The 288,358-nt window shown below is 37.5% G+C and overlaps 2 protein-coding genes across 3 annotated transcripts; both read left to right on the forward strand.

Moving 5' to 3' along the window:
* The first annotated feature begins 25,781 nt into the window (after window positions 1-25,781).
* On the forward strand, window positions 25,782-228,059 carry Sema3a (semaphorin 3A). 2 transcript variants are annotated; one of them, XM_075955979.1, is made up of 18 exons: window positions 25,782-25,882; window positions 26,566-26,759; window positions 79,599-79,756; window positions 84,653-84,715; window positions 99,248-99,367; window positions 142,311-142,404; window positions 151,420-151,539; window positions 184,614-184,756; window positions 187,087-187,201; window positions 187,477-187,546; window positions 190,935-191,079; window positions 193,050-193,269; window positions 196,250-196,341; window positions 203,096-203,137; window positions 206,160-206,317; window positions 210,934-211,001; window positions 223,507-223,649; window positions 225,481-228,059. In XM_075955979.1, exons 2-18 carry the CDS (start codon window positions 26,648-26,650, stop codon window positions 225,934-225,936), a joined length of 2,319 nt encoding a protein of 772 aa, XP_075812094.1. In that variant the 5' UTR covers window positions 25,782-25,882; window positions 26,566-26,647; the 3' UTR covers window positions 225,937-228,059. The 2 variants fall into 2 exon arrangements, with proteins under 2 accessions (XP_075812094.1, XP_075812093.1); XM_075955978.1 differs by lacking the exon at window positions 25,782-25,882 and having other exon boundaries at window positions 26,035-26,759.
* Window positions 228,060-237,262: 9,203 nt separating this feature from the next.
* LOC142839840 (small ribosomal subunit protein eS28-like) lies at window positions 237,263-246,509 on the forward strand. Its single transcript, XM_075956212.1, has 2 exons — window positions 237,263-237,474; window positions 246,353-246,509. The coding sequence occupies exons 1-2, from the start codon at window positions 237,275-237,277 to the stop codon at window positions 246,507-246,509; spliced, it is 357 nt and encodes a 118-aa protein (XP_075812327.1). The 5' UTR covers window positions 237,263-237,274.
* Window positions 246,510-288,358: the final 41,849 nt, after the last annotated feature.

Here is a 288,358-nt window from a genome sequence, read left to right on the forward strand (position 1 = left end):
AATAAGATCATGTCTCTATGTCTATTACTACCATGATGTGAGATGTAAATCTTTGCCAAATTACTGCAGATTTTTGTTTGAAAAATCACATTTATCTTACCCAACAATATTAAAAAATACTTTGTTGCTCTAGTGGGCAATAAGACACATTGAAAACATAGTTATAGGCATAATTTTTATTACACGAACATTCTTTACAACTTCATTATTATAACTTATTGCAACCTATTCTTACAATTTTACTATATAAAATTTTTGAGTGTTTCAAAATATCTATGGTAGTTTTGGAAGTGTGGGTTCCCCATGCCTCTGTGTTTTTCCAAACGTTATGGGCACTGATGACACATTTAAAGCCATTTTCTTCAGAGACCTTCTCATAAGGGAGTCTATAGAAAATGTGTGATTTTTGACACCTTTGCTTTTCCTAACAGCAACATTCTGAATTTATGTTACCTTCTCTCAATCTCGCTCTCTAGGGACAATGACAACAGAATTTCTCATTTCAGGTTTATTTCTGATTCTTTCCTGCTTGAATACTGAGGAAGCTCTAGTGTTTAAGCACAAATGGTTTTTCCTTTGGTCTCATTTGAAGATGATTTAACACAATTCTAAATGCCCCCCCTCCCCAGTTAGAATCTACCTTATATGCAATATGCATATTGGAATTGAATAAGATACATTTCTACATGGCTTCCCATGGTGCTCTCAGGAAACTCTCCACATAGCCAACTAATAAATAAGAATGTTTAAACTTGGCATCCGTGACTGTTTAAGTGCTTCTCAGAAACGAGCCTATTAATCCTGGTGCAACTGCTCGTAAAGCAGACAGCATATCATCTTGTCTCTGCCACTTTCTTCTATCTATTATTCCACTCCGTAAGCATAGGATGCTCCTACCCTGGTATGTCCACGTCCTTCTGGAACCTTCTGCAACTGGCCATGCTAAAGGGAGAGCTTGCCTCCCCTGTGAGAGTCTGTTTTGCACCCCATGTTATATTATGCAGCATACAAAATTTTGCTGGGTTTGCTGAGACAGTGACACACATGGTTGGGAACATTGTATGGGTTCTGAGCTGGTAAAATCGTCCCTCTATTTGATAAACAGAACTTCCTTACTTGTTAAGGGAATTCTCTTCCCACTTCTACACTAACCATCTCTCTATGATCTGAAAGAAATAGCCCATTAATACTAATTATAAGACAAATAAACAAACTTTAGGGAACTCTTTCATACTCTCTAATGGGTCATTCATAGGAACAACCTTGTTATCCCAAAAAAAGATAACCATTGTTTAGAAACATTCAAATTCTTTTCAGAACCCTGGGAATATTCTCTGTTCCAGAAGAAAAACCCGTAATGTAGCATGAGTGTGAGGTGATCAAATTCTCAAGGACCAAATGACATATGGTGTGGCTTATTCTGGGATAGGGTCACCACTTACCTCATCATAACCCATCTCTTTTCAGAGTATATACAGATCTTTATATAATTGCATTAATTCAGTAAATAAAACATTAGAAGTTACTGATTATAAACCAATGAAAATCAGAAAAAAATTAATTCAAACTTGTCTATGAAGAAATATATATATGTGTGTGTGTGTGTATATGTGTGTGTGTTGTAAAATATCTTCCATAAGTCTACCAGAAACTTGGTCTCATTCTGTATTTCATGATTTATTTCTTCCACAACTTATTCCTTTTAGAGATTTACAGTTCAATTACATTTACTTGATCAGAATATAAAGCAGGCTCAACTTGTGTTCATAATAGGGTTGGACAGCCGCCTTATTACATGCGGTGTTGATGGTTCAAATCCCAAACATTAGTAGGTTCACGGGGAAATGAATGACTCAATTAACTTCTTTGTGGGTAGCTGCCAGCTGTGGGGAAATGATGTGTGTCCTAAAGGAGACATTGTTCAACTTGAGAGTGACAGATGAGTAAGCATGAGGGTGCACCCACCTCCCAGTGCCTGATGTGACAACAGATATTATTTATTTCATTAGTGGTACTTGAAAATATGCTCAAGGTGTCCTCCATATACCTAATACTCATGCTGAGTGAGAGGGGCCTCGCATGGGTGGGTTTTGCTTTGCTTAATGGATTGTATATAGTTCATAATATATATTTCCATGGGAATGTTTTAGCTCTATGTCAATGGCCATTCATCATGAAGTTGTTTGTTTTTGTAAAACCTAAATAAAGCAAAAGATTATGAGATCTTGTGCCCTTTGGTATATTTAGCAGACAATTTCTTATAAATAACTACATCTAGAGAATTTGAATGGCTGTGAAAAAAATCACCTAAAATTCCTTTCTATTAAATCATAAGATTAACAGAAACTTGATTCAGGGAACCTAATCCATAGATCATTTTTTATGGTCCCCTTTATTCTTTGTTAGTCACATTTAAATAAATGTTAATAGACCATGAAAATTAAAAGTAAATGTTAAAATGAGTGATCATGTTAAAGATGGAGAAATTACGAGAGAAAATATTTATCTGTATTTTTAATATGTGAACAATGTTATCTTTGGTAAAATATTATTTCATTTTATTTACATATTCCTACAGAAAATTTCAAAATATTTTAGTCATGTACTCTTTGTTTTACATGTATTAGTCTTGACTTTTGGTAAGATTTCATTCTTTATATTATTTTTGTGTATATTTGAGTATTCATTTGAATAGTTGTGTGTAATACACGTCACACTGTTTTTTACTGGTGAGCACTACAGCTGGGTTCAGTTAAGATAAGATTTCTGTTTTATTTTGTGATACCATCTTATTCTCCCTAAAGTTCACAATACCTGGAATTTTATAGCTATCACGTTAATTTTATCATATTTTTCTATATTGGGTTCACATGTTGAAGATTGATTTTTTTAAAAAGTATTGTTTTGCAAAGTCTATGTTGTATGGTATAAAAACCCCTTGTAGCTGGCTCCCTTACACATAGAAACATACTATACCTTTTGAAATATTTATGTATATAAACAGGAAATTTATTATTTTGTACTGATCCCATTAAATGAGCCTATTATATTCTGAAATGTTAGAGTTGTCATAGCAGAAGCAAATTTTAGTAAAATTTGAGTTCAACGAATGAATAAAACTATTTCATCAAAAAAGCAAATTTAAGCCAATGAACATATTTGTATATACAGGTATGCACACAACTTGTTGGCATGTATTTATCCATTCTACACACAGTCATAATTACCCAACTTTCATTGTTACTTGTTTTATCCCTAGAATATTGTTATGACAAATATACATGAAGCTAAATACTTAACACAGAAAAAAAAGTTTGTTTAGTTCACCATTCTGGAGGTCTAAGAGTATTGCATTGACAATTGTTTGATCTCTTCTTGCTACATCACTACATGGCATAGGATATCTTGGAGACAGTTTGTGTGACAGTATAGGCAAATGGGAAAGAGGTCATCAGGGGTGATGCCTGCATCTCTTATAACAACCCATTCGCAAAGGTACCAATCCACTCTGAAGAAAAGAATGCTAATATCTCCCATAGGAGGTTAACCTAATCTCTTGTGCTCTATGTGCCATCGCTCAGGGTGCCCACATCGCTCATGCTGGCACACTGAGGATCAAGCTTTGAACCTATGAGCATTTTTAGAAACAAACCCCAACCAGATCCAAACCAGAGCCCTGTTCTGATCGTGATCCTTCCCACTTCGTTTTTTCTTTTGCAAACATGAGCTATGAAATGAGTAAGTTAGCATATTTTCTAAAATTAGCATTCACTGTTTCGCTGCATGCCTGTCAGTACTCTTCCACCTTTCAATGAAGATGCAACCTACACCTGCTTCCTAGGTTGCCATGATGATAGAGTCGGCTATATATTTGTCTTATAACGAGTCAAGAAATAATTCCGTAATGATAAGCCTACTTTCAGATGCATTTTAACTCAATGAGAAGATATGTAATTATGCCCATACCCTTGCAGCCTGAGAAAGATGGCATTAATTTTCGTTTATTTTTATTTTGAACAAGATTAGTCACACCAACACAGGCATTTTGAGACACACTGGCACATCCCAGGTGTTATACATTGCAGGAGTTCATGTAATAGTCAAATTAATAAGGCTGGATATCTTCCTTAATGACAAAGGGCCATTCTATCTCTATTGGAACAAAATGTAACATAAGTCAAAGTAACTATTGCTTGTGTGTGTGGAATTCAAAATGTAACATACGTAGTGTAATTATTGTTTGTGTGTGTTTGGAATTAATCCACCGCATGCTTGCTCTTATGATTGTTTTAGAACAAAGTTGAATTTCCTATAGATTCCTTTGTAATCACACTTATCATTATGTCAAATTCCTAAAATAATGTAAGACTGATAAAGTTATTTATTTGTTTTGAATGTATTTGTCTTCCATCTCATCTGCTCATCATTTTATAACTGGTGTGTTAGCTTTCTGTCCTCCATGTCTTATTTTGGTGTGTACAATAAAAGTCTGGATAGCCTGGAATCATGTTTGGTGTAAAAGTTGGGGAGCATACCATTTTACCCTCCCCATAATAAAAAGGAGATATGGAAGGAAGATGTGCTATTTATAGCATAGACATGACAGGGCTGCAGGCATAAATTCTGAAAATATATCTCAGTGTAATTATTGCTTGATTACATCACTGAGTAAGACGGGATGGGACATAAGATCAAAATCTGTGATAACCTAAAGCTCTTTGTCTCTTGACATAAATCTTGCTATTTTAAGAAGTTTCGCAGAGGTAAAAAAGTGAATTTTGACAGAATGACGAGGTTGTGTTAGTAATACAGCAGGAAATCATGTCATCTTGGAAGAGCCTGATGGTCCTATGAGGTACCCGGTGGCTCTACTCCTCAGCCAGTCCCACGTGGACCCACAGGTACTTTTGTAGGTACCACGGCTACACCTAGAGCTTTAGCAGATATTTAAATCTCCCAGGCACTGAAATCCATTTTTCAGCCCTGCAATATGCAGTGAAATTTAACACTTTTAAAAATAAATAGTATCCCTATTATACCACTTGTATCGATTGAGTCCATTTCCTGATGGCACCATACGCACACAGTCTGAGCTAAATGTGATCAAAGTTAGGTGAATAAAAGGATTATATGATAGGGGAATAAATATAAGATATAATATGTATTCACTACTGAAATAGAATTGGTTCCACTAAATCACGAAAAATTAGAAGACCAAACCCCAGCAAGGTAAACTCAGTCTAAATGTCCCATTTATATTTCTATGGATTGCTGAAATCATCATACATATCAATAATGCATTTGTTTTCTTGAAGAAAAAATTCTATACAGTTTTCTTAATCATTGAAGTCCAACTGAACACACTTAATCCAAAATTAATATCACTCTAGAGGTACAACATAATTGCTAACGTTACAGTTTTCAATATTTTTTGATGTTTTTAAAGTCTTTATTATACAAATACATTTCAGGTGAAATTATTTTGAGTATCTTTAATATTAAGCTACATACATAGTCTTTGTGGAGCAAAAATAGTTTGAAGTTTTTCTATTAAAAAAAACAGTGACTACTTATTAGGAGTTCTGTGAATAAGAAGTCTTTATATTGTGTTGTAAGACAGAGTTTATTTTACTCATAACTTCATTGTTAATGAAGAAGGTTGAGGAGTAGGTGTTACCTACCAAGGGAAAATATTTTATACTCGACCTTCGCAAACAATGCCAAAAATACATAAGAGGATAGTTTAAAAAAATTACTAACGCTTGTGTTTTTTTCTTTACTCCCTCCTTTCCTTTTCTGTGAGTCACTCTGTTTGTCTGAATCCTTCCCTGCTTCAGCTTTTAATGTTTAGCCTATTTATGCACGTGGTATATTTAGCAAGTCATATTATAACATAATATTTAGAATGGTAAGTAGAATTTAAACCAGGAGCCAAATGTCCTCATTATCACAAAATAAAACCTGCAATCTAAGAATAGCAACATTGTTCATTTTTAATCATAGAAGAGCAGAATCTCTCAGTGTCACATCAATGTACATTCAAGGGCTTGGTTTTTATTGCTCATTTCCCTTAATCTGGAAATATTTTGATATTTTTACTTCATTGGAAATGAAGAAAATCATGCTATAAATTGAATTAATTAGTTTTCTCTCAAAATATTTGTGAATGAGTTCTGAATTCCCATCTGAGTCTATCAAAGAGAAGATTTTCTTTCTGTATTGAACACTGGTTCAGAAGGACTTGAAACACAGACTGCATATACATTATAGCTGTGGCAATCTTTCTGCAATTATTTTGAATAGCTGGCTATTTGCCCTATCTGACAGTTTGTGAACATGATGAATAATTTAGTATCCATGCCACTGCTATTTTGACCCAATTAGCATGAAGTGTATATCCACTGTTATCTCTACTGATTGCAGTGTGGGGACTTTGATGCCTCTGAGTTTCTTCTTCGTACTATGTGTGTGTGTGTGTATAGATAGATGATATAGATATAGATATAGATGTAGGTATAGATGTAGATATAGATGTAGATGTAGATATATATATATATATTCTACAATGGCTTGCATATCAAAGCTAAACAAAAAACGATGAATACCATTTTATGTAGTGACCTTAGACCTCTGAGAACTCACATTTTCAATTAAACTCCTGACATTAGTTTAGACCTGGTGTCTAATTTTAGAATTTTCTTGGAGTGTTTGTCCACTGGACATTCATCTCTTTCAACCATGTACGAGATATTCATGGGAAACTCTGAGCTTCCAGAGCCTCCTGTGTCATTACGTACATCAGCGTGCATTTGTCAGCCTGCCTAAGATAACTCAGAAGTGTGACTGCTGCTCAATGTCCTTCTTTTATTCTCACTGGCACACCGTTTTGTTAGCTTTCTGTTGTTCTGTTTTAATCTAAACCCAGGATTGTCAGTATAACTCCGAGCTGAGAAAAGGCTGGGCTTTGAAAAGTACTTTAAAAATAGACTTCTTTCAGACTTCAGTACAATGTGTAGAGCTACTGTTCTCAAAAGCCTGGGATAAAACCGGACTCTCTGAACATAGCGGACAATGAGGACTACTGACAACTCAAGAACAATGGCAATGGGTTTCTGATCCTACTGCACGCACTGGCTTTGTGGGAGCCTAGGCAGTTTGGATGCTCAACTTACTAGACCTGGATGGAGGTGGGGGTTCCTTGGACTTCCCACAGGCCAGGGAACCCTGATTGCTTTTCGGGCTGGGGGGAGACTTAATTGGGGGAGGGGGAGGGAAATGGGAGGCGGTGGCGGGGAAGAGACAGAAATCTTTAATAAATAAATAAATAAATAAATTAAAAAAAATAAAAAAAAAATAAATAAAATCCACAGGCAAACGTTAAAAAAAAAAAAAAAAAAAAATACTGAAGGGTGGATTGATTTCCTACCATCAGTTGAGTTACATTAATATCTGATGCTTACTTGGGGATGTGTGTATGTATACACACATATTATATGTATATGCATATATATATATATATATCTACATATAACCCTATAGTCATATATGTGTGTGCATAACACATGGAATATATATATATATACAGACATGTATATGTATACACACATGCATACACATATATATATATGACCCTATAGTATTCTCTCAGCCATTAGTTTTCCATTTACACATCTGGATATACTGCAAATTCATTCATTCAATAAATATGCCCTAAACCTCTTATGCAGCAGGTCTAATCCTATCTACTGGGGATGATGGATATAAAAAACATGATACAGAGGACATTTGTTAGATGTTGGAAAACGGTTTCCGTATAATAATGTCCGGTGACACTGAAGCAGTTTTTAAATGGTTGGATAATGAAAATGAATCTTCACCCGCACTGTGACCTTTGAGTAGAGACGTGGAAATGTCAAGGCAATATACTCTGTAGTTCTCTGGTGAACAGATATGGTAAAGTAGGGGGACAGCAACTATCCCCCTTTTATTATTAATGCCTGAAAATGCATCTTAGAGTTTCATAATCTAGGACCTCCTCTAAGGTAAGAAGTGAGAATTATGAGCATAATTCAGTGTGCCAAAAGTTAGTGTCTTGCTATTCCAATTTTCCAAGCATAGGAAAAGTATAATTTTAATAACTGCATTTGAAAGTACAGTACTGGCAGGCTCTTAGTCCCAGTTTCATTATATAATTAAATTATTACTAATAAAAATTCTAGATCTTTATAATATTGGCATCATGTCTTACTGTACAGACCAATATAAAGTCAGTTGAGCTGTGATAATATAGTAAGCATATTTAAAAGTGTAATATAAGATTCATTGTAGGATATAAAACTATTTTAATTGTCCATGTCTCAATTTTACTATGGTAAAAGTGAGGATGTAGGACTCTTGCATTATTGAGTACTGTGTTGGAAACCTTAAATTTTCTATAGGAAAGGGAGCCAAGTCCATCACTTGATTTATCATGGGTTTAGACTGTTTCCTGTAAACTATAGTGTAAAATTCAAAACCACAGAACCCATATGTCTTTATGTTAATCATTCTATCTCCTTATAGAGATGACTTAAAAAATAAAAGCAAAAAAGTTATTGGCATGCTTGAGTAGAAAGGGCATCATGCTGATAGACTAGAACAATGACCCTTTTCAGTACTGGAAGTTTAAAGTTGAGTTGCTAATACACCCTCCAGAACAGATTCCTTGGTCTCTCTCTGGGTGAACTATGTGTTTATGTTTTGTATATGTGAATGTATATGCTAAAAATTTAGGAAGTCTTTTTCTTCTGAAATATATTCAATATTTTAGAGGCGATTGACCCAACACTCCAGGGAAAGCTGATGATTTAACTTTGAGTTCGTGAGAGTAACTTTTATTTACCAACTTTTTATATTCTTGCTGTTGCTCTTTTTCTCATCATATCATGTTAAGAGTAAAATGTCATTACCACTTCGTAATTATATTAATAACATAGAATTTATAATACCTGAAATTGATAGTGAAACTCTATTATCTCTCTTGTTTTCAACTTATACGCAAGTAATCTCAATTCTTGCTCCCATCAATTCATACAGTTTAGATTTCATGAACAGTGATGCGTATGTCTTATGTTCAAAATGCAAAAGAAGAAACTTCACTTTGAGATTCAGTATAGTCCTTAAGGGAAAAGGTATCCATAGGAATAAACATTTCTTTCTGCACCAGTCTGAGGCATCCATGAGGAAAGAGACAACTTCAACAGGAATGAGGAAAAAAGTGACGTCACACTCTGGTCAAATGTTTCTTTGCTCCCATTTATTATTACTATTACTTTCACTTCCTATTTGTAATAGAACTGCTGACTTCTCAGTAAACACATGAGTATTCGGACACACAGCCTAGAAAATTATCATAAAATGAGAAAACCCACCAAAGAAAGGATAACAGAATGTCCAGATGCCAGCTAGAAAGTAGAGGGAGTTTCCACACACAAGCGTTAGATTTCATTTTAAATTTCCCCACTGCCAAGGTTAAAAAGGAAATCCGTTTCCATTAACTGATAAAGTGGAGTATATCAGCTCTTCATTAGAGAAAATCTTTCCTGGCACTAAATTCTGAAAGAGGATTTATCGTGTGTACCATTATTTGAGATGCTGACTCCCATAATGAATAGTGCCTTTGCTGGCAGTGTAAGACTATTCCTCGCCAGATCATTTGTTACATCAACCTGCGAGAAAAGCTAGGGGCGTAATATTACATTGTGATCAGAGAATCAATTTGGGTTTGGAGCCTTGGAGACACTTGGGGAGGATGGAATGGAGAAACAAATTCAATCATGTGGAAACAGAAAAAAATTAATTGGTTCAATGCTGTCACAATAGATGCAAACTCTTGTGTGTTGTGAGTAGTATCATTAAGGGCACATGTTTCAGATTTCATCATGAAATTTCGATGATGAAAAATAATTTTTAAGTCCCCCCTGCCTTTTCCACTTGAGAAAAGAGAAAGCTGAGTAGCCAAAATCAGCTAATGGCCAAGTAATTGCTTGCCCTGTGCTGCGAACCTCCGACCAGTCCCTTTGGAGCCTGTTGCCAACCCGGAGTTCCTTCTTCAAACATGAGCGCTGTTCCTCCTCCTGCTTCAAACCCACGTGGACTGTCAGTGTTAGAATCTCCTCCCTGTTTGACTGCCCTCAAATGATTCTCCCTGGATGGGTCTGCCATTCTCTCCTCCACTTCTTACCTGCTTAATTTCATTTTCCTGTTTGGTCTTTCCTCCTCTGCTGTGTTTTCCAGTCTTCCAGAGTTCTGTTCTTAGCCTACTTTCTCTCTCTATCTCAGCCTTAACTCCCACATATATTCCTATTTTTTGCCTCTGGCATTTGAGCTTTAAACTAATTTGCTCGACTGCCTATGTGTACCGAAAATATTCCCTGGCGTTCTATCCTAAACAAACAAGTTCGGAATTGCACTTTTTCCTGTCCCAAGCATATCTGCTCGTGTCCTGGTATTTACAGCTAATGACTCTGCCCGTCTTGCCATACCATGGGTAAAAATGGTAGGAAAAAAAACTCACTTTTCCGTATATCCATCCTTCTTCTTTATCCCCATCTCCCCAAGACCACTAAGTTTTGGTTCCTTATGTTTCTCTGATTTGTCTCGTCTCTTTTCTTAGAATGCCACTGCAATAATTTGGGGCCCTGGTTTTCTCTTGGTATATATCAATAAAATAAGCCTCCTTAACCTGGCTCGCTTCACAGTTGCTCCCAGTGAGTACAGCCTCCTCTGAAATAGGACGCGCTCTTCCACCGGGCATCTCTTTGATGATGGTCCCTCCTTTCCGTCCTCTGGCATTTCATCACCACATCAGGATTACGAGCGTGACTGCAAAGATGCCTTTTCGTTTGGACCCTGCTGATTTTTCCTTTCTCTCTTTGCAATTTACATCCCTTTACTGACGAAATTGCTCCCATTTCCTGCACTCACACATACTCTCTTATTTTGTGGCTTTGTGCATTGGCTGAAGTCCTGGTGTGACCTCCTCATCTTTCTTCACCTATTCTTACTCATCATTTAAGAACAACTCAAGCAACAGTTCCGTCTCCCACAGGAAGCCCCTTGTAAAAGCCGCTCGAGTTAAACGGCTGTTGTCTGTGATAACTGAACAAGGGATGCCGACCTTCTATTTGTAGTTTTTAAGGCACTCCTTGTTTGATTAACTTATTCTCTCCTAAAGAGCAGGAGTATCTTATCATCAAATTATTTCCCACATATCAACAAGTTCAGTGTGTAGAATAGATCTCCAATTTGAATGCAGTAAGCATTTCCTGAAGTAAGTTACTTTCCCCAATGTTATCCTTTATTAATGTATATCTTAATAAAAGCAAATGAGAATAATGCAGACTGAATGTGTTTAAAATCTATTAGCTGTTACAGAAGAAATATTTCACATGTCTTCCCAAAATGTGAATAGTAAATCTTCTCCCAATTACCTCTGATCATTTTGTACCATACTAGCTAAGGTTCGCATCTGAATAATATGATTGATGTTTATCCTAAGTTATTATATCAGATTCTAGTTTGGAAGACATATTATAAATGTTTTTGTTTAATAAGTTTATATTTTGACATCAAAGATAACAAACATTCTTGAGTATTTTGAATGGCAGTATCTTATAAAATAGCCTATATATCGTATTCCCAAACTCAAATTATAACTATATGGAGTTTGATTCATTAGATTTTAACAAAAATAGGTCTAACAAAAATAATTTAATATTTCTTTAAAAAAGGTAAAACTTCATACTATGGACAGTAAGTCTATGCTAGAATATAGTACTATTGATATTAGAACAAAATAAGGTTGGGTTTATTTGCTGTGTAGAATATTGAGACCATGATAAATTCAATGTGCAACCCTATAACTGATTAATGCCAAAGCTGGAAGGAAGATTGGGCTTCTCCCAACACACTGTCCTGTATTTAATGTATGCTCAATAATGCATGCTGTCATTTCTGTTAAACATGAGCCTGGACTAACCCAAGTGCATACCAAGAGACACATTCCAAAAATGGAATACTTAAGTAAGTTCTGCTGCTATTCCTACTGGACAATAGGGAGAGTAGACGGCCCAATTTCCAAACGAGTAAAATCACTAAGAAGATGTTCTTTCCTGTTTTCCTAATTTAATTCAAATGCCATCAAGGAGATTGCACTAAAATAAAAATGAGAGAAACAATTATATCTTTAGTATGAAATTAAATAACTATGAGCAAGACAATATTATCGTTATAGGCATTCATGATTAAGTTATCAGAGATCTACCTGCTGTTTACTATCTCCCCAGAACTCTATTTCTGAAAATAGTCATTGTCACCTCTTTTCTAAGTCTTAAATCAGAATAATTCTTCAAATAAGGAGCTGGGGCCAGCCTCGGTGCTCCACTGGTACTTCAGGTGCCAAAAATCACACAGGAATTTGGATCATTTTAGACAGGAGAGAGATATTTTATGACACACAACTAAAAAAATGCCTTGGCTTAACTAAACACTTAAAAGACAGAAGAAAATATGTTTTAAAGTTTCTGCTGCAATGGAATTGAGACAAAGTTTCTGCAAGTTTCTAACCAACTAGGCTATCCTGCCTCTCCCTTGAAATGAAATCCTTAATTCTGGGTAGAATGGTTACTTATCACAAAATTCCTACAATTTTAGTGCCCCACCTGCTACAAAAGCTAAACAATTGCTTTTAAATTACATGTAATATACACATACGTATTCACATAATGTTTGCATGAATCATTCTGAAAGTATATACATACACGTGAAGATTATGGAGGTTTGAGTGACAAACATCCCCCAAAGGCTCAGACATTGAAGATTTGGTTCCCAGTTGGTGTCTCTTAGGAGATATTGAGGAGGACCATGCTTGCTGAAGGAAAGAGGAGCATCCTTGATGGAAGAAGGATGAGCATCCTTGCTGGAATAAGAAGTGCCACTTTCTGTTTGCTCTCTCTTTCTCAGATTTGAGTTTGAATATGTGATCTCTCAGCTTCCTGCTCTAGCTGGCATGTCTGTTCAGTGTCATGACTGCCTAGCATGACAGACTTCTAGCCTTCAGTAACCATAATCCCAAATGAACTCTCCTATCACCTACCTTGGTGATTATATCTTAACCCAAAAACAGAGAAGCTAACAAACACAGACATATATGCCTGTGTAAATACCCATTCATTTATGCAGGTGTATATTTATGTGTGTGTGTGTGTGTGTGTGTGCTTGCTTAAATATACATGCATCCATATATAATATATACTACTACACTTGAGAAGAGAAACACTGGCATAACTTCATTCTCTTCACTGTGTTATCATTTTAAAGTTTTTATCTTGTATAGATGCTCAATCTTTCCTAGCAATAGTCTTTTATTACAAAGTAGTTGTGAAGAAATCTATCTCTTGTATGAACATCTCCACTCTTAGGAAAAGGGAGACACATTTTTTTCCATACCTACTTAAACAGAAAGAGGACTTACATAAATGAAACTCATTTATATCAGACCTACACCCAATTAAATACTATTATTTAAGGACATTTCATCACCTAGCACAGTTTTCTGTGTTTCCTAAAATAAAACAGTGGAACTCCTTTAGTTGAGCCATTTTCATAGATACATTCCTTAAAAGTAACCAATGGCCAGTTTCCTGGATTCTATACTTTGTATTCCAGATCAACCTTAATAAATTGTGGAGGTTATTAAATACTTTGAGCAAAGTTTTGACAGAAAAGATAAAAATCTGTTGAAAACACTCTAATTCTTGTAAGTCCTCTTTTGGCTGTTCATCTGAATATAAGCAAATTTGACAGTCAGCTTTGTGTCCTGCGGCCAGGGCTACATCACTCAGGACCAAGAGCTAGAAAGTCATTCCCTTAAGTTTCTTGAGGTCCATTGTGTGAAAGGCCTTGTACAAGGGACTCATGGGAAGCAGTTCATATGAACCTCACCACTGAAGATCTGTAATTATATCTGTGACGCTAGACAAAACAACACCTGAAATCAGACTTACTGGCACAGGCAGTACCTCCACGCATGCCCCAGACAAAATGTCTTTGTACAGGGGTTTAGCTTCCAGTGTAGAATCAGGGCTGAGCACCTACAGTCAAGGCACATAGTTCTGTGAGTATCAAAAAAATGCATAAAATGTGAGGGAGAGCTGAACTGCTGCAAGATAACGGGGAGGTTCAGCATACTTGCTATGTTTTACGTTGGCAAATATATCTTCTGACTTCATTTGATTGTACCCAGTCCCACATTTTTTACATGCGAACAAGAAAGATCTGTAGAATGTATTTCAAACTCATTTAATGAAAACAGAAAATAAAGACTCAACAGCAATCAGAGAAAAGCCGTTAGTGTAAATAAAAGGCCATCTTAGTTTCTCCAGTGTAAACCAAGCTTTTTAAGAGTCACCAAAGTGAAAGGTTGGCTTATTTTACTTTCTTTTCTAATACTTTGACGGTATACATGTATCATGGCAATATTAACATTCAAATAAATCAGGATGGGAAGAGTGCCACAGTGTCAATCATACAATTTTCGTGAAAGCTTTCAGAAATTGCATGGGGCAGAGGAAACATGATCTTGCTTCTGGGGTGGCAAACAGCCCACCACCAATTAGATAGCTCGAACGCCATGTCCTGCATCCTGTTAAATGTAACTCAATCAGCTCTGCTTGAGCGCAGGGTTTTTATTTTCATCCTGGCATACTCCAGTCCTAAAATATTCTAAAGCTTTTGCTTGTTTAAAGCTTCAGCGTGATTATCCTTATAAAATAATTAGTGACATTTGAGCTTCTTTCTGATAGACTCAATTCAGAGGGAGGTGAAGCAGCTTTTCATGTTCACCGAATTCACATTCAAAACACTGTGTTTTTAAAGCCGCATAATGGGGTGAATTTAAAGGCTTCATGGTTTTTAAACTATATTTGATCCTGCTACTAACCGCCAGCAATTTTAGAAAGGCTTTTTATGGGTTGTTCTTAGGCATAAAAACTTGTAATTTTATTCAGTAGGCAACAAATAGGTGTCCATATTTTGTTCTGTTTTTAGGAATTATGATAATTATTAAGAAAAACTCTAAGATCAGCATGAGTGAATATTTAAGTCCGGAGATCTGTACCACTCATCCTGTGTTGTCAAGTGATACTTTGTGGCAAACTGATACACAGTGTTAAGCACTGTCTTGTATTCTGCCCTGCCTTTAAAGCAGATGCCGGATGGAAGGTGGAAGGACTCCTTTTGGAGCTATCACAGCAGAAATTCCACAGGATGGAAAACTAACTTATTCACCAGCCAATCAGGGTTCCCCAAAGTTCAGAAAACAGCATGAAACAAAACATTCTGAACAGCTAAAACACCAAAGAGAGCTATTGACCTACATGATGTAATGGCATAAAATATAAATAGTAGCAGGAGATAGCCCCTTAATAATTGTACAGGTGTTTCGCCCATTGACCCTAACTTCTCTGCTTCTTAAAGTTAAGTGTGTCACTTATCTAGGGAAATAATTTCCCCTGAAACATAAATAAGACTAGCTCATATGGCCTGTAACTTAGGTTATTAACAGCCACTCCCACACTGATGATGTAGCCAGTAGTAGTAATGGGTCTTGGAGCAGCTCGTGGCTAAACTTAGCAAAAGGAATCCCCTTCTCTCCAACTGTACAAGCTGCGAAAAGTGGCAGATCACACGTCCACATCTGGCCAAGGGAGTCACCGGCAATTTGTTAAGTGGTGAAATGGCACTTTCCTACAAACTGCAGCTGCCTGCAGTTGCAAGGCTAGCTAGCAACGCCAACCTCCTGCTTGCTTGTCTGGGTATGAGATCTGTGCTCACCTCGTTACTTGTTTAATTTACATCATCTTAACCTCATCATCATCAAGTAAATCGTACAGGATATGCAAATTCTTTTTGTGGTATTATTATCATAACGAATTCTTTTTTGTTGTGTTTTTTTACACGTTCATTTATTTATTTATTTAAGATCTCTGCCTCCTCCCCGCCACCGCCTCCCATTTCTCTCCCCCTCCCCCAATGAAGTCCCCCTCCCTTGTCAGCCCAAAGAGCAATCAGGGTTCCCTGCCCTGTGGGAAGTCCAAGGACCACCCACCTCCATCTTTTGCATTTAAAAATGAAACAAGTGAAGGACATATTTTCAGAAATAAAGCTGATAGCAGCCAAGATTTTTCCTTATTTCAATGGACTCTGTGGTTTCTACTGCAATAATTCTCAAGAACTGTTCTGCAAAAGGTCATATCAGAACCATACTTTTTCTTCCCAATCTCCATATGGTACCCTACCCCATGTTCACAGGCTATGAGAGCAACCACACTGCACCTTGTCAGCAAGAGGAAATGAGGTAGGGATGCTAGTGTCATGGCTGTCCTTATATTTGAGATGACAAGCATCTGATTTGACATCATAATGGAAGAAGGAGATTAGTACATTTCTAAGAAAATTTAAATTTATATTATGTCATTAGAAATGTGAGTTTCAATGTGTGTGTGTATGTTTTCATAATTTCAGCATTCTGAAATCTGCTAGTCTGTTTGAGAAAAGATCTCATGTATCCCTTCCAGGACAGTCTGGTACTTTCCATATAGCCACAGATGACCTTGTACTTCTGCATCCTCTTCCTAAGTTCTGGGATAATAGGCACATATAATAGGCTACCATACCCATACCACCTGCCTTATGTGGCACTGGAGACTGACCTCCAGACTTCATGCATGGTAGACGGACAGTTTATTGACTCAGCTAAATCTTTAGGCACATTATTAGTTTAAAACAATAAGAATAACAAACTAAAAAGCTCCATCCCCACCCTGCTTTTACACTCTTTCCATCTCCTCTTCCGTGGGATTCCCTGGGATCTGAGGGGAAGGATTTGATGGAGACATATCATTTAGAGCTATATGTTCCAAGTCTCTCTGTATAATGTCTGGATCTGTTCCCATTTGCTGCAGGAGGAAGCTTCTCTGATGATTACCGAATAAGGCCCTGATCTTTGAGTATAACAGAATTGCATTAGGAGTTATTTCTATTCTTCCCTTCTCCCTTCCTTCTTTTCTTTCTTCTTTCCTTCCTTCCTACCTTCCTTCTTTTCTTTCTTTCTTTCTTTCTTTCTTTTTATTTATTTCTTTCTTTTTTTCTTTCTTTTTGATCAATAGTATTTGATTTACTCCAGATCTCTGGGCTATCTAGTCTCTGGTTCTTGGTCATGCAAGCAGTGTTAGGTGTGGGATCTATCTCATGAAGTGGACCTTAAGTATGCCAGAAGAACGTGACCCTCTAAATCAATTGAGTAAGGATCATATGAGCTCACAGAGTTTGCAGCAGCACAGAGCATACTTGGATCTACACCAGGTCCTCTGCATATATATTATAGCCTTCAGTTTTAGTAGTTCTATGGGCCTCCAGATTGTGTGAATAAGTGGGTCTCTCATTACTGGGCTTTCTCTTGGGCCTCTTTTCTTTCAGTTGGTTTACCTTGTCCAACTTTGATGTAATTGTTTTCTTTTATCTTACCATATTTTTATTTTGATTAAAAAAAACTGAAGAGCTGATTCGTACATGGAACAACTGTATATTAAAATTTATAAACCACTCATTTTAGTAACATCTCTATTAACAATATATTGTGATATATTACAAGGTACAGTCCGTGTAAAGAGGGGTCTTTCACTTAAAAGATATATAGTTGTAGGAAAGTAATAATAGTAATGACACAGTGAAGTTTTCTATGATTAAAAGAAGATACCAACCATATCTGAATGGACTATGAAACAATTAGTTTATTAGCACTAAACATAATGGTTTTCAACCTATCTCTCATGACCCCTCAAACAACCTTTTGTATCTAGAAGTATTTACATTATGATCCATGACAGTACCAAAAATATGGTAGGGAAGTAGCAACGAGAATAATTTCATGATCGGAGGTCAGCACAACGTGAGGAACTACATTAAACGGCTGCAGTGTTAGGAAGGTTGGGAACCATTGATTTACAAGAATGGGGCAACCCCAGCTAAAACTCTAAACAATCGTGGAGAAGGTGCCTGAACTAACCTTCCCTTGTAATCCGATTGAGGACTACCTTAATTGTCATCATAGAACCTTCATCCAGCAACTGATGGAAGCCCATCAAGGATCCACAGCCAAGCATTGAGCCAAGACTTTGGAGACCAGTTGAGAAAAGTGAGGAGCAATAATATGAACAAAGGGGTCAAGACCATGATGGGGATACCACACAGCTGATCTGAGCTAGTAGGAACTTGCTGACTCCATACTGATAGCAGGAGAATCTATATAGAGCCAAACTAGGCCCTCTGATTGTGGGTGACAGTTATGAGGTTTGGGCAGCCTCTGGGGTCACTGGCAGAAGTATCAGGATTCATCTCTGAGTGCATGAACTGACTTTGTGGAGCCAATTTTTTTTTTTCAGGGATAACTTGCTCATCCTAAATATAGGGCAGAGGGCTTTGGTTCTGCCTCAAAGTGATGTGTCAGACTTGTTGACTCCACACGGGAAGCCTTGCCCTCTCTGAAGAGTGGATAGGGTAGAATGGGGGAGAAGGTGGGGTGGAAGGAGCAGAAGGAGTAGGAACTGATATAGGTATGTAAAATGAGAAAAAAATGTTTTAAAAAATAAATTAATTTTTTAAAAAAAGGAATGGATTAGAACAGCAGCAAATGTTATAGTCTACATTCCATGCATGAGACCATAAAAGCTAATATAAATAAACTTACAAAAGTACAATATTTACAAATGATTTATTAAAGTTGTTAAATGTATAGGATATAATATTTTCAGTGTCTAACATATATGCCCTGATTTTATTAGTTAGTTAACTAATAAATTCATTAATTGAATGCTAGATACTATTTATCCAGTGTCAAATATTCTGTTGAAAATGTAAGAGAAGCTACATGTTCTTGAAATCACAGATGACTAAGAGAACTTATGATATAAATTAATATGGATAATAATAACCTATGCACTCAGCATCATAAAAGCCTGGGACAAAAGAGCTCCCAAAATACTTGAAATGCCTTGGTGAAAATTATACAAAATTTTATCTTTGAGTGTAGAAGATCTTCTATCCCAAGTCCACAGTGCAAGTTTAGACATAGGAATATTCACTTAAGGTGACACACTGGCTAGGAATCAGGAGTAGTTTATTAAAACATATGAAAGCTCTCTCTCTACTGAGCGTCTTCTACTATCATAGGGAAAGTATGTCCCAAGGTAATGAGAACAGATACAGGAAAAGATGAATAATATAGCATAGGAAATTATTAAAAATGAAACGTGGTTAAAAAGCATGTTTCTAGGTGATCTGTGTGACTTGCTACATTATTACTAGGGTACACGTCATTATCCTCAAGAACCTAGTAATTGGTTCTAGCCATCATTATTGGCACTTCTTAATGAAAGAATGGAAAATCACTACAGAAACCGTGGGAGAAGTGAGGCAAATGAATTGTTTTTCTCTGTTATTGGGTTGAGGATGAAAAAGTGTGCACAGAATTGTGTCAAGTTCGTTCTGCGGAAGAACTTACAAACTCACACCATAAGATCAAGGAACAGGCTGCCAAGTTTAGCTTGATTAATTCAGTTTTGCAAGCATTCCTCTATATTTTTTTTTTTTGCATTTGGGATTGAATTTGGTATCATGGGATCGTGGAACTTACAGTGGTTAATGTAAAAGTCAATGTGACATTATAAAAATAACAGATTCTTCTGTCTCACTTTCATTATCAACACAGTTGACTGTCTTCAGCATGTACCTTGTAATGTTCCAAAGCATAAATACACTATGGAATGACGAAAATGTAGCTAATTACTATGCACTTCACTCCAGAGTTATTATTTTTGTGGTGAGAACAATTTATGGCCATTATCTAAACAGCGTTCGAAGTGTGACATGTTATTAACTGTAGTCACTGTGTTGAACAAGTCTACCAAAAATGTCTTCTGTCTCATCTATGGAAGTTAAACAATTAGAATTATGCCTCTCATTTCAAAGTGCTTCGAGTGAGAAACTTTGGAACATTAAGTCCTAAACAAGATGTCTTCCTCAGACCTCTCCCCTCAGGACTTGGCAAGCTGTGCAGAGGGAGGAAGTGGTGGGAATCTTGTAGGAGCCACAAAGAACGGTGTCACCAAGGAAACGAGGATTGACTCACATGTGAGCTCACGCTGTGGCAGCACTCACAGGGCCTGCACAGGTTCGCATCAGATGGATTCCCAGTGCAGACAGGGGGAAGTGGACATAGGCCCCATCACTAACCCAGAAACAATCTCCAATGACAACTTCTTGTGAAGACAAAATCAGTTTTCTCGCATCGCAGAGAGTTTCTTCCACTGGGTGCATAAACCACACTTCCGAGTAGGCCCCATGTCCAGCAAATAGATGGTCAACACAAAGTGAATTTAATGGGGTTGTGTAGAATTTTGTTTCTTTCTCTTATTGCTTTGTTTGGACATGTTTTTCTTACTATGCCTTTGCTTGTATATTATCATTTTAAATTGTTTGTTTGTGTGTGTTTCTTTTGCTTTTACTTTGTTAATTTTTTTCCTGTTTTGTTTGTTTTTGAAGTCATAGAGAGAGAAAGGAGGCCAGGAGTTGGGGAGGTGGGCAGGTGGGGAGCATCTAAGAGGAACTGGGGAAGGCTAAACTTGATCAGAATATAACAAAATATTTCTATAAAAGAAAAAAAAGCACATTATTTACCATCGTAAGTACGTAAATAAACTAGTGCTGTCCTATGCCAATTGCCGTGATAAGTAAGTCCACTAGCAAAGCTTCAGTTGAGATAATACAATTAAAACTATGTTAGGAAACAATTCGGCATTGCAGGCATCATTTTTGTTACAAAGAAGAATTATAAAATTCAGTTAGAAATTATTGTTTTTTTTTCTCTCCCCAAGTCTCCTAAGCCACCTGTAAATCTGAAGAGAAACAATCCAGAGACTAGTCAGGGTTTCACCTGAGTCCCCAGCTCAATCCTTGCAGAGATATAAAGCTAGAGACGGGATTAAGTTTCTTCCCCTGAGTCAGCTGGGGAAAGAGAATGAAGCCATGTCAATTGACATTCTTTTCAGGGCTTAATTTTATGGATACCCACTAAAGAAAAAGGGGAAATTGAATTTTCTTCACAAATCCTTGTGAATAACAAAAACACTGCTAACTAATAAGCAAGGTCTTTTTTAATCTCTCCGGTAAGCTGGCAGCTGCCCTGATTGGTGAGGCAGTGACAGAGCCCTGGGTTATAACTTGGCCCATTCGTCAAAAGAAAGTAAACAAAAACAACACCCAACCCGTGGCAAGGCCTGGGACAGGTCAGATGGTGTTTTTTTGTTGGCGACGTTATGCAATAGGAAAGGACAGGCATACATAACCTTATCCTTTCTACCTGTTACAGTTTGGGGGATTCTGTGGCTCTGGAAAGACAACTGCACGGCCATTTTGCAACCACTCCCGGGAAATATTACTACATTATAACAAACTCTCCCTGTTGCAAAGGCTTGGATCTGTTTAGGAGTTTCTGTTCCCTGTCCTTATCAATCTCAAACTAGTGAAAAGCGTTTCAATTCACCCCCTCCTCCCAAACAAAGATTGAAGCAGGCTCGCATCTGAGGTGAATCTTTTTGCTCAGAGCCTAGCAGAGAAATTCTCTGCATCTCCTTTGCCTGGGTCAGGGTTGCCAGCGTCTACACTTTGAATGTTTAAGGAGATTCAGTGCCTCTACTGGAAGCAAATAGCTCATAACTTCATATCCTGAAACTCTCAAGAGCAAGCCTGCCCTTGTCATTTGAGTTCTGCAGATGGCACCCGTTTTTCAGCTCACTGGGGAGCCTCTGCTAATCACTGGTAACAATGGGACTTCTGTCTCACTGGAAAGCTTTCTTGTCCCCTTTCAGTTGAGGTGGAGACAGTCACTAAAACCACCGGTGGCAGGTATTTGTCCTGCCTGCTTGCTTTTAATATGCTCGTATTAGGAAACACTTCATTCATGGAGCGGATGGTCTAGCAAGGAGGCAAGAGGGATGGCAAACAAAACGGTTAAAAGAAATGCCATTTTTAAATATTTTGAAAAGCTAATATATGATGGGCTAAGATAATAAAGAGACTGTGGCAATGAAAACATCCTAAAATAATTTTGAAAACAGAACAAGCAAGCAAACATTGCTCTCTAAGACTAGGTTTAGACACTTCGGGCAATTTCGACACAAACCCAAACTTCAGCTTATTTTTCTAGCCAACTCTTCCTTCCCTCCTCACGCATAATAACTAAACTAACAAAACCCACCTGTTAGTCCCACTAAACAACCTCTCAAGGAGTGAGATGGTCACCCAGTACACATTTTCCCCATGACTTTTGACCGCTCTAATTATCTGTGTTTTCTGACAATCTCAAATCACAGTTAATCTAGTCCTCGGTCAGTGTCTCATCTCCTTCTGCATTTGATCTAATATTTATTACTTCAGCCCGTTTGCAAAATGAGTGCTTTTTCAAACGGTCACAAATTAAACCCAGAGTGAAGAGAAGTTGCTTTTCCTGCATCTGTATTCCCAGGGCATTATTGGCAGGAAGGGAGGAGTTAATGTCTCTGTAGAGCTGAATTCTCTTTGCCTTTACCAATTCCTTCTTTCTGCTCATGCTCCCGCATGGTGCTCATGCTAAAAGCACTCATAAGGGCCAGATTATGCAAAGTGTAACTTAATTTCTGAGGCATTGCTTTTAACCCACCACTCTGGGTTCCCATCCATGACTGGTAATTCTTAAGTAATGGGCAGTTTTGAACAGAACTTATAAGACACCAAATATTTAGTTTGGAAAACATTCCAATTAATAGGTGATTCTAATCTTCTGAAGCATTCTTTTTCACAAACACAATTTTCTCTGAAAAAAAGGAAGTACAAATTCCCAGTTCTAGAAAAAAATATTCTTTAACAATGAATTTCAACACGGGAACAAGGAGGGCAGTGTTTAGCTATGGCATTTCCTTCAGCTTCAATGATCAGGAGATTCTCAGTGAGTAATGAAGCAGTCTCTTAAAGAAGAGAAAAACAGAAAAGAGATGCTAGCTAATTATTTTTAAAAAATAGAACTCAATCAAAAACACCTTGGGAAGAATAGTAAAATTTGTGTGTTTGGATGTTTTTATTTAGTCCCTAGTTAAGTAATTTCCCCTAAAGAAGTACCTAATACCTGGTCATGAGTCCATTTTGAGGGGGAAGTGATCACAGCGAAGTGAGACTCACCATTCCCTTGTTCCATCAAATCTGTCCTAACTTCAAGTCTATTTTACCCATTCTGAATGGCCCCTTCAAAACAGACACATTGGTTTGACCTAAGAAAAACATCTCTCCACAAAAGATATTTTAACAAGGACCCTCTGTAGCTGCCTCTGGAGTCTTTCAAGAAAAGATAAGAGTTACCTAACTTCTTGTTAAGTTGAAAGTACGGTTTTTCTGGAAAATCAAGTACAACACCCAGAAAAGCTTCATTCCTCCTCCTCTTTCTCAATCTGCAATGGGGTGAGGCGAAAAGCCTTTGTTTGGTGAAATAAGCGCAGGACGGTCATCATAGGAAGCCTGCTAGCAAAGGAACAGGTGGCAGCCCTTGCAGTTGAGAGCTGAAAGTGTGAGAAGTTTCTGGAAATCAGTTGCAAACAGAATTCATTGTAGCCCAAGATGTAGGGCTGGATGGCTGAGTGGAGTGGAAATAGGGCACTGGGTGGGAAATACAGAATATTTCACCATACTTTAAAAATCAGCATTGAAAGATCAATACAGTACTCCTGACTTTTAGCTGCAGGAATGAATGAATGCGGAAAAAGCAGGGTTTTGTTGGTGCATGCGGCAGGTTCGGTCAAGCCATGCCTTAGGCCACAAGTTCTGTTGTAATGACTCAGAATCCGCATTGTCACACCTGCAGCTGCGTCCTTACGGCTCTGACAAACTCCTAGGTAGGTGCACTCCAGTCTTGCTTCTACTTTAGCTAAGAAGAGGGCTTAAAGGTAATTATCTCTCAGGAGGAGGGAAGTATATAAAAACAAATGAAGACAACAACCGTAGTCAATCTTGCCAAAGTCTGCTGAGATCACAGCAGAAATCTAAGACCCGAAGGTTTTGATGTTTTCCAAAGTTAATTGCATCAACGTTTTGAGACTAGGGCTGTTGTAGAATGAACTTCTTTGTGTATCAAATTTCAGACATCAACTTTGGTATAAATTATTTCTTCTGTACAATTCTGCAATGCTTCCCCATTGTGTTCAAGTTCTAGAGAACTGTTTTTTTCTTTAGAATCAATATGAGTTCTTTTTCACTCAATCTTACTTGCTATTCTTTTATTTTTCGTGGAACACACAAGCATTTTCAAGATTAGACTTTTAAGAGGCAAAATGGATACACTTTAATTCATCCTTTTCTACACTGACAAAGACAAACTTACCTTCCTGCTCTGCAGGAGAAACATGTTAGAAATATATTAATGCCTTGAAAAACACATTAAGTAGAAAGGTGAAATGCTTAAAAGTGCTAACGGTGGTGTTTGGCTGGGGCAATTCGCTATTGGAACCCTCTAGATAATCCCAAAGTGGCCTGAATTCCTTTGCAGGATGAGTGTCTATAGAGGCAGACAGAAAGCCTCTTGTCATTTGTAACCTTAATCCCCTGCCAAAGCATGAAAAGTGCTCGGGATAACAAGGATGGGATCACTAAAATCAACATGATTTTGGAGTTTATATTCTTAACAATGCTAACTGATCAATAGGCTTTCAGGAACTGACAAATACAATAAGATCCGTATGACAAATCAATCTAGTGCAGTGTAGACCCCTTTCACCTCCCCCAACTCCCCCCCCCCCTTAAATCCTCCTGAGTCTACATTCACGGGGTCAGGGGAGAATGTTGTCTATAGACAGTATGAGAGCTATCACAGTGATGCTTAGATAACTTTTATGAGCACTTTCAACAGTCTGTGTTTTTGATTGGGAGACTGGCCCTCCCTTTTCGGCTGAGGAACATCCATATCATCGAATAGGAATTCTCTTCTGGGCTTCAAGTCTTTAGATGCAGGGGTGGAAAAGGGAGAGCAAAGAAGGCTACGGGAAATGTTGAGGATGTTCTCTTCTAACTTTTATACAAGTCTTACCCAAATCCTATCATACCATTGGACTTCAGGACTCTTGAAAGAAAAGTAAAAGAAAATTTAGACGCCAGAGAGAGCACGCCTTTCTGTCAGAGAATTAATGAGGTTCAACAGGACTCTGAATACGTACTTGTGTCCCACAGACAACAGAGTTACCCCTCACCAGCTCATGGAGACACAGGAACACGCTTCTCTTTTCATTTTGGTCCTTGACACTCAGCAGGGACTTTTGTGAACTTTGTCATCTTCCTCTGCCCTTGAAGCCAGCACTGGGGAAGTGGATCTAATTAATGCGAGGCGGGGCAGTGGAAGAGTCAGCCCGGCCACTGCCTTCCAGGAGCCTCAAAACCACCGCCACTTTTAGATTTGGAGTATCCTTTCGCGAATCCCCTGTTGTAATTTATAATTCTCAGTGGACCTATATTTGTCTTGAACTGATCGTTTATATAGGCTTTCCAAGGAATTTCTTCACTACACTTGTAGAGCAGGGGAAGGAGGTGGCTGAACCCAAGGGGGGCTGTGTGGAGGCGGGAATAATCTCTAAGGAGGCTTTAAAACCTTCCCTGGTTAAAGTTACTCTGATGAGAGGGACACACACACACACACACACAAACACACACACACACACACACAGCGCAAGTTCAGCCGAGACTGTAATAATGAGCATGGATTGTAAATTCTGTAGGTAGCCAAATTCGATTTTTTCTTTTAAATCACAATTGCTCCCCAAAATGGCTATAAAACAACGCTAGCCTCAGGAGGTAAATTTATAGCCCCATGCCTCTCCCAGGCACGCCGGAGGGTTCTGCTCCCGGCTCTAATCTCTGCGAGATGTTTTTTGCATGTGTTGTGTGACAAGAGGGAAGGGGAGTGGGTTGAGCTCGCTCTTCTCCCATTGTCAGCGCGTCTAGTGAGTGTTGGGAAAACCTGTCCGCGGGATCCTGTGTCATCTTTCCCTGCCTGTGCACAGGAAAAGTCCGCGCTGCTCAAGCCTGCTCGCTCCCCCTCTGCTCTCTCTCTCTCTCTCTCTTTCTCTGTTTCCCTTTCATTCTGCTTCCTCGGAGCCGAATGAAGCAGAGAGAGGGAGCAGGATTAGAGTCTGCCACCGGCTATCAGCGGAGCTGAGATAAAAGGAACGGCTTCTTAAGCGCCACTGCCGCAGCCCTTGTTAATTTTTTTTTCTTCTTTCCACACAACAGTTGTGCCTCATTATCCGGAGCCTGGCTCGATTTTTTTTTTTTTTGAGGGTTTGAAGTTTCTGTGATTCCGTGACTGTTACAGAAGAAGAGACGTTAGTGTTGCCATGAGGTCTTGATTGTCTGCATTTATGAATGAAACTGACCTAAATCACCTGTTACCTCCAGTTTCCAGATTGTTTGAACTTCTCTGGCCGCACAATACAGGAAGGAAGACTGCAGCAGCCCAGGGACCTCCAGCGTCTGCAGCATGGGCTGGTTCGCTGGGATTGCCTGTCTTTTCTGGGGTGTATTACTTACAGCAAGAGCAAACTATGCAAACGGGAAGAACAATGTGCCAAGACTGAAATTATCGTACAAAGGTAAAGCTTTCTTTTTCTTTTATTTGACTAGATTTATAGTGCCCCCTCCTTTCTTTGCTTGAACTCCCAACACTAAACATCAAACCTTTAGGTTAACCTGGGAAACCTGTGTCATTCGGTCAAAATTTTCTGTGAAAATTTAAACACTTTCTCTTAAACAACAAAAAAGCATGCCTTCTGTTTGATGTGTGACAACTTAAAAGCAAACAAAGAACATTTAATCACGGTGAGCTGTGTGCCTGCTCCATGCATGCTGATTTGAGTACCTTCTGATCATGCTATGTGCCCTTCATTCTTCTCACTTTATTTCCATTTAAAATATTTTTAAAGAACCGTTAATGCAAAAAAAATGCTTTTTTTATAGCTAGTCATGCCTCACCTATAATAACCATTACAGTGAACAGTATCTTCGTAGTTGCGGGCACTAAATGGTTAATCGCCATCATGAATATTCAGTTTGTTCAAATCTGACACTCAGATGCTCACCATAAGCAGTAGATCATGGTTTGCCAAGAGAATATAAACTGGAGGGAACAGGCTAGTTTTTCCACACTGTGTTATGATGGTGAAAAGATTGTATTTCCCTAATTGGTGTAAAACTAGCCTTTGAAATATAATGATATTTAATTCCATATGTAGTTAAGTGGGAATTATAGAGATGTAATTCTCTAGTGACACCGTTAGTTATTTGAACTTCTTTTTTAAGAAGTATAAATTCATAAACGAAAACCCTGCTAGGTCACATGATTTCTTTTCTGTTACAGATTCGTGTGTGTGTGTTTGTTTTCAGATGGCAATTTTAAAGAAAATATTTGCTCTGAATTTGTTTGGAGAGATTTCAAAGACTGTTGTGTAGAGTAGTGGTAAAGCAATTCCTAAAGTGTGTGAGTGTGTGTGTGTGTGTGTGTGTATACAAAACTTTTAGTGGCAGGGAGTATTTCTCGGGTGTTAATAAATGGAGTTTAAGATTAAACCGTTTTAACTCGTATAGTTTAACTCCCCAAGGTGCTGATTTCCTATGATTCTCGGATTTCTTGGGTTGGGGGTGGGGCTCTGAGTAGCTTCTACCTCTGCTATGTACTTAGCTTATAAGGTACATGAGTATTGGGCTGTTTCTAGAGACATTTCCTTTTTGTGCACGACTGACTGATATAGAGAAAAATGTATTTCTAATTTTCACATGATAGGGGACAACTTTTCTGAGTGCTTTATCGTGAATTGAGAGACCAATTAGGAGAGACGCATAATTTTCACACTATGCATGAGAAAATTAAACACCTATTAATGTGTGTATTTGAATTCAACTTAAGATAAAATACTTTGACTTAGAAAATTATTTTTAGTATAGTATTTCATTAAGCACCTAATTACATACATATAGGTTCAATGCAAGATAAACAGTTGCATTGGTACATCAGTATTGAAAAATCATATAACATCCACTAAATATTTCACCAAGTCTTTACTTTGTTTCTGTATAATAAAAATAGTGAAATTGCTTACATAGTATGTTAAATAATCTATGATTTTATTGTTCTTTGATCTGTATTATTGAAAAGACACCATCAAGTTATCTTTAGATTGATAGCTTATTTTATTCAAGTTTATATTCCTCGTAAGTTTTCTATTCAACTTTAGTTTGAAAAGATGTAATTCTCAGGTTTGCATTTCTAAGATGCCAAATGGTTGCATACTATAATTTGATATTAGCAAATTTGAAATAATGAAGTGTATTTTAAGAATCTAATAGTCTTAAAAACAATTGTCTAGTTGCCAAATAGCTATTAAATAAAAACAAAATGTATTCTATTTCCTTACTTAGTGAGAATTTTATTTCTTTACCATTAATTACTCTCAATCAGAGAAGAGGCACCTGTCATGTCTATGCATTCAAATCATGTAGATAGTGGAACTAAACCTGTTCTTTGTTATATACATATGTTTAAACTTGTCTGATGAGGGCTGTATACATTAACAAGATATTGTTATATATATATGGTGCTGTCTCTACAAGTCGTAGAGATGTTAGCTATGGTATCCATCATAATGTTTGTGTTTTCCTTAAATCTAAAACTCCTCTACACCTCTCTAACCATTCTATTCATAGACCAAGAGCTTGGCAGTTTGCTTTACTAAACTGTGAAGTGGACAACCGCAAGGAAGAGGAGGCAGGGTTCCAGCACCTTTTCTTCTGTCGTTTTACTGGTGTCTCCTCACAGGCTTGTTTTGCCAAAGCACATGCCTGATAATCAATTGTCAAGACCTTGCCTCTAACTGTAAGAGAGATCTTATTTAAATCTGCTTCTTCTTCCCGACTTAATTAGATGTCAAACACAGTTAAAATATCTGCTGCCTTGCTCTTAAAAATATTGCAGCATGACCCATGAAGAGTTAAATCCCTGCCAAGCTTAATTTCCCATGGTCACTTGTCTTCAAAGATCCACCATTAACTCTCTCTTTGCTCAGGTTGCCAAGATGAATTTTCAGGCAATCAGTGAGCTTGCTTTCTCCTTGTCATCCTGGTAGGAGATGAAAGAGATTTGATATGTTAAAGCGAAGGGAGCACCAAGGCTGCTTCCGGGATGGATGTGCTTACATAGCTAATAAGGCACCTCTACTTTCTAGGAAAAGGAACTGAATAGATGTTTTCAGAACCATCTGGAGAAGTGATAATATTAGAAAAATGGGGTATGCTGGCTTCTCCTCTGAACCAGCCTGATTTAGAATCCTTGTGGGGGAAGAAAATGTGAGAAGGCTGTAAATCTCAACGTCACATAGAAATTATCCTCAAGAAGCATCCACATGAGAGATGCTTTTGCCTTCCTTGAGTACGCCAACAGTAACTGACTAAATGTTCCACCCCTCCCCCCATTTTTAATTCCGTACATAATTGTCTACTTCCTCTGCAAAATTAGTCACATTTTACTCCTCTTATGAAATGCTAAGAAACCATACGATCTTTCATTTGGGATGTGTGGTCCAGTGGAATCTTCAGAAAAAACTGGGTGAATCCCAAGAAGTGTGGAGGGGGGATTGGAAGTTTTAAACAAGTAACAAATGTTCCATCCCTCGACGTAAGTTTTTTTTTTCCAGTATGCAATGTGCCTGAGATTCAGAAGAAATCAAAGACACATGCAAGTATCAGTATGATAGTGTCCGGTGAATCCAAAGGTTAAATCAATGATTTTAACCTTCTCTTCAGAGGGAGGGCTGAGTAAGCAGCACCTAAGTACAAGGCTGGGAATTGCAAAGACCTTTTCCTTATCTGCTCACATTTTTCTCTTCTCAGAATCAAGGTGGTTAGTTATTGGGAAAGTGAGATTATTCGTTAAATCAAAATTTGTATATAACTTTATGATATTACAAGTCAATTTTCACTAATTAAAATTTTAAACAAAATTTTCCAAAGTTTTGCTATATGTTATGATTAAATTAAAATAAATTAATATGATTGCTGGCTTATCCAACCTTACTTTTTTCTGTGATGCAGTTGGAAGGACATTTACCGGAGAAATAGTAATATATGACCTAGTTGTGTGGCTACTTCCATAAATAAGCCATTATTAGATATAAGCCTTCATATATGGTATTGACACTTACTGTTGAATAAAGAATCAAAAGTGTGAAAAGTTTAAATTTTAATGATAAAATTATTTTAAATGACATATTGCAAAATACATATCTAATATATAAATATTAGAGCAGTAATTCTCAACCTAGGGGTTTGACTGCTTTGAGCATCACACACCAGAATCCTGCAGATCAGATGATCAAATGACTCTCAACAGCAGCAAAATTACAGATATGAAATAGCAGCAATAATTGTATGATTGGGGTTCACCCTTACATGAGGAATTGTATTAAAGGGTCACAACATTAGAAAGGCAGAGAGCCACTGTACTGGAGTATTTTATATATGTATTTGTATATATTAGAGTAAGATCTGACCTTGTAAATCCTATTAAAACATTTCAAGTAGCTCTTAAGTATGTAGTAGCATGGTGTGAGATTTAGCTTACACTAATAACCCCCTTACAGATAAAATGCATATAGAACTGTTCATATACAATACACAGAGGCACACACCAATGTACAGGAACACAGGGACAAAATCTTTTTACAGTTTTCTCAAATAGTCACCTCATGTTACTGGGTTTTTGGCTTGATTAGTCTTACTTAAAATAATCTTTTCTCACCAAATATTATTTCCTTCCAAATCATATTTTGATTGTGATGTTTTGAATTTAAGGTGATGAAAACTAGATTTTTGACAAATCAATTCAAGAGGTATGTCCTGAAAACATCATGAATGGTGAAATCCTGTAAGACACAAACATATCTTGTCATTCAACTCTGGTGACATCAAAGGAAAGTTCCTGAAACACTCCAACTTGTGGCCTTTCTGTTAAAGTTGCCAAGCAGGTTGACCTTTGAAGTGAGAGAATATGCAATCCAGACGATAGGAAATAGGAAACCACTAGGCTGTGAAATCATTTCATAGACACCTATAACCTAACAACTTGTAATAGTTACGCCTGAAGTCTGAATGGCTTGGAACTGTGATTTCTGACTCTGTCATCTTGGGTGTAAACAACAGGAATATTCTAGTAATTTAATGAACTCAATAGACATAGGTCTGTGGTGTCAAGTATTCTTTGTTTTCTGATATTTGTCACAATATAATTGACAGACGGTACAATTTAGGATCATTTGTACCTAAAACATAAACTTATACTTTACAAGTATGAACCATTCAGGGATAAATTTGAGCTGAATTAAATGAAATGATTACCTACATCCCTATTTGACAAAAACAAAGTTGAAACAGTTGCTGTAGACATTATTAGTATGAATATATGACTGTCTTATAGGGCAAATTTTGTATCATATTTCGAGATATACACTTAAAAATCCTATAATTTAAAAATTCCATCAACTTTAAAGGTGAGAAGATTTGTGGTTTAATTTCTTACTCAGATTTTCTCATTTAAACATGCATGTATAGCAGTTCCAGAGATCTTTTAAGTCAAAATTCAAGACTTCCTTAAAATTTTACCTTGAATTTAAGTCTTCTAAAGCTACCACTTTTAAAACAAATTTGTCGTTGATCATTACCTAGCAATTTTAATTTACTGAGTTCTCATACTATATCGTGACAAGTTACACTTACCAAACTTCATGAAAGAAGTCTAGAGTCATGTGATCCATACCCAGCAAGTCATATGTGAGCCTCCACAGTTACATCAGCGCTGGGCTGAGTTTAACACTTGGGTCAAAGCAGATTTGGAAAAGATCACCTAGTAGTTGTAAACAAAAGTTAGAACAAGTGAAACTCTAAATGGCCTTTACCCCTTTCTGACTTCTAAGGTGCTACTTACAGGGATTGCCAGGATTTGCAGTTCTAGGCTTCCACTAATAGGTGGCAGTAGCAATTTGTAACAGCTCTTTCCTTAGTCCAGAACAGGCAGGCTGCTAGGATAAATACACACAGAGTAACGGTGTATAAAAGCCAAGCCAGGAAAAACCAACACAGAGTCATGACATGGGACATGCACTAAACAGGAGCCTCGGTGGTGGTAGAATTTACTAAGGCTTTGACGTGTTCTTCAGGGTGAACTTAGTAGCACCTTTCCCCACTAAGAAGTGAGTGGCTGTAAGTAAGAAAGAAATGAGTACATTTTAATTTAAGTGATAATTATACAAAAATGTATCCATAAAATGTGAAATTAGCCAGAGGTAAAAAACCTGAAAAGTGAAATAGTGATAACAGGCAAAAAGATTAGTGTGGGGCAGTTGTATATGTGTGAGTATGTTTTATGTGTGTGTATATGTGTGTTTAAAATTTACAAATGTAAATTTGTATGATTTGAATCATAAAATGTGCTTATAGGGAAGAATAAGTCTGCCTGTGGCACATTATGGCCTATTATTTATAATTAGGAAATAACTAGCTGAGACTATAAAGTAATGTTTAGAAAACTACATTTTAGTTTTAACGTAATGACTTCTCTACATTTTATTGTGTTTTCATCTATTTTACAATCAAGCATATGGAAGAGCTGGTAATTCTATCTAAAACAAATAAGTCTGAATGTCTCCAGCTACTATCTCTTTCTGTTGCCAAGACATAAACATCTGTATAAATAGGGAATTCACACACCATTCCCAAACAGTAAAAAAGCTGGACTCTGTCAAACCCAGGATAAGAAAATACACAATTTATACTGAACTAGAGAAGGGAGATAAGCAAAAATAAAATTCTGTTGATAAATAGAGAGAATGATTAGCTCTAGTTTCTACAATCTTAGTGGAAAGCAGAGGAGGATCACTAACTCGGTGAGGCTTGCGGTGAGCCTGAATGAGTCGTTAAGCCCGTGTCGTTAGGTGTCCTTTGCTTAAGTGTGGCGTGGGGAACAGTGTAGAGCAAACTTTGGGGTGACAATGCATAGCTGCAATCTCAAATTAGTCTATAGATAAATTACATCATGACCCACTTGAGGGATCATAAGCGAACTAAAGAAATGCTGTTGAATATGTCAAATGAGTACTTACTTCTGCCAAAGTGCTTGCATGAATCATCTTGGTTTTGCCAACACTGTACAGTTTGCAGGCTAGATGATATCAGTTGGCGTTTTTAATCTCTTCTGTGTTAGAATGGAGTCACTCACTGTGGATTGATTTTGGACATTAGCTGCTACCCTTTGTGGTCTACTCTGAAGTATGACTTTGCTAGATATAAAGAATGTGAATTGGTAGACAATTGGACAGTGGATTGAACAGTATGGTTGTGCTGGATACTTTTAATTGTTGAATAGACCCAACCTGAGGAGAGTCTCTTTGAGGCAGGATTTCTCTGTGTAGCCCTGAGTTGTCTGAAACAACTTCTGTAGACAAGACTTGTCTCAGACTCAGAGACCCATCTGCCTCTGCCTCCCCAGTGCTGGGATTAAAAACAATTGCCTGCACTGAACTGGCCTATGGCATGTCTACAGAGGATTCTCTTAATGAAGTTTCTGGATGTGGGATGACCCAGCTCACTGTGGGTAGCACCAATCTGTAGGCAAGGGATCCTGGACTACATAAGATGGATGAAATTGAATTGAGCAGAAACTAGCAAGAAAGCAAGTGAGCATGTCTGCATTATTTTCTTCCGACTCTTTTTTTTAAATTTATTTATTTATTAAAGATTTCTGTCTCTTCCCCGCCACCGCCTCCCATTTCCCTCCCCCTCCCCCAATTAAGTCCCCCCCATGCCTAAAAGCAATCAGGGTTTCCTGTCCTGTGGGAAGTCCAAGGAACCCCCACCTCCATCCAGGTCTAGTAAGTTGAGCATCCAAACTGCCTAGGCCCCCACAAAGCCAGTGCATGCAGTAGGATCAGAAACCCATTGCCATTGTTCTTGAGTTCTCAGTAGTCCTCATTGTCCGCTATGTTCAGAGAGTCCGGTTTTATCCCAGGCTTTTCCGGACCCAGGCCAGCTGGCCTTGGTGAGTTCCCGATAGAACATCCCCATTGTCTCAGTGTGTGGGTGCACCCCTTGCGGTCCTGAGTTCCTTGCTCATGCTCTCTCTCCTTCTGCTCCTGATTTGGACCTTGAGATTTCAGTCCGGTGCTCCAATGTGGGTGTCTGTCTCTGTCTCCTTTCATCACCTGCTGAAGGTTAATATTCAGGAGGATGCCTATATGTTTTTCTTTGGGTTCTCCTTATTTAGCTTCTCTAGGATCACTAATTATGAATGTTATATGGCCATTTGAATTACCTGACTTGTTTCCCCCCAAATAATGGACTTTAACATGAAACTGTAAGGTGAAATAAATCCCTTCCTTCCCAAAGTTGCTTTGTTTTCTTCCGCAGCGTATTTTATAGAAGAAGTAAGGGTTGAGCTAGCTTCTAGGGTAGAGTGGCGCTTTATCCAGATCAATGGCTCCTCATCACCTATGCTGGGCATCTCCAGTCATCCTTCTTCTTCCCTTGTCTTCATGTCCAACCACAGAGGACCAGCCCTTGCTCCAGCGGTCAGCTCTTGCTCCTGAGCACCTGCATTTTCAGGAGAGTGACTCTGGTGGGAAGGAATGACAAGAAGACAAGAATCTACAAAATGCATCTTCACTTCTTAGTTTACCTCTTGGGTCTCAAGTAATTGAAAAGACAGCAATTCCTTATGCTGCCTAAGATTTCTTCAAACTGATATTTTACTCTAATTAAATTTATAAACTATTGTGAAAGATTCTCAAAAACTGACAACAGAGTAGAAATACCAGGTAAGGACAGTTGCACAGCTAACCTTTATATACAAGGTGTAGCTACTAAACCTTAAGAACTCAGGTAAAGCTAAAATAAATTTGTTCACACTTGAGGTTTAACCCAAGTGTAAGACTGGTTTTGGCTAGACGCAATGCATATCATGAATTTCCAAGTTTTAATCTTCAAACCTGAAGACTTGAGCAAATAAACTTGCTGTGTTTTTGTCATCATCGTGTATGAATTTGTTTAAAGGAAACACATTTTCCTCAGCTCTGGAAACTTCGTGTTCACAAAGATCAGTGGCTGAGATTTCTTACACTCTATTTGGCAGATGCACATACAGGGTCACAGGCTAGCTGATACTTCTGTAGGAGTGAACTGATTTGGGGAAATAAAATGACTTAGAATGGCTTCTAAAGTAGATGGTATGACTGACATTTCTATGGATATATCTATGGTGATTCTGAAACATAGTATGAGGAAATCAGTCTTGAATGACCAGAAAGACATGAGAAGGCAGAAATAAGGTATGGAGTCATTACCACCATTCCAGAATTCTTTAACTCTATGTGTTTTTCTTTTCTCTTTAAGTGGCGTGTTCTATGTGACTTTTAACATATATTTTATACAGTGGATAACTGTAAGCTGAAGCATAGTAGGGTAGGAACTCTATGGATTTATTATGTGGATGTCTAGGCTGACTTGAAAATGAGATCAAGATGGCCAAGTGACATATATTATAAGGGCTTTCCACAGTGGCCAGAGTCACTTGGGTTTGTCTATGTTTTCTTTGGCTATATTCCAGATGCAGAAGTGAGGCTTCTTTCTAACCAAAGTCTTGGGAACTTGAGCTTAGGTATCCATTGTATGGACTTTCACAGCTATAGTTCCTTGAGAGTACCTACTACACTGATCTCAAAAGCAGGTTTCCTCTCTCCCTACAGTGCTTCTCAACCTGTGAGTCACAACCTCCACATGGGTCCCTTACCAAATATCCTGGGCATCAGATAATGACGCCGCAACATTCGTGACAGTAGCATAATTGTTGTTACGAAGTAGCAATGAAATAACTTTATGGTTGGGGGTTAGCACTACACAAGGACCTGTATTGAAGGGTTAAAAATTAGGATAGTTTAGAACAGCTGCCGAGGTGACCCCACTATCCTGCTTTACTTTCTTATTTTGTCAGCAGGTTGTGAAGAACTTTTTTATTTGTTTTTAAAAAGTCACTTATGATATAATCCGATGCATGTCACTTCAATTGTGTGTCCCCATGTTACAGGATACCTATGCTAAAATGTGAAATCCTTCATTGTGTATAGGGTAGCCCACAGAGTACTTGGCTACCATCCATGATGTTCCTCTAACTCATCTCCCAACATAAACTAAGAATTTCAGAACAAACATGTAAAATTATAAAACATTCCATATTTTAAATGCTCAGGCTTTTGATTCAGGTTTTTTTTGCAATACAATCAAAAATTATGTATAGGAAAATAACTTCACTTTGATGGATTTTTATTTGCACACACACATGCACATACATATACACACACATACACACACATTCTGTCTAGTATTCAAAAGGGAAAAAAAAGTCACAAAATGCTGCTTTCTGCCTCATACTACAGTTAATTCAGTTAATATGGAAAGTTAATCATTTGAATGCCGGAGGAGGCAATGCTTTTGGGGCATTGTGTGTATTGCTTTATCTCAGCCCCTCACAGTTAAGGATGGGCTGTCATCTTTTGTTTTTTTCTGCGTTTTATAGACCACTTTTTGTTTGTTGATACTATTCTCAAGCTTCCTCTGCTCTTCCGTCTTAGACATGAGACTCCAGGAAGTTGCCTTTTGTGCATTTCCAGGCCTTTGCATGGAGTCTCCCCGTTATCTTTGCTCCAGAACACAGTCCTTATAGTCTAGGCTCTGTAGTTTTGCATAAAACGTTTCTATTCTCAAGACCTTCAACTCTAATGTGCAAAACTCAGTTTCCCTCCTTACAATAAATTTCTATTTTTCCACGTCTGAATTATAGATCCCAATGCACAAAAACAAGATGATCCAGTGTCCCCTATGAGACACAAATCTACAAGCTGTGTCTTTCTGGACTATGCAAATAAATCTCATTCACTGAAGGGTATCTTTTGCAAAACAAAATTCTGTTAATTCTGCCTGAGGTGAATAAGAAAATTTTTCAGAGCAAGGAAATTAAATAATAATAGTAATGACTATTTTATGTCCTTCTTGGAAATAAACTGGAACTTGTCACTTTTGACAACTAATCTTCAGAGGAACATAATTAAAAGACAATAGAGGTGAGTGCTCTTAATTCAGTAACCTGCATGCTAATTTTTACTACCTTATCTTCTTATCCCTCCTGTAATTTCTACTTCACCCCTCAAAAATGACATTTCCAGTCTTCCTACCTAAGACAAGACCCCGCTCCATTTACCCAGTTAGAGCAATGGGTATTTTTTTTTTTTTTTTTGGTTTTTCGAGACAGGCTTTCTTTGTGGCTTTGGAGCCTGTACTGGAACTAGCTCTGTAGACCAGTCTGGTCTCGAACTCACAGAGATCCGCCTGCCTCTGCCTCCCGAAGAGCAATGGGTATCTTAATGACAGTCCTTCTTTCTGTCATCCTGGATACAACTGTTTCTGATATTCAGTGTCCGGTCATACCTTCATTCTATTGAAATCCCCAGTTGTTAAAAAGCCAAACACACTCCTCTGTTACTGAGACTAACCTAGTAATACAGAGACAGAGGGCACTGTAGGAGGGCCCACAGCTTTACAGGGCTGATTACGGAGATGATGAGAAAAGGAGTCTGAAGATCTTTAAAGTACATAGAAACCTGTTTCAGTGAGTTCTTGATTATAAAAAGTTGGGGACACAGAGGATTACCAGAATATTAAGACTTTAAAATTCTGCAACTTGGGGCGGAAGAGATGGTTTGGTGTTTAAGCCAAGATACCCTCTCTCTGTCTTTCAACCTCCTCATTCATACTTAGGCAGAATTTTCATATAACAACAGTGTGTAGCCAAATTATTTAAGAATCATTTCTTTTGACCCTATGAATCCTGTAGTCATTCAGAGCCAGCGTCTGTCTGGTGCATTATTATTTAACAATAACTTTATTAATACTTACCTTCTTGTCTCTGCTGTTTTTCTGCCATTTTGGAGAAAAATGTTCACCACATTTTGGTTTCTCTTCTCACAACCATATAAATATCAGAACAGTAATTTTGCTACAGTCTCTTTAGTAATTTTAGACCATTCCAAAATGGAAGTGAACTTACTAATGTTAGAGTAATCTATTTCCTTAGACCAGGACTAAGTATACAACTTTTTTGACCCTGACATTAGATTTTCTCAAACACAGTGTGCCTGCGATTGTTATCATGCCCTTGCTATTCTGACTGTTACTATACATTATTCAGTTCCACAGGTATACAAATGGATTTGATCACAGTTACCTGTATCAAAACTGTATCAATTCTATTGCACTTTGTATTGTAAGCAGTTGAGTTTTCTTCATGGATGGTGACAATAGATACATTTTTAATATAGCAAATTTTATCATAATTTCGTATTTCTAAAATGAATTTTTTGTTCATGAATAAATCTGTATATAGTATAGTAGTCTCCCATGTGACTTTTTCAAGCATTCATGGTGTTAGCTAGCTTCCTCCCTTCTACCTGGTCCTCCCATCCTTCTTGCCACTTAATTTTCCATTTCCATTCTTTTGCTCTTCCTCTTCTTGGCAACTTTGTTCTACTAACCTTTCCCCTTTAAGATCTTTCTTCCCTCTCTCTACCAATGACCATACGTGTTCAAAGCTGCTCTGTTTTCAATAGCTATGACAATGAAATAGGCTTGATGTCCATAATGATGAAAATGTAATAACTGTATACAAGGAAGTTTTATTTAGCTGTAAAGAAAAATAAAAAAAGACCTAAATGGGTGGAGCTGGAAATATTATACTGAGTAAGGTAGCCTAGACCCAAGGAGGTGAACATTTCATGTGTTTAGTCATATGTGGATTAGTGTTGAAGCTTTAGATTCATGTGTTTAATTTGAAGTATGTAGAATCCTACAAATAAAAAAAAAGATAGCACTTGAAGTAAACAATAAAAACCCAGCTAAGTCTAACATTAAACTCTCAGTCCTCCCTCTCCCTTTGATATCTTCCCTATTGGGCATCATCCAACCACAGAAGGGAAGCGTAGATGCTCTCCGGTTGTGTAGAGCTAATGACGGGGGGGGGGGGTGTGAAAGCTCTCCTTGTAGCTGAGGGTAGTTACTGCCAGGTGAGCAAGGAAGCACCCGCCTTTTAAGGAAACAGTTGCTTACAACTGTTGGCGACAGAGCGCATGTTCCAGTTCGCATTTTCAACATGAAATAGTCAGCCATTCAATATTAAGTAAACGTCACCAGGAAATGACTAGTTTTATTTGCATAGCCTCTCAAATGGCACCATGACGGCTTTCCATATTATTTGGAATGACTTGTTCCATGAAGACCCAAGCTCGGGACAGCCCAAGGAACACTGAACACTCTAGGAATAAACAGATATTTTTTTTAAGCATTTCTCTGAGTCTGAATGAAGCATTGTAGACCCACCTGTGGCTGCAAATAACCCATTTGCAGGAAAGAGGATATGCAGTCACTCAGGAAAATAAACGTGCATGTCTGAGGCTGGTAAATAGAATGAAGGGCATGTGGAGAGGAACTTAAAGGGGTTTTTGTCTCGCAGAAGACACTGGGAGAGCAGACTGGAAAACCTAGACATCCTTAGCAAAGGAGGTGACACTAACCACCATTGGCTTTTAAAGGATTTTTCAGAAGGACAGACCTTCTTTTGAAAACCCTTTATCCAGCAGCATGCATACATTTCTGAGGTCCTCTAGACAAAGATGAATTTTATTTCATTGCGGCTTTAGCTGTATTACAATGCTCATAAACTATTTTACTTTACGCCAGACATGTGGAAGCAATCAGGGTGTGTAACCGATATGCGAAGGTGAGGTCTAGCGCCAGAGGAAGAGGTTGGACTGTCTCTGGCTATGAATTTTAACCACATCACAAAGAACAACTTGCCTTTTAACAGTAACTTAGATGTAAAAATAATCTGCGATAAATTCGTAAAACTAGCATTGTTTTCTTAGTAAAGTCCTATAAATGTAACATATAATGCTAGTTTGTGCTGCTATAATATTTTTAAAACATACTTTTCAGGAACTATTTTGTCTTTAAATAACTGTTAATGGTAGGTAGTTGAAGTTAGGCATAATTATACCATTCTATATCTGAAAAGCTATGTCCACTAAAGATTATGCTTCATACTGACAACAGGCATGTTTTATTAAAATAAGCAAGCATCTCCTTTCTTCCTTTAACGTGACACAAATAGTTTTCTGGGCATAATGCACTCTTGATTTAATTGTATCTATCTAAATATATTTAACATTTTTAAGACGAAACAAATCTTGAAGAGGAAATAGACACAATAAAAGGATAAATGTTTCCTTTTCATGGATCATAACCAAGCAACCTTTAGTCTCAGTATGATGGTGTTGTGCCTCTTCTAAAATACTTTTTATCTGGTGCTGTAAAGAAGGCAGGATATTACAATGACACAATTATAAAACAATTTTACACACACAGAGAGACACACACATACAGAGAAGTCCTCATGCACACACAAGAAGTCCTAGGGCACACACATGCGCACAGACACACACGCACACACACACACACACACACACACACACACAGAAGTCCTCATGCACACACACATGGACACACACAGAAATTCTCATGCACACACACACACATGCACACACACAGAGAAGTCCTCATGCACACACATACACACACGCACACACACACACACAGACACATAAGGAAATGTTATAGAAGGGAGAAAAAATAGTAAAACAAAGTTGTGGCAGAAATTTAAGACCATCTTATCATCTTTGTTTTTTTTGGGTCTTCAACGAAAACCCAACGGTTTTTGGTTCTTTAGGTTTTTTTTGTTGTTTCATTTTTGTTTATTTCCAATTCTGTACATTTTGCCTGCTAGATAAGTACTTTGCCCACTAAGCTACGTCCCTAGATTTCTTGCCATATTTTATATAAAGACAGGCTATAGAGTCAGTCTCTGTAATTGCGAATTCATGTCCATTTTGTTCCAGGTTTGCTGACTAGAAAAGAATGATTGCATTCATCTTACCAAAGGGAATCAAAAAAGTGACATACTATTTGCAAGAACAAGAAGTATCACTGTCTATATATGATCTGTCTGTGCATTTTTATGTATAATTTTTAAAATTAGAATTAACTTCAGAGTCTCCTAGACAAAACACAGTTGAGATTTGGAGCTAATTTCCTACACTGAGAGGAAAAAAAGTGAGGTGAGAAAGTGATCAGAAAAACTGTCAAAGGGAAGAATAATAGCTGAACGCGTTGCATGTAAGGTGTGGCAGAAGAAACAATAACATTCAGCCGGTGAGCATGTGTGCAGGCGTGCGTATGTGCATCCGGTTGTTGTTGATGTTTTAGTGGGCATTCTGATTTACCTAGTATTCTCTTTGTAAGTTTTTTGTACCCTTGCTTTGTATTAATCTTATTTGGATCCAGGAAGTTTTCTTTTAAAAGATTTAAATCTATTTCAAAGGGTTGAATATTTGCTATACATTACTCATGGCAATGATGACTGGGCCAAGAAAAACACATGGAATTAATGTCTGATCTCCAGACCTTTGCAGCATGGTGCTGAAGAAAACATACCACACTATAATGAAGCAAATTGGCCTGCCACTCAGATACAAAGAACATGATTAAGTTCAGAGGTGACAATAAGTTCTTAATTATGCTATGGTGTGCAATTGAGCATAAGGAAAACAGGTTTTACAGGGAGTGAAAATTAACATGAGTGCAAGGCTATCCATTTTGCAAGGTTGAATGAAGGGCTTTCTAATAGCAACATACTGTGTACAGTCATGAGGCAATTGATATTTACAGAGTCCCTGACAGGCAGAAATGAATTGTTTCACCTTACCTAGGAGACCACAAGGCAATGGGGTCAATTCAGGAAATCTGCTTGTGGATCCTTACAATCGTTGGTCATTTCTCTAAATAGCACCAGGATTATGTGCAGTGCTGTGCAGTGGTGAGCTTGCACATGGATGGATGTAAGCCATCTCTTCTACATAGCTCATTTTCCAAGAGAAAGATGGGCCAGTGTGTTGGGAGCATCTGGAGAGATATGTGTCTCAATCAGGTACTGTGAGGATTCAGAATTTTTAGATATCACAGATGCAAGGAAGATCAAGAGTGTCTTTATGTAGGAAAGGTATTTATAAAGGACAGTATAGAACCTTTGAAAGCTGTGAAGGGGGAAGACAGAATTGAAGGCCTTTTCAGGTGATGAAAGGAGCATAAGTTAGAAGGAAAGAAAGTGACAAGGACATCCCATGACACATTTAGCATTGTCCTTTATTTAGACACATTGGGCCAGATTGGCCAGATATTGACTGGATAAACCACCTATGGGCATGGATGCTTTCTTCTCTGAGCCTGTATACATGCCACAAAAGAAATATCTACTTTTCTCTATTTTTACATTTTGTTTCCACTGAAAATAACTAAATATGCCATAAAAGTTGTTATAACAATATTTTTAACCATAATATTTTAGTTGCAAAAGTGAAGTCCAGAAGCACCAATTCATTAATGTCAGTAGAGCACTGTAGTTGGTTAGGAGGGTGATGTTACTAGCTACAAAGAGCTAGACTCAGACCTAAACATTATTTGCAAGATGCATATAAAAATACACGATTGGTTGCTCAGTTAAATGCTGAACATACACAGAAAAATATAAGGATACTTTAAAGCAATCAGGCCAAGTGATCAAAGTGCAGATTACCCAGGCCTGATTCCCTCCTGCTGAATTAAGAGCTGAGGATGGAATAAAAGCATATAGGTCAAGCATTCAGAGTGGCGTGAAGCTGTATTTAGATGTGAAAAAAAACAAGCACCTCACAGCCATGCCTAACATAGTATAATTCACTACATTTTTAGAAAGGGTATTTGATGGTTAGGTAATAACAAATGAATGGTATGCATTCTGTGAAAGAGGAACATGATAGATAGTTCTTAGAATAAGGTATATAGTATCCAATTTTTAATTTTCAATACAATAGGTTCTAGCATATCTCATAATTACAATAAATTTGATTTATAAATTAAGACCTTGTGCAAGAATTTGTAGTTTCTTTTAGTCCAGAGAAGGAGAGGACTTTATGTTATGCAATATAATATGAAGATGGTTAAACTAAGAGACTAAGAAAAATCACTTCATAAAAATTTACTTTAAAAAAGTGTATGGCCAGTTGAGTAACTCCAAGCCCAATGATTCTCAGTCAGCATTGATTTTTTTTATACTGTCTTCTGATATATGCTTAACCAAGATAACCATGAATGTGACTGGTGGATTCCTGTTCACTCTGTCCTGATACCACAATTCTAAATGGTACCTGGACACCTGTGAAATCCTTCAGTGACTTGCTCTCAATGACTCACACCCAAGTATGAGCTGTATTAGAATGTACTTTCTTGAATCACATCCTTTTAATATTTGAGTAAACCTTTTATTTGGGTGCTCCTAAAAAATAGAAGAAAATTCTAAAGGCATTTCTAAGAAATTTGACAGCCCCACTGAAATTGCCACATCTTAAGGCCCAAGACTGGAAATTATTATGAAACAATGAGAAAAAGGTTAGATTGGCAACATTTTTCAAATTTCTGCTCTATTTCCTTCACAACTAAGACTGGATGTTGCACACACAAAACTTTGCACATGCTACCCGCATAACTGATTCCACACAGGATTCTGGAAATGACTTACCAGAATCGCTGCTTCTAGTTCACAAGCTAACACACATGGTGGAAAAGTGAGTCCATGAGGAATTGCTTGCTGGACAGAAACTTCTGCAGAGTATGTGTAGAAATACTTTAACTTGCACATAACTCTTAAATTTTGAAGTTTCTGCTCTTCATTGACCCATTAAATAGTCAGCATTTTGACTATCATGTCTGGGACTTTTGAAGCCATTTTTAAACCAACATTCTAGACTCTAATAGACTATTTGGTAACCAGTGGTTTCCATGTCATCTTTCACTAATAAACATGCTTATGTATCTTAGATAATAATACATGACTTTTTCTTTTTGATAGGTATACATCAAACTCATGGCATGTTTCCCATTAAATGCAGGAAGAGAGAACCATCATGGGAGACATGCCAATGGAAAACATATTTATGCCCCTCTGATCTTTACTCCAGTATGGATAATCATTTTTTGACGTGGCTGTTCATTTTATTTAAATTTCTTGCTATTCACACTAATTGGGCCTTTATTTAAATTGCATCAGTAATTTACCATATACCACAGGATAACTTCTTAATGTGCATTTTGTACCAAGATTTGTATCAACTGAAATAGAAGAACTGTGCCCTAAATCATTTATAAAATCCAGGAAACAAGATACTCATTGTACTTTGTAAAAGGGAAGACCAGAAGAAAGAATGCTTTTAGAGAACAGCACTGGCATCACCTGGTCCAGCTTTTGCGTGCTTCCTGCTTCCTATGTTAAATAGTGGGGGAGACTGACAAGGGGGCTGGGAAAGGGGATGCTTGCTGGTGCTGATGAATCTCTGTGACCATAAATAAAAACTGCCGTAAAACTTCAGAGCGTTCTTCACTGCCTAAGCAAGTTCACACAGAGTTTGTTTCCCATGCCTGATTTCAGATATTTAGGGGCGGCCTCCAGGCTTTTAATAGGACATGTCCATCTGATCTGGTGTTTATCAGGTTTTGTTTTTAAAATTAGTAGGTTTAGCAATTTAGAATCAAGGGACAATTGCTTATAAACTTCCAAATGAACTGTCAGCTCTTATTGAGATAAACCAAATCATCCATCTATTCGACTCATCACAACCTTTAAGACACTCATACATATAGGCCTGAAATGGAATTAGACCTGTTGAAAAGGAAATGTCAGCTTGAATCCTCATATCAGAGTTCCAAGTTCCAAAGACTGCTGATTACTAACCTTGCCTGTGCATGCCCTGTGAATGGGTATTCCCCGAACACAAAAGCAAGCTGACTCAGGCTGTTCATTCAATAGGGTAGTTTAGTTTGGTATTAGCCCGACGTTTGTCCTGTGCCTCTTTTAGTGGTACAGTTGACATTCCCTATTGCTTATGCAGGCTGTGGTTTGAAGTAATGCCCTAAAACAATTTGTGTCCTTCAGCTTGGCAGCCAAAAACATACCCCCTGTGTTTCCACTTCCACAAACAATAGTGATAGATATGAAAAATATCAACAGTTACCACTTTGGGGTCACTTTTCCAGTCAGAAACACTGCTTAGACTTTCCTGTGGACTAATCTGATGGCCAAAGCCCATCCGTGTAGTAACAACTGTTTTCATGCTGTTACAGGGGCAGGAATAAGGGTCTACATTGGGAAGGGGAGAGAGAAGAAAGCTAGAACGTCCCTGTCTATTGGATTCCACAGTCCGAACTTTAAACCACTGCTCTGTTCAAAAATGATTCCAGACAATCAAACAATTGTTCAAAACTTGCAACTCTGTGGTTAGGCATAGTCACTAGAGCAAAAAAAAAAGATTGACCTTTAAAAAGGAGCAGAGCATAGTCTTGAGGTCTTAAAAATGAAGTTGGAGATGCTACAGGGAATATTTCCTTTCAAATCAGTTATCTAAAGATTGCTTTACTTCCCCATGATTAAATTTTACAGTGCTAACTAAATATGATCAAAATGAAAGCTTCTGTAGAATACAGAATGCGGAATGCAAGAGATGGCTTATTGGTTAGGAGCACTGACTACTCTTCCAGAGGATACCAGTTTGATTCTGAGACACCACAAAGCTGCTAACAATTGTCTGTAACTCCAGTCCCACGGGATATGTCTCCTTCTTCAGTGTCCATGGGCATTACATGCATGTGGTGCACAGACATACATGCAGACGAAACACACATATGCAAAAAAATAAAATGACAAAAAGAATATGAACTACATTCAAATATATCTAAATGATTATATAAGTAGACCAATTCTATTCTAGAAATTTTTTATTATTTCTATTTAAAAATTTATATAGATTATTTTTTATTGATTTTTTTATTGAGATCTACAGTTTTCTCTGCTCCCCTCCCTGCCTCTCCTCTCTCCTTCAACCCTCTCTCATGGTCCCCATGCTCCCAATATACTCAGGAGATCTTGTCTTTTTCTACTTCCCATGTAGATTAGATCCACATCTATCTCTCTTAGTGTCCTCATTGTTGTCTAGGTTCTCAGGGATTATGATTTGTGTACTGGTTTTCTTTCCTTTATGTCTAAAAACCACTTATGATATGTGATAATTGTCTTTCTGTGTCAAAATGATGTTTTCTAGCTCTATTCATTTGCCTGCAAAATTCAAGATGTCGTTATTTTTTTTTCTGCTGTGGAGTACTCCATTGTATAAATGTACCATATTTTCCTTCTCCTTTCTTTGGTCGAAGGGCATTTAGGTTATTTCCTGGCTATGACAAACAATGCTGCTGTGAACACAGTTGAGCACATGTCCTTGTGGGACGATTGAGCATCCTTTGGATATATACCCAAAAGTGGTATTGCTGGTTCTTGAGGAAGGTTCTTTCCTGATTTTCTGAGAAATCACCATACTGACATCCCAAGGTGCGATACCAGCTTGCATTCCCACCAGAAATGCAGGAGTGTTCCCTTTACCCCACAACTTCTCCAGCATAAGTTGTCATCAGTGTTTTTGATCTTGTCCATTCTTATAGGTATAAGATGGAATCTCAGAGTGGTTTTTGATTTGCATTTATCTGATGACTAAAGATGTTGAGCATTTCCTTAAGTGTCTTTCAGCCATTTTAGATCCCTGTATTGAGAGTTCTCTGTGTGGGTCTGTACTCCATTTTTTTATTGGATTATTTGCTCTTTTGATGATCAATTTCTTGAGTTCTTTGTATATTTTAGAGATTAGACCTCTGTCTAATGTGGGGTTAGTGAAGATCTTTTTCCATTCTGTAGGCTGTTGTTTTCTCTTATTGATCATGGTCTTTGCTTTACAGAAGCTTTTCAGTTGCAGGAGGTCCCATTTATTCATTGTTTCCCTCAGTGTCTGTGCTACTTGGGTTATGCTTAGGAGTGGTCTCCTATGCCAAGGTGTTCAAGTGTACTTCCCATTTTCTCTTCCATAAGGTTCAGTGTGGTTGGCTTTATGTTGAGGTCTTTGATCCATCTGGACTTGAGTTTTGTGCATGGTGATAGATATGGGTCTATTTTCATTCTTCTACATGTTGATATTCAGTTATGCCAGCATCATTTGTTATTAAAAACTCAGGAGCCCTCCTGTACACAGATGATAAAATGGCTGAGAAAGAAATCAGAGACACATCACCATCACAATAGCAACAAATAGCATAAAAGATCTCAGAGTAACTCTAGCCAAACAAGTGGAAGACTAGTATGACAAGAACTTTAAATCTTTGAAGAAAGTAATTGAAGAAGACGTCAGAATGTGAAAAGATCTCCCATGCTCTTGGGTAGGTAGAATTAACATAGTAAAAATGGCAGTGTTACCAGATTCAAAGCAATACAACTTCAGATGGAAAAGCAGGAAAAAAAAAGGATAGCCAAAACAATCCTGTACAATAAAAGAACTTCTAGAGGCATCACAATTTCTGACTTCAAACTCTACTACAGAGCTAAAGTACAGAAAATAGCCTGGTATTGGCATAAAAACAGACAGGAGGCGAGAAAATGCACAGTAGACTTAGTTTTGATCAGTTGATACCTATTATGAATTTCTTAGTATTTTCCTAGATTAAGAACTGTATGGTAGCTTGAAAAGTAAGATGTTTACCTAGTAGTTTTGTTTACTTAAAGATCAAACTTTTTTTGTCAGCAATAATTTGCATATTTTCAGGACGTGTGTGCGTATGTGTGTATGTGTGTATGTGTGTGTCTATGTGTGTCTGTGTGTATGTATGTATGTGTGTATATGTGTGTGCATGTGTGTGTGTACCTGTGTGTGTTTAACTCTACCTATATCTAAGCAATTTAAAGCCCCAGCTGCTGGATATCAGAGCATCTAGGTGTTCTAGCAGCACTTGGGATGTGGAAGCAGTCTGATCCTTTTCTACACAGTAAATTGGAAGCCAGCTGGGGCTATAAGAGCTCATATGTCAATCAGTCAATAAGTGAAAACAATAAACAAATCCAGTGGAGTAGTGAAATTGTGAATGGGAACGCATGAAGCCCTCTCCATCCCCAACCCAAACAAACCCTCCCATGTGTGAGTTGCTGGAAGGGACTGCAGGCTCCAAACACCTGGGCCCACATGACATCACATTGAACACTGCTTCGTCATCGCTGCAGATCCAATCCCACATTCACTGTTGCTGAAAACATTCTGGTGCCTCCGAAGCAAGCAGCGCGTGGGTTTTCTACTCTAAATCAAATAGCTATTCAGGCACTTGGGGCTCCGCTCTTTAGAATTCAGTGTGATAGTGTATCCCTTCGCCAGCAGCTCAGTTTCTTTCTTTCACCATCTGTTCTTTCTCTCTTTTCTCCCTGCCAAAAATCGATAGAACTCAATGAGCAAAACTGAGCCGCTCCATAACCCAGCCATATTGAGAAGATTATGTTCACAATACATTGACCTAGTTCTCACCCTGGTCCAGTTTAATTAGGTAAGCTCTCTGTTTTATAAAGATGCACATTTACCAAACTGTAAACATTAAAAGAGTGTCATAAAAGAAGCCAAAATGTTATTGTTCCAACAGTCAGGATTTTAAGATGGCAACACTTGGCAGACGTAAAACCACACACTGTCCGCTTCCAGCTTGGAAATCGCTGTATGTGGCAATAGCTTTTCATGGAGATCAGTACACATTTGAGAAGATGCAGTAAGGAAAGATGAAAAAGCATCAAAACTCTGAAAGCGGCCTCAGATATTTTAATATATAGATAAGTAGTTATATGAAAACAAGCTAAGAGAATTATGGAAAACACTGTAGAACATTCCATTTGAGACCACACTGTGATATTTATACTTATATCAAAAGTATCTTGTGTGGTCGTTACCAGCACCAATTCAGAAAATAGCAGGAAAAAATGTACCACGGTCTCTTCTAAATGATCCCAAAGGTCACAGTCTTTCCATATGCAGCCTTATCACCAAAAGGAAAAGCCACTGTGAGCACAGAGTTTCTGCTCAGAAAGCTCTGGCATGGCACGTAGAATTAGAACCTTGAGAAACTTTCGAGCGGCATTGCGAGAAAATCTCATCCCGTACCTCCAGGTCTTACAAAAATCCCTTTGTTTTTTAAGAGAAATGTTGAGGGCTCTGTAAGGAGATAGGTAAAGAGCAGAGCGATTCATGAGTAAAAATGTCTGGTCATTACAAAAGAATGAATTAGTCATATCGAGGCTGTGCCAACGGGGCTATTTTCTTCTGATATCTCACTCCTCTCTGCAGCCTGGACTGGAATCGCATTGTGCGTTCTGACACTTACATTTGTCATTTTCTGCCTTTCTGTGTTCATGTCAAAATATCACTTCTTTAGTGCTCTTCAGTACAGAAGTAGATGCAAAGGCAGCTGTGGATCTTCCCTAAGTACTAACCTAGGTATCGAGATGATCAATCTGTGCTGAAAGGAAGTCTTGCCAGATGTTGTCATGTGCAACAAAGAGCGGCATATTTTTAAGTTGACCTCAACTTCATGGAAGTCAGGAATAAATTTAAAGCTATCACACTTCCTAATTGCATGGTTCAAACTTACTTCCAAACTCTCTGTTTTCTGATTAATAGCGTGTAGCCTACTTAGGAAGTTACCAACAGAGATCTCTGCCTCTCTGCCTCTTATACGTGTGTGCGTACACACACACACACACACACACACAAGTTTTGTTTTACTCTGTTTTTGTGCTTTGGGCTGAGTATGCTGTTTTAAATAAGAATAATCCCCAATGGCTCATGTTGCATACTTGGCCCCAGTTGGTAGAACTGACAGGGACAGTTTAGGAAGTGAGTCTTCTTAGAGGTGTGTCAATGGGCTTCAAACGTCCCCACCATTTCCAGTTAGCCCCCTGTGACCCCTAGTTTTGGATCAACATACATACTCTCAGCTGCTGTTCCAATGTCATGCTGGCCTGGGCTTCCAAGATCTGAGCCCTGATAGTCATGGACACTGAAACTAAGTTCCAAATTCAGTGTTTTCTTTTTGAAAGGGGTTTTGGTAATGGTGCTGTATTTAGCAATAGACACACTAGTAACCAAGACAGAGAGTTTTGCTTCGTATCCACAACTAGAATGGTGGTAGACGTAATGCCAGCTGTCCTTGAATTTATGATAATCTTTCCTGCTTTAACACCCCAGTGCTGGAATTGTGGATGTTAATGCCTAGACCTGGTTGGTATTGCTACTGGGAAATCAGAATTTGATGTTCGCTCTTAGCATCGTTGTCTTACTAGTAAAACACTTTTAAGGTGGGTTCAAAATTAACCCAAGAAACTAAAGAATTCAACTGCAAAGAATTTGAGAAGAAAATCAACAGGGTGATCAAGCTGTCCCAGGGGAGGAGGTGGAGGTCTAAGAGGAAGAGATAAGCCTTGTCCCTGGAGTTAGGTAAAGTGGCTGCAGGCACTGGAAAAAAAAAGGCAGTGGTGCCTACAGGGCAGTCAGGGATAGGGGTAGAAGGTTTCAAAGAATGAGGAGAATGAGAGCCAAAGTTTTAGGAAAATCATCCTTGAGCATTTACACTGAAATCCTAAAAAGTATATAAAAATATATATACTTTTAGAGTTAGAACTCACAGAAATAAACAACTTCCATGGGCTGGTGGAAACTGCACACAACTGTACTGGGGAAGCATGAGCACATTACGTCATTGGGGTAATTATTCTTCCCAACGACTTTGGGTGTCTACACCTGAATCAGTTTTCCCGCAAGGTGTTCTCCGGTCCACATGATTGGAGGATTTTACTGGATTAACTTTAAGGGGGAAAAGAATAGTATGTAATTGTCTAATTCTGGGAGCAGATCGAAATGTCAGGTCTCTTCCCAGGGCTAGAAGTAGAACTCAGTCCTCACCCTTTTGACCAGAAAGAAGTAGCTTTACCTTCATGTGCCTCAGCAGGGCTCCGAAAGATCCACCTCTGTTTCCAGTATTTTAAATACGAAGGAAGAGAAGTCATAACTCTTCCCTTTCTGTTTTATCAGTGTGCTCCAGGTATGTGAGTATGGGTGTGTGGGTGTGGGGAGCAGGCACAGATTAGAACTGTCCCCTCTCAGTGTCTTACTGTAAAGCCGGCTGAGATTTCCATATCCTCTTCCCATCCCTTTCTTCCTTTGAGAAGGTGGACACAGCTGGCGTTACGAAATTGGAGGGATGGTTCATCTTTCTGTTTACTGCCAGGTGGAACCATCAGGTATGAAAGTTGGAGTATCCCAACTGATCATTAAGGACCATCAAAAATGTATTGGTATTTTTGCTTTTATAATATCTAGATTAGAGTGAAATTAGACCCTTTTGGACAGAACAAGTGATCCCCTTTGCTGTTAACAGGTTTTCTGACTGGATTTGAAGTATCACTCAAAAGAACAAACAAACAAAGAACAACAACAACAAAATACCCCAAAACAAAAAACAAAAGATATTCACAGACTTGGAAGAATTAATATTATGAAAATAGCCATTTTACCAAAAAACAATCTATAAATTTATTGTAATTCCAATCAAAACCTCTATGCAATTCTTTATTTTTTTTAAAAAAAGTGTCTTACAATTCCTATAGAAGCCAAAAAAGATTCACAAAACCACATTGAGCTTAAGAAATGCTGAGGATGATCGTAAGAAAGCTCAAGTTATACTTAGAGCCATAGGAATAAAGATAGCACAGTACTGAATTTTTCAATGAGTATTTTTGACGATTTCATACTTGTATTTAGTGTTCTTCAGCCATTTTATTCCCTGTTACACAATTCCTCTACCCTGACATTTCCACACTGACCCTCTTCTAAACTTCCCAATCTTACTGCCCTGTCATTTGTTTTTTCTTTCTTTTATCTTCTGAGTTTTGTTAGGGTTCTTCGTGTGAGCTTGGCTGAGAGGCAGGTTACGCTCAAGCATGGGAAAACCCGCTGCTTCCGCAACTGCCAAGAGCTATTCCAAGAGGCTGCGGGACTTCGTGAGTTCCGCAGCCGGGATGACTGCTGATGAAGGCAGTCCGATGCAGGAAACTGCAGCTGCCGTGACGTCAGGACCACAGTGTCTAGGACACAGCTGTCCCTATCAATCCCTTCTGTCTTCTGTCTCACTATGAGCCAGCATTTTACAGCCTTCTCCCTGTCTTTTGGTTCCGCCATTCTTTCTTCTTCCTATTCCGCAGTGTTCCCTGAACCTTAAGTCAGATGACGCAGATGACTCCTTTAGGTCGGAGCATGCAGCAATCACTTATTCTAAGCAGTTTGACCAGTTATGAATCGATGCAGTCGCTTCTGCTCACTATAAAATGAGGCATTGCCGACGAAGGCTGAGCGCAGCAACACTCATCTATGGACATTATATGTATATAAAGAAAGGAAACAGTTTGTTGGGCAAAACATACCCATCCAGTGAAACAGCAAAATCTGGTTCTCCACCTAGGGCCTATGACTACCCAATCAAAGCCGTCGAGCAGATTCATAGTACCTGGAGAGAATCTCCTCTGTGCAGTAGGCATTACATCCTATCAGAAAACTGGTGGACTCTTGTTCAGTCATGGCATTATTATAGGAGAGCACTGACCTTGCCTCCTAGCTCAACATTATTGCTTGAAAGGTCCATACCCAACCAACCAGCAGAATACACAGCAGCCTCGGTACTAAAAAAGGGAGCTAGGAGGGAGGAGGCTTCCATTCTAGGTCCAATTTTCTTTCTCCATGCCCAAAAACCAAAGTGTGGTGTATCGTCAATATCTTATGTCTGAAAATAGGTTATATTGTTTGGTGGTTTTAGAGGCCTCTCTGACTAACAGCTCATCTGCGGGATCTCACTTTTGGAGCTGGGATTCTCATTTAATAATGTATAACTTCTGGCATATGGATGATCCACTTATTCAGTGTTCCTCTAGCTCACACATTTTTCTTTTAGTTACATGTTTTAAATTAGCTTACAAAATAGTAGGTTTGCATATGGCTTTTTCGTACATCCTTTATTTAGTTTAACCCTCCCCTGACCACCTCCTCCCTCCATCAACCTATCCCCATCCTCACAATCTCCTCTAATATGTCCCTCCTCTATGTTCACATAGCATGAATCCTACTGTGTTTCTCTTCCTTATCTTGATTCCCTACTTCCATGGCTTCTATAAACACTCACTCCTAATTAAACACATTAGGTAGATAAAAAAAATATCTAAAAATTCGGAGATAGTATACCTAGATGAGAGGACATTGTTCTTTTGTCTTTTTTCAGCTTTAGTTGTCTCACTAATATAATATTTTCCTGTTCGATGAGTTTTCTAGAAATTTCTCCGTTTCCCCTTTCTTTACTCCTGAATGAAATTCTGTTATGTAGATATACTGCCTTTTCAGTATCTATGAAATGATAGACATCAAGGCTTACCCAATTTCCTAACTAGTGTGAATACAATAGAAATAAACATGGATGTGCAAGTGTCTTTATAAGACAGAGAGTAGTTTAGGTATAAATTCTGGAGTGCTGTACCTGGTTGATACGGTAAATCTATTTGTACTTTTTGTTTGTTTGCTTTTGAGAATCCCCCTTTTCCGTGGCACCTGCCACAAGCTGATATTCTCAGCTCCTATTGGACTGAAGTCTTATTAGACTTCCTCTTTCCCCAAAGCCTCACCACTGTTAACTGACAGTTGTTTTCTTGACAACAGCCAATATTGTTTAATTAAATAGTCTGTGCTTAAACAGTTTGCAGTTTTCTTTTCTTCGTGGATAAGATTGTTGAACACTTTTTTTAATGGTGTTTTCTCTTTTTTTTAAAAATTTATTTATTTATTAAGGATTTCTGCCTCCTCCCCGCCACCGCCTCCCATTTCCCTCCCCCTCCCCCAATCAAGTCACCCTCCCTCATCTGCTCGAAGAGCAGTCAGGGTTCCCTGACCTGTGGGAAGCCCAAGGACCGCCCACCTCTATCCAGGTCTCATAAGGTGAGCATCCAAACTGCCTAGGCTCCCCCAAAGCCAGTACGTGCAGTAGGATCAAAAACCTACTGCGATTGTTCTTGAGTTCCCATTCTTCCTCATTGTCCGCTATGTTCAGCTAGTCCAAATTTATCCCATGCTTTTTCAGACCCAGGCCAGCTGGCCTTGGTGAGTTCCTGATAGAACATCCCCATTGTCTCAGTGTGTGGGTGCACTCCTCGCGGTCCTGAGTTCCTTGCTCGTGCTTCGTCTCCTTCTGCTCCTGATTTGGAGCTTGTTGAACACTTTTAAAACTATGTATGTGCTATTTTTTTTCTATTGAGAATGCCCCTTCTATTGCTAAGCCTGTTTAATTTTTGTATCTATTTTTTGAGTTTGTAAATTCTAGACATTACTCATTTTCAGATATGTAGTTAGCAAGGAATATCCTACTATTAAATCTATTTCATATGTGATGCCATTTAATCTAAATATTTTCTACTTTTGTTGGAATGACTTATCAAATGGGGAGAGTGAGTTCCTGCAATTTCCGTCTGTTTTTGTGCTAGGGTTAACCTATGTCTTTCTGTCTAGTTGTGTGTATCTTATGAAACAGTACTCCTGTGTTTCCTATCTATATAGTCAGAATGCTAATGGCTTCTTTGAATTGATCCATTAATCAGAACCATGTGACACTCTGTACCTCCTTGGTTTGAAGGCTGTTAGGTGGCTGGCTGTCTCTGACCTCATGAAGGAGCCACATAGGCAGGCTAGTTGAGCAGGGTCAGTTTCCAGATCCAGTATGCAGTCTCTGACTCATAGATCATTAAAAAGTACAAAAATAATATAAAACATTCACAAAGAATAAATTATATTATCCTGAAAAACTTTCATGATTGTCCAGAGACACTATCATACAGTCAAAGTTTAAGGAAACATAATTGAAAAAAGTTACAAACAAGACATAAGTAGGAAATAAACATGAGTTTATAACAAAGATCTTAATAATTCAAATTAAAATAGTAACCCAAATGAAAGATGTGTATATATAAACATATATGTATATATACACATCTCCTTGGCTTGAAGATATTAATACTATGTCCCCTAAATCGTTCATCAAATACTGAAATAAAATGCCTTTATATTAATCACCTAATATTTTTATGAAGGGGTCTAAATAAATTAAAATTAAGTTAATAATGTCCATAATATTATATTACGTTTTTGGTCAAGAACAATGCAGTTTTCTTTTACGAAGTATCTATTATTTCTTGTAGTTAAGTTTACAGAAATAAACTTAAACTTAAAAAATAAACTTTGATTCTGTAGGACTTCTGTTAGATTTAAAATAATATTGTTTGTATTTATGTATTAAAATGAATTATAGAAATTCAGCTGTTTAATATAAAAAACTTTCTATACCTATGCTTGTCTTTTGACATAATAGAAATCTATTTGACATAATACAAATGTATTAGAGGCTCAAATCGTAGGATAGGGCTTTCTAGTCCGTATTTGGCAGAAAACAGAAAAAAAGTCAATAACTACATCAAAAACTTAGTAGAAAGATACAGATTGTTCCCACCAGCTTAATTTGATTCATGTAAGGAACCTTATAAATGAAGGTTACATAAACCCAGGTAAATTGTCATTGTGTATTGATATCTCTTTATTTTTCATTGTACTGTTATGGAAGAGGATTTTCTAATCAAGTAAACACTTCAACGTGAATTATCTCCACATTAAGCTGATGGCACTTTTCCATATTGTAGGCAATGTCTACCATATTGCAGTATAATTTATGGGATTAGAAGAGACCAAAGCAAACAGTTAAGTCACGGTACTGATTCCGTGTATTACCAACATGGCCAGTCATTGTTGGTTGTCATAAGACGCATATCTACATGTATTCATTATCAGAATTAAGACATTTAAGTAACCACTAAATGAATTTCAAAACCAAACTATTTAAATGAAGCCTCAATATTATGATCTTTATTTACTTTTTCATTTACATTTGAATATGGAAAATTGAGTAACTTTCATTGTATCCTTTTTGAATGCCATTAGGTTTGATTTAGAAAATAAGGGTGTGAAGAATTTTCTGTTTATCTACATGCTCCAGAAAAATCCACATTATATAATTATCTGTCTGTTTTATTAACACCAGATATAAATTATTCAGGTCTTAATTCCACCTTTTACTTTCTGTTTGCCACAACTTTTACCCTCATGAGCCATTCTTTCAACTATATTTCTAAATGTCTGCTCATTTTGCAGTCTCAACTCTGTGTTAAAGTCAATTTACTCTTTAGAGTTTGGATTCGGTATAAAGTGTTGCTATAGAATAGTATTCATGTTCCCGCCACATCAAAGGCAAGCAGAATAGAGACCTGGCTCAGCCACTGATCTCATTTATTATATTTTCTCTGGTGACATGAAGTGTGACAGTGAACTACCACTCTTACTGTTCGGAGGAAAGCTGTGGGTGTCCCTCTCACACAAAATATTAACGACTCAGTCGATTAGTGACTACATGAACACATCAATCACAAGTCTCCTAGGCAGCTCAGGAGCCATATGTGGATCTTTGAGAGCTCACTTGAGATAGAGGTATTCCTCTCTCTTATTCCATATCAATGCCCTTTCTTCACTTTTTGGATAAATATATACTGCATATTATAAAAGGCACTACATTTTTTCCTATCTACATGCTTATTATTAATGACTCAGTCTATCACAGATAGCTGTGACAATGAAATTCAGTGAGTCAGAATTTTTTTGCAGATATATTTGCTCAATAGTTACCATGCAACAAGCAACGCCCCGGGCACTGAGAATACAGTGCTGAAAAGGATGACCTCTCTTATTCTTCCATTTTACCCTTCACGATCCATAGCATCATTTATCTTCATGCCTACTATAATTACAGGCTCAACCAAAAGTCTGCAGGGTCTTACCGAAAGGTGTCCTAAGATAGCCTCCAATGACAAGGGTAACCTCAAGTAATCGTTTCCCACACTAGAGCAGCAAAATTCCGGTCCATTGTAAATACTGTAAACCTATGCTCTTGTTATTTTTTTCTCACTTACTCATATCAGGACCCATACTGACATGGTTTCATATCTACATCATCTAATTGGTTGATTTAACTATTTCTATATCGCACATTGCTATTTTGGTTTCTCTCTGAACATAGTGTATCATAGCATCTTTTGAAAGGAAAGAAGAAAGGTACTTAGAGATGCGATGCTGTGTGCTTTCACTAGCATAATATAAAAGGGAAGCACTAGCCCACATTACACATTAATATATTTCTTGGTGATCTATGTATAGGAGCATGTGTTGGAAATATAGTAAAAGGAAGAATCTGGAATACCTGGAACTATACAATGAGGACTGTACTAAGAATTAAGAGCCAAATATATGACACTCCCACATCAATGCCAAAAGTTGAATCCAGCAGCTTTTGACGATTTTGAGAGCTATCTCAATCACCAGTATCCTTTAAGTTTTAGCAATCCTTATCTTGCTAACAGTCCACAACTGAGATTCTAACAAGCTCATCAACAATTGCATTAATCACCTGCATTTCCTTGACTGTGATTTACGACCCCAATATTGGTGCAGCAGCTCTTTTTCTTTGTTCTAGTTCTACTGGTACAGGACACAGCATGAGTAGTCTTATAAATGTTCGATCACAAATTTAACCCAGAAACGTGAACTACCTGCCACGTGTTGTGCCGTTCGGCTGTTTATTCTCACATCCTCTGTGTGTAAGGACTGTGAATGGACAGAGACATGCATGAAATCATCAAATATTGATGCCTTTCCCAACACTTACAAAGGAGCCCTCTAAATTTTGAGATGCTCCAGCTCTGTGGCTATTGGCTGCAATTCAAAAGAGTTTCCCTTCCAGTCTGTCTCGTGCACCATAGAGTTGTTAAGCCTAACGTTTAAGTTTTGGAATGTGTTTTAAGCAAAGCACATCTCCCAGTTCTTCCTTGTCTGTTTTTTGCTTTCCTAAAAACACACACTGAAAGCAAGGTCAGAACAAAGGGGTCTGGACCAGAATTATGCACAGATGTTAATCCATCCAGTTGTTCTATGTGGCACTACTTTTATTGAGGAAAGAGTGGAGGTTAAAACGGAACTGGGCTTGATGGTCTTAACACTGTCTTTCTTCTGAGGCTTAGCAAGACTCTCTTTCTTCTGAGACTTTAAAGCATGTACAGGGTCCCAGCTCTAAATCTTAAAATTCAGCCCTGCCTGAATTCCAGGCTTGGTTCCAGCTGGCCTGCTTCTTCCCCTTCCCCCACGCCCTCCTCATATGCACAGTTCAATCATCTCTCTGTACTGTGCATATGGAAACAACGTTGCTAGCCAAACACAGGTAGCAGACACGTCTGATTGTTTCTAGAGGGGCTCTTTTCCTGTAGTGAAAAACAGAAACCGTCAGATTGCTTTCGGAACAAATTCTGATTATTCAAGAACTGCTAAATGCTGTTCTAAAAACAATTTATTAAAACATATATGAGGGCATTAAAGAATTAGTACAGAAAGATGTGCATTCTCACTCCATACTTTCCATGCAGATTGTAAACATTTGGTTTTCAGTAAATCCAATAAGATTCTATTCTGAGGACTGAGTATTAAGCGGGCTAAACTCACGAGTGGGTAGTAAAGTCAGGATTAAATTTGGCAGTAGACCAAATTCCTTTCTGGTATATTGTTGCTTTTTTTTTTAAATGATGAGTTTATATCATGGTGGTAGAAAATGAGACATTAATAAATTAAATGATTTCAAATTTTACTTCTATGATATTTCAATAAAGAATGCACACACATTTCTTTCTGAAGAGTTGGCTTGTCAATATTTTAGATATCTTTTTGTTTTGACCTTTAGCAAAATCTATGTGGAATGAATTTCATGTGTGACTGAGCACTTCCGTCCTGTGTCATTTCCATGATGGGATCTAGCATTTCTAATAATTTCCAAAGCCCAGGAAGGTAGCACACTTCCTAAAGATGTCATTTTGTAAGAACTTCCAACCACAGGTCTTACTGGCCTGCAGGCTGCCTTGCTGTTTTAGAAAAAAGGAAACGTAACTTTGGTTTCCACACGCATGGAGTCAGGAACTGTGGTCTTCCATGGTGCTTGTATGATTTTGTATTTATGTAAGCCATGTTCTTGGTTTTAAGATTGTTTTTGCATTTTAATTACTACAATGAATTTTAGAATGCTTCAGTTACTTCACCAACTTTGTCCTCACTTTTATGATGAATTTTGTTAGAACAATTAGGAAGAAAAGAGGCAAGAGGGGAAGTTGCAGGGACTTTATGCTCAGAGAGCCTTGACACTGGGTATCCGAAGTCTCGGTCACATTCTTCATATCTCTGAAAATCATCTTGTGTTCAGCAAAATTGAAGTAATGCCGTCTTCTCCGTTAAATTATTATAAGGAAATGTAAGAAAAGGGAATGAAAGAACACACGAAATAATATAGAACTAAAGGAAAGCTGCTACTTACGAAGTGGTATAGGTCATCACTTAAGTTCAGTTGATTAAGTTCAATCGTGTAAGTTCAATTGATAAAATTTGACAGCAATAACAAAGGAAGAATCCCTGAAGTCATTAAAGATATATGTTCGGTCATAGTTTATGCTACCGCAGGATCAACTTGTGATAATGGTGACATGCTATTTCGTTCATTGTGAAAAATCACAGTTTTCTGTTGTGGAGGTCATCCATTCTGGTTTTAAGTCATTTTCCCCACCTCTCTGACTTTCTACAGCAAAACAACCAAATTATGAAACTCCCTGTATTAAGCCATTAAGACACAACTGTTCTCACCCAATTACCATGTGCACCATTATCGAGAGTTAATGGCAAAATTGGGTCTTTCTAGTCTTGAAATTATCAGAACATTACTGCTTAGACTACATCAGAGCTCGAAGAGTAGAGCATCTTTTGACAGTTTCTTTCAGGACTGAATTATAGTATCATTAAGTAACGCACTCCCCACTGCAAAGTGCCCTAATGCTGGGATGCTTCTCTCTGACTGGTGTGGAGAGGGGTGTCTTAATTTTGTTTCCCCACAATTACAATGTCACTTCCCATGGAAATAAGTCTAAGTCAAGCGGTGACTGATGGCGCTGGTGTACCAGTTCTGTGTCTAAAGTGTTTGTTACTGTCTAATAAGACTCGTGCAAAATATCTTGGAAACAAATACATTTGTAAATATTAATGATTCAGCTGTGTTGCCTGTTCCTTTTAAATTAGCCTAAAATAAAAATGACACTGAAAAAGACATTTTTAAAAGAATATACTCTTTATGAAAAAATGTAACTTACTACATGTGCAGGCAAAAAAAATTCTTCAATACCACACTAACTATAATTAGCACTACATTAGAAATTAGAAATTTATTAAATTGTTCAATTTAACACATTAGGAGACAATTTGAGGTGTTCATTATTAAGTATGGTGGCAGATTTTTCTAATGATTTTTATTAGAAATGATTAGGTATTAAAAATTATTCTCCTTTGAATAAAAGTGGAAAAATCTCAGCTAATAATCTTCAAGTCGTCATCATGCCTAACCAGTGGAGACACGCAAAAATTTTACATTTTAAAAATGTACCTTTTGTAAATGATAATTTTAAGACTTTGTCAGTAAGCCTAATTTAGTATGACTTAGAGCTGTCATAAAAACTTGGAGATCTTGTCCCTGATAAAACACAAGATATGTAATTTTTGTTTGTTCTCATCTTGTTAAATTATTTACATTCTATAGAAAACATTATCTTAATCTCCTGAAAAATAAAATCCAGGGGACCAAATAGGGCTTGCTAAAAAAATAATTAATAAAGGCTTTATTAAAAAACCCTCATAATTTATTTAGTCAGTTTCTTCAGCATCATCAGTGTTCTGGGCACTGCACTACTAGGTCCAATAGTAACAAGAAGATCCAATCATATGGCTTTACTGAAATGAAGCTCATGCTCTAGCTGGGAATATGGACAGTGAAGAAAGTTAAAGCAAAAAGAAATGCATCCAATTCGAGCCTAGAATATGTGATTTAAAGCAAATTAACTCAATAAGAAAAAATCTAAGACTTTCTTCTGTTTTCCACTATAACTTTAGGGAAGACATTGCTAATGGAGCCCCCTATGACTGAAAGCACTGAGGTAGTGAATAACTGGATCCAAGTGTTACATGAGAGAGAAGTCAGTAGGATGCTGGATGCTCTGTAGTGATAGAAATGTTAATTGCAACTTTAATACAAAACATTTATGAACTAAGTAAAGGAGTTGCCCATTATGGTCCACCTTATAAGAGAATCTTCCTAATTTTTTCTAATGGAATATGTCAAGTATTAAAGTAAAGATAAGAGCCCTATTTGGACTTCTGTTACATTAGTCTAGGTAAGAGAAAAGTGTGTCTTGAACTATAATGCTAGTGTTGGAAATTGAAAGACAACTATATCGCTTTTAATGTAAATGTAAAAATAACTTTGATTTCCATATTTAGATAATTACAAGAACAATGTACTTTTACCAACCATGTTGAAAGTTAACTTCTCAAAGAATTGCTTTCAGAATATTAACATAGTTTGAATTTGTTATATGCCTTAGATCTTCAGCAGAAGTCTAGCTATATTTTCATACTTGTGCAAAATCCAGTTAATGCAGTTAAAAGTAGAGCACCTCTTTGAAATCTTTTCTCTAGCAGATCAATCTGACAGTGTCCCTTTAAGGTCTTAATAGTGTGTGGCCATGGACAATATCAACAAATTGCACGAGTTATCAAATTAGTATTCCACTGGGCTTTCACTCCAGGTTATTGAACTCTCCACAGATGTTATTCATTGTTCCACAACGAAGTACAGTATTTCAAATGATGTGGTCATTTTATAACATGGAAAACCATTCAGAGCTAGCTGGTAGCTTCACATGTGTTTTTTGCATGCAAAGATATATATGCTAAAGTAGTATAACATTTTATAGATGATCTCAGGTGAAGGGAACTTCAGCAAATTTCCATATTCAGCTGAGCTTTAATGATCAGCATTGCTTCTACTGTCACAGAGAAGAATATATTTTTGCTGATGTGTATGTTCGTTCTCTTGGTAAAGTTGAAACTGCATAGAGCATGCAGCCATTCGATCAAAATGCACACACAACACTTCAGACCTCTGATGATGTTTGCTCATGTTTCGGGAATCCAAAGAAAAAAATAATGCACCTCATGCATGCATCTTAAATTAAAGCCAACATGAATAATACTCATTTCAAATATGGCTGTAATACTGTAGAGGAAAAAGTAGTTCTAAGTAAGAATTTATAATTAAGTGCTGTTAGGCCAGTCTATGATAATGTTACACAGATATTGTTTAACAGTGAAATGACATATTTTGAAAGGATTATCGTTATAGATCAGAATGGAGGGCTATGCCTTCTATTAAAATAAATATATATAGAAAAAGCCCGCCTCTTAGAAACACAGCTGTTGGGAAAAAAATACCCGTAATCTTCCGACATGCATTTTGTGTCTTCTTGACATGTGTATCTTAAATGTATACAGGCTTTATACATACACATTTTCCCACTGAAGCCAGCCACCCACACACACAGAATAAGGTTACGCATTTTACAAGTAATTCCTTTCCAACAATTTAGTCAATATAAACTATGTGATAATACTATTTGCAATGGCTCATTCAATTATGCAACAGTAACCTAAATTAATTTTTACTGATGAAATTTTTAAAGGTATTTTCAACTCCAGAATACAGTGGGTCCAAGATACCATCATGGCTTGAATTTTAACATTTTCTTAAGTGTCATACTTTCAGAGATTCATGATTGCCTGTCAGGCAAATGTTGAAAAGCTTGCTGGGACATATAGCTTACTAGATGAGCCTTCAATCATGAATGATTGATTCAGTGACCAAGTAGTTTTCCTAAGTGCTACAGAGGCAGCAGAAAAGAGAAACCTCATCTTGTCTTTTCCCTTTGCTTTTTATCAGACACATGAGCTGAACATCAGTAGTCTTTGACTGGAAGAAGACAGCAAACAATCGAACGGAGACTTACAAAGTTAACACTTCCAACTTAAAGGAATTGTTTAAATATTTTTAAAGAACTGAAATCTTTAGGGAGAAAGGGAGCCTAAAGTGTTCAGACATTACATCATCCTTTCTTTTCTAAAGCTTGCCTGAGAAATATTTAGGGGCAGGTATTTTACATGGGGTCTGACAGGCAGAGAGAGATGAGGATTCTTGCCAGTAGCAGCACCATAAATCAAGTATAGAGTTAAATATAGTGCCTGGGCATAAACAGAGCATTGGGATCTTTCCTATCCTTCCCATCAGGTTGGTTAGATTGGAAAGTAAAAACCATATTGTGCTGATTTAAACATAAGAAAAAGAGAGCATTAACAGGAGAACAAAATCAAATGCAATCTCATTGGCAAATAGAGTACATACACTTTTCTTAGAAGATTAGATTAGTAATACATTTACAGCATTAAATTTTTGACCTTTCTCACCTCCTCTATCACATTAAAAGAAACTAATGAGTGGAAAGGGGAAACAAGTAACGCAGCCACAAAGAATGCATTTGATAACCCCTAACCTGTGATTGCCTGCACAATTAGGAATCTATCCCAGCAGACATTCACACAGTAGAAAGATGACCTATTTGTGATCACATTGATTTTGTTAAGGAGTTTGGGAAGACTGAAGAACCTTGTTCAGCCTTCTAAAATGTTAGGAGTTGGGGACTCAAGGTATAGAATTCGATGAAAGCTAAAATACATTCCCCTTCTCGTAGAAACTGTGTGGCAAATAAAAGGCAAATCCTCGTGGGAGGGGAACACATTTGAATCTAATTAAAACAGACACGATTTTATGTGGTCCTGGATGTGCTGGTTCAACCACTTGAAGAATGCGGCATAGTGGAACTCTTGCGTGGAGAAAAGTGTTGATAGATAGGTCTTGTGTTGGAAGTATGAGGTCACTGGTTTACATCCTGAGGAGAAACCTGGACTTACTCCATGAAAAACAGCTGCGTTTGTGAAATGTCTAGCACACAATGGAATTAGAGGTGCTTCGGTTAGTTTAGGGTTTTCACAGCCCTCAGGGAGAGGTGGACATGTAGACTTCTACACTGGAGGCATGTGGCTTCAGCAGGAAAATAGAATGCCCTGTAATAAATCAATCATAGGAAGGCTTGACTAAAAACTATTGATTTTGATATTCCTTTCAAATTAGTGTCTCTGAAAGCTGGCAGCAAACATCTCGTGGCTTCTGTTTTGCTGCTTAGTTCTAGCCATATGAATGAAATTCTAGGAAGCCGTCCAAAATTTAAATTCAGACAGTATGAATTAACCAATTTCAGCTGAATTAGAGATTAAATATTTATTACACTCATTTCATCACCTCCCTCAATGTTCTATTTATAATTTTTTTCTTCCAGTTAAAAATTGGTACCTTAAAACAGTAAGTCAACTTATACAAAGGATCTACTAAAAATACCAACATTGTCATTAAAATACCAATATCTACCAAAACCATAGACATGGTAGACCATATTAAAGAATAAAGAAAATTGTTTTTATTTGTTTTTGAAATACTTAGCCTAGGCGCTATTCATTAACTTAAAGTGACATTTCTTAAAATATTTAACAGCATAATAGTAACTCATAAATAACACTATTTTTAATATTCAAGATTAGCATTAATATGTAGCTGATGTATAAACTTCACTAAAATGTTTCTCTTATAAAAGGAGCTCTAATCATAAATGACTAGAAAACTATATTTAATGAAATTTTATCTTTCCAGCTTGATCCCAAATGTCTACACTATGTTTATAAATTCAGAATATTCTACTTACCTATTTTAACTTGATGAATCTTTAAATTTATGGAACATTAAAGAAAGCTAATTTTTTGAAGCACACAAGCAAACATTATTTACCATTTAGCATATACATTAGCTTTCATCAGGTCAAGTAATAGGACCACAGTTCTTACCTACAAGTAACATGGGAAATACCTTCTTACTTTGAGACATTTAAGGGTTTTTCTGGATCCTATTTTTCCTGTCCATTTTTTTGAACAATTATAGATAAGGTGGGGAAGAGGGAAGGGTTGGATAATTAAAATTCACCAAGTTTTTAAAACTCAAATTTTACATGTATATGAAAGAAAATATTTGCGTAGGATTATTTAAGAAACAACAAAAATTATACAAATATACTTAGAAGACAATGGACAAAAAGTAGTTTAAGAGCAAATACAAGAATTTACGCATGCACTAAAATACATTACAGAAACATTATATGGGTCTTGCTTTGGAAAGAAAGCAATCTTTTTAAGAATTATTTCATTGTCATGGCATAATTATAGGAGAAGAATTCTAGGGTCAGCGATAAGCCTGTTGCAGGGTGTGTGACAGAATGTACTCCATTGTCCCAGATGCTGAATCAGCTGCTCCTGGAGGTAAAGCCCACCCCCGCACCCCCGCACCCCCCCCCCCTTTGGTGTCCCAGGATTGAAGGAGGCGGGTCTGCTCTCTATCTGTTCCTTTCATTGGTTAATTAATAAAGAAAACTGCTTGGCCTGATAGGGCAGAATTTAGATAGGCAGAGTGGACCGAACAGAATGCTGGGAGAAAGAAGGCAGTGAAACAGTCTCCATAGCTCTCCTCTCCAAGATGGATGCGGGTTAAGAATATTCCCGATGAGAAACCACCATGGTGGACCTGCAGATGACATGTCTGTCCTCACACACTGTTTGACTTCAGAGTCCCTTCTTTTATCACAAGACGATTTTAAACTCCATGAATCAGGGCTTCCACAGCAACATTGCTTACTGTTCCTTGACAGCCAATGAAGAACTCCAGAGCTTGAGGAAGGACTTGGCTAAACCTTTTTTCCTTTTCTTTTCTGTTTTTTTTGTTTTGTTTTGTTTTTAGTGTTGCTTTAGTAAATGATGCAAAAGTTATTCAGCTCATCAAAATGAATCTTTAAGCTAGTTCCTTGAGGACTTTAAGGAGGAAAAATGACTCTATCTTAAATACTTGGACATGAAAAATGCTTCTAATTGGGAAAGGTTAATCATTTGCTTGTTTTTGTGCCTTTGTTCATTTTCGCTTTTTTCCAGTCTTCTACTTTTCCCAGTTTTTCCAACTCTTTTACTTTTACCAGTCAGGGCATTAAACTCTAATAAGAAACAAATGTTTTTTTTTAAATACTTTCTTACAGAAAAACAGTAAAAAAAATGTTTCTAATCTTAGATCTCTTATCAAAATGTATTGCCTGTTAGGGATACAGCAAAACACACCCTCAGAGCCTTGGAACAGAAAGTACTTTATTTTGATTATTATTTTTAAAGCCCTTTGATAATTTGAAGAGAGACGTATAAATAAAAGTAACAGGGCTCCCCTGAAAAACATGTTCTTGTCTTACTTATCTAAACTTTTTTCAATAATTTAATCTAAAATTTATTGATGACTATAGCAAAATAAAGAAATGAATGACAGAGACTCTCTTGCCTGTTTACAAGCAAAATTAATATGCACATGAATGGAAAGAATTAGTCTTAATATTATATATTTGCTGTCTTAGTGTTGCATATTATCTTAGTAGTACATATTAGCTGGCTCATAGTGGATGTCTCTGGGGTTCGTTAGAACTTCACAGAACTTCACCATTCACTGAGCCCTCGACAGCAGGGAGCATTTCCCTCATTATTCCCCACCTTCAGAGTAATGGGAGGGCCTCCCTCTCCATAGGAGCCATGGTCTGCAGGGACCAAAAGATCATATTTCACTCTAAACAATGTTTACCATCTTTACTTCTGACATTGTCCTTAGTGTTTTGTTTTTGTGAAAGGACACAATCATATTTTTATGAAGTGGAGAAGGGAGTTCAATGAAAAGTCATCTAATGTTACTTTTTTCCTCAAATCTTGAGAAAAAGGTAACTTGGGTTCTGAGTTAGACCTTTGTCCTCGTGGAAACAAATGTCTGTATGTCCTTTACTGGTCTGTAGAATCTTCACTGAGTACTGTCCTGTCTAGCCCAGAGGTGTGCTTGATTTAATGGGTCCTAGGAGAGCTGGGTTTTTTTGCAAACTAGCTGGAATTTTAGCTTTATTCTGGGGATGTATGAGATGTCCTTAGAGATCTTAAAGCAAGCCTGGTTCATATATTTTTCAATCCAGGATAGCTTAAAGTATCATCAGGTTTTATAATATATTCATATCAGTATTTGTTTTAAAAACAAAATAGTACAATTTAAACATGCATTATTTTCTACATGAGATAAAATATTTTTATGTTGTTGTCCTGAAATCTACACTTGACCTTGCTAAGGAATTTTTGCCTAACATTCATATAAAAAGAGCTAGACAAAGGCTCGTTAAAACCTTCTAAAATTGTCAATGATTCCATCACTTCCCCCGCCTCCCCCCAGTTTTACTTTTACATATTGAAAGTTTTTCTCCAAGCCAGATGACCTGAGTTTGATCCCCTCTCCTCCAGTAGATGGAAAGAACGTGCTACCACGAATTATCCTCTGACCTACATATGGATATTGAACACACATGTTCCTACACGAATGCATGTGCACGCATGCGCACGAGCACACACACACACATTCCACAAACACACATACAGAGAGAGAGAGAGAGACAGAGAGAGAGAGAGAGAGAGAGAGAGAGAGAGAGAGAGAGAGAGATACATAAAGAAAGTAAAATGTAATTTTAAAAATTCAATATATCCATTCCCTGGTTTTATTATGACATTTGACTGACTTCAATTGCTCAACAAATTGTGGCATTTGTCCTTTCAAAAACTAAAGGACACTGTTATAGAAAAATGTGTAATAGGAAAATCCAACTATAACACTGTGTTTAAAGTATCCCGCAGTGCACAAGTTTCTTTAGAGATTTTTTTTTTTTTTGCATTTATTCTCACTGATTTCCCACATACTCCTCTCCCATCTACTTCCCATCCTGCTGCAGAGAACTCTGTTTCTGGGTAAACCAGCACTCTTCATAATCAGAGGATTTGCCCTAATTACAGGGATGGGCTGCACTGGGAACTCCGTCTGAGCGTTCTCAGCAGTGCCATCCCAGACAAGGGGATCAAGCAAACAACACTGATTTTGTGACTTGGTTACTTCATTACTTGATTTTTCTTCTCCCTTTTTTCTTTCTTCATTTTTTCCCCAGTACTAACTTCTGAACATTGTGCATTCTAGGCAAATATTCTACCACTGAGATATATTCCCAACCCTTTGTTGATCTTTGAAATACATATCACTGTTATTTCCCGAGTTTTTGATTTGTCTCAAATTAAAAAAAAACATAGATCAATATGCTGTAAAATGATTGTTCCTTTATAGGAATTTATTTGAATTATATGGTGTTTGGTTGTTTCTTTGGTGTATGTGTGTGGTGTGTGTGTTTGTGTGTGTGTGCAAGTGCATATAAGTGTGATGCTCGCATGGCCAGTGCCAACAGATCCCTTCTTGAGTGATGTAACAGATGACTGTGAGTTGTCCAACACGGGTGCTGGGAACTGAACTCAAGTCATTTAGAAGAGCGCTGCAAACTCTCAAGTAATTTTGACAATCAATAAAATGGCTTATCTTATAGCAAAAAAATGTGTTAGAAGAAAAACAATGAAATATTCTAGATAAAACACTTGATTTCTTTCTTCAACCAAAGCTCAGTATTAGAACAATGTAAATAAATTAGTTTTTTTAAGAGTGCTATTATGTGGGCATATGCAACAGACAAAGCATGAATGAATGATTTAGCATTGAATTTTCCATATGTGAATTATTTTCAGCAGTTTTAATACCCTAAAATATGAGATGCAATTTGTAAATGTCAAAAAGCACATGTTCTGATAGTCACGGAAAAAAAAATCTAGTCATTTGAAGACACACTGAACCAGATGCTGTGTTGCGTGTCAATTCTTGGTCAGGAGCATCTGAAAACTTAGATTTTCTGCTTCCTGAGCAGGCACCCCTTCTCTTTGCTGCTAGTGACAAACAGTCCCTGTGCACTGGAGCCCAGCACAGTAACTGCCGTACAGTAACTGAGAGTAGGCACCTGACTGAAGGGTCATGAAAAACGAGAAGAGAGACTTAAGAATCCAAAGCAAGGTTTTTATCTCTTTCACTAAATTCTCACAACACAAATTGTGCTCATTTGCACACACAAGCGTGCATACAGGAGCACACATATAAATATAGAAATGTGAACTTTCACTATAGACTCTCACCTTAATTCTCAAAAACGACCAATCATCTCCCCCAGAAAATAAAGCAACTATTAGCAAGCATTAACCAGATTTTTCAACATACAAATATTTAGTTAGCTTATATAAGATTCCATCTAAAATGTTTCATTCTTAAATCATAAATGAAAATTAATGGTATATTATTTGTTTTCAGATGTATTTAGTGCTCAATTTTTGTCAGTATCCATGTGTCAAAAAACTCAGTAGCAGAGATCATATAGCAAAAAATAAATTCTTTTCTAAAATAGTCTTCCAAATTTATTCACAAGATCATGAGTCAGGGAATACATGTTTAAGCTTGACTTCTGAAGCCTTAGGAGCAGAGACACTTCTGCTCTTTCTAAATAGTCAGACTTCACTCAGTTAAAGACCCAGATCTCAGATTCCATGATTGTCTAGTCAGCTACTTCCTGTACACGTGGTTCGACTCCGTGCCGCTGGAATAACTTTTCTTTCGATGCCTGCACATTACCGTTCAGGCAGCATCCTGATTATACAAAGTTCCTTCCTAGGCTGCACTTTAGTAAGTATGATTGGACATCAGAGAAAGAGTAATAAACACATGCCAACTCACAAGCCCTTCCCAGGAGCGAGTGGTGACTTCCGGTTTATCCCTGAATCACAAAAATAGGAAAATAAGCTTGAAGGAGGTGGGCGGAGGGAGCAACCAAGGGATGCAGAAGAGTTAAATGGCCACCGGAATGGTGAGAAAACTTGAGAACAGTCATAAAACATGGTAGCTAGGCAAAATTAGATACTATCATTTCTGTCAGCACTGAGGCAAAGGAGCTGGGTGTCAGTGCTGTGATTTGTTTTGTTTTAATAAAAACGATTACTTTTTAATATTAAGCTCGGGTTAATTTATACACTGGTGACTTGAAGTGTGTTTTGAAGGGGTGAGAAACAAGAGAGCTGGTCAGGTTTACATCGATGTACATACAGTCCCACCGGCAAAAGAGGATTCTCCAAAACTTTGGTATTTCCAAATGATCCAATCATTCCACAAAATGATTTCACAATCCTTACGTGAAAAATAGCCACAGTTTGTAAATAAGTAAGGCTATAAAAATTATGATTATGACTCTGGACGTGAGCATCTAACTAATGAGGAAACCTAGTCTGTAGTGTGACACAAATGTATTCTTATCTCCTGTGTTCCAGGTATTAATATTACATTTATTTATCTTATCTCTTGTCACATTTCAAAAATAAAAATACACTCTACCATACACTTCTGTTGTGGGATAGTTCTATGTCAGGGGGAGACCAACAAAAATAATAAAACCCTGTAGGGAAAACTGTCAGCGACTAGTATGGTTTCTGTGTGCTTAGGTTTGTGTTTATGTGAAAAAAAGTTGATTGTTAAAAGTTGCTGTTTACTTGCCAAATGTGGTGGTGCATGCCTTTAATCCCAGTGCTTGGGAGGCAGAGGCAGTCAGATCTCTGAGTTCAAAGCCAGCCTAGTCTGCAGAGTAAGTTCCAGGACAGCCAAAGATACCCCGAGAAACCCTGTCTCGAAAAACAAGCAAACAAAAACAAAACAACACAAAAGCCAACAAACAAACAGAAATGAGGCCAAGGGTGCTATCAATGTGATGCCGAGAAGCAGGGCTTATTTCTGACTCTCAAGCGTCTGGAAATATCTGATGATGTCTCTCTTTAGACAATCAACGGTGTACTGAGTAATTGTGTAAGTGCTTGAATCTGTGTGTTCGCACAAGTTGCTTCTCTCTGTTCAGGAAACTGGCCTTACTCTAAGTGAATCTGAGCTCCACTGTTCCCTTCCCTTCCATGTAGGACTTGCTTTTTCTGTGTGGTCTCAGGTGTCTTCTGCTTTTATGTAGCTCCACATTTGGTTATTCCTTCTGTGGGGTGAGCTCTGGCTGGAAGACAGGATCCTCCAAGTCCCCGTACTCAACCCTAATTGTATATTTTATAGGCATGTCTCCTTTCCCTCCTGTGATCAGACTGAGGGAAGAGTGATAACGCCTGGTAATTGTCATTACAAGCTCAGGAATGTAAGCAAAATTTGGTTGCATGATACCTTGGTTTGGGAATTTGGCAAGCAGAGCTAATTCTTTTTTTTTTTTTTTTTGCCCCCTCTTCTTTCCTGTGTTGTTGGTCAAATTTGAAGGAGCACTTTCCCCCATTGGACAGTGTCAGCAAAGCTGGTGAGGAGGCCTTCCATCCTGTTATTTTGACTTGGATACATACCTTCAAAGCTTTACTGCTTTAAGAAAAAAAAAAACTTTTTCCTGGAAAGGCCCGGTTCCCTCATCCTTTGCCAATTGGTATGTTTTTCACAAAGCACATTACATGTACTGTGAAATAGTCTGGACTTCACTGTTTTGCAGCCCTCTCTTGTGGAGGCTTCTAAATCACTCAGATGCTTAATTTATTAATTACAGAATGTTTGGCCCGGAATTCAGCAAACTATTACATTCATATTAACCCATTTCTATTAATTTATACATCACCACCTAGCCTGTGTCTTACTGGTTCTCTGACATCTTGTCTTTGGGCAGCTGGGTCAGGTCTCTTTCGATCCCACCCTTCTTTCTCCATGTATTCAGTTTGACTTTCCTGCCTAGCTATATTCTACTTTCCTACAGGCCAAAGCGGCTTTTATTATCAACCAATGAGAGCAAAATGTCTTCACAGTGTAGAGAGGGATGATCCCACAGCAAAATAACTGTACTGTGTATGCATGTGTGCATGTGTGTGCGCGCCTGTTTGTGGTGATGTGTATATAACTAGCAAGACTTCTGACCTACATGGATTAATCATAGGTCCATGTCTGCCTCTGTAGCCTTAACTCAGCATACTTCATCTACGGGTGGTTCACCAGTAATATTATAGCCACAGAGATTTTGTGAGATCACTTCTAAAGTAAAAGCATTTGTGGATGAAACATCTATGATTTGCTAACCTTTTATTCACCAGTTCTATGCTATCTGGAATATGTAGAGATATGTATTATTATTTCAAGGTCTTTAGGCTGAATCTTTCAAGTTTTCTTATATTTAATGTTATCTCTTAATAATCTGCTGTTCTGTTGCAGCTTCATCTTCTCTATATATTTTGCTTTCTTGTTGTGTTCTTGTCTCTCTGTGCATCCCATCCCCTTCCCATGAGATGCAAGGAAGAAGGCAAATTAAACAGGCTGTTATCTTAGTCACCTTCCACCAGCATAAACTGTATGTGCTCTGTAGAAAGAGCACTCCGGGGTCAGTGCATTTGTTGTGTAAACCTAGAGAGGAAGTTCGGTTACCAGAAAGCTACAATTATTCAAGGAAAATGTTATGGGGAGTTCCACAATGACACTAGCAATGTGTATGTAAGCAAGAGCAAACATAGGACAGATTACTGGGCGGCGTAAAACTACAGTGATAGATTGCATCTGTGGATGATGAAGGGGCTCCGACTTGCGTGGACCTCTGTGGGTGACTGATGCTTGCAACAAACTTGAAACATACAGAAAGTTAGTGATGTCACCAAGAGAAAGAACAAAAGAGGGTGAGTTCTGTTTAAGTCTTGCAGACTCTCAGTGTTTGTGCAACATCTAAACAGAGGTTTCTAGTAAGTCTTTGTTTGGCCTTGATGGGTAATCTGCCTTTGAAGGTATACATTTGAGGCGCATCAAATATTGCTCATGGTAAAACTCAGTCATAGATAAAATTGGCTACAGAGTTACTTTTGTGTAAAAAGAGCAAGCACAGGGCAAATACAGTAATATAAATATTTAAGAGGGTGTTGTCTAAAGTGGGTGTCATGAGAGAGAGGAACCCAAACTTCCCAGTCATTAGCTTTTAGTATCCCCCAAATAAACTCTTCTTAAAGACAGAGTAAAGGATAGAAGGCAGAGCCCGACCTCTGATGTCAAGTGGAAACAGATATCTTCAGTCTCTTTCCTACTTACTGTGTGATCTAGAGTATTCCCAGTAGGCTAGCTGAAGCAAGTCTTCCACTGAGGAAAAAGAGAAATTAGAAGTCTACCTTACAGTTTAATAAATTATAAATTAATATTTCTTTACATCATTCAACAACTTGAGTCTACTAGGCAATGTTATTATTTTGTCTTTGTATATCATACCCTCTTCATTCATGTCTTGTACTTAAATGTTGTGTTATATTTTTGGTTGTGAGCCTAGCCTTTAACGGCTGAGCCATCTCTCCTGGACTGCTCTTCAGTCTCCAGAGGGAGGGGGAATGGAGTGGGGGGAGGGGGAGAGGAGTGGGGAGGGGGAGGGGGCCATGTGTGGGAGGAGGGAGAGGGAAATGGGAAACGGGGAGGAGGCAGAATTTTTTTTTCAACAACTAAAAAAAATAAACTAAAAAAAATGTTGTGTTATTCTTCTTTCATCCTGGTGCTGTTTACAAGGTCAGCTTTAGTCTATTTTTCAAGGATTCTCTTTCTCCCTTCAGCATTACTTTTTTCTCTTATCCTAAATTCCTTAACAGCGAACATGCTCTTTAACTACCATTAAATTAGTTTTTTCTTTCCCGAGGATTATCTTTCTCCATTTTTATCAAGGTTCTGCTGCTCAGCGAACTTTACATATGCGTCTCACCTACAAGGAACTGTCTATGTCTTCCCTGAATTATGATGATTATTATTAAAGATACAGAAACAAATAATTAGATTACATTGCGAACAGTAGAAATAGCCAAGCACAGAAACTCTCACTTGACACTCCAGTATTAAGAGCCAGCTAAAGTTGGACTGTGAGTTCTAACCCAGGTTAAAGCATTGTAAAAAATTAATAACAATAATAAATTGAAAAAGATAAAGGAATCTCAATGCCTTAAGAGACATGGGTATCATATCATTAATCTTTCCCAATATGATTTGAGATGCTTATTGTGTGCATGTTGTATGGGACCCTGAAATGGAGCTTTAGTCAAACCTCAACAGAGAGCAGCTGGAGCCTGTATTAGAGGGCAAATCTAAATTTAATGTACAAACTGATTATACATATCATCTACAAATAGATAGCAATGGGTAGAGAAAGGTTGTGATATATATTCAATTGGGTAAAGACATTAGATATTAGTCCATCAGCAAATGCAACGATCTATGTTCAAAGAAACTGAAACAAATTTAATAGACAAAGATGGAAAGGCTGCTGTTTCCAGATGTCATGGGGTCTTAGCACAAGCAGAGTTAAGGCAAGTTTGCTTCAGATTATGATATGTAAAAATGTGTGTTTTGATTCTTATTGCTATTAAAATTGGAAGATGGAGTTCTTTGAAACATTGCCTAACAATACTTAAACAAATTTGTAAATTGTGAATATATGCTTAATATCACCAACCAAACAACAGGACGTAGACAGCCAGTATATTGGACCAATCTATGCAATGTGAAGATGCAGTGGCCAAAAATGGTATGAGTGGAAACTATTCTCGTCAAAGTTCAAGTAACAACAGTGTTTGCCTTCAAGAGTCTGTGGATAGGATCTGCCTGCTGGAAAGATTTAAAACCCAGTACTTAGTGATGTAAAAATCTAAAATGAGAATAAAATGGATGGATAATATCAGACACTAGCACTTCATTTTGTTTTTGCTAGTGGCATAGCAGAGAGTTGAAGACAAAGCTCAAAGAGAAAGAAGAGGGAGTGAAAATGTCTATGTACCACTAAAATGCAGGATGTGAATTTATTTAACCTGACTGAACTTTACAATATTTACAAATATATCTAGAGGTGGTCACCATTAGGTCAGAATGTTTTGGCATCTTATGGACTCAGCTTTTGATGATTTGTAAAAGGCTTGCTTGTTGTAAGAAAAGGACAAGGTTTAAGTCATGGGAAAGTCCGAGAGCCTAAAATCGTCAATGAATGCAAGCAATTCATTTGAGTCCAGCAACTTGTGGGGTCCTGGTACTCTTCCTGCTATAAAGATTGGAGGGATGAAGGGAAAGAAGAGGACAGGGAGGGAGAGAGGGTTAGAACTGCAAAGGAAAAAAAGCAAAACTAATCTTGTTTAGATGAGAGCAGGCAGCAAACAGAGCTTCTGAATCTGACTAGAAGCGGCTGGGTTTGGGTTGTTCTTGAATATTGGACAAATATGAAGTTCACCCCTTTTTCAGAATTTGACCTGGTCATTGAAATGTAACCATGTGTGTAAGTCTGTGTTTATACTAAACATAACCAGAAATTCGCAGAGGCTATACAGTTGTATTACAGAGAGGTGAATCATCTTGTCAAAGTTTAAGATAAATTCCTCATTTTGTAGGACACGTTAAAAACTTGAAAGGTGGTTTATAAAGTTATTTTTCAGTATCTTAACTAATAGCTGACAGTGATCATGTTTTATGATTTTTTTCTCTTTTTTTCCCTTCTCCAAATGAATCTATAAGACAATCTGTGATAGATAGGGAATAGGAAAGCAGTTTGGGATGCTTATAAACAGAAAAATAGGTAGAGTGAACAGCCTGGTCTCCTTCTGCAATGGGAATCTGATGTGTATTTCAGTGACATATCGAGTATAGTCCCTTACTTTGCTCTGTTTAAGTTTGAATAGAACTCTGTAGAATCTAAATTTTAAAATGCTATTTTTAAAAGCTTAAAGGAAAATGTAATTTGTCCATAACTGATTAATCCATGCTGCTTAACATGACATAAATTGTTTCCCTGCCAAACCATCTACAAGTTTATTCCTGTCGTCTGCATTGTCCTGAGTCACAATGTTGATTGCACGACACACGTGGTGTAGATTCCATGGACTTAAGCTCAGTATGTTCTCCATTATGGTATTTAACAAGCATCTCCCATTACTGGGGGTTGATTTCAGCTCCAACACCAGTTTATGTCACTGATTTGCATAACAGAAATGAAGAAGGAACAGCCTGGATATTGCAGGGGAAAATTCAGAGTTGAAAACATTTGCCATCAATTGCACTTGAGATTTGTTGGCAGCTAAGAGAATCAAAATCATAAATGTAAACAAAGAAAACAGAATCTTGAGTAGTAGATTTGGGTGGGAGGAAGGTATTTGATTTGAATTCAGGATGTGGTAGAGAAAGCTCATGTTGATGGCTGCCTTAGGGCCATGAAAAGACTGTCTCCTCGTTTGCACACCCTTGCCAAAAACTTTTAGTAGAGTAACATTCGGGTGATGCACTGAAGACAAAGGAAGTACATTCGAGAACAATGGAAAAGAACTTCTACCCAGGAATATTCTTTTATAATTAACTGTCCTCACAAGCACATTTTTAAATGTGTAGTTTGTTTCCAGGGTGATTTCATATATATGCTACCAGAACATTTAACTGTCTATATGTAGAAATGCACAGTTATTGCCAAACTCATACTCAGTCAGTAGCATAGTTCTGTTAGAAGGATCCTTCAATTGTTTAAAAATACATATAAAATGTTTAAAATTATATATAAAAATCATTCTTATTATTTAGAATTGATGATATAGATGATCACAAAATATTTCATTGTTCTTAAAATTAAGAATATACCAAGGCCACATATTTAATAGTATATAGACATATATGTTAAGGATTAGTATACAACATGACATGCCTTTATTAATTATTCCTTCCCTATATAAAACAACAGTTTTTGATGTTAGCACCTGACATAATTTGATGAATGTTGTATCCCCAAAATCTTTTGTGTTCAAGACTTAGTCCAAGAAGAGATGAAGCCACGCATTGAGAAGTGATTAGATTATGGGGGCTTGGAACTAACCAGTGCCTTGACTTATTGATGGATTCATAATATGATAGCGTTATATATGGCATGGAAAATAAGGGTCAGGGCCTGGCTGTAGGAGATCTATCACTAAGGGAATGCCTTTGAAGGACATGTCTGGTCACTCCCCGTTTCTAATGCTCCTGGCTTCTGGGATGACACGAAGTGATAATTTTCCACTGCTGTGCCCTTCATCCATAATGTCTCCTTCTTTCCACAGTCCTAAAAGCAATGAAACAAATACAACATGAATTGCATGCAACCTGCAAAACTGTTGGTCCAAATATTATCTTCTTTTTCGTGTTTTGATTGGGCCTCTGTCGCAGTGACGCAGTATCTAATACAGAATTAGTGAGACAGATGAAAATGTGGAATTTTCAGTATATCCCATATGAACTCTAATTCCTTATGTCTCCAAGAGCAGCCATACTTTTATTTAATTTTTACTTGTACATGTAGAAAATCCTTCATTGAGTGCTTACTATGTAAACTTCTGTTTGATCCACATCTTCATAATAACTCTTGAGAGACATTGTTCATCCCATCTTACACAATACTGAGGCCCAAGGTGTAAGGGACCTTGAACCTTTTAATTCAAAGGCACTATAGTGATGGCCCTTCTCTTATAAACGGGCAACTCCTAAAAACATAGCAATGATTTTTCCTCAGCATCTTATACTTGATACTTACAGTTCTCTTATATATTTCCATTATGTTTGTAATTAAGTTCCATTTCTTAGTTGACCTTTCCTTCCCTTAAAGTTTCTTAAATGGATTTAATACAAGCTAATGTTTTAAATTTGTTTGGATGCCTATAATTTGAACTCCCTGGCAATAGGGTGTGTTTTAGGTTTTAAAATTAGAAAGAACAGTGAGGTAGACTGTAAAAATAGATGCTCTTTAAAGGTATCAAGTAGTTGTAGGAGTCACAGACACTGGCATCAAAAGGCCAAAGAATGCGTGGTGGTAGAACATGTGATCACATAATCCAGAAGACAAAGAAAGGTGTGATAGGGTCCCATAAGTGGAAATGGTTATGTTTATATATTTATAAACAGTTATGTTCAGTATAAGTTCATATACTACATATGTAATGCCTAAATACTGACCTATGCAATAAGAGATTGTATAAAAATAAATGCTTACAATAAATGATTTAATATCTCTATGTTTTAGCCACTAAATATTACAAAGTTTTTATATAGTATAGAAAAATAAATGCTCAAAAGAAATTAAAATGCCCCAGTAAAACATTCTAAACCATCTAGGAGGTTAAATGATACTTGCTCTACAGTCCTTCTATCTTATTGACCTTGTAGTATTCTTTTCACTAATGGCTTAGAACAAATAAAACCACTTGAACCATCATTCCATTCAAAAGGCATAAATACAATGTTGATCATGCTACTGTGTAGATAGCCAGGCTGAGCCAGGACTGTCCCTGAGACCCTGAGACAAGGAGAAAAAATTTAGTTCCTTGCCTAAAACCAGAAACATGTTTATCAAGGGGAGTAATGATCTGTGGGCAAGACCTCACAGAAGGTATGGTTTCCTAGATCCTGAGAACTCAACTGCTCCTTCCTTGAAGGGCTGTGGTGTCAGTCAGAAGTCCTTCAACACTCAATTTGTGACTCACTTAAGACATACTGTGCTACCTTTGTGCACCATTTCTTGATTAGCTTTCTGATGACTGAATAGCACCACATGATAACTTATGCTTATTGTGTATGCTTTTCCTAGAAAGTGTCTATGCAATGCTGTACTCCTTAATAAAGTTGACAGAAATAAGACATAGCTTGTTCATGATCCCCTGGCCTTAAACTTTCCTCTTTTTCTTTCTTCTTCTTCTTCTTCTTCTTCTTCTTCTTCTTCTTCTTCTTCTTCTTCTTCTTCTTCTTCTTCTTCTTCTTCTTCTTCTTCTTCTTCTTCTTCTTCCTTTTTGGTCTCCTGGTTCTTCCTCTCAGGAACATATGGCCGAAGAAGGATCTCCAGGTTCTGTTACTAGGCCATGACAACATATGAATATATCTCACTAGACCGTTTTCTATCACAAGTAATTTCATTCCTTTATTGTTTTTATTTTTTAGGCATGTGCCATCTTGGAATAAAATCAATGTACTGATTACTATCACACTAATGTGAGGGTGTGTGTGTGTGTGTGTGTGTGTGTGTGTGTGTGTGTGTGTTGGCTCCTTTGTATTTCTTAATACCATGATTAGTAAGGACTGACTGCCATTGAAGTAGAACATCAGATTACCATGCACCAATAGTGTCCGCTTTGAAGGACTCACATTAATACCCATTGTCTTGCTTTGTTTCCTTTCAGAAATGATGGACTCCAACAATGTGATCACTTTCAATGGCTTGGCCAACAGCTCCAGTTATCACACTTTTCTTTTGGATGAGGAGCGGAGTAGGCTATATGTTGGAGCGAAGGATCATATATTTTCATTCAACTTGGTGAATATTAAAGATTTTCAAAAGGTATTTTATTCTAATATATATTATATATATTCCAATTATTTTTGAACACTGAAATTTTTATGACATTCTCCAGTAGCATCAGGACAACTTACAGAACTAAATTTTAAAAGAATTTTTTCCCAGACATATATGAAATGAATGATAACAACATGCAAATAGGTGTAGTAAGCCATAATATCAACAAGAAAGAAATCATAGTACTTTGAATGGCCACTATTAAAAACAAAGGTTAGTTTTTTCTTCCATCATTGTTTATTTCTCCAGCCAAAAAAAAGTACCATCATCTTTGTTGCATCATGTAACATGTATCCGTATGTAAAGGGGAGGAGGAGTCAGGACAAATTGCATGGCTCTTAATGCCACAATATAGACAATTGTTCTTCTAAAATGAGATTTGCAATCCCTCATCTAAAAATCATATTTCAAGGCATTGGCATCAGATTTCTGCAAGCTTGGTTATTTAGACATAAGGAGGATGCTATTTTTAGCTATATTCTTTTTAAATTTCTGGCTCATTTCAATAATAACCTATATGAATTTTAGAACAAACACAGATTGACGAAGTAGACAGAATTGTTCTGCTGTGTTTGCATGCTATATCATAGTCAACCAAATTTCCTTAGCTTTCCAGCTTTAATCCCGTGAGATACAAAGTCTTTCTATTGCAACTTCTTGAATTCACAGAGATCCACCTGTTCTGCCTCCAAAGTGCTGGAATTAAAGGCATGTGCCACCACTGATTTAATATGACTTTAAATCTGTCATTTTCACGTTTTTATTACCTAACCACAAAAGTTTATAGACATATATATATACATATAATAAGCATAAATTTATTTTATAAATTTTGTATATTCATACAAAATTACAGTTAAAATATAATATAATTTACAGTAAAACTGTGATGCTAAAACATAACCAGAATACTTCTATTTCTGATTTTTGAAACAGAGTGTCTTTTAAACATCCTCAGTTAATAGCAATGAAATGATGAAATGTTTTTTCAAAGATTTCTAAAATGGTCACAAAATGAGGAGAATTTTGGTGCAGATATTCTATCCAAAGGCATCATTCTTTATGAAGAGAATTATAGGCCTAGAACATCTGGAATTTCAACTTTTTAAATTATCAGGATAGCTTTTGTCATTTTGTAAACTTCATTTTCAGATATTGAAACAGAGAGGTATTAGATGATAGATAGTAGATTAGCTAGATAGATGATAGATTAGATAGGTAGATAGATAAAGACAGACTGATGATAAATGATAGATAGAAAATATGTGATTTTTTCTGATTATGCAAATTATGTGTATAACATTTTTCTTTAGATATATGTCATAAACTTTACTAATGAAATAAATTGTCTAAAATTTAAAAGAACCAATTCATCAAATCAAATCCCTACAATTTCATAAGTGAGACAAATCCAAGAGACATATATTCATATAGCATGGGTCCAAATTATCGCAGGCCCTAAACTTTTCAGCACACTCATAACAGTATCTTCTATTGGTTAGACTGTTACTAACAATAATTGATTCAATGAATAAATAAAAAATTAAAGATCCTGAATATTGTCTTATTATTATTGTTACAGATATTGTCCTTGAATTTCAAATTCATATTCTAAAACGGAATATCTGCTTCAAAAATTAAGACATCTCATTAATAAAACAATAATTGTTAATTATATCACCTTATTTAAAAGAGTGGACTCAATTTTAGCTGACTATTTTTGCCATGTTTAAACGATCACTAAAACATACCAATTATAATTAATAATGTGATGAACTCTTTAGGACATTCTATGATATTTATGCATTTAGGACATGCTGTGGTATGTCCTAAATAGTTCATGACCTTGCAGCAGTAAAATTAAATATGTTAACTTAAAGGTAACCACTGAGCCAACCACTATTTGTGGAAAAATGCATTATTTGGTTTTGAGGAATCAGAGAAGGAATACTTTTCTGAAAATTATGAATATAATCCATTTAGTCTAAATGATTAATATGAACATGAATAAGGAGGGTAGAAATATTAATTGTATAGAGTTCTTGCCTCGTATGCACAGGTCTCTGCATTTCATTCTCAGAATCATTGAATCAATAAATAATAAAAAAATAGATTTGGAGATAATGAAGATGAAATAATAACTCAGTAAACATGCACAAATTTAGCTGTTTCTTAAGACATTAATTACTCAGTCCCTATCTAATAAACATGAATTATACAATCCCTATCTAATAAACACACATGAATTATACAATCCTCATCTAAAAAAAACAAGAAAAGAAAAAAAGTATAGAATCATTGTAAAGAACAAATATATGGATGGTAAATATCTCATAAAAAAAATGTTTTATGGGCAACCATGATGACCAGTGTTCCATCACCCATGTCCACGTAAAGAATCAGGGTCAAAGAGCACTCCTGTATCTCTAGTTTTTACGAGACCAAGACAAGAGGATTCTAGTAACTTGCTTAGTTAGTCTAGGCAAATCTATGAGTTCATGGTTCATAGACCCACCCTAAAAATAAGATGGAGAGCAATTAAGAAACATTCGCAATCTTGACTTCTGGTGTCCATACATCAGCATACACACCTTCACATGAACACACCTTAAATAACAGAGTAGAAAACTAAGACATGGGAAGCAAGCTAGTTTTGAAGAAAAGAAAAAATGAAATGTAATATAAATACAAAATTTATTTTATTAGTATGGAACAGAAAGAAAAAACACAAAATAAGCTTTAAAATACCTTATCATATATGTAAATAGTTTTAAAACACCTTATATCTATAGTATATTATACATAAATATAAATAAAATCTATAATTTTTGCACAACTTTGCTAGAAGTTCATTGTGACAGTCTTTAAATCTTAGTTTACTGTAGGATAGAGTAACATTGTATTTTTTTTCTCATCCGCTGTGAACTTCAAATTTAAAAGAAAATCTTCTTGACCTCAGCCACGAATGTGAAAGCAGCTGGGTCATAGGACTGCACTGCCACCTCAAGAATGTCAAGATTCACAGTGATGTTCTGGCTGATAAAGATGATAAACGTACTATTTCTAAATGTTTGCACTATGTGACTGCATTATGCGGAACGCATTTGATGTCAATTATAATTTAGATACAAAGACACCTAGGGACAGAAATTCCCCTAAAAGAGAATACATACATTAAGAATTTGTTGATAAAAAATTATGGCACCGCCACTATCCTCTTAAACATCATTTTTGTGCCACGAACTTAGAATGTATTTCTCAAGGTGCCACGTTATTTCAGTGACTCCTGCACCCTTGTTTACAACTCTGCCGCATTTGGTGTTCCAGTTCCCGGGGTGAAAATCTCAAACTTTGCCGGAGCTTGTGACCATTCGCAATGAATTATCTTGAGGCTTCAGATGAGTGGTGATCAATCATCCTGAGGCTGAAAGCTTTCCCGCACGCATAAATAATACACTGCCACTGACCCGGGATTTTTATTTAATGCATGACATTCCCCCCTGGCGTGAACAAATATTACTTGAAGAGAAAACGGAGGGAAGAGGAATAAATTCTTCTGCCCAATACAGATAAGACCCAGCGAAATTGTTCTTGGAATTTGTAAATTTTTATACAAAAGTTTGGATGAGAGTATTGGTATTGCTATTATAGAGAAGATATATTCTACTGCATAAAAATGACCAGTCATACTTATTGTGACCAGATTAGCAAAAAGAAGAATTAAAACACACACAAGAACACTTAACTAGGTTAGGTTTTGAGTGACTTTTGTTATTTTGTTTTAGCAAGACACTGTCTTGCCACATAGTCATGGTTTTCTTGGCTTATTATGCACCTGTAGCTTTGTCTGGCCTGACTCACTCTGTATATGTAGCCTCATCAAGCCCTAAACTCACTTTTATGTGTAGGCTTTGTATATTTACTGAATATATTCATACACACACACACACACATATACATACACACACATATACACAGTGCTACCTGTGTATAGTGATATATATATATATATATATATATATATATATATATATATATATATATGTAGCACTGAGAGTCCTGATTCACTATGTAAATGAAACTCTGGCTGGCTGGCCTGGTTTGCTATGGATATGTAAGCCTGGCTTATTCTACTCACTATGTATTTGTAGACTAGCCTGGCCTTGAACTCAAGATATATGAAACCCAGGCAAGACCTTTTGTCTCAGCATCCCAAGTACTAGGATTATAACTAAGGAACACTATGCCCAGTCAAAGAAGCTGTTTTTTAGAGCTACAGTTTTTCTTTGTTTCCACTTATATATTCTCAAAACATAGGTTGTTATTCTTAAATATTCTTTATTTTCAAGTGGAGAAAGGGAGAGAGAGAGAGCAAAAGAGAAAAAATTACATTGTAAGCTGTGTTTTCCAAACATTTCAGGTCTCACCATAGCATGCCATTCTGGAATTTGGTTCAGAGAGATAGTTTCAGATTTTCCTAGCATTAAATTTTGAAAACCACTACTTCATGATAATATTAAGAAATTTGGAAGAGCATGAGGAAGTTCTCTGCCAATTTTCACCTAGATCCCCATATTTTCCAGTCGGACCTTTCTTTCCCACCCAGGGCAGCAGCTCTTTCCACACTACAATCTTCCTTTTATCGATCACATTAATTGATTTCCAACTCTCATTTCATACAGAGCCAAAAATAGTGGATCGATGAAGAATGCATGACTTCAATACACAGAAATTCCTCAGCTATTGTTCAAAGAAAGAAAGAAATGTTGAGCTATTCCTCCATATAGTATTTATTTCCCTTTTGTCTCAAACAATACAAAAAAGATTATAAAATACGACAAATTTACTTGGCCTAAAAAAATGATTCTTCTCTGTCCTTAGATCGTGTGGCCAGTGTCTTATACCAGAAGAGATGAATGCAAATGGGCTGGCAAAGATATACAGGTAAGCATTAATCTGCTAAATTACTGGGATAATTTCTTAAGTTATACATGATTATATGATCTCTTCTTCTTTTGAAGATCATCCTTTACTTTGTACTTAACTTCTGGATGAATAAATGATATTGTTCTATTATGTAAACATACATAATTTTATACAAAGATATTAAGATTTTAAAAAATATCATTTGAGTAGTGATTTACATAAGAGGGAATTAGCTACCAAAATGTGATATTGCATCATACAAATTTATAGTAATTATCGAATGATTTGTGTAGGTAGGGTTGAATGTGTCAGTTGATAGCAATCATACTTGTTCCTCTTGAGTGAGGGCTTTTTTCCTTTGTCGGCATTATAAAATTACCTTTTTTTCATTTTGCACATTACATTCTGTTTTTCTTTCATTTTTTTATGTTACTTTTTGTTGCTTGTCGTTCACCCCTTCCTTTTATTTTCCAAATAAATATTTAAAAATGATTATGCAGCTTACAGTATCCTAGATACTATGGAATCAAACATTATTATGTAATGCTAGAAGGGTTTTACCCTTTACCATTAGGTAAGTTTCCTTTACCTAAGGCTATTTCTTCTTTAGGTAAACTGTTAGTAAATTTAAGTTGACAATATGTTAGAAGTATAGCTTGAAATTTGAACAAACCATAAAAATAGTTAAAATGCATCAATAAAAAGATTACCATAAGTTCATTATAAATTATGTATTCTATTTTGTGCTTTATCAATGTTTCAGAATAACTGAAACACAAGGAACTATCTAAAGGTCTTATTTATTTTAAATACCAGCATGTAGAAAGAATTCATGCTGCATGTTTCCTAAGACACGCATCTGTCGGTAAGCAGTTATTACAAACGACAATCTGCTTGTCAGCCCTTCCTAAAATATAGAGGAAGGATTTGCATTCACTGGTAAATCAGTGAATTCCTTGTCCCCTGCTGGAGGAAGATGGATTGAGGAACAAAGGCACAGAAATCACCATCCTTGATGTATCTGTTTATTAACAGACACTGGAAGTCTGTCGTTGCAAATTACCTGCCAAATACAGGCAATATAGGGAAAAATTAATTGTGAAACTATTTAGAGGTGCCAAGGCCTACTCAGTTGGATTTGTAGATGGGAGGAGAAATCAGAATTCAGTCAGAATGCATGGACAAGTAGAGATTTACAGTCAGGAAGTAGGATGAGCGTTGGAGTGGGTTGCTGTGATAAAACTCCTAGATTAAAGGGAATTCTCATGAATGAGTTTACAGGATTCTTTCTGAGGACAAACCAGAGTGATAAGCACACAGGGTTAAGGGGTAGTGAAGCAGAGGAGATATTAGGGACCAAGGATGTTTCACTAAACTTTCTAACGGGATTTTTGTTAAAACTAAACAATATGGAGATGCACAAAGAAATCTTGAGTGGACTCTTCAGAGAAACCTGGATGGAGTTAGATCAGAAGTCAGAGTCTGCTAATTATAAACTACAATATCCTATCTATTAGACCAGCAGATAAATTCGGAGTAGTGATTCAAAACCAATTCACTCATTTTTTTCTAACATTTTAAGTTTTATGTAAGAAATTAAATTTTAATATGATTTTTCTGACCTGAGAAAATGAATTGGTTGCTAAGGTGTCTACGACGTAAGCAAGGGGCAACAGAGATTGGATCCTGGTGGCTCAAAGCGAAAGCCAAAGTGGGAGAGCACTCCCAGGTTCCTGGCTTGCAGTGGGTAAAGAAAGACAGATATTTAAAACTCATTGGACATCTGGCTTCTGAGATCAGGTTCAGTGTGAGACCCAATGTCAAATAACGAAGGTAGAGACCAATGAGACCCTGATGTGGACCACGGTCCTTCCTTTGTACAAGTACCAGCATGTGAGCATATCCCCATACACAGGTGCTCCTGTGCACAATAACAAACACTTTCAATGCACACCAACACGTGATTTATATCCCCATACACAGGTGCTCTTGTGCACAATAACAAACACGCTCAATGCACACCAACACGTGATTATATCCCCATACACAGGTGCTCCTGTGCACAATAACAATCACTCTCAATGGACACCAACACGTGAGTATATCCCCATAAACAGGTGCTCCTGTGCACAATAACAAACACGGTCATTACACATCAACCTGTGGGCATATCTCCATACACAGGTGCTCCTGTGCACAATAACAAACACTCTCAATGCACACTAACACATGATCAAATCTCCATACACAGGTGCTCCTGTGCACAAGAACAAATACTCTCAATACACACCAACATGTGAGCATATCTCCACACCCAGGTGTGCAAGTGCACAATAACAAACACTTTCAATACACACCAACAGCCCAAGAATGACAAGAAGCGTGGGGATCGCCTTGATAGCGATAGAAAAATCGGATGCGGAATTCTTCCACAAAGCAGAGCTGACCACCACCAGTGCTGTGGCTAGGGTCACTCTCCTCTGGACACAAGGAGACATTAACTCCAGGAACAAACGGTTTGCAGTGAAAAGAGCACAGGTGGACTTACTATGAAAATGAGACATTATTTATTAGTAAATTAATGCTGAATATGGAACAAAAATGGTATCTTGTTATTATTGCTGTATTTAATGGAGTTCTATGCAGTGAGTGAAAACTATGATTTAGTCTTCTTTTATGGTCTGGACCACAGTAGCGGTCTATGGTTATGAAATTGTTTTTGTCAGAACAGTGAAGCTAATAATATTTGTCTGACAAGTTACCTAAATTATATACTAAATGCAAAGTATTGAGTAGATTCGGCTACATGAATGAATCAGTATATTCGATTCTCATGGTGGAAGAATATTCTATTGAACTTTTATAAGGTTTCCAAAGTAATTCATCTCAACATGTCCCCCGCCTCGTTCTCTATCTCTCTCCTCTCTCCCGCCCTCTCTTTTTCCTCCCTCCCTCCTGACATCTGAAATTTGACTTCTTGCTCACATGCAATTATTTCAGCTACTACAAAAATCAAAAATCGCACATTCTTGCAGTGTCCTGATGCGTAATATAATCTTAAATTCAGAAGTGCATCTGTAGGAGACCAACCTCAGACTTTCAAAGTTCATTACAAATGTTTGCGGATCTTAGAGAGTGATAAAACAATGAATAGTTGGACTTTGCCATTTCTGGGTACACTGAGGTCCACCCATTCTCTATAGTAAACAAGTTCAAAGTAGGGACTTTGGTCTAACTGACACTAGGAAGATCAGTGAATCGCAGCAGCATACTGAATATGCACCTTCATATTTTTATATGCTTTAGTAAGGCAATTTCTTTGGAACTCTTAATTCTCCCCAGTTATTTTTACTTAATAAAATAAAAACATGATGACTTTATTTCAATGAGATGTTTTTATTGTAGTTCTGCTTAACATTAAAATACGTTCCATACTATTCTGATTAATGCACCTGGCTGTTTAATACTGACTTTACTTGTCTGGATATTAAAAGTATACTTATGCAAAAAGACTATTTTTCAATTGATTTTATTTGTTGTTCAGCCTCATTTAGGCACTATCACAATGTATCTATTGCTTATTGGATGCACTATTTTTGCTATTTTTAAAGTTGGATTTACATATCCGTTCGCCAATCTTTTTCTTTACATATGATTTTGAGATAAAGAATAGATGACTTGCTAAGATTTGCAACGTTCTTCTCTGGATAAACATAAGCAAAGACCATTATTATTTTAAGAACTAATATAAATAACTAATCTGAAAGAAAGATTGAGAGGAAAGAGTATATTTCATTCAACACCTGATTTGTGCAGAAACCATTGGGCAGTTTCATGGAAATTCTGTACTGTATCTTGAGGAATAGCAGTCAGTGGGGATTTGCGGACAGTAATTCTTTTCAAAGTGCTCTTGCTGTATTGAAAACCACAAGGATGAAGCCTGTGGGTGTGGAGCCATCAGGACCTCGAGATAGAATGGGAATCACAATAAAAGTTGAGCTTCACGTTTACAAAAATAGTAAACTATAATTTCCTTGTGTGTGCTCTGTGGTTTCTAAAATGTGGGCCACCCTTTCCCCTCTGGTTGCTGCCACAAGTCCCTTGGAAATACAACATCTTGAAACAAGCCATCTGGGAAAAGTACTGTCTTCTCAGTCCTCAATTCAGTGTGGAATGCCGGAGGAAAAGTCAAACAAAAAAGTTGGTAATATTATACACCTTGAGAATATAGCATTCTAAAAGTAGTCAAAAGAATGCTTGATTTCTGTCTGAAATTGTATCATCATGCATAAGTAACCACACGCTGTTACACTGAGCTGGCATAGCTTCTGCCTCTGGATATAGCCTCGGATGGAAATGTAGCCATATCCCTGCTCTCCTGTGCCTTGGGAAGATTCAACCCCATTACTCTGCTACAATTCACAACAGATATATATTAACAGCAACTATTGCACAGAGTGAAGGCTTTGGTAAAGAAGCAAGCAGTCTTCTCTACTTCTCTCTCTGTGTCTCTCTGTCTCTCTCTTTCTTTCCTCTCTCTCTCTCTCTCTCTCTCTCTCTCTCTCTCTCTCTCTCACACACACACACACACACACACAAACACATACACACTCACACAGTTGGGTAAGTTGTCATTCATGTCTTAGTAAATGACATTTCTTACAACATTAATCTGAGCTTAAGGTTCTTCTTTTACAAAAGCGAATAGAGCTGATAAAATATGTCGTTCTGTTATTACACCTCTTTCCTTGAAGTGCCAGGCCTAAACTAAAACATCTCTGCAATATTTCTAGTAGAGGTATAACACAATCATAACCTTTACTATAACTATTATTGGAGAGATGATAAAATATCTAATATATTTGGCATTAGAACAGTAAACTAGTGAGAAAAATAAAATATGATCTGTGCCTGTTGACTTCTGCATTCTACTCTCATTTTCTGGTATTGCCAAGGCGTTAAATGCAATGTGTTATTCACAGTATGTTTCTCTGGGTGGCTTAACTTTCTTGACCATACTTTGCAAATGCAAAATGAATTTGTGCTAAGCTGGTGAAAGAATCTGTTTTGAATCAATAGCTCTCTGAATCCTCTTTGTTTATCCTACTAACCCATCTCTCTTTGCACTGTTTCAATAAAACCAAATGGCAACCGTATGACTGCTAGAAATATTTTGAACATCATTGGAAATCAAAATTTCAACCATCTGAGTGGGAACCAAAAGGAGCAGATTCTCGGAATTCTTTCCCAGATACGATTCAGAGAGTAGCACCGTGCACCTGGACCATGGGCTGCAGATTTTGGGAGCTTCTTTTCCCTTTCTTAACTGTAGTGAGCATTTGCAGCTATAGTGCAGAATAGCAATGTCAAAGTGACTCAGCTGGTAGGACCTAAAAAGCATTAATTTTTGACAAATAACACAGTTGAAGTCTTACTTGTAACATACATGTTGGAGGTTATATGCCAAAATGCCCACTTTTGCTTAATATTTTGAAGTGTGGAGGCTTGCTAAAATTTTGCCAGTGGGATACAGCTTTTTTTTTTATTTTGAAGACTGCAAAAATTATAAGGGCTGATTAAATATCAAAACATCTGTGTATATTTGTCTCACATTTTCATCTGAGTGATAGCCTTGATTGCCTATGTCACAGGTTGTTTTCAACTGTGATTTTGGAGTAAAGAGCCTAGGAAAATTAATTCCCCCCACAGAAGCCAGTGATTGGTTTCAAACAGCCATGAGAAATAAGAGTAGCTTCCTTCTCCAGTTAGGCACTAGAAGCCTTAGTGACTAGACGAGGAGTGTACCTGTAGGCGAGAGGTGCTCCTTCATTCCCCGGCTGCCCAGACCCGAAATAACCACAGAGAAACTGTATTAATCGCAATACTGTTTGCCAATACAATAGCTTAAATGTATTTCTAGGTAGCATCTTATCCAACTCAGCCATCTTAAAACATTAAGATTAATTTAACTATAACTTGTCTTCTATAAGACCATCCACTCTAGGCAGATATTACCTGGTCCTCTGCTCAGTGCCACAATAGAATTGTACAAAAGATGTTGATATTATTACTATTGCATTCTATGTTTAATAAGGGCATTATCTGTGGCTCAGGAACCATATATATTCTGCAGCCATATTGATTATAGTTTTTGTTGACAATGAAGATGATCTTACAATTGATATTCTGTTTCTCACATGCCTTATAATATATACAAATGAATTTCAAATTCCATCCATGGATACATTGACCATCACATTGTAGATTTAACCTTGACTTTAAAGATAATAAGCTATGTCTTAAGATAAATAGGCTATAGTCAACTTTAGACTCCTTTTAAATCTAATTTGATTCAAAAATTAAAATAAAATTAACCACCGTCACATCTGCAAAATGTCATAAAAGTTTCCTAAAGTTCTGTTTGCCTCATTTAATGTTAGTGTTGACATACTACTTTTAATGAGAGGTTGGGGAGAAATGTGATGCAAACATTATTCTATTTTAAAAATGTAGCTATTAGTACCACAGGATATTAATTTTATCTTTAATATGTTAAGAGGTCAATACTGAGGAAACTTCTCAGTAATAGTCAAGTAAGAGCTGAATATATTAAGTATATTTTATTTTACAATATACTTCAAGATATTAAATATAAATTATATTTATACATATATGTTCATATTTATATATGTCATTATGAGGTGCTAAAATAATTGTCTTCTAGCAACATGTTGCGATAATTTCAAAATTATTATAATTTTTATTCTATACATCAGTATACACTTAAGAACCATCATATAAATAAATTATTATCAATTAATGATTATGTGTGTGGGAAGTAAATAGGTCAACTCTATTATCAGCTTTTAGGCAGGCATTTTGAAATGAGTTATTCTGTGGTAATAAGATAACCAACACCTAGAATTTCTTCAGAGAGCAGACAAATAACTGGTATATAAAAAGGAATTTACTAAAGATTCCAAACTTGATACAATGGTAGGATGTGGTAAAGAATCTACGGAAGGGTAGCTACTGTTTCTGACTCATAAACAGCACCTGAAGGAGCTAAAGGATGCTGGAATCGGTGTTAGAGAAGAAAGCTAAAGTCAAGTAGACAAAACAAGTGTCAATTGCTGGAAGGAGAAGCTTAAGAAGAGGGGTTTTTTTGTTTGTTTGTTTGTTTGTTTTGTTTTGTTTTGTTTTGCCATTCAACTAGACAAGGATGAAGGCAAGATCTCAGGTTTTGTAAAAGAAAAAAAATGAAACTAAATGAGGATGAAGAAGTCAAGTTCTCAGGTCTTGTAGAAGAGAAACGTGGAACTGGACAAGGATGAAGCTAATGACTCAGGTCTTATAGAAGTGGAACATGCAGCTAGACAAGGATGAAGACAGGATCTCAGGCCTTAAAGTGAAATTTGAGGCCTGGGAAAGGGAATGAGTTTCCAATACACTTGGGAGAACAACTCACAAGAGGTCAGCAGTGTAGAGCCTTGAAAGGTTTGGCTGTAGATGGAAGCATGCCTCCATATAGAAGACACACTTCCAGGATGAGCAACCTTGCACAAACCACAGAAAAGCCTAGGAAATGTAATCCAGCTTCCTGAGTGGATCTAGTACAAAACTTCTTTGTGGCTGTGAAAAACCAATGTCTGCTTTGTGTTGTTACTATTGTTTGTTTGTCTGTCTTATTTTGTTCTGTTCTGTGTTTTCTGCTTATCTAACTGATGACCAGAGGCTCCCACTATCTTAAGAGTTGGTGTACTTGAGAATGGTCTCCTGTGGGAGTGTTAGAACTCCAACCAATAAAATTTAGTCATATTTGTAGCAGAAGATGGATGGGTATACATTCCTATTCAAAAGCAGTTTTACTAAAGCTGCTTCTGTTTGGCTCCAAGTGTGAGTTTCAAGTCTCTAAAGTATGTCTTCAGCAAACATGAACAACCGATGCTTGGGTTGTTGCCATAAGGTCTGGGATGGTATAGGCTGCAAAACAGGGTGAGAGTTAAGTAGTCTGGAAACAGTCAAAACAATATTGACATGCGTATTCTAAGAAAGGATAACCATAGGTTATGGCGGTGCAGGCTTTTAACCCCAACATGTGGAAAGCTAAGGCTGGGGATCTCTATGAGTCTAAAGCCAGTATGGTCCAGGTAGTGAGTTTCAGGATAGCCGGTGCTATGTATAGAAAAGACAAACAAACAAACAGTCCAAAACGAGAAATGAATAACAAATTAACGACTACATTCATTTACTTTGTTGGGATGTATCATTAATTCCAGATTTAGTCACACAGTCGCACAGAAATCAGAAGACAGTGTGGATAATGCCAGCCCATGGCTCACTCACTGATGGATAAAAATAACTATCCCAATATTGCTTCTATTTTATATTTATAACTTCATTTGGTTTGACATTAAGTTTATCTGAACTTTATTGAAATGATGTTTCATACTTTTAAAGAAAGCAAAATTGTCATTGAACATGAATAAATGTCAACAAATTGTAAATTTCTTAAGTATAATTGTAAAGAGAAATTATTTCGACAAGTTAGCATGTATATATGTATATATGCATTAATATACATCAATATACATGTGTGCAAATATTTTGTTATTCTAAATTATTTGGAGAAAACTTGTTTAAAAAGCTGGAAAATGAGAGTTGTGTAATATATCTTTAACATCTAATTTATATGAAGTAAAAACCTTAATTTAACTAACCAACAGCAGAACTGTTCCACTATATTTGTATTAATTTAGCTAAAGATTTTAAACCTAGTAACTATGAATGCCTTTTGACCGAGCCCCTTATATCTTCACATAATAAACACGCCTACAATCTCTTTTGTGTTTGTGTTTGTTCCCTAGGACACCGTAACACAAACCCACACGGTAGCCGGAAACAACTAACACTTATTTTGTCCCAGTCATGTGAAAGAGTGAAGCAAGGAAGGGATGGCTTTGAAGCCCTCCCCTTGGCCCGGTCCTAAGCATTTCTCATACTGCCTCTTTGCAGGCTCATTCCTCTTGACTCTCTCTTGCCCTGATGGTTCCCTGTGTGGCGAAATTTCCTCTTTGCATAAAATGAAGTAGATTGGATTAGGGTCATGCTACGGGCCTCCTTTAACTAGTTCTTCAAGGCCCTATTTGGAATATGGACACATTCCAGCTTTTGCGAATGAGGATTTCTAGGTATACTTTTGAAATCAAATAGTTGAAGTCATCTGCACCTACACTTTAATAGTCATCAACTCTATGGCAATTAATTGACTTTTCAATACATTCATATGACTGGAAAAATCTTTCTTGTTGTACATGGTGGTGAATGCTATTAATTCCAGCACTTAAGAGTTAGGGTCAGTTGGATCTTTATGGATTTCAGACCACTTTGGTTTGTATAGTAAGTTCTAAGCCAGATTGTTCTAACAAATGGTAAGTGCCATTCATTGAAAAAATTCTTTCCAGTGTTTTATGTTTTAAGATTCTTATAAAGGAAATAAACTTTAAGTCCTTTAAAAAGAGAAAGAGTAACGGCATTGTTATCCCTATGCATTGTCTACCTGTACCAGGAGAAGTGTGATACATCCTGCCTGTATTGTGTTTCAAACACTTATTAGAGGCTCTTTGTTTACTAAGAGATATGTGTGAACATTTTATATTTATAACTATATAATATCCTCTAGTATTTTGGCTCCAACCAAAACAAAACCTAACTTTTAATATACAACAATGTTGATGCAAGAAGGAAGGTGTGTACCAAAGACATGAGACAGTCCTAGAAAGGCTTCTCTGCTTCTAGCTCTTCTTCCTCCTGTCAGACAGTCTGGATCTCTGCTCAGCATGATGAATTCTGCTATGGTAAAGGCAAGTATGTCTCAGGTCACAAATTCAACCTTAGATAGGCAATACGAAAATGTAAACACACAGTGTATCCGTTTTATGAGCTACGTCTCTTTGAAGAAGAGAATTCCGACATCCTGGTCGTGGATGGGAAGCATTAGGAAGACATGATTGAGGATGATCAGGTCACAGCTGCAACAGCACCATTTAAGAAGGGAGAAAGGCAGGCCTGGCTTCCAGATAAGTGTGGGACAACTTGAACAGAATGAGGGATAGAGTGAGTGACAGGAACAATCTCACGGATTACTGCTCTGGCATGCAGCGCAGGGTGTTCAGCCAGCTTGCCAAAGAACTGGACCAGAGAGAAGGGAGTCAGCAGATTAAGTTCAGGAATTAAGCTTATTAACGGGTTTTCCTGCAGAGTGTATCCACCCATCCCGATAGACAGATTCCTTTGCTTTCCCAGCTGCTGGGCTATACAGGAAAATAATTCCATAGAAACGGCTGATGACGTGAGGACTATTGATTTCTTCCTTTAGAGGGGACTGTCATTGACCTGAGGCAGTGCTACTCTATACCCATTCATTTGGGGCTGATTTATATTTGAACCAGAACAAGTCTGCTTGATTTAATCATGAACAGAATATATTTGAATAGAGATTTCTCGTGTTCACATTCTCATCCCCATTTTTTTTAGCAGTTTCTTTATTTAGATTAAATTTTCACTATTTCATCCATAATTTAAGAACTGGGAAGGAGGTAATTGGAATTGTAGGTAAATTATATTCTCTTGTAGAAAGCGTAATGATCGGAAGTTAGTTAAAAACACCTCAGCTCCGTTCTGATTTTCATGCATGGAGCAGTTGTTTTGACAGATGGAGGGCTTTATTTTTGTAACGGTCCAGGAAAAGTCTGCAGCGCTGTCTAATCAGTGCTCCGTATCTGTATCTGTGATGTTTGTTTTCGATTCATTCTGCTTTCAGCTCCTTTATCTTTTTCAAGGAGAGATATTTTCTTTACATTTTTTCTTTGGGATAATATTTTTATGCATAACTCTTCTATTCATGTGATCCAGAAAGGCTAGAAACTCCCAAAAACTCAAATTCAAACAGCGTGTCATGAGAGGATGATTTATCCAGGTCCCTCAGGTGTGGGCTCGGATATTATTGGATTATAACTGCTCTTGCTTCTCAACTAATGATTTTGGGGTGCTGTTGATCTGTAGGGCTCCGTGATTGACTGACTTTCAGGACATCAGCTTCGTACCAAATTCATCTGTGTATATCAACTTAAGTTCCAAAAGGATCAAGGCTTGAAAAATGAATTCATTTTGAGCTGACCGCACTGTCTTTATTGCGCTGTAAATCCTCCAGTGTGGAGCAAGGCAGTGCAGGAGTTTAATGCCAAAAAGTACATTACATTCTGAATTTTGAGAAACGTCATGGTTCAAGGAAAGGTCAGAAACACTCCTCTTCTGTCTCCCCCAGAGCAGCAACGTGTGAAGTGTGTTTCCTTTCGCTGCCACGCTTCCTCCTAGTTTAGAGGAATGCCCAGGCGGCCTCGAAATAAAATGGATATCCTGTTTGGAACACTCACCAACCTTGGCAGCCACACACCCCTGTCTCGAAAAACCAAAAAAAAAAAAAAAAAAAAAGAAAGAAACGAAAATGAAGGCCAATGAATGACAGTATTGATAGGCTTTCATGTAGACGTTCTCGTAAGAACAGATCCTTTCTGGCATGTCTTTCAAGTGTTTGGTTCCTCTGGGTTCGGTTCTTTCTGTTTGTGTCCTTCCTCCATGATTGCTGAGGATTCTTCTTTTGGCTATTTTTGAACCAATCTCAAAAGTATTTCCTTCCATTCTTTTGTGTTCCTACAACCATCTTTTTACCCTCTAAGTCCTCGAAATTGCTCCAAACTCATTTTGCATCAACCTTTACTTTGAAAGTAATACTAAGATAGCCCCGGGGCATGGCAAACTACGACTGGCTGCCAACTGAGAGAGTTCAGTGGGGAAATTAAGGAAATCATTCTAGGCCTTGGGCCAGCAGGGTGGGGCTCCATTTTCTGCAGCTCAGATAGACTCACTTGTTATCAGCGCACTCAGTCAGCCCCTTTGCCAGATTTCCCAGCTACAATACCATGATTGATTTCTTTCCAGCAGCTTTGCAGGAGAATGGATGTCATAGCATAGTGGTTCCCTATTTAACAGTTAATAGAGAACAAATTGAGAATTTGATATTCAATGTGGTCCAATTTTGTGGCTTTCAAGGGCTTGGGGAGTTTTTCTTGTGCTAATTATAACCCGCTAGTTTCTTTGGAAAGACAGACTTAGTTGCCGGTAAATTGCTAACTGGTTATCTAATCTTTAAGAAATAATGAACTCACAAAAGCTGTGGTATTAAAATTCATAACAGTAGCAAGGGTAACACGACCCTTCCTTTGTGTCTACAAGTATTTGTACTCATAATTATGTTTTGTTTTATACCACAGAGAATCATTGTCTATTTTAAATTGTTAGTAGGTATTAGATGTGACACACAGAGATGGAAAAGTTAGTCTTATATGCAAATGGCATGTGAGTTCCCACTGGCCAACTGAAGTCCTGCACTTTTCTGCCATGAGCAAGGCATCTGTCTGGGTCTGCCACTAGGACTTCCTGGAATATCCATTTGCTTACCCGTGTATGCACAGCACAGCCAATATCTTGATTTTGACATATGGTGCCGGAACTCATTATTTATCATCTTGAATATGACAATATTGAGCCCACAGTGAGCGATGACTGTCTCTGTAAAAGCAGAATACGTGGCCACCTACATATTTCAAAGCAAAAAAAATATTCTAAAAATGGCTTCTTTGAAAATGACTGATTTTTTTTTGAGCAGTACAAATATATCCTGTGGGCAAATCCTTGAATACTTCATTTGTAAATGAATTTATCAGATGTTTCCTTTCCCCAAATGCCTTCATGGTTTGTCCTGTAGGGGAAGGAGGAGCACCTGTTACAGGGTGAGGCTCCTGCTTCAGAGCAATGAGGGGTCAAGCTTTGTTTGCTTCTGAGCAGGAGATAGCCTGCTCCAAGTGAGCAAGGAAGGGGATGCACATACCCTGTATGTGAGTGATTTGTAAAGTCAGTTGATTTCAGAGCATAATTTAATGCCCTGTCTGGAACAAGAAAAAAAAAAGAGATACATTTTGGATCAGTTTAACAAAACAAGGAAATTGTGTTTTTGCTGTAGTTCTTACCTCCCCAAATTACACTGTTAAGAGAGCATGAGCACTCATATCTGAAACTTATATTTTGTTTCCGATAAGTCTAATTCACCTTTAGAGAAGTATCATTCAAAAGACAGCATCCGGCTGCTCCTTAGTAGAATCAGAATAAAAGCAGGCACTTTCCTGAATTTAGATGTCAATTATTTTGCTGAAGTTGCCTGCTCCTGATTTTATGGGCCAACGGAGTTAAGACGGCAGTCCTCAGCAGCAGGTATGGCATGCAAATGCCATGTGGAAATGTACTCAGACTGTTCTAGCACCCCAGTTATAAACTCTAGCTGACTATATACGTCCAGATGCATTCTGAGTTCACACCTGAGAAGTCACGGGTCACCTGAAAGCTTTGAGGGCAAACACACTTAGGAACATAGAATCAACCTGCTTCTCCATTGGGTGAACCAACCTCATTTACACAGTAGTCTGCTCGGGGAGTTTATCTGAATTCCTGGTTTTAGCTGTAGGGCTGACTTTCAAATATTCAACTGCAAAATGACTCAGAAAGCTATGAGCAACCTGGAAAAACTCTTCTAATGTATTTTTATTATGTAGCGTATGGATGCATACTCACTAGAAAGAAAACAGATTAGATCACTAATGGTGGTTTAATTCCTATTATCTTGTATTTTTTTTCTCATTTTCTAAATTTCAACTCAAAGGTTGCTTTTGCATGGAGAATCTCACCAGCACCTCATTTGAGTAATTTGTTATCACAAGGGTTTGCTGCCATCTTATCGGTGGGAAAAGTCATCTATGAGATTGGTAACCCAAAACTTTTTATTCCGTTAGGTGGGACAGTTTTAATGGAAGAGTTACGGAGGGTATATGTCTTAGGGATATCACTACTATGATGAAACATGTTTTAAGCAACTTGGAGAAGAAAAATTCTGTGTGACTTACACTTCACATCAGAGTTCGTCATTGATGAAGGCAGGACAGGAGCTCACACAGGACAGGATCCTGGAAGCAAGAGCTGATACAGAGGCCATAGAAGAGTATCACTTACAGGCTGGCACCCCATGGCTTGATCAACCTGCTTTCTTGCAGAACTTAGGACCACCAGTCCAGGGATGGTACCACCCACTATTGGTACCTCCCATATCAATCAATAATTTAAAAACTTCCCTATGGGCTAGCTTACACACCAATCTTAGGGAACTATTTTCTTAACTGAGGTTCCCTCTTCTCAGAGAGCTATAGTTTGTGACAAGCTGATATAAAACTAGCCAACACAGTATGTTATATAATGTTTCCTCAAAGTTTAAGAATGTTTTATCTTAATACATGTAATGCTGTGAACAAAATAATAAAATCAAAAATGAGCCCTAAAAAGCTGGGGAAAAGATGCATATAAAATATGCCACAGCTTGTCCAGTATCCTGCATTCCTGTCACGGGGATGGCTAGAACTAACTGGTTTGCCTTTTGTTTTACAGAAAGAATGTGCTAATTTCATCAAGGTCCTGAAGGCTTATAATCACACTCACTTGTACGCCTGCGGAACTGGGGCCTTTCATCCAATTTGCACCTATATAGAAGTTGGACATCATCCTGAGGTAATGCTGACTTATGAAAACGCTTTTCATTCCTTCCTCCTTCCTGCTCAATGGCTTCATGGCTAATTTCTTCAGTTCATTTCACTTCTTGTTCACTATTCATGGGACCTACTTCAAATTCCAATGCTGCGATTAATTTTAGATTGTGAATATAAAACAAAGAGACCCTCACTCAACAATAACTATGCACTAGGAGCTGCTCACTCTGGATTTCAGATCGTCCTCTTTGTACGTGAGACGTGTAGGCGAGAATGTAGAATCAATCCTTCTACCTTGCTACCTACCATTCTCCTCCATATCCTCTTCCGTCAAAGGTTTCGTCTCCCACTGTTTGGTTTTCTTGTTGTTTTTTTTTTTTTGTTTTTGTTTTGTTTTTTTTTTTTTTTCTCAGGATTAGAAAGGATACTTTCTATCCATGAGGTCAAGGATGGAATCTCACATTTGGGCTCTTGCTTTGTTACACTGCTTTTTATGTTTTGGTTATTACATAGGCATAAAAAAGAAAAAGATCCATTTTGTCCTACTAAAGATGTTGCACAAAGAAACTTTAGTGAGAGGATTATAGCTCAATAAATTTACATCTACATTAAAAGGAGGGGCCCTTACTAATACTGAAAGGAGTGTGTTGAGTTGGGCTTCTTGGTTGTCTCAATTAGATACACTCTTGTCTTTCTTGGCACCAAATTCTCAAGAACAACAGAATTCGCGTGGTGAGAAAGTGATCTGTGGCAGAATTTTTCTTCCAAATGAAATTTAGAAATGCTTGAGCCTTTGTTGACAAATAAAGAATTTCTTCACAGAATATTTCTGGAATCCTAAAGATAACGACGGAATTCACATGCAGCCCCTTATGTCTTAACTCGAGGCTCCTGCTGCATTTCCTTAAGGTGTCCTATGGGAGAGGAACGTGTGTTGTTTTTATTCCACAGACAAGAAAGCGTAACATTTCATGCTTTATCTCCTCCGTCCAAGATGCCACATCACGGGCTGGGTTTCCTGTGCTAAAACCAGCTCCGTGTCGTAGTTTCCGCTGTGACGTTTCTGATGAGACTGGAAAGTCACGATACTTTCCCGGGAACACATCCGCAGAGTACACCGTATGCCTACACCCACCTACCTTTGTAGTCCTCCTCTTCTTCCTCATAAGTATGCGTGTAATGTTTTCTGATGTCCACAAGATCTTTCATCATGACGTGGTTTTTAGGAAAAAAGGTTCCCGTTATGTTCCCGGACTCACATCGAGGAAATTAAGACTCAGTTCTCACACGATACTGTAGATAACACACAGTGCTTATTTAATTTAATGAGTTGGTCCTCATTAAATAACTGTCCCCACGCTGCCATCGCTGATGGTAAAGTGCTGATGCCAATAAGGGACCCTAAAAGCTGGGCCCACTGTGTTGCACGTTCAGTACCTGGCATCAGAATGCTTCCAAAGAGCTGCGCACCAGAGTACGGTAGCGCATTCTGGACTCTCGTCCCACAGAGGAGCAGGAAAGCGTCGATTCTGGTATAACAACAGGCTTCAGAGTGCATGCTGCAGTTCACTAGCTGGGAAGCTCTGGAAAAGCTACATAACATCTCAGAGTCTCTGCTCATAATAAGGAAAACAAAACAAAACTGTCTTTGCCTAGGCATCCACGTATTAGGTTGACTCGTTACCTCAAACTGCCTTCCACTCCCTTCACATGTAGGGCTACACAAACTCAAAGCATCTGTCGTTTTGAAGCATACCCTTCTTCTGGCTTCAGATTCCTGGGTTTTCACCACCCTTTCCTCAGCTTTAGCTGCCTCATGTTGAACCAATTGCTTCTTTTACTGAGCCTATGTTTCTAATGTAGACAATTGGAAGGAAGATATGTAAGACCTGATAGCTAGTCATTGCTGGAAAAGAATGTCTAATACTAGAAAGTGTAAAAGCCTTTGCTGTTAGTCTGATTATAATTGCCAGCTTACCTCTCATTAACTTCTTACATCAGAGATTATAAATAATGTCACTAGGCTATCCTTACTAGATGTCTCTGCATTTATCTTAAATCCTGCATCTTCAGATTCTGAGACTTTCAATACTTTGGTATCTATTTATGCTAAAATTTTATACATCTATGAATTGTTGCCATTTTTCATGGTGATGGTCCCTTCCCCTTCTATAATTGCTGCTTTGTGTTGTTAATAATGTATTATATTTCAAGTCAACTATGCCTTGCCGCTCTTTGGGTGGGCTGCTAGGGGGGGGTGAAGGGCTACAGGCCATTTGCTCAGGCTCCCCTCCACTGAAATAATAAATATTCCTGGCTTCCTATGTGAGCTTCTTTGAGATGACATATTGAGGTGCAAGTTTTTTTTTTCCTGAGAAACTCAGAGCTCTGAGACAGGTCTACCTTAAGAAGCTTGGTGATTTTGATTTGCATGAGAACTATAAATTATGAAATACCATTCCAGAGTAGGAGGTCAGAAAGAAGATGATTATGCAATTACCTGGGGAATTTGGAGCAGTCTAGACAGGCAATCTAGGAAATTCTGGAAAAGATATTATCACGAGGGCTTGTCTAGACTACATCAAATTTAATTTTCAATGCTTAAGCTGCCTTCGGAGACAATCTGCTTTAAATTGATCTATACTATTACTTAAAATGCTATCCTTGGCTTTAACCAATTTTGCTGTTTATGAAGCCGAGAAAGAGAGACAATGTGCACTTTATTCTGTTAGAAAAGAATGACACTAATGGAAAGCCTGGAAGAGGCGGGGGAATAAAGAGTCACCAGGAGAGACGCTGGGAATGCTGGATTGAGATTCACACACTCGTGGAGTCTGAAAATCCCATCCTCAGAAATCCTTTTAAAAAACATTTATGTTCTCCAGTATAATAATATAATTACATCTTCTGTCCCTTCCCCTTCCTGTCCCCAAACCCAAATGCTCCACCCCACCCCACTGCTCTCTTTCAAGTTCATATCCTCCTTTTCTTCAGTTACAAAGATTTTCCTCTTAAATTTTAGGCTGGAAATTGCATGCTTATTTTCCTGATAACTGTTCCACATTAAAAAAAATGAAACATAATTTTATTATAATGATTTTATACAGTGTTTTTAGACTACAAAAAGCGTCTTCACTTTTAGCATTTGGAAAGACTATCAGCAACACTGCCATATTCAATTTCTGCTCTGCAATGCACCTCCCTTAAAGTAACTACTGCCTTATTCTTAGTTCCCAAGCTCTTAGAAGCTTCACCATTAGAAAGCTGCATATGGACTGAACATCTTTATGGCAGAATGCCACAGAAGTTACAACTCTGCTTTTGGAAAAATGCAAGACCCCATTCATCATTTAAGAGCTTTGACCTTTATAGGAGAAAATTATCACTTGCTATTTCTAATGATAAAACAATTTCCAAAATACCATCAAGTTTAGCCTTGTAGTTGTGAAAATAGTTTTTTTTTTTGCATTTTGGTAGCTATATATATATATATATATATATATATATATATATATATATATATACACTCTTAAATAGTGTCTTCCAAAAACCTTGCTTTTCTGTCTGGTGAATGCCTTCTGACCACACGCAGTATGTCATTGATTGCTGTATTAAACAGATTTTCTGTTTCCTGTGGTACATTTGGGAATTGGTAGACATATTAATTAACTCCAGCTCTGTAAGATATGTGTCAATCAATTCTTGGGCATCTGCCAATAGCCCTTGACACAGCAGATAACTGCCAACAAGGTCACATGCCTCATACACATGTGTACGTTTGTCATAAAACGCCTGCGGAGTTCACAGAGGGAATGATTCAGACTAGAGCACAGATGAGCTTAGAGTTGCAGTTCAGCATCTCGGCTATCCACAGGAAAATTGTGAGTCATCCTTGAGAGGCCAGCTATTCCCAAAAGGCTTAACGTATATGGTATTTTCCTTCAAATTTACATCTGTTGGTAAAAAACAATATGAATTTAGGAAGAGTATAGCTTTTCGAATAAGTCTCTGGATATAGTCTCAAATTCCAAATAGGTCTCTTCTATGTATTGGCAGAAATCCTAAAGAAAGATGGACCCAGATGTGCGCTGGATAGTATTAACTCTATACTCTCATAATGTCAGGCTCTCAATTTATGATGGAGCCAAATGGACATTAAAAATCGCAATGAGTCTTAATGGCCATCTCTCAGGTCACTTCTGCAATGACTGCCAACGTACTGCTGGAAATCAAATTGTTTGTCTGATGTTTCCCTTTTGTTATGAAGGAAAATTAGCCTTATATGAAAGTCTGCAGCGTGGAAAGTTTGAAAACAGGAGGTGGTGCTATCACTGAATTGATCTCTACACATTTCCAGTTCGGTTATCTTTTGCGTTTATTGTGTTGGGTGGAGTGAGCACCAGTTTGTTACTAACAAGCCTGGAGACTAACGGTCAGGCATTTCTCTGTCACCTTCACCATTCCGTAAGCCAAGCCTCGAGTCTCTGTTTGCTGTGTAATAAGCAGATGCTAAGGCTGAGTACTCTTCCCAGAGTTCATAATCTCCACCAGAGGTGACTGCTCCTTTTCCCTCCTGGCCTGTGCTGCACTGGCTAAGGGCTAAGTTCTTTCTGGGATCTGCTTTTCTTCTTTAACCTTTTAAAGAAATGAATCATTCTATGAAAATGATCCTCGTGTGTGTGTGTGTGTGTGTGTGTGTGTGCTGCTATTTAGTAAACAATACTTCAACTTTCATCTCAAACAAAAATCAAACATCGTCTGCTGATGATGCTAAAGAAGCTTTCCAGTTCATGTTCTGAGAGAACTTAGAGCCACCATTGATTCCTCCAAGAACTAGTTAAATACAATCAACAAGAATATTTATCAATAATAAGAACAGGGGCTGAGTTAGAACCGAAGAGAACATAAATTATGATGACATGAGACCAGAAAAATACATTCAAAATTCTTAAAACATAAATAAAAGAAACTATATTAGTACTGTCTGTATACTTATTTCAAATTACATGGTCTGGCCTGAAAGTTTTAAAAGCTCAAAGTTTTGATATTAACATTCTTCTCTTCTCTATCATTTATTCCATTGAATTATAAAATATAATTTTCTTACAGTATTTCACAAGTGTTATTCTTAAAAACAGTGGCAGATAAAAATGGAAATGTTAGCATTCAGTTCATAACTCGCAGAATATTAATTGATGTTTTAGCTTGAACGGTTCATCTGTTGCTGGGAAAAGGTTACGGATAAAACTAATCTTTTCTTAAGTCAAAATAGATACCATGAAGCCATGACTCATCCCTTATTAAGAGAAACACTACCTCACAGTCATGTAAAAGTTGAAATCTTGCTGTCTTCATTTGTGTGCTGTCTTTGATGTAAGTACCAAGAATGTTCTTTTAATTTTCTTGGGCAAGTGAGAAGCAGAGGGTGATTTGTTGCCTTAGCTGGTGTTTTATTGATGTAAAGAGACACACATGAGTTACCATAGCAACTCATAAAATGAAGCACTTACTTAGGGCTTGCTTATAGCGTTAGAGATTTAGTCTGTTATCATCATGGCAGGAGCATGTCAACACAGACAGCCATGGTCCTGGAGAGTATCTGAGAGCACCACCTCTAGATACCCAGGCAGCAGGAAGTGGGAGCAGCTGTTCCTGGCTTGGGCTTCTGAAACCTCAAAGCCTACACCGAGTGACATACTTCTTCTAACAAGGCCACACCTTCTAATCCTGCTCAAACAATGCCACTCATGGTGATCATGTATCACAATATTACTCAATGGGGTCCATTCTTATTTAAATCACACAACCTGTTACGCATATGTTGTTTTCTACAGAGAACAGGAGAAGTAAAGGCATGCTATACTTTTTTCTGGGATTAAACAGAGAGAAAAAAACAAACAGAGAAAAAAATTATGAAAGAAGTAAAAAAACTCTCTCCTCCTGGAGAGGGTGGAAGTATAGTCCCAGTAGTAGATGGTGTCTCGGGTTCTCGCACACACTGCAAAGGGCTTTCACTTTTCCTCAACATCAGCAGTAATTTGCCCCCATTGAATTGCTAATGATAATATATTCAATTTATTTTCTCATTTTGCTGCTGGCATGAAGAGTATATTTATACACGTACAAACTTACTTAACGTTATAAAAAAAATTGGAAGTTAATCCCTTACCATTCTAGAAACTTTCCTCTGTTTTTTTTTTTTTTGTTTTTGTATTTTTTTTTTTGAAGATGACGTTATGTCTTCACCTATATTCATGTGGCTCACACTTTTCAATGGTCTATGTTTCCTGGGGTTCTTGACTTTTGACTTGAGATCAGTGTCATATGTAACTTTGTCACTGTTCTTTGCCTGTCAATGACCTGTTTAACAAGAGTTTAGCATTGTTTTGGGACTAGCCAAAGACTAGAAAAACAAATAAAAAGCATATATTTCATGATGAAACATTACCCTGGTTTATATAAATGGGTCTAGAACATTTCTTAGAATATATGAAAAATTTCCTTTCATAATCACAAACCCTTTTGCCCTGTTTTAGCATCTTTTTAATATAACTATACATACGTGTGTGTGTGTGTGTGTGTGTGTGTGTGTGTGTGTGACTCATGTGCACCTGAATTTATTTGGAGTTGGAATTTAGAAGTTAACTTACTAGAGCTGAATCTCTACGACTGCTTTATGTGGATTCCAGAGATTTAACTTAGGCCACTGACATTGCATCACTGAGCATCATGTGCTTCTTACCCACTTAGCCGCCTTACTGAGCCTTTTATTACCTACTTAGCATAAACCATGTGAGTTGACTTCAGTAATTAAATTAACTGGTTATTGATAGGGAATGTACTAGCACCCTTGTTAAGAGCCTATTTTATGGTGCTCCCTCTACACTTGTGTTAGTTTTCTAAAACATCTCTAATAGAAGTACAAGTCGTATATGCAATTTTAACTTTTTAATTTTAATTAATGTATGATTGCATCATTTGCTCCCTTCCCTTTTCTTCCTCCCATCTCTTCCAAATTATTGGCTTCTTCTTTTTGATTAGCGTGTGTTTGTGTGTTGTGTGTGTGTATTTTATGATTGACTAGTTGTTTTAGATAACCAATTACGGAACTTATTCTTGGGGAAGACTTAATTCTCCCTCTCTCAACAGTCCTTAGTTACCTAGAGGTCTTTGTCTAGAGGAAAGACCCGTTTAAACTTGAGCTCTTCACCTTATACATTAGCCTGTCTGCTAGGGTTGCCATTGCTCAAGTCTTGTTTAGTCTTCTTTATAGTTTCCGTATCATGGGTTTAGTTTCCCTCTTATTTCTGGGAGACACTGTCTCACAGCAGGCTTCTTGGTCATTTGACCCTTACAACCCTTCAACCCTTCTTCAAGTGTATATCTTGAGCCTTAGGTGAAGATGTTGTGTTGTAGATATATCCTCTGGTGATGGACACCCACTCTACACTGTTTTCAGCATTGTGAAAAGTTGTGGTTTTCTTTGAGGATCTCCATTTGCTATAAATGGAAGCTGTTTCATTGATAGGTGAGAGTTCCACTTCCCAGCACAGATTAGGTTGAGCATTGGCAATGTAATTACAACTACCAGTCTAAAAAAACAGGCAAAATTGATCTCTTGTAAGATGCAAGAAGAATGAAAATAAGCAAATGAAATTCATTTTAATTAAAGATATTCAAAGTATTATTTAGGTGTGTTGTTAATTACATTTATAGTCTTTTTTCTGCTTTGAAATTCAGTATAAGTTTACTAAGCTCAGTTTAGATAAGTCTGATTTGCAGGGTCCCATGCTTTGATATGTCTGGGAGCTGTAACCCAATCTACAAGCTAAGACAAGGATAGACGCCCAATACTGATCACTATTATGCCCACATTAGCAGTTGTATATATTTGGTACCTGGTGCTTTAAAGCCATTATTCTCACTTGTAGTTATATTATTTAAACTATATTATATTTATCCCAAATTAAATGCCACTGATGTAAAAGCATAGTGAAATTTATCAGTACGGAGTATTTTCCAATACAGTGTACGTTTGAACTTCCAAAGGCTGTAGAGGGAACTTAAGGGCAAAGTTGGTAAACTGCTTGCTTTGCAAGAATCAAGATTGTTGTCCCGGAGTTCATATTAAAAAAGAAATAACATGTCTGGCCTGGTAGCACATGCATGCAATCCCAGCCCTGAAGAGGTAGAAACAGATTCGTTCTAGGGTTTCATTGGCCTATCACTCTAGGCTACTAGTCAAGGATTTAGCCAGTGAGGATTCTGTCTCAAAATACAAGGTAGATAGCATCTGAGGAACAACAACCTAGGTTACCCTCTGTCTATCATAAACACACACACTTGGGTCTACACATAAACATGCCCCTGCTCCGATGTACAGATACTAGGAGAGTGGAGAGAGAAATTATCTTTTTGTATATATATATGTATATAATGATTTTAACGGGATAGGTACTATTTTCCAGAGCATTTTATAAGAAAACTTTTAAAAGTCGCTCTCCAGTCACCGTTCACTAATGTTCCATGTGGAGAAATGGGAATAAATCATTCTATGTCCTGGCTATTGGAAAGTGATATTTAACATATGTTTGTTTGTGGAGCTGTGGAATCCCAGCTTGGTGTCATGAACATCACGAAGCCCTGAGTCTTCTAGAGGAAGACCTAGGCCTGTGGATTCAATAACCTATGTGTGTAGCCACAGAAAAAGACACACTCAGGCAAAGAACTTCACTGTTTACCGTTTAATGTGTACAGCGTGGTTAGCTGTGCTGGCTTGAGCCACAGCAACACTTTATAGACAAAAAGAGAGAGACCCCAGAGGGCCTAAGGAGCCAAATCTGATCCTGTCTTATAGAACAGGTGGGGGCTGGCTGTGAGCATTGCACCAGGAGACAGTTTGGACACAGGAGAGCCAGGGAGGAAGAAAACCAGAGACTGGAATAGAGAACGGCATGGTAGAATTAAAATACCTCGGAGGTGACCATGAAGAGCATGACAAACAGCATAGATCCTTGGCATGGAGCCTTTACTTCTTCGATTTGAGAGAACATTGGAAAGTAATTGAGGCTAGATCTGTTTGTATTTGAAGCTGCAGTCGATGCCTGAAAAACAAGGGATGCAATTCGTTTATAAGTAAATCGTTCAACAGCATTAATGTGACTTCTATAAAAACATGGAGAACATCTTCCAGGTAAGATGCTAAGATTAATGGTGAAGGTTACACATATACATAACCCACATACTCATAAAAAAAATCAAACTTCAGTATAGTTTAAAACAGCAAAAATAACAGTCATGTTCCTCCAAACCAAGATTTATTGAGCAATTAATATATACGTAGCATTGTCTGTATCAACTACAAAACTGGATCATCACAGAATTTTATGATGTCAGCACTCTCTTTAATATTGTCTTATCAATGAGAAAGCTAAAATTCCTTGAGTATTTGTAATGCGCATGCATCAGGCATGAAAGGCAATGGTTTATGTCTGTTCAAAACTTGCATCATGAAAAGATGACTTGCAGATACCAGAACTGAAATGATTAATCATGATTATGTTACTGGGTAAATTTTAATCTTCCTATATTAGTATTTCATCAATACTCCACGAATACCTAGTTTGTATCAGGGAGCCAATAAGCATGGATAAAGGAGCAGGTGAAGTGAGCCCAAGCGACAGCTTCACACTGGAGTCTGAGAACTGAAAGGCACATGAAGAGCTGAGGAAGGTCTTGTGGGCGGCGTTAGCAATGGCGGGAAGGACAGAGCTGGAAAGACAGCCTACAGGGCAAAGGGGAATTGCGCAGGATGCATGGTACATTTCAATTATGGAGGCTGGAAAGTACATTAAAGGTTGAGGTGAGGAAAACTAATTGAGAGCCTGGTGAGGTTTTACCAAGAGAGTGGTATCATTGCCAGCATTCAAACAGAAATATATTTCTAGGGCATAAATTAGGAAGAACATGAGCAAGGTGTACATCCGTTTTCAGACGGTACAAAGGTCTGGTACCAACGGAAGGAAACTCAAATAGACCAGGGGAAGGACACGAAGGAAATTTGGAGATTCTCAAGATTCTCCAAGGGGAACAAGAAATCAAAACATCCTCCAGTTTCCACAAAGCAGTGAAGTGGAACCGAGATGACAGAGCTGAGGGTTTCCAGCAGGAGGATGGCCTTCACATTCTCTTGTGGCGACCAGGCAAAGCTACTCTGTACCATAGGACCTCCTACATACACATTCTCTACGCCAGAGTATATGGATAAAGGCCATGCGTGTTAGTCTAAAACATTAAGCTGTTACATACGAAGGTATTGGAATTCCTAACCTTGGCGAATTACAAAATAATGCGTAACGCATACTTGGAAATCCAGAGAGAGGCGTATGATGTAATGCATATTTTAACACAATGCAAATTCGTTCTATTTTAAAAGTTCCCTAAAAAATACTTATCAGAAAAATATAATTAATATATATCACTACCAACGGTGAATTTTCTATAAAAATTGCTGTCGTGCTATCTGTAACTTTGCTTTACATTTTTGTATTTGAATTTTTTTATTTTGATTTGTTTTGTTGCTTTTCTCCTGAGGCAGGGTTTCTCTGTTGGAATGTTTAAAGATTTTGTCCATAACTACTTCCCAGTTATTCTGCTCGGGTTCCCTCTAGTTAGACTGACTTTCTGAAATGATTGTTTTTCTTATTCATGTCAGTGTCTACCTCATGACATATTTAATGGTAATGCTAAATACTTGATGATCATAACACCGAGATGTAAATATTTCTTCATTTTTCCTTTGAGGAAATAGAGGCTCGGAATGGATTCAAGAAGTTAACTAGCGTCCCACAGTGAGAAGTTTGTTTTCCTCCCGATTGTGGCACAAGGCCTTTCCAATGGCATCAACACTGCACACCACTAAGAAAAGCGATGCCATGTGTTTATTAATATTAAAGTGTGTATCACTTCAGAACAGTGCATTTCACATTAATACATCACCAATTACATTAGCAGAACATTCTTGAAAACACCACGAAGGGCTTATATCTGAAACACTGGCAGTGTTTGTCGGTTTAGGCAGTGATAGCTTCCCTGAGTCCCTTAGATGGTAAGGGTGAAACAGTCAGGGGGAATTGTTTTTATAAAAGAAGTGTGATGGTATTCACAGAACTGGCTTCATCTGGTGATACTTAATCTCTCTATAGGGATTAGGCAGATAAGCAAAACCTCATTTTTCCTTCCTTCTCCACACACACTCAAATGTGACTATGTGTGCAACAAGACGAACTGTCATCAGTTCCTACATCAGAATCTGTATCATTGTTGGTAGTGTACCCCAAACACAAACTTTCATGAGCTTTCCAACACTTCAAATAAGTTCAGCGTAAAGAGTCGCTTTGTGATATTTTGAAACTTAAATTCTAAAAGTTTCAAAAAAAAATCTTTGTACCAATATCTACTTGGAAAAATACCATACGTTTTAAAAATGTCTTAAAACAGATAATACTAATTTTTATGTGACATCCAAATTACTAAATAACAATAGATACGCATATTCAGCCATATTCATCATTCTATTGTCAAGATTCAAATTGGTGTTACCTAGGTACTAAGGTCAATATATATGGTAAAATATTATAAAGTTTAAAAAAGCAGTTGCCATGTATTCTAACTCGATTTTCTAGCTATGAATCTAAAATTTTCCAACTAGGACCATTGTACTTGTAAAAATATTTATTTAGGTTAAGAATAATTCTTTAATCATTGCCTCATAAATGGAATGTCACAGACCTTCAACTTTTATTTCAGTAGTCTTATATTTGCATAATTTGCTACTATAACTTTAAAATTTAGAATACCTCGCACTCTAAGGGATACAGAAGTTGGTACTACTATCTAAACTCACCTTTGATAACTAAACATTATAGGAAGAAAATATTATCATTTGAAACCGTCAGAAACCAAGTCACATAGAATGGCTACTTTCCATTTTAATTTTATTTTTATTTTTCAATCTGCGCTTCTAACTCAATTGTGCATCCACGGCCACTGAAAGCAATCTCAGAAATTGCTGAGCTCCTTAAAAGGGAGTCTAATGAGATCTGAAAATCAATTCACAGGTCTGCCACTGATTCATGGGGCTACTCTTGCTTCTACTAAAAGGACACCAAATTGGTCTCGTCACCGTTTCAAACCTCAGGTTTGCCTCTTGATAGAAAAGCACTTATCTAGCAGGCGCTGTGCAGATGCACCCAAGAAAGCAGCCTACAGCGCACGAATCTCAAGGCAGGCTGCTCTCAATGGGTCGCTGCACTTGAGATTAGCTGGGTGCTCTGCAGAGGCTGGCTGTTCTTTCGAGTACTGCAAACACGACTTTGTCTGTGTGCCAGGGTTCAAGCTCCTTTAAGTGCTTTTATCCCAGTCATTTTTTTTCCCTCCTGATTTACATTTCGTTGGCACGGAGTAGCTGTCTTACCTCATATTTAAATTGATTAACCTAGAAAGGATGGATACTTAGTGCCCCACATTTGATTGCCCTTCTCTGGCCTAAATCTGGGACGAATGTCAGACCTGAAGTAAGGAATCCCTCTTTCCTGAGCGTGTGCCGTGCTTGTCGCCAGCCCGCCTTTGCACGAGCAGCCATGTGCACACTCATCTCTGCCTTCGTGCAGACCTTACTCCATATCCTAGGCACAGATAAAGAAACAGATACTATCTTCAGAAAGGTACACTATTATCCGACAATAGACTGTGTACAGACTTTGTGAGCAGTAGGCAAAATATTGCTTTATCAGGAGGTAAATTCAGCCTGAAGTACCTTGTCCATAGAGCACATGAGCAACAAATTGTAATGTCCTGCCATTGTAAAATCATATCAGGGGGAATTTAGTTCAATATTACCATATACATGACCAGATTCTATCTTAGTGACTTTTGCTCTTCCTAATTACCTGATCAGCTTCACAATCTCCCAAGCCAAACATTGGAAGCATTTTCAAATATATTGAAAGAAGACGAGTTCTATCTGGACAATAACAATTTATCAACGGAGTGGGACAACATTGTATACTCTCAACTTCTCTAGAATCTAAGAACATTTACTATTTATGTAAGTTTGTGTATGCTGATAAATCATGGCGACTTCCAAACTTGCTCAAAGTACATTTATAAAGTAGTTATTATACAGCTCCTCTAATCTCTATTCTTCATTTTAAAATATGAAAAATGTAATAACTGGAGATACAGCTTAACGGTGCGGTGCTTGCCTGGCATGCATCTGGCCCAGAATTTGATCTACAATGCAGCTAAATTTGTTAAATTAAGTTTCACAACTATGCCTGGAGAGATGACTCAGAGGTTAAGACATGTACTGCTCTTGCAAAGGATCTGAATCCAATTCCCAGCATCACTTGGAGCAGCTCACAGTTGTCTCTAAGTCGGGCTCTGCAGGACCTCAGGCTTCTCTGGGCAAGTGCCCTCACATACACATGCATGTGCGCAAATACACATGCATAGTTAAAAATAGTAAAAATAAATCTTAAAATTATAAAATTTAAATTTACACTATTTGAATAGTGCACTCAAATCTGTGGTGGCTTCCTCTTAAATCTGAGGTGGAGTTTATTTCTCTCAACAGCTAATCACTGCCCTTTCCCTTATAATATGTTTCTTGTTTTTCTCTCACTAATTGCCATGTCAAGGAATTCAAAGGCACAATTTTTGATAAGCCACAGATTGTATATATGATTTTATTTTTCAAAATTAAAATAAAATCAGTTTCTGCTGCTAGCATCAATAGTACTTGTTTATATATTAAGAAAACATAAACTATCAACTCTCCAGAATAGATACAACATAGATATTTCAGTATTATTTCATTTTATTCTCATAAAAAGTCACTGGATTTAAGTTGTTTTCTCTTAGTTGAAGGAGTCAACACATATCAAACATTATCAAAGAAAGTTACTGAGTACATTAGAGAAACAACATGAAGGCAAGCATCATGCAGAATCTCACCCACACACCCGGCATACAATGCACAGGAATGACTCAACGCTTTGATCTTCCCTGGGGAACATAAAAGAGTGAAGGAAAAAGCAGCATCTGTTGGAAGAAAGGTTTAATGAACAGGTGGAGACAAGTTGAGTGTTGACACAGAGCATGAGAAAAGCAAAGAGAGAGAAAATGCAGAATGGTTATCATCACAGACCTCCAGGGTCCAAGGAGACACAGTCCAATTCGAGAAAATGATAGTAAAATAAATGCACTTTGATTTACCTCTAAGCACTCAGAAGCCTGTTCTAAATTTCCACAGATACCTTGAATGGGACCGTACAATTCACTGTGTATCTATGTTATATTCTATCTGTGTAGATTCATATAAACTTTTCATGTTTTTATATCAATAGGAGATGCAGTATCTTGGGGAACTATGAAAGCGTAATACTAAGAATATAACCTACTTTTACTGCCTATCAGAATATTTTATTGATATTTTTCACTTATCTGAGGGAGATAAAGGACAACTGTGGAAATGTGATTGACATTAAATCAGATTCCCCCTTACATATATTTACTTGAGCATTATCTATATTTCAACAGCTATACACACCCTGAGATAGGAAATGGGAACCTAAAAATTGGAGAAACTTCCCAGTTTGTGAGTTTTTACATTGTTAAGCATGTTTGTAGATTAGCGTGGTTGTCAGAGTTGATATCAAAGTGTAGACCATACTCGCATGTGGTGAATGCTTCCTGTGATTCATCACATGACAGCAATCGTCTCATAAATGCATGCATAGATAAGACGTTTTCTCATGACACAAGACCATGGTTATAACATGACAGCTTTATTCAAGCAGTAAAATTATTGGCAGAGTTGTAATTTTGAAGTGGCCCCATATTATCTAAAAATATTATGAAAGTTAAAAATCAACTGGAAATATGCTAATATGTAATTTATGTTTGGAAGTACAGGCTATGTTTAATATCGGAGAAAGTGTCACATGGATACAACAGAAAGAAGCACAAACCTAAGTGTGCTTCAGCAGTATTTGCACAGTGTAAAAAGAAAGACACTGGCCTCTAAGATGCTGCCTGCATACTACAGACTCTCTGAACCCCCATGCTTTTACATCTCAGCAGAGGTTGAAAGGTCACCAAGACATATGGTTGTATTTGATGAAGTAAATCTCTTCCGTCTCATCTTGCTTCCTCCTCCCTTTCCACTTTATGAACCCCTCATCCAGTTATTTCTGTGGAAAGATGGATCAGTTGTTACAAATAGCAGAAGGCCTCCCATCATCTGGCTTAAGCACATTCCTCCACCTCCTTTGACACCTAGCAACTAAGGTGAGGTGTGCCTGTTGGTTTGGGTCCTGACTACTTCTACACCCTGTGGGGTGAGGTCGCTCACCTCCTGCCTCCTAGTGTTCTTTCTCTTCCTTCAATTCCTCATCATTCCCCGCTGGGCTCCTTGCAGGCTTTTTGAATTTGTTTCTCTTGCCCATCAGATCCCACGCAGTCAGCAGACAGAGATGAGAGCCGTAACAAGATGTAGAGAGGGGGCCGGAAGTGGGGCAGATTTTCGTAGGTCGGATTTATTCCCCTTAGTTCTTTAGATACTTGAGCATCATTTCTTCATTTATCATTTATTATTTACAGTTAATCTATGCAAAAACGTGGATGTAAATTACAACATGAACGTAAACTTAAAATACCTGTCATGTTAAATTCATTGGTAAACAATAAGGTAGTCTTTATCAGAAAAAAAGGTTGGGCTCATCTTACTGAAAAATAAATCTGCATATATTTGGCATAAATCATGATTTGTAGGTTAAAATAATTTACACTGATTAACAAATAATGCTCCTGAAGTTTTAAAGATTTTCTTGCTGTTCAACATGATTGTGATATATTTCATGTCTCCATCAACAATGTACACAGTATTTTCAAACGATTGTTCCTAACATTTACACAGATGTGCATATATTTTGTTAGAGTTTTCATAGAGTAAGTCAGCAAAGAAATACTAGGGATAAATGGGGATTGTATAAACCCTCAATTAAAGAAAAGAAAAAGAGAGAAGGGCATGGAGGAAATAGAGGGAAGGAAGAAGGAAGAAATCTGCCTCAAAGTCAAATTTGGTAAAGCTGATTTGACTAGCAATAGATGGTAATCACATAGAGAAGATTTGTTAGTTCATTTTGCACACTTGGACCAGGTGGATTAGAACTATGTTAGCATGAAGACTTGGAATTAAGTATGACCTCACTGGAGGAGATGCAGCATCTTCAAGATAAAGTCAAAACATCTTAATTATTCCTAGTAGAGACTGCACTGCCTCACTTCCCCATTTTCCCCCACATAGTATTTCATTGCAGAATGTTTTTAAAATAGAATATTCTGTATGTATGTCAATATGGACAGCAGATTACTTCTTCACCTTACAGTTACCCTTCATAATAAAGTTTGTTTCCCACTGCGTTTATTTAACATCTCCCTGGATTTTAGTTTGACTACTGGAAAAACTGACTAAAAATAAACCAGCTTTTCTTGCTGAAAGTCAGGAGTAAAGGAAACACACAGGAGTTCACAACTAAAGGGAGCAAGAGCACCATATTTTCAAAGCAAGGGGAAGCGGGGTCGTAAGTCAACGGAGAAAGGTAGGAGGAGAAAAGAGTCCACATTGACATTCAGAAGATGATAACTGGGGGTGTCATCACAAGGAAGGAGGACTCTGCCATTTGAGTTTGGAATTAAAGCCCTCTGAGGAAGAAGACAAATTTTATTTTGGGAAAAGTTTTGCCTTTCATCCTCCCCTATTGGGATTTCAATTGGCACAAGATGACACAGGCTGCCTAACAATCAGGCATTTCAATCCGAAGGAAGCAACTTTCCCTCGACTCCCCTTAAGTGCCTTTTATGTTAGTCTGTGTGTGTACAGTGTATTTGACGTATGTAAAATCATTAATCCACTACAACTTGAAGAGGAGAGATTGCGAGCTGACTGTAATCTAAAATGCAGCAGATCGTGCAGGGTTACCTTGAGGCCGAGCCTGGATGTCTATTTACTGAGGCCATGATCATTTAAAGGGATTTTACTCATTCATAACGTCTAGATTTTCAACAGTGTCTGAGATGTCTAAAATGATTAGCGGATTGGAGATGTAAACATTATCATTAGAAAGGCTTAAGCCTTTCACTCCGTAGTTACTAATAATCGTTACATTCCTGGGAACTCAAAGAGAAAACCTGAAGACATTGCCAAAAAGGGAAAGAGGAAAGGTGAAAGGCAAAGGAAATCTCTTCAAGGTGAAGGACTTTCTGTGAGCCTGACTGGCTTTGATGAAACCACGTTGATTTAGCAACAATATTAGATTGTGGGATTAAATATGTCATTTGACCTGGAGGGAATGTTGCCACCCGTGTCTGAATCCAGTTACTCTGCTGAGTGCTCTGAGTTCTCTTCTTTGAGTTTTCTCCCTTGGAACTCTCCCACCCCAGCCTGGCAATTCCAATGATGGGGTGTGTGTTGTCCTGTTTGACATGGCACATGGCTAGCCTGATGTGAAACATGCAAAGGCTCTAAAGAAGCAAATTCTTTTTACCCGTGTGGACAATGACCCATATTGCATCATCTGGCATAGTTTAGATTCTTTATAATATTTGTTGACTCAAGTAAATGGGTGAAATTACCAGTATCAGTGTGGTTATTATGATTAAAAAATATATGTTCTTTTCTAAGAGAAGAAATAATTTAGTTTAAAAAAATCATTTAGTCTTACTTAAGCCTGTTGTTTTATTTCTTTCATGTTTAAGCCTTTTGTCTACCACTGTGTCCTAAGCTTTCTTTTATCTGTGTTTTAACTGAATTGTTTTCTTGAAAAGAGACCACAGGCTTTCCATGTGCAGACTAATCCTATGAATTTGCACAAGTGCTCTAAAAACCTTTCTTAACTTGCCATCAAATAACGAAGAAATGTACCACGGCGTGCCTTGTGCTCAACAGCCACTAGTTTCTTATTGTTAATTTCTGAACATGTAATTGAATTCACATCTTGATCTTTCCCTTAAAATAATTAAATTAAATTCTGTGGGCCTGAATTCCATTGTTGTTCTGAAATAATTCAAATTAAGAGAATAGATGTGCTCAAATTCAAAACCAAATTTTCCAAATTGTTTTGCTTCCATCTCTCTCTATATGTTTAATGATTCTGGTTCAAAATTCAATATTGTATCATCAGTACATTATGTAAGGTTTAAAAGTTAGCATCATTGCAATGAACAAACCAGGATCTATAAAGAAACAAATAGTTAACAAACTATGAGTTTTCTGCATATATATATATATATATATATATATATATATATATACACAAAAAAAAAAAACTCACAATTCTTACTGTATCTATAAAAGAAACACTTAACTTGTAAAATAGCCCTCAGAATGAATTTACCATAAGAAATCCTTATAAGCACTTTGACAGAAGATGTCTGGTTTTCATTAGGTGTTTAGAGGATTTGGAATTAGTGTGTGTATATATACTTTAGATAGATAGCATCTCAGTCAGTAAGTGAAGGACACATACTATTCAATGGTTACATTCATACCTGTAACTGAACTAAAATCGATAATTTTAAGTTATTTTTATCTATAAAATAATATTTCCAGGTGGTATTTGTCAATGTACAAATAATCAATGTATTGTAGATATGCTACCCTGAGACTGAGAACCACTGTTTAAAACATTTGAGTTTATTAAGTACTTCATTCATTTTCAAAGTGACACATTTTGTTCTACCATTCATTGCTGTAGCAACATATATAATATGCAAGAGAGCACGCCCCCCCCCCAAGTTGGAGAAAAATGAAGGAGCTGTCTAGATATTTCCATTGCTGTTTTAAAAGGAGTATTTTTACATTGATCCTTTGAAAATATTGCAGATGGCAATGTATTACTTGAGGTAAATGTTTGCATATCCTGTTTTTATTTAGTAAATGCACCTTTTCTCCTAGCAGCTCTACACTGCCTAATTGTTGTGGTTTTATTATTTCAACCCACAAACATACATCCCATCTGCTTCTTGTCTGTCATGAGGTGGACAGCCACATCTGCCATTTGTACCTGTCACCATGAGCCACACCTGAAGCCCAAATAGTAGCAACAGAAAATCATACATTGAAATGTCTGAAATGGTGACATGTTTCTTTAAACTCTTTCTCTGCGTTGTTCTGTATGGGTGATAGAAAAATGATAATATCTATGCCCTTAAACCCAGAACTTGGCAGGCAGAGGCAGGAGGATCTCTGTGAGCTGTTGGCCAGACTGATCTACAGAGTAAATTCCAGGACAGCCAAAGCTAGATATTGAGATCCTGTCTTGAAAAATAAAAATAATTATAAATAAATAAATGAAATATGATAATGCAATATTTTTGTGACATTGTTATTTAGAAAATATAGATCAAAATTAAATGGATGCTGTACAAGCATTTGCTTACCATTTCTTTTCCCTAGCACTTCCTGCCAAAAGACTGATATAAAATCTTTCTGACCTAGTTCTTAATACCCTAGCATTGGAAGATGGTAGAATGTTAAATAGTAATATAGATATCACTGATGGCATATCCAAATAGTCTGCCAACTAAATCATTTTATTTAAACCCTACAGCATTCTAAAGAGGCAGATGGATTTTACTTCCCCCTCTTTAGAACAGAGATTAATTAGGAAATATTAGGTTAATCTATGTAAAAAGCATCTCTCAAAAAAGTATTTTTGAAAGATTTTTCATTGAAAACAGTTTGTAGCAACTTTAGTCTTTTAGTAAATTCCTTAAAATTAATTTGTGGAATGTTCCATAAACATTTACATAAATAAATATTTATACAAGATAAATGTTAATTGCCTAATAAAGCAGCAGAAAAACAAAGATATAAAATTCTTTTTTTTTTTTTGCAAAGAAACTTTTCAGAAAAAAATCACTTTGTCAACTGTAAACAAGAGGAAAGTAAAACTGAATGGTTAGTAATAAGAATTACGAAGAACTTTGAAAATACTCATTGAATAAAGAGAGCTACAGGGATTATTAAGTAGGCAAATTGCGCAAACAAAGAACATTTTGAACATGTTAGCAATTTCCTGGGGATAAAGTTGAGTGACTCAGTACTTCTTAGCATGTAGTAAATCCTCGGTTAAAACCCAGAACCTCAAAAACAAGCAAATAAAGTAAATACTAGTGGTTTCTGGATGAAGTTATTGGGTAAAGGGATAGATAAATCATCAAGGAAATTGGCTAGGAAACTAAACACAAGTGAAATCTAGCAATGCCTTGAGAAGAAAGGGGAAGGGAGAAATGCTGCTACTCCTTGCTTAAAGTAAAAGTAAGTTGATAATTGATATTTAGGTGTTGAAGCAGGATGGATCAATCAAAATGAAGTACTATGCATACCCCATTTATAAGTCTGTTACTGTGAGAGCTAGTTTATAAGACAAAATAGTATTTTAAAAGAAATAAGTGAAATTGAAAACACAAGGTGTGTCCTACACTTTGGATATGAGGATCAAGTAAGTGATAAAATTTGGAAAATCCTTCATCTATCTTGATCCTTGGGTCAGGAAGTAAGAGAACGGAATGTTGAGGTCCTGTTTTGCAGAGGATAAGTGTTGGGGAAAAATACTTAAGTGGGGTATTGATTATGTAACAAATAAAAAAGAAGTGGAAGGTTAGTAGTTAGTCATGACGTTTAGGTTCTCAGAGTGATCATTTTGCCATTTACAAAAAAAAAAAAAATAAAAGTGTAGGAGGAAGCCGCTTGTTGGTTCCTGGCTATTATATGTAGCTCCTAAATAATCACACAGAAACTGTATTAATTAAATCACTGCTTGGTCCATTAGCTCTAACTTCTTTTTTTTGCCCCTCCCCCCAACTTCTTATTAACTAACTCTTACATTTTAGTTCAACCAATTTCTAGTAATCTGCATATTGCCATGAGGCTATGGCTTACCAGCTAAAGTTTCCAGCATTTGCTCCTGAGGCTCCATGGCTTCTTCCCAACTCCACCCTTCTTTCTCCAAGAAAACATCCTAGCTTTCCCTGACTAATTCTGTTCTTCCTTTCATAGGATCAAAAACAGTTCCTTTATTAACCAGTGGTAATCACAGAATACAGAGGGAATTCCCACACACACACAAAAGATGAAAATCAAAGAGTAACATTAGAAATGGTACTTTTGGATCTGGTGGCAGGCATTGAAGAAAAATGAATGGCTATGGAATCAAATGGATAAAAAGAAAGTAGATACGTAGACACATAAATATATAAGTCAAAACTTAAAGCAATACCTTGAAGTAGGTACTCAGAATTACTGTATTCAATGAAAATACCAAGTAACAGGAATCAGAAAACACCAGAGCCGTTGCAAGAAGAAAGTCAGTTATGTGTCTCCTTCATTTTCCCTGTATGGAAAAGTGGGGACTGTATTACAAAATAAAGTAATTTTGAAGGTATAATTGAGGGGAAAGTGTGGCCTGGAACAACTAACTAAGATGCTCAGATGGAATCAAATTCAAAGAAGTGTAGATCAGCAAGAATAAACAAATGTGTAACTGGCTAAATTTATCTTTATGGGTCTGAATATCTTCCCAAATTAATCGTTCAAGAATTCCAGGACTTGTCTTTGTTTCTCAAGTCTACTGTCTGTTGCACGGGCCTCTGGTTATCATTTTGAGCATGTGGAGAAAAATGATAAGACAACCGTAGGAAAAAGAGATTAGAAAGTACAGTTCCTTATTTCTGAAATATCTCCGCAGCTCACCAACACATCATTTTTGCAGAGTTTTGAAAAGTCACTTCTATTATGGAGCACAAGCTCAAGCATTCTTATGAGCCTACCCACTTCCATGATGATCCTTTGACCTTTCAAACCATAGTTGTAACACTCCTGGTCTATTATCAGTTGGATAACATATATCAAAGCATTTCCTTAGCTAGAAAGTGAAGAAAATAAAGCTGTTTTCATGGGTCACTTGTGAACATTGTCAATATGAGCACGAACAATGAAACAACAACAAAGAGCTTGCCTGCTGTTCCATGTGGGATAAGGCAGTGGTGGAGGCAGTAAGGTGGGTGAAGTCATCGCAACAAGCCCGACAGTGGAAGAAAACACATCTGTGTGAAGGTACACCATCAGGACTGACCATGACCCGATGCAGAGCGAATGCAAGTAAGGAGGCATTGAAAACGGTGGCAGCTTTGCGGCTGTTTTCTAAATGTCGTAGTAAACATCCATTTGTCTCAAATATCCCTGGGCTTGAAACAAAATTTATGAACTTGTGAAAAACAAGGTAGAGATCTGACCGTTTATTTTTTTTTAAAGTGAGGTTTTTTTTTTTTTCTACATAGATCTGGTTAGAAAAAGATTCACCTAAAACACCGACCACTACTGTAAAAATTTAGTTATTATTCATTGCAATTGTACGCTGAGAAAGTTAGGGGAATTGAGAAAACTAAAGTTACAGTGTGTGGGACCGTGAAAGCACCTTTGCAATGTGATACTGTACCTACTAATGAAAGCTTCTCAAGGGATGTTAGGCATAGAGGATAAGGATGTGCCAGTATTAGCAAGGGAGGATGCTGCTTTGGGAATGAGATAATTCTGGCTAAGGGCATCAATGGCTGTATTGAAGTTTAGGAGGAGCAAGGGGAGGATGAGAGGGGGTGATCTAGGAAATGAGACCATAGATGTGGGAGGGTATCACATTGCATGGAGCTTTGAAATTGACCATAAAATTCCAGACTCTATCCTTGGAGAAAAAGTACCCAGTGGGCTAAGCTGAGGGCGGTGCGTAAGCACAGACGGAAATCAAACATGACTGCAAGGCCAGGAGAGAGAAAACCTGACAGAGGTAGAGGGGATGGAAATACTGAGTTGGGTGCTAAAGTTACAAACTGTTGCATGAATATTTAAATTGAAATTCTGAATTTTATTTGTGATAACTTTTGCTAGAGTACAAACCCTTTTAAAACATTGAGTGTAATTACTGAATTGCTTATATCATAAAACTATTTTCATATTAAACACCCTTAATTTTACGGTAAATTTTGCATTTTATATAGCCTTACTGCAAATAATATCATTATTTTCCTCTAATGATTTGTATCCCTTACCCCCTTATTTAAGTAAGGGAGAATGTAAACGATACAATGTCTTGGATTGAGTAAAAGCTCATGGTTAAAGCTGGAGGGAAGGCTTAGAAATAAGGAGCCGTGCCTGCTCTTCCAGAGGCCCACTCTTCACATCTCAGCACCCACATGGCAGCTCCCAATTGTCTGTGTCTCCAGCCCCAAGGGGATCTGACACTGTATTCCAGCATCTCTGGGTACCAGAAACAACACGCGGTCCATAGACATCCGAACAGTAACAAACGCATATACATGAAATGAAATAAAATAATAATGAATTTAAAAATGGCTTATGGTTTGAATTTTGATGTTATGTTTGAAAGGAGAATGTCAGCTGTATCAGAGTGTCTTCCGGAATAAGGAGCTGGTCTGCCATATGCATGACTGGGGTGTTAAGTTTAAATGATACAATGCTAAGCTTGAGTTCCAAAAATACCCTTGAATTTTTGAAATTTATAAGCAAGGCACACAATTGGGCCTCCTGCAAGAGCACTTTTAAAACACCACAGAGAATAATCCATGTATGTTGTTAGCCACCGAGAATACTAAATTGACTTTCTTCCAACTACCTGCTACTCTACATGAGGCATTCTAAACAAAACAGACTTAGAGAATTTTCTGACTCATGAAAATTTGGAGTGAGCAGATGAGTTTGTAAGTCATTTTGCCTCCTTTTTAATAGATTCAACCTTATTCCCTGTTTTATTCCAGCTATTCAACAACCAACCATATTAGGTTCCTTCATATATTCAAGTATTTGTTAATGACATTTGTAAAACAAATTATAAAAAATTATAACTCGTTGTTTAGAAATTATTTTGTGTATTCATTGTCATTGCCTAGGTTGATAAATTTCTTTCAGATAGAGAATGACATTATTTTATCAAATTATGCTTAATCACTTATTCAGACATTTATAGTAATTCCAGAATATTGGACAGTACTAGCCAAGAGCTACATTCTAACTAGCTATGAGGAGGGAAAATCTACTTGTTCTAATGACCTAGTGTCTACCATTAGAAATAGCAGCCAAATCGTTGTCAGCTAACCTTCAGTGTTTTCTGTAAAGTCATCAGTAGGAAAATAAGTAATAAAAAGAATTTTGAAAGGAAAATAAAATTCAATTTTATAGCAAAAGTATAAATGATTCTGAAAAATTAAATCAGACTCACTAATTAAACATGTTAAGACCATCTGGAAAGGCCTGGAAGCCACTGGTGCTTCTAAGTGAGTTGTGTACCCGCCATCTACCTGTTTAATTATTGATAGACAATCAAGCACAAACGTGGACAAGTCAGCAACATGTAACAAAGAATAATTAGCAATGGCAGTTGGGATGCAGCTTTTTTCTTTGAGAACAACATGTTTTGTAGAAATAACAATTGTATCAAATGTAGTATAGTTCATAAAATTTACCATGGCAGAAGACAGGCTAAATGGTGGGAACTATTGTTATCCTGAGGTAGTGACTTAGGATCTCTGAATCTTATCAGTTTCATCATTTTTGATGGATTATTTATTAAATTAAAATTTTAAAACTACCTACCTACAAGGTATGGGTATTATGTTAGTAGTCTTTTCAGCCTTAAATATATCTATAACATTGCATTACATCTATTTGAAGAAATACAGTTTTAAAACAATATTTGATATAGTGAGTATCTACATTTATATACAGATATGAATTTAATACCATTTAAGGTACATTTAAGGCAGAGTATATCATGAAGTGATTATTTAATGATTTTTAAATAACCATTATTTTTTTTAAAAAAAATGATTCGTTTTAAAAAGTATTTATTTTAAGCACCAACCACATTTTCCCTTCCCGCCCTTCCTTCCAATCTTCATCACCTCTTCCCCAACCCACTTCCACCCACTCCTCAGAAAAGGTAAGGCTTCCCATTGGGGATCAACAAAGCCTGGCACATCAACTGAGGCAGGACCATGTCCTTCCCCACTGCATCAAGGCTGAGAAAGGCATCCCACCATAAGGAATGGGCTACAAAAAGCCAGTTCATGCCCCAGGGATAAATCCCCGTCCCAATGCCAGGGGCCCCTCAAACAGACCAAGCTACACAACTGTCATCCATATAAGCCCTCCTCCCTCTCTTCAGCTGGGCTCCCTGGTGCTTGGCTGTGGCTCTTTGTATCTGCTTCCATCAGTTAGTAGATGAGGGTCTTTGAGGAGAGTTAGGGTAGTCATCAATCTGTTTCCAGGGGAAGGCCAGTTCAGATACCCTCTCTCCTCTTACTAGGAGTCTTAGCTGGGGTCATCCTTGTGAATTCCTGGGGATTCCCCTAACATAGGTTTCACCCTAACCCCATAATGGCTCCTTACATCAAAATATCTCTTTCATGGCTCTCCCACTCTGGCCTTCCCCCGACCTGACCACCCCGCAATTCTTAGTCAAGTTGGAAATCAAAAATATTTAATTTTTATTGTTTATTTTAATGAAGAGACGTATCATATAAAAATGTAAGAATGTAAGAGCAAGACTACTTTCATTATACAATAGTGACGTGGGCATAAATAGTACCAACAGTTGACATTGCCTTCTTGAAATTAGTCCATGAAAACCAGACAAGATACCTGCCACTGTTGAGTCGAGCAGCTCTGATGGTACTTCCAAACGCACAGACATACAGATGGCCCTGCATGAGTGCACTGGTCCTCAAGACAAAACAGAAACGTGAGTTTAAGGAAAGGACTGGCAGAGAAGAGACATGGGGTTGACAGAAGTGGGCTATTCACAGTGGACAACAGTAATGAGATTGCAAGTTTGCATTGAAAATGTAGAGGAACAAACTTCTCACCCATATAATAATTTTGTTAAGACGTTGATAATTTTGTGGAAGGTGTTTTGATCATATTCCCCCACCCAGCCCCTCTCATCACTGTCAGCTTCCCAGGCACTCAGTTTTGAGCCCCACCCCAACCTTCCATTGAGTTTGTTCTGTGTTTCCCCACCACTTTGGAGAGTGAGGCCTGTCCGAAAATGTGATCAGCTCACCAAGATTCACGCCGTTTACGAAAACCTACTCTATCCTCCCAGCAGCCCCTGAGCTTTTGCAGTCATGTGAGTGAGGTCTCACTATCTGTGAGCTCCTATGTTCACCTGCCCTTGTCTATCTAGAAAGCACACTTCTTCTAACGTCACCTGCCGCTTCAGGGTTTTAATGACAAAGTGCTTTACCTGTACATCAGTGTCCCACTCAACCTACATTACACAATCTTCCTCTTATAGTGCATGATAATCAATGCAAAGAACAAGTTTAATTAATTTTCTGTATATCATTTTAGATGTAGATTGTGGCTCTGACACCATGGCATTTAATATTATGATAGCGCCAAATTTTACTTCTACTGACTGGCAAGAAATAGTTTGAAGTGAGTTGGATTTCTTTTGAGTTTGGGTAATGGGAAAAATTTACAGAATTTATAGACATCAAAAGATAATGATGGCATTAACTTTGCCTCTAGATTTTCTATGATCAAGTACCTCTGAATTTTTCGGGTCATCTCTTAAAAATGATCTTTTGACTAATTTTTTTTTACAAATTACTGTAGAATAACTTTACCATTAAATTACGGCTCACCACTCTGAGTAAGATCATATATAAATATGACCTATTAAAATATACTTATTTCCAAATAAGTTTTGCTTTACATAGTAATTCAAAATGTATGCAATGATGACTCTATTAGATGTTGTCTCAGTTCCTTACCATTGGATAATGTGCAATAAACTGTGCTTCTCCTCTTTTTTACGATGACTTAATGACAGCAATTTTAGCACTTTCCCATCCACCTTTGGCTGCTCACTCTGTTACTGAGCTTTTCAGCTAGAACAATTCAAACAAATCATTTATAACCTGAAAATGAAAGGGATGTCTAGTTATTCCCTCTCTGGCGTCTACACTCCATTCATCTCTCTGATCGGGTACATAGCAGGCAGAGAGACTGGCTTGTATTGGCGAGTCACCAGGAAGGGAAAACCAGGAGGCAGTCTCGGGGCTCTACAGGTGCTCAAGCTTTAGTCTTCTGTTTCTGTCACCATGATGCAAGCCACCCGCAACTTTGTCCCAACGCTGTTGTGAAAGAAACTCAAAATGAGGAAGGACAGGGATGGAAGCAGTAAGTAGTCAATCTGTTCATTTGATTCTGTTTCTGTTTTCCTAACGTTCAGCATTCTCTGCTCTGATTTGTGCATCCACATATTAGGATAAACAAATAGAACGATTGGGAAATTTGTTAAGTAGTACACATGTATAAATATAGTACACAGGGATCAAATGCACAGAATGTGCGAATATCTATGGGTATCGACAACTAGAAAACATCATTTACTAACCTTGATTTTATTCCTAAACCAAGCTACCATTTAGATGAAGCCTTTCTCCTAAACATTTCTCCAAACCGATGCTAGTCTTCACCCGCTACAAAATCGTAATGTTTTAAACACAACATTTTTATCTTTTAATTGCAAATTACCATGAATAGACTAGTTTATTAACCATTGTCTATAACAAAAATAAATTTTAGTAAACTTTTATTATGTTTTCTTTAATTGGAAATATAATTTAGCTATATATATGCCAAGTTCAAACAAATGGTAATTTTAGACATACGGCATATTTCTCAGTATCAAATATTTTAGCTAATAAGTAAAGTCAAATGTTTGATTTATTTCAGATTATGTAATTAAATTTGGTTAATTGAGACAAAGAAGTCTTGTTCCATAAGCGGAAACTGACATTTGGGAGTGAGATACTCACATAAATAATTCAAGTGTTCACTATAATAGATTGTAAATTATTACCAAATGCTAACTCAACAGATGACATGGAATATCTCTGTGGTAATTAATGTGCTGATAAAAGAAACCACTCGATTAAATCTGCACATTGTTTAAAGAGTGTCCTGGGAGCTGGTGAGATGGCTCGACAGTTAAAAGCACTTGCTTTTTACCGATGACCCGAGTTCAATTCCTAGAACATGCATGGGGTCTCACAATGACCTGAATGAAACTCGAACTTTAAGGGATCTGAAACCCTCCTCCAGTTCTGCAGGTACCAGTCATGCAGGTAGTGCACACCCATACATAGAGACAAAATAACTCAAACACCTCAACAAAGAAGAAACTATTCTGTGTGTATTATATTATTACTAATCATGCTTTCAAAGCATTCTTTATTACTTCAGAATTCTAGGTAATTTAGACATAAATTCGTATATATTTAAACAAAGTATCCATAAGTACGGTGCTCAACTAGGGTGTTCTTATAAAACGAAGATATATGAAATATCATCGTCATTAAAATTCAGTTTAATTGCAAGAGAAATAATAGGTGCGTGTATGACTTTATAATTTCATAGAAACTGAACCTTTGGAACATTGAAGTTTTTATTAAATTAAATGTTCAACTGTGATGAACTGATAAACCATAGAGCCCCTTGGAACCTATCTATGAGAATGTGACCCAATCCTTCTGTAGGTTTTATTAGTTGAAGGGAATCTATACAAAGGCAACTAGTTAGGTGAAAAATGCCTACTATTTGTCATGGAGACATGAGTCAAAGGTAAAAGAGGAATTGAAAGCAGGGATAAATGGGAACATCAAATTGCCTCACAGAAAGTCCCAAGTCTCCAAAAGAAACATTCAAATCTAAACAGTGTCTTTATATTTGTTTTCAAGACAGGGTTTCTTTATATAGCTCTGTCTGTACTAGAACTCACTGGAGACCAGCTGGCCTTGAACTCAGCAATCCTTCTACCACGTGCTTCTGATCATGGGCGGCTACCAAGCAGCCGAATCTAAATTTTAAAAAAGTGTATTTAGTAAATAAATTCTGTTTCTGGGCTAAAATAAGTCCATACAATGCTCTCTTTAATATTTACTTAAAAGATGCCTTGGTTAAGGTTTCTTTTGCTGTGAAGAGACACCATGACCGTGGCAACGGTTATAAAAGAAAGCATTTGATTGAGGTGGCTTGCTCACAGTTTCAGAAATTTCATCCATTATCATCATGGCAGGGGGAATAGAGGTGTGTAGGCAGACATGGTGAAGGCTTCATTTTGATCAGAAAACAACAGGAAGTAGACTCAGACATTAGGCATAGGAAACCCCAAAGTCTACACCCACAGTGACACACTTCTTCCAACAAGGTCACACCCACTCCAACAAAGCCACACCTCTTAATAGTGCTCCTCCCTATGAGCTTATGGTGTCCAATAACATTCAAACTACAGAGATGATAAATTATAGAAACCTGTATGTTTTCAAAAATATATGTTTTGTATTTGGTTGTACATAGTATTATAACAGAAAAGAAGTTATAAATAAAAACAGTACCCAGAACCTGTATCAAACTAATATTTCACATCATGACTTTGAGACTTTCTCTCCATATATTAAATATAATTTACATTAGTGCACAATAAGGAACAGAAGTAATAGCTGTAAATATTGTGTGCACTTGGTGAAAACATCCCCTTTATCTCCTGTTTAGTAACAAACAGCTGTGGAGACATTCTATCCCCTACAGCTATCCTTCCTGGCATTGCAGAGTGCAGTATTCTAAATGCCACTGTGATGACCCTGCTCTTTTTCTTTTCATTAAAATAGATTTCCAGAAGTGACATAATCAAGTTAAGCTGTGTGGATATTTTCAATTCTCAAAGTCTCTTTCACATTTGCATTTTAGCAAAACCCGCCGACTTGTTTCCTGCAACGTTTCTGCCAAAATAATAATAATTATGGTTGAAGTCTTTGCTAACTTGCTAAAAGAATATCAAAGTTACATCACATCATTATGACACAATTGAATGACAAGCATTGCTAAAACCAAGTTGGGGATAAATAAAATGTTCATCTTTTGGCCTCATCACTTTCCAGATGGCATCTCTCTGAGGGGAAAAAAATAGCTTGAAATGTAAAGAAGCCATATGAGTGAGTTCAGACACTTCTCCATGCATATGTTCCCTTTGTTGACATATTTATGTATAAATTGGTAAGATTTCTCAGTGATATCTAAACATGGATGTGAGAAGGAGATTTATAAAAAGAAGTGAAGCTAATAGCTGTATTCTCACAATTTATAATACAGACCTGGCTGGTTTATGGAATGCTAAGACCATACATAAAAAAAATAATTAAAACACATATATGAAAAGATAAGTGAGTTGTCCCTTTTCTTCACGTTCTGCCTCATGATTGTTTTTACTTTGACCTTGCTTTACTAGGTTTAATAGTGGCAAAGCTATGCAGAGTAAATTGGTTATGTTCTGGAATTTCTCCTTCTAGCCAACGTAGAATTTTTTCTTTCAGTGTAATACACCTTGGGAGTTAACAGGCATTCATAGTTGAATAATTAGACCATGACAGCCTTGTGATATCTGCATAAACTCAAATTAAGCTCCTATTAAAAACATAATCTGCATGAAGTATGAACACATGTGCTTTCTGTTTTCTTTGGTTTATGCTATTAATTTTAATGATGACAAAAAGCAGATGAATTATGGCCCTGAGGTTGTGTGGGGAGCCCTGATAAAGTCAGATCCCTTACACTTGAGAGGGCAAATCCTCTTTAATCCAGCAATAAGGCATGCTGTGTTGTTGCTAGGAAAGGGGAAATAAAGTGGTACTACTTTCCCAAATGTTGAAAAGAGGAACTGTGCGTTTTCAACAAATAAAATGAGAACTATGTTAATTCCTTCTAGTTGCTTTCAATGATATACAAGATAACAGGAGGACTATATTATGTGTCAGAGACAATTCAATTAAGTTTAATTAAGAGCTTGATGTATGTATGAGCTACAAGAACTAGAACATATATATATATATATACATACATACATATATGTGTGTGTCTGTGTGTGTATATGAATAACAAACACGCATGTGTATTCTGTGCATACAACATAGTCATGAAGAGAAATAAAATTTCATTCAAGAATGAAATACTCAAGAGTTCAAATGATAAACATCAGATTTGTGTTGTTTCCGTACTGAACATACAATTAGTTTGCCTGGTTTAGCTACAAACTAGTTCTATGAATTAAGCAAGTCACTTTTTTGTCTCTTATTTTTTAATATGAATACATAGAGAGATAATTGCAATGTGTATTTCAAAATGATGCAAAAATACATATAAATCCTTGAAAATGCATGGTTAGCTCTCTGATTAGCAGATACCAGCTATTATTTGTTACAAAAATGAATTATCCTACCACTAGCATAGAAATGGTGCATATTTGTTTGTTAATTTATTTATTACTTGGAGATGGATAAGGGTGGTGTTAAACTCAATGCTAAGTCACTAATCTTTTACAGGTCTAAGATTACCAGCCTGAGCCACCATGCTCAACTAATCATATATTTATTCTAAATAAAGTTACTAATAGCTAAATCACTCTAGGATTTACACATGCTACCAGTGTCATTATACTTTATAACTCACTTGACATTTTATAGTGTCTCCATTTCATAGATTATATTAGCATTTTAAGTGAAACTTTAAAACTTGTTCTGGAACAGGTAATTAAAAGTTGGGGCAATAGTACTTGTAGACTAGATCCCAGAATGCAGAAACATCAGTGTTTTTATTATGTCTTGCTTAAATACCAAACAACAAGAAAGTTCAAAATTACAATTATAATAAGTAACAAAAAAACTCATAATATCTCAACATTAAATTAAGTAAAAGCTTTGTAGTGTTAAGACAATAGTTGGAGGGGCAGTAGAAATTTAAGTCAAAGAAGAGAGTTTTGTTGGCAGTTAAAGAGAGGCCTGTCTCTTTCTAAACAGAAACAAAGGAGTAGATTGGGGAAGGCAGGGGTGAAAAGGGAAACAGGAGAAGAAGAGGGAGGGGAAACTACCATTGTATTGTAAAATTATTGAAAAGAGAGCATGCAATCTTCTAGGGGAAGATGCAGATGAACTCTCCAGGAATGTTGTCATTGTTCTAAGAATGTTGGTGAAATTATTCATGCCTGCATTATGGATTCCAGTAATAATTCTCTAGAAGCAAATTTTGTATTAAACATAAAAGAACCTACAGTATAATTGAGAATTAGAAATTGGTCATATTTCAATTACTATTACATAGTAACATATTTGTTTCATATAGCACAAATATATCTTGTCTTAATAGAAATAACTTTTGTCAAAATGTTCATACATTTGGTGATGTTTGTAATTTTGTTGTTGTTGTTGTTTTTTGTTTTGAGACAGTGTTTCTTTGTGTAGCCTTTGCTGTCCTGAAACTCACTCTGTTGACCAGGCTGGCCTAGAACTCACAGAGATCTGCAAGCCTCTGCCTCCCAAGTACTGGGATTAAAAGTGTGCTCCAACACCACCAGGATATGGTTCTTTTTTTTCTGTGAAAATTTTGCTATGTGTTATTATTCAAGTGGAAACCATTCAGTAGAATAACAACTTATTCAAGTATTTCAGCTTCAAAACCTGCACTTACAACAGCAAGTAGTTTAGTTATGAAACATCTTATAAAAAAACCTCAAAATAAATAGTGGAAAAATAAGTTATTAGTGCATATATTACCTGAGAATCCTTACAGGTATACATTTTCTTTAACTTATCTTTTAGCAACATTCGTTTTCAGCTAATAATAGTCTTTATTTGCAGCAACTTTTGCTTGCTTTATTATAGGAATTATAAAATTCCAATGTGAAGTGACTGTCCATCAGCTAGATGCAAGACATGGCTAACATACTATAATTGGGGGAAATTATACCTGTTTATTCACAGAGCATTGCCTTTTAAAATTTCTCAGCATTTGTTGACAGGGACCCAAAGTTACAATTCCTTTGTGTCTTCTTGCAATGTATATTGTTAAATAACTATTTCTGACAGAGTAATTTTTATGAGGCTCATTATTAGTGATTGCTCTTATATTCCTTTGAAGAGTCAAGGACTCTTAATAGCTCTCAATTTTGAAATAACAGTGCAAAATAAAGAGATTTTGAAACTAAGTTTGAATAACTTGATTAACAAAGAAATGGGGGTGGAAGTTCAATTGCTGGATTTATAAAAAAAATAAATAATGGATACCAAATAACAGAACTTGGCAGCGATATTTGCTAGATGTCCATAGAACAGAATATATAAATTCTGAGAACATTTGTACTTACAAAAAGCAACAGAAGAAGCAAACGTAGAACTCAAAGACACACAACCAGACTCACACCTTGTGGAGAATTAGCAAGTTCTTTGCACGGAAAATACTTAGAATGTTCCACAATGACTTGGTAAAGTCCATAAGCCCTTCTGAGTGCTTACAAAATACAGGAATGCTTTCTGCCCACTGTCTGTGCCCTCAAAGGGAATTTTGATGCAATAAAGATTGAGAAACACACCTAAGAGGACAGTAAATGACTCGATCAAGTCACAACATACACAAGAACTTCTTTGGGCTGCTGTATCGTGTACTAAGATCCAAGTCCTCCCTGCACAGGCCGGGAGGTTCTCATTTCACTAAGCCATCCCACATCACTGTCAGACCCATCATTAGGTCAAGACTCTTTGATGCCATTGTTACCCAACTATCACTCACACCTTTGAAAGCCAAAATAAACAGCTTGTGTTGGCACAGAAAATGTTCCAGTTGGGACGCAAATTTATTGTTCTCTGTTATCTCAATATATGTATATATGCTTCCTTGTGCAAACTCAACTTTCTGTCATTGCTCAACTGTGGATCACATTTATTTACTCTGGGGATTTCCCACATTCTGTTTCCTTCAGATAGAATAATCTGACTCCCTCCTGTCTTCAGCATTTTCTGGGGATCCCTCTGAAGCCCTCAACCTTCCCCGATGTGTAAAAACACAGGAGCATTACCACATTTTCATCACTTGCCCAAAACCATCTCTCAGGGGTTGAGTCAAATGGACTTCAGTTTCTGAAGCAGAAACTCCTTGAATTCTTGTCATGGTGGGGTGTTCCTATCTACTACAGTAAGCAGGTTTAAAGTCTGTCTGGAATCCACATTAAATGCTATGTATAACTGCTTAAGGCACAGTGAGATCTCAGTTTATGGTCAATGTTGATAATTTTTTTTCAAATGCATTTAAGCTTTAAAAAAGTGAATATGATACATTTCTGTTAGATATTTCTGCTGTGATTTCCAATTTTAATAAATAGACCTTTCATTTTCTCATTTCAGATAAATATCTTATACAATTCAATGTGAATTTCTTACCTAAACAAATATTTATACTAGTGCTTTAAAAACATATAAATTATTAAATTCTTTAAAATAAATACAAATATGAAAATACTAATAAGAAATCATGCCGTAGCTGAGTGTGGTGGCACACACCCTTTAACTCAGCACTCCAGAATCAGCGGCAAGAAGTCAGTCTGGTCTACATAGTGAGAATCTGGTTTGACCGGTATACACAGTGAGAGCTAGTCTCAAAACTGGGGGCAGGATGGAACAAATTATGTACCACTATGCATAAAAACTCATGCATAGTAAATGCAAACAGCTTCTTCAGTTTTGATGTAGCACACGTCTTCACCCCGACACAGCTGTGATAATTCCTACTGAGTGAAAACCATCAGGCAGAGGAGTGTTATTGAGAAGGTTGGACACAATGTTGCATAGAGTCAGAAGACGTATAAATTCTACAACCTGATGAGTTTAACTTCTTGAAGGTGGCTATAAAAAGGGTCATTATATTTACTGATAAAATTGATAAAAGAGAGTTATAGACTACCTGCCCCATATTTTTTTTTTAAAAAAATCAATGATAACAAGTTGAGTTAGTTTGGGGTTAAACTCTCCTAGCTTTAGAACTAGAGTATTCTAATGTTTCAAGTATACAAATACCAATAATATACGAACATTAATGAACATCACCTTGAGAAATTAATACTGCTCATCATTCATTTATTCACTGGTTACAACACAATACATAGTTTACTCTTCTTACATGAAGATAATAATATAACAAGATCTGTACTTCATTTAAGACAATTTAATATGAAAAAGAGTGAGTTATCATTGAAGGCAAAGGGAGGTATGACTAGAGTGTTATGCAACCTCCAGAAAAAATCTGCTTCCCCGCACAAAAATCGGGGGCATATAAAGAACTGAAGATCTTGACCTAAACTTTGGGTAATAAATGTATTAAGTTTTAGCACTACACAAACCCAAACCTCACTTCATGGACTCTAATTACCTTTGCAGACACCACACATACGTCTCGTAAGTCATTGTGTCATATATTATTACATGATTTCATCAGGTTTCAGTGACTGATTTTAGCTTTTGAAGTTGTGTCTAGCTTTGCTGAAGCTGATTGAGAGAGTGAGACTCCACGGAGAAGAATGGCAAATCCAAGAGCAGCAGATGGAAGCTGATTTGTCAACACTGACTTGGCTTTTACATAGCACAACTCTTTCCTATAACAAAATAAAAATTGCCTAACTAATGTTCTCAGTATGATCTTCCCTTGCAGATGTTGTCATTTGGGACCGAGGTCAACTTTTCTGTCCAAGAAAACCTATGCATGCCTAGCTCTTTACTCTGCTTCTAAGAGGAAGGACTCATTCAGGCTGCGAGGCTGTTAAAGATAACTTTCTCAGTGCTGTAGCCGTAGGCCACGTGTGGCTGTGTACCATTTGAAATGTGACTAACGCCAGTGAGAAATGGGAGCTTTCCTGTTTTAAATTAATATAAATTAAAGAAGGAGACATGCGTCATGGCTGGACACTGTTGCACAGTGTTTGTCTGGAGTCACCCTTTTAGGAAAAGTAAGTTCCGGATGAATTTGAGCCAGAAAGGAACTTCTTTGTCAAAGCGCAGTATGCCACAGTATTTCCTGTGGTATCTTATTGCATTCGTTCTTTCCGAAAGTCCACAGACTTGTCCTGTCCATTCATTGCCTGTATACCATTTTTAATTAAGAAATGCAAAAGAAGCCTAATAAAGCATGTTTGCAAAAACCAATAAGCAATTCTCTTAGGAAGTGACTTCCTAAATTAAGGAAAGGTCATGTTGTGTCAGGAAGGATGAAGGGGTTTCTAGAGAGATCACAGAATCGTGGCAGAGTCAAGGAATCTTGGGAAATCAAATTATCTTGTAAGGAAGATATCTTCTGTGAGAAGCAGGGAAAAGAAATACAAGAAGCTCAAAAAGTCGATTCGTTAAAAATTGTCTGAAGCATTGGGTTTTACAAAATGTCACACAGTTCTCCCCAGCCCAACGTGCCTTCTTCTTCACGTGAGCAGGATTTTATTTGCCTTCCATTTTTTTAAAACACCGTTCATGTTTGAATCATTAAGTAAAGGAACTTAGATTGCAACAGTATTGCCGAAATTTATTACTTGGACAAGATTGAGATTTAAGAAATTTACTGCCATGATGTCAGCAATGGTTTCTAATTTATAAGACTTTGGAGTAGACATTAGCATGGTTATTATTTCCTCCAATGCCTTACCTCATCAGCCCAGTAACGTTCAGGAAATCCAAAAGACAAAGGAGAAAGAGTAGTCTTGAAAGCTAAAAATAGTTGCAGAAAACTGATGCAATCGTGTAATAAAATAAGGCACAATAACTTACGTGATGTGTGTAGTGCCTGCTAAAGCAATTAGAGTTCATTCATTGAGCGCATGGATTGCTAAACATGAATTCAACTATTTCAGCACAAGTAAATTGAAGAAGCTATATACTTTAACAATGCCCACAGACTTTGGGATCTCTAGTCTTAGTATTTGCATATGTGATCTACTTAACATTTTTATAAAGCAGAAAATCACTGGGTAGCAAAAAAATTTTCCAAAGGCCTTTCAAGTAGAACCTAACCATGAACTACATGATATATTACATATAGATAGGGAATTAGCACACGGTTATATTGTGACATAGTCTTTACAATGATTAACTAGCATCACATGTTTTATAGGTCTTTCTCATCAAAAAGCGGAAACAGAAGCATTAAATGAATCCAACCAACATGCTAGAGGGGGATATTTACAAAATTAAATATTTATTTTATTTTTAAATTAATTGCTCATGTGTATCAGTTTATGAGAATTTGCCAAATTGCAAGTGTGTTCTGGTGCCCAGAGAAATCAGATTCCCGGGACCTGGAGTTTATAGATGGGCTGTGTGATAGGGGTCCTGGGAACTGAACTTGGGTCCTTTGCAAGAGCAGTGTGGTTCCCTAATCATTGAGCAGTCTCTCCAGCCTAAGCAGGATGCATTTAAATGCACATTAAAAATATGTAAACAATATATTTTGATCATAGTCTTTCCCCTTCCACCTGCTTCCAGATCCCTCCCCTGCTTCTTAGTCCCTCAGTGTCATGCTCATTCTCTCTCTAAAAAAAAATAAATAAAACAAAAACCAGAAACAAAGTGCACATACACAAACACATGCACGCTTGAGCACACACACATCACACACACACACACCACAAGCCCGCGCACACACACAGACACATTAAAGACAACATGCAATCTGTTTGTGTTGGCCAGCTACTACTGAACATGCAGCATGCCCTGAGTATTGTTAATAGACACAGTGTCAGTCCATTGAAGAAAACGTATGCTTCTTCTCCCAGGTGGTATCAATGAGAAACAGTGTCTTGGTTAGAGGTGGGCACCGTGTCCACTTCTGCTCTCTGAGCTGGAATGTTGTCTGTCATGGACTTGTACAAGTCTGGTGCACTATGTCAAAATCTCTGGGAGTTCACAAATGCATCCGCCCTGTTGTTTCTGGGAAATACTCTTTCCTGAGTAGTCCACCACCACTGGCTCATACAATATTTCTGCCTCTTCTTCCACATAGACCTCAGAGCCTCGAAGAGAAGGGTATGATATAGATAACTCATTCAGGGCTAAATGCTCCAAAGACCCTCACTTTCTGCTAAGTGCCCAGTTATGGGTCTCTGTCATGTCCCATCTACTTCCAGACGAACCTTCTCTGATGAGGGTTTAGCTATGCACTCTTCTATGAACAGGGAAAATGTCATTAGGAGACATTTTATCTCTATGCTCACTTAACAGAATAAATGTGTTAGTTTTTTCGTGGGGTCCGTGATCTATCTATTCTCAGGTTCATGGTCTCATTAGCAGTGTTAGTATAGATTCCATATCATGAGGCAGACCTGGAATCCAATGGAAAAGTAGTTGCTTATTCACATAGCGTTTGTTCTACTATTGTACCAGAGGGCATATATTGCAAATGGTCACTGTTAGAGATTGCAGGACTCATAACTGGATGATATCAATTATTATTTTTGTCCCCTATTAACATACATGGTGCCTTACAGCAAGTAAATGCTATTCAATAGGGGGTCAAAGCTTCAACCTGAGCACTGACTAGATCGCTCCAAGTGTGATGATATAAGTAAGTGATATTCAGAATAGGGCTTACTTTCAGCTTGTGGTAGGAGGCTATGATATTTGGGAGAGCATCTATGAGATTTCTTTGGCCAATAGCTTAAAAAGTCACAACTCATTCCTGGAACTTGGGATTCTGTTTCATAGCATATGATGTCCAGTTGGAATATTTTCTCCCCCATTATATGAGAACTCCATTTAAATTTCATCTATACATGTATATATTTTAGGAAGCTTCAACAGCCATGGGTTTCCAGATCACTTTAGAAAAAATCTTTATTGTTAGATGTTCCTTACCATATTATCTCTTCTGCCCAGCCCTTCCACCCCCATCTCCATTTAATTCTCCTATTCTAAGGTCCCCTTTATCCCTTTATGGTATATTCTATTCAGTAGAAGAACCAATTTCAGAGCCCAATCTCTTACTTGCTACCTAAGATCTGTGACTATTTTGAATGAAACATAAACCCACATCTTTAAATCTAACATACACACCCAAAGGAAAACATGAAGGGTTTGCCTTTCCGTGCCTGGATTACTTGAATCACGATAGTTGTTTCTAGCTCTCTCTACATGAAAATCTCATCATCTTTTTTTCCTTAACAGCTGAATATCACTCCATTATATAAGTGTTCCATATTTTCATTGTCCATTTATCAGTGGATGGGCATCTAAGGTGTTTGCAGTTTCTGGCTGTTATAAATAGAGCACTAATGAACATTGTCTACAGTAAGATAGAGCATTCACTGGGGATATCTCCAAATGTTAGTACAGATCTATTTTCAGCTTTCTGAGGAACCTCCACACTTATTTCCAAAGTGGGTTCATAAATTTGCATTTGTACCAGCAGTACGTGGTGAGTGTCCCCCTTTCCCTGCATCATCACCAACATCTGCTGTCATTTATTTGATTAATCTTGAAGTTCTTACTGGGGTAAGATAAAAATCTTATAATTTTAATTTGCATTTACCAGAAAGCAATGGATTTTTTTTAAAAAGTAGTTCTCATCCATTTGTATTTTAATATTTGATAATGCTGTTTAGTTCTACACCTCATTTTTAATTTCAGTTATTTGCTTTCTTTGTGTTGAGTATTTTAATTATATACTCTAAATACTAACTATTATCAGATATATAATTGCAAAGATTAATTGACAAAGAAATCACACATGCTGCTGGAATAATTGTGTCCTTTTGCTAAGTAATGAACATTTTTTGTAGGTTTAATAGTGTTGAAATTTCTAGAAACTCTCCATGTTTTCTTTCCTTTTTATTTGATGTACAATCTGAGGTAGCGCAAGCCACTCTCAACATCCCATGCAGTCATGAATAACCTTGAACGTGTGATCTTCCTGCCTCTACCCACCAACTGGTGTGATTATGAGTGTCCAGTATCAGTAAGATGTCAAACAAATTGCCTGCCACATTTGTTTCGGAAAAGAAAAAAAAATCTCATATGTTAAGAAAATTAACATTTTTGTACTTTGAAGGGTTTTTTTTTTTCACAGTAGAGCTTTTCAAGTATACTTTTGTCCAACGAGAGGAGAAAACAAGTTCAATGCTCTATTCAAGAACAAATGTTTTCGTATATTCTGAAAATCCACACTAATTTTTGCTTGTGAGCATATAAAGTCACTTATCCTGTGTCATGGGAAATTTTGATAAACATGAGACAATGATTTTACTATAGGAAAAAAAGGGACAGTTTTTAGGATAAATTATATTTTATATATTACCACAACATATTTTTACATTTAGAGTGAGATTTATTCTGGTACAGATGAGGAATCTAAGTTTGAAAAAGGCTTAGGGTCTTGCCTGAGATCCAAAGCTAGCAAAAGGCAGAGCCAGGAATAACAGCCATTTTGTCCAATTTCAGCATCTCTGGGCCCATTTCTTCAAGTAATGGGTACGGACTTTTCACTACAAGTATGTGTATGCAAGTAACATTATATACTGCCATCTTCAGAAAGCAGATATATATTCCATGACCGCATCTCACTGGACTGAGAAGAAACTGTGTGTTTGTAGCACTGTAGAATCCTGTACCAACAGAGAACATTAGTCCTGGAGACATTCAGAAATTTAAGTAGCAGTATTCTTAGAGGAAAGATGTTTGTCAGCAAGATGAGTGATTAATTTAGTAGTTATTGATGGAGTTAAGCAAAAAGAACGCAATTTCTGAGCATATTATCTGATACCATGACCCAGGGGCTCCTCTTAAACCGTGACTGACATGCTTGACCTCGGTTCCTTTGGAGTCTAATCTTTTACTCTGTAAATCAAATACTACATGACATTGGAAGCTCACCTCCTCTACCTTGACATGGCCTGATTAACTTGGACATATGATCCTCGACATTCTGTCTCTCATATTTTGAAAGGACGGCTTCTCTGCATAGTTGGGTCTAACAAAGTATCCATAAGGAAAAGAGGCAATCACTTTTTTTCCCATTTTTCCCATCAGTTCTCCCAGTGTTTCCTCCAACTTTTAACAAATATTCATAGTTACTGATTTTATAGTATTTTATATGTTTTGTAAACTATGGGCTTAAGCATAGCTACATCCTCCTAAACATACTCTTTGGCCTCTAGTTTCTAAGTTTAATAAAACTCCATGAAATCAAACTATTACTTGTAAGTACTTGTATGTCTTCATTAGTGTAAGTTAATTATTTTCATGTTGTATTTTTGGTATGGAAGTCTCTAAATACGGTTAGATATCTGGTGTTTTATGTAACCATGATTAAGTAGTAATGTAGTATTTATTTCAAATCACATGAAGAAGTTGATGAATATAAGTAACAAGTTGCCATAAATATACACATTCTTTGAGTAATCATAAGAACAACATTAAAAAATAGCCTATTTCTTTTCTGAATTAATATTCCTTACATAAATTTCACAGTATTTTTTACGGTAAAACTCTAAGGTGGAATATTAATATTAAAATTGACTTTTTAGGCCCAGTGGTGCAGAGATAAGGTATGATCACAGAAAATCTGAATCTGATTATTTGCCAAGCTGGGCTTGGTGCCTGGATCACCAACATTCCGGCTATAATTGCACATTTCTGGGAAAACCCATAAATTATTACACAGTATTAATTTTAGGATGAAACTAAAGACCCATCATTGCTACTGACAGCTGATACAAAATAGCGAATCAATGGAAAGAAACAGTAATACAGGTAATTCATGTCACCATGATGGAACTGCAGAATGCCTGGTTTCCTTCCTTTTCCACTTTTCTCTGCAATCCAAAATGGGATCTGAGAGTTATAGTTTGAAACCCTGCCATTAGCTCCATCAGAAATATTAAATGTTAAACCAACGGCTTATTGACCATAAAAATGAATATCATTTGCTATTATGCATTAGAAAATACTTTTATGTGATTAGTAGAAAAATTGCCAACACCACTATTTTATTTCAGTCTTTGGACAGGTTAATGAACCAGTGGGAGGAAGAAGCTTACATGCAGTGTGCCAGAAAGGCTCCTGAGTTTATTCAGCTGTCACTTATGCCTAGCATGATACATCCTGACAGAGGGTTCAGAGCCGGGACTCTCTGACCTACTTCTCAGGCATTTGTTGTCATGCATACATGTTATTCACGTGCTATCTGGGGGCATAAACATATTTCTGTATTTAGTTAAAAGTTTATTTACTGTATCTGGATACTTGACCTCCCCAAAGATGTGACTTATGTGTTAAAAAAAAAAAAGGAGGAAGTGTAAAAGTGTTTGCTCTTCCCTGGTGCCACCTCACAGACAGACTCTTCCTAGAGCATTGGTTCCCTTGTAGAGAAAGAAGGATGATTTCATGTCCCTTACTAGGTAACTGAGTCTTATAAAGCACAGTAGGAGCATGTCAATTACACAGAAGTGGAGTAGGGGAATTGACTGCTGTGGTTAAATACTTTTAAATGGATTGTGTGTACAGAAAATAAAATAGGAGTCATCTAGAAATGTAATCTAATTGTTATTTTTCTTCTCTATCAAAAAATAAAATGAGTCATTTTACATCATTCTAAATTTTGTTTTCCCAAGAGCCATTTGCACAGATCTTACATGGCAAACCTGAGAAAATTAAAAAGTTACCTTAGTTATTAGTTCTACCACAATAAGTCTTGCTGTAGGCCTGTGGACTTTTTCACTTGCACCATTCTCACAGCTACCAAAAAAACAACCAGCAAACAAACAAGGCAAACTCCAAACCATGAAAATGAGTAGCCATTTGGCTAGTCGTAGCTCATTCAGTCCATTTACTTCATTTGTCTTCTCCAAAGTTGAAACAAATTAAAGCACTCTGTGTTGGATGGGAATACTCAGCTTCTCTTTGATTTACTGACATGCTGAACACACTTCTGTGAATAAACGGAACCTTTCTTTTGTTTCAATCTGCAGGACAACATTTTTAAGCTCCAGGACTCCCATTTTGAAAACGGTCGTGGAAAGAGTCCTTATGACCCCAAACTACTGACAGCCTCTCTCCTAATAGGTATGTAACTAACGATCAACTGCATAGCGAATCTGCTACAACCAAGGTCAAGTTGGCCCATTCCTTTCACCTGCCAAGATCTGTCATTGTTATTCATGCAGTTTCAGAAGCAGAGCAACAGTTGCGCTGCTCACAAATATTTTTAAAGGAATTAAAAAAAATCACTAATTGTTGATTGTGATTGCCTTACTCAAACTGATTTGTGTTTTAGGAAATAGTTTAATTATACCTTTGAGAATAGTTGGCTCAAATGTTATACATCATTCACCAAACTTTAGCTTTTGCTTTTGGTAGTATTATTTCATTTTCATTTGATGAATAAATAGAATGTAGGCTTTGAGATATGGTTTAAAAAGATGGCAATCAGTGTATCGTGAGAAATGTACTTCAGGATGTCACTGTGTCAACGTTTGGACCACTTCTCTGGCATGATTAAGCCAAGTAGCGGTACCATTGGCAGAGACTCCCTGGTGCATCTTTTTTTTTTTTTGAGAAAAAACAAAATTTCCTCCTCCTCCCAGCCTCCCATTTCCCTCCTCCCACTCCTCTTCCCCTCCCCCCACTCCTCTCCCTCTCCCTCTCCAGTCCACAGAGCAGTCAGAGTTCCCTGCCCTGTGGAAAGTCCAAGGTCCTCCCTCCATCCAGGTCTAGGAAGGTGAGCATCTAAACTGGCTAGGCTCCCACAAAGCCAGAACATGAAGTAGGATCAAAACCCAGTGCCATTGTCTTTGGCTTCTCATCAGCCCTCATTGTCCGCCATGTTCAGCGAGTCCGGTTTTATCCCATGCTTTTTCAGTCACAGTCCAGCTGGCCTTGGTGAGCTCCCAATAGATCAGCTCCACTGTCTCAGTGGGTGGGTGTGCCCCTCAAGGTCCTGACTTCCTTGCTCATGTTCTCCCTCCTTCTGCTCCTCATTGGGACCTTGGGAGTTCGTTCCGGTGCTCCAATGTGGGTCTCTGTCTCTATCTCCATCCATCACCAGATGAAGGTTCTATGATTATATGCAAGATTCGTCAGTATTGCTATAGGCTAGGGCCATTTCAGGTTCCCTCTCCTCAGCTGCCCAAGAAACTAACTGGTGCATCTTGTTTGACTCGCTGGAGTATCTTGTTGTATATGCCAGCCTAAGGAAAATATTCTGTCATTACATTTTCCCCCTTTAAGATTTTAGCCTCCTCGTTGCTTAAACACTCACAAAATAGCTTAGGAGACTTACTTTTTCCTTACTTTCATTTCTATTCTTTTTCCTTCTTTTCTTGTTTGTCTCTGCTGCAGAGGGTTGGAGAATACGTACAAAGCTAAAGATCAGAGTCAGGGATAGAAGTAGGAATGTTAGTCTGTATGAAGTGTGAAGAATTTTTACTCGTTCATTCACCAGAAAACTTGGCTTAACGAAATAAAAGCTAAAAGTATAGAGTTATGGGTGTGTTCTTCCTCACTCCCACCTCCTCTTCTTTCTTTCCTTTTTAACATTTTTCATTCTTCTTGCTTTTTTTAGTTACATGTATCAGCAACCCTATACACATTATATTTGTACTCTTTTCTATTAAGTGTTTACATTAAAAATAATGAAAGTTTTCAGACATCAAAGTTTAGAATTTTTAAAAGTAAATTAAGGCTTAGCTCATTTTGCGTAAGTTTAATGCTTTCCATTTCTTCCCTTGTCAAAGTACTTTTTATACTCAAGAAAATTAAACTTTATTTGTAGAGACAACTGTACTAACCACAGAGATATATATCCAATATGGTCCAGTGTTTATTTTATCACCAACCTTTGCTCCATTTAGAATAAAATTTTGCAATATAAATTACCTATTTTATGGCTCTTCAATCTAGACAATTCTAGCCCATTTGATCCCTTTATGAGACATTTTTTAAAAGACTTTTTAAACCTGAAGGACAACTGCCGACTTAGCAAACGTGTAATTTTCCTGTTAATGGGTGACCTGGTGTTTACATGTGCATGCCTTCCTCATGCATGCAGGCTGAAATTTGAAAGTTGTCTCACACAATGAGGGAAATCATGCCTTGTTCTGACTTGCAACCTGTATTTATTTAAATGGCACGCAAAAAAATGAAACATATTACTCAAAAAGCAGTCTGTACAAGTGTGTCTAAAGCTGAGTTAGCTTGTGGTATGTTCCTCTGAAGGGATTTGCTTATTTATTTTATTATTCCACCGAGAAAGGCTGATGACAGTCAGTATTACATAGCTCGTATGGCATGCAGCCACACAAGGCCCACGAAGGAAAAGAAACTCCAAAGTTTGGTCTTATATTAGGGTTTCTTTGAAATAAATGTATAGGTTGATGAAAGGGAGGAAGGAATGACTGAAGTTCAGCGAGAGGATATGTGGCGGAGAAGGAACAAGAGACCTTTCAGAAACACACGCTTTCCGTGGGAGTCCAGACCTAACACACCCACTCCAGCAAAATGCGTCCATAACTTTCAGAGCAATGAAGTACATAGTCATAAAGTCAAATAAATTAGTTCTGAATCAGTTAAAAATAAGTGCAGATAGAAGAACAGCTCCACTCAGATCAGGTAAAAAACAAATCCCTTAAAACATCCTCAATGACTTTTTTTTTTAATTTTAAATATTTATTTATCTGTTGAGTGTGCTGGGTTGTGTCGGTGCTCCAGCACCACAGTTGTGTGTGGAGGTCAGAGGACACTCTCAGGTGTTGCTTCTTTCCCCGCTCTATGGAAGTCCTGGGGATTGGACTCAGGTGGGCAGATTGGTGGCAAGCAACTTTATCCATTAATCCACCATGGCTCCCGTGTAGCACCATTTGACTTCAAGGGCCGTAACTTCCTTTGTTGTGGTTGTTTGCTTTGGCAGTGTATTACAAATTCTCCTCTCACGGTACATAAAATATTCTTTATTGGCTCTGGGGCATTTTCTCTTATACTTCTTGAACATGAATAGTCACTGGCCTTATGGGTCTTTTGAACACAAATATTTGCTACATCAATTAAACTTTTGAATATAACCACCTCGGAAGTGCCCAGGAGCTGATGTACGGATGAGGAGTTAGCCACACACCAGTCCTGTCTTCTCATATAACTTGGGGATTCATCCTCATTTCAGCACATAAAAGAGAAAATCTAAGGCCGCTCCTTTCCTCAAACCTAGGCTTCACTCAAAACATCTGTGACGTGGTCTTGGCAGAAGGTGTTTTTCATACTTGCAATGCCAGGATAAAGCTGTTCCAACCAAAACTAATTGTTAAAAACCAACAGAGAGTTTACACAAACTGTGGAAGTTTTGTAAAATCTCCTTTCAAAATCCCAAAAGTTGACAGGCGGTGGTGGCGCACGCCTTTAATCCCAGCACTCGGGAGGCAGAGGCAGGCGGATCTCTGTGAGTTGCAGGACAGGAACCAAAAAGCTACGGAGAAACCCTGTCTCGAAAAATCCAAAAAAAAAAAAAAAAAAAAAAAAACCAAAAGTTTACAAGGTTGACTATAGGTTTGTTACCCTTGCCCAATGCATAGCTACCCAAAGTGCCCAAATTCAGCATGGTAGCACATGCCTCTAATCCCAGCACTTGGGAGGCAGGGGCTGACAGATCTTTGTGAGTGAGTTCAGTCTGGTCTAGGAAGCTTGTTCCAGGACAGCTAGGACTGTTACATAAAGAAACCCTGTCAAAAAAAAAAAGGGCCCAAATCCAGTTACATGTTCTCAATTTTTCAAGTCACCTTAATAAAGTTACTTTGCCAATCTTTTAAAATAATAAGAGTACTGCAGAATTTATTTTTAAAATATCTCTTCTTCCACCTGCACGTATTTTTCAACTTTGTTTAAAATATCCTTATTAAAGATAGCATTTGCTCCCCTGTTCAGTATAAATACCAGGTGTGAGGAGAACACAAGAATAAAACCTAGAACTTTCTACACCAATTAAGGAGTAACTCACTTTTTCATGATATGAAAGAATGGCCACCCCGAGAGCAATTCTATTTTCTCACTGAAATATTTACCAGGCAATACAGACTAATAATTTAGATATATTCCATAAAGAAGGGATATTGCTGAGGCCTATTTCAAATGTCTGAGGTCTTCCTCACGTATATATGTTCAGGCTGGAACTTTGCCTTACTCAGGAAGGAATATATTCTGGCATTAAATATGCGTTCAATGAGTCTTAGAATAGGCAGGGTAATACCCTAAAATAGTTAGATATTGATGCAGATATTATTTGAGCCTCTGTCTGGGCCTCAGTTCCCTGATCCATAAGATAGTAGGCCATGCTAATTCTGCTAGCTTCTCACAAGAGTTAAAGGCACAATGTAAAGGCTGTTTGGGTATACGTCCATTTCTGAGGTGATGATGAAGGGGAATACACAGAAACGCATATTAATATCTGTCTATGAGGAAGCTGGGAGGCACAGTTGGAGTCTTATAAATCTTAGGTTTGAAACTGTGTTCCATGTGAACACATTGCTTCAGAAAAGCATCATCATTAAGACAACAGCATACGGAACAAAGTCTGCACGCATATGTTGCTATATAGACAGCGGCCATAGGGAAGAACCGGGTCAGACTTTCTCTGCGTCCCTCCACTGCACCATGGGTCTCATTCCTTCAGCGTGGGTTGGGTACAGAAAGGCAGGAGAGAGCAGCTTGGCTTCTTCTGTTTCTCATTAACCGTCTCTCTGTGAGGACAATTTACCTAAGGTGTTAACAACGTAATAGCCTGGTCTTTAGGTTTGTTTGATATCCGCTGACATTCAAGTCTCACTCCTCACCTGGGCCAGAAACGCTGCAATTTCATCGGGAAATTTATTTTTCCTCCTCAGTTTCGCCTCGCCACACCCTTCTTAGGAATTGTAATCCAAGACATTAGCTGATCTAAGCCACATTGTTCCTTCATTTGGAGCTGTGAACAGAAATTCTAGAGTGGGTGTGAACTTTTGTTTTTAATGCATGGTTCTCGGGAACTCAGCCGTGGTGGATGCGGAGGTCGCGAAGCTGTTTCCATTCATCTCAGTAAATTATACTTTCCTTAGGCAGACTTTAAAGGTTACAGTTAAGACAGAATGGATGTGTGCTCAAATAGCCATCTTGGTCTTTGCTGCCTTCTAGACAGTTTAGTTTTATCTGTCAGCACCGCATACTCATCATAGAATGTATTAGTTTTGAGCCATCAAAAAGTGCCATTTCTATATATAGATTCTTTATGATCTGGCTGGTTAGACAGTGTCCATAACCTTGAATATGTTACTGAACCATCAGCTTAACACAAGTGGACACAGTTCATGTTTTCTTTCACTCATGGATTATTTTACATAGTAAGCTCAAGAATTTGTATCAGCAGTATTGCCATTCAAAACACACACACACACACAGACAGACACACACACATATATTATAGCACCTCATATTTTTAATAATGTGTCAATAGTACACATTAACATTATGCTCACGAATTAATATTCAATTGATGGCTTTATAAGTAGCCTTAAATGAGAAAAAATACAATTAGTCAAATTTTGCTGTCACTGTTACACTTACTTGTTCCCCAAAATAAGCCCTTTAAGCAATTGCATATTATGTAAAGTAAAATTATGTGGATAACTTTAGAAAGACAAAATCTTGACACAACTTTAGTACTTCCCGGAAGTGTTCAAATGTTTTACCTGGCACAGATGGGGGTTGTTGCTATATTTCTGCTTAACAACAACAACCAAAGAGGTAAGAGTTGGCCATTTTGCCAACTAGACCATCAGCCAAAATAAGAACAATGTCTTGTTATATTTTCTATGTAACCATCACCCTTGCTAAGAATTCCCATAGATATATAAGAAGGGAATTGTGTCTAAGGCTAACAGCAAGAAACAGCTACTAACAATTAGGAAAGACAAGAAGAGATCTTGCCCTGTAACGCCTCATAATTACCCGATATAATCCGGCTCAGAAAAACTAACACCAGCTTGTGCAAAAAGTATTATTTGGGTGAAAGGTGATTTCCCATGACAACTGATACCTAAACCTCTACCTCCCGTTTGTTCAAAAGTCAATTTCTAAATTTAATTATCTTCTCAGTAAACATTGAGCTCTTCTGCTTGGTCCAAATCATCTTCCCATCTGTTGTGCAAATAGAAAGAAAATAACTCTCTGCTTGGGAATCTTTTTCTCTGGTGCTGAGTTCTTTCATCCTTGCATGACAGTGAACAAGAAAAATAATATAACCCAGATAACGTGTAAGAGATGTTGGTCGTTATCAGCTTCTCAATTCTCCTCTGCGTCATTTTGTAACAGACACAGTAATTCTGCATTCCATTTCCTCTTAAGAGCAAGCTGGCCAATCGGATGACCACGGCTTTATATTCTCTACTGTATACGATGTAGGCTTTGTTGGGTGTGATTTGCGGACAGTAAGCTGTTCAGGTCATCTGCAGTTTCAGTTTCATCTGACTTGGTTTTCACATGCAACTTTGGCATTCTGGTTGTGAGCCTGCCCTTTAATCGCTGAGCCATCCCTCCAATCTGTCATGCACAAGTCTAACCAGCATCCTCTTGATCTCACTGACCAAAAGAAAATATGTGATAGGTATTTGCCACCACCTTGTTAAAGTTGACGGTAATAATTTTGATGAGAATGTGAAAATGCTTAAATATAGATAAATTATAAGCTATCAATAAGTCCTTAAGTATTCCAAAAGCCTTTAGAATAAATGAGCATTTTCTTTAAAGTGATGCTGGATTTCTGTGTGGCAAAATGTTACAGTATCATAGGTTATATTTCACTTATCATTTCCTTAGGTAAAGAAAGAACAAAATACTTCCGAGTCCCAATGATACCATATGCAGAATGACTTGCGAGTAGTCTTAATAGCACTATCTAATTGGAAACTTGTAATAAATTACTGTCTAGATAAATAATTTGTTCACTTAGAGTCACTGCAATCTAAAGCAAATAATTTTAAGCTCACTTATAAAAAGGATAGTCAGTTTTAAAGTGATTTTTTTTTCTCTGCTTAGTCTCCAATGTCTAGGGACTCCTCAAAGTCCAAGAAACTCTTCAGAAAACTAAACATGGTGGCACACACTTTGAATTCTAGCAATCTGGAGTCCGGAGAAGGTAGATCTGCGAGTTCAAGGCCAGCCTAGTTTACTGAAGGAGTTCTAGGCCAGTCAGGGTTTCATAGTGAGACCTTGTCTCAAAAAAAAAAAACAAAAACAAAAACAAAAACAAAAAAAACAAAAAAAAAAAACAACCAAACAAACAAACACAAAACACACAAAACTTCAGGAAGGCAAAGTTCCAGTGGAATGGTTGATTTGGGTTAGAGAATATCTACTTTGTCCAAAGTTCCTGTGAAAACTGAAAATACATAACTAAAGAATGGCATGTAAGTGATAATATGCCCAAAGCATTTATCCCAGAAGACTGACAGACATTTCTACATTTCTACATATGGCAGTATAGTAGCAGAGGGGAATGGTGATGTACACATATTTAACTTGTTTTTCTAAGCTCTCTTTGCTTGGTGACTATTTTGAAGTTAAAGATTATGAGAATCTAATAATCAAAAAATGTTTTTAAATTCTGTATTATTTGTGGAAGTGTATCTCATCTCTTGAATTGTTTGGCTTTGTAAATAAAACAGTTAACTCTAAGCAATTTAGTGCTTATATGTTATCTAGAAGAGAGAATCTGAGGTGCTTTCTGTCTCAATGACAGAAGGCATACATTTTGCAAACTTTATTTAATTGAAAGGTATGCCTTAGCTTAATAACCTTAGAGTTAAACAGGCTTGGATTTGAACCTTCACCCCGGCTACCCTAACTATTAAGCCCATCAACCTTGGCCTTCCTGAATGTAAAACAGGGGCGACATTCTTTTCTCTAGGGTACGTTGACAGAGCTGAAAGAGATCATTAGAAAGAGTTAAGGCAGACTGCCTGACAAGCGCAAAATAACATTCAGCTGGTGTAACTTTTTCTTGTCCCCCATTCCCGTCTCTGCTCTTTTCTTTTTACATCCTGATAATGATGCTTCCATCGTTAAACTGGGACTAAGGGTTCACACGCTTTCAGGAGCAAAACACCAAGAACAATGGAATCGAGAACTCAGATGGTTGGACCCGGGGCTTCTGAACTTGCTTACTCTTCAAAATTAGTTTTGTTGAAGTCCTGCTGTCAGACTTTATGATACCTTATACCAGTTTGAAACATCTTCCATACCGGAATTCTAAAAACTAAAGAGTAAACGTATGATATGGCTAGCTAGATAAAGTAATGACAGGGCCACTGTGACCCCAGGTTTGGTTTTCCCAGAAACAACATAAAAAAAGTGTTGAGGTTGCAAGGCTGCTGGGAATGGCTGCACACAGTGGGCAGAGTCAGGATAACTCCAGAGAGCGAGCTAGCTAAACTCTCTGACATTGATTAACTCCAGGGTCAGCAAGATCATGCCTCAAGAAGGGCAGAGTAGAGAGCCATGATAACATCGTCTGAGGTCAACTCCAGGCCTTCACACATGTCAACAAAAGTGTACCCACATACAGGCAAACCACAGGCCAATGTACGTGTAAAAATTGAATTAAAAAAAGGAAGAAAAAATTCAAGGAAAATATTATTTCTTATAATAACATCTCATTCATCAGAACCCATTGGAAAATAGTTCATCAAACATTTAAGTATCCCTAAAACAAGTTAAAAATAAGGTTATTTAAACCATAAAGGGTTACCCATATAAAAGCAAACTATGCGATAAATAAAGGTTTTACTCTTCCATTTTTTAAAAATTTCATCAATGAGGAAAATAGGAAAAATTTCATGTTTAGCTGAATTCTCTAAATCAGACTTTATTCTGGTTTCCCAACTTCTCACTGACCCATTGCTAGGACCCTCCCTCCTTTCAGGACTCGGGTGAAATACAGACAGTTCCGCATATCGATGGAAAAAGCATTTGTTATAACATGAAAATTACATTGTCCCTGTTTTGCTTTTCTTGCTCTGCCTCAGTTAAATAATACACGCTTGGTTTCCCTTTGTGACAATGCAGACGGGGAGCTATACTCTGGAACCGCTGCCGACTTCATGGGCCGGGACTTCGCTATCTTCCGGACGCTGGGGCACCACCACCCCATCAGGACGGAGCAGCATGACTCCCGTTGGCTCAATGGTAGGTTGGATGTGCAAGGACACAGGCGCGGGAACAGAACCTATTTGTCACTGGAAAGATTTCCTTTTTGCAGGACCTACAGCTACTCTAGATTCAGGAGGCCGTTAGGATTACGGCGATGACCTCACAACCGTGGGTGTGAGAAAACTGGGAAAACAGAAGAGAAGATTAAAAACTGAGGAAATATTTGCTCTGTGCCAAATGGGAAGGTTCTCAGGAGTCAGCTATGGAAAGAAAGGGTCTGGGCTGAAAGCGCGGAAGGGAGGCAGTGGAAAAGATACCGTCTTCTGGGGCCACGACAACAAAGCTCAGGGCAGTAGCTCTTTTGCTCCGTATCTTTCTCTGCTCATTGCTTTGAGAGCATCATTCCAAGCCTTGACGTCAAAACTCTTTTCCCTGCTAAGTGCATTATATTTCAGGGCATTCACGTGACTCTGACTGCTCTCATACAAGCAAGTAAACAAAAGACAACCACTGCGTCGTTTTATAGACAAGGAAATGAAGACCTACCTACATACACCGAATCCTGTATAGTTTTGTAAAAGGAGATCTCAGTTTTCCCCAAGTCAAGCACGGGTCTAACTGCTTGAGGAGTAGATGCTTTTTGTAATTTGTTCTCACTTCTTAGTGTTTAAATCACGCTGGCATTACATAAAATGTACAGAATGCACAAGCTTAAATAAGCAAAAAGATTGTCATTTAGAGTATAAATTCATCTTTATATGTCTGCCTATCAAGTTTGATGATTATTTTCTTATTGACTTACACACAATAATCGAGTATTTATTTATAATTATCTTTATGATATTATGAGAGTAGCTTTTATGATGTAATTTAAAGTTTGTATTTCTGCTTTCTCAGTCACATGAACTAACGTTGCCCGTTCCTAATGTCCCCTATTTGGAGTTGTGCGTTGTTCCGCACGCTTCCTTAAGGAGTATAAGTTTATGGTGGACTTCCTGCAGGATGCCAGACTGTCTTACTCTGAACGTCTGCTCCACCTTCACTGGGAAGAACTAGCAAAGCCCCTGCATGGCCTCTATATCTATATTTCTGTTCAAAAAAAAATTGACACCTGCCTCTGGCTCTCAGTGAAACTTCAGAGGAGTGTAAGATCTTTATAAGAATTTTGTTTTATCAGCACCTTGCTTTAGAGCGATCACTCAGAGCATAAGACAGGCCTCTCCTCACCCAAGTCTGCATCTCTTTCCTTCTGTGGCAAGGCTTCTATTGGACTAGTCTCTCTCGTGGCTAGGAACAAAGGCACAGAACCTGTCTCACATAGTCTTCCTGCCATTATTTCTTAATTTAATTGGTACTTTTTGTTGGTTATTTTATTGCTAGTATCTTTTAGTGTTTTCTTTGCCATTTATTGTATTGTGTGTGTGTGTGTGTGTGTGTGTATGTGGGGTGGTACATATATGTGTGAGTGTGCACATGCCCAGCGTGTGCTCTGTGGAGTCAGGAAACTACTGAAAGGTTTTCTTCTTCCACCCTGTGAGAGCTGAGAACCAAACCCAGGCCATCGCACTTAGCAGCAACCCCAGAAAGCCCCTTTACCCTGAGTCATCTATCCAGCACTCATATTTCCTTTTGCAAAGATGTCTTCCCATGACTTGAAACTTGGATCCATTGTCCCATGCAAGCTGTTTCCTTTATGTATGCTCAAGTTCATTGTCTGTCTGGGACTCTTTACCTTCAAAATTTTCACCACTGTCTACTGATTTCAACTTAACTTTACTCCAAGTCTACTCCATGACCCTCTTCAAAAGGCACTCCTGATTTTCCCTGCTTCTCACCCAGCTCTGTTGAACTAGCCCTGCAGAATTTCCTGTGTGTTCTCAAAGCAATCACTTCTCTGTGTCCCTTACTTCTTGCTCTCACTAACTTCTTTAAATTAGGCTTCAGTTGCTGATTGTTGTTTTACATACAGAAAATTATGAAGATCATTCATGACGGAGTGTGACTTCATAGTAGTAAATGGGTATCAGGCATACAGTCAATTTTTTCACCCTGTTAGCAGCACAGGAAATATTGTTATGTCTACATACTCCGAGGAGTTGAAAGGCCCAGTGAGGAACCGAGGAGATGAGGAGGCCTTGATGAAAAGGGCATGTTTAAAACTCAAGAGAGAGCCGGGAAGAGAACTGTAAATTATCCACCACCAGTTATTAAAGCTAGCGTGGTTTGTGGGGGGGTGCCAAGTTAGTAGGGAAACCCTGTTTAACATCACTATCTAGTCTGTTCCCCAATGGAAATATTTGTGTGGGAGAGAAAATGTTTGTTTTTTATTCAGGAACAAAGCGCCTTTGATCTACCAAGAACTCTAGCGCTCGTACAGGCTCTCGCTGTCCATGAGAAAGCAAATCTGATTAGAAGATGGACAAAGGAGAGGCTAGTATCCGTTTCATTTTCATGGCCTTAAGGAAAAAGTCATGAAGCCAAAGCCGCTTTCATGCTGCACACACACACACACACATGTTGACAGCTGGCGCTGAAGAATTCTCACTGTGGGAAAGCAGATCATTGGCCGCAACGCTGTTCTTCAGCCCTGAAAACGTGTGGCTCATTTGAGAATTCAGCTATCAGTCTCTCAGCACTAAATGTGAGAACTGATTTTTTCCCGAATTAACAGAAAGGTTCCATCTGACAGGGTGCAGAAACCAGATTGCTCAGAGTGTGGAGATACTGGTGTCTTCCACACAGGGCCAGAGGACTGCGAAACCCAGGCTTTGAGAAATCAGATACTATTTTAGGAAAAAATGGAAACAAAATGTTGACATATTCCTGCAAAAAAAATGAGTGTGTTTTGGGGCATCAGCATAGACCACAGAATCAACATTATTGCCAGATATAATGTACTGCCTGGTATGACATTTGTCAGGGGTCTTCAGGGCTGTTGAATTAATTTGGGTTCATGCCTTCATGCATTTCCCCAATTAATCCATTTCTTTTGGGTGAGCAAATGAATCACTTTTATGTGGTTTTTAATGTTTGCTCACTCTGAAAAAAAAACACAAATGCAGCTCTGTAGTATTCTATCTTGAATTTCCATGACTTTGTAAGTATAGCCTCCCTACTTTAACGCTTCTTTTAAAAACCAACACACCTTTATAACAGTGCCAATAAAGTTTTTAGTCCAGTTTGAACAAGAAAGAATTGCAAGAAATCATAAAAAAAATCACAATATTTGAAATCTATATATGTTTTTACAAATTAGTTTATGATAGCTGTCTTCATGCTTTAGGACAAACCCTAATTTAAGTTTCCTGGTGATTAAAATAACTTCTCATGTCAGGTATATGCAACATGAGTTTAACATGTTCTAAAAGTCACGCTTTCCCCTTGTGCTTCATAAACTCCCTCAATAGGGTACAGTTTTAAACTTCAATTCCAATTTCAGCTTCTAGTAATTTGGAAATCAAGTTAACTTTTTCTGTGTATATTTGTGGTTAGAAAACAAATTTCTGCTGCTCTTAGGGTAATCCTTCTTTAGCATTTGGTGGGCTATCTAGTTACTGTACCCTTCAGCCATTCATTCAGATAGATGGATGACTAGCTCAAGTTTATTATTATTTTTATTTGATGAAGACTGCTTTACACATTGTTCATGTCCTTGACTAATAGTGGAATGCTGTGTAATTTCAACAAAAATCCACCAGCTTCAAAATGACATTTCTCTTAGACTCTGACCTTTATCTGTGATGGAAAGATAATACGGACAACTTCCTATAATTACTATTTAAAACAAGTCAGATAACATACATAAAATGCACGGTGATTCTGAACCTTCCCAGGTGTTTACACGTTAGCCTGCTCTATCCTGTAGCGTGCTGCTTTGGCCAGGGAATGCCTGAGAATGTGTAGGGTTCCCTCTGTCAATGGTTACATTGGAGTGAGGGTTAAAGGGCAACCTGGTCCTGGCTTCGGTACAATGAAACCGCACGGATCCTTGAGAGATCCAAGGCCTGGTGAACACAAACAGACCTAATTACATGCCCAGAGTGTGGGGCTTTCCCATTCATTGCAGGAAGACCTGTTTTCTTTTAGTGGAATTTCCTAAAAGGATCGTGCCTGTGGATAAACTGCTCGCTTGTTTTCCTTCTTCCTTTTTTCTTTCTCTGTAATTGAAATGGTATGCAAGTCATCATTGACTTCCTCTCAGAGCCATTCCAGGACGGCCTGCCCTCATTGGAATCAGCACAACTTCCTCTGTGGTCATGTTCTAGGATATTGCACATTCTCGAAAGATTCGAGTTTCTCCACAGGATGCATTCTTGGAAAAATAAAACCAAGAAACATGACTTCAAATAAACGACAAGAGCACAGATTAATATTGGAACCAGAGACCCAGTCTTGAATCGCCTGTGAAACACTTTTAATAAACAGTTTTAATTCTAACATGGTTAAAGACATAAACCATGTCAGAGGTCCAATTGCATTGTTCTTTAATAAGTAAAGAAGTGAAGAACCCATTTTATATAATCTCAGAATTTTTCATGATTTCATTTTGTGTTATTTCAGTGGCTTAAGTAAACGAACATATTTCTCTGACCCTTGGAGGAAAGCCTCTGCATTAGGACCGCTTCCAGAAGCTGAGCATTTATGTAGTTAAAACAAACAAACAAAAAACAAACAGAATCAAAAACAAACAGACAACCAATTTGAGGACACTTCCCTGAGGAATATTACCTTAATTCTTTGCCTAGCTGTGGGAGCTTCCTCTTTTATGACTGCATGCCTGTTGGTGTAGGGCTTTTGGAGCTATTGTTTAGGCACTCATGTTGTTGAGACTTTATGCATGTAGCTTCCCTGACATGTTTAGGAGATGCAATCTCATAGAGACATCCTGTTCCTCGGACTCAGTTTGGGGTGTGAGCTAGTCCTAAATGCATACAAACAAATAACATTGTTATTACTCCAACTGAGCGGATAGTATTTTTATATTTAGAAATACCCACATACATTTATATATTTGTATGTATATAAGTTTTTAAAAAGAAGCCAGAGGCCATAAATTTGGAAGATGCAGGGGTTGGGGCGGGGGTGACTGGATACCTGGAAAGGGTTGGGAAGAAAGAGAAAGAGGAAAATAATTTAATTTAAAAATTTACTTTAAAGTATTACAGAGACAGCTTGGTAATGGTGGTGTATGCCTTTAATCCTGGCACTCAGGAAGCAGAGGCAGGTGGATCTCTGTGAGTTCGACGTCAATCTAATCTACAAGAGCTAGTTCCAGGATAGCTTCCAAAGCTAAGGAGAAACCCTGCCTCAAAAGAACAAAAATCAAACCAAAACAAAAACCAAGTATTACAGAGACAGCAAAATCTTCTTAAAGCCTTTTAAACAGCTGAAATTGGCATGAATATAGTAGCAAAGATTCCAGTCCTTTTAGCTTCTGATTTACATCTGCAGAGAATTGCCATCCTAAATTTAGTTGGCATTGTTGGGGTAAGAGTGTGCAATATCAGAAAGAAAAATGACGCATTTTTCATACATTATTATTAAACTTAAATAATTAGTAATATTTATGCCTCATAATCACCTATTGCATAGTCTGAAGAATTGATTACCAGAAAATGTATCTAATAAATAATAGATTTTTCACAATAATGTAATCTGTTTAATAAATAACTATGCACTATAGAATTGCTCTAGTATTTAAAGGATGATAAATTTACCAAAAATCACTGAAGATCCTTTCTCTTAAAGAACTAAAACTTACCAAATAGCAACGTCACCCAGCCCCCATCACCCAAACTACATTAGTATAAGAAATTTGTTACTTTGAAGCAATTGTGCTTGAATAAATCAATAAGGGTGAAGTGTTATTTGCAACAAAGCTTAACACATTATCATGAGTATATGGATAGAAGATGGATTTTCTTTATAAAACTTACCCAAATAAAACATTTAAAATATGCCATTTTAAGATTTTGAATGATGCTCTAAAAATTACTGTTCTCAAATGTGACGTAATGCTGTTTTGAATCACTTCCTGACGTGCTAATAGAATAATAAGAACAGAAAAGGTAAGTAGTGTTATGTTTACGGAATATACTGAGACTTTTAATTAAAATTGCTTGAAATAAGATGAGGTAATAGCTTAGAAAATTCTTGGAAGCCCATTTTCTTTTCTCGCTCATCCCCCCCCCCCCATTTCTCTCCCTCTTGATTTAGCCTCAGTTTGATGAATACTGCTCCTGTCTGTCCCAATTTCCTCTTCCTCTTCACCGCATTCAGAGCCTGGTGGGCCTCAATAGGGATTTACTGCTGACTCTGTAATCTGGGTCCTCTGTGCAGAGGCAAAAGCAAGAGCTTTACCCAGCGAAGGAGACGCCATGACAATGCCTGTAACCATGGCGCGCTTGGCCTCCCTGACATGGTTCTGAAAGCTTTCCCTCTGTGAGGACAGAAGCCCGCTTGCAAATTGATTAGTTTCTGGCGGCAGCCTGATTGTTGACCCGGGCTTTGTAGAGTGGAAAAACAATCAGATTAGTGTGCGGAGGGTAAAAGACCAGTGCACACTTGCGTGTGGCTTGCTCGGCTATTGAAGCCATGAATGAGGTGAAACAAATTCCCTTCTGAGAAGGCTCGGCAGAGGTTAAGTATGATGAGCCTGGGGGATTAGCGGATCGTAGCCAGAGAAAGCTGAAGCAGGGAAATTGATGCCATTGAATCTTTATGGCGTGGACCGTTTCGTAAGATACAGTTAATAGTTACACTCTAATCATCGTGAGTACGAGGAATAACTTTACAACATGGTTGAATATTGTGTGTAGGCTTTACACAAGTAACTTAAGAGTTCAGGGATTTATGAGAATCCAGGTGACCCGATGATATGTCAATGAAAAAAGCTATAAAAGAACCTGCTTTTCAAGGTTGATAAAAGATGCACTTTCCCTGCTATTATTTGACCTATAGGTGTCTTATAAAATTTAATCAAAGAAATAAGGCAAATAAATATTGACTCAAAAGATATATATTATGCATTTATTTTTATTCATTTTAGACCAGACAATTATGCCCACAAATATTATGGGCATGAAAATCTTATAGGCAAATGTTCTAAATAAAATACCTGATAATTAAATTTTATTTTAATAAAAATGTATTTTTTTTATAATTTCCCTAACATTTTAAACCGTATATAACTTCTTTCTCCTAAGAGGAATTATAGGTGTCTCCCTAAATACCATGCTATCTGATAGCTATTTTAATGCTTTCCCATTCAAAAGTTATGTCTTAATTTAAAAACACATCTAGGTTTCCTGTCTGCCAGGTCCCCTCTCCTGTAATTCTAGGGCCTCTTTATCATTAAACGTTACCATAACCAACTCAAATAGAGTTGGTGGTAGTCAACTTTGCTATTTTTGGTTGATTTATATTTTTAACGTTACCACTCTCCCAATGGGTTTTAAACACTCCACTGTGATTCCTGGGAACACTTAATGGCAAGTTTGTCTTTACCACAAGGCCTATCATCCAGCTGCATAGCTCTGGGTGCATGAAATAGGAACCTCTTTAATGAAGCTGCCTCATGAGCCTGCAGCAAACTTTACCAGTATACGTCAGAGCCCCACTAATTCCCTATAGGAATATGGGAAGAATTTGCTCTGTCTTCTATGTACGATATATATATATATGGTTTAGCAATATTCCATGTTGTTTTCTAGGTAAAATAGTCTATGTGGGTACCCAGAGAAGAATGTGGTTCCCGGATATGCTGCAGTAACACACTACTGCTGATAGTCTCTGCACCCCTCAGAACCGAAGACAGTCTCAGATATCATTGCTTTTCCGGATCTCTCCAGCCATTTTGTTTTATTTGATAACACTTTTGCGATATGCAGCAACAAACATGTTAGAGAGCAGCGAATATTTTGCCTTAAAAATAAACAATAAAACCATAGTGTATTTGACAACCTTATCAGGTAATTCTTCAAAAAATAACAAAGGGTAAACTTGAGAAATGTTTCTCTTAATTTTAATTCTAGTGTGTGCAGTGCTCACTACTTAACTGCCCCATTAATGTTTTAACATAGTCTAGTATGAGAAGACAGTGATGGTCTGATAACTCTAGGGAAACCATCTTTTCTGCTTCCACATAGCTTAGCTTTTAAATTTTTCCACAAGGAAAGAGCCATCCAGAAGCGTTGGAGTGTTGGTAAGATACCAGGAGCTTCTCAAGATACTGTTTTATTTGTGCCATAGATGAGCAAGTTAGGCATAAACTATGCTCAAATGCCCCTTCCTCTTTACAACAAGCAACACAAAGGTCCCTCATTTCTATAACATGGAGGTCGTGGATGAGTTAATTTACATAATGCATTTGGAAAAGTAACTATAGTCACCAAACACAAATAAAAACAACAAAATTCAGTTAATGTTAGTTGGTTTCGGGAAACTTGGGAACATTTTGTGGACTAAAAAATATCTACATGCAACAAGCCATTTCGAATGTGTTCAGGCTTCACCGTGAACTGCGTGTTTCAAGGAAAACAGAGGAAGTGACTTAAACCACTTCCTCAGGCTGAGTCTGTAAGATTTATTTTAATGACGTCCACACATTCTGATGAAAATCAACTAACCAATCTTTACCTCCCAAGGAAAAGACCTTGAAGTTGCTTTCCTGCCAAGACTGCTAAGGAATGTTTGTGTATGTTAGGTGTTCTTACAAGGGACAGTTCAACATATAATGTGGGAGTAGCCATCTGAGTAAATGAATTAGACAAGCCTTTTTCCTCCCAAGTTCTAAGCAATACACTGATTATCCCATGGAGCTTTTGTATCAGACATATGTCTTGCATTTGAAATTGCATACGTTTGATATTATGATTATTTATAATGTATTAAAAACAAAGATATCCCCCTGAATATGAGTTATAGCTTCATGGAGTAATTTAATAAATTAAAAGAGCACAGTGTTCTTCATTATTTAGCATGATGATTTGTTAAATCATAACTGTTTGGGGCTTTAGTGTAGGTTGACAACATAAGGGATCCATCAAAACTGTGCCTCTTCAATATGTGTATAAATTTGTCTACATTCATGTAAGCCAAACACACTTTTTTTGTTCATTTAATGACTAATTATAAAGGATTCTAGAGCTTCCACATCAAAGAGCGCTGCTCCTTTTATATATTCATAAAATTCTGACAAGAATGTGTACAAAATTAGTGACAGCAAGTTAAGTTTCCTCTTGGGTTGCACACAGCCTCTTTAGCTTACCATATAATACTATTTAAATGATGCAGCCTTGTGTTCAGCTTGTGTGCTGTTCTATGACCCATCTGGACATCAGTGAACTTTTGTGTCATTTGCCTAAAAGTGAAGCAGTTCCAAGGCTGAAGTCAAACTTCTATGGAGGTAGAGCAACCATAGTAAGAAAAAAAAATGAACACGTTATACATATCTGCTAAAAGACAGAACACACAACGCACGACAATGAATAGACAAAGGGCTTGGTGGCCCAAGCCCTTAATTCTAATACCTAGGAGGTAGAGGCATGGAGAATTATTGATTCTGAGTTAGGAGCCTGCCTGGTCTTCTTAGCTAGTTCTATTCTCTCTCTCTCTCTCTCTCTCTCTCTCTCTCTCTCTCTCTCTCTCTCTCTCTCTCTCTCTCTCTCTCTCTCTGTGTGTGTGTGTGTGTGTGTGTGTGTGTGTGTGTGTGGAGGGGTATATTGGTGTGGATGTGTCTGTGTGTGCATGAATATATGAATTCTGAAGGTAGAAAATAAAACATGCTGATTATCACAAAACCTTACTTTGACTAAATTAAAGGAAAATCTAATTACAATAACAATTCCCATTATTGAATATTTTACAAGGTTAGGATGGATCAACAAGAAAGTTGATCAATTACATTATAATTTGATCAGTTACTGTTATGTTTTTGCTGTCACCATATCAAATATTTTAACTGGGGAAAAAATCAATATACGAGCAAAATAGTGCTGTCAAGAAAAGCCTGCTGTACGGTCTTCCTGTTATTTTATTCCTCTTTATTTCCCTTTAAAGAGTCAAGGTAAAATATGATATCACACCTTTCAGAGTTGATGTAAAGGTGAATAAAGGCCACTTTGATAAAGCAGTGGGCTTGTAAATAATTAAAAGTATAGTATAATTGTCTTGCGAGAGCCTCAGACAATTACATGACCAGAACTCGTAAACACTGAAATTTTACTACTTATTTCAATATTAGTGCCAGCTTTTGTTTCCTTCTTTGTTCAAGTGTTGGTAATGCCCATGTGTAGGGCATTGGACATTGTCTGGTGTAAGAGATACAGCAAAGGAAACATTGTGAGGATGCTGTATTCTGTGTAGGACACTGTCAGGATGCTGTATTCTGTGTAGTGCATTATCAGGATGCTGTATTCTGTATAGGACACTGTCAGGATGCTGTATTCTGTGTAGTGCATTGTCAGGATGCTGTATTCTGTGTACTGCATTGTCAGGATGCTGTATTCTGTGTAGTGCATTGTCAGGATGCTGTATTCTGTGTAGGACATTGTCAGGATGCTGTATTCTGTGCACTGCATTGTCAGGATGCTGTATTCTGTGTAGTGCATTGTCAGGATGCTGTATTCTGTGTACTGCGTTGTCAGGATGCTGTATTCTGTGTAGTGCATTGTCAGGATGCTGTATTCTGTGTACTGCGTTGTCAGGATGCTGTATTCTGTGTAGGACATTGTCAGGATGCTGTATTCTGTGTAGGACACTGTCAGGATGCTGTATTCTGTGTACTGCATTGTCAGGATGCTGTATTCTGTGTAGGACACTGTCAGGATGCTGTATTCTGTGTAGTGCATTGTCAGGATGTTGTATTCTGTGTAGGACACTGTCAGGATGCTGTATTCTGTGTAGTGCATTGTCAGGATGCTGTATTCTGTGTAGGACACTGTCAGGATGCTGTATTCTGTGTAGGACACTGTCAGGATGCTGTATTCTGTGTAGTGCATTGTCAGGATGCTGTATTCTGTGTAGGACACTGTCAGGATGCTGTATTCTGTGTAGGACACTGTCAGGATGCTGTATTCTGTGTAGGACACTGTCAGGATGCTGTATTCTGTGTAGTGCATTGTCAGGATGCTGTATTCTGTGTAGTGCATTGTCAGGATGCTGTATTCTGTGTACTGCATTGTCAGGATGCTGTATTCTGTGTAGTGCATTGTCAGGATGCTGTATTCTGTATAGGACACTGTCAGGATGCTGTATTCTGTGTACTGCGTTGTCAGGATGCTGTATTCTGTGTACTGCGTTGTCAGGATGCTGTATTCTGTGTAGGACACTGTCAGGATGCTGTATTCTGTGTAGTGCATTGTCAGGATGCTGTATTCTGTATAGGACACTGTCAGGATGCTGTATTCTGTGTAGTGCATTGTCAGGATGCTGTATTCTGTGTAGGACACTGTCAGGATGCTGTATTCTGTGTAGGACACTGTCAGGATGCTGTATTCTGTGTAGTGCATTGTCAGGATGCTGTATTCTGTGTAGGACACTGTCAGGATGCTGTATTCTGTGTAGGACACTGTCAGGATGCTGTATTCTGTGTAGGACACTGTCAGGATGCTGTATTCTGTGTAGTGCATTGTCAGGATGCTGTATTCTGTGTAGTGCATTGTCAGGATGCTGTATTCTGTGTACTGCATTGTCAGGATGCTGTATTCTGTGTAGTGCATTGTCAGGATGCTGTATTCTGTATAGGACACTGTCAGGATGCTGTATTCTGTGTACTGCGTTGTCAGGATGCTGTATTCTGTGTACTGCGTTGTCAGGATGCTGTATTCTGTGTAGGACACTGTCAGGATGCTGTATTCTGTGTAGTGCATTGTCAGGATGCTGTATTCTGTATAGGACACTGTCAGGATGCTGTATTCTGTGTACTGCGTTGTCAGGATGTTGTATTCTGTGTAGTGCATTGTCAGGATGCTGTATTCTGTGTACTGCATTGTCAGGAGGCTGTGTTCTGTGTAGTGCATTGTCAGGATACTCTATTCTGTGTACTGCGTTGTCAGGATGCTGTATTCTGTGTACTGCATTGTCAGGATGCTGTATTCTGTGTAGAACACTGTCAGGATGCTGTATTCTGTGTACTGCATTGTCAGGATGCTGTATTCTGTGTAGAACACTGTCAGGATGCTGTATCTGTATAGTGCAATGTCAGTTTGCTGTATTCTATGTAGTACATTTTCATCATTTGTAATGATGCTCATCAGAAATATCAAAAGGCGAATAAGTCATGTCATGGAAGAATGGCAGATTTAGACTGCCGTGGTCCTTGTTAGTGATTTTATCATCTGGGTTTTATGTAAAATGTCCTGCTGCTCCATTTGTTTATTGGCCCTGTCTAAAAATGAGACATAAGTTGCCAAGTCACTTTTTTTCTTAAAATAATATTCTACATTTAAAGTGTTATTAAGTCCACTTACTAAAGGATATTCTGATACTGACAACAAAAGAAATGTTCTTCTGATATTTTATTTTCTTCTAGTGTTGGGATTGAACCCAAGGCCAAATGATTGGTATGTAGGCTATCTATCACTGAGATAACTTTTAACATAGTGATAGAAACTGGTAAGTCAGTACTCTTCCAATAACATGGGATGGTTAAATGTTCTCTACGATATGGAAGCATAAGAGAAAAATAGTTTCTTTTTTCTTTTATTGATTTTATTAAGTCCTACATTTTTCTCCCCTTCCTGCCTCTCCCCTCCCCTTCAACCCTCTCCCATGGTACCCATGCTCTCAATATACTCAGGAGATCTTGTCTTTTTCTACTTTCCATGTAAATTAGATCTATGAATGTCTTTCTTAGGGTCCTCATTGTTGTCTAGGTTTTCCGGAATTGTGATTTGTAAACCGTTTTTCATTGCTTTATGTTTTAAAACCACTTATGAGTGAGTACATATGATAATTGTCAATCTGGGTCTGGGTTACCTCACTCAATATGATGTTTTCTAGATCCATCCATTTGCCTACAAATTTCAAGATGTCATTATTTTTTTCTGTGGTGTAGTACTCCATTGTGTAAAATACCACATTTTCCTTATCCATTCTTTGGTCAAGGGGCATTTAGGTTGTTTCCAGGTTCTGACTATGACAAACAATGCTGCTATGAACATAGTTGAGCACATGTCCTTGTGGCACGATTGAGCATCCTTTGAATACCCAAAAGTGGTATTGCTGGGTCTTGAGGAAGGCTGTTTTCTAATTTTCTGAGAGATCACCACACTGACATCCAAAGGGGCTATACCAGCTTGCATTCCCACCAGCAATGCAGGAGTGTTCCCTTTACTCCACAACCTCTCCAGCATAAGTTGTCATCAGTGTTTTTGATCTTGGCCATTCTTACAGGTGTAAGATAGAATCTCAGAGTTGCTTTGATTTGCATATCTCTGATGACTAAGGATACTGAGCATTTCCTTAAGTGTTTTTCAGCCACTTTAGATTCTTCTGTTGATAGTTCTCTGTTTAGATCTGTACTCCATTTTTTTTATTGGATTGAAAAAAGTTTCTAAAGGACATCCCAATGCTATATTGAAAAAACAATCTATAACCAAAGCCAAAACAAAACAAAAAGAATGAAGAAAGAGAATGAGAGAGGTTAAGAAATAATAAGGCCTAATGGATCTGAGCAATTTCCTAATAACATTTACTTCTTATACAACTAACTATAAGAAACATATCATCAAAACAAAATGTACATTCTCAAAAGTTGAAATAAATACCAGTGAACTATGATATAAAATCTTCTGAAGATTTAACCTCTAGATTTGTAATGTATGTTAGGCTTCATACACACTTAAGAATTTTTCCACAGAGACAGTGAAATTTTATTGGGACATGTCTTAATTCCCAAGGCTACTGAGATTGTCATTTTATAACTGGCCATATGGTTGTCAGTAAAAAACAATTACAATACTATGTAATTTGATATTTTAGAGGTAAAAGAATTGCATTATTAATAGGAAGTTAGGAACAGATATTTTGGTAGCGATTAACCTATCCGTTTCAATTACTGTTTATCAATTTTTAATGAGTATCTTCAGTTTCTTGAAACCCTTCAACAGTATTTCTGGTTAGCAGCATATCAATAGGTTTATTGCCTTAATTATTAGAATAGGCAATTTTCCTCGATTCCTTTCCCTATTGTTCTTTTCTGTATTGTTCTAAAATGTCTACTTATTCCCATAGTTGTTATTAATGTTACAAATATGTTATAAAATTGATTTGTTATAAGTGAATCTCCATATTTTTAGGCACCAGCTTGCTACTCTGGGGGACCTCTGTTTTCTGCGTGCAGTGTGCACTCACAAGGGACTAAGGCTATAAGAAGAAGCAAAGCTGAGTAGGAAAAACCCAGCCTTCCAGGATAACATACACAGAAAGTGAAGAACCCTTGAAGTACTTAACACCTATTTGAGGTCATAGGCATGTGTTTCCAAAAGGCCTTTATACCTAAAAGACAAAGTTGGCCCATAAAGTAAAGGAGATTTACTTCCTAATGAAACAATTTCATTATCATTTGATTTTCGGGTTCTCAAGTGAACATCAGACTAAAGCTTAACCATCATATAGTGCAAGGGCATGCGGCTATGCACAAGGTACACACGTGTCCAACTATTCTTAGAAAGTGTGTAAGAGATAGCTTCAGATGGGGAGAAACTGTAAATTGGTTTAAGTTTAAAGAAAAAATATGGGAATCAGCTAGAATCAGTGAAACTGAAGGTAATATGATTATCTATTTTAGAAGATATTATTTCACTGGTAAACAATTCTGATCGTAAAAAAACAACCCTAATGGAAGCCAGAGCAAAAAAATGTAACACAGCAAAGTATTGCTTAATAGAACAAAAGGGCTGGAAATGGAGGAAAGTGGAACACGTCATTTCTTCCCACTCATGTGATCAACAACTGGCGCCTTCACTGTGACAGTAAATTGAGTCCTTTCTGTGTCTAGGCCTTAAAATCAACAGACACAACCAAAACGAGTGAACGAGAGCCAACACTGGTAGCTGTTCACACGGAGAATGTTCTAAGTATATAAGTGTTTCATTAGCCTCACAGTTTCAATTGTTGTATTAAACTGAGTGTTTATTAAGGGATGAAGGAAACTTAATATACTAAAGGATTTCATTCCTTCAAACTTCATAATCATAGGAGACGAGGCATGATTATTGGATTTAGAACTGTTCTATACTAATTGGTAGCTTTTATTATCAAGTTTTTACATACCAATGGTTATTAGGAGTTTCTCTCATTAAAGAATCAGAACATGGAGTCATTTCTCAGTATTTAGGGACTTGTTGTCTAAATCTGAATGATGTATTTATGCCATTTTTTCTGTCTTTTGTTTTTATTTAATATCTAACCTCTTATATTAGTGTCAGTAATATCTTACAAATTATTATTTTTGAAAGTAGAGAATTTTATTTTTCATTATCACCTTTAACCAACTAATATCTACACTGCATTTTTGTCATATTCCCTATGAATTTATTATAATTAATATGAGATAATATTATAAAATGCAATATAGTATTGATCAAAAATAATAATTACAGACATTTTCAACATCTTTTTCAGGGATGAATGTAAAAATAAGTCGATTAAAAAGCAAATTTAAATTATGTTTAATCCGTACTAAAGATGTTAAGTGATATTCCTTGTAGCAACAGAATATAGTGAGAAGAACTCTTATTTATTTAAAATAAATAAATGATGTATCAGGTTTGGGAAACACACGTCTCTGTTAGATATCTAAACAGGAATGGACATAGAGCTGGTGGGATATCTTCACCGAACAAAGACTAGACGTTCATCCGCATCAGTGGCAATTATAAGATTAAACCCGTCATTTAGTTCATACTCTTGCATGCAATGCCATCACACTGTGTGTTGAAAGTCTTAGCAATTAAGTGTGCTGATGTTTTATAAGTCGGATCTGCTTGGAGAAATAATTAAATTGATGTCCGTAGAAATCCTCTATAGGATAATGTTTATTAACTTTCACTTGGTTTCTTCTGAGATTTCCTTCTCCTCCCAAGTCTTTAAAGAGTGCCTGAAGTAATAAAAATAGCATAACCTTTGAGACGGAGGAATAGCCTCTTCTGCGTGGTAAAGAACGAGGCCATTGCTACTGGACTTGGAGCCTCAGTTTGATTTCTTAATATTATTTGTTGTAATTTTAAATATAAATTTTAATGTCATATGATTTAATAGGATATTATAACATGCAAAGTCCTGATATTTTTGAAGATAGTACAGAGGAAATACTTATTAAGTTACATAATTTTTTTGAATAAATAGTAAAGTAACACACTTTTCTTGAAAAAGGAAGAGCTTGCCAAAGCTAATGCATTCTGTCCTAAACTGTTTCACAAAACAAAGAACTATCTTATCTGTATATATCTTAAGTCACTGAAAACTCACCTTTAAAAACACATTGAAAGTAAATGTATGCCCCTTAGACTAATTAGCAATATATGTATCCTAGGGAATGTGTTCAAGGAAGAATTTCAGAGACTATACAGAATTACTAATTAAGAATGTGTCATCTATTCAAATCCTACATTAAAAGTTACAATGGAAGGAACCAAATAACAAAAATATTTTATATCGTTTATCATTAAATAAACGATATAAAATATTTGATATCTAAGGTTTCAGAAATATGACATGGTGGACTTTCTAGCAATAATCATTCAAGACCCACACTACCGAGGCATTCCACCAAGAATTAAAGCATCGTCATACATTTTATGATAGCCTATATCTTCCTACAAGTGTGTTCAGACGAATATGAATTAATTGTCTTCTATCAAATGCCTTCAGAATTTGACAAGGAATAATATGTCTTAAGTAATAAAATAGGTAGTAAAAAGTAACAATATTTTTAAAATCTAGGAAAGATTTTAGTGTAAAGAATATAATGAATTATAAACATAGCCAGACAGTGGTGGCTCACACCTTTAATCCCAGCACCCAGGAGGCAGAGGTAGGCGGATCTCTGTGAGTTTGAGTCCAGCCTGATCTACAGAGTGAGTTCCAGGACAGCCAGAACTGTTACACAGAGAAACCCTGTCTCGAAAAACCAATAAATAAACAAATAAATAAATAAATAGCCACACATTATAAATATGAGGTTATAACAAAACTTTTGTGTCATGATATTACCTCTCAAATTACATTTATGCAATGTGATATTAAATATATTCACTTAGAAAGTGGTATGCCCTATGTAAATAAACAAACATTTCAACATTGCATAAATAAAACTAAAATTACCTTACTATTTAATTTGCATTGAAAAGATATGAAAATATAAAAAGTAATAATATATTTTAAATAATTAAGAATAGTACAAAAACATAGGAAAGAGTACAAGGTACAAAACTACAAAGAGTACTTAGTGTGAAACGAATTATTGTTTTTGAAGAGATTAAACAGGGCATGAATAATTGTTTTCTACAAAATCAAATCATTTCAGAAATTGTGCTATATGTGGTCTGCTTTTCTGCCTTCAATTTCTTTCACCATCTAATTAACCATTTTTTTTTAAGGATCAAAACTATCATTGCCTCTTACAAACAAAGTCGTAACAACTCTTAATTATAATGCAGTCAAACTTTTCTGCTAAGATTCTGACTTTCTGGTACTTTTGAGAGTATTTTCTGACCTGTAAATGACAGAAATGCTGGACCATCTCTGGTGTTGTAATCAGGATAATTGAATTCCAGCTCTAGGAACACCCAAGCCATTACAAATGCCAAAGCCTGTGTCAAATGCAAGTTGACCTAAATCTTTCCTGGTCCCTGAATCATTATTTCATGTGATGAAGCCAGCCGCATTCTCTCGTGGGCATCTCCTTCTTCATAAACATGGGCTCCATGCTTTAGGAATGTAAGGTCTCCTGCAAGTGTCGCAGTATTTAATGATCCCGGAGACTGCTGGCTGCCCCCGGAAAAGGGTAGATACCAAAAGTATAGCTTCTCCATCCATCGTGAAGGAGTCTTTACATTTTCACTGAGAACACTGCTTTATGTGGCTACTTATTCAGAATGGTTTGAGCCAATATTTATTAGAACGATGTGGAAAGCAGTCTTTATTAATGAAACTCTGACTCAAATGCCAGTTTTGCCACCTGACTTACTTCCGGGGCAAATAAATGGTCAAAAATTAAACACATGCCTGTAATTCAGGTGGCTTACTGTAGCACCTAATGCTTATTTTGCCTACATAATTTGGTTGTTCATTTGGGGACATAATATCAGGTTATCAACCAGTTTGTCACTGGATCATGCAGTAGATATACGATCAGTAAAATTGTATGATACCACTGTGGAAGATGTCAGAGCATAGACAAAGATGGAAGAGATTTTTTTAAGTTATTCAGGTTAGATGCAGCTATAATATTAAGAATGACAGCACCAGACAAAAAAATAGCTAAAAATGGTTATATTAATAAGCACCCAAAGAGTCTAAGTATGAAACGATTTGTATATGACAAGGATGCTTCTATAATATAAAATCTCTTCAATTAAATATTGAAAAAGAAAATATACATGTGCTATGTTTTGTTCAAGATTTAAAGATAACACGGATATTTTTTCTGGTTGATTTGAATACAGTAACAAAAAGTAAATAGAATTTCTTATCATGATATGAAGAAATAATGAACTGAAATTGAAGTTCATAATGCATGGAGGGAGACTTAATCCAAGTGAAATTATTACAAATGTAAAGATGCGCAGGCATGTCTGAGCTGCTTCTCGGCTTTTGGCGGTCTCTATTCTCGGTCGTAGGATTGAGTGAAATGTGGCAGAAGAAAACGGTGAAGGGAGACACTCATGCATTTTCCTCCCTTCTCAGTGGGATTTAAGCCAAGGTTGTATTATATCTCCTCCTGTGTTGATTTGTTTCTTGACAAGCGTGCGTGCATGTGTGCAGGTGGGTGGGGTTGTGTATGTGTCTTAGTTCCTTAGTTAATCGTGGAAACTTAGAAAAAGTAAGTCAAACACACACACACACTCATTTCATGATGCCAAGCAAGCACATTGCCTAAACTTTGATGGCTTCTCTGGCAAAGGGAATCAGAGCAAGCTTTCAATTCAAATGAGGTGTTTCCGGAAACTCTCCCAATTTTCCTTTAAGGGGTGGTTTTAGCATTGTCATTGGCTAAGTGCAATTATTTGAATTACCTCTTATCATGGGGGCTTTCTAAATAGGAAGCTCAGTTGTCATAGGAGTAAAGAGTTGCCAGCATACTTTTTTCAGGTTCAAATAATATAACTTTTTATTTTAATTTATAAAAAAAAATATTTACTTTGTGACTTTGGACTCCATTTACTGCACAATGTTGCCTTTAAAGCACAATTTATTTTATTCATCTCTCATATCACATATAAGAGCATGATTATATTTCCCCCAAAATATTTTAATATTATATAAATTTTGGAGGTTATAAAATATGACTTAAATCTTTGAAATCCTTAAATGAAACAAAATTCATGCCCAAAAGGAATGTGAGTGCGCCTAACAACATCGTGACATAATTTAATTTTTCTTCCTAGAAATGACTTACTGCATGAAGTTCTCCTTTAGTGGATCAAATGGCTAAGCCATCTAATTTAATCACAGGCTACTTTATACTCAGCATGACTCAAAAGCACGGCACGAGCGCTGAAAGGCTGATTGAGGACCAATGAGAGCATTCATAGCGTGAGTTTAGCTATTGAAGGTCCAGTGCATAGATACATATCACAGCTAAGAAGGCATAAGTACACAGAATTAGAAAAATGCCAATCAACATCAGAGTTCATCTACCTGGATTAAGTCTAAAATTATCAGACTTTTCCTTCTCCGTATTTGGCATTATAAGCTGCAGCTGTCTGAATGGTTGAACACAAAGTTCTTGAAAATGTCAGCCATTACATTTCACTCATACAATCTGAGCCTGGGAAAACCCACTCCAAAATACAAGGACTAAAAGCATAATTATGTCATTCCCCCAAAAGCTGTCGAAGAGTTGCTTGGTCTATAACTTGTTAGAGCCAAAAAAAAAAAAAATACCATGTAAGATGAGCGGAGAGGAGCACAGAGTACAGTTTAGAAGAAAACACCTGTAAGGTAGGAAGCCAGAAATAGTAGCATTTAAATGTTTATCTCAACTGAGGTGTTTCCATTTTAGCACCGCAAGAGTTCTTGAAATCCACCTTGCACTCGACTGAAATTTCCTGGATTCACCGTAATTGAAAAATAATTTTATGACTACCTGACAAGAATAAGTCAATTAACAGGTTTTAAATTAAAAATAAGCATTACAAGTTTTATTGTTTAAAAAAAATCACCCCACAAATGTTATGCATCACGGATTTGTTTTTGAGAACTGAGTTGTGCACCTGGCGCGTCACATTATGCAAATGGGACTATCTGGGGGCCGGGAGTACAGTTCCGTGGTAGAGCAAATGTGTATCATATGTAAAGGCCCACGTTCGGTACCCAACCCCAAAATCGTTTGGATGTACATGGAGACTGTACCCAGACCCGAATAATCACACAAAATTTATATTAATTACAACATTGTTTGACCAAAGACTCAAGATTATTCCTAGCTAGCTCTTACATCTTACATTAACCCAATTCGATTAATCTGTGTATCGCCAAGAGGCTGTAGATTACTGATAAGTCACTGGCATCTTTGCCTTCAGTGGGTACCTGGCATCCCCTTTTATTCTATTCTGCCTTCTTTCTTTCTTCTCTCTCTCTCTCTCTCTCTCTCTCTCTCTCTCTCTCTCTCTCTCTCTCTCTCTCTCTCTCTCTCTCTCTCTCATTTTCTCCCTGTTCAGATTTCCCTTCTGGCTCTACTCTATTAAGGCATTGGCAGAGACAGTTTTATTCACCGAGCAGTAAAAGCAACATATACACAGGAGGACATCCCACACCAGTTTTCTATAAATAGATCATGTTAAGGTTATATTTTAGCAAATATTGAGCGTGAAGTTTTCCTTTTTAAGTTCATTGATGTTTTACCTACAGATATGTCTTCATGAAGTTCTCAGATGCCCTGGAACTGGAGTTACAGACATTTATAAGCTGCCACATGGGTGCTAGGAACTAAACCCTAGTCCTCTGGAAGAGCAGCCAGTGCTCTTAATCACTGAGCCATCTCTTCAGCCCCTTAAGTGATGCTTTTAGCAAACGCTTAATTACATTATTTGAATCTGCTGGTTATGGTCTAGTAAAAAAATCTGAATAAAACAATAAATATAGAAGATTAAATTAAGTTGTTTTGTTGAATACTCATGACGATTCATTTGCATATTCAGTCTATTTAATTTTGCCTTAATCCTTATATGTCATAAATTCACTTAGGCTGAAAATTGAAAAAAAAAACTTTTTGTCTTAAGAATCATGTAACTTTTTTCTAATGTTTCAGTGTAAGAATGACAAGTAGAAAAATCAAAAGAATTTTACTTTAGCACAGCTTAGGACTCTACCTGTACTTTATACAGATTTGGAGTTTGTTTGGTGTCCTCTATCTATCCATCCCCTAAACTCCATTCATTAATAGCCTTCCCTTTTTAAAATGCAGTCAACATAGGTTTCAGTCCTTCTACATTTTTGTGAGGTAAAATTCACATGCAGTGGGGTATCCACACTTAAAATATGCTGCTCGTAGTTTTGATAAATAATATGGCTTTGTGAAAATTATGTGATTGAATTTTTTGGCGTGCCAGGTAATATTAATGTCCTACCAAAATAATTGTATCAAGGATGATATTAACATAGAGTGGGTGTCAATACATTAAATAATGGTGAAGTATTTTCAATGTGAGGGATAATGCTTCTCATTCTGATAAAAATTGTTTTTATCAGAATAAAAACATTACAGAAACAACATTGATAGAGTAACAAAAATGTATGGAGCAAAATTAAGACACAAAAATAGATATGAAAGTCTTTAGAAGTCCTTTCAAATTTAAATTGATAATAAGATGGCAGTCACGACAAAGGAGACACTGGCATTTTAGCAGGCTTCTGAGGGTTATGGTGATGCATTATTGGCGAGCTGCCCAGGAGGAGCAGGTTGGAGGGAGGGGAGGAGAGTGAACTAGTTTTAAATAAATAACCGCACGCATATAGGCAAGTGCAGTTGACAGTTGTGCTAAGTCATAGTGGAACAGCCCAGGAAATTGGGTTAATTAAATATCCCAAATGCCTGTGGAGAAAGGGAAATAGCACTTCACTCAGGCACAGTGGAGTGGGAGCACTTTGCCCAGCACACAGTGGAGTGGAGTGGGAACATTTCACCCAGGGCACAGTAGTGTGGAGTAGGAGCACTACACCCGGGGCACAGTGGGGTGGGAGCACTTCACCCAGGACACAGTGAAGTGGAGTGGGAACATTTCACCCAGGGCACAGTACAGTCCAAATTATTTTCTTCCTCAAAATTCTTCTATTTTATTTGACACCAAAATAATTTTTAATCCTTCACAAGTTTTAGACACACATATGTAACTTTACTTTCATCAAATATAACTTAAAACACACGATACAAGGCTGGTTGCACACTATATAAATTAGTTTTTGACAACTAGTCATCCATTGGTACTGTGGTCCATGTAGACTTGATGTGTCTAAGAACCTATTTATTGAAGGTCCAGCCCTGTAAATGAAGTCTTGAGTCTCCTAGCCACGTGTCTTGTCCATGTCCATATGGACAAGGATGCCCGCGGAGTTCATGGCCTTGGGTGTGTGTGTGTGTGTGTGTGTGTGACTTTAGTCTTCCACTACCATTTTCAATAATACATTTGTCAACTTCAATAATGTTCTTCTAAAATAAATTCTTATGGAAAAATTGTGGTTTCATAATGAAACAGAAGTAAAATGAGGTAACAATAAGATTGCTCCTTATTTCACAGTAGCGTTTACCAAATGCATGTATATTAGATCAGCTAGGCTGTTTAATCTTTGTGATAGCCCCATATTTTCACTTTATGAATAAAATATCAAGACAGTCACTGAGCTAAGAAGCATGATTACCGCCATGCAGATATAGAACCATCAACTAAGCGAAGGCAGGCCACTGGCTTTAAGACCACTGTGCAATGGTATAGAGTAGAGTTCAACTAGTATCTCAAAAGAAAACCTTTAAGAACTTGGGAAGAGCCGGGTGGTGGTGGCGCACGCCTTTAATCCCAGCACTCGGGAGGCAGAGGCAGGCAGATCTCTGTGAGTTCGAGACCAGCCTGGTCTACAGAGCTAGTTCCAGGACAGGCTCCAAAGCCACAGAGAAACCCTGTCTCGAAAAAAAAAAAAAAAACAAAGAACTTGGGAAGAGGATGCTAGATGGTGAACCTTGCCTTGCAGAGCTAAGACAAGAAGCACAATGTTCAGCGCTGTAAAGGTAAATTAGCAAATACAAAAATGGGAAAAATGCACATGAAGAATTTGCAGAAAGTGGATTTTTTTTTGAAGATAGGAAATGTACATTGAAAACATTGTCACAATTTACAGTAGAAGAGGATTAAAGAATGAAAAATTCCGGACGCTGGCATGCTAAGATGGTAGGATGCCAAGCGCTTTGAAGGGAGTTGAACCCGGAGTTGTATTTGGCTGGGGGACAGTTGAAAGCCATTTGATGAAGTCCACATTTTTCAGTCCAGGAACGCGTGCACAGTCCGTGCGTGTCTGCAAATATGTCACGTCGTCATTGTGTAATGGTGAGGGGGCAGGGAGTAGTTGGAGGAGTGTGGGCTTTGCCCAGGATAGACGGTTATGTTTCACAAAATGGGTGCTTTAACTAGGATGTGTGGGTCCACAGAAAAGGTACTCCCTTCCTTCAAAGTACGTCAAGGAAGAAATGGGGGACAGTGGAGAATGAAGTTGAGAAGATGAAAGTGGAAAGCTATTCCTTCCTCAGTGACAGCGCTCATAAGAGAAACAAGGTTGTTAATGTGATTTGACGTGTGTGGCGGAAGGCACGACACGCCACAGTTATGGTTTTGATAACTTTACATGTTTATGCTAATAAGCCCAACATCCCAAAGGCCTTTACTTCCTCTGCTGTAACTTCCCTTCGGATGAGGAATGCTGCAGACATCTGCGTGGGTTATGACCATTTAGTTCAGATAGTCCTAATGAGTTATCGCAGCGAGCAGTAAGCCTTCTCACCAGCTTTTTATTAATGTCAAAGCCAAGTATCTTAATTCATATAGCGCGGCAATTAGCTTTCCTCCGCCACGTAGGACTCACTGGAGAATAATAGGTGCAGACAGTTGATGAGGCCGTAGCGGGAGAAAGGGCTTGGCCGTGTCCACGTTCTGTCAGTTACAAGCTTGTCCTTTGACATCTTCTAGATCTTAATCTCTTTCAGGGTGAGCGCGTATCAGAAAGATGTACGGTCCACACAGGAAGCTCTGCCATCCGCAGCAGGACCTGTTGCTTTCGGTGACTTTCTCTCTCATTTTCTCTGGGAATCCTCCCTTCTCTCTCCATGATGTGGCTGCTCTTACAACCTTCCTGGGGTTAAACTATTCCAAGGGCTTCTTACAGCTACCCAGCCAGCTAAACTTCAAAACTTTTTCCAGGCCTGTTCCTTGGCAGCCAGACGCCTCTCTATTCCACAGCCAAAAATGATATATCTACTCTGCTTATGCTGTTAGCGAGGAATGTGGGATGACCTTAAGCTACATGCCTTGCATTCTCAATGTGCTGGGCCTTGTTTCCAAACTGTTGGTTCTTTGGGACTTTTGTTTGCCCTTCTGGAAAAAGCCAAAGGAAGAAAACCATCACTTTTGCCTGCTATTCTGGTTGCTGGCTGTCTTCTCTGATGTCTTTTCCCTTTTCCCAACTTGCCAGCTAGTTGCTTGGTAAATGTTTTGATTCTAGGGGCTTCAGTACTGGAAACAATGGGGTTTTACTCGTTAGAGAATTTACGGTGAGTCTTCCTTTTCTCTGTTGTTCTAACAGGTTTATAGCTTCCTTATCAGCCTGAGTCTAATTCAGCTAGCTTTGCTAGCTGTAAAAGTTTATGTTACCACTAACTTTTAAACATTTATACTTTATAGGATATTACAGTGTTTTATAAACACTGGTATAAATTAATAGCCACTAGCAGTTTTGAAAGCCCATGGAATGCTTTAGACAGACACACGTAGAATTACATGTTCCCCTTTTCAATTCTCCAAACACTTCTCAGACATAGCTACTTTCTGACATTTGGGGAAACTGAGGCTAGTTAACAGTAACTCATATTTTGTTCTTGGAAAAGGAGCAAATTCCCATACATAATTCAGGCTGGATTGTGACATGTTTTGTAGCCTAAGTTAGCCCTGAACTTATGGCCCTCCTGCCTTAGCCTCTGAAATGTTGGTATTGTAAGTTATCACCACCATGCATGGCCCTAGTTGGTATTTCTTAACATTAAAAATTTAGCAAGTTAAAAAAAAGGCCTGATTTCAACATATTTTTGTCTAACCCCTATCACAGAAGAGTGTAGTGTCTTAATGCCAGTGGGATCCCATTTCAAATTTTCAGAAAAGAGGAATGTGCATTTATGTTATGAGTTAGCAACCTTTTAAACCCTTGCTTTCCTTTTCTTCAGTGGGCCACCAATTCTGAGAGAACTGTGGGAGCTGGATTTTTCTTTTATCTACAGACGTGGTATACTCCTGTTGCTGTGTTCAAATCCACTAACATATTCTCACTAGAAGTGTCTGAGCACTCTTTGATGCAACACTCACGAGGCCTTGTGCTACTTGGGCAAAACAGATTAAAATCACGAATATATAGCCAAGAATTATACAAAATTTACATCCTAGAACATAACCAATAACTGTTTAAAATGCACAGATGCTCTGAATTTCTAATTATTATTTAAATGCATTTAATTCATTTTCAGACCAAAAAAGAAACAATCTATCATGGCGCTAGTTGATGGAACTTATTGGTTGAAGAGAAGAGTCCAGTCAAATGCTGGCCAAAATGTAGACATACTTAGGATTCAGATTGAGTCTAGTGCTGAGGGCAGCAAACCTGTTCATCATTGAAATAAGCTAAGGCGTCGCGATGAATCATAAGGGAAACATAGCACGTGGCCCGTGCCAAGTTGTCATTTTCATTACGTGTGAGATTGCACCTGAAGGACAGTTTAATTTGCAGCTGCTGAAAATATTTCAACAGAGTGGTACTGTTACAAGCGGCAGGTGGTGCCAAAAGGGACTTTTGCAAGAACCGCCATCTGCGGGCTGAGATATGGAAGGATGTCAGGGGTGCTGCAGGAGATAAAGATGGGGGAAAAACACTGCTGTATTTATTCGGCATTGATTGCAAGTGTCGAGACTAAAGAGACCCTGCTTCAGAAAGCAGCACTGGCTCACGATTAATAAATAAGATTATTTATTCAGCTTCTACCCTTTACCCCAGGCATTGCAACGAGTACCATAGTATCTGTAAAGACAAGGTCTTATTGCCAGAGGCATGCCATTTAAGCTACCCAGATGAGAGAATGCTTTCCAATTCTATTTACCTTTCGTGGTGTTTGTACTGAAGTTTTATGCTGGTGCAATCCTTATACTTTGATCTCATTAGAATGGATCTTGCCATCTTCTTTTGATGTTTAGGTTTCAGTACACATTCACATCAGCTTCCTGCTTCACATCCAGAGAAATTAGCCTGAAGTGTGTGCGTTTGCCAATTCCTTAAACCTTATCTCCTGGCGTTTTGCAAACTTCCCAGAGTAAAGAACATGTAAATGTGAAGGGAGGTAGTGAAGCTGGAGCTTTCCATTGCTAAGAGATCTTTCTGTATATGTTTGTTAGTTTTAATGGAGTTAACCACAGAGAAATCAAGGATTCCTATCTGAGAAATGGAAATTGACATTTTTCTTTTTGGCTTTAGTGGTTTACAGGGCACAGACTTAAAAAGAAAACCAACCAGTTGGCTAATGCTTTCCCTGCTCTGTCTCTTTTGATGGGAGTAGCCAGAGTAGCTTTCTTTTGTGAAGGCCATGAAGAGTCTTAGATTCCTAAGGAGAATTCACAAAGTAGCAAAGCGGGCCCGTTGAAAGGATCTTGGTCAACTTTTGCCTTGGAAGGTTTGGTGGCAAGGCAAGTTGTGGAACTGCTTGCTCATTCTCAGGACAATAGCCATCTCTGGCTGCAACATATGTGTTGTTTTTAGCTCAGAGAACAGAGGAATATGTTTTGGGTTATTTTAATCTTATTAATGAAATCTAATTTTGAAAAAATGTCAAACCTAAAATTAATTTTACTTCATTAATTATTTAATGCAGATCAAAGTGGAAAAGCTTTTCTTAAGCCTCAAAGAACTTTCACAAACTTTCAGAAGAGCATTTTGAGACCTCATTATTGGGTAATAACTTTTCAAAGTAGTTTTCAGTTAAAGTCTATTCACTTTTGTACCCCAAAACTGAATCAAGAATGGGTTTTTGCCATTAGAATAACTTAAGCAAGCAGTGTAAAGAAGAGAGGAATCTATTTGTAGTAGCACACACTCTACATTTTTAGAAATAGGGGCAGTAATACCATGAGTTCAAGACCAGCCTCAGCTAAACCTTTTGGGTCATCAAGATGGTTCATCAAATAAAGGCGTCTACCAACAAGTCTGTCAATCAGAGCAAGTTCATAGGAGCTCCTCATGTTTGAATGGAGAACCTACTCTTACAAATTATTCTCTGACCTCCCCTAGCATAGAAACAAATGTAATTTTAGAAGGAATGGAAACATGCTTCGTTTTTCTAAAATTCATTTCCCTTATAGAGATTCACTCATTCATTCACCAAACCACTTATTTGGTTTTTTTTTTTTTTTTTGACTTTATACTGTTTTCCAAACAATATTCATCCACAAAGAAGAAAAGGAATCAGAACAACTGAAAATAAGGAGCAAGAAAACAAGCGATGAGAATAGAGTTGTATAGATTCTCACTGTGGTACGAGCACCAGCTGCCAGAGAGTGAGTCTGCATACTCTCTTGGTCACTTTTCAGTTGTCATGAGGAGACACAATCACCATTCCAAGTATTATAAGAGAATGCCTTTGATTGTGTCTTTCTGACACTTTCAGAGGTTTAATCCATTGTCATCATGGCAGGAAGCATGACAGCATGCATGCAGGCAGACGCTGAAGCAGGAGCTGAGTACTACATCCCTACATCCTGATGCATAGGCAGAAAGAGAGGCTCTTTCTGTGTTTGGCATGAGCTTTTGAAACCTCCGAGTCCAACCTTAGTGATACTCTTCCTTTAACAAGGCCACATCTCTTAATCCTCTAAATCTTTCCAAATAGTGCCATTTCCTACTGTATTTCAAATACAGGAGCCTATTGGGTTCACTCTTATTCAAGCCTCCATACATATTAAAAGGTGCAAGATAGTAAAACAGTTTCAGACAAAGACAAGGTCAAATGCATGGAATGTGAGTTTCAGGAGAGAAGAATCTTGGGGTGGGGTGGGGGGGCTAGGCTCTGGAGCCATTCTCTGCAAAGCATTCAGAAGAAGCTGAGGAGAAGTTTTCTTCTGCACAGAAGCTAACCACAGAGAATTGGAAATGTAAGATAAGTGTCTACGGCAATTATAAAAATGAGAGTCATGGAGAAGAACTCAATGCTAAGACACTGGCGGGCGCAAATGTTATTTCGGTATCACATGAACAACACAGCTGGGAAGACACTGGTGAGGTATGGTCCAGAGTAGTGAATGAGTTCACTAGAAGGACACTGAAAGGAAAACGGGGTTCATTCTGCTGGTTTGTGGGCAACACTTACTGCCGTAGATTCCTCCATCAGGCACATTGTGACTGATGTAACCGGCAACGTTTACCACTTTTCTCTTGCGGTAGAATACGTAGAGTCAAAATTTTGACCTAGCTCAGGTTTATATACTGATCACCTTCAGCTGTATTACCACTGTCTCAGTGTGATATCGGTCTCTGTGTCATCTCAGCTTACCATGACTGAGTTCACACCACTCTGTCATATCTATGACGCGGCACGGTTCTGTGGGATACACACCGTCAGTGGATTGCCTCTCACTCCTTTGTCGGATGGCTCAGATAAAACCGTTGAGGTCAAGGCGGAGAACACTGCTGTATTGTAACGGGAACATAGATTAGGCTAGAAAAGTAAGGCCAAGAGCAGGAAGTGGGAGTGAAAGAAAAGAGGAAAAAGGTTTAGGAATTTAGGAGGCAGAGGGGCGTTCTGGTGCAGCTGGAGACTACATAGCTAAACACGACTGCTTATATAAAGGTGTCCGCGAGAGCACCAACCAAAATAAGAAATGCAGGAGGGGGCAGCTTTGAAAAGAAAGTGCCCAATGCCTTCCATGCCAGATGAAGCCAGTGCACAATCTGGGGAGAACTCTTAACCAGAACCACAAAGTGTTAAAACATGGCTATGAGAAGAAGAACAGGATGATATGGACTCTCGGAGTGGAAGAACAATATAAACAGATGGAGAATCCTGAAGTAATGGAGAAAATACTAGATCGGTTCATTTTAAGGGGGAAAAATCCAGAGTGAAGTTTAGAAAGCGTGCATCTTGAGGGATTTTATAGCTAACAGGGAGAAAAGACAGTGGTGCCCAATAACGAACAGCTCAATCTCAGTGTCAAGAAGCATCAAAAAATAAGGAAAGCAAAGCAAGCTGTAAACAACCTGAATGTTTTTCTGTCAATAGATAAGCAAGACCTAACCAACTTTGATTGGGTAGTATGATATCTCTTGATGCCTGATGGCAGGGAACGATAGAAAAGAACCCAGTTAGTGAAACTTGGGGTGCAGATGGGAAGTGGGGCCCATGCTCCGGTCCTCTGTTTTGATGGACACAAGACTTTCCAATGTTCTCTAAAACAACATCTGTGGATATGTTTTCTTTTTTAAGGTCGAGTAATTAAAGGGGAGCTAAGTCAAAGAAAAGGGTTGTTGAAGAGGGAAAAATGGAAAAACGCTTGGAGTCCCATCTCTACAGTGATACTGAAGTTTCCTTCTACTTTACATCACTGTACTTGCAGATATGGGGTCTGTGGTTTTTTTTCCTCAGCACTATGATACAATCCCAGATAAGGCAGCTGGAAAGGAACAGGTTTAGCTGTCCATAATTTGAGGGATATTGTCCGTGCTTTTCAGGAAGTTTCTGTGTTTAGGAAGTGGGAAGAGTCCTGACAGCAGCAGACAGACTAAGAAGAAAGGGGACAGGAAATGGGGTGGGACTAAAAATCTAAGGACTCACTTTCCAGCAGGCCATTTCCTCCCATTACACTCCATGCTAATGGTTCCTCTCCAGCCGAGATGACCTTGCAAGCTGGGGGGCGAGGGGTCATGAGTTCCAAGGAAGCGATTTTAAACTCAAACCTCAACATAATTTCTATTTTATTCTATTTTATTTATTCTATTTTAGCCAGCATCTTACCAGTCATTTCACCACTTCAATTTCAAATATGGCCACCTTCTTTTCATTTATTTTTTTTCATGACATGTGGGAAAAGGCATGTCTTTCCGTCTCAGATGCGGTAAACTGAGGCCACGTTCTTCCTCTCTATTGGACACTTCTTCACATAGTCTGAAGACTTTTATTCAGTCACTGGTTTAAAGCAGAAGTTTCTTTCTTTTTCATGGTTTTAGTCATTGCACCATGCATTCAACTTTCTACCTGTGAATTAATTAAGTTCTACCAGCCAATTAATTTAAAATAATCTGGCCCTGTGTCCTTTCCTTCATCCTCACTGCACCTTGCTGACCAGGTCACTTTTGCATCCACTGTGTCTCTGTGGTTGCTTCGGCTCGGTCTGCCAGCCTTCCTTCTTGCCTCGCTGTGCCCTTTTGTGCCCACTTCCAGCCCCTTTTATTTTATTCTGTGAAGCAACTGAGCCACAACGACGCTTCCACATCATGGAATGTAGAAATGTTATGTTTCAAATGCTTTGTTGTTTCTTCCCACCGAGTAAAGAGACGCACCTCCATGACAAGAACGCCACATCTCTTAGCTTTCCGTTGCCTACTCTGACCACTTCCTCTTCATTTTGTCTTCTCTTTGGACACAATGTTCCCTGTTGTTTCTGTCATCTTGTGCATGTTTTCCTTCTTTGTGCCTCACACCTTAAATTCTAAGAATAAGTTAGAGACATGTCTTTATTGTTTGTTTTTTCTAAACTCTTAGTTTGACTCTTTCTTGTACAGTATGAGAATTAGAACATTTGCCTGCTGGATATCTCGTGACAGTCACCATCATGAGTACAGAAGATCTCCATCGTAGTAACTTGTGATCTTCTATATTAAAAATAAAGAGTAGTCACTGAGAAATAGTTAATAAATTGATAGTACAGATGCTAAAAATGCATGAAAAATAAATCTACTTGAATTTTTAATTGAAAACACAATGCAGTCTTTCTCATAAAGCTATACTGAACCTAAGTAGTGTTAAATGCATTAAAATGCAAAATAGTAAAAAACAAAGTATTGTGCATGTAGATGCTGGTATTTTCTTTAGTTGATACTTGGTCATGAGAAAATGTGTTGAAAATTATCTTACATCATCTCTCAAATTTATTAAGTTAATTATATTCTTGCAAGCATGGGCTTTTTGCTGAAACCTTAGACTCGAATTAGATTAATTTCCCATGAGAAGGAACCTGAAGAAAGGTAGTTAAATTTAGTAACTGTAAAGTCTTTGTTAGGCTAGGATCTGTAGAACTGCATCTGTTTGTAAGGTGACGTTTGATCAACTTCTTTGGTTGGTTCTTAAATTATTACTCCATTATTCTGGCTCACGGGAAACATTTCATGTGTTCTACATTACTTCCCGGGTCTGTATACTTAGCCTGAGATAACTTGGTGTGTATCTTTTTGAGGTTTATTTCAGGGCATATCATTCCAAAGTAAACATAAAAAGATGTCACAGTTAAAGAGAAGGTTATTAAGGTAACTATTTAAGGCTTAAGATCAGGACTGGATGTAATGGATTTTACACTGAGAAAGTTAGTTTTGTGATCTGTTCATTTCCTATGTCTCTTAAGCATGGTGGAGACTACATGATATATATAAGAACCAGGATTTAAAAAGGATGCAGAAGAAAATATGTGTCAGGTGGTTCAAAAAAGGTTGTGGCCCCCCTGTTATTTTAAGTAATTTGATTTTATATTTATTTATTCAAATATTTATTTGGTTGGTTAGTTGGTTGGTTGGTTTCAGTTCTCAAAACAGGGTTTATCTGTAGCTTTGGAGCCTGTCCTGGAACTCACTCTGTAGACTAGGCTGGCCTTGAATCACAGAGATTCACCTGCCTCTGCCTCCTAAGTGCTGGGATTAAAGGTGTGCACCAACAACACCTGGCTGATTATTAAATTATTAAATGAGTGGTTAAGAACATGGAACACCTGGAGACAAACATGACGGGGTAGAGGAGCATTCTGGTGGTTGCGTGAAAAAAATATGGACGGCTGTAAGCTAGGAACAGACTGGTTGAAAAATGGTGATCTGCATTGGCACTGGTGACATTGGAGTTTGATATGGAGTGGACAGGCTGCTGGACGGAATGCAGAGCATGGAGTTCAGTCTTGGTCTGAAGAGTAAAATGATGTCGCCATATTCTGAGCTGGGAACGGGAAAATGAGTGGGAACGAGCAGTTCTGTTGCTTACACAGATTTCACCTTTGCCCCCCACCAACTATTTCATGAAAACAAGAAGGAAGTAGTCAGGACTCTTTATGTAATTTGATGCAATAAAAGAGGAATAACTGCATACAGCAACAAGGAACACTTGAGAACTCTCAAGATTGAAAAGGATTTGGATAATCAATAATTTGTTCTAAATGGGTTTTGTACCCATGCCTAACACTCTGAGCAAAATTAAATTTCTTTTGTTGAGATAACTGTAATTTATAATGTATTTCATAATGAACAGGCATTAGGTAAAGTAAGCCAAAAACGTGATTAAGCAAGGAAACTCCCACCTTCACATATAACAAAGTATAAACAAAAGAAAGTATAAACAAAACCTATAGACTATCCTTATTCTTTAAACTGCACATTAATAAATAGAACGTTTTTCTCAGATCCTAGATTCATCAGTGCTCATCTCATCCCAGAGAGTGACAACCCTGAAGATGATAAAGTGTATTTTTTCTTCCGAGAAAATGCAATAGATGGAGAACATTCTGGAAAAGCCACTCATGCTAGAATTGGTCAGATATGCAAGGTGAGGTAAAGAAACAAAAAGCATTGTTCATTCACTATTTAATTTATTTACTTTCATTTTATTTTCCATTGATTTAAATGATGTTTAAAATGACATCTAATACTGAATATTTAAATGTTAAAAATGATTGAAAAATGTATTATATACAAATAGGAATATGCTTAGAGATTATGAAATAACTATTTCACAATTACGTTAATTATTTTGTTTCAAAGTCATGGAATACAAAGTATTTTCCTATATGAATAAGAATATTACCTGAAAGAACATACCTTCTACATTTTCAGATTTAGCAATTTCGTACACTAATATATTTTGAATAGATATTTGATATTGGAATACAGATAAAGCATTGAACCATGAGCCAAAATTGGGATAGTTTATATTTACAAACTGATGATTTCATCAGCACATAGGTTCTTATTCAAACACATACAAATATCGGAATGAGGTGATCTGATATTTATTTTTCTGGAGGATTCAGTGTTTAATATGGTATAATATTGCATAACAGTGTTATAGCAGAAAAAATCCATGGGGTCTTTCTGATCTCGTTCTTAGCATATTATGATCTGATGATACAATACAAATGATTCATAAAAAGTTTCCTTTGTGATTTGGAAACATAGAACAATGTGTAGATAAATCAGACATTTTTATGAAAATAAATAAGTTTAAAGTATTAGCTACAGAGTTATTAAAAGCTGTATAATATAAATACCATATAAACAGAATATAAATGTATTCTCTAATTTTAAGAAAACTGTTACTGCAACATGTGTAAATAAAAATTAGTTTTAGCTGGGCAGAGGTGGCACGACACCTTTAATCTCAGCACTTGGGAGGTAGAGGCAGGCATATCTCTGTGAGTTCAAGGCCAGCCTGGTCTAAAGAACAAGTTCCAGAATAGTCAAAACTACACAGAGAAACCTTGTCTCAAAAAAACAAAAAAAATAGTTTTAAATATAGTATCTTCTTTTAAATATATGTCTTTGCAATAGAATTCAGAGTAACATTTACATTAAAATTCAATTTTATTTGCAGTAATAAGGCATTCTGAAAATGTTTTCTAGGGAATATTTTCTCAACCGACTGGTTACAGTCTAAAAACTGTTCGACTATTGTAAGCTGTTGAAGTGTTTGGTTTCATTAGCATAACTTGGTGGATTTTTTGTCAGTGAAGACAATAAGCAACACTCCTCATCCATTAGACATATGCCCAGGGAAGGCTAATTTTATACCCAGTAGCATCCCCGAGTCAGGCTACAGCGGCTGGTGAGATTCAAAGAAAACACTGGCTCAGTAGGAAGAACTTGCCTAACCGAGAGCAAACAAGTGATTAATAATTTTCCATTATTAATAGCATGGTAGAAGAGAAAATTTCCTTTAAATTATTTTAATTAAAAAGTTGTATTCATTTGTAACATACAGACATTTATAAATGGATAAATCTAGCAAATTAGTATATGTTTTAAATCATATACTTTTATTCTATGTGGTAACAATGCTTAGAAATCTTTTTTAGCAATTTTTACAGAATATAATATTAAAACTACATGTAGCAATCATGCTACATAATAGATTTCTTGAACCTCTTCTTCCCGTCTATTCAAAATTTTCTATCCTTTGGCCAGTTTGTGTTCAAATTCTACTGTTCTCCTAGACTCAGTGGTTCACCATTCTACATACTGCTTTTGAGAGTTCAACATTTTGGGATCATTTTTACTTGAGGTCAGCGATATTTATATTAGCCTATCTGACTGAATTTACCAAGCAAGTACTCCTGGTTTAATCATATTAAATTGCCAAATAATATTTCATAGTGTACATATTTCAAATGAGTTAAGCTACTCCCATTAATGGACAAAATGTAACATTTAAGAACTTTTTTTTTTTGAGACAGCATTTCTCTGTAGCGTTAGAGCCTGTTCTGGAACTAGCTCTTGTAGACCAGGCTGGCCTCGAACTCACAGGGATCTGCCTGTCTCTGCCTCCTGAGTGCTAGGATCAAAGGTGTGCACCACCCAGCACATTTAAGGACTCTTATGAGCATTCCCGTAACTGAGCTTTGGATCAAAGATTTGAGCAAAAATATAATAAATAGGATAATAGTTTATATTTAGACATTCAGAATGGTTATGACTCATTTGAAAAGTAGAGAATGGGGGATTACTTGATTACAAGAAAAGATGCCTTTTTAAAAAAATTTAAACATGGAAAAATGAAGAAATACATTCATGTTCCTGGAGTTTAAAAATGGGAAATAGAAACATATTTGACACTTCTGTGTAGCGTGCTTGCTCTATAGAGTAGCTTGTGTTACCTTTCAGAATGACTTTGGCGGACACAGAAGTCTTGTGAATAAATGGACGACATTCCTGAAGGCTCGACTAATTTGCTCTGTGCCAGGTCCCAATGGCATTGACACCCATTTCGATGAATTGCGTAAGTGGCTGATGTTTGACGCATAGGACATATGTGAAGTGCTTAGTCTTACTGAAACGTTACATACCATGTTTTGTTAAAATCCATGGGAGACCAGTGCCTGAAAAGAAACAGAGGAGGAATGTATGGGGGAGGGGGAGATGAGAAAAGAGGAGGGATGGATCGGGGAAGGAAAAGGAGGGATGGGGGAGGGTCTGGGAGGAGAGGAGGGGGGGCAAACTGCCCACTAGATGTAAAATAAATATGCAACTTTCTCTGGTTGTGTTTTCAAACAGAGGATGTATTCTTAATGAACTCCAAAGATCCTAAAAATCCGGTTGTCTACGGAGTGTTTACAACATCGAGGTAAACGACACTTTATTGCTGTGTTGGATAAATTGCCCATCCTGTAGTTGCTTAGCCGCTTGTGTCGCTTCAGGTTTTGAGTGTCTGTGAAGTCTTGGTTCTGACATGCACTGATAATGATTTTACAAGTCATGAGGTCAGGGGCCTTTGAGATGGTGGCTGGGATGAAGGGGATTGTCCCAAAGCTCACAACCAGAGTGGGATTCCAGAAAGCAGATGGGGTAGAAAACTGACTGGAAACAAGTTGTCCTCTGAACTGTGCGTCACTGTGGCACACGTGTGTACTCACATGGGTGTGCCCGCTCACCAAATACAAGTCATCAGAAATTACAGCATGTAATGCAAGGATATCATCACTATAAATAGAACAATGAAGCAGACTGAAAAATGTGTGTTATATTGTATATAGTACAGTTAGTAATAATATAATGTCAACTTTAATATTTTATATTTAATATACAGCAAGATGGGGATCGTAAGGTTGGAAACAATAATTTTTTGAAAGAAGCTTTTAGTGATAGAAAAGAAGAACAAAGGAACTCGATTTGTAACATAGAACTGTAGCAACTGTCCGATGCACACTGTCTCAACTGCTGTCAGCAAATGCTAAAGAAATGAGGTGATAGGCAATCCGGGATATTTAGTGTTGCCAGTTGTTCCCCTGGAGGGGAAGTGCTCTCTCTGGGCAGGTGGTTGACGGAGAACTTAGTAGAAAACACGCCTCTGGTGTCCAGAAGTTGGGTAGGCTTCCCACTGCTCTCACATGTAAAGTCCTTGCTCCCTCTCCCTGCACATTCCCTTAGACGTCAATAAAAATTTGGCAGAGTTAGAGAAAGTGAAAAGCTAACAAATAAAAATATTAAGTTGTTTGTATGAATGTTTTTATGTTTCTTTTGTTTTTGAGATTATAATACACTTACAATCTTTCCATTTCTCCAGACCTTCACATATACTGCTCCCTACTTCCCTTCAAACCCATGCCCACTTTTTCATTAATTGTAAGTGCATGCATAAATATATAGCTGTATATACACATATGTTCTTAAATATAACCTATTCAGGTACTTTTACAAACATTAATACAGCATTTCATAAAATTTTAATACATGTATAGGATTTTACACACTTCACATGCATTAGAATATACTATATTTATTATATCAAAATTTCTGAAAGTTAGCAAATATATTTTCTCATTTTTTACTCTCATTACTCTTTTATTTGATGAGTTCCTTGATTTTTTTCATTAACTACCTAAAATCCAAATATTTAAAATATAATCTTATAAAATGATTCCTTAAATTCAAGCAAGAACTGGAGAGAGAAACCAGGGAGCCAAGTTCACACAGGTTTTTGTGTGTTATCTGCTTGACACACAATTCCAAATTCAAGCTTTATTTCCTCACTTTCCATTCCTTTCCATTCCTCTCCTTGTACATTCTTTCACTTCCATACCCTTCCAACACTGTCATCAACCTGCGCTTTTCTCTTTCTAGTTCTTCCAAAAGTTCTTGCTCTCAATGAAAAAGTAGCTGCTTAATCTTTTGGTCAGACAACGCCCATTCTACTCAGCAGAAGGTTCAAACTATATAAAGTATTTTTGGAATAAATAAACTCATTGCATGGCTATTAGTAAGCATATACATTGAGAGATGGAAAATTATTTAAAATAAAAATAATATTGAATCCACTAAGAAGCACTGTTGGTGAGTATGGTCATATAAAGAGAAAGATTAATTGTAGAATGTGATTTGGCATATTTATAAATATTAAAGACATTTAAATCACTTTGGCATCATTACTTAACAAAATGAACTTTGGAAATGAAGAGACACATATTACTAAATCTATATGCAAGTCCATATGCCGATGCATTAGTAAATCTGGTGCTAATACTTAGACAATGGCAGTAAGACTGTGGGAAGTGAGTGGCAAGTCTCAATCTGTCTTTCTGTGTCCCTATTTCCTAGAGCAACAGCACTTCTCAGTATTTTCTGTGAGAATCACCAAGAATGTGTTAAAACTTAATGTCACTAATTTATGAATCATATACACAAATTCTATAAATCATATATAAAAATTTTAATTATAAAATATAAATAATAAAAATTCATATCGTTTATCACTAGAGTTTCTGACCTTGGAAGAATGAGTTGGCCCTATGAATCTTCTCTTTTGACCAGTTCACTGGGTAATTCCCATGCTAGTATTTAGGAAATCCGTATTTTGATTGCCACTGTTTAATGCATGAAATAATTTCTTCACTCTTTTCAATAAGATAGGTTATTGGTAGCAAAGGACTCCAAATTGTATGCAGTAAACTTCAGAATTATCTGATTTGCCAAGATTACTAAATATGTAACAATAAAATGGGAAATAATCAATAAATTTTGATGAAAGTGGGATGCATCAAATGTGGGTTAGTTTGTAATTTATTCTATCATGGAAATATTAAACATTATGAATATTTATCGAGGTTAGTATGGAGTCGTATACTCATGGTAAGTGGTTGTCAGAGCCCAATAGACATCAGTTTCCTTTCTGTATCATTGTCTAATGAGCAACTTTTATTGCTTAGGAACCCACAGTTATTCTGTGGCATGATTTATATGTGCTTTCAATATGACTTATATTGTTATAAGTAATGTAAGCATGCACTTTATTTTTATATAATATTATACATAAGCTGTGCTTTTGCAGACCAAGTAAATGGAAAATAGTTTCATCTCAATGACAAACACAGTTATTTCAATTGCTTGCTTTAGACTGATAGAATGATAAAAAAAAAAAACATCTGCCATAATTCTCCACTTTGACCATCGCATAACGCCTACTACCTTAAACTATGCTCAGTGTTGTACAGATATAATAATTAATCCTTCATGGATTCTAGATCTCCAATGTTACATCAATTCACACCTTGGCTTAGGAGTTAAAATTCGAATGTGATATGCCTCCATACATTCCTTCAGAACACCAGGTTTGGCTTTGAAAATGATGTTTTATAGTTCTTGAGAGACTACGATGGTTTTTTATTCTCAGTAATGATACTTGAGGATGAAACAGAAATTTTAGCTTTTATTTCTTTACGACATCAAAACTGAATATTCATTCATGTATGTCTTTCTTGTCCAGCTTTAATAGTTTATATTTGATATAAATTAATGAAGACCAAATAAGATTTCACACACTTTAAACAAATCATGATTTAATCCTTTATACATTGATAAAATGCATCGATGAGACCAAACTAATCCCAAAGAATATTGGTGGTTGCAAAAGCTCTATGTGTGTTTTGGTCACTAACATCTGACATAATGGGGAAGTCCAACTCATCCTACAGCCACTAACTAGAGATAAAGCCGCTTTTCCTTCTCTTCTCTCCTAGCAACATCTTCAAGGGCTCTGCGGTGTGTATGTACAGCATGAGTGATGTAAGAAGAGTGTTCCTTGGCCCATATGCTCACAGAGACGGCCCCAACTATCAGTGGGTGCCATATCAAGGAAGAGTCCCGTATCCACGGCCAGGAACTGTAAGTGGCTTCGATATTTAACACGTGGAATGAATTTATTTTTGTCAAGTACAGCAAATAGGTTGAGTGGTAGTGCCAGTATGAGAAAGTTAAGTGATGGTGCCAATATTCAGCCTCCAGCTTAGCACTAACTCACTGTTCAAAGTAAGCTCTTAAAAGAAGTTGGAGACAGCATTGCATAAATCAGGAGTGGGAGAGGATGTGACGAATGTTTTAAAGGTGCAAACTGTCATCTCTCTGTCATTTCAACATTATTACTGAGCGGCAGTCATAAATGCAATATTTAAACAACACTCTATTATTGAAAATAATTTGGTTTTCGAGATAGACTTTCATTGTGTTGTGTAGCCCTGGCTGTCCTAGATCTCACTCTGTAGACCAGGCTAGCCTTGAACTCACAAAGATCCTCCTGACTCTGTCTCCTGAGTGCTGGGATTAAAGGCGTGTGCCACCACACTCCAGCTATTATTGAAATTTAAAGAAAATCTATAAGCAAATTATATTTTATGTTTAAAAATAGATAATAGAGAAAGAAACGAAAGTAATAAAAATTAAAATAATCCTCAGTTACAGTTTTTACTCACACCTTTGCACATTTGTTCCTGATGTCTTTACAAAGGAGAACACAGAGATCCTTTTCCAAAATTCCTTCTTTTCTCTTTGAGAGTGTTTTGCCTGAATGTGTCAGCACTCCACATATGTCCAGTCCCTGAGAAGTCCAGAGAGAGCATTGGATACCCTGAAACTGCAGTTATAACTGGATATGAATTATCTTTTGGGTACTGAGAATCATACCCAAGTCCTCTGGAAGAAGCCACGACATCTCGTTAGTCCCACAAATAATCTTAAAAGCCTTTGAAGCTTTGTAGCTTTTTATAAGTTTTAATGTGATATTAAAGAAATCTCTAAGGTATATCAAAACAAGAAGTCTATTATTCTATCATATCTAGTCCATGTGCAGGTCAAACATGTACACATATATACTGTACTCTCATTTCAAAACATTATTTAATAACTCTTGAATTATTAATGAACTTGTCAAGTAACTGGCAAGAGGTTGATTTCTAGCTTTAATCCTGTAAGATACGATTACATTTTATCTCTCGTGAACTGACATTAAAAGTGAAGCATTGCTGAACTGTAGGACAAGCTACATAAGACTGGATGTACTGTACCTGTGACACTGTTTGCTCTACACACTGAATTACAGTGAGGAGACAAAAATGTTGATTTTCTTATGGCTTTTTATTTGCTTTTGAGAAGAATATTTCTACCCAGAGTTGATATGATACCAGTTCACAAAAAAATGTTCTTTTTTGCTTTATATGTCAATATGTATTTTTCTTAACTTTGCTGCCTCCATTTTGATTGACTAGTTTCTGTGCCATACACTGGTAGTCACTAAATAAAGCCTGAATTATTTTATTAAAGTCATTAATAATGTTTTCAACGTTATGTTATGAGTCAGACAATAAAGAATAGTTTTTATTATCTTTTGGTTGGGAAAGATCATTTATATTTGGGTGTGACTCTCAACTAAAGCAGTTATATATAATCAAGAAAAATATTGTTTCTCTAGACATCATTAGTTTCACTCAAATGTAGCATATTTCATGCATTATGTTAAATATCTATTATAGAAAGAGCGCAGGCTGGTACAGTTAACAGGGACGTCAGACTTCTTCAGATTTCTGAACACCTCAGACACATTTGCAAGTTCTGTAAGAAATGATGACATTCATTAATATTGAAAATTAACATTTGTTTAGAAATATATACTGATAATTTCAACTATTAATTTAGGTACATAAGAGCTGGCAATAACTAATGCTTACTTATTCAGTCAGGTTCAAATGTAATAGAAAATAATTATGGGTTTAGACTCACAGAATATTGAAGAAGTATAATTTTATAATTTATAATCTTAATCATTAGATTTTATTTAAAAGGTATTCGCCTTTTTCTAATAGTGTCCGAGTAAAACATTTGGTGGCTTTGACTCCACAAAGGACCTTCCTGATGATGTCATAACCTTTGCCAGAAGTCATCCAGCCATGTACAACCCAGTATTCCCTATTAATAACCGCCCAATCATGATCAAAACGGATGTAAATTATCAGTTCACGCAAATCGTTGTAGACCGAGTGGATGCAGAAGATGGCCAGTATGATGTCATGTTCATCGGGACAGGTACACTTTTGAATTTTACCCTCGTGGTTTTTTTCCGGAACACTGTATTTTGCTGACTAAGTGTACTAAGAACCAAGTTCTGCATTCATTTTCAAGGTACCACAACAGTTTGCCATCACTTTGTAGATAAATTTGCTTTAAAAAAAGGGGGGTGGTGATCCTTTGAAATGAAACTTGTTCAATTCAATCAAGGAAATGTAAGAGCTAAATAATCAATTGTAATAATTAAATCATAATTCTTCTAGTTAGGGATACACAAATACACATACGCACAGTCACAATATTGCTCAAATCATGACTGAGATTCCCAGGGTATTATGTTACTGAAAACTTGTCTGAACCTTAGCATTTCCACTAATGAAAACCTTCAATCAAATAAAGGTTACCCAAATAATTCATCCATTGTTTTTGCCATACAAATGAAACCTTGAAAAAAAATTTATCAGAAAATGTATTGGACACTCATTGAATGCCTTTCTTTAGAAACGTAACAAAATCCTTTCACTGATTTCACTTTTAGAAGCAGATTTCTGCAGGTGTATTTTCAGAATCAATCTTTCTATGGCTGTGACATGTTATTGTGTTTCCCCATATCCTCTAAACGGTGATGCAATCTACGAAAGTACCAGTTACAAATCCAAAACCTGCTACTTAACGTCAGATTCCAGGGTAATAAATTCTTGGTCTCCATTAACTTCATTAGCTGACATAAATCAACAAGAGACGAAGCAAAGCAGTGTGCTCCACCGAAACCTGGTGCAATAATGTCTTCTCTTCCTTTCGGGGAGAATCAGAAAGAAAATTATGTTGACTACAGCAGAACAGAAAATGTGTGGTAAATTACTGTAAGATTCATACCTTAATTGTGAAATCCTGACGTCATCATGTTTAACAGTGTCAGGGTTCTTAGCAATACATTAAAGACCCCTTTTACAGAGAACATTCTCCCACCAAATGAACGAATCCTAATGAGAGTCGGAGTTCCATAAAAGTCAGTGACTGCGTGTAGCGCCCGCAGCTTACAAATAAATCAGGCAATAGAAGAGAATATTTCTTCCCAGTAAATATTAGCTTCTCTTTTAATGTCAAGTTGTAATTGAATCTCTGCAGAGTAATTGGGTTTGTTCAATAATGTCACTGTGGCCTTGCTCGCCATCCTTAGTTCAGAAGTCCCTTATTCGCTCTCAGAGCAACAAAGCCTGCTTCCGGGTGTTTGACCAAAGCAAACCGATCATGAGCATTTAGTTCCTCTAGGACATAAACTGCCTTTATAAACCTCCTTTTCACGAGGATGTTGAACGTTGGGTGCCGTGGATGGTTGTAGGTCAGTCCAGACCAGGGTCATCTGTCAGCAAGGAAATTGATTACAGTAATTGTATCTTTTAACTAAGTTTCACTTCATAGAGCATTGATCCTTGTTGAGTAATCTGATTCAATTTGTGTGAAATTGTTTGAAATACTATTCGGTAAAACTTGATCTGGAACAGAGATAAAGTTGTGTTTGGGTCCAGGAGACCCAATGGAGTCACTAAGTAGATTAACCTAATTTCCCTTTAATCTTTGGTGTTCTGAGCAGGCTAAGGTCCTGTAAACACAGAAGGATCCTCTTAAAAGTGGACTTTTTTTTTTAACTTTAAAAGGAATAGCCTTGATCACAGAGTACAATGAGACAATCCACTGAGGACAGTGGCCAATAGAGTCGATGTACTAATATTTCTGGTATTCTTATTATTATTATATTCTTATTGGTAAGAATTTCTTTGGAAAAAGGAAAAGTTTGTTAAAATAAACCAACTGAGGCTGCAAAGAATTGATCTAATTTACTAAATACTAAAATTGTTTAGAATCAATATCTTTGCCTTTGAACAAAGAGTGGAGTCACACCAGCCACACAGGAAAATTCACATTGAATAAATAAAATTTCAGGTAAAAATGACAGATGTTTTCATTGCAACATTTTTCTCTTAATAATGAAAATTAGAAAGTAATTTAAATCTGGATAAAATGAGATCAATTTCTTTTAAATTTAATTCCTGAATTTAACTTTCAAGACTGTAAACTTAATTTCTAAGTGTGCATATTGTAGAGAAACTGTTGTGGTAATCAGAAGTGTTTACTTTGAGAGATGACATTGACATTCATCACTTCAGTATCATTGAGCCTACCTTAAGGGCCATTAAATATGGCCGCTTCTAGGAGATGGCTGTGCTGCTAAACTCGGAGGCTCTTGTATTTGGGATGGGCGGTGTTCATTACAATTCAAATCTGTAGAGTCTTTGTGGACATACACTGGTGTCAAAATAAAAGAGGAAAAGTCTGTCTTGTCAAAAATTTTAAATTAAAAAATCTATCCAACTTAGCCATTTTATTATGTTTATTATATTTTTGGAAATTTCTACACTTTCATGTTAAATTCTTCTTGATTTTTATGTCCCATGGGTATCTTTATAGTTCAGAGTCTAAGTGCATGAAATGCATTTGTATGTAGAATTTTACGAATGTACCCAACACATGGAAAATAAATACAAAGAGTTAGGCTGGAAAAAAATGGTGGGGCTGGGGAGATTGCTAGGTGTGTAAAAGTGATTGCCATGCTTGAGTTGAGAACTTGAGTCCAGACACAAGAAGACATGGGAAAGTGTGTTCTAAGAATATCTAAGAATTTCTCTGGGGAGATGCAAAGTTTAGGGTGGGAAGCCTGCAATCCAGTTAACCTGGAGTAGGAAGCAAGGCCTCACAAACAACGGAAGAGAGCCACCTCCAACAAAGTGTATTGCAAGAACTGACTTCCAGAAGTTTTCTCCTGAGCTTTCTTCTCTGTATGCTGTGACTAACACACATACTTTCTATTCCACAAGATAAAATTGAAAACAAACAAACAAACAAAAACCTCTCTACAAAATTCCTTATTGTCCCATTAAGGGTAAACTCCATTCTAATTTAATTCCATTGTAACCTTTCCCTCTGCTTTCTTTTAAAGATGTTGGGACTGTCCTTAAGGTGGTCTCAGTCCCCAAGGAGACGTGGCATGACTTAGAAGAGGTTCTTCTGGAAGAAATGACAGTCTTCAGGGTGAGTACTGCCTAATTTGCATCTGCAAGGTTCAGCTGCTATCTATGCCCCAGGACAGCTGGGACACCAAAGTCACAGTGGACAGTGCTCTTGTAGATACTTCTAATTAGATTGTCAAGTATGAAAACCAGACACTAATCAAACTAGACCTTGGCAGTGTCAATGCAGTTAAACGTAAGAATGTAAAAATTCTTGGCTCATATTTTCTTTTATAGATGAAAAAATATATGATTTACATTTTTTATTATTTGTATAAGTTACCTTGAAGATCAAATCCTGCCTATTCAAACTGCCTTCTCTTGCACTTTATAGAATATTTGGCATGATATGTAAACTCTGAGTGCATTCTGGGAGATACGTTCAGCATGCCGAAGGAAGAAATTTATAGATTATTTTATAGTATTTTCTTAAGAAAATCAGTGATAAGTTTGAGTAAGTAAGGCTTATGTTAGCGACAGACAATAGATTATAGATGCTTACTCTTCAAACCTCAAAAATGAGCAAATATTTGTCACATTTTCCTGAGTCACCAACAGTCTAGGTAGGCCCTTCAGGCATCAGGTATGCTGAGGTTGGAGCAGGGACACGGGAAATAAATGAACATAGGTATCATACATGTTTCTCATCTATGAGCCTTTGCTAACTGGAAGACTTTGAACAGGGATCATATTTTGATATGAATTACATATAAGACAAATAACATTCTGAAAATATTTTGATAAGAAAATACAGTGGGTACTTACTGACAAATTAAAAAATGTAATTTAAACTTGAATGCTAAGAAAGAAGTAGAAAGGAAGGGTGGAAATACTGGTTGTAGTCCCACGATTTCATGTGATATCATTTGAACTCCACATGTGTCACACTGGCATATATACATAACTATATACACATACTCACACGTATATGGATTATTGTTTTCAGTTGATTCAACCTTTAATGATGAAGCTAAGTGCACCTCACTCCTTTCAGCACCTTACTTAGATATGATGCACTTAGCTCATAGACCAGGGAATCCCTGTTCAGTTGTCTTAGGTTGAGAAAATGAAGTCAAAATTGCAGGAAAATGAAGGACTGTCATTCAAGCATGTACCCCTGGTACACTGGGATAGATCTTTGATAATAGCCGCTGGATAATCTTCTACTGGACAGTTTAGAAGCCTCACTTGAGCCTACATAGCAATCCTAGCTTCACACAGTCTCTCCAAAAACTCTTATTTGCAAAATATTGACTATAGTACCTCACCCAGTGACCCATGCTTAAAGCATAGGGTCAGTGACAGCATTGTGGCCCACATACGATCAGGCTTGTTAGTGTTACTGTAGTTGCTTCTGTTTTCTTTTGTGGACAATGTCCCCAGTTTGCCAGGTTTGCACTGAATTCACTGTGTAGCTGAGGATGGCATTGAGCCTCTGATCTATGGCCTCTGGGCTTCTAACTAATGAACACTGGGATTCTAAGCAGTGCCACAATGCTCAGATGAAACGGCATTAGTATTTATTACTTTATTGTTTTTAGTTATCTAAGCTGAACATGAGTAGACTTCCTTATAAATGTTCTGCATGGTCTTAATCTAAATATTCAAAGCAGTGAAATCAAATTTTGATTTTTAAAAGTTGGTTCTTTTGGCTATATTTAATTGCCGAATGTAGAGTGTGAACTGAATCTTACCGTTCATTGTTCCTAGTGAGTTACCTTGAAAAGCAAGCACTTTGGAACTTTCACCTATACATCAAAAACTACAGTTATCCAAATGGGCTGTCACCCACTATAGGGCCCACTTAGATTAGCAAACAAATGATGGGCAATGTGGGCAAAACTCATAAATGGATGCCTGGTATTCATAGTTATATGTCTAAAGCCTAAGATGTAAATGCAGCCAATATTTATTATTGAAACAAATGAAACATTACTGATGCAAAAATTAAATAAGATAAAGATTGTAAGGACCTGAGTAAAGATTGGAGAATAATGGGAAAGGTGCATTAGAAACAGTACCATGTAATCCTGGTAATCTGATTCCTTATTATTCTCTGATAGAAAGGGGAAAAACCTTTCTTTAAAATGAATTATTAATGTAACCGTTGCAAGTGAAGTCATGGGTGACATTAGTGCGGCACCCTTATTGACACTTAATGACTCACAGACTTCGTGTTTTCCTTACCGTTCCTAGGATCAGGCTTTTACAAAAGTTCAGTCATGTGCGTATGTGTGTGAGAGACATACAGACAGAGGTGATCACCCTAAGCATATTCTCTAACCACTTGGAACTAAATGGACCTTCTGTGTTATACACTTCAGTTTCAATGACCTTCTGTTATCACTTAGTAGAACTAAATTTTATTGGGTAGAATTATTTTAGTCATGTTATGATAATTATAAATAATTTTCTTATATTTTCATTATTTTCCTGTTTTATTAATTAAATAAGTGATGTATATTTGGGCAGTAATTCTATATTGTAGCTAAATTTCCTTCTTAATGCATCTGGAATCTGAGGTTTACATTTCACATTTTAATCTTTATTCCTTGATATATTTTAATAAAAATTTCAATTTCAAAGGAGTTTAAGCTAAAATGGCTTTTAGAAAGAGCATGATGGGAGCCAAAAGATTTGCAGATGTAGATACCATATATATAATTTTTCAATTCAAAAATTTCCACTTCCTCCCCTCCTCCCATTCCCCTCCTGCTCCCCTACTCCCCCTCCACCCTCCTCCTCCAGTCCTAAGAGAAGTCAGGGTTCCCTGCCCTGTGGGAAGTCCAAGGCCATCCCCCCTCCATCCAGGCCTAGGAAGGTGTGCATCCAAATAGACTAGGGTCCCAAAAAGCCAGTACATGAAGTAAAAATAAGTCCCTGTGCCATTCTCAATGGCTTCTCAGTCAGCCCCCATTGTCAGCCACATTCAGAGAGTAAGGTTTGATCACATGCTCCTTCAATCCCAGTCCAGCTGGCCTTGGCGAGCTCCCATTAGAACAGGCACACTGTCTCAGTGGGAGGACCAACCCCTCGCAGTCCTGACTTCCTTGCTCATCTTCTCCCTCTGTCTGCTCTTCAACTGGACCTTGGGAGCTCAGTCCAGTGCTCTGATGAGGGTCTCTGTTTCTATCTCCATCCATCACCAGACAAAGGTTCTATGGTGATATTCGAAATAATCATCAGTGTGACTATGGGACAAGGCCATTTCAGGCACCCTCTCTACTGCTGTCCACAAGAGACTTGGCTTTAATGTCTAGATATAGTTGTAGATATTTAGTATTATTACATTTTGTTCTTATTGGGAGATTTTTCAAAGAAATGCATTTCAAATTTCCACCATTGAAGACTAGGGCCCCTATCTATGACGTTTAAGCTGTCTTGTGAAGAACTCTTTAACAGCCTCTTGCAAATCTGAACAATTGCTATTGTGCTGTAGAAGAAGTAACTGTTCCTGTATGTCAGCTGTGTTAGAAAATGCCTGCAACTGGAAATATATCTCCTTTCAGGGAAGCTGTTGTATTTTCTTCCCGGTCTTCGCTGTCCATATTGTCACGATTATTTCTTTGGCACTCAAGCAGACAAAACATCTATGGGCAGAGTGTACAGAAATATTTACTTTCAGCATTCTAGTCTATCAGCCAAGGTTCTTACATATAGTGTGGGCTAGCGATTGGAATATTTCACTGTCAAGCTTTGTTTAGTTTTGCAGTGGGGGACAGACAAAAGAAAAACCACAATACATTGAAGCGATAGCCACATACAATGAAAAGCAGGGAAATGTTACACTGCCTATGTTTCTATTTGACACTACTGTCATTCCATGTAAAATAAAAGGCAGTTTAAAAAGGTCAGCTGAGCTGCACCTTAGCTTGATAGGGTAAATACACAAGAGAAAGATTTAGGGTCATGATCCTGGGTGGTACTATTTTATAATCTTTAAACACATTTAATGTAAAGTTCAATTTACTTATATTACCACCTCCATGAGACCATGTTCTTATGACTCTTATACTGAATAACTCATAAATTCTTGGATTAAATTCACTACATACCACTTGCCATCTTGAGATCTGTTTTAGGAAAACACTGGCTAATCACAGAACATTCCAGTGGTTTTGGTTACAAGATACTTTTATTTGGGGGTGAAATCACATCCCAATCAGTGTATAGAAAGAAAAATATTCTTTGGCAATAAAACTTCCATTTCAGAGTAAATCTTTTAATAGACACTACGCACTAAGAAGGAGAATTGGCATTGGTGTTGGTCTCAGAAACTAACACACCTGCTAGTAAATATTCAAAATAGCACAGCAGCACCAACACACAGCCAGATTCTAAATGGGCTTCGCCAGCAACCATCTGAGTTTGAGAGTTTGCTGTGTGCTCCTGAGTGACCTGCTTAGTTACTGGAGCATCGACTTCTTCTTATGCGGAAGACTGCAAATATAAGTGTTAAAGAGTCTCCTTTTAGAGTAAAACTAAGCTAACTGGTAAATGTTAGTTATTGGGAAATAGTTACACCCTTAAAAAACTGCTCTAGAATACTGGGCTCCCTTACATTTGTCCTTTCTTAAATAATGTATAAAACGCCAGACACGTAGTGATTTTTCACCTTGACTAGTCAGTATGGCTTTTTCTTTCCAGTCCTTCCAATGGGCTTTCCTTTTGAGCCAGTAAGGTGCCACATCCAGCCATGGCGCCTTGGGGACAAAGGGCTTTATTTATAGTCCGATTGGCTGCAGAGGATTGCAAGGCAGTTACATCAATAACACTTGCATTTTAAACCCAATTTATGCAATATTCCATGAACAGCTGAGCAAACAAATGAGAGTTTAATTTTCATTCAAATGTAAAACGTAATTGATGCTTTCCCAAGCCCAGCCTATTAACTTGTAAGGGAGCTTCCTTCTCAACGGGGAGCGTCTAGTGTGAGCATTGTCCGAATTTCCCAGGGTCAGCACTTGAAAGAGCTCCGAAAGTGAAAAAGTTTAATAAGCACTAAAGTAAAATATCTGGGAGATATATCACAAATTGGAGTCATAGAGAATCTTGAAAAGATGCTGTTTCTTATTTCACTTTCTTAACCATGAACACCAATTAAATTTACAATCGAATTTGCAATTTCATGGAAAAAATGGTTATGAAGCTGCATCTGTTGTAAAGGGAAGTCATAGTCTCCAGCAGTTATTTCTCAGGAAAATGACAGCTTATTTAAATGGATGTCACTGTAATATATTGTGTATTAAAATTCAGTTGCAGTCCATATTCTAAACTGTTCCTAACTTCCTGGCATAAAAAAATAAATAAGGTTATATTAATAAAGGATACCATGAACTTGATCTTGAATGTTGGCATAATATGTCTTCATGAAATCTGATGTGTTTTCGAGTTTGTCTCACGTTTTACAATTTACATATGATAACCCATTTTCCTTTGCGTAATAGATGTTTTTGCTTTTGTATTGTCAGTAAATAGGAAGTGAAAATTCACTCAACTTTATTTTAAAAAGAACTTAGACCTCATATTTTATTACTGTGGGTGTTAACTTTCAATGCCTTGAACAAGCTTGACTATAAAATTTCTTCGATATAAATCCGCATGAGCTCAGTTATTTCTTTAGTCTAATGAGAAATTCTCATGTGAAATGGTTAGAGGGGGAGAAATCGCCATGGAAATGTCTCCTGACACATTTAATTTCTTTATTAGTTAACTTGTTCCAATATTGTAGAACCTAAAAATTGCCTTACAACAGAGTATTTTTCATGAAATACAGATTTATTTTTTTATGGCTTGATAATACTAAATAGTAAACATACCCTTTCTATGTAGACACAATGGGCTGACATTGTTTGCCTCATAGTTGTCTTTGTGATTGATAATTCCTTGAGAAATCATTATTATATTTAATAGTTACCATCACTCACCTAAACTGTAAAATAGAAAAGTATTAAAAATCTCTAAATTAGCCCATTGAATTACCACACATCCTTAATAATTTGTTTCACTTGTACACTAGGCAGATTGTACATAAGTTGTTAAGAAACTCATGTGCGAATTTTTGCCATCGGGTTTGAAGTGGGGCATTTGAGCTCTGCCTCTGCATGTGGGGTGGGCAGTGCCCAGCTCCGTGAACATAAGGCAGAATGGGAAAGATGGGAGGGGGAAGGTGAACCTGTTCGGACTGAAAGGAAGACACCGAACAGGTGATGAGAAAGGCTAAGAGGAAATGATCAATAAGTGATTTGGAGGCACAATGGAATGGCACTCGCAAATTCTGCTCCTGAAAATGAAAGCTCACGGAGGAAGGGCTGTAGGAAGGGTTGTAGTAGAGGTCAAAGCGTGAGTGGACCTGATGGCTTTCAGGTTAGAGCGCCCGGATTACACCTAAACCAAAGGACCAAGGAAAACGTGTGGTGCCTGTCTTTGGCTCACAGACAAATAGAAGGCGAAGCAGAGGAAAGTGCAGTTAAAGAAATAAGTAAGGAAAGGAAAGTAGAGAATTTACTTCTTGACTTCTATGGACCCACTGAGACGTTCGCAGAGTGCCCAGCTGCAGTCAGGATCCCTAAGGATTTTTATGCCGATGGTGCTCACTGTTGGCTTCGCATGTCTAGCACTTAGCTCTCCGGCTTCTTTCACTCATCTTATTTCCAGTTATGCTATTTGTTGTCAACAGTGACATCATTCCTCTGAGAACTTAGTAAGTGCGCTTACCAATTACACATTATCTTTTCTATTTTATCATAAACTCCTTTTGCTTCTTTTTTTTTTAGGAACCCACAACTATATCAGCAATGGAGCTTTCTACGAAACAGGTACAATCATAAGACGCTGCAGTCAGCAGTATGTTTCATTGGTTTTGACTTTGTACTTGATAGATCTATTTATCAACCATCACATTTTATAGACTGGACAGAATCAAAGAGCACAGAAGTACTGCTATTCTAATAAGCGAATGGAATGAAAATTGTACATCTGGGCTTTGCAGATTAATAAAATCCTATACACCTTAGAGGTTAATAAAAGTAAGCTGTTGGTTATTATGTTTGGAATAACTTAGCTTAAAAAGAAACACCTACCTTCAGTAGTATTGTATGGTGAGAACAGAAAAGGTGGCTTTCACTTCAGTTAAACATACAACTAATCACTACCGAGTAGAATATTCTGGCTTGCCAGAATTCGGAGCTTAAGGGCCACTTATGTTTAGTCTTTCCTTCATATCAAATGGATGTTTTGACAAAACACACAAGAAAAACAGGTGATTTCTCAATAACTCTGGATGTGATTCAGAGTGTGACTTCTAAAAAATTATATCCAGTATATGAATGACAATTTTGGAAATAAATGGGTATACAGAACATTAATAAGTCAACATATTATAAAAATGACAGTGAATGAGGACGTTCTTCCCTGCTGTAAAAGCTTGCATACAGAACCATGAATATGATAGTCAGTTAGCCATCGTTATTTCTGATATATTTGCGTGACCTGCCTTTGACAGTGTTCTGCCCCTTGAACAAAACACTAAATCATGGTGCCAACAAAATGCAACGTGTGCCTTTCCACACAGATGTATGAAAATAGATCGATAATCTCCAAGACATTTAACCTCAGAGTGCAGACGTTATTGGCACGATACTGCTATCTTACACCTCATTAACATGTTACTCACCTGTTCTTGATATCTAAAAACTGTCACATGTTGGCAAGGAAATCCGGGGCTTTCCAGAATGGAAGCTAGACGGGGATAACCTTTCCTGTAATGATTTTAAAGGTATTTATTTATATTTATTCCCTGCTAGACTTCAGAGCCGATCCTTACCGAATCACCTCTAAATCCAATTTAGCAAAACATCCTGTTTGAAAATAATTAAGAATTTAAACATTTAAAAATATTTCCCATTAATATAACAGTCAACTAAAAATGCCATTTTGAATTACCACAGTAAAAGAATCCTTGATAGAGCGAAGATGGATTTCACTCAATAGGACTCAATTTCATCCACTGTTAGAAGCATTTTTAAAGTGAGACAGCATTTTAGGGGGGACGACTGACGATATAACTAACCTTCTAGATAATGAAATCGCGTCCTGCTCATGGCCCTCATCTCGTGAGGAGACTAGCGAAACCTCCTGCGGCAATGTTAAATTGGGCAGAAAAAGCACATCAGGTTTCTAGCTAGTCACTGGATTATGCTCAGCGATGCCTGCAAGCCGCTATGCTTTCTGTGAATAGCATGATATTTTATGTATCATTAGTAATCTTGAAGAATTATGATGAAATCAAAATGAGATTGAATTGCATTTAATTTGGGACAATTTATTGGAGTTTGGGTTTTCATAACCATATCTCATTTGGACGGCTCTACTCACTTTGCTTTTTCTCTTTTTACTCTACATTTTTTCTATTTTTCTCCAAAGGCGAATGTCAGATATAGATACTTTGTCTGGGCAGTTCTTTTCCTACTCAAATGCTCTATGCGCATAAATCTATAATTATGAATTTGGCATATGCTTCTGAAACATTATTAGGCAAGCATAAGGTCTTTTGATAGCATGGCCAATTTGGTCACTGACCCTTTCAAATAGGATCACAAAACCAGGGCTAGGTGCAACACCGATAATCCAAACATTTGATTGGAATGAAGGCACAGGATCCTGGAGAATAAGGATAGCCTAGGCTATCTGAAACTGTCTCAAAAGTATCAAAATAGCCTAGGATATTAATGTCAGTGTCATCATGTTCATGTTCGTTGTTGTCAACTGTGTTTCTGGCTATGGCTACAGAGCCCTAAGTAATTTCACATTTGCTAAGTGTGGTATATCTGCCTCATTTTTATTACAGTGGATATCTAAGTTTCTTATATTAAAAAAGATAAAACATGTTTTCTTACTAAGAAATAAACCAATTTTATCTGTGCTTATTTACAAACTCATTCAGGATAACACTAAAATGATTATGACTAAACAAATTAAATATCTATTAATATGCGTAATAATTTTATTTATTGTATTTCTTAGAATAGCAATATTTAACAAGGAAGATGTATGTACAAGGAAATGGATTTGTTATTCTTACCTCATAGTATACTTTTATAAAAATATTGTTTAACTTTAAGCACTGGCCTATTATCTATAAAAACACTCCTTAATAATTTCTTAAATTTCATTAAACACATTAGTGTACATTCAACTTACACACACACATGTGTAGTGTGTAAGTGAAAGTCTCTGAAAAAGCAAAGTTGACCGTGTCCATTTCTGACTATCAAGCAATTTACAATGTCAAAGGGCATCCTATTGTTCACGATGAAGTTGTTCTAAAACTCAGTTCTCATCCATATCCTAGGAAAATTAAAACATAGTTTAAAGTCTTTTGCCTACGGACTATTACATGTCTCAATATTCACATAATTTTTTTAAAAACTTGTGTTTTTATTCATGTTGTGGGGGCATGTCACAGTGCAGTTTTCAGGTGTGAGGGACAGAGAACTGTTTGGAAATGTCAGTTCTCATCCTCCATCAGAGTATCAGGCTTGGCAACAGTGGCTTTTATCCAAGGGCCTATCCTCTGGCATAGCATTTACATAAAACTTTTACTTGAGGCTTGCTATATCATTAATCAATTCTCTAGTGAGGGAAAACCATCTCTCTCTTTCCTGTTGCAGTCAGATGCTTAGAATTGGTTTCTACTTCACTGTAAACTGTACTGTCTGATAGACCTTTAGAAACTATCTAAACAATTATTATCCATAAATATAATGTATTATTAATGAGTCTAAACATGTTAGTTTTAAAAAAGAGAGCCCCAAGAGTGTTTTCTTAACTCATCCACAGCAACAGCTCTACATCGGCTCAGCTGCTGGGGTCGTCCAGCTTCCTCTGCATCGCTGTGACATTTATGGCAAAGCCTGTGCCGAATGCTGCCTCGCCCGGGACCCTTACTGTGCCTGGGATGGGTCCTCATGCTCCCGCTACTTCCCCACTGCCAAAAGGTAAGGCGAACGAACAACAAAGGAGAAATACAACGTTTCTTTGCAGACTTACTGATTTGCTTTCTAGAACAACCCTTTATAAATAAGCGTATTGCCTCTCTGGGAAAATAAAGAGAGATTCGAGGTAGAAACATGATAGGACTTTTATTGTTATTTTGCTGTTGTTTGTTTGTTTTGTTTTCCCATTTTCTAAAAAAACACAAGACAGGAAGAAGGATGAATAGTAGGAAAGTTGAATCCTAAATGAGAACCAATAACTGAAGGACTTTTAGGACAGCAACCCAATATCCCTAAATTCCTACCGTTGCAACTTAGATTTTGCAGTTTTATTTTAAAAGGGGAGACACCGGGCCAAAATTCCAAAAACGTTATGAAGAAAAAATAGAGCTAAGTCTGGGCCTTCTGCCTTTTGAACTCAATGTTCTATCTACTTTTATCTATTTAGAGGTATTATGGCCCGTTTTTAATAAGGCCATTTATGTTACCAAATGAAAAGAAATTCCTTAACAGACAGGAGTTCGTTTGCTTTTATGGAATCCAAGGAATATAGAAGATCCTAAGCCTAAAACAGTGAAAATGATGATTGGGTCAATGTGTTAGTGGGTACAGTCCTTGTCATGAAGGTGTGAGGTGCTGAGTGTGATCCCCCAAATCTACATGTGCTGGATGTGGTGTGCACATCTGTATTCCCAGTGCTTCTGTAGTGAGTGGGATGGGACAGGAGACAGAGCAAGCCATCCAGCCTGCTGTGCATATTCAACAAACAACAAAGATCCTGCTTCAAGCCCAGGGGGAGAAGAGCTCTGAAACATGAGGCTGTCACCACAGTTTCACGTGTGCGGCTATGCATTGGGGCACATGCTTCACTATTTCAATACACAGAGACACACATACACACAGATACAGTGAAAGCCAAGAGTTTCTTCCTATCTTTAAAAACATTGCATTGATGTCCTCGGTGTACTAATATGGGTTAATATTCATTAATATATTCCTAAATATATCTCCTTATTCACCTCAAGAAATTATATGTCCCTGTTATTCCTACATCATCCTGTGTTTATAGAGCCTTAACTTGAAGCATAAAGCTACATAATCAGATCTCATTTGCACATGTGGGTATGTATGTATATATTACCTATGTGTTTTGAGTGTTATCTTGATAATACTTACAGTTCTTTTACAGGGATTTGCTAAATAAAAATTATTGCTTGATTTGAAAGTTATTCACAGGTGCAGGAGAGGTGGCTCAGTGCATACGTGCTTATTGCACGAGTACCTGAGTTCAGAACCCCAGATCCCAGGGGAAATCCTGGTAAAATGTCCCACGTCTATACTGCCGAGGGTAGGGAGTACGGAGATAGAGGGGCCAGAGAGCTCACTGATCAGTTTCTCTGTGAGAAAATTGGTGAGCTCTGGTTTCAGACAAATCAGAGCTCTTCTGGCTCTTCATTCATGACAAACTCTGTCTCAAAATCATGATAATGATGATGGTGGTGGTGAAGATGTAGTGGTGGAGGGCAAGAGAAAAACACTCGTTGTTAAAGTCTGACCTACACAAGTGTACAGGCACACACACACACACACATCTATATGCTCAAAATACATTTACAGCACACACAATGCAGACAAGTGCAAACAGAAGTTGACTGAGAACAACACAGAGAGAATTTGCGAAACTTCAGCTTCCTATGCAAGATTCAATGCTAAAAGAATGGGAAGGATGGAGGGGGATTTGAGAAGAAGCAAAAATATGATAAAATCCATTGTATATAAAGTTTTAAAATAAAAACAATAGAACAGAATGGTAATATAATCAATTAATGTAATATTTTTTCAAGACGTACTCTCATATCACAAAGACCTGTTATATACATCCTAAAATTGCAAACAAATTAATTCGCTAGTGTTTCATAAAATAAAAATAGTTCTTAATTTGACAAAGCAGTAATATAACTATTTTCTCTACTCTTTGTTGATAGCTGCCTTTCTTTATTGATACTTACTGTTTCGGGAAGGTAAAATAATGGATGAATAAAAAAATATGAAATTTGCTAATGTGCCTTTAAGTCTACTACCATGCACACTGACCTCTTCAAACAGGAAGTCACCATTGTCCCTAAACCAGTAAACTTTAGGAGCAATCTAACTTTGTTTTAGCTTGGACAGCATTTCCAAAGGAGCTCTGAATATCAGCCTTTTGCAGTGGTTGAAGTGTGTTCTGTAACATTGGAATATTACAAATATAATAGGAAAGCATTACCCTAACATCCACTTAAATATTTTCATTGGTGTTTTAGATAACATTGTCTTACTATTAAATCATCCACCACTGGGCCTGGAGAGATGGTTCAGTGGTTAGGGATTTACTGCTCTTATAGAGGACCACACCCAGCTCAGTTCCCAGCCCCATATAGACGGCTCACAACCATGTGTAAATCCAGATTCAGAGTCTCCAACTCCCTCTTCTGGTCTCAGGGTACATCCATAAATACACAGATGCACAAACACATACATACAACAAATAAATTGTATGTCTTTATAAAGTATATCTTTGTAAAGACATTCACCAACAAAGTAACTTCATTATATTAACATACAACTAGAACACAGAATCACACTGATACTAAATGTAAATATTCTTAATGCAGACCATGTACATACAGAGATTTCTTAATCTTACAAAATTCTAGATTTAAGTGTTATGGTTAGTGCTTTCATAATCTGTTGGAATTTTATAGTAGAAAAAAACTAGCTGAATTTGAAGATAATGTATATTGATTAAAGAAACTATGGATAGTTCAATACATTACAATATGCATTCATTACTGTGGCAGTTATGAATTACTTATGGTTAAATTTTTGTTCTTCTTAAAGCTATTTAGCTCTAGGGGACTGTTGTGTTACGCAAATGTACATATGGAATTCATATTTGATCTTAAAATGAGGAGAATTTTTAATTTAAATAATATTGAAGAACTTCACAAAATTTGGTAAAGAGATGTTTGAATTTTAAGTATTTCTTATCAAAGAAGGAGAAAACGATAACAACTATCACTTAAAACTAGTATGTATATATTTGAAAGTGGTTCTCACACACACACATTAAGACCAAAAGTGTTTCACTTGTGCTTTTGTTCTTGTGACTCCTGGATTTTACTTGATCTAACTGCACGTGTCTCACACTAGATACGTGTTTGAGGAGTGTGGTAGAGTCCCTATACCATGTAGATGCTCTGAGAGCAGCTTTTAAAGCTTGGGCATTGAGAAAGACTTTTCCCAGTGCTCTAAGGTTCAGGTTTCACAGTTCTCTTTCTGGCTCAATTTTCAAATGTGCACATCTGTTTGATAGTCTCACTCTTTCCACAAATAGAAATCCTTGAATACTTTAGACTTCTAAATTCATGGGTACTGTAATGAATTCCATGTTGACAGTTCTCAATGACCAATAAAGGCGCTCCTTTTCAAGGATGGTAACTAATATTATCGCAAGATAATACCTTTAAATTGATGAAAAAAGAAAATAAAATTGGTCAAGTACAACCAGACTTTCCATGTGTGTTACATACAGCCATTCTCTATATTTCTTATCTCTCCATTTTCATATCTATTTTGTATCGGGTAGCAGGAGGCCAGATCCTGTTCCAAGTATGTCTAACTGCAGGGCTCTTCACATACAGTTTGAGAACCCTGGAAAGAACATGAACTCTAGTGTGATGTGTATATTCTTCTCTTCTGTGAAAGAGAAGGCCATCTTGGTTCACCCATTCTCCTAGCAAAAGGAGAACTTACCTTTAGGTTTAACATTTTTGGTTGTGTTCCTACTCTCTCCAATGCACAAACAAATGGATTTGCAATCATAACCATAGGATAGGGCAGTCATGGTGGTATGTACTTGAAATCCCAGCAGACTGGCCATCACTATAGGATGAGACTCTATCTAAAACAAAGAAGGAGCCCATGTTGGAGGTATACTTTAATGATAGAGCAATACAATAGGCCCTCAGTTCAATCCTTATTTCCACAAAAGATCAAATGATACACAATAAAGATGCTTTTCTCTAAAATACTGATATAAAAAAATTAAAAGGCAATAAAAGAAAGAATTCTTGGTTTAAATATTTGAAAGCTAGACAACACTATATTTTAAAAATAGGTTTGTGCAGTAAGGGAAATCATCATTCATGTGAATTTTAGTTTTAAAGCTTACAACCACGTTGATCATGAGAACAATAGTCCAATCATGTTTAGACAATAGTTCAATCATGCTTATTGAAGAAATGGGTTGCTGTTTAAATATATTATACTTCATTTCATATAAAATTAAGGTCAGAGATTCCCGGTGTTAGATTATTGTTGATGGATACCTGGTAGAAAACAGGCAAGGAAGTCTGCTAGTAATAGTTTAAAGACCTTGGGCTGTAGTTGCTGGAATTGAGGATCTTGTATTTCCAGTTTGATCACCTTTAACCCCTCACACAGCCACACCGGATGCAAATGCATGTCTTGTTTTATTGTCTGTAATAGTCAATAAGATTTGATTCTTCATTCATATCAGAAATCCATGACTGGAAAAACAGAGATAGAATAATGTCTTTTAAATATAATTATTTTAGACGCACAAGACGACAAGACATAAGAAATGGAGACCCGCTAACCCACTGCTCAGACTTACAACACCATGGTAAGTCACGCTCCTTGTCTTTAACCCTCTCATCTTCAAGTGCCATGAGCGTATACATCTTTTCAAATACTTAACGGAAATATGGTCTGATGGGAAGAAAATGTTGAAGAATGCACAAAACAGGAGTAGCTTTATGATCACAGGTATAAGAAATTCAAGATTTTAGATTTCTATGAGATATAAAACTCAAATTTCTTACATGGACAAAGAGAAGCCAGGTCTATGGACCTACTTTTACATGTTAGCCAGCCAAAGGGATGGGCAACAGAAATTCATTAAAATATATCAAACAAACTTAAAAAAATAATGTTAAAATCAACCAAGAAGCCATATATCTATATACCAATGATGCTAAGCCAGTATACTCTTTCTGTTTCAGTCAGATGGACAAGCAAGCAATGTCTTTACATTAAAATACTAATTGTATATTTCCTTGAAGTGGGCAATTTGGAGTCATTACACTGTATGCTTTCTACAAGATATTAAGACTTGTTAAACGACACAGTTGCTTATTTAATCTGAAACTTCAGCCAACCTCCATTTAAAATGTATCACTGGAATGCAAGCTCCTTCTCCCTATTTCAGTTTATGATATTAATAATGAAGCTGTGCTTCCCTCTGCTGGGGAAACTTCTCAATGGCAGTGACACTAATGAGCATTTAAAAAGTAATAGTTAGCACGCAAAGCACAGGCACTGTCCCCGACCGTGATTGCCCTGTTTTCTCTTTAGGCGCTTTGGACAGCATCACAAGACACTCTTGCTATTCCTTCGTTAATTTTTATTTGATTTACTCGGTGTCTAGAATATTCTTATTTTGTGTACGCTAAAGGAGAACCACCAGCCACATAGCACTTGAACACAGATTGCAAGATCTGTTACCTTCTTGAAATGCAGGCCCCTTGTTCATAGTCGCAATGTGTTGGCACCCGTCTCAAAAATCCTTGGTGGAATTGTGGGAGAATCAGGAGATGCTGGAGCAAATGCTTAAAAATCCCCCGCTTTACACATTCTTGGTCAATGACTTTCCTGTGGGTTACTCTCCTGACTTTGAAGGAAAAGACCAGAGAATAGGAGCAAAGTTTTAGCTCTGTCTTAGACTGAGGTAAGAGTCTATACTAGCACACTCTCCCCAAGTTTTACAGGGAGCAGTCTCCATTTGCACAATTGAATAGCTACTAATTTTCCATGAATTCATTTCAAGTGAAAATATTGGACCATATCATTTCATAAATGAGGAACTAGTAATTATTAATTCATCATGTGCTTGTATCTTGATAGGTACAGATAAATATCACAAACAAAAGCAGGAAAAACTTAAGTTATTTTCGTCAGACTAGAATTCGTAGGTATCTTTGTGGGCTTTTTTACATTGTTGTAATGAATATAAAATTTTGAATATTAGAAACATTCAGTAATTTTGAATGAACGGTAATGAGTCATCTAAGCATTTCAAAGAATAATGGAAACACTTAATATTTAATTTTCTAGCAGTGATTTGAACTAAGTAGCATCATGGAAAAACAGATACATTTTTATCACCAACATCATATTCAGAAATGCAAAATGATTTTACATAATACCGTTTATTAAGAAATATCATTATGAATGCTAAAGGTATGTGTCAGTTAGTAAAGTGACTAAGCTTTATTATCCTCAGCACCTGTGTTAAATACCAGGCTTGATGGAGTGTCCTTGTAATCCAATACTTGGAAGGCAAAGACAGGCAGATGCCAGAAGTTCATTGCCCAAGAAACAACATTGAGAAGCACCCTCTGGTCTCCATGTGCATTATCTGTGTACCACATCCTTACATATGTATATCTGCAAACACATGAATATGCACACACATTTGCATGCACACACAGAGAAATATCACTGTGGGCTCTAATTTGATTAATAATCGTTAATTTTGTACATATCGCTAAACTGTTCTAAGAATCTTAGCAGTGATACATGTATCATCTTGGTGATGTCTCCAGTGGTTAGCAGTCCTTTGTAGCAAACTTCTTATACTACTTCAAAAACAATATCTACTGGAGCTAGAAATATCTCATACACAAATGGAAAAAAAATGAAGAAAGACTTTTTAAAAATATGACATGTCCAAATCAACATTGTTGATTATTGAATGGTTTCCTTTGAGGCAACGTTTCTCATTTTGAAGCTATATTTGGGTGGCCTTGTGCTGGTTCAAGCCTATGAAAGCTAAGTGCATAGAGCTGCTTAGTGGTAAAGAGAGAGGACTGCGTGAGAGAGCTCTTCTCCAAACAGCCCAGTTAGAATCCATATGTGCTGTGGAATGAGAAGGAATTGGAGCATGTTAGTGTAGCAAGATCTCCATCTCTTGTTTCTTTTTGGTTGGTAACCACCTCTATTTCAGGTTTGAGATGGGATTACAGGTCCAAAGAGCCCACAAAATTCCAAAGCCATAAAACCCTCCTTCCTCGAGGGTCTCTGTGCTCGCTGGCTGCTTTGGTTGCTAATTGAACAAATTTAAAGCATACACACCGTAGGTTACAGTAAAGTTCAAATGGGTGGAGAGCCAGTCAGGAATCCCCATTTGGCCAGGCTCAGTCTTACCATTAGGGATCCTTGAATTATCTCCTAATAATAGATGTCAATATTTGAAAGTAAATGGGCCCCAATCCAGGGTCCACCCCTGTTTAAATCATACATGTTGTCTTGCTGATGTCACTTCTCACATTCAATAAAATATATGTGCTCATATGGAAACAGGTAGAGATATGAGATTTTTTTTTTCACAGAAAGCTCCTAAGCAACATGCAGCCAAATTATACACTTCAGTATGATCGCTTCCAGCTGTAACGGTAAACACACTGTATTTTATATATCCTGAGTTTTTAATAAAGTGACTCTCTATAAAATACCTTGAAATTAAGGTGGAAGAAATTGCACTTCTGATATAACCTTCAACACGCCCTCCCTGAATGTTCCTGTTGTGCAAAGTAGTAGTAGTCCCGACTTTTCTGGATGAAACAGAAAAATCCACTTCACTTCCCTTGATCCCAAAACACTCTTCTCCGGCACCGTGGTGACTTAACCAAAGCCTTAGTATCAAGCCCTAATAGTACATGTGCTGGGAAATTGTGTCTTTCTATAACGTGCCAGGCACAATACTAATGTAGAATTCAGGTTGTTTCCAGTCCATTCCTTACCCTCATGGGAGAGTACGCCTGCAATTGGAGCTTGTCCAACTTCACATTTAAGAAAATGACTGGCCAACTCAATTACCCCTCCACTGTCTCCCTTTCCTCCCTCCTTTCAAACCAAAATGAGCCGTAACACGATTTATGATTTTTGTGTCCAGAAAGCAAAAAGCTTCATTTTTAAAATTCATACCACCATCTTAAATTTCTGGATCATGGAGATACTTTATGCCCTATCTTCTAATTAAGTGGCCTCATTCAGTTTCACTTTCTAATGGCTTTCTTGGCTGTTCTGCATACATGCAGTTCCTTTATAGTGTCCCACGATGAAATTGCAACAGAAGTCAATCTTCTAAATTATCTCTGCAGCTAGCCCATCCCAATTTATGTCTTGATTGGCATCAAAAATCATACCCAAATTTCATAAAATCACTTTGGCAGTACTAAACCACAAGTTTAGTATTTTGAAAAAAAATGATTCTATGACCTGTACTCTACCATATTCCAAATATGATAATGAGCACTTAACCCAAAGAGGAGCCTTGAGATCTGATCTAGATGTTGATGTCATCATTTTCAAACCCCAAGTTCCGTAAATTATGACATGCCACCGAAGAAGTGACAGTGAAGATTAAATATCCTACTACACCATGAGCTGCTAAGAAACAAAATGGCCCAATAATGGCCATCCAGTATAGGATTCCAGATTCACTCTCTCAGATGAAATCTTCCATAAAAGTCTAAGGGGGAAATAAATGCCCATGCAAATGAAGGAAACAATAAAAAATGCCAAATCATAATCATAAGTGGAAGAAAAGAGAGGACCAAACTGTTCTTTGATTTATAAAACATCAGTAATGAAGGTTTAAGATTGGCATTCACACAAACAGGTAATCCATATCTTCAGACAGGGAATTTAATCCCAGCATATGTCAGGTCAGTAGAGTTTGACATGGGGAAGAAAGATAAGGAAGAATTCCTTCTGAAATAAAGCTTCAACCCTGATCAAGAGCAAAGGTAGGACACAGCTAACTCAGACCAGTTCAGATGTAATGAGAATATGTTGAAGGAGCAAGTCATATAGTATTGCCTACTATGGCTTTTATGAATGTCCTTGAAACTCTTTCCACTTGAGCAATCAATGAAGAACAGTTGTCCTTAGATGTTGCCTTAGGCAAACAACCAGTTATGTGGACTAAATGTGTGTGAGGTTTGCAATACTTTCATTTATTTTATTTTTTTACAAAAATCTTCATCTTGCCCAAAATAATCTATTTGTGCACTTAAGTTTAGTTACTATAAAGATGAATTCTAAGCTGTCTGCACTTTTTAATTCCAAAAGGTAAAAGGATCAAGTATCATTATAATACAAGATGGTATTTTCATTATTGTTTATGGGAGGGTTCTGCTTCTGCAAATGATTGTTTCCTATCTCCCATCAAATCGCTCGGGGAAAGTAAATGAAAGATTAAATTCTATGTTTCCTGTTCTATTTTTTTTTGAAGCAATTGTTCCTATGGCAATGTTGCTCTGGCATATAGATTATTTTGCTCTTTTTGGTAATGCATACACTATAAAATCATGAGAATAAAATATACCAGATGTTGCACATAGACTCATGATATTACAGTAACTATATGTATATTGACACCACTCTTTAAGCTTTTGTCTCTCATCATGCCCTATACTAACACTATAGTCATAATATCATATAAGAGAATATAGCTGTGGTCGGAATAATTATTTTATTCCAAGTCTCATGTTTCATTTCCCAACAAACACATTGATCTCATCACTGTTTCAGAACAATTTTTCTAAAACTAAAATACACTATCAAATTAGTGACTTCTCCAATAAAATAATTCCTATAAAATGATACTGCAAAGATCCTCCCGCCCATCAGCCTGTCCCTCTTATTGTCCATATGCTGACCAGCACAACCTCAGAACCAATCCAAATAAATAAACCCAAAGACAGGAGAAATAATGAAAAGTACCTGAATTTTACAATTCAAAACATGATATCCTAGTGGATAAGTAATACCCAGAAACAAAAAAAAAACACACATCCTGATTTGTGCCTAAAATGTAGTTTATAATTTTAATAGGCTTTATCAAGTCGATATATACTTTTTCTGTAAGATATCATTTAGTCTTTTTGTTAACCTTCACTGAAGTTGGTCACATTTCTAGGAGAAGGATTAAAAAGAAAGGAATGTGCTCTCCTGCCTGCATGACAGTCCATCAACGGTTACAGACTAATGGCTGCAACCAGCACCACGAACATTGAAAAACCATGTCACAGAAATTCCACTGATAAACAAGGGTGATTCTTTTCACATGCTGTAATTTATATTTTAGATTTTTCACTCCCCTAAATATAGTCAATTGGTAAATTGCTTGCTGATCATCTCCATTGCAGAAGTAAAATGCATGGAAAGGCTATGGTATAATTTTTTTCTTCATTTTCATTTTTAATTTTTTTTATTATTCCATGACATATAATTTCGTCCTCCATGATATGCCTTGTGATTGCCTGCTACAGAGATGTTTTTCACCTACTTGAAATCCTTGGGGTGGTAAAATGTTGTATTTCTGGATAGTCATCTACATATCAGTAAGAAAGACATAATGATCAATTGCTTAAGAACATAATGCTACTCTTTTATGTTTCATGAGACTGGTGGGCCAATGTTTCCTTTTTTCTTGCTTGATGCTTCCCAGGGAATATAAATGGGAAATATTACAAATACAGTGTGGAAAAACAACTAGAATTGATTTGTCATCTCATAACCTAGTAACTATATTTCCAAAGTATCCAAGATGACTAGTGAAATTACTTTCTATCTACCTGCCTCTCTTTTGACTTGTGTTTGATTTTTATGGTTATTGTCTGTGAAACTCAATTCTCAATAAGGGAAAAACACATCAAAATCCAATACCTGAAATCGAAGAAGGAATGAATATGTGGCTCAGTACCTCATCCATCTGTCTCCTAGATGACATTGTATTTTCCAAGATTGTTACATTTGTTCCCCTTTCAATCTTGGAAGATGTTTATGGGGTTAAAATGGAGAAGAAATAAATGGGCAGCTGAAATGTGATCCCTTCTATTTCCGTGCTATTGGAAGAGAATCAAATGCTAAATAAGGCCTTAAGCAACATGATAGTTCTGGCCAAATGATGGATATCATGACTTTCTGTTGTTACAAAAGGAAGCAATTTATTTAACTTCTTTCTTTCCTCCCATTCTTTCTGCTTTATTAGCCTCGTTTCATTTCCATAAATTATTCCACTAAAAGAGGAAATGATTAATTGAAGATTGCTTCCTCAGAAACATTACTTCTTGTCATTAGCAGCTGCAACATATTGAAACATTGTGTTATCCAAACATACTGCTGATTTTTAAATAATTTTAATATTTAGTTGCTCTCAATTGTTCTGCTCTATTCAGAGGGTTGAACCCAGGAGAATTTATTATACCAGGTTAATAACTATAAACTTAATGTCTATTGTAGTTTTCAGGACAAAAGGCTATAGCATAAAATACAATTGAAAAATTTTTTAAATTAGATTGTTTTCTTTCTGAAAATGTACATTATTTATGAGCCACTGCTAGCATAGGCTTTCATGAAAAAAATGGAACACTATGCATATGACACCTCCAATAGCTTTGTCCTCTTATTATTATAATTTTCAGATGTAATATACTTAATCATACATATCCTTCACTACATCTCAAATCAATTATGTTATCATTAAAATTAAAATATATCCATTTAACTAGTAGTTTAATGAAATACTCTATCCTAGTAGGACTATAACACTTTTGCCATTTTATATTGGTTAAACTTATAGTCTATGCCTGTGGGTATCAAATTATATAAGGTTTCCACTTTTAAATACAGTGTATTTATTTATGTTCGTTGCTCAGCAGATATCTGGTAAGATTTCTTGATTGCCTTTCTGCTGAAATTATGGTAGGCATATTAAGGGAGAGAAATGATCAATTTAGCCAAAATTGCAAATAATAGGACGACGTGTTTCACACGGAGCGAGACAGTTCGTGAAGTGTTGAAGCTGAGGGGCATTCTTTAATGCTTTGAAGGAAAGTAGGGCCGCCATTAAAGGCATGACACGATTTGCCTTAGTGTGGACTCAACACGGAATTTATTGCAACAGCCATTGCACCAGCATCATTGGTAGACTACCGCTGTGTGCGGTTGCTCCACTAAGGATTTCTGTTACGGTTTCTTCTCCATGAAAATTTGTTCTTCTTACCTGTCTCCTATGTTCTGACTCCCTCAAAACAAGCCCCCAATGGTGCAAGTACAGAGAAAAGAGGCAGCTGCGGAGGAAGTCTCTGTAGATCCAACCTGTCTAACGTGTTCCTCTCCCTCAACCCAAGACAGGCCAAAAAGTGAAAAGGGATGGGTTGGTGATGAAATCAATATTTTTAAATATATGTGTATGAACGTAAAAATGCATACACACACTCACATTCAACAATATGTTGAAGCCATGGAGTACATTAATAATGCCGAATATACTTTCTGAGAACTATCTCTGCTTTTTCTGAAATTAAAATAAAGTTGATAAAAAGAGCAGTGGTGATGGAATTTTAATCCTCTTCACTGATAAACAATTGGCAGTTTCTGCTTAGTTTAGTTTTGAAAGACTTGCTTATCTGTTGTATGTGTCTCTCCTTTTAGGGGTTTCAGCACATCTATGTGTGCACACACAGAGAGACCAGAAGAGAGCCAGTGTCTTTTCTATCTCTTGAAGCAATGTCTCTTGATATTCTAGGCCAGGGGATTATGTTTCCTTCACTGGCCTGGAAGCCAGCATGCCCAAGCTGTTTTCCTGCCTGCACACTACTCCCAGATGGAGTTACAGACCACTGCTGGACTGAATGCCAGGTCCTAGTGATTGCACAGCAAGGTCTCCTGACCACCTAGTCCTCTCTTCAGGCCCTAACCGGCAAGATTATAGTGAATTATTCTGGGTTTTTCTTTTGTAATTTAATGGTCTGAGAGAGATTTAAATTGCAAAATGGTTGTTTATTATTTTTTAAACAGTTTTGTATAAAGTTCCATTTGTAAGATATGTCCAGTTTTTAGATGACAGCTAGATATATGATTGTAAAGTTCTGGCATCTTCTAAACATGTAACAAGGATATATTTAAACATTTTTTTCTTAGCTAGCCTAGAAATCACAGTAGATGTGATAGTGCATTCCTACAACCCCAGCAATCAGGAAGCTGAGGCAGGGGCACTGTGAGTTTCATGCCAGCCTGGGCTACAGTTCCATCCCCGCATCGTAAATGAGAATCTCATCTCATGGAAGCCACATCATGACGTCACCAAGATGTATTTTAAGAAATAAAAAAAAATTAAAGTTCTGGCTACATACATATTCTCTAGGTGTTATAAATCTTTATAATATGTTCAAGATAGTTTATAATCATTTTTCTTTTACTAAAGCAGAAATAAAACAAAGCATAAATGGCAATGAAGAGAAACACTTAGAGTAAGTTCTGTAAGAGGACAAAGTCACCAGTGAGAATACATTTACTGAGATGTCATGGGCATATTACCCATCTGCCTGATGGTGTTCTCTAAGACAGCAGAGAGGGGAGGAGGATCACAGAGTTCATTTTCACTAACCAGTCATTATAAAAGAATCTTAATAACTCCCAAAACAGGAAATAATGTTTCCCAAAGGTGGACATACAGAAAAGACAGCAAGGCAGCAGGCTCCAGACTCAGAATGGTGTGACGTAAACCCAGTGAGCAGCACAGTAGAGAATTGCTATAGGCGTCCTCAGCACCCACCACGTTCCCAGTCCAACACAGCTTTGATAGAATAAATTATCCATTAACACTCTTTGTTGCAGGACAGCTGCTCTCCGGGTAGCTGCCTGATCCAGCGGGAGATTTCAGATTATACTAATCCCAAATACGCAAGACTTTATATCTTGCAGGAAACTTTTAATGAACATTATGTCATTGGTAAAGCATTTGACTCAAATGGAATAACTGCCTTCAATGTCTTCTACGAAATTAAAGTATGGTGCTCTTACAAAATAATACTATGCTTGAAAATAGATAATGAACAAAATATAGAGCATGATGAGAAGATAACAACGGAAATAATATTTCTCCTGTGTACACCTTTTTATGGGAAGAAAGGATTGCTGCGACGGGGGCATGAGACAGTGAAGCTTGGATGTTGTATCTTCAGCATTTCCTGTGCTGCCCAGCGCTTTGCAAGTCGCTGGGGGAAGAAAAGTCAAAATAGATAATGGATGCCTCATTTCCTCCTAAACGTCACGTTCAGAATGTTTATACAGCATCTATAAAGCATAAAGTGAAGTAAATATGAATTTGGCAAAGTCACTGCTTCTGAATACTGAAGTGTAGAGCGTTTGCCGTGAACGTTCTAGTCCTAGATTAGAAGTTGGCAATGGTATATAGGTCAAACTACAGAGAAATTAACAGAAAAAAACTGAAAACAATGGAAATGTACCCTTTATCTTTCCAGCTGCGGCAGAGAATCAACCTAACAACACAAATAAGAGAATCTGTAACTGAAGCTGTACCGGAGGACATCTCTGTGCTGATCGTGACAAATAGTTATTAGAACAGGATGTAGGGGGCCGCTGGTTGTTAGCTAGAAGACGTTTCTCTTTCTCTTTGTTTGCAGAAAGGGGAAAAAGAAGGGGTCACCTCAGTAGACAAACAGTCCTTAAGGATTGGCAAGAGTAGTTATCAAAGCAAACTAACTAGAGACACCAAGCTCAGGAACCAAAATAGCCAGGTGCTCCTCCCTCACTTGGGTACTGAGAATGTGGTGATTATCCTCTTTCTTAAAGAAAAGCATAACATTCAAAGATGAACTATAAGCATCATGATATGAATTTTTCTGTTAAGTCATACAGCATTTTGTGTGAGCCTTAACTAAAAAGAGAACAGAAGAGATGCTTTTCTCCGTATAAGAACATACCTGTTACTAGGGTGATTTTCTCTTGCTACTTGAGAAAGTTTTGTTCCTACTAGAAAAGACAATAAAGAAAAGAAATAAAAAGACTAAAAAGAAAATAAAATCTGAATTAAATAAAACCCAGTACTACAAGGAATATTTAATTTAAATGGCAAAGAGACAAGTCAGACTGCCATTTCAAAAATATTTTGATTCGTTACTTGAGACTTTTGCATATCGCATTTTAATCCTATTAGATGTATTTTGATTTTGTTAGATTGTGTTTTGATTTTGTGTGCATGAATGTTTTGTCTGTCTGTATATATGTGTATCACGTATGTGTAGTCCGCACAGAGGCTAGGGGCTGTCCCCAGATTGCCTAGTAACTGGAGTTACAGACAGTTGTTAGCTACTCTGTAGGCACCAAACCTACAAGAGTAGCACGTTCTCTGGCCTCCAGAGCATCTCTCCAGTCCACAGACACACCCATTTATAATGAAGATCTCTTCTACTATTCAAGACACACTGGTCTTCTTCACTATGCGTCAGCAAAACCACGTAGACTTCTGTTGATGATTCCATCGTATTTATAGATTACATCATGAGAATATTAGGCCCAGAGGACATAGGTGTTAACAGAATGTTAGTGGGACTTTCTGTTATCGTAGCATCATATACGTTGCAATTCAAGCACTGAGACATAGTGAAGGCTATCTTTCCAAGTGTCCAAACATATCTTGATCTAGCAAGTTTACCCTTAATATAAGCACCATCGACTTCCATGGCAAAGCATTCTAGTTATTTGAGGCAGGTTATGAGGCCCAGATTTGCTGGCCCTGGTGCACCCAGCAGTTCTCCTCTGTCTAGGGAACAGATGTCTTACAGAGTAACATAGAGACATATAGAGAGGGGAGAAAGGCATGTCACATTCACTATGGAACTTAGAGTCCACATGTACATACACATACAAATACAAATATGTGTATGTACCAAGCGTGATAAACAATGTGAATCAGAATCAACTGATTGTCGTTTAGTTTCATTGTAAATTGCATCCTTCGCTATTTTCAGGGCATTGATGTCTAAGAAGAAGGGAGAGATCTATGTGCCAGGGTCAGAAGGATTGTCAGTTGATAAGCAGACAGCGGAGGCTGAGGCTCGGAATGATGACGTGGTCAACGTTCCTTACTGCACACCGAGAGCTGGGCAGTGGGAAGCATAGGCTACACCAGGGATGAGAATAGAAGTTTTCAAAAGCTTTAAGCCTAGCATAAGCAAATCCTATTGCTTATGACAGACAAAAGTACTACATTGATTAAGACAAGAGTAAAACTGTCAAAGTGATGCCGAAGAGGAGGGGAAATATTTTTAAAATTAAAATCCTAGCGGAATTTGAAGGAGAGAGAAGAAATTTTTCATCTGTCTACACTGTCAGCTCTCTGTGCATGTGAAAATATATTTATTATTTTCTAAATTAATTTAATGAGTTCCAGATTGCTCAGGATGTCATAATGGAAACAGGATTACACAAGATAGCCCCGAGTTTGGTTCTCTTGCTGAGTTTTACCTAGCCTCTCTGTGTCATACTTTTGATCTGAGCTATGTTTCAGTTACCACATTGGAGGAGGTTACAAAAAGGGCAAAATAATAGAAACTTAATCAGGAAACAGATTTTTGTATTGCTGCCTTTTATTATGTGCTCTTGCCATGGTCCACAGCTTAACTCTGGAAAATAACAAAGGGTATGTCGTTTTTAAATAAGAACAATTGAAACCATATTGCGTTGTAATTATGTGAGTTTCCACTGAGCCATCCCAAACATTTGACATCAGTTGGTCTTCAGGACAAACTTGTGAATTCTTCAGAAGTTATTGGTGGGGAGCATAAACATTCTGAGCTCTACCTTTTGTAAACTGTGAGATAGTATTGCTAGGTGAATTTAATTTCACAGATGAAAAGCAATTACAAAGCAGCCAACGGAGTTGTCAGATACAGCTCTTTTATTCAAAAATGGAATCTAATAACATTCCTGCCAGGAAAGAGGATAACAAACGGGCTGCATGTCATGAGTCCATAGTACAAAGACCCAAGGTTATAGTGAACATGCACAGTGCTGTTCATTTGATGCTACTTGCTGGTAGACAAAACTCTGCCTGTATAACCCAAAACAAAAGGATTCATATACTGAGGCAAGTAGTTGTGTTTTGAAATCCTTGACTTGCTCTTCATCTTTTATTGACCTGAAAATGACTTCTACATACGCAGTAATTTCTCTTCCGTATTTCCAAATAAATGTTTTAGAAAATGGAGTTACTAATTAACATTTTCTTGTTTCCCCTTTTTATCATTGCCTAGATAATCACCATGGGCATAGCCTTGAGCAGAGAATCATCTATGGAGTAGAGAATAGTAGCACGTTCTTGGAATGCAGTCCAAAGTCACAGAGAGCCTTGGTATACTGGCAATTTCAGAGGCGAAATGACGATCGGAAGGAGGAGGTATGGGACTTCAGCTGACTGAATTATTTCTGTCTGATACATATGTTAAATCACCATGGTACTGTTGACTTGGAGCAAGGAAAATACTTCTTACCCAACACAGTGGAGAATCAAGGAATAGATCTTTAGACAAGCACCCAGTGTGAGTTACTTTTGTAGCAGACTACAGAAAAGAAACAAATGCAGCTGGGTAAGAGTTCCTGCCCAGGAAGCACTCTGGGCACATATTTCAGAGTCCTTATTTCTTGCCATGTGATGGCAGAGGGACATCTGTCTACCTGTTGCTTTCATTAGTTAATTAATAAAGAAACTGCTTGGCCTGATAGGTCAGAACATAGGTGGGTGGAGTAGACAGAACAGAATTCTGAGAGAAAGAAGGCAATGAGGCAGACGCTATAGCTCTCCTCTCCAAGACGGACACAGGTTAAGATCCTTCCCGGTAAACCACCACCTCGTGGTGCTACACAGATTATTAGAAATGGGTTAATCAAGATGTGAGAATTAGCCAATAAGAGGCTAGAGTTAATGGGCTAAAGCAGTGTTTAAAAGAATACAATTTGTGTGTTGTTATTTCGGGTATAAAGCTAGCCATGTGGGAGCCAGGCCACAGCCCGCCACTCCAACTACAGCCATGACTGGTATAAAGCACGTATGTATCCTATGTTTGCGAATTAAAAGAAAAAAAATCAAGCCTCCCTGAAATTTTGGAGTTTGCTCACTGAATTCTGCTATATATGCTCATTTTTCTTTCTGTGTAACTTCTGCAAGTGAGAAAAAGTTGGGAGAGAATCAAGTACATCCTTGATGTAGAATGAAGGAATTGAGTCCACCATCTATGCTGGTACTAACTATTAAAACAGCCTGAGGAAGATCTTCCTCCTCAATAGATACATTCCCCCTATAACTGTAACAACTTAAACAAGGAAAACCACACAGAAAGCGCCAAGCTTTTTAAATTACTTATGAGTATTAAATAAAGGTGACCAGAATGCTTCATTCACTTGTAAAATATATTAAGTGCGTATAATTTTACAAGTTTAATATGAACGCCAAAGTGAAAACAACCCCTGTTAGTTTGGGGTCTTTTGACATAGTAAGCCCTACTTAGGTATAGAATTACATTGTAAGCTGTAAAGATGCTGTGTATATTACTAGTTATGTTCTCTGTGATTTCTATTGTGAAGGTGATTCAAAGTCAAAGAGAGGCTAGATGTATCCCCGAGTGGACCCTCAGATCATGTTACACCCGGAACTTTGCAGCTGACAAATAAGTCACCAACCCTAAAACACATGTTTTCTTCTCTTTGCTTAAATACTGATATTTTATTCTGATCTTAACAAGTCATATTATGAAGTCCTTTTAATACTTTGTTTTCTGGGTTTTTATTCCTGTAGTTCCCAGTTCATTATCTAATATTGACTTTGTATCATATTTGTGTATGTGCTTTTGAATTTTAAATGTATCATTTTTCTTTCCCCCAGTTATCCTGGGTATTTTTGATAGCAAAAAGTAGACTATAAAAACAGGGAGGGGAGCAGAGAAAAATGTAGATCTCAATAAAAATCAATTTAAAAAAAAAACAGGACAACCTGGAAAGTCCCATTGGTGGGGGGGGGAACCAGTGGTATTGCAGAAATTTTCAAAGGGATCTGAGAAACAATTGGTAGACACTATAGCTTTTTGTCCAAGACAGACTTTTTTACATTTTAACTTGAAAATGTTAATTTCTAAAACCCACCTCAACAAATATCAAATTTTTCTAAGCAGAATGGCAGACCTTGCATTTCTCTTAAGTCTGTACACTTTCCTCTGCCTTCCTTCCCCTGCTAGATCAGAGTGGGTGACCACATCATCAGGACAGAACAAGGGCTCCTGCTTCGCAGTCTGCAAAAGAAGGACTCGGGCAACTACCTGTGTCACGCCGTGGAGCACGGATTCATGCAAACTCTGCTGAAGGTGACCCTGGAAGTCATCGACACGGACCATTTGGAAGAACTTCTGCATAAGGATGACGACGGCGAGGGCTCTAAGACCAAAGAAATGTCGAGCAGCCTGACGCCCAGCCAGAAGGTCTGGTACAGAGACTTCATGCAGCTCATCAACCACCCGAACCTGAACACGATGGACGAGTTCTGTGAACAAGTGTGGAAAAGGGACCGAAAGCAGCGCCGGCAGAGGCAAGGGCACCCTCAAGGGAGCAGCAACAAGTGGAAACACATGCAGGAGAGTAAGAAGGGTAGAAACAGGAGGACCCACGAGTTTGAGAGGGCACCCAGAAGTGTCTGAGCGGCACCACCTCCCAAAACTTCGAACAAGTGCAAACTTGCTTAGACAATAACTGGAAAAAAATGCAATACACGATGGACATGTCCAAGGCACTATGTGGATGTTTACAGTGGTGGGAAATTCAACTGGGATCCACCAATTGCAATCCAGGCCGTGGGGAACTTCCCCAGCAGGCTTTCTTCAGAGTACCGAGGTCTGACAGAGATCGCAGGTGAGCAGAGATGCTCACATCAGCCGACCTAGTATTTCCTCCACGAGTTCATTTTGCTTTCTTCTTTGCCTGAGAAATATAAAAAAAAAAAAAATGTCACTTGCCATATTGCCATTGAGGGTAGAAAAACTGTTATCAGCAAAGCCATGTTGTTGAAGTGAGCGTTGAAAATAAACTGCATGGATTTAGTAAGCAGATGAATATTCCAAAACGTGATGGGAATCCAGGATGTTTCGTCTCCCGGCACTCGCGTTTGTGTGTAGGGGAGGAGTGAGATAAGGTGAATGGGACGGAGTGAAATAGCGTGTGGAAATGTACAAACATCAACCAGCCATCATCCGGAAGAAGAATGGAATACACTGATCTACTACTGATGTCTTCTTTCAGCTTTGATCTAAAGATGTATTTTATTAAAACTATAATTTAAGTGTACCATGACAAATATGCAGTAAAAAGGAGCTGTTTTCTAAGCTAGAGTAGGTTTTTGTCTTACACTTATTGTGCTGTGTAATTTGTTTAAAACTTTCAACTGCGGGCTGCTCTTTTTCACACTTTGTTTTCAGTTCTGAAGGGGTTAGTGTATTACTTTAGATTCCAACTCTTGCCGTTAACTGTTAATTATTGAAACCAAGATATGATTTGTGATTTTTTTCCCTTTGAGGAAAGCAAACAGATAGAAGGTTTCCCCACCATCCCCACTTTTAAGGTATTATCTAAGTTAACCGTGAGTTGCATAAAGTTCTTAGCCAACTGAAAAATTAAGACAGCACAGAAGAAAAGAAGACATTCATTAGACGCATTCCGAAGGATCACAGAAAAAAAGAGAACTGTGTGTATCTCATGGAAATCCCATTGTCCGATCATAGTGTTAATAAAATGTCTCTTCATTCTTTGCTTGAATATTTGCATGCTATGTGAGACATAAGACTCTCTCATGATGCTACATTCCACTAGGGATTCTATCATTTTATCTTTTAATGACTTTTAGAGAGAGAGAAAGAGATCAATGACATTTAGAACACCTTAATGACGCTTTCCAACCATTTCTTTCTTAATCAACTACATTTCTCTTTACCATTTATAGTACAATTATTCGTATGAAGAACATATGTGTTTTCATCTCAATGAGAATGAATTTATAAACTATTTCCAGAACACACACTTCACTTAGACAGTGCAAAACTCCTTGTTTTGTTAATAAGGAATAAGGAATACAAAATACTTCAGAATTGCTCCCTTGGTTAGCTGAAGACGGTTTCTAGAGAATCGTTGAGTTCAAACTGCATAAAACTTTCTGCATTCTAGAATAGCTCATTGGCACTCCATTCTTCACTTCAGGACTCCCTCCTCAGATCCTTACACATACATAGAATACAAATTAAACATCTTCCTGCTAATTAATGAAGTGGCATTGATATTTTAACTCTAGTTGTCTCAGGATTCTAATTAACTAAGCATTAATTTCTCACCTCAACTGCAGTAAACAGTTGTTCCCTCTCCACTGAACTATTTCACAGATGGAAGCTCATGTTTCAGTTTTAATGATTATTTAAATAAACAATTTGTTGACACGTCTTTCAAGTAAAAAGCCCCAAAACATTCTACATCTGATTTTAGGCTCTTTGACTAACATAGTGTTGCTTTTGGAAGAACATCCACAAAGGCAAACTGAGTTAATAAATTCCTTGACGATCACACTTTTTAAAGGAGAATCATGTCAGAAATAGTAAGTCAAAGAAAGCAGGGTGTTCCATATAAGCCATAGGGTTTTATCAATTCGAACAATTGATGTTATGTTCTATTCTAAATTTGCAACTGAAACAAGTTTGTTTGTGATTACTAAGTCTCTCGTTTATTTCTAGTTCTTAACAATAAAAAGAGTTCAAGGAATGAAGATTATATGGTAATTTCATGGATGCCTTCCAAAATCTGAATGCATTTGATTTAACACAATGAAGTAGCAATAGAAAAAAGTTTAGGCTTCAATTAAAGGTATTGCAAACAAACACATATACTGGCATGTCTTTATCAATCACCATGTCTGAGTTTTCAAAGGAAGTAATTGGTGCAACTTGAGAATAAGTAAGTCCAATGAGAGTCATAATCTGCCAATGTGTATTGAGAGAGGACAGTTTGCACGAAGAATGAATGTCCTGCTTCCTAACTAATCAAGATGGACTTTGGCATATGCATGTGGCATCCCAGGGGAGACCTGCATAAGAGATGCATGTGACGTAAGCATATCACCTCAACAGTCTTAAAGTCTGAAAATTCAGATGCCTCCCAGCGGAGAGACCAGGTCCCGCTGATAGCAAGAGTAGCATGGAAATGCATGCAGACACACACACTGCTCCTTCTATGTCCAGCTTAATGGTTTCTAATGGTATGTGTTTAATATTTTTGCTACCTACACATTAGGCAGAGAGGTGTAAATAATTTTGAAAAGATGAGGAAGAGCAGTGTGAAATACAGGTTTCTAAAGATGCTCCATTTCAGTGTGCGCAACATCATCCTGGCATGCCAGCTTTCCTACATGAGTACCACGGTGGCTTCTGTACTACTCAAGGGCAGAGAGTGTGCGCCCACGAGCATGCGTTTTGCCAGGTGGAGAATTGTTCGGCATCTGTATTTGTCATTGCGTTTCAGATAGGAACGAGAAAACTGGAGAGAAAATGTAATGAAATTGCTGCTGTAAATTATTCCTTTTTAGCATGTATTCAGTTGCTAAATACACATTTCTTCAAAATATCGGAATTCAGATGTCTTTACTGTTCTCTGTGACATATGGAATTGAGGAACGTAAGCTTTGAGACTGGAAAGCCAGAGTCAGGGAGCTGCGTAATGAGCTGACAGGTTTCCTCTCTGAATGCATCTGTAAATTGTATTCTATATTTATAGTGACAATGTGGATTTTTATGCCCTTTAAATTAAATATTGTTCTCTTTATGTCATACCTGGGAGGAAAACATGGGGATGAAAGTCTAGAATGTTTTGCATCATAGTCTATTTTCTTTTATTTAGAATCAATATGGATGCCAGATAGCTGGCAGAGAGAGGCCTGTCCTGGAGGTCACGGGCAAGCATTGTATTAACATGGATTCATTAGTGTGATATTTTCAAGCATTTCTTGTGGATTGCTCTTTTAAACACAATTTTAATGTAATAAAAGTCCGTCAGGTATCTTGCCTTAAAAGACACATTTGACAAACAGGACTTAATACTTTTATATAACAAATCCATACGTTTAATTTTATCTTGGTAATAATTATTTAAGGTCAATGCTAATGTTTGTAGTACATGTTTCCATAAAGAAGAAAACATTATTTTTCAAAAGTGCGCTAATACTATTAGTTTGTTATACTTTCCGAAGCTTTCTTATATCAGTTAGTTAAAGAATCACACATTTGTACATTTAATAAATAAAGATGACCCCAAAATAAAGGAGAGTAGAGTGCTGGAGAAATGGGGTCCTTATAAGTGGTCTATCTCCCTGAAAAGCCTAAGGAGAAAAAAAAAGGTTCATTTCAAACACTCAAGCACACAGACACAGGCGATGCTATAGGTAAAAGCAGAATGACTTTAAGTCAAGATATTGAGAGTCAGAAGGGACAACACACGCCTGTAATCCCCTAGAGGATGAAGCAGGAGTTTTGCGAGTTTGAAGTCCACCTGGGCTAAAGAACGGGATCCTACCGCAAGCAAACAACCAAAAGAACAAAAAGAAAACAAATTTCATCTTCTGGACACTTCGTCCCTTAAAAGTAGACGTGGACCTGTTTGAACCTCATGGCTGTGAACTTGTAAGGTGATGCAGTGCCAAGATGAGGGAGGCATGGTGGCCCTGCTTCCACACAGCTTAAAATAAAATAAACAGTGACGCATGTTACCGTCACATGTGACAATCCTTTTCTCTTACAACGAGCCTTAGACTAGAGCAATGCATCTACCTTATGATGCCCCTCCTTCTGCTTTGCTGCCCGCTTACCACAGTGGTGCAATGTCCCTGCTATTTCCCTGTCTGGACTGTGGTTTTCTTTCTTTCTTTCTTTCTTTCTTTCTTTCTTTCTTTCTTTCTTTCTTTCATTTCTTTTCTTTTTCCGAGACAGGGTTTCTCTGTAGCTTTGGAGCCTGTCCTGGAACTCGCTCTGTAGACAAGGCTAGCCTCGAATTCACAGAGATCCTCCTGTCCCTGCCTCCCGAGTGCTGGGATTAAAGGCATTAGCCAACCATGGCCCAGCCTGACTGCGGTTTTCTTGAAGTCAAGGATTTTGCTTACAACATGGTCTCATATAATGCAGGCTGGCCTTGAACTCACTATATAGCCAAGAAAATGAATTTGAATTTCTGTTCATCCTGACTCTATCTTCTGAATGAATTCGAGTTTCTAGTCATTCTGAATCCACCTTCTGAGTGCTTGGATGGTAGGCATGCATCACCATACCTAGTAAGGTTTGGGGCGAGGTGATTTTTCCCCTGGTACCTTGTATGGTGCAAAGTAATGATAGAGGTTGGCAAATCAGTGCTGAAAAGAACCACATGGAGATGGGCTAAGTGTCAAACTGAAGGTCTCAACATAAATGCTGCCATTGAGAAGGATGCTGAAAGTAAGGTTTGAAGAGAGATGCAGAGCATCTCAGAGAATAAATGACGCACAAACCATAACTTTACCTGCCAAGATTTTCCCAGAAGAAAGAAAAGCTCCTCTAGATTGCAGAAACACAACTAAGGAGAGAAGAAGCAGTGAACACTGTGTTTTCTTCCAGGGAGCAAGTATTCCAGACGAATGGAACAAAGGGTTCATAAAAGGGAGGGAAGCGAAATATCTCAGTGCTTTGAGTCAAATGGCATATGAATTTCTGAGTTTTCATTATTTTCCATTCTTTGTCATCATCAGTCATTCTATCATCCCTGTCGAACTGAGTTATATCTTAGGTATTCTTCCTTACCTCTGCCACACACTGCTAGTCTTCCTTTTTTTCCTTTTTCATTTTATTGAAAATAGGTTTTTCCCTTATTTCATATATCCTGATTACTGTTTCCCCTCCCTCTACTCTTCCCAGTTTCTTCCCACCTCCCCTTCCATTGGGATCCACTCTTTCTGTCTTTCATGGCTCAGTGGTTAAGAGCATTGCCTGCTTTTCCAAAGGTCCTGAGTTCAATTCCCGGCAACCACATGGTGGCTCACAACCATCTGTAATGAGGTCTGGTGCCCTCTTCTGGCCTGCAGACATACACACAGACAGAATATTGTATACATAACAAATAAATAAATATTTTAAAAAAGAAAACAAAAAGAGATAATGATAAAAGAAAATGTAATAAGATAAAAATCTAGCAAGCAAGTCTCTGTTTCTTGTGCCTTCAACTGGGCTCCTTTCCTTCTCTGTGTTTGTTTCCTTAAAATCCCATGTCTTAGCTTCCTTCACGATATGGATACCGTTTGTCTTTTCCAGGGATTTCAGAAACTTTTCTGTAGTCTAATCACCATGTTTTGGCAAGATTTTGAGTTGCTCAGAAGAGTGGCAGAAAGATACCAACTTCACAGTATAAGCCCGCTATGCACTAACTCAGTACAAATGGTAATTTCTGTTCTGCTCACCCACCTGCAGGGTTCAAAAACTTGGCCTTGACAACCAGCTCAGCCTTGCTAGCTAGCAGTGTGGCTACTATAAAAACACCTTTCAAACATGAATTCTGTATTTGTTCAAGGTCTCTCGGGTAGAGTAATTCAGAACCAAGCAACGCTTGTCAGGCAAGCACACATGGTCAAAGGCAAAGATGTATATTTAAAAAAAAATACAAAAAGTAGAAAGGAAAGTAAGAATAGGAGTCTGAAGTTCACCTTGCATTTGTCAACCGCACACCATTATAATAAACCGTCACTCTTATCCTCATAGAACAGAAATTTATTTGATTTCTTTTCATCTGAACATGACATGTGTAGATACAATGTTTATTTATATAGAACCCAAGCAAAAAATCTTCTTGCATGTGTTGAAGCCATCACAGCATGGGTAATTTTAAAGTTTTCATTCAGTCTCTCTTCTCCGTGGAAGACTCCTTGGAGCATTAGACACCAGCAAAAGTATTCTAAACCTACGGTGTTTGTATAGCCCCTGTCCTAATGTTTTATTTATCTTGTTGGTAGCTAAATCCAGAAGGTTAAACTTTGAAAAGACAAACTTTGTATAAAATACAAATAACTTTTCTTCTTCAGTTGATATTTTTAAATATTTATTTTTTATTTCCAGGGAGGGTGCTTCCCAATGTTGCAAGAAAGTGACATTTTTCTTACCATCAACATCTTTTCTATTATCCAGGCAGTGGTTCAAATTACTGCTAAATATGAGCACATCAGTCCAGCCCCAGGTGTCCATACATCTTTCCACATATGCCCATGAAGCTTGGACCATAGCTAAGCTATGCATTTCATTTGAATTCTTAGCATCTACTACATGCACTCGTCAGTCATTTTCTTCGTTTAAATTAGTTTGACCCTAGTGACAAATTCATTGAAGTTCTTTAGTTATATCTGATTTAACGAAGTGAAATTATCATCCAATACATAGAGTACAAAAAAGAGATACCTAATATTTACATGAAGAATTGTACTGCTAATGAATATATAGAACATTTCAGTTTATTAAAAGTTTTCACTTCAAAGAATAAATATATACAGATGCCAAAAACATTATATTTCAAGAAAAAAATGTTGTTTATTCATTTGGCGTTGAAGTATGGTATTATTAAGGTTTCTCCTTTAGCTCCGTAATTCATAATTTCTAAAGTACACAAAAAATCCATAAAAATATATATTTAGATCACATATAAATACAGATGGTGACTCTTTTCATAGTTTCCCACAGGCTCTTCTTTGTCAGCAAACACTGCTTTAAGAAAAAGTATGTCATATCAGATCTATATTTATTATTGAGAAGTATTCATAAACTTCAAAAGACCTATCTACACATGAGCTATAAAATTATCTGAGTGATTAATAGTATGCACCAAAAGCTTAGGGCAGCTTTTCTCTGTAACAGAATACACACTGTTATAATTTAATTGTACTTTATGGAGTAATCTCAACACAACTGAACACTCAGAAGCAGGATCATACTCTTGTTAATGCCTGGTTATATAATATTGTGTTTGACATCATTTTACTGCACTAAAAGTGTCTTCATAATAACCTCTGAAGTTTCTTCTACAAAGTGGAAAATGTCTACCCTTGGCATCTTTCGAGTAGAAAAATTAATATAAGGACTACCTTAAATTTAAAACCCAACAACTTAGATTGACATTTGAACCAATTGAAAGAGAACACATTGATGTCCATGATGGAGCTGTGCTACCGCCAGAAACCGTGTTGATGTCTGTGATCCCATGCTGTTGCTGGACACATGCTGGGGTCCGTGATGTGTTCAGCTGCCTGCTGCTAGGGGCCGGGAAGCTTCTTCTGCCATGGTATCAATGACTGTATGCTCATAACTGAGAAGGAGGCACTTTGAGAGTTTCTATGCCAGCGTCTGTCTCCTTCCCCCCTAAAAGGAAACAGTCCAGACAGGAAGCTACTGAAGAGAGTCTTTTAAATTTGTGATAAAGATGCTAAAGTGTAGCTCCTCACAGTTCATGGCTTCTCTCGAGAGGATTGGCTGGGGAAGGATTCAAAGGGCAAACCACTGAGAGTTTGACCGTGCTCCGGTGAGTATATGGTCAACACAAATTGGATTTGTTGTGGGTTTTTTTTGGGGGGGGGGTGCAAGGGTAGAAGGGTACACCTGGGAGGGATGGGAAGTGAGTGTGATCAGGGTGCATTGTATGAAATTCCCAAATAATTAACTAAAATATTATGTAGGGGAAAACAAAAGAACAGTTTATGCTGTATAACACATAACAGTTATGCTGTATAACATATACTAAAAATAAAATAGAAAGTTGTAGTAAATTACCAGGGCAATGTGAAATATTTGAATTCTGATCACTTTCATAAAATATACATTGAAATAAATGATTTATTGGCTTGGAGCTTTGATAACATAACATGGAAGATGAATGTATCAATGAAAAACCGAGTAACTGTTCAGTGGTGATGCTTTAACTACCTCTTATAATTTATTTTATCTAAACAAATAACAAAATATATTATTTTATGACTCTTGCTTAAATACATCAAAATAGTTGGGTTAATATAAAGTAAAAAATTTGACTGGCTGAGCAAACTAGGAAAGTGTATGAACACATTCTCTGCATCTACTTTTGTAAATGAACATAATTTTGTTTTTGAAAAAACATCACTGTTGCTGGGTGATGGTGGCACACACCTTTAATCCCAGCACTTGGGAGGCAGAGACAGGCAGATCTTTTTGACTTTGAGGTCAGCCTTGTCTACAAGAGCTAATTCCAGGACAAAGAAACCCTGTTTCAAAAAGCTAAAAATCATTGTTATTACTATGTTTAGTAATAATTTTCAATACTAGTTTTGAGGGTATATTCTTACACAGAAATGCAGCCAATGAAAGAGAACATTCTGCAGGTAAATTTTTAATTCTTATTATTTTAACACTTTGTAAAAACTCAGACTGGTGGGAACTGGAGAATCCTTGGTCACAGTGAGGACACATTGCCATAACAGCTTTATGTTTCTAGGCTGTTCTTTTCTTACCCAACTTTACCTCTGCCTCCTCGTTATAGCAATTTGTGTGTCTGGCTCCCCCAGATGCAGTATCCCCCAACAAGAAAGTTTCATTGTCTAGAACTAAACAAGACCAACTGAAGTCAATGTAGACAATCAAGACCAGTAGTTAGTGAGCAGCAATGACTCAAAACACTTTTATTTCCTGTGAGTGTCTCTAGGCCCCAGCACAACAGTCAAAGCTGAGCAAAAATAGTCCCCTGAGAATCAACTGACTGTAAAGAGAGTGACCAAAGTTAAACAGATTTTGTCAAAGAGGAAACTTAGCATCTTTGTAGTCACTGTGGTAAGAATAATAACAGCAATTTAAAACATGCAATGTATTGTTTTCATTATCAAGTATATTTGTTTATTACTCCAGTCAATCATTAAATGGGAGCTACAACTCCCATTTTTATTAATAAACAAAATGGAGTTAGATAGAGGTAAAATTACCACTCTATTCACACAAATAAAAAGCTGTAGAAATAAATTCCTAGCCAGGTTTTCTTTATGGTTATCTTTGTTCCTTGAAAGGTAGCAGGATATTTTAATACAATTTTAGGGAACATGCTGTGTGGAATGAGAGAAAAGTAATGCCACATAGTCTCAGAAAATAAAGGAGGAAATGGACTCTGGGCTAACTTAGCAAGATGGGAATACCTTCCTTCCTGTTGTAGGTAAGATATCAAATATAAAGTAACCAACAGGTAGTGATGAGTTTTGGAGGCCAGCAACCTGGGTTGATCTCTTTGGGTAACTTTCTTTTTACTTCCCAGTTCTTCCATTGAGTTTCTCAGTTCTCTGTCTGAAAACAGAAAGATAATAAAAAGCTCACCATGCAGTGAACATGGAAGAGCACAGGCAAGAAGCACCCACTCAATTACCCACTCATGAGGATAGGCTTTGTTTATTCTTCCTCGTGGCATGGACACTGTTGAGCAGTGATGTGAAGCACACACTAATGGTGATGATCTCCATTTGCTTCTCCACTTCTCTGTTCTGGAAAAGCCTGTTCCTTCTTGCTCCAAGAAAGCAGCACACTCTCTACATTGGAGACTCATCTCAGCCTCCTGAACCTATGCATCCCCTGCTCCCTTCCCAAGATAAGAACCACGCAGAGTAACAAGCATCTCCCTTACATGGTCATGCTCATTTGCATACCTCTTGTCTTAGGCATGCCAGGACCCTGTCCCTATTTTTTAAGTAAATTAGTTTTATTATTTGATACTGAATAACCATTCATTCCTTATGTACTTTTCTATGTTCATATTTTCAAAATAAAAATAAACATTTGTGTGACTCTACTGAATAATATTTATTGATGTCTTGTATACATTAAAATAGCTTTATATAGGAGAAAAACAAAGTATACTAAATTAAGAAAGTTTTCATATTTAAAAATATGGTGCATATATGTGAGCGATTGCAAAATATTGATGAAAACTTGCAAAAGCAGACTCAAAAATAAAAGACTATATAGCATAGAAGAAATTATATACTTTTAAGTAAGATACAAAATACCTTCAGAGAACAAAATAAGCTAGAAGAACGGGCATTTACACATAATTTCTAAAGCATATATAAAAGGAGAGCATCATAATTCACACCCAGAAAGATAATAATTTATGCAAAAACATTCCCTTTAAAGATGAAAAGAGGCTTGGCGCATCCAAACCCTGCCACTCCAGGGATAAACACCAGGAGCAAACCACATGTGTTGTGGGAGGCAGAAATCAGGTGCAGCTATGACACACTCCAGATGCCCACTGACTTGAAAGTCTCAGGGAAACCTGACGAACTTCAAGGTCGAGAAGGAAAGGACACAAGTTCCAAACGTGTGAACGTTGATTGACTCTCATTATTTGGTAACGCTTTTGAAATAATTGCCTTTTGTTTGAAGCATCGTCATCTTTCAGCTTTAACTCTCTTGGAAATTGATAAAAAAAAAAAAAAAGCAGCCTAAAGAGATGAAACAACAACCCGGACTTTGAAGTGCAATCATTCCTTTCCCAGGAACTTTCAGAGAGCATTTGGACAGGTCCACAGGAAAGGCTATCGTGTAATTTAGAAAATCTGGATGGGTCAGGGGGAATACATAAATATTTCACACTATCCATAACTAAGCAGAACACTTTAAAGTAAAAATTTAACGGGCAGCATGCGCGTTCACGGGAGGCGGCAGAGACAAATCAGTGTCAGCTGTGTTGAGGGCAGGAGCGGCTCTCTCATTATCTAACGTTGTGCACGTTTCTCGCTGCCTTCTGGTGATGCCTTGTGATGAAATGATGTGCGGAGAATACACAGCAAAGCTCAGAGTGCACTCGTCTTCCAGTCATCCGCCACTTGATGACAAAAAGATTCCCTTGACAGTCAGAAATTGAATATTATAGTCTTCAACATAAAAATTAAAAATAAAAATTAAAAATCAGCCTCTCCGCCTGATCGCCGCCATCATGGACACGAGTCGCATGCAACCCATCAAGCTCGCTGGGGTAACCAAAGTGCTGGGCAGGACCGGTTCGCAGGGACAGTGCACGCAGGTATGTGCGGAATTTATGGATGATACCAGCCGCTCCATCATCCGAAACGTCAAAGGTCCCGTTCGAGAGGGAGACGTGCTCACCCTATTGGAGTCAGAAAGAGAGGCTCGGAGGTTGTGCTGAGCTTCCTGCTGGTTCCTGAGTATCCACCACTTGGCCCATGATGACCTGCGACTATTAAATAAAACATTTATATTGATTTTTTTTAAAGAGGATGATCAGCAGAGTTTCTGATGTTGTGAGGCTAAGCAAGACAAGAGAAGGCATTAACCTTGAAAGGAAGGAAGACCATAGACATATAAGTGTGTCAGAGTCTTATTGTCGATGCCAATTCCTGACTTCCTGTCTCATTCCTATTTGCACGCTCTGCACATTCCAGTTTCCTGTGCCACAACTCTGCTCAAGTGTTCGCTAAGTTCAGAAAACTAGAAGCCATTGATGAGAGTGTGGACCACTGACACGGGCACCATCTGGGAGTTCGTACTCGTAATTATACCCATCCTAACTGACTGAATGGAAGCTAGCGTAGCTCCGTACCTGTGTGATCTGTATGCACGTAACTGTTGGAACAGTGATGCTCTCCCAGTCTGGGAAGTTCTTCTGTATATGTGTTGCTTTATTGGCTTTAATGAATAAAGCTGCTTTGATCTATGACAAGGCAGAATAGAGTAAGAAAGACAGGAATTCCAAGCAGGTAGAGGAGGAAAGAAGGCGGAGTCAAGGAGATGCCATGTAGCTGCCAAAGGAGATAGATGCCAAGAACCTTACCAGCAAACCATGATCCTCGTGGTGATCCATAGATTAATAGAAATGGGTTAATTTAAGGTGTAAGAGTTAGCTAGAAATATGCATGAGCTAATTGGTCAAAAAGTGTTTTGATTAATATAGTTTATGTGTGATTATTTTGGGTCTGGGCGGCTGGGAAACAAACGAGCAGCCTCTGTCTACACTCTACTGTTTCATTTACTTGATCTTAGAGCTAATCCCATGTGAGGGCCATAGATACAGATCTTTCTTACACTGTCTTTGGTGGTCCATTGATAAAGAATCAGTGTTTCTACCAGGCTTTCACCTGCTGGAGACCTAAGAAGATTAAAATGCATCTTTGGTATCATAATCCTCAGAATGGTACTCAGACGATTCGATGTCAAGATGTGAGCTCAAAGTTATTTAATGATGAAAAGGAATCCATACATATTTAAGACAATTTGTAACAACACTCAACAGAACATTGTCTGCATTTCAGTGATAGCTATCCAGCCTTGATATAGGTTAGATTCAAGATAGAATTCCACTTAGAAGATGTTTCCTTTCTTCAGGAGTTAAAAGTAGTATTTCTTCACATTTTGCTGAACTGGGACTCAAGGAATACGAATAGCTTAACTGCAAGAATAGTTTTACATAGCTTGCAAGTTCCATTCTTAGAAGACGTGGTAAAGGCAACAAGAGACCATGCATTCCAGACAGTACTCCATTCTCAATTTCTGTTTATTTTCTAGAATAATAAAAGTAATTTTTTTGAGTTTATCCAATAGTAAATTTCCTAAACTTTGGCAAAAGTGTAAGAATTGACATGAGAATTTCTCAGCAGCGTTTTCCACCAATTCTATAGAAAAAAAATGTGATTTAAATTCTTCCTATTAATAAAAATACCAACATAACCAACAAAAGAACTATTTCCAGACAAATACGTAGATTGTCTTAAAAAAACAATCAAAGGTAATTTCCTTAGACTATCTGGGTACAGTTAAACCTCCATAATATAAACACAACACTTAAAATATAACCACCATTGGCCACATATGCACATATATATATATACCATAGATTTGTAGTATTTGATTTATTTTCAGCTCATGCTGGGTGGCCCACTACTGCCTTTTGCACTATCACCAGCTGATCCCACGTTTAGGGTTATTAAAAACCATCATAAATAAGATCCATGTGTGCATTGTTTGGGTACCAGAGACTATTTACAAATCTTTCAACAACTAGGTTCGTTCTCCGCCAGCAAAAAAAAAAATCACCAGCGTCTACTATTGCTAGTCCAACCACAAAAGCATTCATACTGTTGAATTCACCCCAATAAAGTCCTGGAAAATTCCTGTCTGACTGCGAAGGCATGAAATTATTTATGTTGTGCTTACTGTTGCATGGCAGAGCAGCAGACACTATCTGTTAAGCGTAAGTCTGCACACTTCTTGCTGAGTTACCAATTGTCTCACATCCATACATTCCCATCAAATAGGTGATCTTTCCTTTTGAAAAGGAAAAGGACATTTATGCGCAGCTGTGTGCATAAAAAGAGGGCTTTTTTGGTTTTGTTTTGTTTTTATTTTTATATTTTTAGAGTTTTTTTTATATATAAGTAGTCTTACATGCCTATTAAAAGTCCCCTCAAAAAGGAGCCCATTTAGACATGAAGGGCTGGGTGTTTTATGTCAATGAGGTTTCAGGAAACAGAGACCTTAAATTAAAGCTCAAGGGAGTTTCTAGCCATGAAGTTTGAGAACTGCAGTTTTATCTTAAGCCCTCTGTAAATCATGCTACAACACTACTGATGTGGTAATGTGCAACCCAGACTCCCAAAATTTAGGTAGGAAAAAAAAAGGACACAATGGAAGCAATAGAAATGGAAGCCTGGAAGCAAACTGAGGCCCACGGATGTTTCCAAAGCCAATAAGAACCACTAGATAAGTAGCTGCTGAAAGACAGACTGGAACCACCAATAAAGAGGTGCCCCATGAAATACCAGCTTTCAATTAATTAGTTCAGTCGCTAAGTACAATTTTTGCAATTACTAAAAATGATAACATTTGGGTAAAAATCTTATACCATCAACAGCTGTGAGGACAGAAAAGCTACCAAATGTTACTGCCCAAGAGTTCATTCCCAATACACAATCCATTCTCTGGTCTATACCATTAAATGTGTTGTCCTGTTGTAGCTGTGGGAATTCTGTGATGTCCAAAGACACTCTCAGAACAGTTTTCTTCGCCATGTGCTATATGGAAAATCCTTGTTCCTTTATTGCTCACATCCTGTTCTGACTATTTCTAATAATTACTGATAGCTTATGAATTGCAAACGTTATTTAAAGTAGGCTAGTTTTTAATCAATCGGAAATGCTGGAAAATTGTTCAGAATGGATAATCACATGTTCCAGGAGATGCCTTGTCTTCCCATGCTAGACCTGAAGAAAGGACCACATAGCACTCAGAGAGGAAAGATGAGAGGGGTGGACTCTTCCCACCACACCTAGAGAAGAGAGGAACTCTGTAGGTCAATGGACACTTGCTCTGCAGGCTGAAAGACCAGAAAAAAAATATAAGATAGAAGGCATTCAAAGGACAGCAAGAGAGAAGACAGGACAGCTCCATCTACCTCTATTATAAACTGAAGTTTTCAAAAGAAGTTTTGCTAGAGCAAAATTAAAGCTGTTTCCACTGAAAAGGCATGAGGCAAAGCATTTCATGTGAGAGTTGCTTATGGAATTATGAATTAAATCTCATACCTTGATTTGTTGTGTTTGTATTTTAAAGGTGTGTGTGTGTGCTGCAACTAACCATTTTCCTCATCATCATTTCATAAATTGTTAGCTAACAGGGCGTATCTTAATGCCTCACCAAATTCAAGGAGAATGCACTAAAGTAAATGCCGTGTTGCACCTTACACTTACCTACTCCTCCCTAGGAATTTGACCTTCAAATCCCATTCATTTCCCCTCTGCAGCCTGCAGTCAGTCTCCAGGGCATTCCACATTCATCCAGTTACAGATCTACCCATGCTGCTAAGTATCTGTGTTGATTCTGATGACTGTCTTTATTACATAGACAACTTAGAGCCCATCACAGTGGGTGCACATTATCAGTAAACCCCTTAGTTCTCTCTTTAGTAACCCCAGTTAGTTCATTGGTTTACCAGGCTGGAATTTTATGGACTCTTGTCTGTGATTGCTGCTCTCTCTGGGATGAGTAGAGAGACCGTTGTTCTTAAAATAGGAGAGAGTGGCCACTCAGTGATTCTTTCCCTTCTCTGAATGCATTCTAAAAGAAACTAAGAAGACACCTTCAAGTCTTCTCATGGGTCCACAGATTTCAGGAGAAGGAAGTTAAAATGGTACGCCATGAAATGAGCTGCAGATATCAGCTCTTTCTAAGACAATTAATCAGGACTCTCCCCATCATTCAGACTGTCTATTCCTATACATTGATTAATGTTATAAATCTAGAAATTTCAAAATATCTTAATGGCAATAGGAAACACTTAGATTGAAATAGTTGGGGAACATGAAAGCTCTTCACCAAATCACATGACTCACATTGCATATTTGAATTATATGCAAGATTAGCATATTTTATCCTGTATTTTCAGCACTGGCATTGGTACAGAGGTCAGACTATCAAGCTTTAAAATAAGTGCCATCCTATCTCTTGTAGCACACAGTAGCCGCTTCATGCTATGGATATTACAACTCCAGCTCCATTAACCAGAAAAGCAGAGGTATGACACATTGTTAGTTATCATGTGATTAGAAGACACAACATTATATCAATGGAAAATAATTAATTACCCATGAGCTCAGGACAGCCAGCTACGCTCTGAGAGTTCATTGATTGACTAACTAAAACTTGCCCACTCCTTAATGCATACTCTGCAGGAGAAGCATAAAACTTGATTTCTAAGAAATCACAAACTATAGGTCATTGCTAAATAACTGAAATATATCATAAAAATGATGGGCATTTTTGGTTGTGAGCTTAGCTTTAAAGGCTGAGCCATCTCGGACGCCTTTAATCCCAGCACTCGGGAGGCAGAGGCAGGAGGATCTCTGTCAGTTTGAGACCAGCCTGGTCTACAAGAGCTAGTTCCAGGACAGGCTCCAAAACCACAGAGAAACCCTGTCTCGAAAAAAAACGAAAAAAAAATGATGGGCATTATAGAAGAATACGGTGATGTAAATTCAAACATGTCGCAGGAGCAGATCCAGAAACAACTCTGCCTGCCAAGCAGATACAGCCTTCTCAGTGATCCAGACATGTGGTTGCTTAGTAGAAACCTTTGACCCTAGGATTCATGTCTTCACTGGAAAACACTTATCATACTAAATATCAGTCTGTTATATAAGAAACCATAATATCCTTACATTGTAATGAAATATTGATATAAATTCATTCATACACAATTTCATGTCAATACATTCGAATATTCAGAACTAGTATTTCAGCCAGGTAACACAACTTTTCAACAGGCTTAGTGATAATTTCCTACCTAGAAGTCCCTTTTAATTTTTGTTTTGCTTTTATACAAAAATATTCCAGAGAAAATGGATAAACAGTTTATTCGCATAAATCCGAAGTCATGCTTGAATACTTAGTGTGTAGCATTTTCTCATACATACTAAGAAAGAGCTGAGTCTAGAGAACGGGTTTGCACTGGAGCATCAGCAGACGGCCAGCTTTTCAACTAATGGCTGCCCAGGGTAGAGCAGAGGGACTTCACAGAGGCTGTTTTCACAGCATGAAATGCCGAGCTGAGTTAGTGGGCTCTGTTTGTTTTGTTTATTTTTCGATTCAGAAACATCCTAGCCTGTCATTATCCTGACGAATGCTTTATTACAGAAGTTGCCCTGAGTGAGAAAGCGCCATGATTTCGGCCCACGTCGCCCACTAGCTTCCCCGGAGAATTGCTCCTCTGCCATTTCCTCATAAGAAATAAAAGATTATGACAAGTTTGAGAAGCATGTGAAGGAACGTTAAATAAACCTAGCCTTTTATAAAAATCATTTGGTGAAGTTATATAATAAATTATTAGCCCCTCTTTTTAGACGGGGCTAAGCAGATGAAATTGCCTTCTAGACCTCCAAGCTCATCATTCCAAAAAGATATGAATTTGTTCATTCTTTCATTTGATTACTTTTTCTTTCTATTGTTTAATATTTTATTAATTATTTTTTTATTTGGGGTTAATCACGGGGTCTTCTGCATGCTGTAAAGCAGTCCACTACTGAGCTATTCCACTACTGAGCCTTCATTCAGGATGTGTTTTTATGGGCATTATTTTCTATACCAAGATTGATTCTATGTGACAAGGAATTAGTAGTTAGAGAAAAAGACAAAATTTTTGCACTGAATTCTAGCACATTTCAGTGTATGAAATAGACAATGAGAGAGAAAGCAAGTAAATAGTAGAGTTATTTTGTCAACAGCTTTTTTTTGTACCAGAAAGCCTTTGCAAATAATAAGAGCTCAAGAATTATTTATTGAAAGATAAGCTTTTCCATTATCCGAAAGCTACTTGTCATTTTTGATAAATAGAATAAAAATTACTTATTATCTCAATGGATTATTTAAATAGGACAAGGAGAGAGTGGTGCTTGGCTTGATAAAGCTAATAGGCCAGTCAGACTTGAATTCGTGATCAAGGATGAAATTAATAATTATTATTGTTTTCCCTAAGCTAACAATCCACCATTGGAATGAAATGGTGCCAAAGAGCCAGAGAGGCTTCCGGTGATGACTTGCATCAGTCTGACAAGTGACATTGATAACTCTGCAGAATGAGTAATTGGGCACCGTGGTGTGAAGGCGAAACTTGTTAGCCAGGCAGTTCTGCAGCTGGGGCTAAATATTAGCCTTTCCCCTGTGGCTTCCATACATTAACGGAAGCCATGAAAGCACACAAGAGGGGAAAACGTGTTACCAGTACTAAAATGGATCATTATAACAGTTGATATTTTAGTGATTTGGGCTATACACCTTCCCTTGGATCACTATTTTGGTTATGTGGTTACAATATATGGCTGAATTCATCTGCTCAAACATAGGGGAAGCCTCTTACATTCCAGAAATTGTGAGTAGGCTGAAAATTGCTGTACCACAGAAAAATAATTTAATTTGAAACAAACACCTCTACTTGTAATCTTACTATATGCAACTCCGTAAGTCCCTTTTATTTCACTTGATACTTAAGATCAGACTACCCATGAGTTTTCACTTGCAAAGTTCATGCTATGAACATAGAGTCAAGTAGAAAATACTTACTTATGCTAGACAGTCGTGGTGCATGCCTTTAATCCCAGCACTCGGGAGGCAGAGGCAGGAAGATCTCCATGAGGTTAAGGCCAGCCTAGTGTGCAAGAGTTAGTTCCAGGATAGGCTCCAAAGCTACAGAGAAACCCTGTCCCAAAAAACAAAAACAAACAAACAAAAAAGATGAAAAGAAAGTACTTACTAAAGAACTAGTCCCACACAGCTGGAATGTCAACATCCATCCCTCAGGTAATGAAAAGTCTCCAAGAAAATATAATGACACATTGTCAGTCTGGGATAGTTTCCATCAGTGTCATCTGGCAAAGGATAAGTAATTCTCTATGCGGTGGTCATTGCATGAATAGAGTCAAAGTGTTTGACATGTGCAGATTCCATACAGGCATTTAGTTCTTTTGCCATTTTTAATAAAAAGGTAAGTAGGTGTTATAAATCATGGAATTATAGCACTTACTGCTGGAGGATTAAAGTAAGTGAATGAATAAGTGTACCTGTAAATACTGAATAAATTCTTGAAACCAAATGTATTTCCTCAGCCTTCAATATTTTATTTATTAGAAACAATCCCATGAGGAAGCAATCATCAGTTTCTCAACAGGGCTGGGGGAAAAGTCTAATTGGATAAGAGAAAATAAGAAATACAAAATCCAATGTGTACATATGACAAATCACCAGGCAATGAAATAAATATCACTGTAGCAATCTATTAATTCGCAGACATGTTTGAATGACAGATTTCCTCCATTATCTGCTAAACATTGAGATCACAGTGGGGTTGAATCTTGCATTTTCTTATTTGGATTTATATCCCTAAATTCTTTGCTAATTGAGGAAACTTACATCATGTACATTTTCCAAATGACTGTAATTTCAAATAAGGAATACTTACAAAAGAATTTAATCTCTGCTTTTAAAGACAGGTTATTAATCTTAGTTACATATTACCATAACACCTAATATTTTTAAAGGAGAGGATAAATTTTTTAAAATCAAAATTTAAAAAGCAAGTTTTTCTTATTTCTATGTAATAAATTCATGTTTTAATAACGGTAATAATTCCCCCAAAATAACCTTGTTATATTTAAAATAAATGCACTTCTCACTAATTGCTAAATCAACTCTAGATATTAGCTCGTTATATGGCTGCTAGTATCTGAAACAGTTAAACTCTGACTCTTCAATTAATGTTGCTATACAAACTTTTTGATTCACAGATACTCAGTCATCCCTCAATTTTATCAGTATCTTTAATTATTCAGGTGTTTTAAGTAGATCATAGCAATAATTAAACAGCAAAAATCCAGAAATATTGAAACATTATCAATGGCAAAATATACAGAAAATAATAACCACCAGATTGCTGTTTAGCAACTAAGCTTTTTCAGAGATATGCGAATGTGATTAAACCACACTAATCTACAATGACAATACGTATATTTTAAGTTCTTAGCTGCCTGCTCCTGCAACACTCCAAATCCAATAGTATATCAAAAGAGAAGCCACATTCTAGTACAATTACATTGTAGAAATCATTTAGAAAGTGCTTTTTTCTCCAAACGAAGGGAAGAAACACGACACAGCACAGACAAGTCGCCAACAAGATTTGGCTGAAGGAACGCCATTTTAATCTTATCAATTTGAGATAGTTTAGTCAAGCTATTTTGGGCTAGGTGTATAGGAAGAACAGCAGTAAGGGGATAATTTCTGAAATCAAATATGGTCACCCCATGCAGAAAAGAACACTGTAACACCACTGACAAAATTCCCTTGCCAAGTGGATTAGTCTCCAGCAAAACAATAGCACCAGCAGGTCAGTCTGACGCTGAGCTAAGACAGAGTGGCATGTTTTAAGCAGAGATTTCACACAGTTCACAAGACAAAGAGGCACTGTCAGAGCAGATAAAGAACAGAAAATCAACAGAATGTGCTTCCTGTGATCTAGGAACCATGGCCAGAGACGCCAAGAGATTCAGACCTCAAGAGTTTTACCAAAGCATCACAACCTTCCCAAGGAGACAGTCTTGGATTCAGGAGAAGAAGGTGATGCCACTGACAATGAACACCAACCAAAAGTATCTGCAGACATTATTGAATCTTGAGTCCACATTGTCATTTTGTCACTTTTACCTTCAACCAAGAAAATCATATAATTATACCTTTTAAAAATTCATATTTACTACGAAAACTGCAGCTGTATCACAGTTCTATACACATGGTCTTAAGTATAAGCCAGATGTTTAATTGATTGAATTATTCTTAAAACGTACTGAAAACATGCGCAGTGTTTATTCACGTGCATTTCACAGTCAACAGTGCCGTCCTTGAGCTGTCTGCCACATGGATGTGTCGAGCATAGAAAGAATATCATGCGTATATAAGCTGACATTATCTAATGGCCTTGCCCAAGAAGACAGACGGAACACGCATAGTAGCTGTCTTCTTCACTAACGGAAAATCAAAGCTGAATTAGTCCTGAACGAAAGGAGTCTTCGAGCAGATGAGGGAGGGTGACTTGATCGGGGGAGGGGGAGGGAAATGGGAGGCGGTTGCGGGGAGGAGGCAGAAATCCTTAATAAATAAATAAATTTAAAAAAAAGGAGTCAGCCTGCGCAATGGTGAAAGAATGCTTACAGAGCAAACTTCTGGAAGAGGATGATTGCTGTTTAAGGTTTGCAGGAGCAAAACCGCAATAGTGTGCGTAGGACTGGCTCCTGGATTCGGAGATATTTGGCGCAACCATAGAATTACCACTAAGGAACAGCCAATTTCTTAGCCTAAGCACATCTCCTGTTGTTCTGCCGACCACACCATGCATCCCGCTCTACCAATATAACCTACGACATTAGTGTCGGTTCCAGTGTTCTCTTGGATGGGGACAAAAGACAGTGGTCTCCTGGATATTGGGCACCACGGGAGGAAATTGAAACATGACCCAAAAACAAAGAGCTGCACCCCTCAGACCCAGGCATCCTCCTTACCGTTCTCCCAGAATCACTGAAGTGTGAACAGTTAAAGGAACAGCTGTAGTTCATAGTCAACACCAGACAGACTCCATAAAGCAAACAACTCAACCTGAGTTACAACTAAGAGCCCTTGGGCGGAATCACAAGACTCCTTAGCTGTATTAGCCCTCCAGGGGCTGGGTAGGGGGGAACAGAAGAGGAGACACCCCGACCTGTTGCACAGGGATCTGGGAGAAAGCAGCTACGCAGTGGGAAATATTCCAACGAATGTGGCTGTGCTAACAGTGAACAATAGGTATATGTAGCGAATCGTCATTTTGAATCACTTTGATGTACGTCAGGTTTAGTGGTCAAATATTTAAACGTTTCAGTGAAGACTGTGGTACCTCAGTCCACTCCGTTTTAGGATGTCACTGGGCCTGGGCGCTGGCTGGGGGTCAGGATGCTTACAGCTCCTGAAAGGATGCTCAGGTGCAGCCAAGGCTAAAATCTTTCGTGGCAGAGTGTCACTGACGGAACCTTGGGCTCTTGGGTGCACGTGCAGAAATAGGGCAGAGATGGTGTCTGTGACGCCTTGCTCATCCTCTAGGACTTGTGACGACCTTCATCCTTCACTGCTTTGTTTGGTCACTGCTCCCTATCACTTAGGATAGAGAAGTTTCATGAAAGAGTGGCGTGGGCAGCTCTAAAGAGTAACCAAACATAGGCCACAAAAGTAAAATTATCTTTCTCGCATTCAGCAAGCCTAATGTGAGAAACCTGGCCTTCCACATTCCAAGAGAGGGTGTATTCGTGAATGCAGATTCCACATTACTACAAAAACCAATGTAAAACACAGAGCAGGGATTTGTGGATTTAGAATGAGAGATCTTGCTTTGGATGAAAGAGACAAGCATATAGAAGGAGTGGCGTTGTGTGTTCAGTATGGCATAGGAACAAAGGAAATCAGTACAGGGATTGAAATGTCAGAGCTCCGGGACTATAATTACCTGAAGCACCAATGTGTCTGTTAACAAAGAGGATTGAATTTCTACATCATGACTCGGTAAATTATAAGGACGTAGACAGTGTTTCTTGTCCCGGGGAGATGATGTCCCATGGTGGGGGAGGCCCAGAAAACAATAAATTAAGAAAAATGCCAAACCTTGAACACATTTGGCAGACTAGTGTCTAAACTCTGTCTCCCCAGAACCTTTGGGTTAAGCCTTGTTTGGAACGGAATTCGGGAACCAAGCGTCAGATACCGGAAGAGCAGAGGACATAACGAGGCACATGGAGTCAGGAGAAAGCTATGTGGGCATGGAAAGGTGCAGAAACTGGAGTCTTGTTTCCATATGGTATTGAATTCCAGGAGCCACCAGATGCTGAACGAAACAGGGAAGGGTTGTGCCCCACAGCTTCAGTCTGGAACCATCTCAGCACCGTAGTTCCAGACTTCGAGAGCATACCTTGTCTTTGTAGCTCTTACCTTCGGGTGGGATTATCTGTTAAGGCCTTGTGGGAACAAACTCAATAGCCGTCACTGTAGAACAGCACTCCAATGGTTAGCAAACAGATAGTGTTTGTTAGTCGATTTGACGAAAAGCAAGACACTACACACGCACACAAACAAGCGCGCACGATAAATGTGATAAAAGTTCAAGACAGAAGTGATGGCAGCAATATCTGAGGGCTGAAACAAGGTCCATTTCAGGACCTCCGCCGCCGTGGTGGAGCTCAGACGGCTGAGTGTGGACGGAAGTTCACAGGGTAGAAACGAATCTAAGATTTATATAACATAGGAATCTATATAGACTCGAATGTTAAGTATAATTTGCAAATACTAGAAATTTAAAAGCTAAGGACCAAGTAGATGTTCTCCGGTTCAGGGTTTTGAAAGTTCCCTTCAGTCGCTGTGGGAAGGACGCATTTTTACGAAGGCCTCCTACGAGAGACATGTAGCCTCGTTAAGTCTGGAAACTTGGAGCAGGTACAGAAAGAAGCAAGCATCTAGGTCTCGCTCGGGTGCTAGCACATGTTTGTGTCACTCAGAAGGCAGAGGGCAAAAGAGGGAGCATTAATGGAGGGAGGTGTCAGTCCTAGGTGGTTGCCGCAGGTAGCACACCACCTCTCGTTTAGATCCATCCACTCCCATTGGCAGCTGCTGTTTTTCTAAGCAGAAACATGGCAGAGGGGCTATAATTTACAGCCTCTCTGCCACTGTTAATTGCAATCGTCTTGGACAAAGATTATTTTAGAGAACTTTTATTTCTTTATTATTTATCCTGTTTCTCATAGAGCAGTAAAATTGGCTAGCCTAATGTTCAGAGTTAACAATGTCTGAGTACTTAATGGTTTCTAAGAAATGCTAAAGAAAGAAGATAATTGGCAATAATTACTATTGTGTGTCTTATTCCAAGGGTGAGATACTTTCTGCTGTGCACTTAAACAATTAAGTTACCCTCCTAGAATGCATTCTGGGACATCAATCTTGATTACAATAAGCCTGGAAGTTTCCAAGGTGTGTCTTCAGTGTTGCAGGAAGGAAATGAATAGCAATGAGTTCCTTATTCTAAGAAGACAAGCAGTTGAACAGACAATCAAGACACTGTTCCTTGCTCAATGCGTTTCCCACCACATGCAGGGAAACATAATATAGTGTAGAAGTAGAGTAGCTGGCTTTATCCTGCAACATAGATCATCAAAAGGCATGTCTTGTCCACCCTGGAGTTTAAAAAAAAGAAAACAAGAAAAAAAAAGAAACTTCTCCGAAGAAGTTATGCTCACCTAGGATTCTTGTTCTCATCAGTTAATTTTGAGAACAGGAAAGAGGAAATTGCATCTCAGCCTGCTTGACACAGACAAGAGCAAGGCAGTCTCCTTATTGCTTAACCATGCAGCCCGGTGTTTAGGTTCGCGGCAATTACTTTCTTGCAGAAAGCAAAACCAGCCTGAAAGAAAGGGGAGATCCTGCAGGAGGAGAATTACTGATAGGTTTTGCATCTTGAAAGGGTTACTCGCACCTGCACGTAAGGAATCTCAGCTGCCTTCGCCACGCAGGCTAAAGGCGCCTTCTTTATTATACTTCTTTCAAGTGCAGATACTTGACTGATAATGTGGGCCAGTTTCAAGCTCTCGGGTTCAGTGCGGAGGAGCAAGTGCGCCATCTACTGGTCAATGTGACCGGGCACCCACTGAAAGCCTTTGGAATATAGGAAGGTAAACACCTACCTGAATGGTGTGTTGTGTGTTTTCATTGCTTTAAAGATGAGTCACGGAAATTGTAGAAAGTAACATTTCCCCCTCAAGCTTTTATTCCACTTTCAATTTCATGAAATTAAATAAAACTTCACTCTAAAAAGTAAATTTGGAAGAGGAGGGAAAGAAGGAGAAAAAGGATGATTTTGCCAGCATATTTAGAGAGAGACTCTCATTTTACAGTTGAGGATCTTTTCCCTCTTCAAACTATTTATATTTCATTCTAAGTTACTTCAACTAAATTAGCTGTTAAGCAATGTGGAAAATCTGGATAGTTAAAACATCATGTTCTCTACTCAAGTACGTCCATTTAAATCAGAGCAAGCATATATTAAAATAGAACAAAGTGTAATAGATTTATTAGTGTTCAATTATTCTGATTACTTTTTGTTCTGCCTAAAATATTATACTTATGTAAGATAGTTTTCATACTTCATTTTTAATTTCTTGAGCTGGAGTCTTTAGTAATATGTTCTGAGGATCTGCATATTTGAAAATTGCTTTTTAATAACTATCTTGGTACATTTCTGCATAATCTACATAAATTTCACTCAGGATTTTGCTGGCTAACAGAGCCCACGCTGAAGAAATAGCTACATTTTCCCTGACTGCAGAGCTTGAGGGACCAGGCCAGGCTCCCCGGATCTGCTCCGCGGATTGTTCTTCCACAATCGCTGCCAGCCTCCTCGGCAGCCTCAGAGACCGCACAGCCCATCCCCACCCCGTCCAGTCCTGACATTAACCCAAGAGGGAGAACCTTCTGGAACAGACCTGCAAAGACCAGAGCTTGCTGCTCATGCATCGTTCAATGGGCCAGCTTGGCTTTTGAAGTTCCTCTCAGTTCTCTCAGGCAGAATTCGCTCTGCCCGGCCCTGCTCTTCCTCCTGGTTTGTGCCCCTGGGAATAAGTCTCCCTAGGCAGCTCCTACTGGTAGATGCCACCTTAGGGAAGCCTGACAGCCATAGCCAATGAAGTCAGGGCTACCTTACTCTGTTCTACCTTATAGGAAAAGACAGCACATCTTAAGTTCATTCCAAGGTTTTCATCTCTTAGCAAATACAACCAAACGGAGAAACACTACAAAATCCATATATTTGTTTCTCAGGTGACATTTCTATCACCTGAATATTTTTAAACAAGCCTATATATCCTATTGATACACTTATATTTGGTTTATTCAGTATAACTATAGAATGTGGTCATCTAAAATAAACAGGTATTGCAAAAGTATTACGTGTCACAGAGGAAAACACGCTCTGAATATTTTTAAATGATTTGCTCCTCTTTGCAAATTATATAGTGGTTTTAAAAGAAAGAAAGAAAAGAAGGAAGGTAAGAAGGAAGGAAAGAAGGAAGGAAGGAAGGAAGGAAGGAAGGAAGGAAGGAAGGAAGGAAGCAATCAAGGAAGCAAGGAAGAAAAAGCGTCCAAGATTTCAAAATGGAAGGAGCGTGCCCTCTAGTGGCAAAGATGTTAATAAAGTCAGTTTTACTTTGAAAATACTAAACTCATTTCCCAGCGCTAAGAGAATGAAGCATGAACTGTACTCTACGAGCCCTGCCTGTCCAACACGCTGTGGGGGGCAGTGCACACCTGTGAGACCCCTTTGTTGGGACACTGTAGTTTAAATTAGAAAGATCCAATAAAGAAAACAACAAAATAGTTCTGTTATTAATGGATGAAGTAATAATGCTGTGATGATTCTTAGAGAAGAATCTTGGATACTTTGCTGTGTTTTTTTTTATAGGGGTGCTATCAATTCCTTCACTTCCAGTATCTGTTTTTGATCTGCATTTTTGTAGACTAAGTGATTGGGTTTTTTTTTTTTCCTGTTGATTTGTTTAAACCTTCACATAGTAAGCATACAAGGAATTAAAATTGCAAATCCACAAGAGAGCTCAGAACTCCACTGCCTTTTGAGAGTTATCTTTGGATGCTGATTGATGCATAGGACGCAAAGTCTTATATTCAACTTTGGTGGCTTGGTGAAACTCAGTGGAGTAAAATAAGATGGATTTAAAGGGACATGACAATTCCAAGCCTTCCTCTCTTTCTAAGAGCATCATCAGTATTCCCAGGAAACAATGGCACCTGGAAAGACTCTGCTTTCCAATCAGATGAGCATCAAACAAGAGAAAAAAGATCCTTGAGAACTGAGGGCCTCTGAGATCCCACTGCCCTATCATTGGTTAGCGTGGGCATCTTTCAAAGTCTTGTAGGGTTAAGACAGCCCCTTTAGGGGGCGGGGTTTGCCTCGGGCGAATGCCTGCCAATAAATGGGCCCGCGGGGAGGCAGCTTGCCCCTCCTTTCCTCCCTACCTCCTGTACTACGCTGGAACTTTGGTTCTGTAAGTTTATCATTAAAGTGGTAAATATTCTTTGATATCTGCATTGCATTTATTTTGCGCGGGTACAAAGTCTAAATTCAGTTAGATTAGATTCCACTTTGGCTCTTTTGGGCAACTTTATTTCCTCCAACAGCACCTACAGTTATAGACTGTTACTCTAAGAGAAGGATTAGACGTTGTGAGCTTCCTCCTGCGCTTTTTCAGTACCTTAAATAATGGGTATTTGTCTGTTGATTGCCTATAAAAATGAGAAATCAGAAATTACCATTAAGCAGAGGAGGAGTAGGGAAGGGGTCTGTTGTAGGAAAGCGTGACAGGATGCTAGGTCATGGAGGCTCTAATGTGCGTTGTCAGGAGAACCTGGACAGCACACTGCGGAGTTCACAGGGCCATTTCTCTGCCCAGAAGCCATTCACAAGCCAGACCCTCCTTCAGGGGACAAAGAAGAAAGGTGCCCTCTGTTCTTCTCCAACAGGAAGGGAAACGGGACCAGGGAACACCTCCTTGTTGCCATAACATTTCAGGAATATATTCCATCATTAGATTTGTAATTCAGAAGTAGCGGAACTTCAAATCTCATTTCCCTGAAACAGAAAATGAACTTAAGAAAACTTTCCTTCCAAGGCATGTTCAGAGTTAATAAAAGTAATTCATGTAAAAATGACTCTATTAGCTTGCATTTTTAATAAAATGTTTATTTTGAAGTTTGGAATTTTGTTGTCTAGTCATATACAATGCTACTAATCCCAAATGCCCTCCTGAGTGACTGTTATAGATATTACAGTGTAAGAGACTAAACTCAGGGCCCAATGCATGCTCCCAAATAAATTCTCTACCTAAGATATTTGCCTGGCTTAGTTACTTAAGGGATTTGATGAAATAATTTACCCTAGAATCATTATCTACTAAGATCAATGTGTTGCCCCTCTTTGTCTTGTATCACACTAGTATGTGTTTAGTAGAAATCAGTGTGTGTGTGTGCGCGCGCATGCGTGTGCATGTGTCTGTCTGTCTGTCTGTGTCTGTGCATGCATGTGTAAGGGTACGAGTATAGAAGCCAGGGGACCACCTCAGATATTTCTTAGTAGTAACCACCCACTTTGTTGTTTGAAACAATGTCTCTCACTGATCTAGAAGTCACCAAGCAGACTAGCTGGCTCACCAGTGAGCTCCAGAAAACAGACTGTCTTTGTTTTCCAAGTCCTGCAATCAATCCCAAGTGCACGCCACTGTGTTGCCCCCAGCCTGTGTTATATGTGCATTTTGGGTACCAAACCCAAGTCCTTGTGCTATCATGGAAGTACTCTGGAGATTGAGGTGTTGCCCCAGCCTTGAAATTAGAAACATTTTCAATGTGACAACAGTACCCAGGTTGTGGATTGTGACATTGTACATTGTTTCTTCTGTGTATTTTAATTAAGCCTGAAATATGAAAGACCTATGTTTATAATTTTCCCTATCACCCTCTTTATAGCTTAGTAGATATTGATCTGAGTGTAAGCTGTCTCCCTTACTTCATGGCTAGCTACTCCATTCTCTTTAGTTTCCTGGAGAGGACAAGATTCCCTTTGTGTACATAATGACTGGCTTTCTACTAAATAACTGCGAATCCTTCATCATTCCCCAGGAAATATTTTCATACTTCTCTTTATCCTTACTATATTAGCTCCACCTGCTTCCCAGGAAATTCCTTATAACATCCTGCAGCAATTAGTCTCCTAGATGATGTTGTCACAGAAATTACAGTGGCTTTCAACCTTCGCTCACCTTCCCCAGTTCAAAGGAAGCACTTCAAGGAAACGATTTCTGGGCCATGCCTGCTTCACCAAGTAGCACACTGTTTGCCTTAGGAATGAGATACACGTGGACCCGATCAGGGATACACTTCAAATGTTTACAAGCGTCTAGTGAACCAGTCCAGTGCTTCCCAAATTGAATGCACATGCAAATCACTTGTGGGGCTTGTTAGAATGTGTGTTCTGAGCCGAGAGACCTGGAATGGGCTCTGAGAGCCTGCATCTCAAACAAGCCCCCATCTTGTCCAGTACTGCTAGTTGGGGCACCATACTTAGTACGGAGAGAGAAGATGTGCTAGCATACAGTTACATCAAAACGCAGAACAAAGCACATTGCTTTGGTATGTGTTTAGATTGGATAGAGGCTACATGCTGTAGGCAGGGAATGCCTTTGATCAAGGAAGGTCTATAAGACCTTAGTCCCCAGAATCCAGCTTCAAGGGCTATTAATGAATTAATGGTGAACTAAGAAAAAATTGGGGAATTTGTAAAAATACAAATCTTTATGTTTGAAGTATTTTTTATCTGATATCATGTATCTATGAATATTTCCTAAGTTTACTCTTACCATCTGCTCTAAATAAGCAAATCAACTTCCTAATAATCTACCAAGGATATTAAGCAACTTCTGACTGTCAGGTTTAGAACACAATTAATGAAGTAGATAATTCTGTACCCCTTGCTATAGGCCAAGGCAAAATTTTGAAGCAGAAAGCCTGAAAACCAGTAATATGCGGAGGAAGTGGGAATGAAATATATGTGGCTATTACATTCCTTTAACTAACTCCTGCTTCTCTGGATGTAGATAATCATATTCAGGGGCTAAACCCAATTAGGACTCAGAGCAAGAGTAGAAAGCAGTTTGTTCGTCATGAGAAATCATTACTTTAAATACAGACCCATCAAAGGATCCTACTTGGATGCCCAATATTACTGTTGTGTTTTCCCAAAGGAAAAGGAATGGCAAGACACTTCTCAGAGTACTTACTGATAGTCCATTATAAATAGAGTGAACAATAGTTTGCACCAGAAGTTGGTAGAAATCCCTCGAGATTTAGAGAGGAACCATTGGTTTGCACAGGGCTCTGACCCACAACAAGCACCAATGTGCTCGTACATATGGTCAAAAACAAAACCAAAATCCCGAGGAATAATTCACAAGAAAGCAAAACCAGGAAAGGAAAAAGAGAGCACAGTTTTAATGCTTTTCTTTATACGGTGGCTTGCTCTGGAAACCATTCTGTACTACAACAGCTTAGACACTGTGGTTTGCTCCGTTTACCCTCTTGGCCCTGGTTAGGTGGGGAGATTTCACATAGGTCCACACCACCATAGGGCAGGAAGCTACAGAGCTTGTTATAAATGGATGTGTCTGCTTCTCTGCTCTAGATAGCCTTCTACTCTAACAAAAGTTCTCATGCTGTAGCCTCTGGATTCATCAAGGGTCCCCAGTCCAGTCAGAAGTTGCACGAGATCGGTCACATACTAATAACAATACCTGTGTTACATACTTTCTCACTGTAGTTCACTCCTAAAGATTCAGAGGAGCTTTTCGGAAACGCCTGATGTGTTCTGTACCACCAGATAAGCTACTGGGGGCGGCAGCTGTGTTCTATGGCCACACATCATAATAATGTGTAAAATAGGAATATGTTGCTAACAGAACTGAGTTCTGCCGAAGCTACAGGAAGATTGGAAATGGGTGAAGCCTTCAGGAAGAACAGTGTGCTGACACCCTGAGGCTATTGTGGGACCTGGTGGGAGGAGCAATGATGGTATGTCGTGTCTGGACTAACAAGAGGTAAACTGAATGCCGTGTTAAGGCTTAATGTCTCAGTAATTTACAGTAATGACAAAAACAGTATAAGCGAGGAGGTAAGCAGCCATAAAGCTTTGATTTACAGGAGAATAGACATTGTACAAATATTTTCCAAAACAAATAGAGCATTGCAGCATGAAAAGTCGGTATGTTCTTGTACTCAAGTAAAGGTGTGCTTTTTGATTCCATTTTTTAAAAGTATTCAAAGCTGGCCCTTTGCAAAGATGGTGCCATTTCCTATGGAGGAATACAACATACCGTAATCTACTCATGTGGAAGGAGACACCAAGGGGTGTATAATTAATATAATAACTACATTTACCAGGACCATAGCTAAGCACAGTAAATCTGAATTGAAAAAAATATTTCAGAATTTTTCTCCTATTTTCACATTAACAGAAACAACAATATAGAAGATAGAGAAGGGTCCTATCTTTGATTCATCACATAATTTATGAACCAAAGCAAATTATATTTGAGAAAAAATAACACTAACCTTAGAGATTAAGAGTAAAAATACTGTACATATACATAAGTTTCGAAAGTTTGTTTTGCTTTAATGAAAAGAAAAAGTAATATGGACTTTATCTTTTGTTGAAACAAATATAAAAGAAAATAGTCATTTATGGCATATTCTTTAACACACCACTCCATGTCTGCATTTATGACGTAGGCATTAGATACTATCATTGCTATACAGACAGGTTACACAGGATTGAAACTTAAATATTTTGTCAATATACTTTTTCAGAAAACACAAAATTATAAACACCAATTTAAACTTAAAGTGAATATCATGCCAAACAAACCATTTAATTTTACAAAGAAGAGAAATGCTGAAAATCTAATAAACAATGCTTCACCAGTTATCTGGTCCGTTTCCAAATTCTCTTCCACTCAGACCACTTCTGACCCCCTTTTAGCTTCAATGGTTTTAGTAGCATTTGCTAAAGAGACAGTGTAAAAACGCGTTCAGCTCACTAATAGGACAAAAACCATTTTTCCTGTCTATCAGCGGATTTCACTGGAACTTTTCATTGTTATCTAAAAACAGGTGAATGATCAGCCAGATTTTTTTCTCTACACAAGTCATGATATTTCGGAGACAGCTTTTCCTACATTCGTGACCACTTTTGATCTGTGTATCGAGTATTTCATATTTTAAATCGACAGTTTTGTTTATGTTAACTTTCCTTTAGTAAGCTGGCCACCATGGACTCCAAGATCCCACATGTAACTGAGACTCCAGATTGACATCTTCCTTTGAAGTTGCTGCTTTAGAGATTCCACATTTCTAGATAACCGGAATTCCCAGATGTTGTCTTGATTCACATTCAACACATTCCATCAGATATTTGAATCGATGTCTAATACGTTCTAAAATATCCAAAGAAAATATCCTTCCAGTGTGCTTATCTTGGCTTGTTTCTGCTGCTATGCCCCAAGCATGCTTATCAGGCTCATGCCTGTGACTGTGCAGTAAGACCAGCTTCATGGAGAAAGGCCTCGTTTCATCCCAGTCCTGGCTTTCAGATTCCAACTTCAGGGCATCACAATGGAGCAGCTTGAAAAATCAGGTGGCAGGGCATCTATAGTCATGAAGCAGAAAGGATAAATGAATGCAAACATTCTATCTAGTGCACAACTAGCTTTCCCTAGGTTCCCTTTTAGTCCAGGACCTCAAGACCAAGAAATTATGCTACCCAAAGTGTCTAGGTCTCCCTACATCACAATTCCTACAACTAATGTAACAAAGAGAATCCTTCACAGATGAATTTGGTGGCTCTTGTAGAGATGAATCTAGATTGTGTCAAGTTGAAAATTACAACCAACCATCACAATAATCGAATCCTAGTTCATTTTCTTTTACTAAGTATCTTCCATAAGTGAAATAAAAATAGTATTAAGTACATTTTTTTCAACATGTAAACGCATTTTATACTTTGCTTATGTTCACTCTTAAATCTTCACAAATATTTTACCATTCTATAACAGGGAACAGACTTTCTCTTTCAGAAAACACGATTTGTCAGTTGGGTTTAAGAAAAGCTAAGGAGAAGAACAGAAATTGCGGCAGAATTTCAAAGCAGTGCTTTTGATACCATGGCAGCAATGTTGCCTTTAATGGCGCGGTTAGGAGCTGCTGGTGGAATGTGTTCTGTGCACTCCCTGATGTTTTCCTGGAATGCCTCCAGCTATAAACATAACAAGCTCACATAATGAGAAGGCGAATCATGAACAGGTGACAATAATGCTGTGTCAGATACAGCTTTATGTATGTGTAATATATTTTGTGTTGAAATCATGTTAACACATGATTGGAAGATTTTGCCCTCTGACAGGACAGATCGCCAAATGGGTGCCATTTGTTGCAGGATATAAAGTATACTTCTAGGAATCATAATTGTTTTTTCTTTTGCTATAAACTCATTTTCGTTCCATTTCTCATTATTCATATTTATTCATCATAATTTCAGGTGGCACAAGAATATTTTCATTTTGACGTTTTCTGAGTGCACATGGAAAGCAATGAGTTGACCATCTTGGTATTTCTTGACAATGCCCACGAAGTTTAAAAACATCTACTTCATTCTACTCACTAATGGCAAATACATTTCACCTAAAATTCTGTCAGTGAAATGGTTTTCATTATTTCAAATAAAATAAAATGTTCTTTCTTGCTCGTTCTTTAAGCTGGCCTGATGCATCTTTATTTCAATTACATTCTCTATGATGGCTTTGGTTTTCTTATTTGACTTACCTAGATTTTCGTCTCCAAACTTTCATATATTTTTTCTTTATAATTGCTCCTCCTTAGCCCACGTGTCAGTTGTGGGAGGAGCTAGACAGCTAGCTACCTACCCAACGTGTCCAAGGAACCAGGCTGATCCACAGCACCGAAGGGAAGAAAGGCTGCAGCCCAAACCTGTAAAAGCTAACCAGTGTCTATATATGTCCGTCCTATTTGGGAATGAGCATGTAGTGTTTTATTTATGTTGTGGAAGGAGCAGAGGGACTTGAAGGGTCAGACGTTGGCAATAGCATCAAGGAAACTGTTCAGCAGACAACAGGGCAGCTGCACATGAGAAATCACCGTGCTTTTGAGAGCATGTTCAAGTACCGTGCAAGCACCAGTCCGACAAAATTCCTACAAAGAACGGGAAAAGTGGAGACAAAATTCCTCCCCCAAGGAGCTGTTTGAAAGATACTGGGAGAGTGAGAGTCAGTTTTCTCTCTAATGGTATGACCCTTCATAGGTGGGTCACATTCTAGCGCAGATCCAATTCCAAAACTACCTGGGCAACACAAACTGGAAACACTGGTCCGAGAGAAGAAGTAAAAGAAGGAAGAGGAAAAGAAGTGGAGGAAGAAGGGACAGAATCTAAAATTTGGGTTGGAAGGAATGGGAGAGTGGTTATAGGAGGAGGTGCGGGGTGCAAGTCCAAGACACAGCATGTGAAAATTTCAAACAATTAGCAAAATTATTGTTTAAAAATAACCAGTTTAGCCAGGCATGGTGGTGCATAGTTTTAATCTCCACACTTGACAGGCAGGGGCAGGAAGATGTCTGTGAGTTCCAAACCAGCCTGGTCTACATAGTGAGTTCCAGGACAGCCAACGCTACATGTAGAGACTCTGTCTCAAAAAGACAAACAAAACAATAGTAATAATAAAACAACCAACTCTGAAAGTACAGTATTAATCAGTTAAATAAGTAGCACTTTAGTATCATTAACAGAAAAAACAGTGGAAACGAAAATGGGTGAAAAAGAAACATATTAGTTAACAGGAATAAGAGTGAAATTATATGAAGCTAGCAAACAACGCTAGGAGAGAATAAAGCAGGACACTCAGGTATAAACACAAGGGAAAATAAAAATAGAGGAAAAGCAAAAAGGAAAATTAAAATTTTAGTTGTAAAAGCGGAAACAAGAGAAAGAAAAGAGCTGACCTACTTGGCAAAAGAAGAAAATAGCAGGGGGAAAAAAGGATATGGAGAAGTAAGGAGGAAATGTTAAATGTTAAAGCACCAGAGAGACTGAGGCAGGAAGGAGGCCAGGCAGGCAGAGGCGAGCCGAGCACTGCTGTGAAAGCCTGCCTCTGAAGAAGAAAACCAGACAAACAATAACACAGTTTTCAAAAAGAAAAATAATAATGACAGAAATAACGGGATTATTTTTTCATACAATAAAACATTTATATGCAAATATTTAAAGGATCCGAACTAGTTTAAAAATAGAAAAAAAAACCTAAAAATATGATACCAAAGGGGAGTGGCAGATCTCCAGCCCTCCCAAGAGGACAGTCCCGTGGGCAGCAGGGAAAGATCTCAGGCCATGCCCAGCAGTACTCTGGACTCCTGGGCCGTGTGCCAATCACAGAGAGCAGAGCTGTCATTTGGCATCATCCTTCCTTGCTGGTGTTCACTGGGCTCCTGGGGCTTGTGGGCTTTTCCTTAGGACAGGGTGGGACTGGGTTTTCCTTCTTGTTTTTTAAAAATATATTTTACTGAAATAGTATTACATCATTTTCTCTCTTCCCTTTCCACCTTCTAGATCCTTCAGTTAATCTCCCCCCCAACCCATGTCCTTACCTCTCAAATTATATCCCCTTATTATTGTTATTATTGTGGTTATATGTGTGTTACACTCAAATACACACATACACATGCATGCATGCATGCACACCACCACCATTGCCACCAGCACCTGCTGAGTTCACTCTTGTTCAAGGAATTTACAGGGTTTCAAGGCTAACCACACAGCAGTAGGTAATTGGTTCATAAAGGAGCTCATCCTTAGGAGAGGCTAATTCTCCTTCTCCCAGCAATCATTGGCCATCACTAGTTATTTGGCTAAGGATGGGACCTCTGAAAAATGTTCCCCTTCCACATTTCCAAGTTCATTGATTGCTATTATTCCAGTCTTATTTGTGCAGCCGTTTACAGGAAAGATTGTTTTTACAGGAAGACTTCTAGGTATCCTGGCTCTTAGAGTCCTCCCTTTGACAGGACCTTCTCTCCCTCTATGTTCCCTAAATCACGGATGCATGAACTATGATAGAAATGTATCCTTTGGGGCTGGGCTCCCCATGATCTATTGACAGCAGAATTGTTTCCAGCCATGGTTCTCTGTGATGGTCCCAATTTGCTCTGCAGAAATGTTTCTTTGGTGGGAGGTGGTAGCTACGCTTATCTGTCATAAGAATTGTTTTTCCAGCATCATAACTGTAGAAGATTCTTTTTCACGCCCATGACTGCTGTGGTCCAGGAAACTGGCAGGTTGTAGTGGGAAGCATTACATTGTTGCAGCATTGTGTGCTTAGAGGGTGTTAGCTATGGGATGCTCCTCCTCAAGGTCTCTTTCACTGACGGTCTCCCATACCTGAAGTTCCCCTACCTAGCTTCCATAATGGGCAGGCTTAGTTGCAAAAGTCCCAGGCCTTTCCAAATTATTTCCCACCTCAATTTCTTTCTGCTGTAACTAGACTAGTTCTCCAGACCAGCACTCAACTGATCTACATGTGACCCTTGTTGTGGGTTCTGATGACTGAAAAATTTAGGAATGTTTCATTCTTAAGTCAGATGCAGATGGGACCTAGTCAGCATGTTTTTTTTTTTTAATGGTGTGAGAAGTCCTTCTGTATATATGTTGCTTTTATTAGTGTATTGCTTTTATTGGTTAATTAATAAAGCCATGTTTAGCCAATGGCTTAACAAAGTAAAGCCAGGTGGGAAATCCTAACAGAGATATATAGAGAGAGAGTAGGCAGAGTTGAGGAGAGAAGCATGCTGCCACTGCAGGAGACAGACACCCCCACCGGAGCTCACCAGAAATTTGCAGGTAGGCCAGGACCTCATGGTGATGCACAGATTAATGGAGATGGGTTAGTCGAGGATATGAGAGCTAGCTCAAAATATGCTTAAGCTATTGACCAAACAGTATTGTAAATAATATAGTTTCTGTGTGGTTATTTTGGTTCTGGGTAGCCAGGAACAAACAACCTCTGCCAACAGTTTCCCACTACTTCCCACTAGGGCATGCAGGGAAGAAGGAAACATTTCTTCAGTGCTGGCATCCTATGCAGACTCCTGTGTGGATAGACACGGAAACCAGGTTTACGTGAGCCTTATGAGTGTGATTTTTTTTCCTCTTTCACTTTATACCCTTATGCCTTTCAGCTTCTCAGGGGCTACTCTCCTCTCTCTCTTTCCTCTCTCTTCCTTCTCTGACTGGTCACTTGCTCTTTCCTACTCTCTAAATTCTACTTTTTTTGTTAGTTTTCTGGTGGTCTTCTGATTTTCTGCTTATTAAGCATGTTAAATACTACACTGTCTGGTGTATTTGGAAACCTGAGTGCCTTCCCACCTCAACTACCCACTATGGTGCAGTTTTTCTCTCACTTTTCCTAGGAGATAATGACCTCACCGCCACCCATCCTAAAGCTTGAATCTTTTGGGATTTTTTTATTTTAATACTCATTGCATTGATCTAACAGCATAACAGTTTGAAATGTATGATACTTAATTTCATGTAGATTGTAATAATTTCAAAAGAAGAAAAAAATGAAACTAAAAGTACATGGTAATTTTTTAGAGAGATTTCCCCTCCCTCCCTTCCTCCCTTCCTTCCTTCCTTCTCTCCTTCCTTCCTTCCTTCCTTCCTTCCTTCCTTCCTTCCTTCCTTCCTTCCTCCCTCCCTCCCTCCCTCCCTACCTTTCTTCCTTCTTTCCTTCCTCCCTCCCTCCCTTCCTCCCTCTCTCCCTCCCTCCCTTCCTTCCTACCTTCCTTCCTTCTTTTCTTCCTTCCTCCCTTCCTCCCTCCCTTCCTTTCTCAATGTTTGTGAAATTTACTTCTGTGAGGGTCATTGAGATGGCTCCTTCAGTAAAGTACCCATCCCCAAGCCTGAAAACTTGAGTCCCACTACTGGAACCCACAAAATGGAAGTAGGAAGCCTGCTGACACCTTCAAGTTTCCATCTGTGCTCCATGTATGCTCCATGGCACATGCACTCCAACACACACACACCCACACACACACTAAATATAAACAAATTTTTGATTAATTTGCTACTTGGTATCAGGTGATTTTTGCAGTAAGTCTCCTGTATGTTATCGCCAGCTAGAACAATCTAGAGCAGGCTATTTTGTGAAAGTAAACAAAATGTAAATAAATATGAAAGGAAACTGAAGGATTGGAGTTCCCCCGTGAGAATTGAATCACATCGTCTTCTTTTCATATACTGAGATTATGATCAAATTGGAATCACTGATAAATTACATATCAAGGCATATAAGGTAAATGTGTTTTTCAAGTACAAATATTGGCACTGCTGATATTAAAGAATTATAATGGTCTTAAAAGATGTGAAGAAACCTAGCATTGTTCATATACAACAGGGATAAGCTGACATGTGTAAGAGGTTTTACTTTATTATATTTTAAATCCATCACTGAAGAACGTGGTAGTATCATGGACTTGGACACATAAGTGAATATATACACCGAATTTTATTTTTCTATCTAAAAGCCTAGTCTTTTTCTCAGGTGCTTGGTCACATGACCTTTGTGTTCTTTGAGTCCTCTATTTCAAATATTTGTGAAATTCCAGACCTTCGGAAGCCTTTCTTGTTCCAGGTGCCTAACAGCCCACTTAAGATGTGCCGGGCAGGACGCTACCAATTCAGCAACAGCAGATCTCATCAGCAGCGTTAACCTATGTCCTGCAACGCTCTTAGGCTCCTGGGCCAGCCCTGTGGCTTCCTATTGGAGTCTCTGGGATGTGATTTCCAAGTGTATAACCCGAGTTTCTAAAATGTCTACCTCTAAATTCCAGAGACACTGTCATCCTCACAGAGGAGAAAGTGTGCGGTCAGTTCACAAACCTGGGCTCCTGTTAGCCAGCGTGGCTAGAGTCCTGGATTCCGGTTCCTCACAACTCCAACCTTCTTGCTAGTGATGCAGTATCTGGCCCGTTATGATTCACTCTGAGATAATGAAGGCATTATGTGCCTTGCTTTTTCTTTCACAGAAGACTGGGAAACATTTTAGGGAAAATTTTAAACAAGTCTCTGAAATTTCTGGCAAGGAAATTAGCCTGACATCTGGAAGAGAAACAGCCTTGCCTTAGCCTCATCCAAAATGTATTTTTACTTTATGTCTGTACGTTTATTATCCCAAAAGATAATGCATAAGTTCCTCTTGGTCTTGAGCCTCTCAGCAAAAATGCTTGTGCGTTCCATTCGTTACCTTCTCTGTCTTAGAGCAGTTACTGCTTCAACCCCAGCCCTGTATTTCATACGCCTGCAATTCGGTGTAGAGCTGCCTCACGTATTAAGTCAATAGCATTTACCATTGGCAGGAAAACGCAATCCGCATGCACCCAGTGGGTAGAAACATAAATAGAGCAGCGCGCGGAAATTAGTTGATAAGCTCGGTGATTCTACATCTGCTGCCGCAGAGTTTGGCGACAGTGCGCGTTTGGTGGTTTGTATTTTCTGTCTTCTGGTACTCCCTCTCCGGCAGATCTTTATGGTCTGGTTTCCTGAGCGGAGAAGAGACTCTTTCCACACTCACTGAGTAGCTGCGTTGATGAATCTTAACAGATCTTTCAAAAAATTGTGGTGGAAAACTTTTCCCTGGTGAAGCTTTCAGAGATATTGGCTATATAACTAAATAAGGCGAGCCATATTTCAAAGTAGTGTGTTTGGAAGAGTGCCCAGAGTAAAGAAAGCATTAATAGGCATAAAAAGCAAGCATATGGATACTATAAGATGCATAATGGAAAATGTCCAAATAAAGTAGTGGAACCTTCCAGTCCAACAGTACGAGGGGCAGCAAGGAAAATATGTTCTCTCTTAAGTTCCTGCCAAAATCTGAGGACAATGCCACCTATAGAGTAAGCTCGACAGTTGCTGGAAACTGAAAAGAAAGCTAGTTATGGCCAGCTTATTCTGAGCTAATGAGATACTATTTGTGTCTTGATTTGATTGCAATTAGAGTCTCTGTTATGTGATCCCAGGTTCTATCAAGCCCAGCCTCGGTGCATGTAATTGGATTGTATTAAATCATTCACACAGAATGAAAGAAACTCTGAAAAGTGTTTCCTTGGAAAGGGCCTAAAAATGAAAGTATACAGCATGCCTAGAACTCTATCTATCGGTAACTGTCTCATTTCCTACCATGCACATGGATTTGGGCTGAGTATGTGAGTGAAATAAGATATAAATGATCCTTGAAACCTTTTTAAAACTTATTGGAGTGGTAGCTATAATAAAAAAATCTTTATTTTGTTTTCTCTGATCTAGGAGATCATTTCAGGGTTTCTGATTATGAAGATAATTGTATTTCAAATTCTGGAAGAAAAATGCTGCCCTGTGTGTAATTACATTCGTGGGACACTCTCACGTTTTAGTGGAGGATTGATGTGTAATTTTATCAAAGGGGAAATATTTTTGGATGACAAGAAACAAGAAAAATAAGTGACTGGCAAAAGAGAGGAAGAACATTTCTTACTTGCACCTTTAAGGAGAAGGCTGTTCAGCAGGCGCCGGTAAGGGTTGCACCTAGAACGGGGCAACTGTGAGCTGAGCTGTAAAGGGGAGACTACAGAGTGGTGGAGGGGTCTGATAAATTTCTCCAGCGCCCTCTGCATTGGCTCAGCTGAATGATTTTTGTGATCTCTAGGCCACAGGAGACACCTCGAACTGTCTAGCCCTTCAGTCTTGTATGTTGTGGCTTGCTTTATGGTGGCACATAGGCACATAGCCGAAGGGAAGCGGTATAGAAAATGGATTTACATAGTTACTCAAAGGAAGGAAACTTATTGACTCCTGGACAGGGTCTCTAAACTCAGCACAATTGAGTAACCAAGTGTATAAAACATTAGGATAAATAACAAGCTGCAAACATTTTCCCACTGCTTACTCATTCATACACTGACCGTATCATTTATGGTACATGTAATATATATCAAATCCATGACAGATATGATGAAGTTACGATAAATAAGAAGCAGGGGCTTCCAGTACAATGGGAGATATAACAAATGATAGCAGAGCCTAATAAGAGACACAGGATATTGGTGATGCATTGTAGCACAATTAATAAAAACCCAGAGACAGAAATTTGGGTTCAATTTGAAGGTCAGAAAAAGTAAAACAGCCAGCCACTGGCTCTTACATCTCCCTCAGTCCGAAATGGCGATCCTGCCTCCAGGAATCTCAGAATGAGACTGTGAATGAGAGCTGTCTCCTCCTGTCTTATATTCCTCTCCGGGGCTGGGATAAAGGCATGCACCATTACCATTCAGGTTTCTATGGCAAACCAGTGTGGCTACTGGGATTAAAGGTGTGTGTCACCACTGACTGGTCTGTAAGGCTGATCAGTGTGACTGTTTTGCTCTCTGAACTTCAGGCAAGCTTTACTTATTAAAATGCGGATGAAATATCACTACAGCACATAAACACAAAGGCGTCACTTTAGTAGCAAAAACCAATCCGTGAAAGATACAGAATGGATCGTGAGCAGAACTGCGGGAAGGACCAGTGTGCTGGATTTGGCCTTAGAAAGACGCTTGGGAACAGATGAAATGATAATGGATGTCAGTGCTTTATTTTGTGCACGAGGAGGTAACATTTAAGGGCAAAATATACATTGATTTTTAGAGATTTACCTTATAAAATACGGGCTTTCTACTTAGATTTTGCGATATTTCTAATGTAGTTTAGAAAGAGTGCCCCAAAAGACTAAAATTGTGTTAAGATATCATAAAACAGCATACCACAAAAGCAACGTATTAAATGCTTCATGCCATGGAGAATTGACCTCAATTAGTGTCAAGAATTAGGGTCTTTTGACACTAATAGCCCAGGTCAAGACTGTAGTTGCTCCATTAAGAAAGCACACAATGTCCCGTCATCTAAACTAATCATCGAGTTTTCACTAACTCAAGCCTCAAAGTTTACCTTGTCTCACGTATCCTGCCCTGTTGTGATTTTCACACCTTGCCTCGTGTGTGTCTTTTGCAAGCTGATTATTTACATTATGATTGATATGTGATAAAATATTTGCATTTAATAGGACAGCCCGTCTTTAAGGATACACCATAATATTTATTATTTTATTTTTTTAAAAGGAAACAAACTATCTTTTTTCATTTTACATACCAATCACAGTTCCTACTTCCTCCCCTCCTCCCATCCCCTCCACCTTTCCACCCACTCTAACCCCTATCCACTCCTCAGAGAGGGTAAGGTTCTGAGGAAGAACCAAGGCCCTCCCCACTATATTCAGAAAGGTAACATCCAAAGAGAATGGGTACCAAAAAGGCAGTACATGCAGTAGGGATAAATTCTGGTATCACTGTCAGTGGCCCCACAGTCTGCCCCAGCCATACAACTGTCACCCAAATTCAAAGGGTCTAGTCTGGTCCTATACTGATCCCTTCCCTGTCTGGCTAGAGTTGGTCATTAGCTCAGATAAACTGTCTCAATTGGTGTCCACATTACGGTCTTGACATCTTTGCTCATATTCTCACTCCTCCCACTCTTTCAACTGAACTTTGGGACTTCAGCCCAGTGCTCCCTTCCAGGTCTCTGCCTCTGTCTCCATCAGTTGCTGGTTGAAGGTTCTATGGTGACATTTAAGACAGTCATCAATCTGACTACAAGTCAAGGCCATTTCAGGCACCCTCTCCTCTATTGCTTAGGTTCTTAGCTGGTGTCATCGTTAGGCAGAGGTGGGAAAATTGACAATTTGAGGGAGAATTAAAGATCAGTTACCTCAACAAAGAGGAAAGAAATAGAGATGGAGGACAAGTTTTTTAAGTATTTTTGCAATAGAAAAGAACTTAAATCACGGTTATTGATATTAGCGTCTCAGTATTTACTGTTACTTTGCATAATTAACAATTAAGGTAGTAGGCTACATTTTCAAGCACAAATCAACTTCCGTACTCATTTATACTCATTTTTGTTTTCTGTGTGTGCCTCCTTATGAGCAAACACATATGTGCATGCGGGAAAATGAGAAGAAAACGTGTGAAAGTCCAATGTTTCATCCCACCGTGCATGTTCTGGGGGTTGAATTCAGGTAGCGGTGTTGGTGGCAAGTGCTTTTGCTTGCTAAACCATTTCATCAGCCTAAATTTTAATAGTTTCCTCAACAAAAGTCTATAGTCAATACTTCTCTCTAAATTAATGCCATTGATTTTTAAGGATTATACTTAGAATTCAAGCTCTCCCAAAATATATCTGTTAAGTGTGCTTGCATATGTTTAGAATTTACTTTACTTTTAGCATAAGCTCTCTCAGGTCTGTTACATCATGTCATCATCTTTCCCTTAGATCGAGCACAAATATTACAGCGCCATCAGGCATTCAAACCCTTGTCCCAAGAGCAGATTTCAGAGGAGCTCATATTTTAACAGCATCAGGCATGTAAAACAACACCTTCCTTCTCAATTAGAGATGCAAAGTATCCATTCATTACTTTCCTCAGATCGGTATATTCCTTTATCACTTTTATTTTGTATTAATCCATGCTTATTAAAATGCACATAAATGTCTCATCTGCATATTTCTAATGACTTAACTGCTCAATACCTGATAACACTTTAGCATGGTGTTTTATAAATATTTGTTGGATGAATGAATAAATTAATTAGCAACAAGTTGCTTCTCATTTGGAGATGACTCTAAGCTATATCTTCATCATCCAGAATCTCAAATTAAATGTTTATTCCTTTTCAATAGGAATACAATGGATTACTTCAAAAGCATTAGGTGCAATTAGCTGTTACATTAGCTTATATCTATTTCTACAGAAAATAGTATGTAGCTCAAGTTTTTCTCAAGTAATGTACTGTTATCAGAAAAAATGCTTCATAATAAACAGAAATAACAATGGGATTAATTCATTTCTAAATCACTAAATTGCCACATAAAACAGGACTTTTATTGTAGAAATAGAAGTATCTATAAAACACAATATTATTTGTTCTTTTCTTTACTTTTGATTTTTTTGTTAGTAGATACAATGAACTCACAAAAATATATTCTGTGAGAGTATTATTACATAGTACAGGACTGTATCTATGAAAGAGCTAGAAGTGCAGATAATGACAGAAATGGAGAGAGAAGGGAAAAAGGAAATGGGAAAAAGAGAAAAGGGAGAGATGGATAAAAGGAGAAGGTAGAGAAAGAGGGTGAGGGGGTGTGAGAAGAAACAGAGAGAGGAGAAAGAGAGAGAGAAGAGAGAGAGAGAGAAAGAGAGAGAGAGACAGAGAGAGAGACAGAGAGAGACAGAGAGACAGAGGCACACAGAAAGAGTGCCTGGTTGAGGTTAAAAAAAAAAACCCTTATTTGGTTTTTAAATATTTGCAGCTAATTTTGTTCTGTTTGTTTGGGGAATGGTAAAGTAACAAAGTTTTTATAAAACTGAGAGGCAGTTCTCCTCTAGACCATGCCACATGAACTACTACCGTCAGCATAAAGAAAAGGTTTCCGGTGTCTTTGCTTCACAATCCTCTGATCAAGCATGGGCAGCTAGCCAAAGAATGCCATGTCTTGCCAGTTTTCAGCCAGCTGCCTAGCCAAGCAACCCCATCGGGAAGGAGTTCAGAAGCAGGCTTGAGGGCTGCCATCCTCGGAAAGAAGATTGGAAGCAGCAGAGAAGTTCTTTTTCTGGATTTGGAGCTGCCATGTCGTCTCAGTTTTAACACTAATCTAAAAAAGACCTTCCTCTTGATTTGCACTTATAATATAAATATTTATATAGCACCAAGACTTGAGGCAAGTCAAGAGTTGCCTCAATATGAATTATCTCAACAGAAAGGGTGTTCTGCTTTTAGTGTTTATGTGCATACTTGACTCATAGTTTACTTCATGTATAATGTTCTTGTTAAATAGCCAACGAAGGTTTAGTGAAGAATTGATGTCTACTTCTTTAAATGTATTCGATACATTCTCGTGATTTCTTCTTTCTTTCTTCAAAAATATAGCAGACATTTTTGAAAGTGTACAATCTGTAACCGACATCAATTTAGGAAAGCATAGCTCAAATTGGAAGTTCGTTGTTTTAAAAAGTGCATTCCCTTAGCAACAGTCAAATATTTAACCTGAAAAAAAAACCATGGTGGTTATAAATTTTAAATTTTTTCTTATTTAAGATAGTTCGATTTAATTTAACATATCTATAAAAGTGAAAAACAGATAACTTAATTCTTTCGCCCTAGGATAAACTTGCGGTATCCTACACTATTCATCAAGATTATACTAGAGCACGAGAGAAGAAGATCCTGGAGGGTGAGTGCAATGAGATGGCTTGGAAAGTGTAAAACTTTGTATGATGAAAAGATCTCATTTTTAATCTGATTTCAACTTGGGATAGGATTTTCCCAACGTATAGATAATTAATAAGCTTTAGAAAACTTTTAATGAAGTTTGAGTTAAATTTTTAAGCCTTTTAGAAAAGCCAAAAGAATATGATTGAACGTGTTTGATTGGCATACAAAACGGGATCAAATGAGTTTCAAAGATAATTGCTTTGCATGTTTGCTAGTAAGTGGAATAGCAGCGAGTAATACTACCAGTAATAGTTACAGTAAGAGTAGTAATTGTTCATGCTCAACCAGTACCATTGGCATGATTCAAACTCATTGAACTGTTGGCCATTAACTTTATATACATAATTTATGAAAACATAACACCTTTTGCTTATGATCACCAAGACTCTTGTGATGAGGATAGTTAAATATAAGCTAAGCCCTAGAACATCATGCTTTAAAATATGTGTTGACAACTATATTATGTGATAGGGATGTGAACGTGGACACCAACAAAAATAATTTTTGTACTTTTTGTCTCTTTTTGCCTTTGCTGAAGGAAGTGAATGTGTATGTCATATCACTATCTATAGGAAACCAGAGAATTTGATATAAACATATTATTTTATACTTGGCATATGAAACTGTTTTTTATGTATGATCTCATTTTTAAAAAGAATAAACCTGATTCCAATAAATAAAACACATATATATATACCTCCCCTCCATCTTATGCCATTTTAAATTAAAAAGGCATGAGTGTTTCCAAAGAAAATTCAAGCAAACTTATGGTTGGTATCTTTTTTGTCAGACAAATTGAGGAAACTTTTAGAAAGGGAAAATCCTTAATCTTTAGACAGAGATGAGCCAACCTGAGGGCATAATGAAAACCAAACGTACAATGCCTACTCATATTTCTGAAGCAGAGAGACTGTTTCCATGTGTCAGGAGAGCAGAGAAAGCAAAGCTGAGAGGCTTTCATATGCAGGCTCTCATACTTAGATATAAGGGGAGCGTCTGTCTTCATACATCACTCCATGTATTTCCTATCATCCGTCACTTGAACTTCTGCATGAGGCCATACTGCCTACAGATTCTGATAGACAGATTCTTGCTTCCCACCTGTCAGCAGGCTTTTATCCTCGACGTGGAATCACAAAACTTAGAATCCAGCCAATAATCTAAGGATTTTAACAGATTAATTTTCAGTCTTCCCACAAATAAAAATCCAGGTATATATCTTTAATTGTACATTTCTCTAAATATTTTGGCAGCAAATTGTGTAATTTTTATCCAAAGTATTATAGGGAACTCTAAAGGAAGAAATAGTTCCTGGTTCATTCTTGCAACCAGAGGTACTGCCATACCAATGTGAGATAGAAACTTTACACAGATTGGAAATTATAATATTTCTCATATATCTCTCAAAAGTTAAAAATATATATTACCATATCATTATGTCCTAATGGGAGTTACTACATGAAGCTGAACATCTTACTAAAATCAACCATTGTACTTTCTCACAGTATTAGTAAAGATTAAAAATGTGACAGCAGTGGGTTGAATATGAAATGCTCCCCGCCCCCACTGGCTCCTATGTTTAAACACTTAGTTTCCAGCTATTTGGGGAGGTTGTGGGGACTGTAAGAAGTAAAGCCTCCATATAGGAAGCGAGTTGCTGGGTGTGGGTATTGAGACTTTACTTCCTCATATTGCATTTTGTTCCTCCTTTGTTCCAGTAGTGTAGATGGCATGACACCAGCAAGTCTTCCTCTGTAGTAACGAGGCAAGCAGCGGGCCTGCTTTTCATCCCGCCTGGAACCCGTACGGCTAGTTTAGCCCCAGAATAATTACATGAAAACTGTATTCTTTTAAACACTGCTTGGCCCATTAGCTCTAACCCCTTACTGGCTAACTCTCACATCTTGATTAATCCATTTCTATTAATGTGTGTAGCACCATGAGGTGGTGGCTTACCGAGAAAGATTCAGCATGTCTGACCTGGCGGCTGGCTCCATAGCATCTGACCTGGAAAGGAGAGGCATGGCATCTGCCTCACTTCCCTTCTTCCCAGCATTCTGTTCTGTCTACTCCACCCACCTATGTTCTGACCTATCAGGCCAAGCAATTTCTTTATTAATTAACCAATGAAAGTAACAGATAGACAGATGATTCTCCTCCATCATCCTTTCCTTGTTGCAGCATTGGTTTCTCAAGCAGGACATACTCCACTCTTGAACTGTGATCAATCAGAATGAGACCTTTCTCCCTTAAATTGCATTTGTATTTTGTTATAACAACAGGAAGGAAACTGAAACAACAATCCTCTACAGTGGAAGACAAACCATTTGACAATGTCCAAATACTACATATAATATACATTCTCCAAGAACCATGATTAGAGGAGATTGTCCTTTATCTTTTCAAAGGAAACCATCCAAAACCTAGATGTTCTGGCTGGAAAGATGGCTGAGTATTTAAGAACTCTGGCTGCTCTTCCAGAGGATCCCAGTTTGAGTCCCAGCAACCAGACATCAGCTCTGTAGTTCCAGTCCTGTGGGATTAATGATCTCTTATGGCTAATAAGGCACAATGGAGCACAGACATTTATGAAGGCAAAACAGATATATATATAAAAAAGTGAATGTATTAATTAATTTAGAGGTAATGTCATAATCAAAAGTAAAATTCTCAATTTCTCCTTAAGGTGACAAAAGACAAGTTTACACAGATTTATTATTTCTTTTCAACATTTTGAGGTAAAAAATTAGTCAGTGACATTCAAGGAGAAAGTAGTTAAGCCAATAAAACTTAAAAGAATAAAGAGAAAAATCTATCATATATGAAAAATACACCTAACTAATTCAGGATAATTTAGAAAATATTAGTATTAAGAAATTTAAGAAAGAAATCTATAATGGTCAATAAATAAGTAGAAATAGTGTGAAGCATCATTTATAGTATCACAAATGTATTTAGTTTTGTCATTTAAAAAGGTATGTTTGATGCAGAGTTTTTAAAATATTATTAAATAGAAGACATGTTCTTGGTGTACAGGGACACACATGGATAGATAAACTGAATGTTGTCCTCTCAAATTCATGTGTGTGTGTGTGTGTTGTGTGTGTGTGTATAGCATCTTAGAATTAGTGTCAAAGTCTCATAAAGTCCAACTATGAACCAGGACTAGCACAACAGTTTTATTTTCATTTAAAGGCTTCCCTTCAATGGTGATGAAGAAACAATTGATTATTTTGCTAACTGCCAAAAGAGTAGTATCCAGACAAATGTATACATGTATACTTATTATTTCAATGAAAAGAAATTATGGGTAGCATAATTTCAATACACATTTAAAGGAAATAAAGTAGATTCACCAATTTCCATAATTTCTAAGTTGCCTCTTACAAAATAAAATTAGTCGTTTCTCTTTCAAAATTGAATTTCTGATGACAAGATAGTTACTCAAGTACTAGTGATGTCTTCCAGGCTGCAGAAAAGGAAGCTTTGAGATGATCCATTGAATTATGTATAAAATATATTCTTTGTTAAGAATCTTAATTTCTCAATATATGTCGTAGAAATTCAAAGGAATATTTTTTTTCTCTTCCTCTTATAAACATACAAGAGTTAATGAGAATCTATTCAGCCTCTGAACCTGACAGATAGTGACTAGATGATTATGGCTGCATTGCTGTTCTAACATATCCAGCTGCTACTGCTGTTTAACCTATCCACCAGCAACACAGGAAAAGATTCTGCTCTTCCTGCTTCATTTGAAGATTAATAAAGTCTAATAGTCAAGCTTCCACTCACAGGTCAGACTTTAAATTTACATTTCTTTAGAATAGTTTCATTCACTACACATAATACTTGGTTATTACTTATTTGTAAAATAAATATATTGGGTGATGTTTACCCAAATGCAAAGAGGTAATGTTTTAACTAAATTTGTTCAGATGAATGGATTTCCATGCCCATGAATCTTCAGATTCAACTACAAACCATCATATGAACCAATCCTTCTTGAACTTGGAAGGAGCTTACAAACTGTGACTGTGACTGGACTGGTGTGAGTCATTAGCATTTCTAAGGAGTTCTCAGACGTGTGGAGTCACCTGGTGTGCGATGCCCACATACGGAATCGTGAGAACATATGCTCATCCCTCAAGGTGTCCATATGGGAGTGGAGAACTCCAAAATGTGATGTATGATTCAAAGAGCAGTTATAATAAGATCAGGAGGTGGAGATTGGCTATGTGGTGTAGAATAAAAAGACACCAAAGAAAAGTGACTATGTGATCAGGATGTGATATATGACAGAAAAATAAATTAGAGAGAGAGAGAGAGAGAGAGAGAGAGAGAGAGAGAGAGAGAGAGAGAGAGAGAGAGAGAGAGAGAGAGGAGGGTGACCAGTTTCTTTCTTTGGGATCCTGTTCTTGCTGGAAGCCAGAAATTCTGAAAGTTTTTAAACTAAAACTGTCTCTGGTTTTATCATCACCAGAGATGAGAAAAGAAGTTTGGTTTTTCCTCATCTCTTTCCCTTAAAGCAGTTTACTTCTTTCCTGGAAACCACACTGAGGACATGACCGAAAATGTAAGGCAGATGGATACCTGGGAAAGGAACAGGGACTACTAGTCTATTTTCTACTCCCTCCATCAAAATGCCTCATTAACTCAAAGACCAGCAGGTTTGATGCTATCACATTCCACGGGACCCTTCCTGTTGGAAAGTAAGGTGCTGTCTTTCTTTCTCTTAAGCTTCCCATAATAATATACTTCTTTCTACAACCCTCTACTCTCTGGCACATGAATTTCATGTTTTGAGTTTGCAAGACAAGAGCCTGAAAGCTGCTGGCCTAGGCCACCTTCCACTTCCTCCCCTAACCCAAGTCCATCACTCTCCGAGATTTCCCACTGTTCTTGAATCATGAGTTTTCACACAGGGAGAAAGGTATTATGTGAAACCTTCCTGACAAAGGTACCAGATGGTCAGCCAATCCTTCATCCTTCCATGCCTTCACTACACTGTCTTCCCATCACTCACCAACCACTTACTTAGGGTTGTCTTTTCATTTGCTTTCATCTTAACTGAAGAGCTCAGGTATTTTAGTAGGCTTTAAAATTTTCTCTGAGAATATTTACAGAGAAAGGCACATGTGTTCCAACTAAAGGAAAGTGGCTGTTTTTATAGAATAGTGTTTGATAAATTTATAGAGTCCAGAAAAATTTATGGATTTTTTTTGTACTTGGTAAGTGAATTTATTGACTCTCTCTCTCTGTGTGTGTGTGTGTGTTAAGGATTTATTGCTCAGGAAATGAGTGGCTCCCTATTCTCTTCCAGAAAGTAAGACAGATTATGCTTGTTAATTTGGGTGAAAATTGGGTAACTGTGGAATAAGCGATTGGGAGTGTTGATTTAGTACTTTTTGCTTTAAGCAGTGATCCCAAGTGTAAAGCATCATATGAAATTGTGTTTTATTATTTACAGAGAATCCATACATTAGCTAAACATACAGTCCATTACTATTAATGATAATCTTAATTAGTAGGTAATTCTGTCCAAATTCAGACTTAAAGAGCAACACATTTATAATAAAATTGATAGTTGCCTATTTCAATGAACATTTTTCTTCATTTTAAAACAAAAGTCTTGGTGCATCTCAGAGCCCATTTTAAGCTTATTGCACTGTGAGACCAAGTTCTGGGCAATGAATTACATCCTGCAGATGGTAAAAGATTGAGTCAGAGACTCAATCCTTCTGGGCTAGTATTATCCATCCAATTTCTGTAAGTACTTACAATGTACATTATGTGAATAGATGTCATGTGTTACTTGAGTTAAATGAGAAGGTAGTCCTGGTCACCTGTCCAGCCCCGCCCCACTACTTCAAAACACGTGCGTTCATCTCAGTGTATTTCCCCAGAACCCTCTTCCAGGGGTAGCCTCCTCTCCTCACTCCATAGCATTGAGGGAAGCAGACCACAGCCCTAGTGTAAAAACATTGTGTTGTATTGAAACCATCTAGAAAGCAAATCATTTCCCACCAAGGTTGACTTGACTATTTGATGACGTAAAGAGGCCTTCAGTAGGAATGGGAAGCTTTAGGTTACGCCATGGGAAAGTTGTCCATAGAGAGAAAGTTCCACTGGGAATTCCATCGGGCTGCTCACCTTCCCCCGTCAGTCTCTGCTGCTTATATGTAAGTTCCTGATCTCATGGTGCTATCTTTGCTTGTACAGCCAGTCTGCTCCAGTCCTCTCTGCTGGATGTTGTTAACTCCTTCTGTGATGTTGTCTTATAGTCTATATTTTTTCTCATCTATGCACTACTTACTATTGAATTTTACATTTCCTTGCTGTTGTGTAATAAACTGAATGCATGATTGTTGTAGTCCATTCTCCAGGACCTATGGGACAATACTTTTTCAGTAACAAATATTTGCATACTTTCTATATGCTAAAATTTACCCTACTGCTTCGTATATGTAATGTAAAGAGAGCTAATGAGATACTGTCATGAAAATACTTCCTTAATCCTTTCTTTTAGATTGGGTATTACAAATACTACCATTTAACAGTGGGAGTACACTGAATTTTGAGATGTACGGTGAAAGATAAAGTACAAATTTGATCTTAGACACAGGTTGTTGAAGTAACTGCGTCTGTTATGTTCTTCAATATTCCTTAATATCTCATTTGTTACACACAATAGGAAAATTGTCCCCAGCCAGGCTGTGGTGGCTCACTCCTTTAATCCCAGCACTCGGGAGGCAGAAGCAGCAGATCTCTGAGTTCAATGCAAGCCTGGACTACAGAGAAAGTTCCAGAGCAGTCAGGGCTGTTACACAGAGAAACTCTCAAAAAACTAAACAACAACAAAAATTGTCCCCAAGTATGCATACTCCTTTTTTCTCCTCCTACTTATAAGAAAGTTTTTGCAATGTTTGCTTTTCTTAGTATTTAGTCATTTTATGATTTTTTTCTTACAGGGATCAAATGCTATTTTATATAATTACTGTCTGCTATAATAAGTATATTATTTGATATAATCTAGATAGAGCATACATGAGTGAAAAACATCATGTACAAGAGTTTGAGATGGTATTATGAAGTCTATATTTGGTGTAAAATCAAGTAAAGAACAGAAAAAAATAGTGCCTAAACTTACTATGAACAATTATCTACAGTTTTATGAAATACAGCTATAAATTTTCATTTCCTATCTTAACAAAAGCTTAATATCCCATCTTTACTTTTAATCTCGTCAATATTTGTCAGGTATAAACAAAATTCTGAAACTGTTGGTTTCTTGGTTCAGGAGATTCTTTCCCAGTATTCACAGTAGCACACACTCTACACCAGGTGGCATGATCTACTCTAGCTAGACAGAAATGAATTCTCAAGATGAAAATACATGAGGAGCAGTACTTTGTTTTATCACATTTCTGTCACAGTATTTACACCGGAAGTGACCACATAATTACAAATTATTTTGGTATAAATAAATATTCAATAGAGTAAGTATATACATGCATGTGTATGTCAAATTGGCATTTCTGTTCCTTAAGTGAATTTTGGTTTTATAAGTTCTACAAAGCACTTAATGTTAGAATTATTGAGCACTTTACACTCATAGGTGTCAACACTGCTAAGCAGTGATAATAAAGACTTTATTGAAACTGTATCACGGTAAGAGAAATGAAATGTCTTCTCTGGAAAGACAGCATATTTGACTTTGCTTTGAAAATTCCTTTCCCTCTGGAACTCCCTAAATCTTCTGGTGTTTTCTTGGAGCAGGTGCTGGCTATTTGCTAGTAACATGAATGCCTTCTCCCAAACCACAGCCTCCTTCTTTGCTTGCTATGTGTCAAGGGGTAATGTATTAATCTCTTCATTTTTTTAATCTTGAAGTGGGGAGATAATCATTTTACCACTTTAATTGTTGCAATAAATCAATGACTAGCACAACAAAATTTTAGAATAAAATAATTAATAAATACTTGATGCTGATACTAGTGATAAGAGCAGTAACCAAAGCAAAATTGCTAGTTTTGAACATAAAAAGAAAATTATGAAGCAACAAGAAACATCTGTTTTATTAACTTTTGGGTGACAATTGTGTTCCTTTATACTGATACAAGAACTCTCTGTGTAGCCGAGGCTGTCCTGACAGCCAGGAGTCCCCTATCTCACTCTACAGGGTACTGAGATATCACAAAAGTGGCCCTATGACTGGCAAACAATGCATTTAAAACTGAAAGATTTTAGAAAAGGGAGATGCTGTGGGAATTCCTTCAACCAACAGACTTTTTAGATATCAGCCACTTGGGCATGGGCATGGTCTTTTATACTATAAATGCAGCCATAAAGCTTGTGTGCTCTCTTTCTCCTCTCTCTCTCTCTCTCTCTCTCTCTCTCTCTCTCTCTCTCTCTCTCTCTCTCCCCTCCTTCCCTCCTTCTGCTGGATTTGGTTCCTGTTCCCTGCTTGTGCAGAGGACTGTGATCTGTGAGTCTACCTCTACATAAAGAACCCTTAATTTTAATCAATTCTGAACTAGTGTGGAATTACTTTATAGCATCCCTCTTCAGGAGAGTATATATTTTACAAATCAGGCAATTATACTAATATCTTTGCTTTAGCAGTATTTTGAAGTTGATTAAATAGAACCTCATTTTACAAAATTGCATAGAAATTCCCAAAATGATAAACTTACCAAATGGAAAGATTATTATTATGTGGTATCATTACTCTCTACCAACTACCTGGGCAACTCTCTTCTGAGATAGTAATCCTGAGGAAAAGATTTTTGACTTAGGAGAAAGAGCCCAAGGAGAGACAGATAAAACTAAGGTCCATTTTAAGGGTTGGTTGGAAATCTAATACAATAGAAACTTAAAATAATATATACATATATAAGGTGATCTAAATTAAATTTCCAAGTAATGGGAAAGACTGAGTCCTACCTGGGCAATCTTTTGTCATGAAATGAAACTTCTAGTACTGGGAAATGGGTTATATCTGATTGTGTTTTTTGGCCAAAGAACTCCTTCAATGCAGACTATTGATAAGGTTATTAGTTGTTCTCCACAAACTGACAGTAAGGTCATATTGGTGAGGACAGCACTTATATAGCTCATCGAACATGGAGACATCAAGCTGGTACCTACCTAGGGCCTTCATCCTTTGGACTAATGTTCATGGTACTGTTAGGTACTCTTCATGTTACCAGAAGAAAAAAGTAAACACCAATTTATCTACAAACTGCCTCCTAGATATGATGATACAGTGTTGCAATAATGGCAAAGCAAAGCAATCTCAGAGTAGAACCATTGTGTTGTATTGAGACAACCTAGAAGGCATCTAGACAGGGATAGATAGATAGATAGATAGATAGATAGATAGATAGATAGATAGATAGATAGGATAGGTATATCCCTCGCCCTTTCTGTCTGCATGTCTCCTCCCATCCTCTCTCTTGCATGCACACACATATACACAGACAAATAAGTAAAGAAAAAGGGACCATAAATTTGAATGAAATTGACATGGGAGATGTCAGACACAGGGAAGAGCAAGGAAGAAATGCAACTAATTATATTATCAACTAAAAAATAAAGAAATGATAATAAATAAAAATTGAGAGTTGGAGGCAAAAAAAAAAAGAAAAAGAATACTTTGAGTATCATTGCCAAAATTGTACTTACATGTAAGGGTTTTTGTTTGTTTGCCTGATTGTTTTTCTTTACAGAGAACATAAAGATTTGGGCATGTTTCATTTAACATGTAACTAAAATAAAATATTTTATTCTCTGTAATAAAGAAATGGATCTCAATTTTAGAATCTCTTACATGTGGAACGGTGGAGAAAGGAAATAGTTAAGAAAGAAAGGAGTGATGGAAAATGAGAAGAAAAAAGAAGAAAGAATTTTGTGGTCTGAATAATTCTTAAATCAGTTGTTTATTTATTAGTCAGCACGGCACAAAATATTGTATCAATATTGCTTGTGAAAAATCACAGAATCGATATTGGGGGTGGGTGAGGTGCTCTTTCATGAAGGAGCACCTGAATTCTATTTCCAAAATTTAAATGGAAAATAAACAAACACACAAAGAGACAAGCCTGGGTGTGGTTGCATGGGCTTGTAATCATTGTGCTGTAAGAGGTAGCTCCCTTGAAGTTCGAAACTTCTTGTAACATCAGCTCCATGGAATGCAACACCCTCTTCAGACCTCCACATGTGCTTGAACTTGTGTGCACATACATATGTAAAGACCTACCTACACACATATTTTAAATATAAAATAAAAATCATTTAAAAACCAAATAAACTTTCAGTTAAGTAAAATGAAGTATCAAGTAATAGAGGTATAGCATTGCAACTTTTTAAGAACTGATAGCTGATAAAAACACAAAATGCAGAGAAATTTGAGTAGTGTAGCCTTTAGCAAAACACTACATTGTCAAGCTGCAAATGATAAACCTTCTCTGTAAATTTTAAACAGCATTCTTATTCCTAAAACTGATTCTATATGGTCACGTAATTAGTAAAGAGTTGTCATGGTAGCCTAGACAATTGGACCTTGGATTTTAGAAATTTTATGAGTGACAGTTAATTTCTGTACAAATCCTATTGAGATAAATTTCAAAACTTTGAAGAAAAGAAGAAAAAAATCCAAATTTTTGTTTGACCTTTACTTAGAATTATAAAGTCCTGTTCATTATTGTCAGTTTTTGTATTCAAATATTTACAAAAATGAAGCTAAGATTCCTGAATGAAAAATATAAATTAATTTTAAAAACAGAATCTTAGACACTATGTCTTAGCTACACTTTTTATTTATTGTGAAGAGACACCATGACCAAAGCAACTTATAAAAGATCATATTTAATTGGGGACTTGATTAGAATTACAGAGAGTGAGTGCATGGCCATCATGGTGGGGAACGTGGTTGCAGGCAGTCATATTGCGACACTAGTAGCTGAGATTACATGTCATCCAAAATCATGAGGAAGAAATACTGGGCCTGGTGTGGGCTTTTGAAATCTCAAAATCTAATTCAAGTAACATATCACTTTCAATAAGGTCCCACTTCCTAACCCTTTTCAGAACAGTACAATAATGAGCCAATGGGAGCAATTCTCACTAATATCACCACAGGTACTATTTTTCTTTCTTTCTTTATCAAATTTTCTTTTAATGGACATTCTTCTTGAGCCTATAAAGTTGTTCTCATCATTTCCTCTTGGAAATACAAAAACATTAACAGAAAGAATAGACCCTGTTGATAATAAAAAATGACCCAATTAAATCTAATTATCAGATTCTTTAATTTTTAAAGCTCATGCATCTTGTCCTTTCCATTGCTCTCCCCCAGAGATTTCACTCTGGATTCTCAAGGATTTGTCAACATCTTGTCTTCTCTTATTTTCACCAAGATCTTGATTTATAGAACAGTCAAAACAAAAAACTTTTTTAGGCAAAACTTAATGACATTTGGGATATGTGGAAATACTAAGACACAAAATGCTTTATATTAAAAGGAATTTATAACAGTGTACATTCAGGTTATATGCAAAGACATTATGGACAGAATCACCATTAATATTTAAGTGCGTTAACACAGGGAAATGAATTAAAATATGTTTGCTTATTTTCTTCACAAAGAATTCATGCAATCAGTAGATTACATAAGTGTGCCAACACAATGAAAATATTGTCCATCAATACATTTATTCTGACTCAATTGGTTGCTAATTTACTGTATATACTTTAGACTAATACACAGGAAAACACTGAATTATGTAATCTCTAAATTCACACTAGAAGATCTGAGACCGTGGTGATGAATGTTTTAATGTAAAAAGATATTGTTTTTATAAATTTTTAAGAGTTTTGTATATCATGATATTTGTCCCTGTTGAAAGAGAGCAGGGTCCCTTTGTTCTGTCTGCCTGGCTAGCTTACACCTGAAATAATCACACAGAAACTGTATTCATTTAAACACTGCCTGGCCCATTATCTCTAGCCTCTTATTGGCTAACTCAGTTCTTCTGTCTTTGTGTTGCTTTCATTGGTTGAATAAAGAAACTGCTTGGCCTGATAGGGCAAAACTTAAGTAGGCAGAAAAGACAAAACTGAATTCTGGGAGGAAGAAGCAGAGTCAGAGAGAATTGCCATGGAGACACCAGGTCAGACATGCTAAATCTTTCCTGGTAAGTCATGACCTTGTGGTAACATACAGATTATTAGAAATGGGTTAAATCAAGATGTGAGAGTTATCCAATAAGACATTAGAACAGATGGGTCACGCAGTGTTAAAATAAATACAGTTTCTGTGTGATTATTTCAGGTTTAAGCTAGCAAGGTGGCCAGAACAAGGGGCCCCACTTTCTGTAAAATATCTCCCTACCGAATACATTCCAGATCTTCCCTCACCTCCCACCCAATTTCATGTTCTCTGTGTCTCTGTCTCTGTCTCTCCTCTGTCTCCTTCTGTGTCTCTTTCTTTCTCTCTCTTCCCCCTCCATGTATGTGTATATATGTGTGTTCTTTAAACCAAAAAAAGTTGTAGAATCCAATTTGTGTGTTTTCTAGCTAGTCCAGTGTTCAGCCAAGAGTGTAATGACTGTACCAAGTATAACACAATTGAAGAAAAGTCACTTTCCCTCTCAAATCACCACCTGTGCCAATATCTTTTCAGCAAGGGGTCAGACTTCATTTTCATCTCCCCTTCTCCAAGCTGGCACTTTGCCTGCCTTGAGTTTGCACAAGTCTTCCATGTGTTCTCACAGTCTCTGCTGATTCATATGTGAATCTGCCTTATTCTTTATGGAAAACACCCAGTTCCTCAGTTGACTTCCTGTTGCCTGCATATCAAGATACAGCCAGTACCATGTATGCCTGCATGCCACCATGCCTCCTGTCATGATGATAATAGACTGAACCTCTGAACTGTAAGCCAGTCACCCCAATTAAATGTTTTCCTTATAAGAGTTGCTGTGGTCATGGTGTCTCTTCACAGCAATAGAAACCCTAAGACAGTATCTTAAAATGAAAGGGAAATTTCAACATTATCCTAGAAAGGACAAATGAGAATGAAACCTAAAATAATGACATGAACATTAGTCAACAATTAAGAGCAGAGGGATGGATTAAAATATGAGCAGAGGTCCCAATTCTCAGCCTTAGAAATTTAATACCACAAAAAGATGATCACCTTCGAAAATGTAATTTTAATTTTATTTCTTGGATTTGCTTCATGCAAAGTTCAATAGGCATAATATTTAATTTTCTTCAAACTTCCAAAGAAAAGGAAAATATTTCTGTAAAATCATAATTGTAAAATTCAGAAGCAGAGCTTGAAAGATCCATTCCTGTTACTAAATTATAGATGAGTGATTCTTATTACTTTATCCTTGTTAACAACTGAAAAAGAATCTTGTCAACAGTCGCATCTTCAAATAGATGAAGATAACCATACCTGCAGAAATGAGCATCCTTTGATGTCCTCTGACTGAGAAGAGCTGATGGTCAGATGGTTGTCCTTGTCTCCTGGTGTGCAGACAAGCCAGGCAATCTGATCCAAGCTATCATTTTACTTGTCCATTTGGGAAAAAAATGTGATTGAAACCAAAAAGATGAAGACACACACACACACACACACACACAGAGAGAGAGAGAGAGAGAGAGAGAGAGAGAGAGAGAGAGAGAGAGAGAGATTGAATACACTATTCATGGGTACAGGATTTTTTGTGTATTTATTCTAGACATACTTTAGTAATAATTTCACAATTCTAGAAATATACAAAATCTTATGAATTATGCCATTTAAGTTGGTAAATATCATGATGTTTTAGTTATACATCAAAAATACTTTAATTGCAATAAATAATCCTGCAAGTCTGTGGACTGAATCAAAGAATGGTGTTTGTAGCCTGTGGCCTGGTTTTACTGTGAAAAGTTATTAAGACCAGCCTTTCAGTCAGGGTGAGGGACCTTCTTCAGCCATTCCTTTCTAAACACAGATATTGTAGCTTATTGAAATTAGTTCAAATTCAGTTGACCAATCAATAATCACTTCATTCTTGACTTGTTGCTTTACTCTTCTCCCTTAAAATTTCAATAGTAATTACAAATTTATAAAGAAATAAAAGATATGTTATATTGAATTATAAGTCAATAATGTGATTTCTCTTTAACTTATAGTTAGTGGTGTATATGAAAAAGAGAAATAACATTAGCATATTTAAGTGTTTGCAGTGCACAGAAGTATTATAGAAATAATTCTGGGGAGGAAGTAAAGGCATCGATCTTGTTCTATCTTTAGATCTAAAAGAACTAATAATATGTTTCATTTTTTGGTATTCGGCTTTTTACAAACTTGAATTTTTTTTAAAAAAAAACATCAATTTTGCAAAAAACTTTTGTATAAAATCTTGCTGCATTCATGAAGATACAGCAAACAGTTCTTTTCTACAGGAGAGAAATTTCTCCAGGGAACTTTGTGTAGCTGAGAGGTTCCAGCTGCTGTGTCTGCAAACGTTGCTGTGTTTATTTCAGCCCACTGCTCTACACACCATCAAGTGATCCTAATGACCACAGGAGCTGACTGGCTACAAAACCTGTGCCTCTTTAACATGATGCTCAAGATTTTCTGTGTTGAAGAATGTTTCCCCTGTGTCCCATTATCTTAGTTAGGGTTTTATTGCTATGAATAGACACATGACCACAACAACACTTAAAAAGGAAAACATGTGATTGGGGCGGCCTTACATGGTCAGAGGTTTAGCCCAATCATCATAGAACAAAACATGGTGGCATACAGGCAGGCCGGGTGCTAGAGAGGAAGCTGAGAATTTTATATCTAAATGGGCAGGCAGCAGGAGCAGAGAGACGCTGGCTGGCTTAATTAAACCTATGAGACCTCAAAGTCTACCCCCAGAACATACTTCCTACAACAAAGCCACACCTACTCCAAGAAGAACACAGCTTTTAATAATGTCATTCTATGAACCTATGAGAGCCATTTTTATTCAGTCCGCCACTCCCACCATCATCTGAGTGACAGAGCCTCTGAATTGCTCTAAGTTGAGGCCTTTCGCATTCAATACGTTTTCTTCTGCCTTTTTCTTATCTGGTATCTAATCAGCCTTGTGGCAGCAAGTTTACATGTGGCAACTAAGGGAACACATTTTACAAAACTCCAACTTCCTATGTATTGTCAGATATGTAACAGAGCTCTGCTTTCCACTGGATGAATCTCATCAAAGTCTGCATCAGCAAGGGTGCTACAGAAGTCCCTGGTAATTTTGGAATGCCTCTGTCCTCTGCGTTTAACTCCTATGGATAACCTGTTGACTCTCTTCCAGGTTTTCCATAGTCTGAGATGCTCCCATTAGGACCTCCCTTTATCATGTTTGATAACTGTTCTGAACTTCTGTCTCCCACTTTCCTTCCTGTAGTTGTTTATTGTGTGATACCCTTATTCTTTCTATTCATTTATTCTTTGATAATTTATATATGTACACAACTCATTCTGCTCCCTTTCACCCCCACATCTATCATTTCCCTCCCCTCCCCCCACCACATCCCTACCCCACTTTCGTGTCTTCTGTTATTTTATTTTGGTCATGGCAAATAATCTTTTTGATGTGGTCTTGGATTCAGTTTGCCAGTTTTTGAATGAGTATTTTTGCATCAATGTTCATGAGTGAAATTGGTATGTACTTTTCTTTCCTTATTAAGTCTGTGTGTGGTTTGAGTATCAGGGTGACTGAGGCCTCATAGAAAGAATTTGGCAGTGTTCCTTCTGTTTCTATTTTATTGAATAATTTGAAGAGTATTGATATTAGTTCTTCTTTGAAAGTCTGGTAGAGTTCTGTGGTGGTGAATCCCCTTCAGGCAATGGCCTTTGAGAGACTGTACCAGGTTGGGCATGTCCTTGTCTACCAAAAAGCCCGCGGGACTGATTTCTCACTCTCTCTCTCTCTCCGCTCACCAGACCTCAATGTTGGGTTCTTTTCCTGTTTCCTCATTGTGATCCGTGAGTTCCCTTTTAATAAAGAACACCTTAAGATACCCTATTTGGAGCCAGTGTGGAGTTATTTGATTCATATCCCTCTTCTTATCTGACACATTCTGCTTCATCTAATGCCCAACGGGAGCAAGTCCACTCTCCCTGAAAAACCCCATCCCCGCCACGCTCTTGGGGAAACAGTTCTTACCTGCTGTGGTCCACCTGCCCCTGCCTAGAACCCCAACTTTCTCCGCTGCAGCCCAACATTAAGGGGACTCAGGACTGAGGGGAAGCACTGGGTGTCCTTCTTATTCTGGCCATCAACTCTCTTCATGTACAGAATCGCTTTAATTGTCCTTAAGAACTGCTCTTAATTTGTTAAACAAAGCATATTTTTCAGTATCTAAGTAGGCAACAGTGTATGGAACCAGAGTGGGATGCCGCTCGCTTCTCTACTCTGTGTCCCTCTGCCAAACGGCTGCAATCGTGACACTTACTGGTCAATAAAGGTTATTATTACACATACTCAATTCACTAGAATGCCTAAGGTAAGTGAATTGATAAATTTAAAATTTATATGATGACTCACAATATTACCATTCAAGAAGTAAATAACCATTTTGCTTATGCTATGGATGGTATTCTGTAAGGCTTATGTGATTTTCCTTATACATCTATTTATTTGATTTTGGAAATTAGCTTTGCTTTTTATATTATAACATTAAAAAATGGTTTGATAACTGAGCCAAAAATGAGGCACTTCTAAAAATCATAGTCTTTACAGACTAATAATAAACAGCTAGCCAGAAAATTATTATCATTAAAGAGGACAACATTAACTTGACAGACAAATAGCAATCTATGTCAAAAGGTGCTGAAAAATTATTTAAAATAATTAATAATGGTGAAATTAACATTCAAAATCTGTTAAAACGTTATAATAGGTGAACAAATAGGGTGTCTATCCAGGAAGGCAATATGCACGACATTCAAATAATGTCCAAGGATGAGACATTATCTTTACTGAACAAATTTCATACCTTGAAATCATATGTGCAAAAAAAAGGACCAGAAGCTTAAAAAAAATCAATGAGGACATTAAAACTGACACTGGAAAAAATTCAGACTTTACAAAGTGCAGTGGTAAAAAGATTTAAAATAATTGAGGAAATTATCAAAACTAAGAAACAGGGAGAAAATGTGCAAGAACAGGATTTAGCCTCACCAGTATATGCCAGACTCTGGGTTGACTTACCCAAAGTTTTAACTGCCTATCCAGTAACACCCTCTAAAACACCATCTGATACTAAATACCCTTAAGTATTCAAAGAATATAGATGGCAACCTATAGATATGAGCAATCTAAAGAAAAATTAAGCTTGCAATAGTATCTTATTATTTGCACTTACCATTTTTAGGAAAATGATGAAAACGTGGACTTCA

Source organism: Microtus pennsylvanicus, chromosome 22 (assembly GCF_037038515.1).
Source record: "Microtus pennsylvanicus isolate mMicPen1 chromosome 22, mMicPen1.hap1, whole genome shotgun sequence".
Classification (NCBI taxonomy): Eukaryota; Metazoa; Chordata; class Mammalia; order Rodentia; family Cricetidae; genus Microtus; species Microtus pennsylvanicus.

Excerpts from the sequence above, each read along its gene's own strand:
- Sema3a (XM_075955979.1), top strand. The coding sequence starts at position 26,648 with ATGGGCTGGTTCGCTGGGATTGCCTGTCTTTTCTGGGGTGTATTACTT. Across the intron at positions 187,202-187,476 it reads CACCCATTTCGATGAATTGC|AGGATGTATTCTTAATGAAC; the intron begins GTAAGTGGCTGA and ends GTTTTCAAACAG. Across the intron at positions 191,080-193,049 it reads CGTATCCACGGCCAGGAACT|TGTCCGAGTAAAACATTTGG; the intron begins GTAAGTGGCTTC and ends TTTTTCTAATAG.
- LOC142839840 (XM_075956212.1), top strand. The coding sequence starts at position 237,275 with ATGGACACGAGTCGCATGCAACCCATCAAGCTCGCTGGGGTAACCAAA. Across the intron at positions 237,475-246,352 it reads TCAGAAAGAGAGGCTCGGAG|GAACCATGGCCAGAGACGCC; the intron begins GTTGTGCTGAGC and ends CCTGTGATCTAG.